Source organism: Lissotriton helveticus, chromosome 4_1, assembly GCF_964261635.1.
Source record: "Lissotriton helveticus chromosome 4_1, aLisHel1.1, whole genome shotgun sequence".
Classification (NCBI taxonomy): domain Eukaryota; kingdom Metazoa; phylum Chordata; class Amphibia; order Caudata; family Salamandridae; genus Lissotriton; species Lissotriton helveticus.
In genome coordinates this window covers 1,432,493,286-1,432,781,643 of record NC_136063.1, presented here as the reverse complement: position 1 = coordinate 1,432,781,643, position 288,358 = coordinate 1,432,493,286, and the positions used below count along the sequence as shown (strand labels likewise).

The 288,358-nt window shown below is 44.2% G+C and overlaps 1 protein-coding gene across 1 annotated transcript; it reads left to right on the top strand.

Moving 5' to 3' along the window:
• Nucleotides 1–53,086: 53,086 nt before the first annotated feature.
• Nucleotides 53,087–262,135, top strand: LOC144827541 (putative thiopurine S-methyltransferase). The gene is made up of 8 exons (XM_078685805.1): nucleotides 53,087–53,333; nucleotides 79,734–79,826; nucleotides 143,221–143,353; nucleotides 152,931–152,983; nucleotides 170,509–170,580; nucleotides 173,358–173,443; nucleotides 226,837–226,881; nucleotides 261,881–262,135. Exons 1-8 carry the CDS (start codon nucleotides 53,203–53,205, stop codon nucleotides 262,003–262,005), a joined length of 738 nt encoding a protein of 245 aa, XP_078541931.1. The 5' UTR covers nucleotides 53,087–53,202; the 3' UTR covers nucleotides 262,006–262,135.
• Nucleotides 262,136–288,358: the final 26,223 nt, after the last annotated feature.

Here is a 288,358-nt window from a genome sequence, read left to right as displayed (position 1 = left end):
GCCTAGTGCTGCTCAGACAAGTTCAGCCCTCGACGCAGCAGGACTTACTCGTCACTGCCAGACAACTGGCCAGGCCTTTGGCCTTTTCTGTGCGGCTTCAAGAATCAGCAGGTGTGCCACACGGTGTGGACTGGTAAACACCTGCACAACCTCAAGTGTAGGTCATCTTATTTCTGCTTAGGGAGGAAGAAACTAGACCAGAACAGTACACCTTTAGGGGTGTAAAGCTTGAACACAGCACAGCGATTCCCCTTCTTAGACAGAGGTCAGAAGAAAGCATAGCTGCCAAGTATTCAGATTGCTTATACATGGCATTTCTTTGTTTTAGTGTGCTTATGTGTGACGTTTTAATGCCTTATGTGTGACATGTGGCAGTTTATTGATAGTAGAATGAAGCAGATATGCTCATATAATAAGATACGTTCCGGAAATAATTAACATAATGCTGCAGAGCACTGAGGGGCAGATATACAAGCCCCTTGTGCCACTTTTGCGTCATTTTTAACATGGGAAAAGTGACGCAAAAGTGGCACAAGGGGCTTGTAAATCTGCCCCCGAATGTTTAGGCTAGGTCCAATAGTTCTTGAAATGTGGGTCATAATTAACAGTAATCAAGCCATTTGGTTACTTTTTCAAATGTATGTAGACTCAGTCGTTTTTAGGTTGAGCCTGGATTGCGCATGCGCTGCTGCGAGGCATGTAATAGTGGAGTATGCCTTTGAAGTCCTGCCCACTCTCCGCCCATATTTTTAATTGGCCTGTGTCATTGTCCTTCCTAAGCGCTGGCTTCGGAGTCATTTTTAGGCTTGCTAGTCCCTCCTTGGTACCACCTTGTCTGCATTTGTTACCTCTCATGGCGACTGGTCTTTTTACTTCTGTTGCGACAACACAGTATGTCTTATTTAGTCTATAAGCACTATTTTCTTTCATGAATTTCTTCTTCTGCAGGCACAATGTGCTTTCCAAGCCATGCCCGCTTTCCCTTTCAAGCAGCCCCAGACAATGGCGGCCGCTTCTTTGATGTGAAATAGGTCTCGCATTTACAAGAGTTTGAGCTATTGCCTTTGTAAATGATAATAGCTTAAACTTTTGTTAATGCGAGACATATTGCATTGCAAATGCTTGTTTTATTTAGTGCTGCATGGAGAGATATGCACCTGCCTCGGTGCACTGGCTTAAAGGTGTCCCATTTGTTAGCCGTGTGGTATCTTTGGGGTCCTGCAAAAGGAAATAGTCCTTGATAGATTTTCGATATTCATCGTGCAGGAGATGACGCGCAGGAGAGATCTCTTGTCAGTGCCGAGGGGAAAAACTATCGCCTATGTTTTGGTGGTGCGACATCCCATGCTATAGTCAGTGTAACTGATGCATGCTCAGATAAAGTGTTTGGGTGTATGAAAGTGGCCTGCAACGCTGGAGCTAGGTTCTTATCCACAAAGATGTAGTCAATTCTGGAATATGACGTATGTGTGTGAGAAAAAATGTATAATCCCTAGAAGTGGGGCAAAGCCTGCCCCAGGCATCTAGCAGGCCTATGGAGGTCAATTCCCTTTTCATAGTTTCGGTAAAATTACCCGAGATCACGCTCTGGGTTTGCGTGCTGCCTAGGCCAGGATCCCATGTAAGACTGAGGTCTCCCATGAAGAAAAAAAATCGATCCCTCGGCTAACCCCGGAGCGTTGACGAGGCAGAGGTCATAAATGAGGCTTGGTTAGAGTTAGGTGCAAAGACGGAGGCAAAGGTACACAGGCTGCCATGCAACCGGCCCTTGGCCATTAATAACCTGCTCTCTTTATCTGTTTTGCTGCCCTCTGGTTGGAATTTCAAAGAGTTGTAAAAAAAATAGAGCCACCCCATTATGTTTAGTCACAGCTGATCTATATGCAATGGGGCATGCCCTGTGTCTCAGCCTGTGTTCTTCTGACCCTTTCATATGCGTTTCATGTAGGGCTACCATGTCATATCTCTGATCTAAGAGGTTTTCCCATAATTTTAGTCGTTTGGGAGGTGAGTTAAGCCCCTTAGTATTCCATGTGAGGTAAGAGCCACCGTTACCTAAGATGTGTTGTATGCTATTATAACTGATGAGCGTTCATCTCTCACCTGAGCCCCCACTCCTTCTCCATGCCCAAGTAGTGTTGCTTCACAGGTCCCCCCCCCCCCCCCGCCAACCTATGTGTGCCTCATATGGGCTTGGTAGCAACCGTGCACCCAAAACCAAAACAACAGGAAACCCTTGAATTAAAACATTTAGGGTCAATGTAACCCAACAACCCATTTTTTCACCACAAAAATAGTTTGTTGTAAACTTATTACAGACCTATTGGTCCAAAACTGCATATGGCGAGGCACATTTACACTAAATAAGTCACTGGCTGATAGCAACTATTGGGAGTCCGTAAAAGGCTGTCTTCTTCCCTTTCCAGTATTAATCTCCAGCCATACAGTAAAATGACATTCCGCAGTCTGGGTATTGGTCAACTCAGTGTCCCCATGCACGACCGTACATTCTGTCAGTTCCTACAAGTCAAAAGATACACACCATGGGTGATAAATTCTATAGTCTATAGTAGGCAGTCTTAATTGTCGGTATATCAGTTTCCACTCATATCTATACTAGAGGTACTCAAAGGAAGGAGGAATCACCCCACATCCTAAAATTGAAATCTAAGAGATCTCAAGTACCACAAAGCGATTCCCAAGCACACACTTCGAATTCAATAATATACAAAATATGCAATATCTTGGACAGTCTTTGGCGTTTGTTCTTTATTTTCTTTTGTTTCTTAATGCCCAGCCAACACGTATTTCGTTGTATCTGGTATTTCTCACAACTTCCTCAGGGCTACAATTCAATACATTATAGAGATTTTAACTTGCCCAAAACTTGATCACTATATAGGTCGTTTACGGGTATACCAAGAAGAAGACAGGTATGCTTAGCATCACAGCTGGATTTAAATGTGGGCCTTTTGGGTATTTTATAACCCTGGGCAAAGCACTACGCTCCGCTCGCGTAGTTTGCGCAACTTCGCACTACGCGAACTTCAGGTAGCAGAGTGCAAACATGCGTAGCGTAGCGTAACGTAGTGCAGCGGTCATTTTTTGCTTGCTCGTGGTCCTCAACGTCAAGTTGGCGACTGCGATCAAGCAAAATAACATCCTCGCAAGACGTTTTCCTTGTTCACGATCAGCAGTATCAAGTTGCCGATCGCGAGCATGGAAAATAAACCTCCCGGCGAGATTCTCAACGTGGGGAGGTCAGGTTTCTCACTGCGAGTGGTCGCACATGCTCGTGACCGCTCGCAATGAGAAACTACCAGTCTCCATTGAGAAAGCTGCAACTCGAGTAAAAATTTACTCAAGCAGCAGAAAAGTACAGCTTGCACTGTGCAAGGTGCCGTTTTCAATGATTGCACAGTGCCGGATGCTTGTCCACACTGTGCAATCATTGAAAACGACATCTTGCACAGTGCGAACATGCTACTACGCAGTTCGCGTAGTGCTACACGTAGCTCTCGTAGTGCGAAGTGCACTTTGCGTAGCTACGTATAGCGCTACTTCGCGAACTACGCCCACCCCTAGTATTTTACCACATTAGTGGGTTCAGTCACACAGAACCATGTATGGTACTCTATGTCTTGGCAATATTGGATATCTATTGCAGGTGATGTGTTGCAATGCTTCTCACGGATTTAACTGACCCTGTACCAGGCGGGTCGCTCCTACGCCGCACAGCACCATGAGTGTGTTGTTGACCCTGAGCGCGCTGCTGCAGCTCACTGTAGGTTCTTGTTGTTTGTCAGCTCTGCCGTGACTGTGCTGCTTTAGTATTCACTTTATTCCTTGTGCTGATTGAGTTTCTCACTTCTTCCTTGTGACCGTTTGCATTTTACTTGTATTTCACTTCTTAATTTCTGACTGTTTCCCTACTATTTGTGCCCTTTTTGCTTTCTGCAACCCCCACTCGCTTTACCCTCCACCTTTTCCCGCCGCTGCGTCCCCTGTGTCCCCGCCCCCCTTGACACCCATTCGCCTCCTGCTTCCCAGCTGTTCCTCCCTCCCACCTCCCCTTATATGGCGGCTGCTGGTGCGCCAAAGGCAAGCCCGTCTGCACCCGCCCGGCCTGGACTGCGCCCAGCCCCAGAACCCCTGGCCCCTGCGAATGCCACAACGCCCATCTCCGCTACGATGCCAACACCCTCCTTGCACTCAACACCGGACGACCGCACACCTGCTTCCGGGCCGCCCCGAAGCGCACCCAAGGACCCTTCACCTGCCGGAACTGCAGCTTCACCAGCATCCAATCCTCAAATCTACCCACCATGAAAGAACTCAACCACCTCAGCTGCATCCTTCTCAACACCTGCTGCGCCCGCAAACACGCCGTTGAACTCTGGGACTTACTGGACTCCACCTCGCCAGAGGTCGTCTTCCTGACGGAGACCTGGATAAATCCCTCCTCGGCACCCAACATCGCCATAGCCATCCTCGATCACCCGCAGGGACCCCACCAACGGAACAGGAGGAGGAATCGCCATCGTCCACAGGAACATTCTCAGAATCACAACCAACACTGATGACATCCACAGCACCGCTGAACACCTACACCAGATCCACACCAATCCCACCACCACCCTCAGAGGAACCCTTGTCTACAGACCTCCGGGACCCCAACCACAATTCAGCAACTCCATCGCTGACCTCGTCAGCACACAAGCCCTCGCCTCCACAGACTACATCCTCCTCGGGTACCTGAACTTCCACCTCGAGAACAACAACAACACCAACTCCACCACCTTGATCGATAACCTCGGCCTCAGACAGCTTGTCACAACACCCACCTACTCTGCGGGCCACAAACCTGACCCCATCTTCTCCGCAAGCTCCCACGTCACCTTAATCCACACCACTGAACTCTATTGGACCAACCATCACTGCATCCACTTCACCTTCCGGAAACCCACCACGCACCACCGCACCCAACAGATCCCCCGCCACTGCTGCAGTAAAGTCACCGAAGACCAGATAACCACCTCCCTTGCCCGGAGCCCTCCCACCGATCCCACCGACCCCAAAACCGCCGCCCATAACCTCAGACAATGAATTGAAGACTGCGCCAACACTTTCGCCCCCATCAAGAAACCCTCAAACAGAAACACCAGCAAGAAAGCCAGCTTGTTCACCAAGGATCTCCAGGCCTCCTAGCAAACCTGCCGAAAACTAGAGAAGCAATGGCACCGTGAACAGACACCAGGCAGTTACGCGGCCCAAAAGAACGCCACCCGCAGACACCATCTGCTCATCAGATTCGCCAAAAGGACCTCCTTCAAAGACCGCCTAGACAAAAAGCACACAAAAGCAAAGAGCTCTTCAACATCGTGAATGAACTATCCAACCCCCAGCTCCGACACCAACAACATCCCACCTTTGCAAGACCTGTGCAACTCACTTGCCACCTTCTTCCATCGCAAGATCGCAGACATCCATGACAGCTTCATCATCTTGACCATCCCAACAACCACTGAGACCTCAGTCCCCACGACCACCATCAGCACCCACCCCCTGCTCTCCTGGACCAACATAAACGACGACGACACCATCAAAATCATGAACACCCTTCACTCCGGATCTCCATCAGTCCCATGCCCACACCACATCTTCAACAAAGCCAGCACCACCATCGCACCCCATCTCCGGAAAGCTATCAACACCTCCTTCAAGACAGCTACCTTCCCAGAGAGCTGGAAGCACGCCGAGATCAACTCCTTACTCAAGAAACCCAAGTCCGACCCTAAGGACCTCAAGAACGTCCGACCCATATCCCTGCTCCAGTTCCCGGCGAAGGTCATCGAGAAGACAGTCAACAAACAACTGACCCACTACCTCAAGGAGAACATCATCTTGTATCCATTCCAGTCTGAGTTCCGCAGCAACCACAGCACCGAAACTGCCCTCTTTGCCACCACCGACGACATCAGGGCCCTGCTGTACAACGTCGAGACCGCAGCCTTTATCCTCCTGGACCTGTCAGTCGCCTTCGACACCGTCTGCCACCGCACCCTACGTACACGCCTCCACGATGCTGGGATCCGAGAAAAGGCTCTGGACTGGACCACCTCCTTCCTCTCCAGCAGAACCCAGAGCGTCCGCCTCCCTCCTTTCCGCTCCAAAGCCACTGAGATCATCTGCGGCATACCCCAAGGCTGATCCCTCAGCCCGACATTGTTCAACATCTACATGGCACTGCTCGTCCACGTCACCCGACTACACGACCTCAACATCATCTCTTACGCCGACGACACCCAACTGATCCTCTCCTTCACCAAGGACCCCCTCACCGCCAAAACCAGCCCCCACGAAGGAATGAAAGCCGTCGCTGAGTGGATGAAGAACAGCCATCTAAAGCTAAACTCAGACAAGACAGAAGTCCTCATCCTCGGCTCCACCCCCTCGGCCTGGGACGATTCCTGGTGGCCGACCATACTGGGAACTGTACCGACACCCACCGACCACGCACGAAACCTGGGGATCATTCTCGACTCCACTCTCTCCATGACAAAGCAGGTCAATGCCATCTCATCCTCCTGCTTCAATACCCTCTGCATGCTCCGCAAGATCTACAGGTGGATCCCCACCAACACATGAAGAACGGTCACCCAGGCCTTCGTCAGGTTGGACTCCGGAAACGCGCTCTATGCAGGAGCCCCGGCCAAACTCCTGAAACAATTACAATGCATCCAGAACGCTTCCGCATGCCTGATCCTCGATGTCCCTCCCCGCAGCCACATCTCACCCCACCTGAGAGACCTGCACTGGCTTCAGGTCAACAAGAGGATCAGCTTCAAGCTCCTAACCCATGCACACAAAGCACTCCACAACTCAGGACCAGCATACCTCAACAAGCGACTCACCTTCTACTTCCCCAACCTCCAGCTCCGCTCCACCAACCTCGCCCTCGCCACTGTCCCCCGCTATTGAAGAGCGACCTCCGGCAGCAGATTGTTCTCCCACCACGCTGCCAAGACCTGGAACACTCTCCCCATCCTCCTACGGCAGACCCAGGACCTACTAACCTTTAGACGATTATTCAAGACCTGGCTATTTGAGCAGTACCAGCACCCCCCCAGACCCGAGCTCCTTGAGACCCTCACGGGTAAGTAGTGCGCTTTACAAATGCTCTGATTGATTGTACTGCATGGAACTTGGAAAGTTTCAATTCTTACCATTGAAAGTATATAGACTTAATGTGTGCAAGGGGTGATGATCTAGACTAGATTTGAAATCAAGATGCTTGACCCTATGACTCACTGTAACAATTCCTTTCCCTATATTGTATTTCTGACATTTGAATATGTATAACAAGGATGGCACTTTTGAGGAGTACATCTCCAGTAGTAGATTAACTATTTTTGGTTTCGAATTTGATCACATATGTTAGTGTGTGGTGTATGTGCTCACACACTACAGATCCAATCTACCCTTTTCATTGTATTGTAGGCATGAGGAAGTCATGGGAAATACCTGATACAACGAAACATGTATTGGCTGGGCATTAAGAAGCAAAAGAAAATAAAGAACAAAAGACAAAGACTGCCCAAGATATTGCATATTGTGTATTTTATTGAATTGGAAGTGTGTGCTTGGGAATCGTTTTGTGGTTGTCAGTTCCTACATGACCAGCAGGGACTGCCAGGATCGTTTTTTTAATGACTGTTTCCCTGGCTACCCCGCCAAAATACCATTCCTGTGTGATGGTTTATTTCCTAGTTTGCTGCTTTTGACGATTCTGTGTCTGCAATTGCCCTCCTCCACCATCTTTTCTCCTCTGTCATTCAAGGCGCTCTCGTTGTATGAATCATTGGGACAGTCGGCCCAGGACCTTCACCGCTTATTTGTAGGTGGTGACATGATGCTGCTTATTTTGGAAGAAGGGGACTCCAAATGGGTATCACCAGCGATATTTTAGATTGTCACATCTCAGCTTCTCTGTAACTGGTCGGGACTGTCGTCTGCATGCCAACGTCGCAGGGGTCACATCTTGGAATAGGGAGCACATGAATCCCTGGAACGAAAGCTCCTCTTTCGATCTCGCCGCTTGGATAACCGCCTCCTTCATCCTGAAGGAATGAAGCTATGCTAGGACATCTCTCAGTCATTTATTTCCTCCCTGTATTAGCGGTCCCATCTTGAGGGCCCTATCTATTTTCATCATCATGCCCCCAGGGCCAAGCACCTCTCCGAACAGGCCCATGACAAACGCTTACAGGTCTGGACCTTCCGCTCCCTCCTCGAGGTAGTGTACCATATACATCGAATGGAACTTTATCCCATACAATTCCATCAGAAACGGAGACCCCGGAAATGTTAACAAGGAACTGGTCTCTTTTCATTTTATGCGAGGTAGAATGCGGAGCCAACACACCATCAACCGAATCCACGATGGAGCGCTCAGGAAGGTAGTGGCCATTATTTAGGTTTAAAGCATTTTATTATCGTTTCCACAACAAAGAAAAACAATACATACAAGGAATACGGTAATCACGATAATGCAAAGCAAAGACTCTCATCAGAGACGCCATCAGCAATAAAATATGACCAACTATACGCCCACAGAGCCCCAACAGGAGCAAAAGTGACATGATGTACCCATCCCAAACCTAAAGTAGAAAACACCCCCCCAACTCCCTTCCCCCCCTGCCCAAACTCCCCCAACCCTCCCCGTGCCTGTGCTAGTGTCCAATAGCCCTTCATATCCTCCAAGAAGCCCCGCCCTCATCCCATCCTCCCCCCCTCACCAATCACGGGATCGGGGCAGTCAGTCGCATCAGCCTGAGATATCGTGGACAAGTGATCTCCTTGAACTCTGATTGTAACAGGACTCTAAAAGGTTGCCACAGGTCGTCAAATTTGTCCACCTCCCCCGCCACCGTGAGGGACATCTTTTCCATCCCCAAAACATGCCACAACCTGTGCAGCCAGCCCGTGATAGTGGGAAGAGTGGTGGTGCGCCAGAATATCAGTATGTTTTGGATCGCGGAGCCTAAAGCGATCGCAATGTGTCTCCCCCTTCTAGAACGCAGTGGGTACATCAAACCATTGGGTAACCCCAGTAGAACATAGGCAGGAAGGCGTGGCAGTTCGATGTCAAAGCACTGGTCCAGCTCATCTAAGACCTCCTGCCAGTACGGACCCAGCAACGGGCAATCCCATAAAATGTGTGTGAGTGTACCTGTTTGCCCACATTCGCGCCAGCACGTGTCTTGGATGTTATGGTTCATGTCATGCAATCTTTGAGGCGTGTAATACCAGTACGTGGAAACCTTCGTAAAGGTCTCCGTGAGACCAGTGTGGTATGCCGAGTGCCGTGCTCTATAGGAGATGTCGTCCCATTCCTTGTGACTCAACGCCCTCCCCAGCTCACGTTCCCAGCGAGCCCTCCCGGGGTTATAAAGGTGGTGTGCGGGGGGTTGTAGGAGCCGATAGATGTCCGAGATGAGCTTGGCGTCCGAAGAACGTGTCGCAAGCCACATCTCATATGGAGTGAGTTTGCGATCGGCCAGCTCCCGCACCTGCGGCTGTAGCGCCCAATGGCGGACCTGCATGTAACGCATACGTTCCGTCTCGGGCAAATGGTATTCCCTGCGCAGATCATCAAACGGCACAGCGCCCTCCGAGCCATAAATATGAACCAATGCACAGCACCTGGCCGCTTGCCAGAGCGAAAACGCTCCAGGTTCCGTCCCGGGTCGGAAGTCGGGGTTCCCTGCCAACGGCGTGAGCGGCGACGGGAAGGTGGTGAGCCCATTCCGAACACTCACGACATCCCAAACCCGAAGCGTGGTCTGCGTGACCAAGGACGCATAGAGATTAGGGGGCCGGTGAGACTGGCGCAGGAAGGGTATCTCCTGTAGAGTCCTACCCGCCACCGCCTGATCTTGAAACAGCCAGTGTCTGTCCGATTCCCATTTACTCCACTCTACCAAGTATCTCAGCTGCGCCGCCTGGAAGTATTTGTGCAAGTCCGGGATGCCAAGGCCACCAGACTCAGGCGCCAGCGTGGAAAGGGCTCTCCGGAGTCTGGGCTTACGACCCTGCCAAACAAATCTTGCGACGTCGGCCTGGGTCTGCCGTATCCACCCTTTCGGCGGTTGCAGCGGCAAGGCCCGAAATAGATACAGCACCTGCGGTAGGAGAGTCATTTTTACAGCAGCGATGCGCCCCAACAGCGAGAGCGTACCTTTGCTCCAACGGAGCAACTCCTCCTTTAGCTTCTTCCCTAGGGCCGCATAGTTAGCGGTGACCATGGCAGGTAGGGATGGCGCCAGCAGTACCCCCAGATACGGGATCAGGTCTCCAGACCACTGCATGGGGAATCTTTCTTGTAGTTCCAGCCTGGTAGCGGAGGCCAGCGAGATGTCAAGGGCCATAGACTTGCTCATGTTCATTTTGAACCCCGCCACTGCCGCAAAGACGTCCAGCTCAGTAAGACAAGCAGGGAGCGCGTCTTTCGGGTTGTCCAACATGAAGATCACGTCATCCGCATACAGGCTGATGGTGTGAATGTAACCCCCCATCCGGACACCCGTCACTGCCAGGTTTCGCCTAATCCTCTGAGCAAACGGCTCCATGTACAGAGCAAAGAGCAGTGGGGATAGAGGGCACCCCTGCCTGGTTCCCCGCTCTATTGCGAATCGGGCGGAGTTGCAACCGTTGACCCTCACAGTCGCAGTAGGAGATTTGTAACAGTTGAAGATGAGGGTACGGAACTTCTCACCCATCCCCAGTTTGCAAAGCACCTTCTCAAGGTAGGGCCAGTGCACGCGGTCGAACGCCTTTTCCGCGTCCACCGAAAGCAGCATACGTTCCCCAGGGACCCGGGAGGCCTTCTCCAAAACGTGGATCACCCTCTTGGTGTTGTCCACCGTCTGCCGACCCGGGACAAACCCGGCCTGATCCGGGTCCACCAATCCCGGGAGATGAGGCGCCAAACGCGCCGCCAGAATTCCCGTGTAGAGCTTGAGGTCCACATTGAGCAGCGAGATCGGTCGATAGGACGCGCATTCAGTACGGTCCTTCCCCGGTTTAGGGATAACCGAAACCGTCGCCCCCAGTAGGTCCGGGGGGATAGCCCCGGGTTCTGCAAAGGAGTTAAAAAGTCGCGTCAGTAGTGGGGATAGTTCCTGGCAAAATGTTTTGTAGAAGAGTGGAGTATAACCGTCGGGTCCCGGGGCCTTCCCAGGTTTGAGTCGGGAAATAGCCCCGATCACCTCCTCCGGGCGGATATCCCTTTCCAGGTGATCCGCCTGTTCCGGTGTGAGTATAGGAAGGTCGACCGATGCGAGGTATTCGGTCTCGGCCTGGGCCGAGGGAGGCTCACCGGCGTATAGATCCTCATAGTATCTGCGGAAGCCGTCTGCAATCTGGCTGTCCTCAGAGGCCAACCCTCCCCCGGGCACTGACAGTTCCTTGACCTTCTGGAGCTGGTGTCGCACTCGAAGGTTATTCGCCAGCAACCGGCCGCAGCGGTCTCCACCAGTATAATATGCGTGTTTCAGGCGTAGCGCAGCATATTCCGCCCTGTCCAAGTCCAGGGCAGAGAGAAGCTTCCGCGCCGCCTTGAGTTGCCTCCAGACTCTGGGGGCCCCCGTCCTCTGGTGCACCAGTTCTAGCTCCCGAACCGAGGTAGTAAGCTCGTCCCTCTTCCGCTGTCTGTCCCTATTCTCAGCCGAGGAGATAGAAATGAACTCACCCCGGAGCACCGCCTTCAGGGCTGCCCACTGCGTCGCCAGGGAGGTATCATCGTTCTCGTTGTGTTCCCGGTACGTCTCGCCTATGTAACAGGGTATCTCGGAGGCGCCAGACCCCGCGTGAAGGAGCTACCGGTGGCAGCTGGAAGCAGCCCGACACCGGAGCATGGTCCGACAGCGTGAGAACCCCTATGTCAGAAGCAGTTGCCAGCGCAGCCAGCGGACCCGACACTAGGAGGTAGTCCAGTCGAGCGTAAGTCCTATGTGCGTGAGAGTAGTAGGAGTAGGCTCTAGAAGTGGGGTGTAGGTGTCTCCATAAATCGTGCATGTCCAGGTCCCCCAAGTGTGAGGCGCTAAGCTGCGAGAATTCCCCAGTTTGGGGGTGACGCTGCGCGGACCTATCTAAAGATGAATTAAAGACCATATTCAAGTCGCCGCCAATAAGTATGTGCCTGTCTGGGGTAGTCGCGATGTCAGCTAAGGCAGACTGCAAAAACAAATCCTGGCGATCATTAGTGCTATATGCTGAGCCCACCGTGAAAAAGAAACCCCCTATCCTAACCCTATAAGCCAGGAGCCTCCCCTTCTGCTCCGCCACTTTGTGCAGTACCTCCCCTTTGAACTTCCCAGACACCAAGATGGCGACCCCCGCTGTTTTAGACGCCCCAGAGGAAAAAAGCTGAACCGGGAACTTCGGAGACCTCAACCTGGGACAGTCACGGGCCAAGAGATGAGTCTCCTGCAAAAGGCAGATATCCGCCTGGGTGCTTTCAAGGAGGGACAGTATCGCCCTGCGTTTGACCGGGTTATTCAACCCCTTTACATTAAGGGTCACAATCCTCAGGGCCATGAACAAATAGTGGAGTCACAGCGGTAAGTGGGCCCGAATGCATTATCACCTCACAAGGCGGGAAAGCGGGTCGAAACAAGCGCCCCAGAGGACCAATCAAGGGCAGCAACAGGTCGGTGACAGGTGGGCCAGAAGCATCAGAAGGTCCCAGCCAGCTAGGCAGCACGCGATGGGACCAAAGCCCTGCAGAGCCAGCCCGACAACTCCCCCATCGGCCCAGTGTGGAAAGGACAAGACAGTAACAGCTACATGGAACCTCAGCGGGCACCCAGCCTCCAGACCGAATCCCCACCCGAGTGGACCCCCCCCCACCCCTGTGAAGCGGCAGAAGAGCACAAGTAGCACAACATGAGACAAATGAGGCACAACCCGAACCCCGAACCCCCCCCATCCCCACACCCCAAACCATCCCCAAACACCCCAACTCCCTACGTCTCACCCCCTCAGACCTACCCAGTTCCCCCCCCACTCCCCACAACAACAACCCCAACTTCACGGAAATCCCCAGTGTCCCAGTCCAGCCCCTAACGGGCAAGTCTGTGGTAAAGTGTCCGAGTGGACGTCCAGCCACCTTCAATGCTCCCCCAGAGCCCCCCCCCCCCGGAACCCTCAAACCTGCAGCGCCGGTGACGCCAAGATGATCTCCCCCCGGATGCTGCTCAGGCCGTCAAGGCCACTCCGCTAGGCGATGTGGAGCCGGATACCTCCCTGATGGCGCTGTCCATGTCCGCCCTGATCGTAGGAGAGTCCGGCCTAGATGGTTGAGGTGTGGTCCGGCGCCGACGAACTGTCTGCCAGCCCTCTCTAGAAGTGCGTCGGCGAGGCGCTGGTGTGTCTTCATCCGTAGCGGTGATACCCAGCACTCCACACGTGTCCTGGAGGGATCTCATTTGATGCAGCGCTCCGTTCCACCGGAAAATAAGCCGGAAGGGGTGCCCCCAGGAGTACTGCGTGCCATGCTCCCTCAGGAAATCCGTTGCGATTTTGAAGGATTTGCGTTTCTGCAACGTTATGGTGGACAGATCGTGATATAAAGCAATTTGGTGACCTCCGAAGCTCACCGGTTGTTTCTGACGTGCTTCACGGAGGATCCTCTCCTTCAGAGGAAAGTCCGGCAGAAAGGCCAAGATATCCGGAGGCGGCGCCGCAGCTCGGCGCGGCGGCCCAACCCTATGCGCTCTGTCAATCCTCACCGGAAAGTCCTCCGCTTCTCCGAGGATATCCCGAAACAGACCCCGCAGGTAGGCCGCGACGTCCTCCCCTTCTTCGTTGGACGGAACGCCTCTGACCCTGATGTTGTTGCGCCTGGACCGGTTCTCGAGATCCTCGGCATGGGCCTGCAGGTCGATCTGTTGATCCCTGAGCCGTAGTACTTCCTGTTGCAGCTGCGTGATCTCCTCGTCCCTGGCCTGATGAGTGTCTTCAATGGTGGCGACCCGTTCTCCAAGCGAATCGACTTCCCTCCTCACCTCTCGGACCTCGCCGGCAACCTCCTGTTTCAGCGCCTGAAAGTCCTCCCTGAGCGTGCTAAAAAGTGACTCCAGAAAGGACCTGGTGACTGGGGGCTCGCCTCCCTCTGCTCCACGAGAGCCGGTCGAGGGGCTCGGTACTGGTTGGGATCTGTCCTGCCTCTGGGCGCCCCTGTTCAGCATCTCGGGCAAGGTGCGGTCTCCTTTCTTTCCCCCTCTGTTGCCCGCCATCGCGGAGGGGGGGTGCTTGCCGCAACAGGGAGGGCACCTATAGAATTCCGAACGGCTGGACGCTGTATGGCCGAGAGTCACGCAAAGGCTCCGTCCGCCGCGGCTCGTGACGGTCAACTCCTAGTCAGAGAGCGACCTGTGTCTCAGGAGCGTCGTCTCTAGGATGGGCGCAGCAGTCCCTCTCCAGCCGCAGGGCACCCCCCCTTCTCCGTAAAGCCAAAGGAAAAGTCCACAGGTGAAGACCGTGTGATGTGCCCCTTCCAAGCAGAACCAATGCACCACGATGTCAGGGCACCCTCCTCACCTCAGGGCCAGCGTCCGCTGCACAGCACGTCTGTAGGGGTCGAGATCGCCACCACCGTACCACAGTAAAAGGCGTCGCGGGCCTGTTCCCCACGAGGTCAGCGGACCTCACCACAGTCTAAAGGCACACGATGCAGGGGCTATGCGGGCCCTGCTTCTCCAGGGATGCCACCCCAGGGGGCGCCCAGTGCAGCAGTCGGCCCCCGTGCTCGTGTAGAGAAGGACGAGGAGGCAGGGGCTCCCCCTTGGCCAGGTCCACAGGCCGCTCGCCACCTCCACGCTACAGGCCCAGCTAGGATCTCTTCGGTATTTTGCCAGGGGTGGGGGTCACTTGTCGCCTGCAGAAACAGCGAGGCTCTTCCGAGCTGCTCTCCACCTCCTCTCTTCACCCCCAGTCACGGGGGGCCCTGGGGGAGGCACCGAGGGCGGTGCGTAGGTACAGGCCCTCCGGCCCAATCAATCCCCGGACTGGCGTAGGAGCTTCCCTCCGGTCCAGCCCCCTGGGTCGCCGGCTAGCGCGATGCTGTCCCGCCGGGTCTCTGGTCTCACAGCCGCGGTGGCGGCGTGTGCCGAGTGCACACCAAGCCTGTCTGCCCTCCTCAGCGTCGCCGGGGCCCCCCCTCCGACCACCGGTGGGCCCCGGTCCGCGGCCGCTCTCGATCTCTGCTGGCTCGGCGGCCTACCCCAGCCCCAGGGGCCGCTCCTGTGCAACCTCGCCGCGCCCAGGGGGTCACCGGGGATTCCGCTGGACCGCCGGTCTGCGGTTCGCCTACCTCCGATCTTGCGGGGCTCCAGAAAGAAGGCACTAAATGTGGCGCTCCGCCCGGTCCCCAGGCTGTCGTAGCTGTCCCTCGCTGGACCCGCCTCCTCCGTCCGGGAGCCGGCGCGTCTCTGACCGGCTGGTGAACTCCGTCCGACCGTCCCACCGGCCGCTGGCAAAGGGTGCGTCTCTGATGCGCCTGGCCTCGTGTTGTCACCGGGGCTCCACGCCGGACCCCCGACTGGATCCGGACACCGACTCCACAGCCCTCCGCCGCGTGGCAGGCCAACCCAGCTCCGGGGGCCGCTCCGGCACAGCGCCGCTATGTACAAGGAGACACCGGGGCTCAAAGTTGGGCTGTCGCTCGTCTGCTCGCTCCGGCCGTGTTCGCCGCTCGATCTGGGGGAGATCAGCGGTGCCAGGCGGCACAGGGGTTCCGGGGTCTCGGGAGCACACAAGGAGAGCGTCTTCTCAGCCCGCCATCTTGGCCACGCCCCCCCAGTGGCCATTATTTAGAAGGAAGAACACAGTCACAAATCCAATCCACATGAACAGGAACACCATAGAAAATATGATCCAGACATATGTCCAAGGGAGAACTAGATAAGTGCATTTCAACCAGGTGAGAAGAACACTAATCCTTGCAAGTGTGAAGAAAAATTATTCTGATCGATATAGTAACCAGAAGAATTCAGCTGAAACTGAAGACGCTGAGAGTCTGGACCCGGAACAGAGGCTTGCTGGTCCAGAGGACTGACAGGTGGATAAGAATAAACAATTTCCAATATAGTATGCGAGGAAGGCAAAACTGGTTCTTGGTCAACTGTAGACTCGTCAACACAACTACGGCAGCCTGGGAGAATCAGAACAAATGAATGCTCACAGGCTGTAAAGAAATATACCATTGTGGGACACTCCTAGGCATACTAATAAGAATTGGTCATATGGTGTAACTTGACATGTTCAGTGAAGATGAAGAGATTATTTTTGCATCCAGGAAGTGGAGGTAAAATTGGGTACCCTTAAGACCAAGGACAGGGGACAAGAGCATGGTACGATGGACTAATTTCTTTCTTGATAGTCACTTTCCCATGAACCAGATCACCAACTTTGGGGAGCCAGCCAGAAACAGGAATCAGAACTGCTGCATCTGCTGGTGAGGTTGAGGGCAAAAGTGTTTTTGCCAGAGCGCCACAACTCTTTTGTAGATCCTTGTGAGAAGTTGGCCTGGTATATGCTGTCCACTAATTAAAGTGGGCACTGTGCACCAGTCCAAATGACCCTTATGATGTATGAGGTCAAAGATAACCTTTAGAAAGCTATCCTAGTGGTAGCTGTGGAGAGCAGCATCCAGGCTTACCCTTGAAGGAATGTAAAGCAGCTTGTTTTACCAGAATTTCACCGCCTGAATTTTTTTAATGAAAGGAGAACGACACAGTAGTTATATAAAAAAATATGTATTTAGTAATATAACACTCTCTAATATCCTCTACCCGAGGACAGAACACAAAGCACACAATAGAACAGTTGTAAGTAACACAATACACAGTGGGCTCCAGGGGGAGACCAAACCATATACTGCGATAGTGGTATAACAACCACCACTCGGGTCAAGACAAGGCCTGGAGCACATAGAATCATTGGGACCCCAAGGAACCACCCACGGTGAGTAGATAGGGACCCCACGGAGGACGGATGCAGTGTGCTAACACGACCACGGGCTCCGTACAATTCTATGGGGAAGTCGCGGTTGCATGTTTACAGTTTAAGGACCCTTCTAGGAGGACTTCGAAGAAACCCTTCAGAAAATATTAGGTTGGAGAGCCACCCCCCCCCCCCGTGGATACCAAAGTACCAGAGTTACCTTTCCCAGAGGAGCCGGGTGCATAGGGCTGAAGTGGTGTCGTAAAAGCTGTCGTTGACTATGGAAGGCTTCAAAGTAGTGCAGCTGCTGCCGTGAAGGTGAACAGGGTCTGGGGGAATCCAATCCTGGATTCTAGAAGGAAGGAACCTGAAAGCAGAGGGGACAGAGTCTGGGTCACTTCAGAGTGACCAGTGGCTCGGGAGACGAATGCCCACCGATGTTGGGTGCTTCAGGTGCGAAGAAGGGATGCTTGACTCTGCAGCCACAAGGATCAGGAGACATTGATGATGACCTGGAGCCAGATGCGAGCTGTCCTATGAATGATGTCGGGTGCTGAGAGGTTGGTGTCCGGCTGGAGCACCAACAAGCCTTGGCAAAAGCAACCCATGCAGGAAGGTCAAGCAGGTTACGGTGTGGACCAGCAAGATCCAGGGGACTCACTAAGCAATGGGGAGTCAGGGAATGTCTGTCGCAACCAGGAAATCCCAACAGAAATCCAGATGACCCTCAGGGGGACCCACAGGCCGAATGACCAGGAGTCGCGAGGGGACCTTGAGCAACATTGCAAAGTACCAGCCCATGGAGCACTTGTGTGAGGAGGCCAGAGTTCTTTGGTGCAAATACTGTTCAGGGTCAGGACTACACGGAGTCTAATGCACAAGCTCGGGAATTGCCAACAAGCCTCTGCAACTGCAAATAGACGCGGTGCACAGGGTTTCGGGTTATGCAGTCCCCACAAGGGATACTGGTCTCAAACTTTCTGAGAGGGCAGATCGACATCAGGGACCTTTGTAACCTACCTCCCATTTTGCTGGAATCTTCAAAGTCCACAGGAGCAGCAAACCGGTCAGTCACGTTGAGCTGCCTGCAAATGCAGGGGAGTGATTCCTTCACCCTAAGGGAGATTCTTCAGTTGTCCTTAGTGCACCACAGGTCCTGCATAGAGCCTGTATGGAGTAAGGGCACAGACAAAGCTTTGGACAGAGACGGGAATGAAGTCAGGCCCAGTCAAAGTCCAGCGAAGTCCAGAGTGTCCAGTCGAAGGTCAGTGGTTTCTTCTTGTAGACTCTTGTCCATGTAAAATCTAGAGCTACTGTCAAGTAAGCCCTTTTGTACCCACAGGGGAGGGTTGGACAGATTCAGGGGACCCTCCCAGGGGAGGGGAAGGAAAGAGGGGAGTTTACTCCCATGTCCTTTGTCCAGTTTTGCACCATAGCAGGATCCAATGGCTCCCAGAACTGGTTTGAGCTGGACTATGCACAGGGACACCAAAATTGCCCCAGATGCAGACTTTCAGTATTTTTATCCCTACGCTATCCAACGCTTTCCCTACTGTTCCACTCTCTGGAGTGGGAATAGTAATTTTTATCCCTACGCTATCCAACGCTTTCCCTACTGTTGCACTCTCTGGAGTGTGAATAGTAATTGTTACCCTTACGCTATCCAACGCTTTCCCTACTGTTGCTCTCTCTGGAGTGGGAATAGTAATTTTTACCCCTACGCTATCCAACGCTTTCCCTACTGTTGCACTCTCTGGAGTGGGAATAGTAATTTTTACCCCTACGCTATCCAACGGTTTCCCTACTGTTGCACACGCTGGAGTTGGAATAATAATTTTTACCCCTACGCTATCCAACGCTTTCCCTACTGTTGCACTCTTTGGAGTGGGGATAGTAATTTTTACTCCTACGCTATCCAACGCTTTCCTGACTGTTGCACTCGCTGGAGTTGGAATAGTAATTTTTACCCCTACGCCATCCAACGCTTTCCCTACTGTTGCACTCTCTGGAGTGGGAATAGTAATTTTTACCCCTACGCTATCCAACGCTTTCCCTACTGTTGCACTCTCTGGAGTGGGAATAGTAATATTTACCCCTAAGCTATCCAACGCTTTCTCTACTGTTGCACTCTCTGGAGTGGGAATAGTAATTTTTACCCCTACGCTATCCAACGCTTTCCCTACTGTTGCACTTACTGGAGTGGGAATAGTTATTTTTACCCCTACGCTATCCAACGTGTTCCCTACTGTTGCACTCTCTCGAGTGGGAATAGTAATTTTTATCCCTACGCTATCCAACGCTTTCCCTACTGTTGCACTCTCTGGAGTTAGAATAGTAATTTTTACCCCTACGCCATCCAACGCTTTCTCTACTGTTGCACTCTCTGGAGTGGGAATAGTAATTTTTACCCCTACGCTATCCAACGCTTTCCCTACTGTTGCACTTGCTGGAGTTGGAATAGTAATTTTTACCCCTACGCTATCCAACGTCTTCCCTACTGTTGCACTCTCTGGAGTGGGAATAGTAATTTTTACCCCTACGCTATCCAACGTTTTCCCTACTGTTAATCTCTCTGGAGTGGGAATAGTAATTTTTACCCCTACTCTATCCAACGCTTTCCCTACTGTTGCACTTGCTGGAGTTGGAATGGTTATTTTTACCCCTACGCCATCCAATGCTTTCCCTACTGTTGCACTCTCTGGAGTGGGAATAGTATTTTTACCCCTACGCTATCCAACGCTTTCCCTACTGTTGCACTCGCTGGAGTGGGAATAGTAATTTTTACCCCTACGCTATCCAACGCTTTCTCTACTGTTGCACTCGCTGGAGTTGGAATAGTAATTTGTACCCCTATGCTATCCAACGCTTTCCCTACTGTTGTACTCTTTGGAGTGGGAATAGTAATTTTTACCCCTACGCTATCCAACGCTTTCCCTACTGTTGCACTCATTGGAGTGGGAATAGTAATTTTTACCTCTACGCTATCCAACGCTTTCCCTACTGTTGCACTCGCTGGAGTTGGAATAGTAATTTTCAGCCCTACGCTATCCAACGCTTTCCCTACTGTTGCACTCTCTGGAGTGGCAATAGTATTTTTACCCCTACGCTATCCAACGCTTTCCCTACTGTTGCACTCGCTGGAGTGGGAATAGTAATTTTTACCCCTACGCTATCCAACGCTTTCTCTACTGTTGCACTCGCTGGAGTTGGAATAGTAATTTGTACCCCTATGCTATCCAACGCTTTCCCTACTGTTGTACTCTTTGGAGTGGGAATAGTAATTTTTACCCCTACGCTATCCAACGCTTTCCCTACTGTTGCACTCATTGGAGTGGGAATAGTAATTTTTACCTCTACGCTATCCAACGCTTTCCCTACTGTTGCACTCGCTGGAGTTTGAATAGTAATTTTTACCCCTACGCTATCCAACGTCTTCCCTACTGTTGCACTCTCTGGAGTGGGAATAGTAAGTTTTTATCCCTACGCTATCCAACGCTTTCCCTACTGTTGCACTCTCTGGAGTTAGAATAGTAATTTTTACCCCTACGCTATCCAACGCTTTCCCTACTGTTGCACTCGCTGGAGTTGGAATAGTTATTTTTACCCCTACGCCATCCAACGCTTTCTCTACTGTTGCACTCTCTGGAGTGGGAATAGTAATTTTTACCCCTACGCTATCCAACGCTTTCCCTACTGTTAAACACGCTGGAGTGGGAATAGTAATTTTTACCCCTACGCTATCCAACGCTTTCCCTACTGTTGCACTCGCTGGAGTTGGAATAGTAATTTTTACCCCTACGCTATCCAACGTCTTCCCTACTGTTGCACTCTCTGGAGTGGGAATAGTAATTTTTACCCCTACGCTATCCAACGTTTTCCCTACTGTTAATCTCTCTGGAGTGGGAATAGTAATTTTTACCCCTGCGCTATCCAACGCTTTCCCTACTGTTGCACTTGCTGGAGTTGGAATGGTTATTTTTACCCCTACGCCATCCAATGCTTTCCCTACTGTTGCACTCTCTGGAGTGGGAATAGTATTTTTACCCCTAAGCTATCCAACGCTTTCCCTACTGTTGCACTCGCTGGAGTGGGAATAGTAATTTTTACCCCTACGCTATCCAACGCTTTCTCTACTGTTGCACTCGCTGGAGTTGGAATAGTAATTTGTACCCCTATGCTATCCAACGCTTTCCCTACTGTTGTACTCTTTGGAGTGGGAATAGTCATTTTTACCCCTACGCTATCCAACGCTTTCCCTACTGTTGCACTCATTGGAGTGGGAATAGTAATTTTTACCTCTACGCTATCCAACGCTTTCCCTACTGTTGCACTCGCTGGAGTTGGAATAGTAATTTTCAGCCCTACGCTATCCAACGCTTTCCCTACTGTTGCACTCTTTGGAGTGGGAATAGTAATTGTTACCCCTACGCTATCCAACGCTTTCCCTACTGTTGCACTCACTGGAGTTGGAATAGTAAATTTAAACCTCTCGCTATCTTACGGAAAAAATATTGTATATGTTTTGTTAATAATATGTATATATATATATATATATATATATATATGTTTTAAAAAAAATTAAGTTACAGTAATTATTTATTAATTTTAAGTTTATTTAAGTATTTTAAGTATGTTTAAAATAGTTATATTTATTATTATAGTACTTTAAAATTACTTTTAAGATATTTAAAAAAATCGATATTTTGACTGTCTATATTTTTTCCTATCGATATTTTGGAGTCGATATTTTTGTACTTACCTGTTTGTAGATAGGAGGTCGATATTCTGGCATTCTATATTTTTACCTCGATATTTTGACTGTCGATATTTTGACTGTCGATATTTTGACTGTCGATATTCTGTCAGTGATCCCTATCAATAGCTGGCCAATGTTTTTCTCTGTGGGTCAGCCTTCTGCTTATAAAAGCTACTGGCTGATCCTGACCCTTTTCATTCAGTTGTGATAACACAGCCCCTACCCCCAACTCAGATGCATCAGTTTGAACAATGAAATATTTGGAATAGTCAGGGCTGTGCACAATGGGAGCAGTGCACATTGCCTTTTTCAGTTCACCAAATGCCTTCCAACAGCGAACTGTCCACTGAACGTTCTTAGGCATTCCTTTAGAGGTCAGATAATTTCAGGGGGTCACTATAGATTCATATCCCCTAACACCTTGGCTGCTAGGGAGATTTTCCTGCTGTGCTGAAAAACATTAATTCCCATTGTTCATGACGAGCTGAGCTCGTCATGAGCACACGATCAGTGTACTGCATGACGAGCTGAGCTCGTCATGAGCATCGAAGGGGTTAACAAACCTCCTGTAATACCCAGTAAGGCCCAAGAAAGCTCGGGCCTGAGTCTGGGCAGTTGGACCAACCCAGTTCATGATGGTCTAGATTTTGCTCTGCAATGGTTGAACCTGGCCTCTGCCCACAAGGTGGCCCAGGTACACAACCTTACTTCGCCCAATCTGGCACTTAGTGGCCTTGATAGTGAGTCCTGCTTTTGCAGGGCCTCCAGAACATTTCTTAGGTGGAACAGGTGATCCTCCAGCTGGAACTAAAGACATCAATATCATCAAGAAAGGCTGTGCTGTAGTTTTCCAGGCCTGTGAGAATTGTATTCACTATCCTTTGAAATGTGGCGGTGCATTTTTAAAACCAAAGAGCATCACAATAAATTGATAATGCCCACTAGGGGTAGAAAATGCTGTTTTGGCATTCTCAGCTCGTCTGATCTGCCAATATCCATCAGTGAGGTCAAATGTGCTCAAGAATGTGGCTGACCCAAAAGTATCAATGAGCGCATCTGCCCTAGGTATAGGGTGAGAATCAGTCCTAGTGACTGCATTAAGCCCCTTGTAGTCCACACAAAACCTAATTTCTCTTTTACCACCCTGGGTATGAGTTTTGGGTACCAGGACCACTGGACTAGCCCAAAGGCTATCTGAGGGTTCAGTCACTCTCAATTCTAGCATCTATTGGACCTCAGTCCTGATGCAGTACCTGACATGGTCAGGTTGCCTTTAAATCTTATTTTTAACCGGCAGACGTTCACCTGTGTCCACTTCATGTGTATACCAAGTGGTCTGACTAGAAGTCAGGGAAAACATATGTCTGTACTGTGAGGACCTTCCTGCAACCAGTCTGTTGCTCAGTGAGGCAGCCTGCCAAAGCTACACCATCAACTGAGCCATCATCAGGGTTCTGTGAGAGGAGGTCAGGGAGTGGGTCACTCTCTTCCTCCTGTCCCTCATCAGTTGTCATGAGCAATCGTTTCAGTGAGGCAGCTGCCTCTTTATCATGACCGGTCAAGAGCCAATGACACCATTCGATCACCAATTAAGAATTTGGGCAAATCCCTAACAAGCTGATTTCATGGCCAAGTATGTTACAATCTTTCTTGAAAACTTGCATTTAGACTCCTCCGCAGTCACACCAATCCACTCTAGTGTCTGAAGTGCTTCAACTAGAATCCTGTCATGTTCAGCCCTGTGCGACCCATGACAAGAATGGCATCCTGGAAGAAGGCCACATTCTTCTTGTCCTTAAAAATTTGATGCATGAACTGTTGGAACATGGCGGCGGCAGATGCCGACCAAAACGGAACTTGTTTGAACTGAAAAATGCCAATGGGGGTGACGAAAGAAGTTAGGTGTCTGCTGCTCTTATGCAAGGGTACCTGATAGTAGGCAGAGTTCAGATCTATGGTAGTGAAACATTGCATGTTCCTTGCAACGGACAATAATTCTGAGATCCTGGGAGGAGGAAATACATCCATAAAGATGTTTTTATTGAGCTTCCTCAAGTCCACAAATAAACGGATCCGGCTGTTAGCCTTGCAGCTGACCAAAAGGGGAGTGACCCAATCTGAGGACTCAACATGCCCAATAAGCTCATTACTACTAATTTCTAGATTTCACTAATCACATCTTCTTAACACCCATGGGGATAATTCTCACCAAGGACAGGCATCTTTAACAGAATTATTTTGTGTGAGAACCCTTTCAGCTCACCCACACACCCAGAGAAAACCCAGGGAAACTTGGATACCACCTCTCCACAAGCATTTTTCTTCCTTTCACCCACACTTAGAACAGAATCAGAACTGTTGGGATCAAGTAGAATTCCCAGTTCCCCTTGATCCCACCAACCCAGGGCACACAGTCCTGAAGCCTTCCGCGCACTTCTCTTTAAACTCAAAAGAAGGTTTGCGAAATTTCTATAAATCAATTGGCTCTCCCGTGTAACTCACAGGATGTACATCTGGAATTTCTAACTTCTCACCAATTTTCTCCTTGAAGGAATCAACCTAAGTATTGTTATTGATGATGGTGTAGGGCGAGCCAGAGTCAGCAATAATAATTAGACATACACCACTTGCCACAATCCTGCATTCAGGTTTTTTCTTTGTCTGCCTTCAGCCCCATAAGACTCCTCACATAAACACAGAATGCGAGAGTCGTCAACATCAGATTTCAAACTCTCCTCCCCCTGCTCAAGTTCATCCACAACACATTTCACAGATTTAGCCTTGCGACTAACGCGTGCATAATGCCCAATTAGCTATTACTTGGCACATTTCTGCCCTAACACAGGACACCTTTTGTCATGTGCCAAATGAGACAAGCTACCACACCTGTAACATTTGCCTTTCAAGTCAGTAAACTTGTCCTTCTGGTTAGGTTTGAACCCACCTGTTCTCCTTTTCCTGGTCCCTTTCATTTTTCTTCTTCTTCTGTTCGTTGACGCGTGAATAGCTCCCCTTCACTAATTTGACCATCTGACCGCCATTATCAACCTTGCTTGAAGCAACAACCGCCTTGGCGCACCTAGAAGTAAGTTCAGCCCTAGAGATGTTAGCAGTATTTTCACTTAGACTAGCATCCCCATTGATCCTAAGTTTGTCCTGTAGATGAGGATTGTTACAATGCATAACTACCTGATCATGGATTAACTCTTCTTCTATAACACCAAACTAAGAAGATAAGGCTTATTACCTCAAGGCAGCTACATAATCCTCAATTTGTCGTTAGGACCTTGTTTACAGTGGTAAAAATTAAAGCGATGCACACAGTGGGCACAAAATAAGCATCTAAGGGCCAGATGTACAACTCTATTTGCGATTGCAAACTGGAGATCGCCTGCAAAAATGGGTCCTGTCTTGTACAAACACTATTTTGCGAGTCTCTGTTTCGCAAATATAGCATTCGCACTCTCGCTAATAGGAATGGCATGTACCATTGTTTTGCAACCACATTTGAGGCCGCAGAGCACTCGCAGTTTACCATCTGCCTCAAGTAGGTGGTAAACCACTCGCAAACGGGAAGGGGTACCCAGGGGACCCCTCCCCCTTTGTGAGTGCATACAAACATATTTTTTAAGAGCAGGCAGTGGTCCCAGGGACCAATGCCTGCCCTTAAAAAATGAAACTGAAACGTTTCATTTTTCTTTTTTAAATACATCCCGTTTTCCTTTAAGGAAAACGGGCTGCATTCAAGCATTTGCAATGCAATAGGTCTTGCATTTATGTGCGTTTGAGCTATTAACAATGTAAATCACAATGCCTTTTATTTTTGTTTTCATTTTTAAAACATAAATAAAAGGCATTTTTATTTCCAATTCCAATAGCTTAAACTCGCGTAAATGTGAGACCTTATGCATTGCAAATGATTCTTTTTATACCTGTCTTTTAAAAGCACACACTCCACAGCTGGCAGTGAGGCTGTAGTCAGAGTGTCCTTGTACTACTGAGCTCCCCAAATCAGTTACACAACCATTCAACTCCAACACAAACATGGCACCATTCTTCAGACTTGGCCCCGCACAAACCAATTAATAATGTTATGGAACCAATAGTCGTCTGACACACATCAGTATGGTCTGCTTTAGCCTAAACGACCACCAAAACTAGACTATCACCAATGTGCCCAACAGTAAGACACTAGCAGGGGGGCAGTATTAGAAGCCTGGCTTTTAATTGCAGCCTCGGCACTTGGACAAAAATCGACTGTCTCCGAGGGAAAGGACAGACTGGCTTGGAAAAAACATTACAAGTGGCAACCTGAGAACCAGAAAAAGACTGGAATTGTGTGCAGTACGTGGGAGCTGGAGTGAGCATCCTTATGCAGGTAGCAGTACTTAGGCCACTGCGCTGCGGAGTTGCAACCCTCTGACACCCTTTTCCCCCTTCAGTGCATGCTATTTCCTGCTCCCAAGAGCCACTGATGGGAACCAGAGTGGGGGATGTTCCTGACAAGCCACCGAGGACACATCCCACAAGAGTAGCCTTGCACACTTTGTCTCTGCAAGATTGTTTGCGTAGAGGTGCGGGTGACACCTTAAACAAATCGACTTTTAAAGCTAATCACTGTTGGATTGTGGGAATTAAAGTTTTGTTTTTCACTTTGTAAGTGTAGATTATAAAAAGCTAGAAATGGGCTAAGGTCACGCATATGGCGTTGGGGAAATGTCCTATTTCCGTTCCAACTAAACTGCCTTATGCTTAAAAAAAATTATTTTCTAAATTGAGATTTGTTTTAGACAGCGTGGACGCAGTCAAGTCGCCGTCAAAGCGCTGTACAAAGGAGAGAGAAATCATAAAAACATAGTAAAAAGACATAAATATATGTATCAATATAGGGGTAATATAAAAGAGCAAACAATAATGGTTACCACGTTAAGACAGTCCTGAAGCAGTCGTCTTGTAAGTTTGAGGTCTTGCAGCTGGAGTTGATTTCTGTTTTGAAATGCATGTGTCGGTACTGTTTATTTAGGTAATGTGTGTATGCAAACAGAAAACCAGTTGGCTCAGCAAATACAAAGAAAAATGTGCATGTCAATGCAACTATGTGGCACAGTGCATACATCACAATCAAATAAAGATTCATGCTCCTTGCATACTTGGAGCAGTATTGAAAGCACCAACAGATAGCCGGCTGGAGAGACATAAACCGGCGATGGAGGGAAAGTGGCGTCAAACACCGAGGGGCCCATTAGCTTGTTGGGCGCATTGCCACCACCCGCATGGTGGTGGCGATCCGCCCGACATTTGTGCCAGCCCGCATGCCAATTCCCCCCCACCATATTACTTTGGCGGGGGGACCACAGCAGACGGAAAGACTGTCCGCTGGTAGGCAATCCGCCCGATTGCTTACCGGGCGGAAAAGCTGTGAATATGGTGGCGGTGGCTGGTAGACACTGCCATCTGTATTAGTATGCATGCGGGGACATGCGTTTCCGTGGTGGCGGAAAGGCATGTGGTCTTTGACATTGGGGGCCCGTAGCGGGAGCCCAGGGATTCTGAGGGGTGCCCATGGGGGTACCTATGGTGCTCCCCTGCATAACAATCTACAATGTGGCAACCACCGCGCGGTACCTGTCACGTTGTGCACTGAAATGCACAACATGATTTTGTGGCATTGCGGTGGGCGGCACCGCCCACCGCAATGTTACAGATGCGGGATGCGCCCGCCAGTGTGGCAGGCGCATCCTAATTGTAGGTGCGGGATCACCGCATGCATTGCGGGCGGTCCCATTTCCCAGGGCTATGGCAGGCAGACAAAGTCCGCCCGCCATACTAATGAGCCCCCAAGTCTCAGCAGAACAGCCCCCTCCTCGAGCTCTGGCAAGGGACTGGTCCTGCCCCTTCCTGCAGCTGCTACCGCTGCAAAAGGATCCTGCACAGGCAGAGCTGCCAATCATTGTTGATGTCACAGCCTGGTGCCACCCTCCGAGGGGGAGGATGGACAGAGCAGTGGGTGTATTTGTACAGTGCAAGTTCATTCCAAATGGTATGGCTGCAGTGAAAAGCATATGTTTCTTTTGACCGATTTCGTTGATCTCAGAAGGATGAAAAGCTCAGTAGGCCCCCTGGGATGTACACACCTCTGACAATTGTGTCAGGAAAAGATTACCGCATCAGTCCCTCCGCCTAATTTTGGACAGCTACATTTTTACAGGCAGCTCAAAGAAAGCAGCTAACCCATGGATAACAAATTACAATAGACACCTGACCGCTATACTTTGGATTGGGACCAACTGGGGCGTTCATCATGAATGCTGCGGTGGGGAGGAGTCTGAGCCCGCAGGCTGCCAGTCCCGGAATACATCTGCCTTCCACTGCTTATCCTGGGTGCCCCCACCACCAACTCTCACGGTTTGGGTTTGCTCCATTTTAAAAAATATATATAAAAGTTTAGGGAAAAAAAGAGTTTGGCGCCAGCGCAAAAGTAAACAAAGGGGCGCGGTCATCATTGTTGAAGGAGTTCGGTTCAAGCACTGGTAAAGACCCGCTGCCGTTTCAAACAAAGAAGTTAGAAAACAACAGAGTTAGGCGGAAGCGCAACGGTGTGTGAAACCACCATTGTGAATCCAAAACCTTGCATGGCACGTGCGCGTTGAAAAACAGAATATTGGCAATGCCATTGGTCTCGCATTAAAATGTGAGACCTATGGCATTGAAAACAAACAAGATATAATCAAAAGCTTACCTTTGAAGCCGAGTCCTCATGCATAAAAACTTATGTTTTATGCCGGGTCCGCCGTCAGGAGCCGCGCAGCCAAGCCAAAATAAAAAGTCCCCAGAGAGTCACGCCGCCAGTAAAGCATCCAGTCCCCGCATGCACATCTTCTGTCCCACCGCGTGCACGATTGGAATCAGTATTGATTCCAAAAGACCCACGCATGGCGAGAGCAGCATATGCGCGCTGCTAATGCCAGACGAGACCTAAAAAACTGCTTTATTTAAAAAGCAGTCACAGACATGGTGGTCTGCTGACCCCAGCAGGCCACAAACCCTGGGAGTGCTAGCCATTCCCAATGGAATCGCAAATTGCACTTGCCTCATGAATAATAAGGAGGCTTCAATTTGCGACCCCATTGGGAATTGCAAACAGTGTCTGAGACACACTGTTGTACATTCACTTTTTCGAGTCGCAATTTAACGCAATTTGTGACTTTCAAAAGTGAATGGTCGTACATCTGACCCTCAATCCGCTATAAATTTGTAACAAAGAGGGGGTACCCCTAATAACTTTTCCTATATCAGGGTAAACAAAATACATGTGAATACAAGCTATAGGAAACAGTTCAACAAGTGGACCAATATTATATCGAACAAAAAAGTACTAACCCAAATGGACAATGAAGCATAAATTCATAATTTATTAATACAACAATTTATTTTCTTTCCTTTTTGTTTTTTATATATGGATATAGAAATGTGAGACAGTGGCACCAAATAAATATAGATATGTCTGTACATTCAATAAACTGCAATTAGTATCATAAATATTTAGTCAGTTTCTATTTGGCTTCTTAATTCATTAGATTCATAGATCGCCAAATGTACAATGGTACACTTACACATTTCAAAAAATCATTCCATTATGAAAAAATACACTAATCAGACACTATACTATCTACGCGCGTTTCGGCAAAGCCTTCATCAGTTAGACATGTATTTTTGGTATTGAAAAAGACACAAAACAAAAGAACACCACTTGTCAAAACATTGGTCCAACTTAAACTAAGGTAAGTACATACATTGAAAGTCCTACTATCTACATCTTATATACATATTGTTCTGAAGCAGAACTATTTATTAAAAAACATTAACTATACATTACTATTTACATTTTCATTACTCAACACCTAGTTACTAACAGGAGCAACACAGTAGAGCGATTTAATAACCAGATAAAAAAACAGTAAGTGAAAGAAAAGATAGAAAAAAGAAGATAGAAAAAACCACCATTATTATATACATATTGGTCCTTAGGTCTCTTTCATTATACGTGTAACCAATAATCGTGGGCGAGTAAAAAAGTAAAGGAGAAGGAGGGGGGGAGATAATGAAGGGGGGAGGGGGGAAGGGAGGGAGGGAAAATTCCATACACTCTATTGCCTCAGATCCCATATGCAAAGTAATTTGATGTTTCACAAGGCAATCTACATATTGGCTCGATATAACAACCATAGAATAACCTAATAGGTACCTTTAACTTTGAAAGATACGAAACCGTGGTGGAGGGCTCCCTTCTATATACTGTATGTGAGTTGATGTCTGATAAATCTAAACGGAGACAGAGATAAAGTACTAATTATTTAGTTCTACGGTCTACATTGCATGCCGGGCAGTAGGCTAGAGGTGGTGGTACTTACCCCTATGCAGAATCCGGTGGGTGTTAAGAAGGTCAATAGATAATGTCCCCGATAGCACACATCCTAAAAGGAATAAACGGTAAACATTGAGAACACCGCTCGATATCAAAGAACAGGGATTCAGTATATATCCCCGACGCCCGACCTACTTAAAATAATGCTGATATTATGGGGCGGAGTCTTGATGCACGTCCCTAATACCAAAACTACGGCTATGTAAACCTGGATTTTGTGTATAAATCCCTTGGTGGCGGAACGCGTATAAGGGGAAATAAAGATGACTAAGTGCAACCACATACCTTGAGTGGCATATGATGGCAAATACGGTACTAGCTGCAACCTGCACCTCTAGGTAGGGCGGTGTCGGCAGCCTTATTCTGGACGGTGTTGACGTCCAAATCGCCCCGTGGCACATGCTGAGGGACCTGGTCCGTAGAAAGGAGACTCGTGTGTTCGGAGCACCCAAAACCTCCATCAGTGCCGAGTCTCTCTACGGAGGCATTATATACAAACCGGCGCCCAGGACCGCCGTGTATATAGGCATATGGATCACAGGACCGCCCCTTTGCGTCTGACGTAAACCGCGTCTATGACGGACTGCGCTACGTCGCCTTGGAAATGCTACAATAATTACAAAATTTAAAAGGGACGCACATTATGAAAGGTCTCGACCTCGACCTCTCCAGTACAACACTTAACCATGCTGCTTTCTGGGCTAAAATAAAACAATATTAAAAGTAACCCAGACAAAAAATTACAAGTATTAAAGATGAATACACTGTCACTAATACTGCTGCCCGGTCTAGACATAGATCTGTTCTCAATGCTGGTCACGAGCCTCTCCATTACAATGGCAAAATGAGGACCTATTAAATGAAGTTAAGCCCACGATCTGACCAGGCCCGGACTGGCCATAGCGGGCACTGGGCAATCCCCGGTGCGCCGCACGGGTGGGGCCGGATTTTGGCCCCTGGGGGCCGTTTCTGTTACAGGGCCATTTTTGCAGCATAGCTGCAAAATCTGCCCTGTAACAAAATCGGCCAAAAACCGGCCCCGGCAAAGAGCTCGGCTATCTTTTTTTTCACTTACTGTTTTTTGTATCTGGTTATTAAATCTCTCTACTGTGTTGCTCCTGTTAGTAACTAGGTGTCGAGTAATGAAAGTGTAAATAGTATTGTTTAGCTAATGTTTTTTAATAAATAGTTCTGCTTCAGAACAATATGTATATAAGATGTAGATTGTAGAACTTTCAATGTATGTACTTACCTTAGTTTAAGTTTAAGTTGGACCAATGTTTTGACAACAAGTGGTGTTCTTTTGTTTTGTGTCTTTTTCAGATACCAAAAATACATGGCTACCTGATGAAGGCTCTGCCGAAACGCGCTTAGATAGTATATTTTATTTTAGCCATGAAATTTTGTGATGATTTACATGTTTGGTGTTAATTGATTGTATTATTAATGTTTTAGTGTCTTTTTTCATAATAGAATGATTTCTTGAAATGTGTAAGTGTACCATTGTACATTTGGCGATCTATGAATCTAATGAATTAAGATGCCTAATAGAAACTGACTAAACATTTATGATACTAATTGCAGTTAATTGAATGTACAGACAAATCTATATTTATTTGGTGCCACTGTCTCACATTTCTATATCCATACATGAAAAACAAAAAGGAAAGATAATAAATAATTGTATTAGTAAATTATGAATTTATACTTCATTGTCCATTTGGGTTAGTACTTTTTTGTTCGATATATTATTGGTCCACTTGTTGAACTGTTTCCTATAGATTTATCCTCAATCCGCTATAGCCTATGTAAAAGAGTTGCCTTCATCACGTGCCCTGAGCCTCTTTTCGATACGATTATAAACCCATACCACCTGGCCCAAACAATGCAAGATAATTTTTTTTTTCTTTCAGGAGACACTTCCTTATTTTTGAAAGTATCAATGTCATTAATTAGATAATCTTTCCACTCTTCCCATTTAAGACTACTAACTTCGCCGTCCTTTACCATAAAGGGTTGCACAGCAGCAAGATTCATTTTGGCCACTGCTACAAAGAACAGGACAACTGCCAAAAGTATAAGTAAGGTATGCTGTGGCCTGCCCTGAGAGGACACACAAGTGCTCTACTGATGGTAGGACATTTCAAAAGAAGGGAGCAAGTACCTTGTAAGTCTGCATACCTCAGCACATCCAGAGAGTTCCGTAGCTGTGTGTATGCTAGGATACAAGTATGACAGACAGGGTGTGCCTGTCACTATGTAAGAATGGACTTGACGCTCCACAGACCCCTCATGTGACACCCTGGGTGTACATGTCAATGCTGACAAAACTTGCTGAAACCATACTTTTCTCTCTGTACACCTCTGCCAGAGGTGTAAATGAGTGTCAGTTTGATCCGAAATGAGGAAGGCCTCCCTTCGGTTCCTCCGGCTTCCGTAAAGGGTGTGCGGCAACAGCTGGAGCGCAGGGACTGAAGGACTGCAGTCACCTAATGAAGAAGCCCACCTCGACCTCTACGTTGCGTGCGTAATATGCTTGAGGACGTTGCATGCTTACTTCGTTGTTCCGTCACTGCCAGGGTTGCTGAAGACGTCACAAGGAGTTTGAAGAGCCAGGAAAGCCTTGCGCACCACACCAGGAGTTGCTCGCAGGCTTAACGGACAACGACCATTGGAAAGTTCATAATTGCACAAAGTATGAAAAATGTATATCACACACCTTTTCTGAGGTTGTGAAACGAAGATGAGCAATGTTCCCAAAGTAAATTTGCCGGGCTGCTCCTCACGCTGTCACAAATCAAGTTCACTTGGTTAATGGGTACAAGTGGACGATGTCCATAATCGACGAGTGGGTCCATCAGGATTCAAGTCACTCTACGGCATTGGAAATTTTTGATTCAACACCATCAAATATTAGGGGTGATTGTAAGGAAATATCACCCGACTAGATACTGTGTTTTATTCATGTGATGTTCTTATCACTGGACTTATTGCAGTTTAAAATGTATGCACCTAGTTTTACTTAACATGTTGTTATTAGTTTCTGTAGAGTATTCCTAACCTTGAGAAATGTCATAACAGAGTTCTTCTAGATGATGCCTCCTTAAGGTGCATCAGCTGAACTATGTGTACACAAGTAGGTAACCTCCTAGGGGTGCTTGGGCAGGTGCTTCAGTTAGCAGTGAAAGGCCCATGGCTGGATGAGGTGCCTCGGATATGGTGAAGACGCACAGGGAATGATAGATTTGCACAGGGCAGGGCAGGTGCTCTGGGGCAAGATCAAGAAGCCTAGGGCAGAATGGGCATGCCACATGCTGTTGCAAAGTGTGCAGAGCAGGAAGACAGCAGAAATGAAGTGCATATGGCATTGTGGAGGAGCAAAGGACAACTGTGAGGAGCTATGGACAGAGTCTCTTTTCCTATGCCTAAAAAAAGGAATGTGGACGTTTCAAATGAAACTAATGCTCATGGAAAACACTTGAAGTTTGCACTGTGTAAAACTGCAGAATGATACAGTAGGATTGTGATGGAACCGACCTCTCCCACTAATGTTCTACTGGATGAGAAAGTCAGAGGTTGCAACCTTAGATAATTATTAGTCAGGAAAACATTGGGCATGGCGGTAATTGCTCAATATGGTTCTTCACTTTTCTACCAAAGGAACCCACTTAAAAGTAGCTTTTAGTCCCCCATTACTTATCATTGTTTGTGTCAATGTCACTCTTATTGTCTTCCTTTTTATTGGTGAGCGCATGTCTACGCATGCTGGCTTCACTTCGTCTCCATATTTTTGTTTTTTTCCACGGATCATGGACCAAGTACTGATTCACTACTTGATTAGTGTTTTTCCATGCTGCTTGTGCTCAGATTGTGGTACTTTTTTGTGGGTGTCTATTGTTTCTTTCTATGTTCTTTTTACACACTCCTATGCCATTCTGTCTCATTTTTTTTGCTTTTGTTGCCTTGGGAGTGTCGCTCCTCTAGCTTGTTGGTTGCTTTCCAGATTATTCTAAACGTCACTTTCCAGTTAGACACTTTACTCTGACCAGTCTTGCTTAAGCCGCATAAAACAACTACACAGTTTATTAAATTGGCAGCCTTCACTTAGGGTGCATTTGTGTAAAGCTGTCCGCAGCATGGAAAAACAGTTTCTAACTAGTCCAATTGCATTTTGAGGTGTAGGAATGTCGTTAAGAGCCCTTAGTTTATTCTATTTATCCTATCTACACTAATCCTTAACCTTGCCTCTGCTACCAAAATAACTGATAGAGCGCAGGCTCACCTGCTCAACATACTCACCTGGGCCCATATGAATATATATACATTAAACAGGTAAACCTACACTCAAATCAATTGTGGTTTTTTACCATTTGGATTTTTTATATCATTTATCTTACCAATCCAAGTCACCGATACCTAAAGTCTTAACGGATCAAAGGAGTTAAAGAGAAATAGGTAGCAATAATAACATTTAGCATTTCATAAATAACCACAAACTCGGGAAAGGCTTAAAATCTTTATCTAAGTAAATCTTTGAAAGACTTATATAACATGAAACTCAAATTAATTTCTTATTCTGTTTAGACTAATGCAGATTTTAAAAACAACATTTGTAATAACTAGGAGAGAAATTGTTGTTAAGCATTTGAACAGAGGGTGGGTAAGAGAAAAAAGGAAAATAGTACAATGACAAACCCACACTTAATAGTTACCTATTTCGGTGTGATGACCAACCCTGGTCATAGGTTGAGTCAAAGAATAAGAATCCCAAAGTACAGGTGCCAGCATAAAAGAACAGGTGCAAGCCAAAATCTTTACAGCTTGTGGTCCAAATTGGATCAGGATAGGACCACCACAGGCTAAAACCAGCACCACAGTTAAAGTTCAAAACGCCAGCATTATAAACCCTGTCTGCAGCTGACAGTCGAACCCCGATTGGGTCATCGATCTCCTCCCCAGAACCCCGATTGGGTTATCGAATCTTCTGACAGAGTGCTCCGCCAGCAACTCTGCTCCCGATCACCTATTGAGTGCGTTGGGTCATTGACAGGTCAGCTATTCGGACAAGTCGGAGAAACTAACTAACTAAGCCTACCCTAGTTATACTATTTTTCAGGTCAGTGTACCACCCCCAAATGTTGCAAACGTGTGAATCCCACAATTTTATTGGACAAAGAACGAGGAGCAGCCATCACACCATACTTTTCTAGAAGCAACTTGTCAATCCCATTACTTTATCTACCCATGTTCTTTATTTCTCCCGGTAGTGAAATGTATCAATGATCTTTTTAAAAATGTTATCAATTCAGTTTCCTCTGGCTAGGCAAGGAGTTCACTCTTCTCCGCCTTCCATGTCCGTCTTGGCCATGATTCAAGGCTACAGCTTTTGTGGCTTCAGGACATTTGTCGCACAGGCGCAGATTCTCCAAAGATGGAGTTCAGCAAAGCATTTAGGCCCGTAATTGTGGTAACATGAAAAAATAGAAAAGAAACAGTTTTATAAACACAGAATAAATGAATGCACTGTATACCATTTCTTTCTACTCTATTCCCATTATTTAATTTTAGCTATTGAGTTAGATATTAAGCAAAAACAAACAGCTTAGCAAAGCAGCGATGCAAGCTTCTTGCACATTAGGACACATAACATCCATCAAGCATGTCACATGGCCATGACAGACGCATATGCAGTAGAAAATCCTGCATAGCACCAGCCATTTTAGTGTAAGCGGATAATAGTTAGTAAAAGCACAATGGCACGCTTCCCCTAGATATCTAATATGTTGTGTAATGCAATATTAATAAGACACAACATGTTAGTACATTAATATTATTATCGAGAGGGTTGAGTACGAGCAAGTCACTTTACGTGTGAAACCTTGCTCCATCAATCCCCTCTTTGATGATATTTTATATCATCACTAATTAATTAAACAGATGCCAACTTTTACACTTCACCCATCTCAATTTCTTCAAACTTTCTGTTAATATTTCTTTCCATTCTTCATATGGAGGTCTTTCACCTTTTTGTACAAATGTCTATTATATTCTTCTAATTCTATTTCATTGATATTTCTTTTCTTTCCCTTTTTATTTATTGCATATGTCCTTTTATGTTTGCGACATCTACAACAAATCATTATCCCTAAAATCATTAAGGTTATTCCCACCATTGGCGTCAGTATTTTACCTACAAAACTTTTCCCTACATTAGAAAACCTACTACATATAGAAAAAAGACCATCTGTTAGTCTTTTCCATGCACTATCAACCTCCAGCGGTTTAAGTTCTTTTTCTAAATATGTAATATTCCCTACATACCCTTTCAGTTGTATACTTTTGTCAGGTATGTAAGTGCAACAATGTTGCGCTTTCAGCATTCTACAGACTCAGCCCTCTTTTGCCAACAATGTATCAAGAGCAAGTCGATATTGTGAAACCATTGATCTTACTGCAACTAGTTCTGTATTAATCATTAAGAAACCTCCAGCAGTATCTGTCGATAAAGGATCTACCACTGTCGATAATTTGCAAATTCTTTGAGTATTTAAAACCACTCCCACTGAAGGTATCAATGCACTAAATATGTCACCTACAATTTCTGCTATACTAGCTCTTTTACTACGTATTAGTCCATTAGTATCTTCATTACTTCCAATGATTCTATTTATATGGTATACTTTTGGGAATACTATTCCAAAATAGCAACTCCCATACCAATGATCAGGCAATTTGTAATACGCTTTGTTCCCACAGATATAATACATTCCAGGAAACACCTGTTCAGTTCCACCTTTGAAACCCCAACCCCCAATTATTTTATAGTTGTGTTCACATTCACTGGAACCAATTAATATATTGTTATTATAACTGGTTCTCTCCCTGTGGAGACAGAGTTTCCCTTTCTTTTCAAAGTCCAGCAACATAGCAGCATGAGTTTTGCCATTCAAGGTGTACTCTTTATTTTCTGCCCATTTAGGAATCGTTTGTTTCTGTTCTGTAGCTTTTCTTTGGAAATCCTCTCTCCTTTTCTCAACTACATTCAAAAATATATTTCCTTCTTCATGTAAAATGCATGTTAAATTATTCTTGTGCGCTTCAGCTATATCTATTGTACCTATTGTCAGAAATTTTTCTCCCACATAACGAGCTAAGTCACCTTTACTATGAACGGAATTCAGGTTACTATGGATAGGAAGTTCAGAGAAAATCACATCTAAATTAGAATAATAATTTTGTAGGGGGCCTCTCTTGTAAAATAAGCTAGCTAAAATACTACATGAAATACCATAAGTTAGGGGCAAATGATGATAAGTGACGCCTTCGGCTACATTCAATGGAAGTTCCATACATACGTAGCAATCGCTTATTTCCATTGCCTCTACATAGTGTACTAATAGATTTGCAAATACATTCAAATGTGTTCTATTTCTAACTTTATCGTAATGCAATGCTTCCTAATCTGATGTTTCTACTTCTATTCTTTGCTGCCTAACATTGTCTATATTTCCATGTGTGTCTAATTTTTCAGGTGCATCTACCTTCTCATGAATGTTAGTATCCTTCTTTTCATTTTTACTCATTAGATAAGGAATAGCTACTGTCAGTCCTAACCATACTATGAGTATTATTACTACACTACATGTGCATATTCTACAGCATGTTTTTAAGCAATTTCTTTTCGGTTTACCATTAACAATATGATCAGCCATTTTTCGATTAGGGAGACTTAGCCCCTCTTCGAGACTTTTTCACAGAATTTCGACCTGTGAAATTTTCAAGTTGGTCTTACTTCTTCGTCTGTTGGTTCATCAATTAATTCATCATCATCATCACTCAATTTTTCAAGATCTTCAAGAATGATATAAGTCCATTCAGGACCTCTGAACTTATTATTCAGTCTTTTCAATCTCAGACTTTTTCTTTTTAGTTGTTCTGTGGAATGCTCAGTTTGACTTGATATTTCGTTTACTTGCTCTGGTTCTTCATTTATTGATTCAAGACGAAATTTTAGTTTCTTAACAAAACCAGGCCATTATCTCCTTTTCTGAGTCTTTTAGCTGGCACTATGCTTTGTTTTTCTTCAATTGTTTCTTTGTTTTCATTCAGTTGTGGCACAATTTGTGTATCTTCATCAACTGTATCCCTCTCTATCTGACTTGGTCCAGGTCTTTCTTCTGTATCTTCTGCATAGATACTAATCTGGCCTTGTTCAGGTATGTGCTGTAATTGACTTTGATTTGGTTTGTTTTCTTTTTCCTAAACACATTTATCTACATATATCTGATCCTGCTCAGGTATCTCGATCTCTTGCTCTTCTTCTTCCTGAGCCTTCACCCTTTTACTTATCTGTCCCTTCTCAGGCTCTGGAACTGTGACAGGTATTTGGAATGTCTGAGTATATTGATATTTCCTTATCTATTCCTCCTCAGAATTACTTTTGACTTTGATTTGTGCAACCTGAGTATGTTCTTCTATTCCTAACTCATCTTCACTATCGCTTTGTCTATCTAAATAGGTCCGGCTTCTGGTTCTCACAACATCTGCAGAAATGTCAATCACTGGAATCCATTCATCCTGACTGGTGCTCGGTTGTTCATCATCAACTACTTCGGAATCACTTTCTCGGGACCCCTCAGCTGCACAGCCTTCAGCTTCAGTTTCATCAGGTTCAGCCACTCTTTTTGTATGGCTCGCATGGATCCAATTCGGAACTCCTTTACACTTTATTTATTTATTTATTTATTGAGATTTGTAAAGCGCACAACTACCCTGGGGTGTCTCGGCGCTACGGACAGCAGTGCATAGATGACCCGGAAAGCGTTTATTGATTGAACAACCAAGTTTTGATCAGCTTTCTGAAAGTAAGCAGGGATTGACAAGATCTGCTCTCCAATGGGATGATATTCCAAAGTTTGGCCGTGATGACCACGAATCTTCTGTCGCCCCAGGAAGCTGTTTTTGTACGTGGGACCTTTAGCAGTAGAGTGGTGGATGACCGGAGTGCTCTAATGGGCGTCTGAATTTTTAGATGATTTATTAAGAATTCGGGTCCATTTTTACGAGATGCTTTAAAGGCAATGCAGAGTGTTTTGAACTTTATCCGATTCTTTACTGTCAGCCAATGATAGTTCTTGATAATGTGGGAGATGCCTTTGAATTTGGGTGTTCTTGAAAGAATTCTAGCAGCTGCATTCTGAACTGTTTGAAGTTTTTGAATGACCTTTTTCCGAGCATTCGCAAACAGTCCATTGCAGTAATCAATAGAAGACATCACCAAGGTACTGACTAGCGTTTTACCAGCCTTCAGCGGAAGGAATGGCAGAAGTTTTTTAATCATGCGTAGTTTGTAAAACGCCGTCGAGGCTACTGAATTAGCATGTGAAACAAAGGAAAGTTTATCATCAAAAGTGACGCCCAAGTTCCTGACCTTGGTAACTGGGATGGGTGGAGGGCCCATGGAAGGTGGCCACCACGTTTGGGACCAGCAAGGAAATAGTTTACCAAAGGTCATTACCTCTGTTTTCTCAGAATTTAATTTAAGGCAATTGCTGGCCATCCAACTACTGATGGCAAGCATGCCTTCCTGAAAATTAGCTGCAATCCTTTCTCCATTGTTGTTTATAGCCAGCACCAGCTGGGTATCGTCGGCGTAAGAGGTAAGGCCCATCCCGTGAGCCTTGATGACTCTGGTTAGGTCCGACACATAGATATTAAAAAGTGTCGGACTCAGGGGTGAGCCTTGAGGGACCCCACATGGTAAAGCCAGTTGGGCAGAGTGGAATTTGCCCAAGTGAACTGACTGAGTGCGGTTGGACAAAAAAGATTGCAGCAATTCTTTGGCCTTGTGCTGGATGCCCAAGCTAGTGACACGGTCGATCAGAATAGTATGATCGACCGTGTCAAAGGCCACTGAGAGGTCCAGCAGAATGAGTATTGCTGCTCCTCCCTGATCCATGATAATTCTAATGTCTTCCGACGCTTTAATTAAAGCAGTCTCAGTGCCATGGCCTTTACGAAACCCAAATTGGGTCTCATCTAGGAGATGGTGATCCTCAATATATTTAGAGAGTTGGATATTAATGAGTTTCTCTACGATTTTGGCTGAGAAAGGTAAGCTAGCTATAGGCCTATAGTTTTTGGTATCTGCTGGGTCCAGGTTGGATTTTTTCAGTAGGGGTTTGAGGATAGTCTTCTTCCAGATGGTGGGGTAGATTCGGGAGGAGAACATTCCATTAAAAACGTTGGCTAGCACAACAGCCACCTGCTCGGCAACTGGTGCAAGTGCGTCAGGTGGACATGGGTCATTTGCTGAACCTGACTTTATGGAGGACATTGTCTTGAGAATTTCTTCTATTGTGACATTTTCAAATTGTTTCAGATTGATTTCTAAAGTAGTGTTGATCAGATATTGATCAGTCAACTTGGAATCCAATGCAAATTCCGAGTATATATCATTGACTTTGTTGTAAAAGTAATCCGCTAAGGAATTGCATAGTGATTGAGAAGGTAAAGTCAACTGGGTAGAGGTGTAACCTGATAGTTTAGATACTACCTGATAAAGCTTTTTATTAGAGTTTTTTGCGGCTTGAATTTGGGATACATAATATTTGCTATTTTCTTGTATAATCATAGATTTATATTTGGCTAGTTGATTTTTGTAGAGGAGTTTATCTTCGCTGGTATAGAGTTTGCGCCAATGCCTTTCCCTTTTTTTACATACTTTCTTTTATTCCCTTGATATATCGGTGAACCATGGGGCTGACGGGGTGGTTGAATTTTTGGAGAAGGATTTCCTTGGTGCCAACAAATTAAAGGCATTCTGCTGCCAGTTGTTGTAATTGGCCACAGCTAGGTTTGAATCTAGAGAAGCATCTGGTCGATTGGAGGACAACTGAATGTTAAGTGAATGATTGTCTACCTTTTTCCAGGCTTTGATTACATCAGGCTTATCTATGCTGGCATTTGGGAGAGGATTGCTATAAATGGGTATGTCAAATATTATAGCATGGTGGTCTATCCATACTAGGGGAAGTATTTCTTTGACAATAATATTTTGGTTATTCGTAAAAAGGCCATCCAACGTGTGACCTGCTGTGTGGGTGGATTTGTGCACTTGCTGGGAGAGGCCTACTGCTTCTAAATCACCAAGTAATTACATCAGGCTTATCTATGCTGGCATTTGGGAGAGGATTGCTATAAATGGGTATGTCAAATATTATAGCATGGTGGTCTATCCATACTACGTGGAAGTATTTCTTTGACAATAATATTTTGGTTATTGGTTGTGGTGTCTTTATCTGTATCTTTTTCCAAATGGAAGTTGAAGTCACCTAGTATTGAAAAGGTATCTTCAACTATTGTGGAATCAAGAAGGTTGCCTAGGCCCAAAAGGAACTCTGTTCTGGGGCCTAGGGGACGGTATAGTAGTATCCCTTTGAAAGTTTGGGATGGGGTGAGCAGGATCGAGAAGTACAGGGCTTCGCACATAGAAGAAGGAATGGTATCTATTTTGGTGTTAAAGTGGCTCCGAAAGATTATTGCCAGGCCACCTCCTTTTTTTTGCACTCTATCTTGTTTTAAAATCGAATAACCGTCAGGCGTGGCTGCTACGAGGTCTGGTCCGGATGCGAGGTCTGTCCAGGTCTCTGTTATGAAGAGGACATCAAGTTGATAATCTATGATTAGCTCTGCTATCTCGTCCTTGTGTTTACCTAAGGAGCGAGCATTAATAAGGGCAGCTGCGATCTTGTCAGTATTATTACTATACTGTGAGAAGGTGACGCCTGGGTAATTAGAAGGTTTAAACGTACAGTGTGAGCAGGGTTTAGGAGGAGTATTTGCCTCTGTCTCTAACCTCAAATATATACAGGCTTTATTAGTAGGTGTGCGTAATTTAAGAATTTCGGTGCGTGAGTATTGTATGTTCGTAAGTTTTTGAGGCGTCGGACCAGGGGGGGAGGCCCTGGGCCCGGTCCAGGCACGGACGGGCGCAGACTGGCTTGCCTTGGGTAACCAATATCACTTGTGTTGGTTTTCCCCACCTTGGAGCTAGACAAGATTCTTGTGTATGTTCTTTTATTACAACCCAGTCACCTGGAATCAGATCGTGTGCTGGAGTTGTTTGCCTGGTGACAGCGTCTTCTCCAACCTGGTGAGAGATAGAACGCACTTGGTCAGCCAGTTCTTTGCAGTACTCTAGTACTGAGTCATCAGATATATTTATCAACTTATGTCCTGGCACCCATGCCTGCCTCATTGCTCTTCCCATGAGTATTTCATGAGGACTCAAGCCTGTTTTTCTATCTGGAATGCTTCTGAGTCCCATCAGAACAAGAGGTAAAGCATCTGGCCATTTTAATCGAGTTGATTAATAAATATTTCCTAATCTTGATTTGATTGTGCCATTCAGTTGTTCTAACACTCCAGAAGCCTCTGGGCGGTATGCACAGTGCAGCTTTTGCGCAATTTTAAATGCTTCACAGATTAGACCAATTATTTCATTATTGAAATTTCTTCCTCGGTCTGATTCAGTTGTTACCTGAAAATCGAAACATGGTATGATCTCTCTAAGTAATAGTTTGGCTACTGTGATGCTATCATTCCTACGTGTAGGCTAAGCTTCCACCCATTTTGAAAATAGCCTGCGATGACAAGAACATACTTCATTCCTCTTCAAGGGGGTAACTGAATTAAATCAATCTGAAGTCAAAGAAAAGGACCTTCTGCCTTTCCAATCTTTCCTGACGAAACCACAGTTCTTTTCCCAGGATTCATTTCTTGACATACCAAACACCTATGGCAAAGACTCTCTGCAACGTTCCTGAACTTTGCATTGAACCAAGTTTGTCTGAATAGTCTTACCATAGCATCTCGCCCTAGATGAGAATCACCATGATACATCCTAGCCATAGGAGCAAGCATACAGTTTGGTAACATAGGCCTCCCATCAAGGTAAACCATGACACCATCTCCAACCCTTCTCTGACATCCTATTTTCGCCCACTCTTCCTTCTCTTCCTGTTCTGCATCACGTTTTTACTCTCTCAAGCAAACTAAGTTAGCAGCTGTTTCTTTCTGATTCAATTTTCGTGCTTATTGCCATTTTATTTTTGGCACAATATTGAGCTAGTTGGTCAGCATATCTGTTACCTGCTGTCACTTTGTCATTGCCAGATTGGTGAGCAGCACACTTGACCACAGCTACTGTTTCTGGTAATTGAGTTGCTTTTAGTAAATCTTTCACAAAATTTCCATTTTTAATCGGAGTACCTGATGAAGTCAGAAACTCTCTTTGCATTCAGAGTTGGCCAAAATCATGCACAACTCCATAGTCATATTGGCTATCAGTAAAGATAGTCACTTTCAGATTTTTTCCAAATTTACAAGCTTTTGTCAACGCAATTAATTGTGCTACCTGTGTAGATTTTACTCCAAGTAAATATGATGCTTCAACTGGACCCCATAGAGTGCAAACTGCATAGCAGCACTCAAACCTCCTTCCTCATGTCGCATACATGAACCATCTACAAATAGCACATGTTCTGAATTTATTAGTGGCTCTTCTCTTATGTCTGGGCGTGGTTTAGTACAATATTCTGTAAGATCAATACAATTATGTTCGATTTCATTTTTGACTTCTGCAAATTGCGATTCAGGTAACAATGTTGCTGGGTTCAGAATATTACATCTAGCAATTGTCACATTCTCTGCACCTACAAGAATTCGTTCATACTTAGTCAGCCGACTAGGTGTTAAATACTGAGTTTTAGTCCGGGTCAATAAAATCACAACTGCATGTGGGACATACACTATTACTGGATGTCCCATGATAATGGACTCACTTTGCTCAAGACTCGCAAAAGTTGCTGCTACTGCTTTCAGACATCCTGGCAATGCAACTGCCACTGGATCCAGAGTAGAGGAAAAATATGCAACAGGTCGTCTCATCAAACCATGAGTCTGAGTCAGAACTGAAAGTGCACAATTGTCTCGTGTTTCACAAAACAATGCAAAATCTTTTGTATAGTCAGGCATCCCTAATGCTGGAGCTGAACACAGACAGTCTCGTAACTTTAGAAAAGATGACATGCTTTCATCATCCCATTCTACTGGGTCCTTTGCTCTTTTCCTTGTCATTTGTATTAATGGTTTTGCTAGGACTGCAAATCCCACAATCCATTGCCTGCAGTAACCTACAACTCCGAAAAACATTCTGATTTCTTTCTGTGTTTGAGGTAGATTCATGTTTTGAATTATTCTGATTCTTTCAGAGGTAACCCTTCTGACACCTCTCTCTATCTAGTGCCCCAGATATTTTACTGATGTAGTACAATACTGCAATTTTTCAGGGGATACTTTGTGTCCACCTTTTCCTAAATGATTCAACAAAGCAATTGTATCAGTAACACAGTCTTATTGATTCTTAGATGCCACCAGTAGGTCATCTATATACTGCACCAGGACTGATTGCCCGGGCAATGTCAAAGATTCAAGACATTTTTTCAAGTTCTGATTAAAGATTGATGGACTTTCTGTGTACCCCTGAGGGACGCAATTCCAAACATAGATATGGTCATCGAATTTGAACGAGAAACGATACTTACTATCCGGGTGCAGTGGTATTGAGAAAAATGCATGGCAAAGGTCAATTACGGTGAACCAGCCTGCTGCCCCTGGTATTTGATATAAAATCACAGCAGGGTTTGGCACAACTGGACAACATGAGACGACAATTTTATCAATTTTGCGGAGGTCCTGTACAACCCTGTATTTTCCGCTTGGTTTCTTGATGCCAATTATGGGTGAATTACATGGACTGCTCATTATTTCCTGCAAAATTCCTGCTTGCACTAGATGTTTTATTTCTAGTGCGACTCCTGCTTTTATTTCTGGGCTCATTTTGTACTGTCGAATATTTGGATAAACTGCACCTTCCTTTGCTGTCACTTTTACTGGGTCAACATTTGCCATTAATCCTACATCTTTTCCTATGAAATCCCACACTTTAGGATCTACTGTATGTTGTAATTCTTTTGGTAAGTCTTCTATGGTAAACTTTTGGTTTTCAGTTTCTTGTTTTGCTCACATAATTTTATAAATTCCATCTTCATCTGGAGTTTGAAGTTCAACACCATTTGGTGTACAAAAGATAGTGCAATTCATTTTGCACAACAAATCCCTGCCTAATAGATTTACAGGACTAGAGTCACATACAACAATTTTGTGCATTTCTTTAAAATTGCCTATTTTAACTTCCATTGGTTCTGTAATTGGGGTACTAATTTGTTTATTAGAAACACCCACTACTTGGATCGCTTCTCCCGGGAGGGGTCGTTTTGGAACGTCTGCTGTTCTCACAGTAGAACGGGTAGCGCCAGTATCCAACAAAAAGGTAACATCATTTCCTTCAACCTTTCCCTCAATGTATGGATCTGACTGATCTACCTGCAAGGATGCGCCAAGTACCCACTCCTTGTCCTCCCCCCTCAGGCACCGTCAAAGGCTATCCTCATCAAAGTATGAGTCGCTCAAAAGAAATTGGGGTGTCACTGTGTCCCTTTTACTACTTCCTTCCCAACTTGCGGTATCTATACTGTATGCTGGTTGACTCTCAGGGTTTGGCATATGCGCCAATGGTAACTGATTTTGTATTACCTGTTTTTGCTGCTTTTTCGATACCTCATTCTGCGTCTGTGGATTCAAACTATTATTATTATTTAGCACAGCCTTACACTCGTTCTTCCAATGCCCCAACTTGCCGCACCCATGACAAGGGCATTTTTTCTTAGCCTCTTCTCGATTAAATTTAGCTCTAGGTTTAATACCATTTCCATCTCCTTGGGTCTGAATGTTTTTCAATTGAAGTTCTTGTTGCTCTGCTAATTTTACCTGTGCCCACATTACTTTTTCTTCCAAATTATCCAATTAATGTTCACAATATTTTGCATATTTCAGTATTTCATCGAAAGGTTTGGCCTGCCAACAGATTTTATTATCCTTAATCCATTGTGAAATTTCTGGTCTTAATCCAGACACAAACCGATAGATAAAATGCGTCATATCTTTGGTGTCAATATTTTCTAAACCACTATACTGTTTAAAAACTTGCACAAGACGTTCATAATATGCATGCACAGATTCCGCTTTATTCTGAGTAGTTCTATCTATTCTAGTCCAGTCTGTTTCTTTTCGAGGTACTTTCCCTTTCAAATACAGTATAACCTGATTATACTTCCTCATCACCTCGTCTGATGGAGCTCCTGTTTTCGGGTCTCTAGGATACTCATCATTTGGCCATTTTACTGCAATTTTACATTCTGTCCTTAAATCGACAGCAACAATAATGTCAAATAACCCATCTAGATCTTTTATTAACACTTTTGAAACCTTTACAAATCTCTCGACCTGTCTGTACCAATCTACAGGTTTCTCTCTGAGTTTTGGAAATTCATTTGTAAATGACAATATATCTTGTCGGGCCATGGAACATGCACATAACCTCCACCTGGTACTTCTCTCGTTGAACACAACCTTTCGACTTTTTCTGTTTCTTTCAACATATATTCTGATACAGTGCTTTTCCCTTGAGCTTCTTCCTTTTTCTTTAACCATCTAGCTTTCCATCTGTCTATGTCACCCCGTTTTTGCAACAATGATAACAGTTCTTTTATCTGTAATTTACAACCTGACACATTCATATTTTCTAAATCTTTGTCAGAAAATTCAGCTCAATATGGTTTCTGTAACACTTTTGATTTACCAATGTCAATCCCCATTTCACTGGCTAAACTGGTCAATTTTTCATGGAATGTTTTTGTATTTTGAGTGATACTTCGACATATAAACAACAATTCATCTTCATTTAATGCATTCAATCAATCTAATCCCACATTCCCAGCAATCATTTCTTCTAATTCAACTCTTAATTAAAAAATATCCAATGTCTTTGACTGTGATTTTGATTTTTCTATTTCTCGGGACCATCTTTCAATTTCTTCTGGAGTAACTACAGTTGCACTTCTTGTACCTGAAGAGGTTTCTATTTGCACTTCTCTAGTATTCACAGGTATAGTTTTCCTAGCTGAGTTTCTTACTGGTTCTCTTATGGGTAAATCCATCAAAGAAATTTCTGACCCACATTCACTTGCTTGGTCATCCACTATTAATGTTTCTTTCCTTGGCTGTACTACAGGTGTAGTCAAAACAGGGGGGACTGGGACTAGTCTGTTTTTCTCCATATAAAGGAACAACTGGACCTATAGTCACCAGAATTGTCAAGGCTTCAGGACTGATATTCAACTGTATAATTTTCTGAAATAACTCATTCCTTTGCTTAATTATTGCTTCTCGTTTCTTTTAGTGCTGAGCTTTTTCTAATGATGCCTCATGTAACACTTGTGGAACTAAAGGTGGCTTTAAAAATGGAGAACTAGCATTTGTCTGATTCTGCTCCTCATTATAAGGTGGTGGATTTTTAACTAATAAATCCTCCAAGTAATCTTCTTCTGGATCAGCACTTGTCATTAAATGTTTATTTTTCCCAGTACTTTTACTCCCTGTTTGTTCTTCTAATGCTCGGACAGGATATAATCCTTCCACCAGCATGGACTGTCTCCATTGTTTCATCTGCTTATCTCTTGTCTCTTTTGAAATTTAGGATAAAATGTACTAATTCTTTTATCACTTCTGGATATGTCTCACTCAAAAGCCCCTGTTTCCCATTCCTCCAATGCCTCATATTGGGTTAACCTAGGTCTTGGATCTAATTCATTCATGCGTGCTCTTAAATTGTACAAAACTCTACCATTAAAAGTACAATTTTCTGGAAATGCCAAAATTCCATCATCTTTTGTGTATTCTATCCAGTTTTCTAACCATATGCAAGTATGGTAGCCCCTTTCAACCATCATGTATGATGCGGGCATATTCGGTGGTGGAATAATAATCCCTTCTCTGGTTTTAATCGGTTTATCCTTTTTAAATACATTTTTAACATTCTTGACAAATGACATTTTTCTATTATCTCCGTACATGATATAAGGTCTCCCTCTTATCATCTGTTCTTTAGCAAACCCTAGATATTTTCTATCTGGTCGATTTCCTATAAATCCTGGATCTAAATGCCACATGTATTTTATGGCTGATTCATGCTACGCGGCCGAAACAATGATAGAAGGAGGTTGAGACACGTCTACGGGAAATTGAAAAAGAAGTAGTACGATTTCCCGAGTCCCACTGTAATAGGCGGAAGAGGAAAAACATACGCCACAAGGAAACAACGAGGAGTAAGAACAAAGGAGTTTGATTTGAGTCTGGCATAATTAAAAGAAAGACTCATTGCTTATTCGAACTGGACACAGCAGTCTAGAAACCTCAGTTAAATAACGCTTTACCACATTGGCAGATACACCAAAATGTGGATAAGTAAGATGCCCTGATGAGAGCACACTAAGGCAGAGGTGTGTCTCGAAACGCGTCGGCACAGCGAGAATACCGCTGAGTTGTGTTAGGCACAGTGAGAATACCGCTGAGGCACAGCGAGAATACCGCTGGGCACAGTGAGAATACCGCTGAGGCACAGCGAAAATACAGCTGAGTTGTACTGATATGAGATTATTGTCTAAATTTACGCAGACTTGCAGTGTAATTGATTTGTCTTGCGAAAAACACTTTTTTTTGGTCCACATTGTATCATTGACAGTAATTGTAAACATTGTGTGTAAACATTTGTGAATTTATTTGTTTTACTGAATATTGTTAAATATATGAAGTAGTGTATGTATTTCTAAATGTTTGTTTGTAAATTCTGTGTGTAAATCTGTGGAGAACAGTTGCCCCCTTTTACTATATATGAATGAATTAAAAATTCGGGTAAAATAAATAACCCAACCACCAACAGAAAATAGTGTGGTTTCCCCCCTTAAAATGAATGGAATCTAAGTGACTTAGGAACCTAGGTTATTATTGTTGTTGTTAGTTTAAACGGGTCCTTCCTGGTTCCGGTCCTTTGGGCCCATCCCCTCTCGTTGTTTTACTTTATATTTTATGACACTCAGTTTGTTTACGAGAAACCTCCAATACCAAAACGTTTCTTATTTTCAATGACCAATCAACAATTAGAATACAAAATATTTTTAACCAATGGTTATGCAGCTTTTTCCCGTGAGACGAGTTCTTGCGCTCCTGTACTCACCACTCCTTTACAAAATTACCTCAGCTACACACCTGCTGTATTAACCAATTCCAGCGCGGCTCTGAGTGACGTCAGCGCAGCTCCGCAACTGACTCCCTCCTTTGCAAGGTAATACGAGAGATTTATTTTAAATGCTCATATTCATTCATTAACAACGTAAAAACATTCGCCACTGTGTCCGAGTAACTATTTCAAAAGAAAATAATGCTTTATATTAACTGCGAGTAACTCCCTTCCGTTTACTCTTCATACACTACAAGTAGATCTCTTCCGTCTACCTCTCACGCAAGCATCAGAGAAACTGTTACTCCCTCGGGCTTACCCTTTCTAGGTTATGCAAGGCCAAAGTTTCACCAACGAACCCCTTTGCTGTCAATCAAGCTTAGAAGAACCTGCTAATCCGCGAGTGTGACCCTTTCTACGTGATATCACACCAAAGTTTTACTAGCGAACTCTTTGCTATCAATTATTCACATATTTATACAGAAAAATCCCTAAAACAGTGCTTCCGGTTTTACCTAACCATGCACTTACTACCTCGAACAAGTGACCTCACTACAGAATGGCTTCCATTTACCACCTGTTATTCTGCCCCCGGGGTTTCCAGACAAAACATAAAAAACAGGTACGAACAGTTTTGGTTAATGCATAAAATCAATAAATCAATAACTAATAATCAATCAATAATCAATATTTACTAACTACACTAACCCTTAACCTTGCCTCTGCTAACAAAATAACTGATAGAGCGCAGGCTCACCTGCTCAACATACTCACCTGGGTCCATATGAATATATATACATTAAACAGGTAAACCTACACTCAAATCAATTGGAGTTTTTTACCATTTGGATTTTTTATATCATTTATCTTACCAATCCAAGTCACCGATACCTAAAGTCTTAAAGGATCAAAGGAGTTAGAGAGAAAATAGGTAGCAATAATAACATTTAGCATTTCATAAATAACCACAAACTCGGGAGAGGTTTAAAATCTTTATCTAAGTAAATCTTTGAAAGACTTATAAAACATGAAACTGAAATTAATTTCTTATTCTGTTTAGACTAATGCAGATTTTAAAAACAACATTTGTAATAACTTGGAGAGAAATTGTTGTTAAGCATTTGAACAGAGGGTGGGTAAGAGAAAAAAGGAAAACAGTACAATGACAAATCCACACTTAATAGCTACCTATTTCGGTGTGATGACCAACCCTGGTCATAGGTTGAGTCAAAGAATAAGAATCCCAAAGTACAGGTGCCAGCAGAAAAGAACAGGTGCAAGCCAGAATCAGGACAGGTTACGGACCAAATTGGATCAGGATAGGACCACCACAGGCTAAGACCAGCACCACCGTTAAAGTTAAAAATGCCAGCGTTGTAAACCCTCTCTGCAGCTAACAGTAGAACCCCGATTGGGTCGTCGATCTCCTCCCCAGAACCCTGATTGGGTTATCGAATCTTCTGACAGAGTGCTCTGCCAGCAACTCTGCTCCCGATCACCTATTGAGTGCGTTGGGTCAGAGACAGGTCAGCTATTCGGACAAGTCGTACAAACTAACTAACTAAGCCTACCCTAGTTATACTATTTTTCAGGTCAGTGTACCACCCCCAAATGTTGCAAATGTGTGAATCCCACAAATTTATTGGACAAAGAATGAGGAGTAGCCATCACACCATACTTTTCTAGAAGCAACTTGTCAATCATGTATTCAAGTCGTTCCCTCCCATAACTTTATCTACCCATGTTCTTTATTCCTCCCGGTAGTGAAATGTATCAATGATCTTTTTAAACAATTTAATCAATTCAGTTTCCTCGGGCAAGGCAAGGAGTTCACTCTTCTCCGCCTTCCATGTCCGTCCTGGCCATGATTTAAGGCTACAGCTTCTGTGGCTTCAGGACATTTGTCGCAGAGGCGCAGTTTCTCCAAAAATGGAGTTCAGCAAAGCATTTAGGCCCGTAATTATGGTAACATGAAAAAATAGAAAAGAAACAGTTTTAGAAGCACAGAATAAATGAATGCACTGTATACCATTTCTTTCTACTCTATTCCCATTATTTAATTTTAGCTATTGCGTTAGATATTAAGCAAAAACAAACAGCTTAGCAAAGCAGCGATGCAAGCTTCTTGCACATAAGGACACATAACAGCCATCTTAGTTCTATTGAGCAGAAGCAAATGTTTTCCCACCAAGCATGTCATGTGGGCATGACAGACGCATGCGCTGTAGAAAATCCCGCGTAGCAGCAGCCATTTTAGTAAAAGCACATTGACAAGCTTCCCCTAGATATCTAATATGTTGTGTAATGCAATATTAATAAGACAAAACATGTTAGTTAGTACATTAATATTATTAACGTGAGGGTTGAGTACGAGCAAGTCACTTTACGTGTGAAACCTTGCTCCATCAACTACATGCCTGCCTTTCACAATATTTCACATTGAAACTACGCAATTGTATTTATTTAACTAAGCGCATGGTTATCGCACAGCGGGCGATTTATATAGGGTCACAGGAAAGTCCATAAGGTTGTACCTGTTCTCCCCAGAAACTTTGGGGGTCATTAGGATGACGGGTGTACTTTGTCCGCCCGTCATCCTAGCGGGGATTGGGATCACCCGCCATAAGGGCGGGGGTCCCGTGTGGGGCATTAGGATGTGCCCGCCACAGTGGCGGGCACATCCTGCATTTCTAGCATTGTGGCGGGCGGTGCTCTCAGCACCGCCCGCCACAATGCTAGAAATGCATTTCAGCATTTGCATAAACAAAGAGGTAGGCAACGCGCGGTGCCTCCCGCTTTGTTTATGCAAATGTGGGGGGTACCACAGGTACCCCCCTTGTGCAGCCCCCACCCCTCCTTCACTCTGGGGGCCGGCAGGGGGCCCCCAGAGTGAAGACCGCATGCCTTTCCGTGGCGGCATTGCCACCACGGAAAGGCATGACTGACAGCCCATACTAATATGGCTGGTGGTGTCTGATAGACACCGCCACCATATTAAACCTTTTCCGCCCCGGTCGCAAGGCGACCGGTCTATCCGTTCGCCACGGTCCTCCCTGCCTTACTGATATGGCGAGGGGGAATTCGGGAATGGATGTCGGGCGGATTGCCTTCGCCAGGCCGGCGGTGGCTACCGCCAGCCTGGCGGAGGCAATCCGCTCGGCATCGTAATGGGCCCCTTTGTGTCTATTTTGTCCTTATGTTATGGCACTGTGTTCTACAAAGCGACCTCACTCTTGATGGCTTCATCCGTTGCCTATCATTTACACTGTAAATAACATATTCTAACTGTAAATGTTTATATGTTGTTATTCAATTTTAAAGATCTAATTGTGTACTTTGTGGGCCCATAGCATACTTTGCAAGATGGTGACAGAACTGGTAGATTGTCTACATCGGTTATACATGACAGGAATGAGTACATGTTTGTCCTCTTCCAGTCCACCATGGCAGGTATACATACACCATACAAAAACTTTCCTGCACAACTGCTGTGTCTTGGCTGTTCCATGTCGGTAAGTGTCGATTGAATAGCATCACAACTTCCAACTTCGTTGGCAATCTCAGCAGAGTAAGGTGCATTTAGTCTGAACTTTCCTTTCACCGACAAAACTGGTTCTGCCTCTTTGACCTAATTGCGGTAGGGCTGGTTAGTCAGCAGTTCTTTCGCAAATAAAAGTTTCAGTTCACTCGTGGCATTGCTACGTTTCAGGTGTGCGCTGAACAGCAAAGCTGCTGTGTCACGCACTCGTCTGGGAGAGAGAAAAAGCATAATCTCTTTTGTGTTCTACAAATTATTTTTTATTTTTTCAAGGCACAATGGAGAGTTTGAGAACTCCACAGGGAGACGAAAATGCTCCGAGGCAACAAGATAAAGTTGTCGACGAGGGAGAATGGAAAAAGAAATGGGAGCAAAAAAAGACCAGTTTTCACAAGGATCACGTGCATAGGTAAGTTCCTCTTAAATTTCGTAAGGAATTTAGACATGGTGCCTAGGCTTGTTTATCGGCAGTTTTACTCTGTAGATTTGTGGACTGTCTGTTTTGTTCTCCTGAATATCTAGGTCTTTTTTTGTAGCTGTTTAATGGCTTAGTAGTGGCTCGTCAATTTAGCCTGTAGGTAGTTACCTTGTACAATCACACCTGTCAGAGATTTCATTCAGTATGTGCCCGACTTCAAAGGGAATTATGTGGAAGTGAGACTGCTGTGTTTACTTTATGTACGCAGTCTAACTTTCATAATGTAACTGCTCCCAAGTTATTTGTAAATTTTCGCTCCAGGAGAAAATCTTTTCTGCTAAGTGAAGAATACACTTCCTTGCAGTCGATTGAAACATAGGAACAGTAGTACCCTGTTTTACATGCCACTGTTGAGCTCCGTGCTCACACCAATATATACTTTCACAATATTCTGTGATCAGAAGAAGGTAGAATTTTTCAGGTTCGAAAAGCATTGACTTGCATGATGACTAGATCCCAGTAGCTTGACATCATAAGATCGTCTGTATGATAACATAAAAGAAAATCTCATCATCTGTGTTTTTTAATGTGATAATTTGTTTTAAAATTACAAAACGCATTCTGTATTGGACTGTCTTTGAGACTGTCCTAGCTAACATTCTCTACGTGACTTGTATTGTAACCACACTCTTTATTGAACAGTATTTCCTAGTTTTGTGATTGCACTCTTTATTGTGCAGCCTTTTAATCTTTCTTAGAGAAAAGTATATTCATAGCAGGTGTAATCATTGATAAAAATTCTCAGAATACTTCAACCATTTAGTGTTTGGCGTGGATATTTGGAAGTTGTTTTTAGATCACACCAGCCCATTGGGTTTAAAGGGCTTTAGTCCCCCCTCCCATCGTGTGTGTCAGCCCAGGCTGAGCGGGCTCAGACAGTGTCCAGGCTGGCGACCCTCCTATTACAGCCACACCCGAGTACTTCACTGATCTTTAAAAGACCAGTTACTTGTTAACGAGGCTTTGTTATTTTTCACCCCTTCTTAGAGCCCCTGCATCTACACTCTGCATATTGCTGGAAGAGTCAGCCTACCTACCCCGAAATTTTCAGTAGCCCCCTCCCCCCTCGAAATGTGGCTCTAGTTGCGCCTCTGGATCACACCTACTAGACAGTGCAAGCTCTCTGTTTGCAAAAGACCCATTGTGAACGTATACTGAGTGGGCATACATCATGATTTATTGCTTACAATTGGTTGGCTTTGTTGTTACTCTCATTTGCTTATGTAACTCTCATTTGCTTACTTCTTATTCAATGACTTGCCTTCAACGTCTTGTGTTTGTCCCATCCTCCTTGCTAAACTTTTGATTGGTTGACTTGTACCTTTTCACTTCCCTCTATTTGGGAACTTCTTTTTTCTTTTTGATTATGTACTCCATGAGTGTGTGTGTTTTCCCACTGTATCACTCGCATGCTTCTACCCCTCCAAATAACAGCTCCAACTACTCCTCCCCCACCTAGCGCTCTGAGCTTCTCTCTCTTGTGTGTGCTCCCCCCCCCAACTCCCCTGCGTTCTGATTAGTTCTAGCTGTGTGGTACCTCTCCCCCGTGTTGCTCTCTCACTCATTTGCTACTTTTCTTCCCCCACCCACCACAACTCCATTGCTGCACCCTGTTGAAACTTAAAACTTATAAAATCACAGGAAACAATCAAATGTAGATGAAGTGTATATCTTAGAAAAACCTGGCTTCGATCCACCTCAAGGAGTCAGGAGTATATTTTTAAAAAACACAGTAAAGGAAATCACTCCATCCCAACTAACTTAAAAAGAAAATGAGGTGGAGCACCCGTCACTTTCTGACATAATATTGTAAGTAAGCAGGAGGTCTGCAAACTCTGACCTTAATTGGAGGCATGGAACTGACCTCAACTGGAGGCATGGAACTACTAACACGTAGTCCTTCTTCAGAATCACAACAACAACACCTGACTTCATCATCACACATAAACATGGCACCCTCATCATCTTCTCTCCTTGAAAAAACCCCTCCGATACAAAGCAATATTCCTGAAAGTCCATCTTTCACCTCCCTTAATCACCACCAAGTATTTCCTAACCCTAACCACTCGTAAAGGCCCCTGGAACTTACCTAAACCACCTTGCACCCTTCTGGATCTTACTTTGACCCAGTCACCCTTGCAGAGAACTGGATAAATTTGTTCATGAGCAATTTTACCATCAGACACTTCCCAAGTTTTTAACCAAACTGGAACCAATCTGGTACCTGGGGAATGCCCTCTCATGAGATTAAAAGGAACTCTGGATGCGACACTGTGTAAAGCAGATCAATATGCCCATAACATGTCAGAGACATGTTTTCTTACTGGCTGACGATTTGACAAAGCTAGTTGAATGGTCCCTTTGACCAATCTGTTGGGCCTCTCAACAATGCCGTTCCCCATGGGATTGTATAAGGAAGTGAGAGAATGCTTGATCACACTCTGCTCCAAAAAATTACACATATCAGTGGAAGTCAATTGAGTACCATTATCATTGATCAAAACAGTAGGAACACCTTCCTCAATTAAAATTTCTTCCAACATCGACATGATAGATTTGGTGGTAATATCTTTCAAAAACTTTACAATCAACCACCTAGAATGTACATCCACTATTACAACTGCAAACTTGAAATCTCCAGGTATCTCCCACATGGAACATATGAAGTCAAGACAAAAGGTATGCCACGCTGAACCAGGGTCCTTGATATGACCACCCACACTCTGATTGCCAACCTTTAAACGTTTCTCACTTTCTTTGCATAAATTGCAATGCTCAACCCCTCTCTTACCCTGCTCATCTAACCCAGGCCACCAAAATTCTTCTTTAATCCTTCTACTCGTCATACCATGGCCCAATTGCCCTTCATGCGCTAACTTGAAGATGTGAAATCTTAGCCCATTTGGCAGTACAAAGCGATCACCCCTCATGACAATATCCAAACCACTTCTAGATAACTCAGCTACTACCTTCCAGAAAGGTCTAGCAGGCATAGATAGTGTGTTCTCCCTCTTCACACCCTTTTTGATCATCACCATAACTTCTAGTGGAGAAGTGTGGCTCAATGGTTAGAGCGGCAGACCCTGATGCAGAGGTCTAGCCCGGGACCAGGGTTCTATTCCCCGCCTTGGCGGGTCTTGGGCTCAAAATTCCACGGACCTGATAATTATCGCCTCAGTGCCTATTCCAATCATGGAGTCCCACTCTGCAATTCTGGGCAATAGCTTGCTTAATCTCCACAACGGCCCCCACAACGTTAAGATTGCCTGGCCTCCACCTTGGGGGAGCCCAGGAGTGGACACCTCACAGGGAAAGCCAGGATGGGTTCCACAGCGGTATTCGTACAAGCGCCTTGAGACCCTTGCGGGTGAGTAGGCGCGCTATACAAGTATCAATTTACATTTTACAATTTACATTTTTAACACCTCGTCCATACAAATTTCTTCGTCACACTGCACTCTCGTTATGGCACCCAAACTGTTGTGCACCACATCATGAACAAATGCAACAGACTCTTCAGAATCAGTATCTTTAACACCTCTCTCATCCACAGTTTCCCAGCTCAAAGACAAGTGAGAAAGGCAATCAGCCTGAACATTTTTTCAACCCTGAACAAATTCAACCTCCTAGAGATACTCTTGCAAACGTGCAGCAAATCTAGCTAGCCTCGCTGAGCCTTTGTCAGCACCTCCGGCCGACAAAGTTTTGATCAAGGGCTTGTGATCTGTCTATAACACAAACTTCATCCCCCAGAGGTACACCCTGAAATATTCAGCACCCCAAGCTGCAGCTATTGCTTCACATTCAATAACAGAGTAATTCCGTTCAGCTTGGGTGAGGGTGCGTGAAGCAAACGCAATTGTCTTTTCCGAGCCACCTTATCTTTGTGACAAAACTACACCCAAACCAGTAGCGCTGGCATCCACTGTCGAGAATGTTTGACACTTAAAGTCGAACAAAGCCAAAATTCCTGCTTCATAAATTTCCCTCTTAATGTTTTCAAAACATTTGTGTTGAACCTCTTCCCAGACAAACGTATTGCCTTTCGGTAATAACATTCTGATGTCTTCAGTTTTGTCAGCAAAACCTTTCACAAACTTAGAATAATATTCTACAAGACCTAGGAATGACCTCAATTGGTCTTTGTCTTTGGGATCAGGTGCAGATTTGATTGCTTCCAACAAAGAACGTTTTGGTTTTATGCCACCACTAGACATAGTGTAACCCAACTACTCTACTTGCTCTGTGAGAAAAATACACTTGTCACGATTGACAGTTATGCCAACATCTTCTAACCTTTTCAAAACTTGCCTAAGAATGATATTGTGTTGTTCAACAGTCTTCCCTGAAATTAGAATGCCATCTTGAAAGTAGACAACTCTCTCCAAACCCTTGAACTTGTTAGCCATCATCCTCTGAAAGACGCTGGCAGCATATGCCAATCCGAACGGCATGCGAGTAAATTGGTAAGTTCCCTCAGAGGTGATGAAAGAAGTCAAGGATTTGGAGTCTTGGTGCAATTTGATCTGATGATAAGCACTCCTCAGATCTATTTTAGAGAAGTACTTACCATCACCCACAGACTGTAAGTGTTCACTGATGTTGGGAAGTGGAAATGCAACAACCACAATGTCACAATTAAGTGAACTTAAGGCAATACAGAATCTCAAATGGCCATCAGGTTTCTGAGTGAAGACCACCGGAGAAATCCAGGGGGATGCCTCCACTGGCTTAATCACCCCCCATTTTAACACATCTTGCAATAAGTCTTTGAGACCTAACAGAGATTGGTACCCTACTAAGTTTGTGCTGTACCGGCTTAGCTCCTGGTTTGAGTACAATTTTATCTACATATCCTTTTATGCACCCCAACTTGTCTTCAAAGACTTTATGTGCTTCTTGCAAAATCTCTTGTAAATGTATGTTTTCTACTGTCGTGACTTGGCACGGTGACCTAGGAATGATGACAATATTAAGATCACATCGATGCATCCAGCCAAGTATGGGAGGACCATCTCTTGAAATGTACACTTTACCTTCAATGCATTTGGTTCCAAATGTTATCATACCAATCATGTAGCCCACAATGTCTATGGACACCCCTTGGTACCCCACTGGATCAATATCTTTGGTCAACAAAGTTACATAAGCCACAATTGTTTTAATAAAAAATTGAAATGATGATGTACATTGACTCAGAATCTAACATGAGTTCCACATCCGACCCACAAATTTGAAACATGCCAACAGGTCTTTTTGACCTACTGGCCACAACTTCACCACTGGACAATACTTCATTTATATCCCCCAACATCAGTATTTTGTCTCTGCAGTCAGGTATTGGTAAGTACGTTTCTACAACATTCATTTTAGGTTTGTACTTATCAGAAATAGCCCTCTGTTTGCACATACGTGCATAGTGACCCTTGGGCCACACCTTCTGCATTCTTTATCAACAGCAAACCAACGTTTGAAATTAGCTAAGTGAACGGGATTCCTACAACACAAACATTCCCTTCCCTTATTTCTAGTGGCCGAACTAGGTGCACACCCTTTCACATATTTATTTGTGATAATGTTAACTTCATCAACAACTTCCTTATGAACATCTAAAATTGCAACCTCACAGTTCATTGAATCTCTTCTGTCTCACTCCTTCAGGCATTTTTGTGATTCCTCAATAACTTTTGTTAGTCAACAGCTTCTTTTAGAGATGGATCCTTTGCAGCACAAAGTCTTTCTTGAATTTCTCTCTCACGACAATGAACAATAAGTTGATCTCGAATGAACTCCTTCCTCATCACCACAAAACAATATTTAACAGATAACTCACGCAATCTAGCTACAAATTCTTCAATAGATTCATTTGCCAATAGAGGCTGAGTGTAAAATGTATATCTCTCTATTACCAGATTTACTTCTTTCGCAAGCCTTGTGTCTAACCTTTTGACAGCATCCTTGTATACATCATCCATTGGTTGACCATTAGGTCCCATGGTCACAGGTAAGTATTGGAAAATTCTAGGTCCCTCACTACCCAATGCACTAAGTAAAGCAGCTTTTTTTCTAGTAGAGTTAAAGTTTTGACCAACAAGGGCAGTAATGTAGTTCTTTAGCATTTCTATCCAGTCTTCCCAAGCAATGGGTGGAGTGCCTGGTTGTGACAAAAACATAGGAGGCATGATAACCTTAGATTGTAGAGCCATAACGTAAGTTATTTTAAAATCAAATAGCAGGTAGATTTAATAACTGTTGCTTCGATAAATAAAGGTCACCGTGAATGGTCTGCATTGGTTACCCACCATGAATCGATATTACAGAAAGGTGTGCAAATCACAGTGAATGATTTGCAACAGTTACTCTCCGTAAATCGATATTGAAGAAAGGTGTGCAAATCACCGACGTTGAACTGCCAAAAGTATCAACTCCGGATTACAGTACATCCATCCGTTGTGTAGCAGTTCAGTTAGATTGGTGCCGGATGCATAGAAATAATCTAAGATGGCGGCACTTCGACGTGAGAGCGTAAGCGTCAGCATAGCTAGGTAACAGCAATGACGAGAGAAGCACGAATGCGTGATTGACGTAAGTGGTGCGTTGCCCCTCAGTGACGTGGACATCAATGTAAAGTGGCTCGCTGGCGACAGTTGAGAGGCAAACAGTGCGCGAGACTCTACTTTCCTTAAAAAGTGTAGTAAGTAAAACAAATCGTACAGTATCTTGCACAGTGATTCTATGTCCCAGATGGTGACAGCAAAATAAAGGGTTTATATAATTTCTTGGCGAACAAACCCAACAAACGCTGCTAATTCACAGAAACTGCAAAAGAACGCTGGGTTGTGTAGAAATGTTCCTTGTAGATCGTCGCCACAATGTTGAAACTTGAAACGTAAAAAATCACAGGAAACAATAAAATGTAGATGAAGTTTATTTCTTAGAACAATCTGATGTCGATCCCCCTCAAGGGGTCAGGAGCAACTGACTCAATTGGATTGTTCTTCACCTTACATTCTCAACATGGAATACAGAACTAAGAAACATCATCATAACATACCCCTAAGGGTCCTTTAATGCGAAAAAAGATTATTTACCAATACAAGCAACATCTGTCCTTTTGGATTGGACCATATAAAAAAAATAAGAAAAGGGTGCCCTTGTCATTTTATAAGCACTCACGTGTGTGACAAGCAACATTGGCTGCGTCATTGTACCATTTTTAATTTTTTTATTATTTGCTGAGTTAAAGAGACGCTTGACACCCCGACTGCACCCATGCCCCTGTGCTCCCGTGCCGCTGCTGACTTCGTTCTGTGGGTGTTCGAGGCCCGCCTCCACCCGCAGGCTACCGCCTGCGCCTCATCCCTGGTGGCCTGTGGGCCTTAGGTATGTAGTTGCCACCTGTACTTGTGCCCCCAGTACTCTTTTGTGACCGTCTGTATTTGTGCCCCCAGTTTTTGTGACCGCTTGCTTCTATGACCGTTTTTGCTTCTGTACTTCAGTGCTTTGTTGTAAGTAGACACTTTAGAAGTTTAAGTGTGCAGATGAAGTTTTATTAATAAGCACAGCAGAAAGGACCCAACGCCTGCTGACCAGTCAACCAACTGACTCTGCAGAACTTGGAGTCCAGAACCCACAGTAATTCTAGAACTGAATAAGTACCATAGAGAATTACTGGTTACAGAAAATACAACAATCTTAAGAGCATAGAGAATGTAATTTACAACACATCTCCTATCTTTGCAAAACAACAATAAAAATTGAAACATGTAGGCTTAAACATGCTAGCACATATAATCACTTAAATAAGAAGGAGGTTTACGGTACCTTTGTAATCTGGGAACGGAGAGGGATGGGGGAAGAGGAGTTTGAGAAGTAGAGATGGTGTCAGGCGTAGTATATGAGGAACAAGTATCCAAAACATCACCAGCACCATGACACCGCCTGGCAGAGGAGGAAGAAGAACTATTTTGAGACATAGGTGAACATTCTTGAGATATGAACATGTAACCACTACCCCTTTCCTCATTTGAAAAAACAGAGGAAGAAGAATTGCAAGGAGTGGAATACGAGATATCAGAACCATTCTGAACATTAGTTTTCTCATTTTTCTTTTTATACATGGCAACTCTCCTTAGATTCCATTTCTCACCATTTTCAAGAAGTACATAATTTGGAAAAACCTTCTTAACAGAAAAAGGTCCTCTAAATTTGCTTAGCCCCTTGGAGTTTCTCCCAGGTTTGACTTTGACTAAATCTCCTTCAAAAATACTACTACTCACAGAGGAGGAGGGCAAATCTGGTCTAGAATCAAAGGCAACACCATTGTTTAAGATCTGCTTGACCCAAGAAGGAATGAGTTTTGAGCCGGGAGATCTCCCACGCAAAATCTCAAAAGGAGATTTTGTAGCATTCCCATGGACAGTTGCACGATGGGCACAAACCATTTCTTGAACAAGATCAGATACACAACGCCCACTGGAGATAGCCAGTTGTATTGTTCCTTTAACTAATCTATTGATCCTCTCACATAAACCATTCCCTTGAGGATTGTATAGTGAGGTTCGATGGTGAGATAATCCTGAATGAGACAGAAATTGTTGCATTTTCTGAGAAACTAGCTGGGTCCCATTGTCAGTAATAATGACACTGGGATAACCCTCAGAAAGAAATACAGTCTTCAAAAATTGAATAGTGGTCTCAGTAGTGATGTCTCTTACAAATTTGACCACAATCCACTTTGAAAACACATCAACACACACAATTGCAAATCTCTGATTGACATTTAACTCTGACATAGGTCCTATAAAATCTAAGCATATGGTATGCCACGGTATATCCGGACATGTAATCCGTCCCATAGTACTATTGGTAGCAACTTTCAGACGTTTTTCACACTCTTTACACAAGTTACACTGCTCAACCCACAAGGCAACCTGCGCATCCATAGCAGGCCACCAAAAGTTTTTCCTGAGTCTTTGTTGAGTCAGAGTTTGTCCAAGATGTCCTTCATGGGCTATGTCGAACAACTTTTTACGTAGACTGCTGGGTGGAACAAATTTGTCATTTCTCAGGAGAATGTCATCCCCACAAGTGGACAGTTCGTCTAAAATTTTAACAAAAGGACGAACGGAAACTTGTAGACAACTTTCCCTCCTAGAACCTTCCTTAAGTAGTTTTATAACATCTTTTAAAACTTCATCAGTCTTCATGGCATCAACCCAATCCTGGTGAGAGAAAGAACCCACTCCAAAAGAAACAAGATCCTGTACCCAAGCAATACTCTCATCCAGTAAATCCAATGAAACATCAGATTCCAATGACTTTTGCGGTAATCTTGAAAAGCAATCAGCTTGGAGATTTCTCCACCCTTGAATGTGCTCAACCTGAAAGTGAAAGTCTTGTAATTTTGCTGCTAATCTTGCCAACCTAGGAGAACCTCTGACAGCACCTCCAGGTGCAAGAATTCTAAGTAAAGGCTTGTGATCAGTTTTAATGACAAATTGTATTCCCCAAAGGTATGTGCGGAAATAGTAAGTGCCCCAAACCGCTGCTAAAGCCTCCTTTTCTATGACACTATAATTTCTTTCAGCCAAAGACAAGGTTTTGGAAGCAAAAGCAACTGGACGCTCTCCATGATCATGCTTCTGAACCAAAACCGCTCCCAGACCATATGCACTTGCATCAACCAAAAGAATTGTAGGAAGTTTAGTGTCAAAAGGAGTTAGAACACCCGCTTCACAAATTTCATTCTTAACTAGATTGAACGCTGAGTCTTGATCAGGACCCCATAGAAATTTTGTACCCTTTTTTAGTAAGATTCTTAGATTAATGGTTTTCTCTGAGAAATTTCTCACGAACTTGGAATAATATTCTATAAGACCCATAAAGGATCTCAGCTGGTCTTTGTCACCTGGTGAAGGAGCTGACTTTATTGCTAATAACAGGTCTCTTTTGGGCTTGATGCCTTCTTCAGATATTTCATGGCCAAGATATTCAATTTTTTGGACAAGGAAAGAACATTTTTCTCTGCGCAAGGTGAGACCAGCATCATTAATTCTATGCAATACTTGTCTGAGTAGTAAATTATGTTCAGGAACCGAACTGCCAAATACTAGTATATCGTCCTGAAAATAGACCATCTTTTTTAAACCTCTGAATAATTCATGCACCATACGTTGGAATACGCTTGCCGCTGATATTAAACCAAATGGTAAGCGTGTGAATTGGAAGATTCCTTCCGTGGTTATGAATGAGGTGATATGTTTACATGAATCATGTAACTTAACCTGATGGTAAGCGTTTTTCAGATCAAGTTTTGAGAAAAACTTCGCTCCCTCAAGTGTGGATACTAATTCATTGATGTTTGGGAGGGGAAAAGTATCAGCAATCACATTCTTATTTACAGACCTAAGGTCAACACAGAAATGCAACTTATTGTCAGGTTTCTTGGAAATTACAACTGGTGAAACCCACTCAGACCCCTCAACAGGTTCAATAACTCCATTTTGGAGCATTTCCTCTATTAATTGTTTCACATCATTCCTAATTGCTAAAGGAATTCTTCGTAGTTTGTGTTGGACAGGTATGCATCCTTCTTTCAATTTTATCATGTGTGAATATCCTTTAAGTTCACCCAATTCGCTCCTAAAGACAGAGTTAAATTCATTACGTTACGTTACGTTACGTTAAAATTATTTGTATAGCGCACTTTCACCAGCGGTTTCATGGCGCTCATTGACAATAGCGGTGACCCGGGCGAAGGAGTTATTGGTAAGCGGATTGGAAGAGCAGAGTTTTTAGTAGTCTGCGGAAAGTGTCATAGTGGGGGCATAGGCGAAGTGAGGGTGGCAGGGAGTTCCAAGTAGAAGGGGCCAGAACCGAGAAGCTCAAACCACCATGCTTTTTCCGTTTGAATCTGGGGACCACAAGGAGGTTGAGAGATGCTGAGCGGAGAGCTCTAGAGGGAATATGACGAGTCAAGACGGAGGAAATGAACGCGGGGGCCTTGTCCGAAAGGGCCTTGAAGGCTGAGCATGCCAGCTTGAAGGTGCAGCGTTTGGAGACAGGAAGCCAATGCAAACTACGGAGGAGGGGGGTGACATGCTGATGTTTAGGCTGGCGGAAGATCAGGCGAGCAGCCTGATTCTGCACCAGCTGCAGTCGGTGGAGGTGGCAAGCCGGAATCCCCGCATACAGCATGTTGGCATAGTCGAGCCTGGAGGTGATAAGCGCAATGATGACTTGAGTCAGGGCTTCTCTGGTGAGAAACCTGCTGATTTTGCGGATCCGCCTGAGGTGGAAAAAACAGGCTGAGGTGACAGAGTTAATTTGCGGTCTCATTGAAAGATCTTCCGAGATGATCACCCCCAGACTTTTCACTGTACTCACAGGAGTAGGTGCCGTCCCCAGAGTTGTTGGCCAGAAGGTGGAATTCCATGGGTGAGTAGGACCCCCCACCAGAACGAGCTCAGTTTTAGTGGGATTCAACTTTAATTGGCTGTGGTACATCCACTCTGCGATGGTCAGCATGATGGACTGAAAGTTGAGGCGGGAGGAAGGGAGGGAGTCAATGGGAAAAACTAATTGGAGGTCGTCCGCGTAGTTGAAAATGGTGACCGGGGATTTGCGGAGGGAAACTAAAAGGGGTTGAAGATACGAGTTAAACAGGAGGGGGGAAAGTGCAGAGCCCTGTGGGACACCACAGGTGAGGGATGTGTTGGGTGCAGAGAACGTGGAGAGGTGAACAGATTGTGATCGCTGATTAAGGAATGATTTGAGCCAGTCAAGGGCCACTCCCTGTATGCCAGCATTGTGGACACGGTCGATCAGGATAGTGTGATCGACCGTGTCGAATGCAGCAGAGAGGTCTAATAGGACAAGGGCCTGAGAGAGGTTTTTATCAGCACCTTTCCTGAGGGTGTCCATGACTGCTACTATGACCGCCTCGGTGGAATGGAGGGGTCTGAAACCTGCTTGTTGAGGGTCCAGGAAAGAAGATTTCTCAATAAAAGAGCTCATGCAGCGGGTGACGTGGGTCTCCAAAATTTTTCCTAGGTAGGGAAGGAGGGAGATGGGTCTGTAATTGCTTAGTATTGTGGGATCCGCGTTGGTTTTTTTTAAGATAGGGAGCACGGCAGCTTGCTTGAAAGAGCAAGGGACCTCCCCTGTGGCAAGAGAGTTATTTAGTAATGCTAGTGGGGGGCCAGGATATGCAAGGAAGGCTTCTCTCAGGATCTGCGGGGGGCAACAGTCATTTGGGGACCCCGAGCTGACTTTGTGAAGAAGAGAAGAAAAGTCTTGTAGGGAGATGGGAGGAAACTCCGTCAGGATACAGGTGTTCCTGGGGGGAAGAGGAGGAGGGGTGGGGGACACGGGGGTCGGGATGTTAGATTTTATGGTTGCTACTTTCTCAATGAAATAAGAATTTAGCGAATCGCACAAGGATTGGGTAGGTTGGGGTTGGGGGGTGACTCTATCTGGCAAGGACAGTTCGTTAACGATTGAAAATATGTCCTTAGTTTTATTGTTGGAGTCCAGTATTTTTTTAGAAAAATAGGCCGTCTTAGCTGTCAAAATCAGTTGTTTATAAGATTTTAAGGAATCAGTATAAATGAGTCTAAGTTGTGGATCATAATTGCGGCGCCAACGGCGTTCAGCTTGCCGCAGGGCAAGTTTATCCTTTTTGAGTTGGTCCGTGAACCAACGTTGTGCGTCATGAGGGCGCTTAGCTTTGATTTTTTTAAAAGGGGCAACTTTATTGCTGGCCTGACGCAGCCATTCATCAAGACAATCAGCCTGATCCCCTAGCGAGGTCGATGTCATGGGTGCAGTAGAGGCCAGTAAATCATGAAATTCAGACAGATTGGCGGTTTTCCAATTGCGGGCCATGAGATTCTTAACACAGGGAGGGGGATGCGAAGAGTGCAGGTATAATTTAAAGGAAATGAAGTGGTGATCGGACCAAGAGCAGGGGAGGACAGCAAGAGATGAGATGTCGAGATTGGATGTCCAGACTTGGTCCAGAATGTGGCCTTTGTGATGGGTAGGGGTGTGAACGTGTTGAGAGAAGTTCATGCTATTTAAGAGATCTGAGAATTCCACGGAGGCTTGGCTTTCGTGGGCATCAGATGGCCAATAATTAAAGTCGCCAATCACTAAGATGTTAGCGTGATTGATCGCAAGTTGAGCGATAAGATCGCTGAAAAGTTGAGGAAAGAGAGGCATATAATCAGGAGGTCTATATACGGTAATGCAAATAAAAGACGATTTAGCAGAGCAAAATTTTAGAACTAAACATTCCGTTTTAGGGATGGGTGTCACTGTGAGCTCGGAAAATATATGTTCGGAGCGGATGATAGCCGCCACTCCGCCACCCGTCTTCCCAGCGGGCCGATTGGCATATAAGATGTAGTATCCCGTGGGGATTGCGGCAAGGATGTCGGGGGCAGAATCTTCAGTAATCCAGGTTTCTGCTAAGAGAAGGATATCAATGGAGCTCTGATGCAACAGTTGAAAAATCTCCAGCTGGTGGCGGATGAGGGAACGGGTGTTGAGATAATAGATGAGTATGGGGACAGTAGTTGGCGGCAATGTGGGGAGGGGCTCGTGGGGGGGGTCAAGTGCCGGGAATTCAGATGGAACAAGAATACCACATACCTTAGCCGCTCTGATAGCGCGAGCGGGAATAGGCCCTGAGGATTTGAGTCTCAGGAGATCGTTGGAGGAGTACGAGTAAATTTGGGCATTACGACAAGGCCCTGGGCCTGGTCGGCCGCGGACGGGCGCAGACGGGCTTGACTTGTGCGCGACTTCGGCGCGAAGTCGGCGCTCCCGCTGCACTCGTCCGCTGCGCTTCCGCCATGCCGCCATTAAATACTGATGGTGAGGGAGCACTAGACCGCTCACCTGCAATGAGTAGGTGCAGGGCGGAAGTGTTGTCGCCACCAGGAAGTGACGCTCCTCGTTCTGGCCCTCCGCGCAAACGGCACAAGCCGGGGCGGAACGGGGCCACGAGGGACTATGGTACAGGTAAGAATGCGCTTGCTAAAATCGCAGCGTAACCCAACAAGTACAGTTTAAAAATACAATTTCTAAAATGCTATTAAATCAGCAGTTTAAAAATACAACAACATCATTTTTTAAAAATACGATCTTCCAAAGCTCTTAAGTCAGCGTGTTAAATTTATATATATTCCAGCATCCTTACACACACATCCGCAGCCTAGGATGCCGCGTTTGTCAATGGGCGTGGGCGAGCAGTGAGAGTTAAGTACTCCCAGGCTCGGCAGCACTAGACCGCTCACCTGCAATGAGTAGGTGCAGAGCGGAAGTTTTGTCGCCACCAGGAAGTGACGCTCCTCGTTCTGGCCCTCCGCGCAAACGGCACAAGCCGGGGCGGAACGGGGCCACGAGGGACTATGGTACAGGTAAGAATGCGCTTGCTAAAATCGCAGCGTAACCCAACAAGTACAGTTTAAAAATACAATTTCTAAAATGCTATTAAATCAGCAGTTTAAAAATACAACAACATAATTTTTTTAAAATACGATCTTCCAAAGCTCTTAAGTCAGCGTGTTAAATTTATATATATTCCAGCGTCCTTACACACACATCCGCAGCCTAGGATGCCGCGTTTGTCAATGGGCGTGGGCGAGCAGTGAGAGTTAAGTACTCCCAGGCTCGGCAGCACTAGACCGCTCACCTGCAATGAGTAGGTGCAGGGCGGAAGTGTTGTCGCCACCAGGAAGTGACGCTCCTCGTTCTGGCCCTCCGCGCAAACGGCACAAGCCGGGGCGGAACGGGGCCACGAGGGACTATGGTACAGGTAAGAATGCGCTTGCTAAAATCGCAGCGTAACCCAACAAGTACAGTTTAAAAATACAATTTCTAAAATGCTATTAAATCAGCAGTTTAAAAATACAACAACATCATTTTTTAAAAATACGATCTTCCAAAGCTCTTAAGTCAGCGTGTTAAATTTATATATATTCCAGCGTCCTTACACACACATCCGCAGCCTAGGATGCCGCGTTTGTCAATGGGCGTGGGCGAGCAGTGAGAGTTAAGTACTCGCAGGCTCGGCAGCACTAGACCGCTCACCTGCAATGAGTAGGTGCAGGGCGGAAGTGTTGTCGCCACCAGGAAGTGACGCTCCTCGTTCTGGCCCTCCGCGCAAACGGCACAAGCCGGGGCGGAACGGGGCCACGAGGGACTATGGTACAGGTAAGAATGCGCTTGCTAAAATCGCAGCGTAACCCAACAAGTACAGTTTAAAAATACAATTTCTAAAATGCTATTAAATCAGCAGTTTAAAAATACAACAACATCATTTTTTAAAAATACGATCTTCCAAAGCTCTTAAGTCAGCGTGTTAAATTTATATATATTCCAGCGTCCTTACACACACATCCGCAGCCTAGGATGCCGCGTTTTCAATGGGCGTGGGCGAGCAGTGAGAGTTAAGTACTCCCAGGCTCGGCAGCACTAGACCGCTCACCTGCAATGAGTAGGTGCAGGGCGGAAGTGTTGTCGCCACCAGGAAGTGACGCTCCTCGTTCTGGCCCTCCGCGCAAACGGCACAAGCCGGGGCGCAACGGGGCCACGAAGGACTATGGTACAGGTAAGAATGCGCTTGCTAAAATCGCAGCGTAACCCAACAAGTACAGTTTAAAAATACAATTTCTAAAATGCTATTAAATCAGCAGTTTAAAAATACAACAACATCATTTTTTAAAAATACGATCTTCCAAAGCTCTTAAGTCAGCGTGTTAAATTTATATATATTCCAGCGTCCTTACACACACATCCGCAGCCTAGGATGCCGCGTTTGTCAATGGGCGTGGGCGAGCAGTGAGAGTTAAGTACTCCCAGGCTCGGCAGCACTAGACCGCTCACCTGCAATGAGTAGGTGCAGGGCGGAAGTGTTGTCGCCACCAGGAAGTGACGCTCCTCGTTCTGGCCCTCCGCGCAAACGGCACAAGCCGGGGCGGAACGGGGCCACGAAGGACTATGGTACAGGTAAGAATGCGCTTGCTAAAATCGCAGCGTAACCCAACAAGTACAGTTTAAAAATACAATTTCTAAAATGCTATTAAATCAGCAGTTTAAAAATACAACAACATCATTTTTTTAAAATACGATCTTCCAAAGCTCTTAAGTCAGCGTGTTAAATTTATATATATTCCAGCGTCCTTACACACACATCCGCAGCCTAGGATGCCGCGTTTGTCAATGGGCGTGGGCGAGCAGTGAGAGTTAAGTACTCCCAGGCTCGGCAGCACTAGACCGCTCACCTGCAATGAGTAGGTGCAGGGCGGAAGTGTTGTCGCCACCAGGAAGTGACGCTCCTCGTTCTGGCCCTCCGCGCAAACGGCACAAGCCGGGGCGGAACGGGGCCACGAGGGACTATGGTACAGGTAAGAATGCGCTTGCTAAAATCACAGCGTAACCCAACAAGTACAGTTTAAAAATACAATTTCTAAAATGCTATTAAATCAGCAGTTTAAAAATACAACAACATCATTTTTTAAAAATACGATCTTCCAAAGCTCTTAAGTCAGCGTGTTAAATTTATATATATTCCAGCGTCCTTACACACACATCCGCAGCCTAGGATGCCGCGTTTGTCAATGGGCGTGGGCGAGCAGTAAGAGTTAAGTACTCCCAGGCTCGGCAGCACTAGACCGCTCACCTGCAATGAGTAGGTGCAGGGCGGAAGTGTTGTCGCCACCAGGAAGTGACGCTCCTCGTTCTGGCCCTCCGCGCAAACGGCACAAGCCGGGGCGGAACGGGGCCACGAGGGACTATGGTACAGGTAAGAATGCGCTTGCTAAAATCGCAGCGTAACCCAACAAGTACAGTTTAAAAATACAATTTCTAAAATGCTATTAAATCAGCAGTTTAAAAATACAACAAAATAGTGTCTATTGAATCATCCTCTAACACCATTACTTGGTCAGGGGCCCTTGGGTTTATGATGATATATAAATCATATTGATGAAACCATCCTAAAATCGGTGGTCCATCAACGGACACATATACTTTTCCAATTATAGACCTCTGTTTGAAATCAATTTTAGATTCAAAATATCCCAGAATGTCTATTACTTCCCCTTGAAAGCCTTTAGGTGAAATGTCACTTTTGTGTAGTGGCATACTAGACCAAAGTTCTTTAAATGTACATTGAGGAATGATTGTATGTCGTGAGCCCGTATCAACCATTAACTGGACTTCTCGCCCATCAATAATGAACATAGCTTTGGGTCTGTTCAATCTTCGATCATCTAAGTTAGCAATTATGTCCGACTCACATATCACTAACATTCTTTCACTAATGGAAGATTTGTCACTGGGGTAATCCTCCACTACAGCAATTTTCTGTTTGTTCTTTGTTTTGCACATCTTAGAGAAATGCCCAAATTTCCCACATTTGAGACATTCTTTGTTGGCTGCAAAACAGAATCGTGCTTCCGAAGAATGTGAATTACTGCCACATCTAGTGCAAAATCTGTTTGAAATTGGAGCTTTCTTCGTAAATGTTCTGAATTTGCTTTTGACAATAGCGACTGCATCATCAGAATAATTTTGAGTATCATTTTCTGTTTCTTTGTCTGAGACAACTGACACTTCTTCTGACTGTTTTCTCTTCGAGTTCTCTATAACTCTGATGCATTTTTCTGATTCCTCTATCACTTGTGCAAGTTCGATGGCTACTTTGAGAGTAGGATTCTTGGCAGCCCATAGTCTCTCTTGGATCTTTCGGCTACTACATTGGACTATGAGTTGATCCCGTATTAGTTCTTCAGCCATATTACCAAACTTGCACTTTATTGATAATTCTCTTAACCTAGTGACAAAATCATCAATATTCTCTTCTGATCTCTGCTTTTGAGTATAAAATTTGTATCGATGCATCACTAAATTTTCTTCCTTTGCGAATTTCACTTCTAAACGTGATATAGCCTCTTTGTAAAGATCTGGTATTGCCTCTCCATTTGCTTGTAGAGCAATTGGTAAGAATTTTAAAACTCTTTGTCCCTCCTTGCCAAGTGTACTCAATAAAATTGCTTTCTTTCTCTTGGAGGAGAACTCCTGCCCATCTATTGCCTCTAAATAATTATCAAACATTATATACCAATCCTCCCATTGTACTGGAGGATTTCCAGGTTCATTTAAAAATGGAGGAGGAAGTGTGATGTTGATATTCTGTGCTGTAGCCATCTATGTCTTTGTAAATGAAATTTATAAGTACCTGTCTTTGATTTTCTTTCTTGACAGACGTTGTGCTGAGTGTGCACCAAAGAAATGTCAAAAACGGCAAATTTCTATTAAGTTCGAGTAGTTTGATGGTTAAAATGGCCGCCACATGAAAGCGAGGCTTGGTTTCAGTGGAAACGAGGCTTGGAATGCAGGAATTATGTTTCCGGACAATTGAAGTATTTCCTATAGAAACAACTGTTAAACAAAATGGCCGCTAGTGAATGAGAGACTTGACATTCACGTTTTAACGTGGCTGCGTAGACTCCTTGTGCTCGCGGTAGAGTGCACTCGCGCCGACGCGTTGCTAGGAGACCACAGTACTCCTAGATCGGAGCAGAAGCCATTTAAGATAATTATTTAAAATTACCGATTTCATGAAGGCTTCTGATGTCCTCCGGTTTCCGATGTCAATTTCTTCTGTCGCTATGGACCTTTGACATCACTGGGTTCGAATTGTTGAATCCTTTTTGCTGGCGATGTTCGAGGCTTGAATTTCTTCTCCTGAAACCTCTTCTGGACGTCGAGGACAGCAGGCTCAAGTCGCCAAAATGTTGTAAGTAGACACTTTAGAAGTTTAAGTGTGCAGATGAAGTTTTATTAATAAGCACAGCAGAAAGGACCCAACGCCTGCTGACCAGTCAACCAACTGACTCTGCAGAACTTGGAGTCCAGAACCCACAGTAATTCTAGAACTGAATAAGTACCATAGAGAATTACTGGTTACAGAAAATACAACAATCTTAAGAGCATAGAGAATGTAATTTACAACATGCTTGTTGCTGCTTTGCCTTAGCTTAGGCTTGTTTTCCTTCCTGTTGTTTTGCCCGTTCCCTCTTCCCGCCACTGCGTCCCCACCCTCTCGCCCCCATTGGCTCCCTCCCCCCTCCCAGCTGCTCCTCCCTCCCACCTCCCCTTCTTATGGCAGCCGCTACGCAACCGCTGCGCAACCGCGCAGAGGACGCGCGCCAAAGGCGCGCCAAAGGCAAGCCCGTCTGTGCCCGTCCGTGCCTGGACCGCGCCCAGCACCAGAACCCCTGGACCCTAAAGCTGCTACAACACCAGACTGCACTACGACTCCAGCACCTTCCACGCACTCAACTCAGGACTAGAACACACCTGCTACCGGGCCACCCCGAAGCGCACCCAAGGGCCCTTCACCTGCCGGAACTGCAGCTTCACCAGCACCCGGCCCACCAAACCATCAACCAGAGAATCCAATCACCTCCGATGCATCCTCCTCAACACCCGCTTCGCTCGCAAGCACGCCATCGAACTCTGGGACCTCCTAGACTCAACCACCCCCGATGTCGCCTTCCTGACGGAGACCTGGATGAACACCACCTCGGCACCAGACATCGCCATAGCCATCCCAGAAGGCTACAAGATCTCCTGCAGAGACCGCACCATCGAGTGGGAGGGGGAATCACCATCATCCACATCATCCACAAGAACACCCTCCGAGTCTCGACCAACACCGACGACACCCTCACCACCGCCGAAGACTTATCAAGACCTGGCTTTTTTCGACCAGTAGCAGTCCCCCCTCCCCCTCCCCCCAGCGCCTTGAGACCCTCACGGGTATGTAGCTCGCTCTACAAATGATTGATTGATTGATTGCCAGTCAGTGTGAGTACCAGGTACTGGGGTGTCTGCTGCAGGGTGCTATGATAAACTGTGTGTAGTAGTCGGTGTCAAAATCAGAATCAGGCAATGTCTGTTGGCCTCTCCAAGCCCTCTTTGCTCTTTAAATGGATTTATTGCTGCCCCGTGCCCTGGATTGTGTCATGCAGCGAAAGCAGTCCAGAGCCGGACATTACCTCTTCTGCTCGGGAGATGGAAGCACTTCTTTCAAAAACACAAACATGTTTATTTTTACTATGTTTTTATCAGAAGTTGCTTCTTGCATGTGTTCTGTTTGCATTATGTCGTATCAGTCTGTTGTCCACCCCTTCCCTTTCGCTCCTGATGAAATCCAGCCCTCACCCAGAAAATGTAGATTTTGCTGCAGCAAAATCTGTTTCTAGCTCAGGTGCATCAACTAATACTGCAAGAGAATGTGCCTTTTCTTGCCACATAATTTAGATGACCTGTGTTACAAAATGTGATAGTCTTTTCCTGGATAATCCTAATGGTCGTGACAATGGTGTCTCGACCAGCCTGCCGCTGGGCACAAACAGCGGCAAGCTTTCAAGCACTTTGTTGATTTTATTAATTGCGCAGAGAGGAGCACCGTCTCTCTACCGTAGAGAAGCTGAGAATTGGAACCTTCCGATTCGTGAAAACAGTGCAGCAAGCCAGTGACAATCATGTCTGCCCTTAAATGCTTGGACCTTACTTAAAGGATTAAATATTCAAAAGAACTGAACAGGTGGCACCCCCACTCGGGGATGAATGACATTCGCTTAGGACAACATGTCCCAATGTGCTTTTGGAAAAAATGTGTGTTAATGAACACCCCTACCAGGGGGCCTTGAAACAAATAAATATAGCCGGATGGAGCAAATATATATATATATATATATATATATTATAAACGAGACACTTCATAAATGATCTCACTAGTGACATTACATATCACCTTGTCTTTAACATTGTGAACGGTAATATTATGGATAACATAATAATTATTTATGTTTGTGTTGTAATTTAAATATGTGGTGTGAAGTCCCTATACTTAGTGTTGTATTGTCATAAGCATTGCATTTGGTGTACAAGCACCCCTCTCCATTGATGGTGAACTAGTGTTGTACAGGGCCTTTAGGCATGTGCTGCATTGGTGGGCACACCCTGACCTTTGTCTCCCTTTCTGCCATTGGCCAACCCCTGCTGTGTACGTCCTTTGCTTGTATGCTGTGGCGGTTTGTGAGAGGCTTCTGCTGCGCCCAACCATCAGTGGGCAGTCAATCCCATCTGTGAGTGGGTGATGGTCTCGCTCAGGGGAGGCTTTACCACAGGGCCTGATCCGAACCCTCTATGGGCAGCCAACCCCCTCTGTGCAGGGCAGAAGGTAGAGTACAGCAGTCTTTGACTGAAAGGCCTTGCGACCAACCCTGCCACATGCCCATACCTCACTGCACATGACGGTTGGCTGGACATTCTAAAATAGTTGTTTTAAAGAAAAAGATCAGGGTTTGCATATACTGAGACTCTAGTCAAGGAGGCTCCAAGATATCTTAATTTGGCCCATGATACTCTAGTCCTGCAGGCAAATATTCATTTTATAATTTAATTTTATTAGAGGGACCCATATTGACTGAGTGTGGGAGTCAGGATTTGCTCACCCTTTCCCCTTATGCCTTATTTTTCCAATCATGGTATTTTGTTATTTTTCCCAACTGCTTTGTGTAATAGTGCCCACTACAGAAATCTTTATGTGACGGCCCAGTCAGAGTGCACAGATTCACAGATACAGTTTGGACAATGGTAGCAAAAGCTCCCGCCTCTAATTTTGCACCTCTATGCAATTAATCTGTCGGCCCTTAGGGAATTCGTACATTTAGGGAGTATCAGTAACATAACAATCATGATATCTCAAACGTAGTGCTTTGAACCATGCCTGACTCCTTTTTATAAGGTTAATTTCCCACAAAACGATGAATTAACATTAAGAACGCCCACGAGAGAGAAGAATCCCTAATTAATAAGGTGACCCACTGGATTCGTCATGTTAGGGGTTGTCGATCAGTGATCAGATACGATATTCTAAGAGCACGGAGGTGTCCCTCCCCAACTAACCAACTGGACAATATCGAAAATACCCTAAAAGGAACCGAGATGGGTGAAAACCTCCTTGCACTGGAATTTCGCTCCTGTCCTCCTGATGGGTCGTCCCCAATTCAGGCATCTTCCTACACACGAGCTGGGCAGAACATTAACCCCACAGTTATTGTCACATCTAGCAGGCACTTCTTCTCTCGAGGCCAATGACTGACTACAGGACTTTGTCACCCTGACCACTTTTAATCCCCTAAACCATACTCTGCAAAGTTCCCAGTGCCCAGTCAGCACAAGTGCATCCACCACCACTGTAGACAATGAATTAGCTCCCGTCTCTCCCATGCACTTAGCCTAGCACACTCCTACACAAAGTACTGCCGCAAGTCCGGTACTGAGCCAACAGCTGAAGATCGTGTTATGGAACTTGGCGGGCCTAAACAGCAAACTTCAATTTCCCCCATTGGAATGAATTTGTGGATGATTTTGATATTTGCATTTTTCAGAAGATGTGGAGCTTGGTCCCTCTACACAAAGCTGGTTACACCTGCTTTCATACACCCGCAACTTCTGCTGGGAGAGGGCGCCCGTCAGGGGGCTTGATTGTTTGGATAAGTATTGCACTAGATTGTCGAATTACTCTCCAAACAAGTTCAAGTCTAGGCATCTTGTGGCTAAGCATCAGGGGACCTAGGGGTGGACCCTTAATCGAACTCTTAAATGTTGAAGCAAGAGGGACAAAAGGAAGTAGACCCTCGACTACCATTTCTGCATTAGACGAATGCCTAGATAAGTGCTCACCTCACCCAAGACTAATAGTCGCAGAAGATTTTAATTGTACCAATGAACCCCTGGCCATAGATAAATTAATGGGAACAGAAGACTAAGATATCAGATGGGCAGTTCCTCAACTTGATCTTCCTTTAGTTAAAAACTGGACACAACAGGTACTCCAACTGAATTCCATCACTATGGAGCATGGACTAAGGGCAACCAACGGTAGGTCACCATCTGATAAACAAGGCGCCAACACCTATAACAGAGCCAGATTTCCATCCAGGATCGATTACATTCAACTCGATGTTAAATTTTGGGGGCTTTGGGTCGAAATGCAAGTGGGTTCGACAACAGAGAGTGACCATAAGCCCCTGTACTTAACTCTGAATCCCCTTTCGGAGGCAACTTATTATCAGGTGAACAACCAATCCTGACAGTCACCAGAGATATAGTCCCATCAAACTGCAAAAAGTTTTTGAAATGGATTGATTGCTGGCATTAAACTAGAATTAATTGTAGGCACGGCCAAGCTCCAAGATGCGGCACATAGTGTAACAAGACCAATAGACGTGCCTAGGGCCCATATGCACACTGTTACCCAAATTAATGCATACTTCCAAGTACCAAATCAGAACAAAAAACCTAGCAACTCTACCAAGGACCCATACTCTTAGTATAACGAAGACGACAGGGAAAAAAGATCGACTCTGGCGAAAGCTTTTAAAGAGAAAAATCAATTGCGCATAAAAACTGCCAGGAATTCCTTAAAAGCAGCCCAGCGAGAGGCAAAGGCAAATTGGGATGAATCACGTTGGGAGCAACTGAAAAATGCATGTTCATCTAAGGATACTAATTTGTTTTGGAAATAGGTCACCTGGGGAAGTAGGACAGGTGCTTGCTCACCCCCAAATCATATCACCAGTCAGACTTGGCATGACCATTTTAAAGGGCTCTATTCGGCAGCAGAGGCTAGGATGGAAGGGGGACCAGCCGGGCTAAACGGGCACTTGACGGAAGAGGAGCACTTAACCATTCTGGAGGTAGAAGCTGCAATAAACAAAATTGTCCCCTCAAAAGTGGCAGACCCTGATGGCCTGCTTGATGCCCTTTTTTTTGACTGATCCCAGTCACTGAGCACGCTATATCTTATTATTAGCAAACGCTATAGCTGATGGAACACCAGCCCCGATGTCATGGAAGACCGCTGAAGTAGTCCCCATACACAAAAAGGGAGCTAGGGACGGCCCCACCAGTTACCAACCAATCAGTTAGAATGATGCTATGCAGAAGGTCTTCGGCCGGATGATTCTGCATAGGATACAGTCATGGTCTGAAGACAAAGATATCATTTCCCAGTTCCAGGCCAGATTTAGATCAAAGACTGGAACAATGGATCAAGTGTTCACATTCCTTCTATTAGAAGGTTGTGGTGCTAGGCAAGCGCAGTCTCTACCTTGCATTAATTGATTTGAAGACGGCCATTGACCTGGTTCCCAGATCCAGGTTGTGGGTGACGCTCTGCGAAATGGGCATCCCCCCTTCTGTTCTTAAATTACTGATCCCCAAGCCTGTTCTCTCTATATGTGAATGGGGTAGTTGATTTCCCCCAGGAGGAGCCAGCAGATTTGCCCACCCTGGGGGGCATTAAGACACCAACTTTGTTGTTCGCGGAAGACACCCTGCTGATATCTAAGACCACCGCTGGTTTACAGCGCCTCATCAATAGATTTCAACTCACCTGCGACAACTGTGGATTGGTCAAAAATGGTGCTAAAACCAAATTTATGGCCTTTAACTGCCATAAGGCATGTTGGAATGGCCCTTTGCTAGGTGGAGTTCCCCTTGAAAAGGTTAACACCTTTGACTATCTAGGTGTAAGAATCTCCAATAAAATGTCTTAAAGACCCCACCTAGCAAAGATGATGATGGGACATAAATGATTGGCTGGAGTAATAGGGAAAGAACACCCCCTTTCACACTCCAGACCTGTAACTCCAGCCCTCCAAATATATGACACAAAAGCAGTTAGCGCTGCCTTTTATGGAGCAGAAGTCTGGAGATTTGATTAATTAGATGAGCTTTACAGGTCAGGTTATGGCACCCAAATATGTCTCCCTCACCCCCTTGCTGCTGGACATGGGTAGGCAGTCAATAGGAGCAAGGCTACGCCCCTTACTTTTTTGGTCTCGCATTAGTCGGACCACTGAGCTCTCTTCTTACACAGAAGCCCTTACCGAGATCATTCACTTAGATACCAGCGGGAAAATAGGCTGGGTTTGTGACATTAAAAGAACGCTGTCAGCCATAGGAATTTGTGTTTGCTGGGCCAGTCAGGAACCCCCGAGGAGAGAGGAACTTAAATGCCTATACTGGGAATGGGTGGACCAACGAGAGAATCACAAACCCAACATGGGTAAACTGACAACAGAATTCTACTCTCATAAACAAATTAGGCATTATGAGCCCTTCCTTGATTTAATCAAGGTACCAAGAGATAGAATGCTCTACATGCACTTTAGGTATGGATCCCTCCCTGTTTGCGAAGTGACCGCAAAATGGTGCGCCAGCAATGTGAAAAATTGCCCAAGCAGCAAGACCCCGACAAAAAGCATTGCCCACTTAATGTATGCTCGCCCGGCCTATAAAACATCATGGGCTAGATGGCTGAAACCGCTTTGCCAGCAATTGAGCACACAGGACCACTACACGGCACATCGTACTCTCAGGTCTGACCCCAGGCCTTTTTTTGTATGCTGTGTAGCAACATTTTTGGGACAAGCCTAGCTCATAAGGTGGAAAGCCTTCTCAAGACAGACAGTGTTTATTGTATATAGGTCATTTGGGATTTTAAGGCTGCAACATTATTGTTGCTAGAATTACCATGCATAAGCAATTTATTTTTTAAATCGCCGCTGTCATGTCTAGGCAAACTTAATGCCTTTTTAGTATTGTATCAACGCTTATAAAGATGAAGTATTGACTGTTTTTATACTGGTTTTTAAGGCAATTACGTATTTACCTACCATCGTTACTTCGCTCTTTTTCTATTAATTTTAACACAATATATGCATTATAGTACAAAGGGCTCAGTTGATCACTTGGTTGTACTGACATCCATGTTAACCAAATATGCTGTAGATCCGTACTCTCGTTTTTAAACAGTTGCATTGTATTTTTATTTGTAGCTTTTATGACATATCTGTCGAAATAAAGATAAATTGAAGTATAACTGTAAATTGAAAATGAAAAAAGCTCATTTTCTAAGACCCTGCCTCCCCGTCACCTTTATTTTTTACATCCTTGAAGGTATCTTAGCATGCCAAAACATGGTCATTTTCGCTATTTGATTGGAACGTTTTATGCAGATTCGTTAAATGTGGCCAGTTACAAGCATATCAGAGCTCGTCATTTTAATGAAAACTCTTTAACTGAAGAGTCTCTGTCACTGACTTTGTAGCATATATTTGTGGAAGTGACTTATATGTAGGAAATTCTAATAATTCTCCTTAAAATAAAGTATCACATTTTGGCACATTATATCAGCATACTTTATTTCATAGTCCTCTTTTTTTTTCTTCACAGATTATTACAGGCACATCTGAATTCTTTACTGAACAATAGAACTGGACTCAGGATATTCTTCCCACTGTGTGGCAAAGTTGTTGACATGAAGTGGTAATAAAACATCATCTATTTTCGCATACTCTTAATAGTGTGTGCTCCCTCTTCTGCTTGAATTATCATTAATACTTGATTTATGTTTGTTTTAACTGCATGAACCAGAATATGGCGTAAAATATCTACTGTAATTTTAAAATCTGGTTACATATGAGTGTTAGAAATGGGGGTCTCTAGTTGGCAGAGGGGGATACATTTGTCCAAGTAGGGACCCTTCTTCCTAGTCAGGATAAGGGAGTTACACTCCTGAAATAACCCCTTTTCACCCCCTTGTTAGCTTTGCACAAGCAGTCAGGCTTATCTCCGAGGCAGTGTGTAAAGCATTTGCACATAACCACCAGTAATACAGTGAAAACACTACAAACGGACACCACACCAGTTTTGGAGAAATATCCACTTTTTTATATACTTAAAACAAGACCAAAACGATAAAAATCCACAATACAGTACTTAAAAAGGTAAGCTTTGCAAAAATATTTGAAAAATACAGTTCCTTGAATTCGGTAACTCCGTCCGGGGCTACCACAGTGTCGTGAACAACAAATCCAAACAGTTCTGGCTGACCGTGGCATCGTGGGCCAGCTACGGTATTGGGAAGACTAGCAAAGCAGTACTTTTAGAAATGTAGGGTGTCGGCGACCTCTCGTTGACCTCCAGTGAGCTGGCATCGGTTCCGGAAGCCGGTGCAGGAGTCGTCGGGCCCTTGCAATCACATGCGTTGCAGATCGAACTCCTCGCGGTTGAAGTAGGGAGCGCCGGCATCGGCAGGCATAGGCAGGCGTCGGGTACTGCGGTGCAAAGGGCAGCGGTGCGGTGTGCATGCCCTCAGGTCGTGGTGCAGGCAGCGGCTCGGTGACGGTCGTCCAGCGGCACCGGTGAGAACAGGGCTGCTGTGCGAAGTGATGCGGTGCTCGTCGTGGTGCTGGCAGCAGCGTCGTTGTTGCTGAAGTGCAGTCGTCAGCTGACAAACTGGAGTCGATGGCACCGGTGTCGTTAGGCCAAGGCTGCAGTGCGTGATGTGGATGGTGTATCATGTAACTTACGAGTGGTGCCCTCGAACCATGGTGCAAGCCGCGGTGTCGTTGTCGGCGTGGAGCATCGTCGTCGGGGATGCCACGGCAGTGTTGTGAAGCGAGGCAGTGCGAAGTGCAGTGCCCACAGGTCGCGATGCACGCAGCGACTGGGTGGTGGCGTCTTTGGTGAGAACAGGGTTGTGGTGTGGCGGTGCCCTCTGTGGTGCCTTCAGGACACAGAGTCGAAGCGGCGTTGTAGACAGCGTCAGGTTGCTTTTTCTTCTGTTGCATCACAAAACACACAGTCCCCAGTACTGATGGCAGAAGAACTTGAGGTCTTTGCTGTTCCTTAAACCTCTTGAACAGGGAGCAAGCTATACCTCAAGCCCTTGGAGAAACTCAATAAAGAAGTTGCAGAAAGTTCAGTTCAGTCCTTTCAATGACCAAGACAGAAGTGGACACTGCAGGCCAACACAAGCAGGGTTAAGTATAGAGAGCGATGGAGGATTGTACCCTCTTGATTTTTCAAAAGAAGTATGGAATAAATGTCAATAGTTTTATTTTGTTTTCCACTTGCTTGTTTTTTATTTGAATTTCCATACGTGAAATGAGAAAAAGGCTAGTGAGAGACAGCCGACACATGTTTCGCCCTAGTGGCCCATTGGCCGTGGGCTTTTACAAGGCTATTACATTGAGAGTGAGAAAGGTAGGGGATTTAGAGTGAGTGGAGTGTCAGAGAAGGTAAAGGGAAAAAGACGGAGTCACAGAATAAGAAGTAACAGAATAGTATTAGTGTAAAATGGAACATGAGAATTCATAGGATTGAGTGATGAGAGTCAAGTATAGATAACAGGGTGAAAATGGAAATAGGAGGGGCATAGTGGGAGAAGAACGGAAAAGAAAAAATAGGAAGAGAGCAAATAGAGAAGAGAAAGGAGAGGAGAAGGAATAGGAGGAAAAACATGAAGAAGACGGGAAGAAAAAGAGTAAAAAAGTTTAGTTAAATGTACACACATATTTAAGGTTACAAAGAAAATCTATGATATTCACAGAGTCATACAAATAATATGTATACAGATAAGGTCTCCATGTGCATCAAATGCTCCTGCCTGTAAAGTCATTGGAATCATACAAGACTTGAAAAGAAAAGAAATATAAAAATTCAGATAGTCTGTTACAGATAAGCACATGAATATGGATATAATGTGCGGAAACATGAGCATGCTTTGTAATTATGTGTAAAAACAACAGTTGATGGGCAGAATGCAGAACAATGTCATACATTCACCCCCGTACAGAGCTATGTGCCTAAATCCATCATTTTTTTTTTCTCACCATGCCATTCCAGTTTGAACCCAGCCAAATGCAAATCAATCTTGACCCTGTGCCCCATGTGAACAGTTCAGCCCGAACTGCCAAGCCAGGTCCTCCCTGGACTGGCAATAAGCATTGCCAGTGCGATCTGGGGGCAGCAAGGATGGCTGTTTATACTCTGATGCAAGATCTTTCTATTTTGATGGCTCCTACAGGGATCTCAAGGCTGGGGAGTTTGGGGTCGGTGCAACGGGGGTCATCCCCATCCAGAAGCCGCACCGGAACCTAGCTCGGCCACTTCCGCAGAAGAGGTAACAACCCCACCTCTAACGGGTGCACTCCATTGTATCTTCCTGTTCTGCTGCAAGGCCCAGGGAGGTCGTAGTCTAGCACAAGGGTTTGATCAGTAGGATAGATATTGCTTGATGATGAGAGACCGGCCGCGCTCTGCGCGCCCAAGGGCTAATTGGATTGTAGGCTGGTTTTGCGGCGTTCGCCGTTTTGTTCCCCATGGCAAAACCAAAGGGGATGATGGACGGAGTGTTGAACATTGCAAACACTCACCCCAGTCAACTGCTCTGGGTTTAATCCATCATCATTCTTCACCTCACTCCGCCACCCTAGTTCAGACATGGCCATATGCAAATCAGTCTGACCTGTGCCTCGTGGGAACAGTCCAGCCCGAACTGCAAAGCCATGTCTTCCCTGGACCGGAAACAAGCATCCTGGGACCGGGTTCTGGCTAATCAGCCGTCATCAGCCAGGCGGGCTTGAATCCAGTGGCAAAGTGAGTAAGAGACCCACGTCTGGCGCTACCTCAACGTTTTTGCACTGGACAGCCCTATATATGGTAGGACTTCTTGGTACAACTGGCAGTCCTATACATGCCACTCACTTGCAACTGCACCCGGCTGTCTGGTTGCGTCTATGGTCTAGTAGGAGCTGACTCCGTGTGCAGAGATGCCCTGCTCTTCACCTGGTTGGCGGGCCACCGACCCCTCAATCCCCTGCATGCCCTGGGTACTTCGCATAGGAGGGCTTTGTGCCCTCACCAATTGTCTTCCCGCTGCCGGATGCTTGGGTGTGGTACCATTCCCTGGCACGGATCACGCTCCTCCGGGTCACCAGCCGAATGCTCCAGCCCACCTGCCGGCCCGGGTGGGGGATCTTGTGAGGATGCCTGCCTCACAGCTCCTACGGCGGGGCTGCAGGATCTAGAGTCCCTTCCGAGCCAGAATCCACTGGACTCCGCCACACCGCACACTAACCTGTCGAATTCTCAGCAACGCCCAGCCCCAGGGTCGTGAGCATGGCAGGGCGTGGCATCACCACCCGACCTGGGCCTCGCCTCCTCCGGACCCTCGATCCAGCGTTTGTGCCGGCCCACTCACGCCAACGCCATGAAAATGCTCACCTATATGTCTCAAGGTCTTTGGCGGCTTCAGCGTTGGTCGGTCAGGGTGTATGATTGCTGCTTACCGGCAGGATGTTTGAAGGATATTGCGGGGCTATAGGAGCCAGGCTAAGGCGCATCCGCCATGTTGGACCGCTTGGCCACACCCCCCTCTATATTTCATTCTTTTTTTTGTTTGGTTCTTATGCCACCACCGATTGGCACCAAATAGGTGGCAATTCACATGCAGATCGCGTATATCTTTATCCAGCTGAGTTATCCCAAACATAATTAAATCAGTGCTTACCTCTATGATAACTCCCACAGAGTGAGAGATAGTCTTACCCACTGCTGACCACAAATCTTCTAACTTTGGGCAAGTGGCAAACCTATGCACATCATCTGCCTCTCCGTTGCAGCGCCGTTTACATTTTAGGTCGACACTTCTCCTTATCTTTTCCAGCATTTTAGGGGTCCAGTAGAATCTATGCAAGGTACAAAAATAATGTTTTCTTAATGCAGTAGGTTTAACCACCAAATAAAGGTTAGGTCAAGATACTTGCCATAACTGCGCCATCTCCTCTTTCGGCAAGTATCCATCCCATGTGGTGTGTGGTGTTTTCATCTCTGCCTCCTCTGCTGCCAATAGATATTGATACCAATTTACCACTTTTCTTTTCCTTGCCACGATATCCTAAAGATCTAGCTCCATTTGTCCAGAATTCGCTTTCGACAAGTTTTGACTTTTCAGCCATGTGTTAACTTGACAGATTTTAAATCTAGAAATAGCCCCATTTGTCTCAGTGTTCCAAAAGCTCCATGTTAACTTTTGTCCATCGTCCACCAGCTGCCCCCACCGAATAACTTCTCCCTGCTTCAGAGGTTTTGCCAGACTATCAATTAAACATTCTGGAGTCACTGGAGAGTCCCATATAGGGGACAACCTGCTATAATAAGCTATACCCAGAATTGATCTTATTTCATACCAAGTTCTTGCCGCTGTCTGCAAGAATTTCAATATGACCTTATTAAAACATTTTGGAGCCCCGTATTTGTAAGAAAATCCTTCCTCAGGTAGGCCCACCAACAAAGTTTTGAACATGACTCCTATTAGGGACTCATCGGGATGTAAAAGAAGTATTCTATTGTTTTTAAGTTGCAATGCCCAACAATAAAGTTGTAAATCTGGAAGACCCAATCCTCCTAGTCCCGCTTTCCGTCTCAACTTTTTCCATGAAAGGCATATTCCTCTGCCAGCCCAGAAAAAATACATTATTTTCCCTTGCAGTTTCAGGAGCATTTTTCTTTCGTAGTGTAAAGGAGCGTCATAAAAAAGAAATGTAAATTTGGGAAGGATAGACATTTTCACCTGATTAATCCGGCCATAAATCGAAAGCGGAAGGTTCTGCCATCTTTTTAATAACCCTTCTATCTCCTTTCCCACTCTCTCAAGATTAACAGCTATGATTTTCCCAATGTCTTTAGTTATTTTGATCCCCAAGTATCTAATTTCCTGAACGCTATTTATCTCTCCACCATCTTGGTTACAAATCATTGTCTCAGTTTTTCTTCATTACCCCTGCATATCCTTCCAATGTACCAAATGTCCTCACCTCAGCCATTAGGTGTGGCAAAGCAGATGCTACATCCAAGGTGTAAACCGTTAAGTCATCTGCATAAAGTGAGATCTTCCTTGTATATGCGCCAATTTAGGAAGGTTTAATCCCTTTATTTAATCTAAGACTTTGGGCAAAAGGTTCTATATAGAGATCAAATAATATGAGAGAAAGAGGGCAGCCTTCTTTGTCCCCCTCTCTATTCTTACTGGAGAGGACACACTATCATTCACCAAGATCCTGGCTGTTGAAGCACTGTAAATTTTAAACATTGTATCTATCACATTTTTTTTTTTTCAAAACCGTTTTTATTAAGAGTTCAAGCAGAATTCGGCACAGCCCTCCACAGTCAGGAGGAGACTGTCAATGATTCACGTGTAAAAGCATGGCAGTGAACCCAGAGTTTCAAAATGACTTACCCCAACAATCCCCCCCCCATCCCACCCAGCCCCAAGCAGAAAACTACCCCCCACCCCGGCCCCAACTACCCACCCCTTATCCCACCCTAACCCGGTGCACGTGATCAGCCTAGCAACATGAGAAGTACAGCAATGGCCGTGTGGGCCAACAGTCTAGGGTACAGGATCCACATCAAGAGACTGAACATCGTCAATGTCTATCGGGGGGTCAAGCATCAGGCCCCTGTAGTCCGCCCACCGCTTCCAGATTTTGTAGTGTTTGCGTGGACACCCCCGGGCTTCAAAGACCGGCAGCTCCAGGCCCATAAGAAAGTCCAATCCTGCCTTCCACACACCAAGCGGGGGGGCCCGGTCGCTCTACCAGGCCTGTGCCAAGTCCCGCTTGGCCACCACCAGACCCAACAGCAGCAGGTGTCGTTTGTAGATGTTACCCCCAACGCCTTCCAGGACATGGAGAAGGCCCAGCCTAGGGGTACGGGGCAGGTCCCAACCCAACACCTCTGACAGGCAGTCCCAAACCCCAGCCCAGAATCTAGTCAGTCTCTCACAGGACCACACGGTATGGAGAATGTATTTGAATTGGATAAAACGAAGACGAATGGCTATAGCAGTACCACAGGGAGATTCAAGGGCCTCACGCCAGTCATCTTCATCCAGGGGGCCGACATCATTCTCCCAGGAGGCCTTCAACGTCGACAGGGAAGGGGAACAGTGTGTGACCAGGGAGCGATATATCTGAGAGACCTTCTTGTCACCCAGGTCCCCCATAAAGAGTTTCGCTTCAATGGGACTAAATTCAGGGAGTTGCTCTAGGCCCACCAGGCTAGGGGCAAGGGCGTGGCGGAACTGGAGGTACCGGAAGAATTGGGACTTGGGCATGTTAAATTCAGAACTAAGGTCCTGAAAGGACTTAAGCGTAGTGCCAGTAAGAACATGACCGAGAGACGAGATCCCGATCGCATCCCAGCCGCCAAACCCCGATAAGGAAGCCAACGCCGGAAGCAAGCCATTATGCCACAGCGGGGTCTCGGCCGTCAGCCTACCCCACCAACCCACACGATGCAAAGCTTGTCGCCAGATCGCGAAGACCACCTGAGTGACTCTCGGCAACAATCTCCTCCGTCTGGCCGAATACAACAAGGTGTGTAGGGAGGCGCCATCCATCAGAGAGTGCTCCAGGGCATAGGCCGGATCACTACGGTCCCCGTACCACCACTCGTTAAGCACCAGGAGGTGGGAGGCTTGATAGTAAGATAGCAGATCAGCGGACGCCAAACCGCCGCAGTAAGTAGAGAGAAAGCACGTGCGCAGCGCGACTCTAGAAGCACCCCCAGCCCACAGAAACCGACCCAGCACCGAGTTAACACTGCGGAACCACCGTGAGTCGATCCGAAATGGATGGTTCTGTAGCTGGTAGAGAAGCCGAGGCAAGGCCACCAACTTGAAGATGGCCGACCGACCATAGATGTTAAGGGGCATACGCGTCCACGTCTTGACGTCCATCTGGACCCGATCCCACACCGGCTGGACATTCCGATCCCACGCCACCGAGGCAGAAGTCAAGAGGAAAACACCCAAATATTTCACGCCATCAGCAGCCACCCGAAGGGACGCAGCCCACGGACAGCAGGCCGAGTCACCCCCCAACAACCACAGGGTCGACTTACGCGGATTAAGAAAGAGCCCCGATGCCTGACCAAACTCCTGCATCAACTCAAGGATACGGGGGCCCGTACGCTGCAAATCCGTCATGAAGAAGAGTACGTCATCCGCATACAAAGCTATGCAGTCCGAGTGGTCCGTCCCCCACACAAAGCCTCGATAAATGGCATCTCGGCGCACCCGGGCGGCCAACGGCTCCATAGCCAATGCAAATAGGTACGGGGAGAGGGGGCACCCCTGACGCGTACCCCTGGTCACAGGAAACCGAGCGGAGACCGCTCCAGAGACCCGTACCGACGCCGTGACACCTGTATAAAGCAACCTAACATAGGAGACAAAGACCGGGCCCAAGTTCAGCAGCGGCAAGAGAGCAAAAAGATAGGTCCAGCTGACCGAATCAAATGCACTATCAATATCCGCCAGCAGAAGCGCCGCCTGATCCCCGGAAGACCCGACCGCGTCAATCGCGGCCTGTGCCCGCCGAATGTTGTGTCTCGTCGCTCTGTGCGGCATGAAGCCCGCCTGATCTGGGTGGACAAGGGCCGAGATGTGAGGAAGCAGGCGGTTCGCGAGCTCTTTGGCCAGGAGCTTAGCCTCGAAGTTAATGAGGGATATTGGGCGATAGGACTCATGGCGATCGGGGGGTCTGCCAGGCTTCTGGAACACCACAATTTCGGCGTGACGCCAGTCCAGGGGGAGGCTGCCACGTTCCCTCGCTAGTTCCAGTGCCCGCCTGTAGTGGGGACCGAGCTGCAGATGAAACTTCCTATAGAATTCACTGGGGAACCCACTTGGCCCAGGCGCCTTGCCCGCATTGAGCTGACCCAGTGCGTCGCCCAATTTCTCCGCCGTCAGGGGGAGATCTAAGGCATCGCGCACCTCATCAGAGATAACATGCGGGGGGACTGCCGCAAGGTATCCCCCAATGCCGACCGGGGACATGTCCTCCCGAGAGGCATATTGACGCCCATAATAGTGCGCAAAGCTCGCCGCCAGTACCGCAGGATCCATTATCGCTACCCCGGCGTCATTGACCAACCCCGGCAAAGTGACTGGCTGCAATGACTGCTGACAAAGCCTGTGGAGCATGGTGCAAGACTTATCGCCCCACTGGTACACCCTACTACGCGTAGCCAACCACACCTGGCGAGCCTCGTCCAATAAGACAGAGGAGTAAGACTGCTGCGCCTGTAGGAGCAGCTGCAGTGTAATATCATCGGCTGCTGCCCTGTGTCTTGCCTCCAGCACCTCCACGTGCGCCGCAGCGGCAACAATGCCACTCCGCCGAGTCCGGCGGGCAGAAGCGCACCAGGCAATATCAACACCCCGCAGGACGGGCTTCATAGCCTCCCAGACCGTCACCGCGTCCACCCCCACCGTAAGATTGTCCTGCCAATAATGGGCAATCGCGCCACGCAAATGCTGGGAGTAGTCTGGACCCTGCAGGTGCCACGTAGACATCCGCCATCGAAATGGTTGGCGCGCCTTACAAAGATCAATTTGGACCGCCACGGGGGAGTGGTCAGACAGCCCGCGAGGCCGGATCGCTGCCCCCTTCACTCTGTCGAGGAAAGCCCCCGGCACAAACACACAATCAAGGCGCGAAAGGGAGCCATGCACAGCCGAAACATAAGTGTATTCCCGCCGCCCCGCATGCAGGTGTCGCCAAACATCTACCCATCCTAGGCCATCAATCATAGCACTCAACCGTGTAGGGGAGGCCGCAGGTGCAGCCCCCGGTCCCCTCTGCCTGTCCAATGCCATGTCTACCACATCATTCCAATCGCCACCAATCACAGCCAGGGAACGGGGGAGCTCAGTCCACAGGGCAAACAATCGCTCCGCAAGGGCCCATTGCAGCGGGGGAGGGGCATACACACTACCAAACACCACAGGATCTATACCGATCTTCCCTTGAATAAACACAAATCGGCCCTGAGGATCAAGCCACTGACGCTCATGAGTGTAGGCCAGCCGTCTGTGGACAAGAATGGCCACCCCCCGCGAACCCCTAGTAAACCCGGCATGGAACACCTGGTGGAAGCCAAACCGCTGCAGACTCAGTGCCTTAGTGCCCAACATGTGTATTTCCTGAAGGAGGAGTACATCCGCAAGATCCCTTTTTGCCCAGCGAAGCACAGCCCCCCGCTTAATCTTGTCCAGGAGCCCCCGAACATTCCAGCTCAGAATGCGCATGGAAGCGCCAGGAGACGCTAGACTCGGAACATCAGCCATTGTCATGGATAGGGAAACCCCGCGCTCCCCCGCACCCGACCCAGACCTCCCACACCCCAATTGCAAAGATCACAAAGAACACGTGCACCCCACATAACACAACCCCAAACCCCACACCCCAGCTCCCCCCTCCCCCACCCCTATACCTCAAAAAACAATGAAGCATCTGTCGCGGCATACGGTACTCCAGGCCCAAAACATAGTGCCGAAAGTCAAGCATGCCAATGGATCCCAACTAGCCCCCCCAACCAACTAGACACACTCCCAAAAGCCACCCCCCAGTCCCAATAGGAGGAGGCAGCCCATATAACGTGCCCCGAACCCCATCAAACACACAGCCAGGCTAAAGGCAGTGCGGTACATAGAAACAGAAGGCCGCAAGGGTCCCACAGCGCCGCCAAAGAACAGGGTAATACTGCACCAGCCAATGTCCGTCCCACCGAGCAAAGTTCAGCCGCCATGGTGTAAGATCACTGATGAAAGGCAGTCAGTAGGTGGCCAGCCAACGACGATCAGACGTCCTTGTCAGATGTGTCCGTAGCATGTTGCGTGTCCCCTAGAAGGGGGTGCCGAGACAGGGACCGTCATCGTGAGCGGGACTTGCGATGTCGTTTTCCTTTGCCCGGCTGATCCCCCCGATCCTGAGATGAGCTGCGTGAGGAGCCGGAGTTCAACCCCGGCTGGGCGTGCAGTCGCAGTCTGACCGCCTCGTCGGTCCACCTGAAGACGGCCTCCGGAGTATCGAAGAAATGGGTCTTAGAGTTGAAGATCACCCGGAGGCGGGCCGGGTAGAGCAGCGAGTATTGAATTTTCAGGCCGCGCAGCTTGGCCTTGGCCTCCAGGAAGGAATGTCTCTGCTGCTGGACCAGTCTGGTATAGTCCGGGAATATCATGATTTTATGATTATCGTAGAGCAGAGTGTCTTTAAGCCGTGCCTCGCGGAGAATGACGTCCCTATCATGGAAATTGAGGATCCGGGCGATGATCGGGCGAGGCCGCTCCCCAGTCGGTGGCCTCTGCGTCAAGGCGCGGTGTGCACGCTCCACCACGAAGCAGCGCGACAGGGCGTCCGGGGGCAGCCAGCTCTCCAGCCACTGGGATAAGAAAGTGTCCATATGCCCCTTCTCACAGTCCTCCGGGAAGCCAATAAAGCGCAGGTTGTTCCGTCGCACCCGTCCTTCTGCATCCTCCACACGAAGCGCTAGGCCACGTTGAGTCTGTTCCAGGTCAGCAACCCTCTTCTTGAGAGCGCCCACGTCTCCCTCCACCGTCGTGACCCTGGTCTCCGTTTCGGTGATGCGGGCGACCGCATTGCGAAGGTCCTGACGCAACAGCATCACATCGGCACCCACCGCGCCAATTTTAGCGTCCAACATGTCGCGGGACTGCGTAATGGCCGTCAGCAGCGCTGCATTGTCCGGTCCAGCATTCTGGCCTCCTCCGGCACCCCCTCCAGGGCCAGTGAATTTGTCGATAGGTCCCGTTTTAGCGGCGGCCGCGCCACCTCCACCTCTGGTCATGGCGGCAGCAGAGACGGCCGGGCAACACGCACCTGCAAGAGGGTCACCCCTCGTGAATGGCCACCACTCAGGCCCCCGGTCAGGGCTTTCGGGGCTCCTATGCTCCTGCACCTCCGGTCCAAGGTTCAGCGTCGGTGACTCCGGGCAGAGGCCACCAAACTCGAGGCCCCGGCTCCGCCCTCCTCGCGCCCAAGGTTCGCACCGCCACCACACTGTCCCCGGTGGTCACAGGGGGGACCCGGCTGCTCCAGGTATCACGAGGCCCTCCCGCAGGGTCGCCTCACCGCAGCCCCCAGCTATGCCGGCAGGTCCGCACGCTCCAGGGAGCTCCTCCTCTCCCGGCCGGCACTCCGGCTCCCAGGCCACTGCTCCACGGACACTGCAACTTGGGTCGCCGCCGGCCGGCGGAGCCAGGCGGGGCTCCTCCAAACTCGAGGCCCCTGCTTCAGCCAGGCGAGGTAGGCCGCCGTACGTCCTCCGTGGCTCCGCGGCTCCCCGTGGCACCAGTCCCAGCCACCACCACTGCAGGGGCACCCAGGGATCACCCCAGCGCCTCGAGAACACCAGGCAGCCCGAGGATCAGGCAGACAGGGGGGCTCCGCGGGCCGCGCTCGGGCCCACCGGCTCGGGGACGCCAAAATCGAGGCCCCGGCGCCGACGCCCGGGTCTAGGCCACTTTCCGCTCTGGCCGGTCCCGACACTCTGGGTGACCCGGGAGCGCCGCTCTCAGGATCGGATGGCTCCCAGCACTATCCGCCACCGTCACCTCGCTTGTGGCACAGAAGTCAGGGTCCGAGGGCCAGGATAACAGTAAGGATAATCACCGGGCTAGCGGGAGCTCTAGAGAGCCACGTCCGCCATCAGCGCCCGCTAAGCCACGCCCCCTATCTATCACATTTTTACTTATACCAAAATGATCTAGTGCAGCCCTAAGATATCTCCAGTTAACAAGGTCGAATGTTTTTGACGCATCAAAAGTCACAATAGCGAAGGAAGCCTCTAGCGTTGGTGTTTGGTCTATAGAACCTATCAAGGTATGATTCAGCTCTCTCCTTTTCCTCCCTTGTAAAAAAAACCTTTTGATCCTGATGTATCAGTTGCCCCACCACCTTGTTCAGACAGGCTGCAAGGATACTAGTAAAGATCACATAATCAAAATTGAGTAAGGAGATTGGGCGGTATGATTGACAATGTACCGTGTTGTTGCCTGGCTTCAGGATTAGGGAAATTACTGCCTCATTTCATGATGAGGGGATTGACATACCTTCTATCAGTATAGAGTTAAATAACTTAACCCTAATTGGGATGATCTCTTCCCATAATGCAGAGTACAACTCACTGGGAATCCCATCTGGGCCTGTGGCTTTCCCTTTTTTTTGCTTTTTCACTATATCCAAAATTTCACTGCCTTTAATTTCTTGACCTAAATATTGAGAGAGAATTTCTGTAAATTTGGGGAGCTGTTTTTCTTGGAGCCAACTTTTTATTTCTTCCTCTAAAAGAAGTTTGTAAACTCGGCTCTAATTGTATTGGTTTCTTCATCCATCAGGCCTGTCTTCCCTTCTATGATCATCCCTACATAGTTTTGGTTCCTTTCCAACCTTGACTTCCAAGCCAAACGTTTCTCACTACATTCCCCTTGTAAAATGTCCCTTGCTCTGCTAACCTCCCATTGATGTGTCACTTTCTCTTCCATTTTGCTTCTAAACTTAAATTGCATATCATACAACTTATCTGACCACTCCTTCCTTTCTCCTTCCTGTAATATGTTGACCTTTAATAAACCCTCTGTTTTAGCTATCTCCTCTAAACTAGTAAAGTATTTTTTCTCTTCTCTTACCCAGTTCACTGTCAATTTTTTAATAATTCCCCTTAACTTGGCCTTGTATGCATCCCATTCCGAATGCAAGGGGGCGGACAGCAGTTTCCAGGAAAACAATTCCTCTGTATTATGCAGTAGTTGTGCCAATATCTCAGTCTGCAGCATTATCTTTCTATTAACCGCCCATGTCCCAATGCTACGAGTATCCCTCCTCTCAATTTTTAGAAGTAATGCCGCATGATCTGACACATGTATTTGCAGATGGTCTGTCCCCACTACCTTCTCCACTTCTTTCCTATCCATGAAGAGATAATCTAATCTGGAAAAGTGTCCATTCTTTTACTATGGAAGGTTTAGTCTCTACAATTCCCCTTCACTCGGCGAAAAACATCACAGATATTGAAACTCGCCAACATGTCCAATAGGTATGCCCTTCTCTTTTGGGGAGGTAATCTGGATCCTCACTGAGGATCTGTGGAGGTCATTATCCAATAAAACATTGAAATCTCCACCTAAAATAATAGGGGCTTCAAAGTCTACCAGGTTAGGAAAAAGCTGTGTCAATGGGGTGACATCATCAGTATTTGGGCCATAATAACTTACTAATGTATATACTGTGGGGTGTATTTTAATTTTGGCAATTATCCAGCGTCCATCCTCATCTGTTCGCTACCTAAGTAGCTCTATTCCTACTTTTAATAGTATAGCTATCCCTTTGCTAGAGTACATTTGATCTGTGGAGACCCAACTTCCTATCCATCTTTGTTTTGAGAAGAGATCCTTACATTCTTATCTCAGGAGATGCGTTTCCTGGAGCATAATTATTTGGGCATTCAGATTTTTTAAATATCGTGCTATTTCTCTCCCCCTTTTTTTTACCTGTAACCCATTCACATTCCAACATAAAACCGCCAGCTCTTTCTTATTCATATTCCTTAATCTTCCTCTTTCCGCACCCCGTTTATTTTACATTCTTAATTGATGATTTCTCTCTGGATTTCCTTCCTTGACCTGAGGACAAGGCATTTATTTTTAATTTTTTCCAAATGCTCCCCACCACTAGTGCACACTCCTGTGGAAACCCTCCTTTTGATATGTTAGGCATCACTACTGCCTACTGAGCTCATGTTGGGGAGTGCCTACAGTGGGACGGCTGAGGGGAAACATGTTGGCTGGCTGAATACGCCGGTCAGGAGCTCCGTAGGGTGCCCTTAGACGCACAACTAAAATCTGCGCTTCCTGCCGCTTGATGCGGTTCCCTTTTTGCCCATAGTAGACGTGGGCTAGTCTCCAACTGGTGAATGGTGGCGCCAGGAACACCACCCTGGGTCACGGCAGTGGGGGCACTGCGAGAGCTCCTTCGCTGCTCAGCTAGTACTGCCCCTTCGAGGAGGGGACGTGACTGGGGGTTAAAGTCAGCACAAGCAGCTTTGCGTCCAGGGAAGGATTTGGCAGGACTGGTAGAGGTGGAGGGCCCAGGAATAACGCCCATAGGTGAGCTGCATACAGACTGTTGGTTCAGTTAGAGGTCCACCTCAAAAAAAGACCATAACAAATTTGGCAAATGCAGTATCACTAAAGGGGAAACAAAATAGTTTGGTTTTAAAAGCCCAGAAAATTACCGCTTCACTCAGATCATATTTCAAGGTCAGGACCGACGCAAGATGTTGTGAGGAAAGTATGGAAAGTAAAAGGCTCACCTCTGAACAGAGATGATCGGAGAGCAGAGTGAATGTTCTGAGCAAAGTAAAGATTATAGACCCGGGAGACCCTGGTACTTCCATAGTACACCCAGCGGTTACAACACAAAACAGATTTTTGGCCCTGAATATGGAGGAATTAAACCCCGGGGAAGGATGAGACACTGGGGAGTAGCACAATGGGGTTGGTGGAACCCCAAGTTCTGAGGGTGCGGGTATGGGCGCCAGTAACTCAAAGAGCTGGGACGTGGTGCAGGAGATGCTTGGCCGCCTAACCCAAGAAATCAAAGAACGCTTTAATACCTCCGAGGAAAATCAAAAAGAAATACAGGAAACATGTTCTAATCTGGAAGGGGAGATAGAAGGTCCTACCCTATAAACGCAGGAGCTGGAGTGTGGAGTTCAGGATTTACAGATTAAAGTTTAAACGAATACTCAAGAGGTGGTACGTCTGAAGCAGAGAGAAAGGGTACTAACAGAAAAACTTAAAAGGCTGGAAAATAATGCCACGATAAAAAATCTCACAATTTTGGGTGTGGTTGAAAGGTTGGAAGGATCTGACATCAAAACGTTTGTGATAAGTCATTTGAAAAACTCCTTCTGCAGGAGGTTTTACTGTTAAACCTGGATACAGAAATCCAACGAATGCACAGAGATCCCTTTAAATTACACCCTGGACGGAAAAAACATGAAATATCTTGGTAAACTTTCTATCGTTCTCTGAAAAAGAATTTTTTGGGGGGTTAGCTTTTAAAGAAAAATCTCTGCAAGCGTTGGGGGGCCACCTTCAGGATCAGCTCGGATATTTCCAAAGAAACAGCAAACAGACAGTGGGAGCTGGGAAACAGAATAGATGAGTTGAAAACACTGGGAGCATCTGTGCAAATGAGGATCCCAGCTTTTCTAAAGATGATGTGGCAGAACAAGATGGATAATTTCTCAGATCCTGAAGAAGTGGATACATTTATTTCGGAGGCAAAACAGGGGACTCTGGGCAATCAATATCTATATTTCATTCTTGAGAGACATCACTTCCTTTAAACGCCTAGCTGTTAAAATGCAAGACTCCTGCAACAGGATGTGTCATCGTTCGAATTAATGTTTATTTAAAAGCCAATAATTCTTCAACCAAAGAAAATAAATAGCAGAACTAAAGTAAAAATATATTCTGTCTCACAAATAGATCTCAGCCCATTTTCTTATGAAAGCAAAAGGGAACTTTACCGCATATTGCTAGTGGAACAGTTGAAAGCTTAAAAACAATGACAACAATAAAAATCAGTGCTACCTTTATGTTGAGCGGCTCTGTATTTTGTTTATATGAAAACTTCACTATTTTCTGCCTCCTACATCACACTGTAGACTTGAGAATTGTGCCAAGTCCCTATTATTAATATCAGGATTTCACAACAAACTGATTGGCCATTAATTTGATTAAACCTGAATCCTCAAAAAGCATTAATGTTTTAGGGCCATATGTAGGTAATCACATATTACCAATTCCAAAATACTGAATTTGACCGATTCGGTATTTAGGAATCGGTAAATGTGATGTAGCTAATGATTCGGTAAATTTTACCAAATCGGTAAGAATCGGTATTTACCGATTCGGTATTTACCGAATCGGTAAGTCCCATTCATTCCTATGGGCCTGGGAATTACCTGTTCGGTAAATACCGAATCGGTAATAGGGGGAAGACCTACAAGGGTGACAGGTTGTCATATTAACACCCTGTTGCACCCCTGAATAGTGCATGGGTGCACATGTGGTACACATACATGCCCTAAGGGCATGTATGTCTGCCACATGGCATTGTTAAAAATTGCAAAACATTGCAAAAAATTGCTTTTTCACGGTTTTTGATATTTACCACCAACTTGTAGTCCTGAAATGAGAAAAACACTCATTTGAGTGCTCCTTACATTAAGGATTCAGTAATGTACCGAATCGGTATTTTAAGAATTCGGTAATTTACCGATTCCTTGAATTACCGATTCGGTAAATTACCGAATCCTTCAATTTGGCCTCCTACATCTGAAAAGCCTAATACTGGTTGGTAACGGCCGAAATTCTGTCATTTCTGCCGTTAACGACCGGTATTAGGCTACCTACATCTGGCCCTAAGTTTATTAAATTCTCATAAAGTGGCAGGGGAATTTTTCTAATGGGAGAACTCATTCAGCTGTTTCACTGAACGATTTTAGTAGTTAAAGCTGAACACTTTAACTGACCATCATAGGCATTTTGATTTAGGTATGATTGCCACTCAGTTGTCCAAATCTTGTTTGAGATCTCTGCACTTCTGTCCACTTGTTGCCTTTTCTATTTTTGCACTGGTGCTTTCCAGTAAAGACTATTGTCTGCAGTCTGCAGTGCTATTTATTGACTTTTTAAATGTTTCCAGCTAGACTGATGCTTTGGCCATCATTCAGAAATCTGTTTTTTTAAATATTTCTTGCTGTCTTTACTTTATACAACAAATATAATATCCTATAGGACAAAAGCCTGTTGGTTTGTTAATGGGGTGCAATACATCTGTTAGTAAGAAACACATCTGTGGGCAGTTGCTAGTGAGGTTTTTTTGGGCCATTTGTGGATTTAGTCACATCACCCCCACTCCTTGAGCATCCGGCTGCGGTAATAGCACAGTTTGACACCTCTGAAAGTTATCTGACGAAGCAGACACTCATTATACATTACAATGACATTTTGAGGCTAACTTTTCTTTCTCAAGTGACACATTTTAAACATTCAAATAACCTATTTTTAGAATTGTCCCATGTGGTACTTAGAATAAGTATCCTTTATTAAAAAATATATTTTTTTAATTAACATTTGTATCATACAGCATATACACACAATTAGCTACAATCAGCAATCCACAGATGAAATTTGTAACAATGTCCAGTACATTCAAACTTAAAGTCTTTAACGTTTCATTGCTTTTAGGGCCCACTCACCATTTTATTAATCTATCCCCACCCTGACTGGGGGGAGGGGTGGTCGTGGGGAGGCACGAGAGGTAATTCCAGATGTGTCCATATCCTCTAAGCCCTCTCGCAACCCTCATCCTAAAAACCTTGAAACGCTTTCTAGACCCCCCACACCTTCTTCTATTTTTTGGGGCATCCCCTGCTTTGATACACCACCCGTTCTGCTCTTTGACACCAATCCATGTCCGATAACCTTTAGCTCTTGGTCGGGGGGCTTCACTGCCTCACGCCCCTGCTATATTTCGCTTCGCCTCTCCAGCCGCCAGCGCGAGCTAAATGTTCTGACATTTAGGCCATGATTCCTCACTATTGATATGAGGAGCCGCTTAGCATCCAGTGGGACCGATTGTGACGTCACATGGGCCATTACCTCTGCTATTTGTGCCAAATACTCTTGGATCTTCGGTAATTCCCAAAGAATATGGAAAAATAAACCCTCTTGATTGCATCCCTGTAGGCACAGCAGTGTCGCCACCCTTCCCATCTCACATAGGAACATCTTTGAATATTTAGATCTATGATAAATCCGCAACTGCACCAGGCCGAATCGTGTCCTAATAACGACCCCCCTTGGGCTTTGTATTGCATCTATCCATTCATAATCCTCCATTCCCCCCAGGTCCTCCACCTATGCTTCTCTTAACTTCACCTGCGGGTCAGGGGAGTAATTAAGCAGTTTTTTTTATAGATGTTAGAAATACACTTCTCTGGCATAGGGTCTGCCAGCAGCCTATCCTCTAAAGGGGACGCCTCGGGCAGCTGTTTCCCCTGCACGATATGCTTTTGGTTCAAATATATGCAATGTCCTAATTGCATATATTTGACATTTTCTGTGTCTGCCAGGTTGAATTCTTGATGAAGATTGGCAAAGGGCATCAGGGCCTGTCCTCCCCATACATTCCTCAGATGCTCTATCCCTATTAGTTCCCATCCAGCAAACCCCACCAAGCTGCCCACCTCACTCAGCAAATCACTATGCCACAGTTGAGTTCGGTCCGTCAATCTGCCCGTCCACCCTAAAAATGTGTTGCCTCCTTCTAGACCTTAACCCCAGTCCGAACAGCAGTAGCCCGTGTAGGTAAGAGCGGTGAGGCCGGGTTGGGGGGATTTCGACAGATAACGAAGAGGGAAAATTAACTATTTATTTAATTTTCCCTCGTGGTCGTCGGTTGAATCCCCTCCCCAACCCGGCCCCAACGCACTTACCTGCATGGTCCTCAGCTGGGACCGAGTATGTGTCGGTAGGCTCCGTTCTATTACCTTTCTGTATAGGATTTCTTCAAATAGTCCCTGGATCATCGCAAAACTATCCATTCAATAGGCCGGTTTCTGCTGATCCGAGAAGGCGCAGTCACTCACCACCTATAGATCCGACGCCCAACAATATAATTTAATGTCAGGACCTCCCTCATACACTCCGCTTTGTACCTTGCGCAGTGCAATTCTCAAAGTCATGCCCTGCCTTAGTAATGTAGAGACTTCCCAGTGTATTCTCTAGAAGGTTTCTGGGGGGGACCTTGAATGGGGTGTTCTGGAACACATACAATAGCCGTTGAAGGGAAATCATTTTAAAGAGACACCTTCCTCATTAACGAGAGAGGTAAGGATCGCCAATGGGCTATATCTCCCCTTAGCCTACCAAGTTGCAGGGCCACATTCAGGTAAAGAAATTCTTGTGGGTCTCTAGTGACGTGGATACCCTGATATTTGAAGCTACTGTGCCGCACCTCGCCTACACAGTCAGGCGGAAACCTAGGCTCTCCTCCTGCCAGAGGGAAAACCACTGATTCAGACAAATTTATACTATAGGTGGAAAAGGATCCAAGCAACTTGAAGACTTGTAATATTCTGCTGACGGAGTGATAGGGTTGTTCTATGTAGAAAAGGATGTCATAGCATAGAGTGATATATGGTGCACCCAGCCCCCAGACGCCTGTATTCCTTTTATAATGGGTCACATAGCACCTATTCAGGCAGTGGCTCCAGAGCTAAAGCAAATATAGGCAGTAGGGGGCAACCCTGTTTCGCTCCCTTGTGTAGTGGAAATTCCTGGGAGTCTACTCCATTAACCTGGACACTTGCCAGGGAAGAGCGGTACAGGAGGCGAACCCACCGCAGTATTTTGGGCTGATATCCATCCTGGCCAGCACTGCAAAAATAAAATTCCCTTCTATATTATCGAATGCCATTCTAGCATCTAGGGCCATCAAGGCTGCCGGTCCCTCTTTAGCTGATTCCATCATTTGGAGCACCCCATACAGGCACCGCAATTTCAGACTTGTGTTTCTATGAGGCATCAAACCAGATTGGTCGGTATGCACAAGGGAGGTAATCACCTCAAGGAGCCTAGTAGCTAGGATCTTAACTAGTACCTTAGATTTAACGTGTGATCGGTCTATAGGAGCTAAACTCCACTGGAAATTACCGGTCTTGTGAAGCACCACTATCATAGCCATTCTTTGACCTTTGGGTAGGCAACCTGCTACGCCCACTGCCTAGAACATATCTAGCATTGGTTTGGCCACACTGGTCACACAAAGTTTGTACAATTCTATTGGCAGCATGTGTGGGCACATTTCCTTGCCGTATTGAAAATTATGGATAGCAGCTATCACTTCTTCTTCCGTTAAATCGTGGTCCAACCTCTTCCGGTCATCTTTTTGCAAGAGCACGTAGGCCTATTCCTTGGAGAAAGGCTCACACTCTTCCTCCATCCTAGCCGTGTTTGAAGTATACACCCCTTCATAATAACTAGCAAACCTACCTGCTGTTCTGGCATTGGATGTCTGGACTGCTCCCTTTTTGTCAGTCATCCCTAGCACCCAGGACCTGGTCTGATCTCTCCTTTCTGACCAGGCCAGTCATTTTCCAGCTTTGTCACCCACATCATACAGTCGGCGTTCTGTCGCCGAATCAGGACTCCTTGCCCTATTTTCCGCCAGGGCTCTGAGTTTATGCTGTTTAAGCCTCAGTAACGAGCCAGGGCCGGTGTACCTTCTGTTGTCGACTCGCACTACAACCATTGGTCCCTCTTTGTTACCTCCTATCAGGGACTGTCCCTAGCCTCAAAGAACAGTCTTAAACACTTCCCAAAGACCACGAGCCGACTCCACTGAACCCTGATTTTCTTTAAAGTATAGCTCAGATGCTTTCCGTATTTTACCACTCACGATCCAGTCTTGGAGGTACCAAGTGCCCGTGAAACCTTGAAAAATCTACTCGCCCACTCACAATTGCGAGTAACATTTTATCAGGTCAAGCTATTTTTAGCTCCCACTAGTCCTATCTGGCGAGTAAACTCAGGTTGGAAAGGAACAGGTGTTCTATTCTTTGAAAACGTGAATGGCTATAAAGATGCCATTACATCGTGTTTTATCTTGACACATTTGCTGTCTGTTCAAGGAAACAGGCCAAATGTCAAGTTTGTCTTTTAACTAATTGCTGCTTTGAAAATGAGGCTTAATTGTCTCTCTCTTACTAGAGTTAGAGAAAAAATAATTGACATCTTCAGACAACTAGCTCACTTGACAAAAACCTTTAACACAATACTGAACTAAATAGCCTATAAAGTAATATTAGACATTTTTCAAAATATATCAGGAATTACAAAAGCAAGTTTTTTTGTAATTAAGAAGTGTGATGCAAACAGAGTTAAATAGGAGCAAAACAGACCAGAACGCTTCACTTGGTGATGTGCAAGTGACACATATTTGCAGAATCTCTATTTCCAAACATTATTCTTTGTACACTATATAGTTTTATCAGTAAAGCTGCATGTCCATCGGAAAGTGTGAAGCCATTTCAATGTAAAATCTGCTGATAACAAATGACAGTGTGCTACTGCTTTGTGCTTTAGTTATGCATTTATTAACATTACATTTGAAACATGATTTTTAAGAAAAATTTCTGCCCCCGCCCTGTTCAAAATGCTGTTAATTAACTAAGAGGCAAGTCAGGGGTCATGTATATCGTATATATGTCGCTAGATTTGTATTATATATGGAAAGAATATTTAGTCTATTAAATGAAACAACTTTTTTAGTACAACAGACATCCTGAACTCACACATTTGAAGGTTACCCACAATCACATCATTTGAAACCACTTTATGGGTCTAGAGCATTACTAATAGGTTGAGTAGATTATTTAAGTCACTAGGCCTGCAGGTCTAATAACATTTTAATGACTTTTCGAGGCCTGCCTGTAAGAGAACTCCTATGGGAGCGTGATCAGAAATGCCTCTAGATTAGTGCATGTCCGCCGTGAATTTCGCTGCCGTTGTGGTGTGCGAAAAGATGTAGTCAAGACGAGAAAAGCTATTATGTGCTGAGAAAAGGTGCATGTATTATATGTGGGCTGGATTGTGTAACCTCCAAAGATCAGCCAGTCCCAACGCTCCTACAAAGAACAGTGGGCCTTTCCCTCCCTTGTTCTGCCCCCCCCATTCTGTCTGCTTCAGGATCAATCACGTCGTTCATGTCCCCTCTCAAGACCAGTGTTTTTTGCAGCATTGCTAAGAGCGGAGAAATCACATCTGAAAGGGTTGACGCATGCAGACGAGGCGGGACATAAACAGAGCAAAAATGGATTGTGTGACCCTCGCAACTGCCGGTAACAGCCACATACTTCCCCTGTGGATCTTTCCATGTGGAGTGTACAATAAAATGGCACCGACTTCTTGAGCGGTATGCCCACCCCTCCAGAGCCAGTGGTGTAACCTGAGTGAGCTATCATCTTATATCCAAGTCGGTCAAGGGCTTTGTAATGTGTGCCACTGAGGTGAGTTTCCTGGATCAGGACCACATCTGGGGAGTGTCGCTTTAATAGTTGTAGTACTAGTGTTTGTTTAATTTTGTTCCCTAGGCGATTGACATTCCATGAACATATGTTCAGATCTTACCCCCTCAAGCATGTCCTCTCGTACTATCTGTGGGTCCAGGAGGTCACTAGGCGTAGTCCGCTGCTACCACCCCCTCTGGCGCCAACCACTCCAAAGTACTTAAATGTGAGAAATGAGAATTTAAATTCTGCTTGCAGCGTGTTCTCCCACCTGAGTGTGGCCACTGATGTGCTGCAGCACAGTCCCAACACAGCCCCTGCGGCCTTGCCCAGTCCAGCCAGGGTTATCTTTCACTTATGTGGCAGCCAGACGTAGGGATATATACACCAGTCTCAGAGTTTGTCTGTCTGCAGTGTCCAACTTCCAGACTGCCTTGCTGGTTCGTGCTGCTTACCTTATATCCTGAGCGCAGGGTATTGCAGAGTGCTCCTCAGCTTCGCTAGCCCTGCTCGTCGGATTTTGTTGACTTCGGTCATGCGCTACTCTCGGTCTCCGCAGTGAAGGCCCTCCCTGCTCCACCGCTTCTCTATGGGCCTCCACCACTTCGGGGTCGCCTATTGCTGTGTTATTGGCCCTTATTAACTGGTGCGTTTCTCAGGCCTTTTTTTCTGTGGGGCAGAGCTCCACTACCCAGGGTACTCGGTGCTCTAGCGCACACCCACAGAGACCAAGCACCTCCCTCTGGACTGGCTCACGGCGTGTGCACCGCGACCTGCATCTTACGATCGGTGGTGCCTTCTTCAATGCCATATCGCAATGCAGGTGCAGGCCTCAGCTCCGTATCCCAGCACACTGCCTCTTTTGCGCTTCACTTGCCTCTAAGGAGTCTGAAGTCCAACGCAAGTTCAAGTTCAGGCATTTATAAAGCGCACTGCTCACCCAGAGGGTCTCAAGGCGCTAGAGGGAGGGGTTCACTGTTTGTCGAATAGCCATGTTTTCAGTTCTTTTCTGAAGGAGATGTGATTCTGAGTAAGGCGGAGGTGGGTGGGGAGTGAGTTCCAGGTCTTGGCAGCCAGGAAGGAGAAGGATCTGCCACCCATGGTGGTTTTTCGGATGCGCGGGACTGCGGCGAGGGCTTGATTGGATGATCTTAGTTGGCGGGTGGGATAGTAGAAGGACAGTCGGGTGTTGAGGCATTCGGGTCCTAGATTATAAAGGGCCTTGTGTGCGTGGGTAAGAAGGCGGAAAGTAATTCTTTTGTTGACGGGAAGCCAGTGGAGGTTTTTTAAGTGACCGGTGATGTGCTCTTGGCGCGGGATGTCTAATATGAGTCTCGCTGATGCTTTTTGGATGCGCTGGAGCTTTTTCTGCAATTTTGTTGTAATTCCGGCGTAGAGTGTGTTGCCATAGTCCAGTCGACTCGTGACCAGTGCATGGGTGACAGTTTTTCTTGTTCCGAGGGGGATCCAGCGGAAGATCTTTTTGAGAATGCGAAGGACGTTGAAGCAGGAGGACGATACGGCGTTGACTTGTCTGGACATTGAGAGAGAGGAGTCTAGAATGAAGCCAAGGTTGCGTGCATGGTCTGTGGGTGTGGGCGCTGATCCCAAAGCGGAAGGCCACCAGGAGTCGTCCCAAGCTGAGGGGGAGGATCCTAGGATGAGCACCTCCGTTTTGTCTGAGTTGAGTTTTAAGCGGCTCTGTTTCATCCATTCGGCTACTTCTTTCATACCTTCGTGAAGGTTGTTTTTGGCGGTGTTGGGGTCTTTGGTGAGGGAAAGGATCAGCTGGGTGTCGTCGGCGTAGGAGATGATGTTGAGGTTGTGTTGACGTGCGATGGAGGCGAGGGGACTCATGTAGACGTTGAAGAGGGTGGGACTGAGTGAGGAGCCTTGAGGTACGCCGCAGATGACTTCGGTGGGCTCTGAGTAGAAAGGGGGGAGTCGGACTCTCTGGGTTCTCCCGGCTAGGAACGAGATGATCCAGTCCAAGGCTTTTCCTTGAATGCCGATGTTGTTGAGGCGTTGTATGAGGGTGTTATGACAGACAGTGTCGAAGGCGGCGGAGAGGTCGAGTAGAATGAGGGCCACTGTTTCACCGTTGTCCAGGAGTGCTCGGACGTCGTCGGTCGCCGCAATGAGGGCGGTTTCGGTGCTGTGTTTGGCTCGAAAGCCGTTCTGTGAGGGATCCAGGGAGTTGTTGGATTCAATGAAGGCTGCGAGTTGGCTATTGACGGCTTTCTCTATGACTTTGGCCGGGAAAGGGAGGAGGGAAATGGGTCGGTAGTTTTTCAGTTCTGAGGGGTCTGCTGTTGGTTTTTTCAGAAGGGCGCTGAGTTCGGCGTGTTTCCATATTTCTGGAAAGGTGGCGGAGTTGAAGGAGCAGTTGATGACATCGCGGAGTTGGGGAGCGATGATGGAGTCAGCTTTGTTGAAGATGTAGTGGGGACAGGGGTCAGAAGGTGAGCCAGAGTGGATTGAGTTCATGAGGCGAATGGTGTCTTCAATGGTGATTGGGTTCCAGGAGTTAAGGTAGTTAGTTGGAAGGGTGGGATCTGAAGGAGGTGGGGTGAGTTGTTCATTGGGAGTATTCTTGAAGCTGTTGTGGATGTCGGCAATTTTGTTGTAGAAGAAGGAGGATAACGCATCGCAGAGGTCTTGGGAGTTAGTTATGTCGTTGGATGCTGCGGGAGGGTTGGTGAATTCTTTGACGATATTGAAGAGTTCCTTGCTGTTATGAGAATTGTTGTCGAGACGGTCCTTAAATGCTGATTTCTTGGCGGATCGAATCAGTTGGTGGTGTTTGCGGGTGGCTGTCTTGAGGGAGGCCATGTTGTCTGAGGTTGGTTCTTTTCTCCAATTCTTCTCCAGGGTGCGGCATGTCTTCTTGGATTTTTTAAGGTCATCATTGAACCAGGGAGCCTTTTTGCTGGATGATTTCAACTGGTGTTTTTTCAGGGGTGCTAGTTCGTCTGCACTGTGGGTAATCCATTGCCTGAGGTTGGTGGCCGCTTGGTCTGGGTCCGTTGCTAGGGTGGGAGTATTTTGGCTGAGTGATGTGAGGAGTTGGTCGGTGGTGATTTTGTTCCATTTTCTTCGGGGAATGGGTTGTGGACGGTTGTGGGTCAGGGTTGTTTTGTAGCTGAAGTGAACACAGCTGTGATCCGTCCAGTGGAGAGCTGTAGTGTGATCGAAGGAGATGTGCTTGCTGGAGGTGAAGATAGGGTCGAGCGTGTGTCCGGCTGTGTGAGTGGGGGTGTCAACAAGTTGTTTGAGTCCGAGATTGGACAGGTTGTCCAGAAGGGTGGTGGTGTTGTTGTCGAGAATGTTGTCAAGGTGGTAGTTGAGGTCTCCTAGAAGAATGTAGTTCTCTGAGGCGAGGGCGTGCGGGCTGACGAAGTCAGTGATGTCGTCGCTGAATTGAGATCGGGTGCCTGGGGGCCTGTAAATGAGGGTTCCTCTAAGTGTGGTCCTGGGGTCGGTGTGGATCTGAAAGTGGAGGTGTTCGGCGGTTGCAAGATTGTCGTCAGAGCTGGTTGTAATTTTGATGGTGTTTCTATGGACGATGGCGATGCCTCCTCCAGTTTGATCGGTGCGGTCTTTTCGAATGATCTTGTAAGTGTCCGGTATGGCTATGGCGATGTCGGGGGCAGAGGATGCATTCATCCATGTTTCAGTAAGGAAGGCGATGTCAGGTGACGCAGTGTCGATTAGGTCCCAGAGTTCGGTTGCATGTCTGTGGACCGAGCGGGTGTTCAGTAGGATGCATTTCAAGTCGTTGGGTTCGGAGCTGTGAGTGGAGGAAGTGCGTTTGGTGAGGGACCTGAAGCAGTTGAACTTACAGGAGAGGCAGGAGAATGGGCCGTGGGTACGTCCTGGGGTAGCTGCGCAGCAAAGTGGGGTGCGTCCGGCGTTGAGGGCGAGGAGAGTAGCGGCATCATAAGTTACTCTGGGGGGTTGGGAGCGGCATAGAGCAGGGGGACGGGCGCTGGGCGCGGTCCAGGCGCGGACGGGCGCAGACGGGCTTACCTTTGGCGCACCTTCGGCGCGCATCCGCTGCGCGTGGACGCTGCGCGCATTTGCATCTATCATAAAGTATAGGTGGGGGGAGGGGCGAGGGAGGGGCAGCTGGGAGGCGGGTGCGTGCTGGGGAGCCTCTCTACGAGGCAAAACAAACAAAATGGCCGGGTAGGATAAACAAATGACTAGCCAGGCGGGCAGTCCGATCTACAATGCAGTCAGCAGTACAGCCAAAACACTTAGAGCAAAAGCGAGTGCACAATCAATAGTAGAATATTCAGCAAATCAATTTAGACCAATGCGAGCGCTCAATTGATGGTAACACTGCTTAGCAATTCAATTAGGCAAAAAGCGAGCGCACAATTAATACTAGAACTAAACAGCAATTCTAATTAGGCAAATGCGAGCGCGCAATTAATAATTCTATGAACAGAGAAGTAGTCACACTGAGATACCAGGCAGCCAGGGAGAGCGCTGTGAAATGCGGTCAGGGAGCGTGGGGGAGCGACCTCTTCTCACGAGGATAGGGAGGTCACCTAACGCAAGAGACACCTATTTACTACGTGCCCAGAATCGACTTCTCCAGTGGGGGTCCGAACTTGGGGCCCCATCCGCCCGCCACCGTAACAGAAAATGGGACCGACCACCAGAGGTTCGGCTGTCTCACAAGGCCAATTAGGATGCGCCCGCCACACTGGTGGGTGCTAACTGGCCTTTAACATTGCGTTCTGTGCTGCTGGGTGCATCTTCCACCGCAATGTCAAAACTGCATGGTTTGCATTGCCATGCACAACGTGACAGGCACTGCGCAGTGCCTGGCACCTTGTGTATGGCAATGTAGGGGGCTACCAAGTGCAGCCATCCCACCACCTCGGGGCCCGTAACGGGCCCCAACGCACTTTCCGCCGGCCTTTCCATGGCGGCATCACCGCTGTGGAAAGGCCTTTAATCTTGCACATCATAATGTGGATGGCAGTGCCTGCTTGGCACCGCCACCATATTATGCCCCAGAACCGCACGACAGGCAATCGTAACGATTGCCTGCCGGCGGAAAAGCAGTGGACGGACTTTCGATCCGCCACGGTACCCCCCGCCATACTAATATGGCGGGGGTAAATCAGGTACAGATGGCGGGCGGATCGCAACCGCCCACAAAGCGGTGGAGATCCACCCACCATCATAATAGGCCCCTTGGTTTCTGTTCAGCTGCAGTCCTCCAATCCTGTGTGGAGTTTGGTGAGTACACCTCTGAAGCCAGTGCGGAGCCGGGAAGATGCTGGCCGGCACCTAAATACACCACCTCTCTCTCCGTATATGCACTTCATCTAACCATCAGGCCATGCCAACTAGCCAGTGCCAGGGTGACGCCAATCATTCCCTGGATCTAAGAAGGAAAATTGCCATTAATGCTTTCCATGATGATGCCGGATTAATACTAGATCGATAGGAGTGCTGGTAGAGACGTATACTCGGCCATCTTGTCAGGCCACGCCCCTCTAGTCACAGTGTACTTATCGAGCTTGTTCGTTTGCGCGGATTTGATCCTACGATTTCTGACTATATCTGCCGTGTTGGGACTCAGATGCGAGACTGCCTCTTTAGGTTCTGTCTCTCCCATGTGTCACTGGAAGCTCGGTGTGTGCGCGCTACCAGGGACAGGCCATCCCTTCTAGGTGTCTTCCCACGTAAGGCGGACCTCTGCTCATCCAAATCATTTTCCCAGGTGTTCACACCCTGGGCTCCCACCCTCTCATGTGCCTCACTGTTCCAGGCCCAGTCCATAAAAGTTTCCAGCCCAATAAAGTGATAAATTATTTTTGGGTGTAAAATAATTAGATAAGTGAAAGAGATAAGCAAAAGGGACCGCTGTGATGATGCAGCAATGCTACATCTTAAAACTCAACCAGACTTCATCAAAGGGTCCCCAGGAATTCTTATTGTTGGTGGTGATTGTTGGTGATGCAGGATTAGTTCAAGAGAAATTGAGTTTTGCTTTCCACAGGAAAACCCCTTTAAAAAACAAATTGCTCACCATAAATAGACAATCAAACAAATGTACTCATAGGTTTGACATTGTTTTCTGACCCTCCATATTACTTGCCAGTTTGGTAATTTAAACAGCAAGTTAGTATTGTAATTATAAGTGCATTTATATTGCGCTTACCTGTGCTTAATTATTAAAAATATAAGTGCCAGGCCTCATCAGGAGGCCATCGCAGCTTGCACCACACACTACCCCTGCCAGTGCTGCCAGTGACAGTGCCAACACAACTACAAACCATGACACTCCTATAAGTGTAACAATTCAGAATGTTCTATGCCCCCAAAGCTATAAGAATGGCATGGGTGACATATTTATCATTTTTAATGTATATTGAGATAAAAACAGTTGTTGTGCTCATCTCTAAATTAGACAAACAGCACCACCATGTGGCAGAGTGCCTTAAGTGCCAGTGCAGAGCACTGGAAATCCACCAGTTCAAAATATGCCCTTACTACCCCAGACAAGGTGTTGATGCACTTTACGCTGGGGCAGCACGCTGCTCCTGAAGCCAAGGTTAGTGGTCAGTCCAGCGTTATTTGTCACTGTTTGTTTTTGGAATTAGTCATCTGTGCTCAAGCAAACTATTCTATGGATTCACTCCACTTTCTCTGTGGTAGATGAAATTAATAGGAGTAAGTTGTTATCATTGGGCGGGCTGTGGGGGAAAGAGGAAAGTGTAGATGTTTGGTGGGGTTAATAGATGAGATGGAGGAGGTTAGGTATTGTAAGGTTGTAGGACTACACAGTTTAAAATAGGAGAGGTTATGATCTTTGAATGAGTTGTAGACAAATTGCAAAAATGTTTTAATGCAATTAAGGCAAACATGCAAGTGACTTAGCAAAGGTTGTGCCCAGAAAGCAAAAACCCCCAGAGGATGGGAAAGAAAGCAGAGGGTCATTCGAAGGAAAAAGGAGAGGTGACAATTTAAAATTCTAAGTAAAAGTAAAAGATCAATTTTTCAGATCAGATTTTATGAATAAAGAGGGCACTTTTTAATCCAATATGCAATGTGAGGATGCAAGACTCTACAAAGAATCAACCTTATTTACATGTGAAGAAGGTGCTATATTAGTTACTTTTGATAGGTACCAGAATTGGACGAATAGCCCGTGTGATGCTCGGCTACCACTAGTCTTTGCATTAGGCTACCACTTGACTTATCAAGGACAACAGATCAACTCAGGGTTTGGAAGCTTAAAATAATGTCTGGGGACAGGGGATGCTGCAAATGGTGGAGTGGAAGTCTTCTCAAGTTTGTATCACATTATTAATTGTAAAGCAAGGTGGAATCTATTTTGGCCACCTCTGATTTGACATGGCACAAGCTGGAGGGTCCACAGACAATGCAAGCGTGTTGCCTGGATTCCTGTGGCTGGAGGGTGGAGACCTTGACACCGAAATGTAATTTTTTCTTTGAATATTTTTATTATTATCTTTATCAGCATTAATGCATTTCGTACATGGAGGTACATCAGAACAACAAAGAAAACAGCAATCTGAATGAAACAGTACATTGTCTGTTCTCCCATATATCCATCCCTTGTACCCGACAGGTGTAGGAAGGTGGATATCTGACTATGGTTACCCCCAACTTTTTGCCTAGTGTTTTGCTGGTTTTTGACTTAGTTGGCTTGGGATCCTGCTATTCAGGACCCCAGGCTTCCTGCTCTCTCGGTTAAAATGGACTCCATGTACCCTAGGTACATATCTAATTGGATACTGAGTCACCTTATCAGTCCCTGTACAGTGTACCTTAGGTGCCCAGGGCATAGGTGTACCCAGGGCCTACCAGGGGCTGAAGCATGTATTATGCCACCCCTGGCTGGCCATCTAAAACTGACCCAACTGGCTGCACGACAGCTGGGGCAAGGTGGTGTAATCACCCTTTGCTGTAGATATAGTATACCTATATCTAACCCTAAAATGGACACATATCCTCCTATCAGTCACTCCTATGGCAGGCCTTAACAATCCTGAAGGCAGAGTGCTTGGAATTATGTGAGATGGTGCTCTGGCATGAGCTGAGCCCATCTGCAGCTTGCAGAACCAAGTCCTAATAGCTGTTCCATGATAACGCTATACCATGTACTCTTAAGTGCATTATCGACCTCGCGGTTGAATGCTAACACTGGTATAACATTATCAAAACATGTCGAGTAAGGTGTCATACGAATTGGAATACTACCCCCTCGCCAATTCTGGCGACGGGGGTAGCATTCCACCCTTCTAGAGGGACACGACATGTATGTAACTGTGAACCCCGGTTAAAGTTAACTCGAGCCTTGGCATCGCAAAATGGATGCTGCCACCACAGACACAAGTCTGACCTCCTGCTGCTGGGAGTCCTTCCAGCGAGGGAGGCTTGGACAAAGGGTTTCCTGCCTTGGGAGGTGCTAGCACCACCCCAGACAGGATTTTGTGTATTGGGTAGGATAGGCCTGAAAGGAATGAGACATGCCGGGGGCACACAAGGTGCCCTGTGCATACACCGGTTCAAACCAGTTGCTGGGGCATCCCTGCCCCAGCTCTGGCGCGAAAACCGGACAAAGAATAGGGGGTGTAACCACCCCCCCTTCCTGGTCCCACCCAGGGGAGGGACCTAGTCAGCAGTACAGCCCCCTTTAGCAGGATAAAGGTAGGAGCTGGTCCCATACCAAATTAGATTAATCCTGAACTACTCTACAAGAAGAAACTCTGGACTTCAACGTTCTGCTCCACAGAAGACTGAAGAACATCTCCCTTGTGGGCAAGGAGTGTCCACCCTGCAACTGCAGCCACCATCAAGCGTCCAGTGGCTTCACTTTGTCGTCTTCCCTCGAGGATCCAGACTTCAGAGCCCGACGAGACCCGGACTCCCAGACCTCTCCGACCTCAACTCACATCTGCAGCACAGCTGAGATCCGTGGGTGTGACGAGACACGTGGGACCGGCCATCTTGAAAGAAACTGCACCTTGCTTTCAGCACAACTCCCGAGGTAAACTCGACCAAGTGCTTTGGGGACTGAGAAGCCCCAGCCCCGAGCTGCCTCTGCACCGAAGATCAGCCCTCCAGCATCCACGAGATCTGCGTGGGGCCCTTCTGCTTGTTTGCTGCTCGACGCGTTGTCTGGTCACTTGCCGGCTGGCTAGTGACCTCCTAGACGACGAATCTTGAAATCTTCACTGCTGGTCTGGTTGCTCCAGACTGGCCCTTGCTCCCTTCCAAAAGAGGAGCACCCCGGACTCTCCTAGTCCGCACCAGACGCTTTCTCCACTCACCGCGTGGGTTGCCTTTGCCAAGGCCTGTTGACGCCGATTCCGGAACAGACACCGCCGACAGCGAGAACCTGCGTGGGACAGCTCGTACCTCCATCCTGGTAGTCGAAGACACCTCCTGGTCCACGTGGCTGCCGAGTCAGGCGTCCACTCTTCACCTGATTGCGACGACGACATCTGGTTCCTTCCTGGTTCCACTCCAGTCACTGGCTAGTGACTGTGAACATTGTCCCCTCTGCTTTAAGGTCCTCTTCTTCACCGATCTACCCTTGGATCGCACCGGACATCTTCCTCCTGGTCGCCTGCAGCATCTTTTCTTTCAGGCTCCATTGACTTCAACGCAGAAACCCGACACAACTTCGCACCTCTGCACCCGCAGCCCGTGGGTGAGGTAACGAGAGCATTTCGGTGCTCAAGGGTAGCTTGACTCTCCTAGTGTCCAGTTCCACAGTCGATTTAGTCCTAACTAGTCAGGATTGTCCGTACTTACCTTTTACCTGAACTGTACCGTCCATAGACGTTGTTACACATCCCGTGTGTGAGTTCAAACTCTGCACCCGTGTCCCGTGGGCCTCCTATTACTTACCCAAGGTTAGGATAGCATAGTCTCAGCGGTCCTGCAGCCTCTGGACAGCTCCATTTCCTCTATCGACTCTCACATTCCATTTACTTAGTATATGGTTTGCCGTGCCCCTAGGGCACCATTGTAATTTTGTGCAACTTGTCGTATTTTTCATAAGAGATTGTCATGTGCTTAGCCCTCTGATCTCATAAAGAGTTCAGAGGTGTTTGTTATTAATAAATATATTGTTTATTTTCATAACAACCTGTGTGGTGTCCTTTCATCTGGTATTCAAGGGGTTATTTTGTGGTAAAACAGCTGGCTTCACATGCCATAACGAGTTTAGCCTAAGACTGCTTTTGTCCATGCTACCACTAGGATAGCTGGTCTATAAGGTTGACTTACAACCAATCACCATAAGGGTTGTTTGGACTGATACAAGGTGATCACTAGAACTAGTGAGCATCATATGTCAGGCCAACTTTTCACATTGGTGTGCAGCGGTTGGGCATTGAGCTTGCTGTTGTTTTTACAACGTATAATCTTGAAATATCATTTGAAAGATCACATAAGGTACTATAGGTACATATAACAAGCTTAGAAATACTCTGAGTTCTACTGAACCAGCTGTTGTAGTAGAAAGGGCCTAGCACACCCTGACTACAACTCTTAGCAAGGGATCAGTAGGAAAACCCATAGTGTAGGTAGGTGCATCACTTACACCTCACTAGAAAGCATGTCTACCACAGGAGAGACTTCAGAGACTCCCCTAGTGGTTAGTGACCCTCCACAGGGCCTTTCCAGATATGCAGCTCTCAGTTTCCAGATGAGACAATTGTGTACCTCCAGGAAATTGAAACAGGGTTCTAACCCTATCACTCCTTTTCTGTCAGGTCTCTTAGAGACATATGATGCTAGAAAGGCCTCTAACCCAGGCCCCTCTAATCCAGATGGGAGCATGCCCCCCTTAGAAGGTACTCGTGGTGATCCAGACCTCCCGGAAACAGAAGATGTAGATGAGGAGGAGGAGGAACCCTCTCGGGATGAGGCAGACAAAGGTCCTGTAGTAGTCAGCAGACTAACCAGGGCCAACTTAGACATGCATAGGGAAGGTACTGGGGGACCCCCAGTGCTGACCCTTAGCAGGCCTAACTTTGGGGTTAGGAGAGATAGATCTCCTTCTATGGACTCCAATAGATCTTTGCACTCTCATGCATCTGCTCAGAGGAGAATGACTTCCCCTCAGAGGAGAGAGCATGAAGCAAAGATGAAGAGAGTTAATCTGAGGATCCAAAGGGAAGAACTTGCCCTTGCCAAAGAGAAGCTTGCCTTTGCTAGAGAGCAACAGTTGAGTAGGTTAGCACCCACTGGTGGCAGCAATATCCCTAAGGATAAAGACAGGAGTTTTGATAATAGACACCTGAGTAAAATAGTGCCCTACTATAAGACAGGAGATGATATCCACAAGTGGATGACTGCTTTGGAGAGAGCGTGCAAAGTACACCAGGTACCCCAGAGTCAGTGGGCAGCTATATTGTGGCTCTCCTTTGAAGGTAAAGGCAGAGATAAGCTCCTCACTGTTAGAGATGAGGATGCTAATGACTACCAAGTCCTGAAAAATGCACTGATTGATGGGTTTGGCTTAACCACTGAACAGTACAGGTTAATGTTCAGAGACACCCCGAAAACTCAGGCTCAGGATTGGACTGATTTTGTTGATTGTGCTACTAAGGCTCTAGAGGGCTGGTTATTGGGAAGTAAAGTTACTAATTACACAGGATTGTACAATCTCATAATGAGAGAGCAAATCTTAAATAACTGTCAAAAACAGCTTTTGCACCAGCACCTGCTAGACTCTGATCTGACCTCTCCACAAGAATTGGGTAAGAGGGCAGACAAATGGGTCAGAACCAGGTTTAGGCCTACGAATCAGGGTGGTGACCAAAAGAAAGAGACTACCAAGCCTCAAGAGAAAGGTGGGGATAAATCTACAGAGAAGACTTCCCTAGGGCTCCAAAACTCTAAGAATGGGGGTGGGTCCCAAGACACTTCCTCTACCCAGAAGAAACCTTATTGCCATGCCTGCAAACAGGTAGGTCATTGGAAAACTGATAGCAGTTGCCCAAAGAACGACAATAAGGAAAACATACCCCCAAGTAACACTCCCAAACCTCCTGTTACTACTAGTAGTAATCCCCCAGATGGTGGGAGTGCCCCCAAGAATGTGGGTGGTTTTACTTTGGGAGTTCCTGGGGACTCTGGCCTAACCAGGTCCTTAACTCAGATACTCTTGTCTGTGAAAATGGCATGGGGTTTGCCAACTTCACCGATTGTCCCAACACTTTGGGCAAATACAGACAGGAGCCCCTCATCAATGGTTTAAACGTTGAGGCCTATAGAGACACAGGGGCTAGCATCACTATGGTGACTGAGAGCCTAGTCCCCTCAAGGCAACTTACACCTGGTGCCACATACCAGGTGACAAACATTGATGGAGTGCAGAAAAATCATCCCATGGCAGTGGTAAATCTCAGCTGGGGAGGTGTCACTGGCCCCAAGAGAGTGGCAGTGTCATCAAACTTGCCTGTAGATTGCCTACTGGGGAATGATTTAGAGATCTCAGCCTGGGCTGAGGTAGAGCAAGAAACCCATTCTAAAATGGTAAATCTTCCTGAACAGGTTAGGAGGGCTGTGCCAGTCTCAGCCCAATCTCAAATAGATTCCTTCCCTGAAAAGGTTAGCAGGGCTGTGATGGTAACAGCCCATACCCAAACGGAGTCCCTCCCTGAAAAGGTTGGTGGGGCTGTGATGGCCACAGCCCAAACTCAAACTGATTCCTGTGTTGTGAAGCCTGAAACTATGGATCACTCCACACAAACAGAGAGCATTGAGGAGGAAGAGAAATCTCCCTCCCACCAGACAATAGGAAAGGATCAGCCTCCTCAGGGAACTGATCTTACCCCTTGTGAAGGAACTGCCCCAGAGGTAGTCAGGCCTAGCCTGGTAGAGCCCCTGATGTCAGTGGACCCTTCCAAGGTGGGACCCAGTCTGGAGCAGGTAACCTGCCCCTCTCTACCCTGCCTCAGTCAGCCCAGGGCTACAGAGGTCAAGGAGGCCAGTGAGCCCCAAAGGCCCCCCTGTCCAATAGAATAACCCCATCAGCAGATTTGGGACACCAAAGCTAGCAGCCCTAGCAAGGTGAAAAAGTTAGAAACTCCTGAGGGATCCCCATTAAACTTAGTTAGGGACCTCCCCCAGATGGACTCTGCTGGGCACAGCCAAACTTGGGACCTAAGGGCCCCAGACCTGACCTGTCCCTCCAGTAAGCCAAACAGAGGGACCCAGCCTCCAGCTTTAGGTAGCCAGAGGTTGACCCTGAGAGCTCAACACAACTCAGTCGTGGAAAGAAAGGCCTATATGGTGGATGATGATTGGAGGAAGCTGAGCCCAACTTTAGTGGAGCCTCACTTCAGTACTCCATCTCAGCATCAGCCTTTTACTTTGCCAAAACACACCACAGGTAGAGATTCCCTATGGTGGAGACCCTCGGATACCCTTAGGGTGAGGGATTGCTTAGTGGATCATGAGATAGGGGGTAACCATGCCAGTGCTGGTACTTCCTTATATGGCCACTTAGGCAATATAGGCTTACCTGGTCAAGGATAGCCTTATCTCCCTTCGTTTGGGGGGGGGTTATGTAGGAAGGTGGATATCTGACTATGGTTACCCCCAACTTTTTGCCTAGTGTTTTGCTGGTTTTTGACTTAGTTGGCCTGGGATCCTGCTATTCAGGACCCCAGGCTTCCTGCTCTCTCTGTTAAAATGGACTCCATGTACCCTAGGTACATATCTAATTGGATACTGAGTCACCTTATCAGTCCCTGTACAGTGTACCTTAGGTGCCCAGGGCATGGGTGTACCCAGGGCCTACCAGGGGCTGAAGCATGTATTATGCCACCCCTGGCTGGCCATCTAAAACTGACACCACTGGCTGCACGACAGCTGGGGCAAGGTGGTGTAATCACCCTTTGCTGTAGATATAGTATACCTATATCTAACCCTAAAATGGACACATATCCTCCTATCAGTCACTCCTATGGCAGGCCTTAACAATCCTGAAGGCAGAGTGCTTGGAATTATGTGAGATGGTGCTCTGGCATGAGCTGAGCCCGTCTGCAGCTTGTGGAACCAAGTCCTAATAGCTGTTCCATGATAACGCTATACCATATACTCTTAAGTGCATTATCGACCTCGCGGTTTAATGCTAACTCTGGTATAACATTATCAAAACATGTCGAGTAAGGTGTCATACGAATTGGAATACTACCCCCTCGCCAATTCTGGCGACGGGGGTAGCATTCCACCCTTCTAGAGGGACACGACATGTATGTAACTGTGAACCCCGGTTAAAGTTAACTCGAGCCTTGATATCACAAAATGGATGCTGCCACCACAGACACAAGTCTGACCTCCTGCTGCTGGGAGTCCTTCCAGCGAGGGAGGCTTGGACAAAGGGTTTCCTGCCTTGGGAGGTGCTAGCACCACCCCAGACAGGATTTTGTGTATTGGGTAGGATAGGCCTGAAAGGAATGAGACATGCCTGGGGCACACAAGGTGCCCTGTGCATACACTGGTTCAAACCAGTTGCTGGGGCATCCCTGCCCCAGCTCTGGCGCGAAAACCGGACAAAGGATAGGGGGTGTAACCACCCCCCCTTCCTGGTCCCACCCAGGGGAGGGACCTAGTCAGCAGTACAGCCCCCTTTAGCAGGATAAAGGTAGGAGCTGGTCCCATTCCAAATTAGATTAATCCTGAACTACTCTACAAGAAGAAACTCTGGACTTCGACGTTCTGCTCCACAGAAGACTGAAGAAAATCTCCCTTGTGGGCAAGGAGTATCCACCCTGCAACTGCAGGCACCATCAAGCGTCCAGCGGCTTCACTTTGTCGTCTTCCCTCGAGGATCCAGACTTCAGAGCCCGACGAGACCCGGACTCCCAGACCTCTCCGACCTCAACTCACATCTGCAGCACAGCTGAGATCCGTGGGTGCGACGAGACACGTGGGACCGGCCATCTTGAAAGAACCTGCACTTCGCTTTCAGCACGACTCCCGAGGTAAACTCGACTAAGTGCTTTGGGGACTGAGAAGCCCCAGCCCCGAGCAGCCCCTGCACCGAAGATCAGCCCTCCAGCATCCACAAGATCTGCGTGGGGCCCTTCTGCTTGTTTGCTGCTCGACGCGTTGTCTGGTCACTTGCCGGCTGGCTAGTGACCTCCTAGACAACGAATCTTGAAATCTTCACTGCTGTTCTGGTTGCTCCAGACTGGCCCTTGCTCCCTTCCAAAAGAGGAGCACCCCGGACTCTCCTAGTCCGCACCAGACGCTTTCTCCACTCACCGCGTGGGTTGCCTTTGCCAAGGCCTGTTGACGCCGATTCCGGAACAGACACCGCCGACAGCGAGAACCTGCGTGGGACAGCTCGTGCCTCCATCCTGGTCGTCGAAGACACCTCCTGGTCCACGTGGCTGCCGAGTCAGGCGTCCACTCTTCACCTGATTGCGACGACGACATCTGGTTCCTTCCTGGTTCCACTCCAGTCACTGGCAAGTGACTGTGAACATTGTCCCCTCTTCTTTAAGGTCCTCTTCTTCACCGATCTACCCTTGGATCGCACCGGACATCTTCCTCCTGGTCGCCTGCAGCATCTTTTCTTTCAGGCTCCATTGACTTCAACGCAGAAACCCAACACAACTTCGCACCTCTGCACCCGCAGCCCGTGGGTGAGGTAACGAGAGCATTTCGGTGCTCAAGGGTAGCTTGACTCTCCTAGTGTCCAGTTCCACAGTCAATTTAGTCCTAACTAGTCAGGATTGTCCGTACTTACCTTTTACCTGAACTGAACCGTCCATAGACGTTGTTACGCATCCCGCGTGTGAGTTCAAACTCTGCACCCGTGTCCCGTGGGCCTCCTATTACTTACCCAAGGTTAGGATAGCATAGTCTCAGCGGTCCTGCAGCATCTGGACAGCTCCATTTCCTCTATCGACTCTCACATTCCATTTACTTAGTATATGGTTTGCCGTGCCCCTAGGGCACCATTGTAATTTTGTGCAACTTGTCGTATTTTTCATAAGAGATTGTCATGTGCTTAGCCCTCTGATCTCATAAAGAGTTCAGAGGTGTTTGTTATTAATAAATATATTGTTTATTTTCATAACAACCTGTGTGGTGTCCTTTCATCTGGTATTCAAGGGGTTATATTGTGGTAAAACAGCTGGCTTCACATGCCATAACGAGTTTAGCCTAAGACTGCTTTTGTCCATGCTACCACTAGGATAGCTGGTCTATAAGGTTGACTTACAACCAATCACCATAAGGGTTGTTTGGACTGATACAAGGTGATCACTAGAACTAGTGAGCATCATATATCAGGCCAACTTCTCACAAAAGGAAAAAAAGAAACATTAAACATTGCAAGCAGTACTGTGCAAGGATGCGCTTAAATAATAACAGTTCACAGTAATAGTCACCACTGCCACATACAGCCTGTGAGGCAAGTAAGCAGGTCAAGGAACCATGTTCTTCAAATAAGCAATACAGGCGCGAATCAGAGCCCTTTTTTAAGCAGTCATATATGGTCCTAGCAATTAAAATTGGTTATGTGCCGACCAAAGGTCTCCGTCTCAGGCTGTGGGCATGTTATGACAGGTGTGGTCTTGTACCTTCTAAGCGTTCCAGCATGCCGTATCATTTACGACGTGTTTCAGTGCCCCCCGCCCCAAGGATGTATCTCCTGTGTACTGCCCGAGCAAGGCATGCTCGGCCCTGAATGTCATGCTGTGCCCGCGGATAGTGATCCGCAGTATGGTTGCCGGGCAGGGTCCAGCAAGGCCGCTTGCGGGGTCAATATTCAATTCTTTTATTAAACAAGTTAACCAGTGAACTGAGTCCCATGAAAACAGGGATGGGATCTCGTGTGAAGTGCAAAACTAAAACCAATCAGAAATTAACATGGGCAAGTACGGGTGTGTATGGGCTGTTGATAACAACATGAATCATTTGGCGCGAAAATCTATCGTCTCGGTGTGAGGTGGGTGGGGGAAAAAAGGGAAAAAAAAAACCCTCCGGGGTTGTCTCTCTCAGGGCAGCCGAGTATGTTCGTGTGCGTGTCTGACGATTAGGATCACCTCCTCGTGTGCGGTCTATTGCAGAGATATCATGTGTGTGTGGGGGGGGGGAGGGGGGCCATCCCCCACTAATGTGCATGTATCCGGCCGGCAAGTGAAGGGACGTGGACTTAGATAATACCTCTCTGTAAAAATGCCTGGTGGAAGGCGGCTAATATATCATCCCAGGCTTGGGCTATGGGGTATTTGCGGGCGCCCGCGGTCTCCTCCCTATGTAGAGCCACGCTCTCCGCTCTCGCCCAGTTGTCGAAGGAGTGACGCCAGTGTATGGGTTGCGGGGCCTCACCATTCTTCCAGCGTTTGGTGATGAGCCGTTTCGCTGTGATTAATCCAAGGTCCCAGAATCGAGCCGGAACCTTCGTCAGTTTGGTTCGTCTGAAGAGGCCCAACAGGCAGGCCTCCCACGTGTGTGGCAGTCCTCCTCCCGCCCCCGCTGTCAGTGTAGCCGACACCGCCTCCCAGTAGCCATGTAGGGAAGGGCAGGCCCAGAGCATGTGCAGGAAACTCGCGACTACCAATCCGCATCTGGGGCAAGCCGCCGTGGTCAGTTCAAAATAGCGATTTATCTTGTCCGGGGATAGGTACACCCTGTGTATGACATAGTATTGAATAATTTTGAAGCGGGAGTTGCGTGGGATATTGAGAGTCCCAGCAAGAATCACCGCCATTCCTTGTCAGTCCAGTTCCGGCCTCTGTCCGCGGCCCACTTCTCACGCAACCGCTGTGGGGAAAATTGTGTGTGTATGTGCAAGGCCTGCGCAAGCCAGTGAACCAAGTGGGACCCGGACCCCATCACATGTAAGTACTGTACCAGTAGGTGGGTCGGCAATTCCACTGTCAAATCACCCCAGGCACGTGTTAGCGTGCGCATGAGTGTTGCGTGCGTAAGGAATTGTCCGACAGGTAGCTCCGCGTCAGCTGCTAGCGTCTCGAACGGAATCAGTGCGCCTTCCTCGTAGAGGTCGCCCAGTGTATCAACTTCGGCCCGCGTCCAGCTGTGCAACATCGCGTCCGTTAGCGCGCCATTTTCCCAAGGTGTCCCCAGTAGAGGCAGGTTCGGGGCATATGTCTTGGTGTTGCATGTAAGCTTCAGGCCACGTACGTAGCATTTCCGCGCCACTCCCAGGTGTATCTGTGCGGGGCAGTGGGATTTCGACAGTGGATGAAACCATGCGTGTATCTGCGCGGCATTCGCAACCATTGTGTCCGTGGTGGTGTCGGACAGGTTTCGTCCGCTCAGCCAATAAGCCACCCACTGCAGTTGTGCAGCCAGGTAGTATAACTCCTGGTTAGGGACAGCCAGTCCACCAGCCTCCACCGGAGCATATAATGTTCGTAGCGCGACTCTAGGTCGACCCGCATTCCAGATCAGCCTCCTGACCAGAGTCTCGAGTTCCCGAAACATGCGGGTGGGGACGCTAACTGGTAGGTTAGCGTAGTAATATAACAACCTAGGCAATACCACCATTTTCGTCAGGGTTATGCGACGAGGGACGTTTAACGGGAGGGAGTTCCAAAACGTAACTTGCGCTGTGAGTGAGATAATCGCTGGCACAAGGTTACCTTCCAGTATATCAGCGGTATCTCGGTATATGAATATCCCCAAGTATCGGAACGTGGTGGGATACCATGCAAGACGTTCTCCCAGAACCATGACATTCCATTCCGACGTGGCAGCACTAAATGGATACACACCGGATTTTGCCCAGTTGACTTTGAGTCCAGACATGTCTCCAAAGACTATGAATATGTCTGAAAGAGCCGGCAGGAAGCGGGTCAGGTCTCTAATGTAGAGTAATAGGTCGTCTGCGTAGAGCGACACCGCGTGAGTTCCGTCGACTAGGGGGATGCCCCAGTGCTCACCAGAGATGCGGAGCTGTGCCGCCAGAGGTTCCATCATGAGAGCAAAGATCAGGGGGGAGAGGGGGCACCCCTGTCTGGTGCCCCTGCGTACCCGAATAGGGTCGGAGAGCAGTTTGCCCGTCCGGACTCGCACAGTGGGTCTCTGGTACAGGAGTTCCACCAGCTGGAGAAAGTCATCGCCCAGATCAAATTTACACAGCACAGAGATGAGATAGGGCCACTCCACAGAGTCAAAGGCCTTCTCAAGGTCAAGTATCAAACATCCTGAGCGGGGCCACTGGGAGGTGGCTAGGCTCTGTACTTTAAACAGTCGCCGGATGTTGTACGACGTGCTGCGTGTGGGCACGAAGCCGTTTTGGTCATCATGGACAAGAGGAGGTACCAACGGTGCCAGTCCTTGAGCTAGCATGGACGCCAGAAGCTTATAATCGGTGTTGAGGAGCGCCAGTGGTCTGTACGAGCCCATATTCGTCCCGTCTCTGCCCGGCTTCAAGAGAGATATGAGATTCGCCTCATTCAATGTTGGTGGAAGGGCGGAATCGGAGATAGCCGCCACGAGCATACGCAGCAGTTCTGGGATTAATGTGGTAGAAAAGGCCTTATAGAACTCGGCGGGTAGGCCGTCTGGGCCCGGCGATTTCCTGTTGGAGAGGGAAAATATGGCTGTTCGGAGCTCCTCTGCCGTAAATGGCGCGCCCAGCTCATCACGCTGCGCATTAGTGATCGTCGGTAACTGCGAGGTAGATAAATAGTCCGAGATCTGGTCAGGGGTGACCTGCATGCGGGAACGGTAGAGGGCATCATAGTGCATCACAAAGGCGTCATGGATGGCCTTCTGTGTATATACAATGGCGTCTGGGGCTATCCGCAGAGACATCACTGGGGTGCTCTGGGTGTCACGCCTAATCAGCCACGACAGCAGCTTGCCAGGTTTATCCCCGAAACTGTGCGTGCGTGCCGAATGTGCAGCGTAATTCAAGTGTTTCAATCTGTCTAGTGCTAATGTGTGCCGCTCCCTGGTCGCCAATAAGGGCCCGTCATCTCCCGCTAACGCCTCTCGCTCCCCCTCCAAGAGTTCCGATTCAATCCGCACAAGTTCCCGTTCGATCTGCTTACGCATTCCCGCCTGCGTGCCCAGACAATGGCCCCTAACGACTACTTTAAGTGCATCCCATTCTAATTGGGGGGAGGAAGCAGTGTCATTATTTTCCTCAAAGTACTGCAAGTGGCGGGTCTCAAGCGCTCCCCTAAACTGGGCGTCTAAGAGCAAATCTGGCTGGAGGCGCCAAGTGGGCACCGGTGGGTGCGGACGCTCCCAGACAAAGTCTAATGTGTGGGGGTTATGGTCCGAGTGTGTGCGGCTCAAATATCAGGAGTCCGTGACCAAAGGGAGCAGGTCTCTCGACAGCATGTATCTGTCCAACCTGACATGTAGGGTATGGGCCCCAGAATAGTAGGAATATGTCTTTATGTGAGGGTTGCGTTCTCTCCAAGCATCATGGAGGTCCCACTGTTCTGCCCAGTCCGTAAGCGCCCTCGTGGCACTGTTTACCGGGGAGCTGGCTAAGGGAGGGAAAGATCGGTCAAGGGATATATCCAGAACACAATTATAATCGCCCCCCAACAAGAAAGGTATACCATGCCATGGCGCAAGCACTGTGGACAGTTGTGTGAAGAAGTGAGCTTGGTCAATGTTAGGGGCGTAGAGGGAAGCTAGGACAATGGGCTGCCCATCTAGGGTGCCCCGCAGGACTACATATCTGCCCTCCGTATCTACTGTACAGTGAGAAAGTACGAAGGGAACTCCAGGGCGTACCCAGATCAGCGCCCCCCGTGCATAGGCTGAGTATCCGGTGGCGTACAGTTGTCCCCTCCATCTGCGGCAGAGTGTTAGTGTCTCCGGACCTGTCAGATGAGTCTCCTGTAAGAGCGCTATTTGAATGTGGTGACGTTTGAGGTAGGAGTAAATCTGGTAGCGGCGGGATGGCGTGTGCAATCCCCGCACATTCCATGTGCACAGTTTAATCGCAGCCATGTTAGTTACGTAACATCAGTACTCCCCCCACCAATAGCCCATCCCACCGCCCGGTCACCGAAACAGGAACCTGCAGCGCCAGCATATCGCATTACATACCCGTAACTTATAAGGAGAATGGGAGGAAAGAACAAAGGGGCAATCAAGGCTGAAAACAAAAGGAACAATAATATAATGCCAAAAGGTCGACAGCTGAACATGTTATCGTCCAAACGCTCTAGAGAGCTGAAGAAACCGTGAGTTCAGGGGGAGGCCGTTGAGCACGTAGGCGGTTTCTGTTTCTGAGATAGCATGTGCTCAGGAGGAGGGTGTCTCCCCCCACAGGGTTCACTTGATGCTTAGTGGGCCACGGAGGGCAGCAGTACATCGCCGGATCGCAGGGCCGGTGGTTTCCGGTGCCCCCACGGGAGGCGGCAAGGCCAACAGGGCCTCAGCAATGCGAGGCGCCAGCAAAGAGGAACTTATCTTAGGGCAGAAAGAGTCTCGGTGTCTATCAAATAGGGGGGGCAGATGGTCTGGGTGGGCCTTCAGTGAATGAAGTCAGCGGTTTGCGGGGTGACATCTGGAAGGTCCGCAGACACCTGCGAGTCCGGCAGGCCATATATGCGCTCATCATCACTTGGAATATCACGTGGGCTAGCTTCTAAATTTGAATCCGCTTCCAGCGAGCCACTTATTACTGCCACCATCCGTAAAGCCTCCTGTTGTCTGCTATGCACAAGCTCGGCCGGGGGGCCGATGACTGCTTCCATCCCCGTTCGCCTCGTCTGCGAGGGCCGTCGTCTGCGGCGGCACCAAGGTCCACGGGCGCGTCGTGAAGTTGATGTCGACGGCATCGTGCGGGGTTCCGTGTCGACTCCCGAGTCCAGCCAGGCCTCCACCGCCTCCGGAGTGTCAAAAAAGTGGGTTTTTTCCTGAGCCACAACTCAGACCCGGTGCAGGAAAGAGCAGAGAATATTTCAATTCCAGGCCTCGAAGACGCCGCTTAACCGCCAAAAAGGATTGCCTCTGACGTTGTACCTGAATGGTGTAATCAGGGAACAGCATGATCTTAGCGTTCTCGACTCTGACGTCCGACAGCTTCCTGGTTTCTCGCAGTATGACATCGCGATCCCGGTAGTTTAGGATGCGGATGAGCATAGGTCTGGGGTTGGCGCCTTCAGGAGGAGGTCTCGCCGGGACTCTGTGGGCCCGCTCCACCACGAAGTGCTGGGATAGGGAACCCTCAGGCAGTAGGTCAGTGAGCCATCTCTCCATGCGTACTTCTGGTTCCCTACCCTCCCATCTTTCCGGCAGTCCGACGATGCGGACGTTGTTCCTTCGTGCCCTCCCTTCCGCATCATCCGCGCGATCCTCCAGAAATTCAACCCGATTTAGTAGGTTTTGGACGTGCTTGTCTATCTGTGCCACTTTGGGCGTGACGTCTGCAACGGTGGTCTCAAGGGCTGTCGTGCGTTCCGCCAGTGTCTTGTGGTCGGCCCGCAGGTGCGTGAGGTCAATGGCCACACTGTCAATTTTCGTTTCCAGGGATGAGCGAGTAAGCTGCAGGGATTTCTCCAGTCGATCCATGGCTGCCAGCATGGGGTTGAGTTTGGAGGCTGTCTGGTCCTGGTCTGTCTATTTTGCCATTTTCCCTCTCACCTGCGTGCCGCTAGCACCAGCTCTTGTTTTGTGTCCCCCAGACATGGGAAGCGTGCTTCAGTTCAGTGCATGGGCATTTGCGGGGGGGCCTCACGGGGTGCCAGTGAGAGGGGTTCAATGTCTATGAGGGCAGAGAAAGGCGGCTCAGGGGCGGTGCCGGATGGTAGTGCCGACTAGTTTCACCAGGCAGTGCAGGCGCGCAAGGCGATGTAGGGGGCATGGTGGCCTCCAAGCCCCTGCCAGTGAGTATCCACGGTACCCCAGCTGTTCACAGAGTCTCAGCCCTCTCCGCTCTCACCGTGGGCTGAAGCGGGACAATTGCGCGCTCCCCCAGCACCTCCTGTGAAATGTCCAGCGTTCCCCAGATAGGCTACAGCTTCAGCAGCAGGGCAGGCAGATACAAGCACACAGCGACGCAGTCAGTGTCACTCACCGCTTGATTCAAGCACACTCGAGTGGGCCAGCACCTGTGTGGTAGAAAGGCCGGCTCAAGGCACTACAGCACAGCAAGAGAGGCCCTCTGCAAGGCACCCGGGTCAGGCTCCGTATGGGTTCCCAGGGAAGATGAGGCCGTCCCCGCCACCAGACCGCCCAGCGGCCACCAGCACAGCCTCCACCAAGGGCCGCAGTTCTCACCACAGCACTCCGCCGGGTGCCAGCCGTGGATGGGGTAATGTCTTCGGCGTCTCGATACTGTCACAGGGGTCCGCTCACAAGACCCGGGCGGTCTGGCTTCAGATGGGGGCACTGCGTTCAGCGCCGCGTCCGGCAGGAAGATGCACCAAAATGGCCGCCCCGGTCTGTTGCCGCCGGCGCAATCAGCCGCGCCTCCTCTTTTCAGAAGTGCCTCGGGGGGCCCAGGTCGTCTCGCAGGCTGTATCCTCCAATGCCGTGTAGAGGACGGAGCGCTAGTCTCGGTCCGCCCGGCCCGTTCCGCCCAGCCAGTTGTTGGGCCTCTCAGTCAGGATGCAGCCCCGGTCTCGGCTACACCGTCACGCTGACCTGGGGAGCCCGCGGTAGGGGCACACACCTTCCATTCCCGTAGGCGCGGCCAGGGGCTGCCACTCGTTCCCAGACTCGGCAGGATCACGGGGAGCAGCCTCACGCAGCTCCGCTGGGGATTGAGGCCGCGGGCGGATTACTTTCACGGGGAATTTGCCTGTGGGTAGGGGAGCTCAGCACGGAGCTCTACCCAGGCACGTCCGCCGCCATTGCGTGCCAAGCCACGCCCCTTGACACCGAAATGTAATGGTGACTTTGGGTATGTGTGAGAAGTTGGCCTGCTATATGATGTCCACTAATTAAAGTGGGCACCTTGCACCAGTCAAAATGACAATTATGATGTATGAGGTCAAAGATAACCTTTAAAAAGCTGTCTTAGTGGTAGCAGTGGAGAGCAGCCGTCAGGCTTAATCTCGAAGGAATGTAAAGCAGCTTGCTTTACCGGAATATCGCCTCCTGAATTAATCAAATGAAAAGAGAACCACACCGTAGTTAAATAAAAATATGTATTTATTAATATAACACTCTCTACTATCCTCTACACGAGAATAGAACACAAAGCACACAATACGAGATCAATAGAACAGTTGTAAGTAGTACAATACCCAGTGGACTACAGGGGGAGACCAAACCACATACTAAAACAGTGGTATAACAACCACAAATTGGGTCAAGACAAGGTCTGGAGCACGTAAAATTGTTGGGACCCCAAGGAACCACCCAAGGTGCATAGATAGGGACCCCATTGAGGATGGGTGCAGTGTGCTAACACAACTGCGGGCTCTGTACAATTCTATGGGGAAGTTGTGGTTTAAGGACCCTTCTAGGAGGACTTCGAGCAAACCTTTTGGAACTTAAGAGGTTGGAGAGCCACCCCATCCGTGGATACCGTATTACCCGAATTACCTATCCCAGAGGAGCTGGCTGCATAGGTCTGGAGTGGTGTCAGAAACCGCAGTTATTCACAGTGGAGGGCTGTGAAGAAGTGTTGTTGTGGTGAAGGTGAAAATGGTCCAGTGAAATGTATGCCTGGATTCTGGAAGGGAGGAACCTGAAAGCAGAGGGGACAAAGTCTGGGTCTCTTCAGAGTGACCAGGTGCTCGGTAAATGAGGGCCCACCGATGTCGGGTGCTTCAGGTGTGAAGAAAGGATGCTTGACTCTGCAGCCCCAAGGACCTGGAGACGTCAATGACAACCAGGAATCAGATGCGAGCTGTCCCACGAAGGATATCGAGTGCTGAGGGGTTCGTGGCCGGCTGGAGCACCAACAAGCCTTGGCAAAAGCAACCCATGCAGAAAGGTTAAGCAGGTTATGGTGTGGACCAGGAAGGTCCCGGGAGTCACCAAGCAATGGGGAGTCAGGGCATATTTGGTGCAACCAGGAAAACCCAACAGAAATCAAGATGACCCTCAGGAGGACCCATAGGCGGAATGGCCAGGAGTCGCGAGGGGACCTCGAGCAAGATTGGAAAGTACCAGCCCACGGAACACTAGGTGTGAGGAGGCCAGAGTTCTTTGGTGCAAATACTGGTCAGGGTCAGGACTACATGGAGTCCAATGCAAAAGCTGGGGAATCGCCAACAAGCATATGCAGCTGCAAATGGACGCTGTGCACAGGGGTTTGAGTTATGCAACCCCACGAGGGATACTGGCCTCAAACTTGTTGTGAGGGCAGATCAATCTCAGGGACCTTCATAACCCACCTCCTGTGTGGCTGAAATCTTCGGAGTCTGCAGTAGCTAAGGAGCAGCAGACCAGTCAGTTGCGTTGAGGTGCCTGCAAATGCTGGGGAGGGACTCCTTCAAACCAAGGGAGATTCTTCAGTTGTCTTTAGTGCACCACAAGTCCTGCACAAAGCCTGTATGGAGCAAGGGCACAGACAAAGCTTTGGATGGAGAGGGAGACGAAGACGGGCCAGTCGAAGTCTAGCGAAGTCCAGAGTGTCCAGACGGTCGAAGTTTGAAGTTTCTTCTTGTAGAATCTTGTCCACATAAAATCTAAAGTATACAGCCAGGTAAGCCCTTTTGGTCCCACGGGGGGAGGGTTGGACAGATTCAGGGGACCCTCCTAGGGGAGGGGCAGGACCGAGGGGAGGGTACTCTTATGTCCTTTGTCCTTTGTCCAGTTTCGCACCAGAGCAGGAGCCAATGGCTCCCAGAACTGGTTTGAGCTGGACAATGCCCAGACACCAAATGTTCCCCAGGAGCAGACTTTCAGACATTCTCAGAGTGCACCCACCCATCCCCAATACACTAAATCCTGTCTGGGAGGTGGTCACACCTCCCTGTGGCAGAATGCCTATTCTGCTGCCTTCCTCTGCTCGAGCTTGGCTCAGCAGCAGGGAGGGCAGAAATGTGTCTCTGGTCGGCAGCCTCCATTTTGTGCTGTCCGGGTAGAGAAGGCTGGCACCTGATAGACCAGTGACCCCACAAAGCTTGCTTCAGAAGGGTGGAATCATACCTCCCACACCGGTTAGCGGTGTGGAGGTATGATTCGAAGGTGTTTGATACCAAACACGATATGTTTCTATGCAGCCGTTTTCGACATAGTATTTACTGCGAGGTTATAATGCACCTCTACCTATATATCTGGCTGAGTCACAGACAACCCGGGAGAATGGTCTCTGAAGGCTGCAGAGAGGCTCTGCTCATGCAGGGTCACCCTCTTGCCTAAAACCCAGCACCCTGCCTTCCAGATTGATAAGGGCTGCTATATAGTTAACCTATATCTAAAGTAAGTGGTGCAAGCACCAGCTTACACAGGTTGCAGTAGCAGACCTGTAGTTCCATTTTGCATGGCCTCTCATGGGTGGCATAATATATTCTGCAGCCCATGGGAGGCCTCTGGGGTACCTATGCCCTGGGTACAGGGGTACCATATACTAGGGACTTGCTAGGGTAGACCAGTATCCAATCTGGAGTCTACCAAAGTACATACTTGACAATTTAAAGAAGAAAGCAGGTAGACTGGGGTCCTGATTAGCAGGATCCCAGTCAGACTAGTCAAAAACAGTGCAACATCAAGCAACAAGTAGGGATAACCATAAGAAGCAGATCCTACTTTCCTACAGCATGGGACTGGAAATTACATTTCCTGAATTACTTACCTTTTTTTAGGTGATTGGGGCAAGGGGAGGCCCACCCATTTTTCTTCCTTGATCCCACTTTTTTTGTTGGGCAGATGACAGCCAATGCAAACCCTCACACCTGTTTGTGCATTTGTTGTGGGTGCCCCAGGTTTTAAACCTGAGGGGCATCAATATCAATCAATCAATCAATCAATCACGGCATTTATAAAGCGCGCTACTCACCCGGGAGGGTCTCAAAATCTGTGTCTGGAGAGGCGCCAGGAAAGGACTTTTCAACGGAGAACCACGCCTAACTTATTCTTCTATATGTAGACTTTAGAAACTTTTATCACCTTTGTTATAAAGCACTCCCAGTCTGTAGTAAACAAGCAGAAATCAAACTCAGCACTTTAAAAAGTTATTGAAAAGCTGCAATGGAGCCTGTTGTACAGAACAATTAAGGATACAAAACTCACTGTTGTGGTAACAAATGTATTCATTCACAGCAAGGGATAGTCAGTAAAAATGTAATGTATACAACGGAACGGAACTACTGTCCCAGATTAACTTGTCCACCACTATGGGAACAGGAGGCAGAACAGAGACCACCACTTCATTTAAGGCGGATATACACACTTTTAAAAACCAACAACAGCATTGTAATTTGGGCCAGATTAGTTTCTTTGTATCTGAGTGCTAATCAAATGAAAAGGAAAAGCTGAATTTCTGGCGCGACAGTCAGGCCTCAGAGCAATTATCTCCGATTCTGCTCACAGTAATAACTGCTTCCATTTAGACTAGTTCTTTTCTGTGTTTCTCTGAATGCCTCAAAGTGGGAAGAAGGTGCTTATTACTTAATATTTCCACATTGAGTTGAATTTGCTATTAAGCATTACAACTCAGAGGAGAAAGAACTTCCTGAATAACAGTTTTAAAAAGTTTTTTCTTTGTACCCCACATGCACAATCTCATGTGTGTCTGCTCCTTGCATCTCAGGTAGGCATCATGTGCCTGCTCTCTTCAGTGCACATGCATAGACTTCTGCATGTCTGCTCCATACAGTGTTATGAGTTTGTTCTCTGTATCTTACATGCAGAGTGGCATATCTGTTTGATCCCTGCACCTAATATGCACAGTGCCTAGATGCATGCACAGTCAGCTTGTCCTTGTACTTCACATGCACAGCCTCATGCATGTCTCATACCTGCACCTCACATGGAGCATCATGTGTAACTGCACCTTGCACTACCCATGCACAGCTTGTGTGCCTGCACATTGTCATGATTATTTTCTGTGCATCTCACATGCATAGCTTCATGTCTTCTTTTATTTCAAATGCCCAGCCTCATGTGTGCCTGCCCTCACATGCAGCATCATGTGCGCCCCGACATACGCAATGTCAGTTTGTTCCCTATACCTCATAGAGTTTCATGTCTGCCTGTCCCAGCATCTCACATTCAGAGCTCCCTCTCTCTGCTCTTTAACTGAACCTCAAGTACTGAGCTCTCGTGACTGCCCATTTTCAGTACCACACATGTAGAGAGGCATGTCTGCCTACTCCTTGCACCCCACCTTCACCTCATCTGCACACAGTGTGTGCCCTTGCACCTCACAAGCTCATTTCCAAGTCTGCCTTTCTTTTGCCCCATCCCCACATATGCCTGAGGCTGTTCCCCACACATCAAATGTACAGCTCTCCGTGCCTTCCAGGCTCCTGTTTATAGGAAGCATAGCTACTTATCTGCCCAACCTCTGCATCTCACACGCAAAGATAAATATGGCTGTTCCCTGCACCTCACAGGCAAAGGCCGAAGTATCTGATACTCTGCCGTTCCATGGTATCCTGTATAGACCGCCCTGATTACAAGCACAACTCTGTTTAAGAACAAACCGGCTTACTAGCATGAGCAGCCAAATATAAGTACTAGTCCCACAGTGCAGCTAGAGGAGAACATTTCTTGACCACCCCGCCCCCAGAACTGCCTTGTACAGGACTTCCCTTATGACCTGACCAGCAGGTGGGTTATGTTGCAGTTATGGATCGAGAAGGTCGTTTAGAGGTTCCTGGCATTTCAAGAGCTGTAACAACACTCCGATTGTACGTTATCTGGTGAAGGAGAAAGGCACTAATTTCTGGTAAGGCAGGCAGAGGTGGTCTATGAAGTTTGGCCAATCCCGTGCCCCTCAAAGAGTGTGCCTCAGCAGAGCAGGCTGTTAACCCGTTGTAGCGGGTACGAATGAAGGGGCAGGACACCAGGATGATGTAGACAAGGCTTTATTGTGTGCAGAAAGCGTCTCCTCTTTGAAGCCAGAGTTAAGTTTACAGTCAGGATGATATGCAATGTTTCTCTCCTCCTGGTCTGTCCTTTTTAGGTCTCGCCTGTCAATGCGCATGCGCATTGAGCGGAGCGAGACTATAGGGGCTTAAACAGAGTTTAACCAGACTGGCGATTTGATGAAGTGCATGTGCGCTTTTAGCTCAATGCGCAAGCGCAATGAGTTAAAATGCGCGTGCACAGCATCAAATCGCCAGCCATCTGTTGCCCAGCTTGGTGCCGCCAGCAGCTCTTCCCGCTCCACCCCCGCTGCATCAAAGGCTTTCACGGCCGGCCGGCCGTGCTTTCAGTTTCCCGGCCTGGCGTGAAAGCCTTTTATTGCTTTTGCCTGCTGTAGTTCTTGTTTTTTAACTTGTTAAACCATGCGTGACTCGTTTCATTTTGCAGCCGCTTTGCCTCCCACTCGCTCGCATCCCGCCCCCCCACCAGGCTCACGCTTCTCCAGCCTTCCTGCTTTGGCTTTCTCTGGGCTGAGCTCTCGTGCTTTCAGAAGAGCTTCATCCCGCATATCATAACGTTTTTTAAAAATCAAATCATGGCGAGTTTAAGGCGTTACGTCTTTCGCTCATTTCATTTTGCGGCCCCTTTGCCTCCCACTCGCTCGCATCCCGCCCCCCCACCAGGCTCACGCTTCTCCAGCCTTCCCGCTTTGGCACCTTGGTGCCTTGTACTTCATGTATTCTATTGTCACTTACTGCTACCATAGCAAAGCTTATGTGAATTATTTGATTTCTGTGTTGGAAAAAGTGTTCTTCTTGAAGTGGCTGGACTTGTGATTGTTGAATTCAGGCACCACCCAGCACACACGAGGTAAACAGATATTTTAATCACATTTTAAGCACATGAATCAATGCTCTGTTTTGTGTTTATAGTTCAAACATTTCTTTTCAGCCCCTGTTGTGCCGCCCGACTTGTTTCTGTTTGTTTTCGCACCTCCCCTCTCTCTCACGGCCGCCAGGCCGTGTCTCCCTTTTTTCGAATTACCTGATAACAACGTTCATTTTCTTTCTTTTTAGCATCACATGGCAGTCTGAAAATAGAATTCTTAATCAGTGTTGCATTCCAAATGCTATAGGTGTCACATTCGCGAAAGTTATAACTACTGGCATTGTAAATGACAAAGCTATCAATTTAGCTGTTTTAAAAACCAACAAATAAATAAAATATTTGTCATTTACAAGACCAATAGCTCCAACTTTTCTAATGCGAGACCTATTGCCTTTCCTGAGGACCCGGTACCCGGTCTTTAGGGATTCCAGCTTCTTCACGTCTTGAGGATGCGCTCATGGGGATAAATGAAATGGGGACGATGTGTGAGTGTTTCGTGCTATCTTGTGCGAATTAGGGAGAGGGGAGTAAAGGAATACACGCCAAACGAGTGTTGCATGTCTAAGAAAAGCAGTGACTGTGCAGGGAGGGGAACACACCTACGAAGGTGTCTGGCAGGGACTGGTACTCTTAGCCGTCGGGTTTCTCTCGCCTCCCTACCCAGCCCGCAAACCTTCCTCGTACCTGTCATAGCCATGCTCCTCCTGGAGCATGGCTGGGTGAAACGTGGTCCTGGTCGCCTCCTGGCTTTCCTGGCATCCCCGCACTTCTTTCGATTCCTCCGGCGCCTGACGTTAGTCCTGCTACCCTCCAGTCGTCTCCTCGTTCCGTGTTCTCCAATCCTCCTCACTCTCTTTGCTTCTCCTTTGCCTCCCATCCTCCGGTGCTGAACCACACCTCCTTCTGGGTCTCGTACGTTCTTGTTGGTCTGCTCCAATCCGTGTCAGCATTAGGGGCGGAGTCATCAGGTTCCGCGTTCCAGTTGAAGGAGCAGAACTCTATTTCTGCCGGACTTCCAAATGACGGGGAAGGGCGATACATCCAGTCCTCCTGCTGCTGGAAAACAAGAGGTTTTTCTGTTGTTGGGGCATCGTACCATTGCTTCGAGTGCCTTTTACATTCCCCTGGCAAGCCTGCCCCATGACACCCGTTCACAAGGTCCTTCACTGACAGTTCACAAGGTCCTTCATTCCTTGACATCTCGGGAAAACCTTCATTTACACCCTGCAGACTCTTTTAGTAATGTGTATTATACATTTAGTATTGTGTATAGCTTAGCAAGAAGATTGTAGAATGTAGAATGTTATTGTATTCTTAATTCCTGAGTAGTAGAATGTTAGGATCAGAAGGGGTGTAGCAGAGGAGGCGTTCACAGCTTTGCCTTTGTGCTGGAAGAGATTACCAATGAAACTACTATTCAACTTGAAGATTTTTTCCAAGTATTTTACTACAGAATATGGCGACGATTGGGAAGTAATCTCTAATGGATCCATGTTATTTTCACTACAACAATAAAAGTTGGAAATTGGATTTGGACTTTTAATTGTGTACTGAGCCTCCGGCACTGTGATTCAGGAAAGCTTGAACTTTGTACATTTCTACAGCAACAACAGTGCTAACGGTAAGCATAAGAAAGTCTTTCTTAAAAAAAAAAAGATCCTCGATACCTGCTTGCTTGTTGTTGTAACGGTCAACCGTCGAGACCAGGAGCTGTGTGTGGTTCAAAGACGAGCGCTCTGGAGGCTCGAGCGGCATTGTCCGTGAGCCCTTCTTCATGACGTTTTGCCGCTTTGATCTACGCAGCTACGAGTGTGCATGCTAACGTCATCACGAAGGTTATAACCTTACGTGGCGCCATCTTGAATCTCCGTTACCTTGGTAACACAGCATTTTCTGAGCCTCATAGCTCACCGGTGAAGTCGCAGCGCTGATTGTAACAGAATAAAATTCCCGATCAGTATTTTTAAGGAAGTGTGGAAGTAAGTGCTTTCTCTTATAACTATTTAATTTCAATTGATCACAATGTCGACAGAAGCTACTCGAAGTGAAGCACCCCCACGCGAGGAGATTCTGTTCTGCATCTTAACACTCCTAAAGAGTTTCTGTCTTGTCCTGGAGAGCCGGTAATCCAATGGAGTGAGTGGAAGGAGTATTTTTTTAATTATATCTCTAATCTTGAAGACTGCAGTGGATTATTTTCTCCTGAAAGAAAATAATTCTGTTATATTGTCTTGGTCCCGAAGGTCTTCGCATTTATTGTCAATTACAGAAACATGACAGATCTGACGATGTGGATATATTTAAAGCCGCTTTACTTGACCTTAATGAGCATTTTTCTCCTGCTGTTTGCGTCGGTGTAATGCGCCATGCTTTCTTTCAGCGTAAACAAGAGAAACATGAGTCCATTGAAGACTACGTTTCTTCTTTGAGAAAGCTATCTATATCATGCAAATTTGGTAATTTACACGAAGAACTAATTAGAGACCAAATTGTTGTGTACGGTAATAACAAAGCCATACAAGATAGGTTATGGGTGGAAGGAGATTCTAGTCTAAAAGACATTATTGCTATTGAAAAGAAAGCGGAGCTATCTGAACGGTGCGCTAAAGCCACGCTATCTACTGAAAAGAAAGATGGTAGCGTGTCAGTAAACAAAATTTCTGATACTAAAAGCAAGACTTCTCGCAATGTGGATTCCAAGCACGAAAAAAAGGATATCAAGAAAAACGATTGTTTTGTTAAAAATAGACAACCTAAGTACATTTGCTATCGTTGTGGTAGTAATTTTCATGCTGCATGGTATGATAAATGTTGCGCTAAATATGCTAAGTGCTTAGAGTGCGGGTTAATTGGGCATTTTGCGCGAGCTTGCAGACGCAAGAATTATTTTTTTAAAAAGGGTAATGTAGCATGTGTAAAAGAAAGTGATATTGATGTATACTCTTCTGATGACAGTGACTATGAGGACAACAGTAAGTATGACTCTAAGAAAAAGGTTGTTTTAAAAATTTCTGATGAAGGTGACAACAAATCTTTATGTTGGATTTCCTTTAGTGGCGTTAATTTACAGGTCGCTGCAGACTCAGGTTCACCTTATACAATTATTGCAGAAAATGTTTGGTTGCAACATTTTAACTCCATCATTGGGTGTCATTTAGAAGAATCTGACATAAACCCTGAAAGCTACACTGGTGAAAAGATTGAAATCATTGGGGTTCGAGAATTAGTTTTCAGGTTGAAAAGCAGACATGCTCTATGCAAGTTGTATGTTGCCAAGAAAGGACCGTCTGTATTAGGATGGAAGGACCAACGTAAATTAAATATAATTTTAGATCCAAATAGTTCAGAACAAGTGTTAGTAGCTTGTGACGCTGAAGACACGAAGAAGTGGGTATTAAATGAATTTCCCAATGTTTTCAGTGGAAATATTGGCGAATTAAGGTTTTTTACAATCCATTATATTGAAAAGTAACGCTGTCCCCAAGATCCAGAAAGCAAGGAACATTCCACTAATTGTCATAGATGAGGTTAAGCTTGATTTGGAAAAATTAATTAAAGCTCACATAATTGAACCGGTGGAATCCTCTGAATGGATCTCTCCATTGGTCGCCGCCAGATGTTCTAATGGCAAGGTTCGTTTATGTGTCGATTTAAGAGGATTGAACAATAATATTGTGGTGGATCAGTTTCCCTTGCCTCGTATTGATGAGATGCTGTCTTTGACAAGAGTGGCCAAGTGGTTTTCCACACTCGATTTGTCCTAAGCATACCATCAAATAATGCTTGACCCTGAGTGCAAACAGTTGACTGCTTTCTGTACGCCATTTGGATGCTATCAATTCCGCCGGATGCCATTCGGATTGGCATCGGCAGCTGCAGTCTTTCAAAGACTCATGACACAGCTGTTTGGGGACATCCGTGATGTAATATTTTTCCAAGATGATATTCTCATCATGGGAAAAACTAAAAAACATCATGATGACACGTTGCGTAAGGTACTTCTAGTTCTTGAGCAGAAAGGTTTGACAGGTGAAATAAGCAAGTGCAAATTTGCTGAGTCAAAAGTTACTTATTTAGGACATGAGATTAGCCATGATGGTATCAAACCCAAAGAAAAGTTAGTAAAGGCTATTATTAAAGCTCCACCACCCCAGAATAAAGATGAACTTCATTCTTTTCTAGGTCTTGCGGAGTACTACTCAAAATTTGTTGACAAGTTTTCTGAGAAAACACTTGATATGCGTTCTTTGCTAAAGAATAAGAACATGTTTGTATGGTCTGACCTTTGTCAAAAGTCTTTTCTTGATATCAAATCTGCAATTGCAAAATCACCTGCATGGAAGGGGTTTGATCCTTCTGCGAAAACTTACATCACCACCGATGTGAGTGGAAAAGGGTTAGGCGCAGTTCTTACCCAAGCTAATATTGGTGGTGGTGAAAATGTTTTTGCTTTTGCCTCCAGGTCACTTTCCCCAACTGAAGAAAGATATTCAATTATAGAAAGGGAATCACTTGCGTGTGTATGGGCGCTTGAACATTTTAGAAAGTTTGTATGGGGAAGGGAGTTTGTGGTAAGAACAGACCACAAACCCTTAACGAAAGTACTTACTATAGAAGGTTTGTCAAGAGCATCGGCCAGGATTGCCAGGTTGTCCATGAGATCACAAGATTTCATATATAAGGTGCAGTATGTACCAGGGAAAATGAACACAACTGCAGATTTTTTTTAGCAGAATGTCTCTGCCTTTGACGGAAATTGACACAAATTCTTGGAATGATGTTTGTGTGGCAGGTATTTTTGTCAATGAGAAATCTGATGGCTTGCAGGAAAAGAATGGACAGATGCGCAATCAAACAATGAAATTTTACAATTAGTAAAGCATAAAATTGAGAATGGTTGGGCAGGTTGTATAAAAAATGAACTTCTTGGTGAGTTGAAAGCATTCTGAGAAGTGGGTAATGAGTTGGGCATTGATGGAATATTTGTGGTTAGAGGTGAAAAGATTGATCCACCATCTACATTAAGAAACAAAATCATGGGGGAGGAGCCAAGATGGCGATCGGGATGGCTGCATAAACGCTCGGCTCCGAGAGCCCTCCCGCCCCGCACATACATCCTGGCGATTAACCTGAGCAGTATTTGTTGATTCGAGTAGGGGAAGAAAAGCATTCACTTACCATCCGCTTCTGCGGCTCCACCGTGCAGTTGACCCGAAGAAATGTCCCCGGCTGTTTGGCGGCCTTCGAGGTGCTGAGACCGAGATCTCGAGTGAGGAAAGTGTCCGGCCGTGACTGCGACTCCAGCGGCCTCTGGTCGCGATGGGAAGCCACTCGGAGAGAACCTGAGATCTGAGAGCCGAAAGAAATGATACCAACCCGCTCCCAATAGCGGGTTGCCCTGCGGGAGGTGCGATATAGCTGGACCGGAGAGAGTCCATGGTGCCCAGTTCCCCTTCGGTGTGATGCCCGGTCATGTTAACAGCCCCCCCCCGGGAGCCGGTGGGAGACTCCTGGAGAGCAGCAGGGAGCTTGTTTAGCCTTTTGGTGACTCTCCTTTCGGTTTCCTGCCCCGACTATTGAGATCCTGCTGTGGATCCTGCTGGCTCCGGGGGTTGGTCCCGATCCCGCGGTGAGATGGGGGAGGAAAAGATTGCAACGGCTAAAATGGCGGATGCTGCCCTCTCGCGTACCCACCGTTGAATTTTGAATTGGATGAACTGCAATCATCTGAAACTTAACCCTGGCAAGACCGAACTGGTCTTGCCTGGACAGAGTGCTCTCAGTTGGAACCGTAGCTTTTGGCCTTCCAGCATGGGAGCCCCTCCATCCAAGTCCTCCTCGGTTAAGAGCCTGGGAATGTACATTAGCGAGGACCTTTCCCTAAAAAAACAAGTAGGAGCAGTTGTTTCAGCTAGCTTCTTCCAGCTGAAGAAAATCAAGAAAATCGCCTGCTTCTTCTCTCCGGCTGCCCTCACTCAGATTGTCATCTCCCTGGTTTTGTCCAGATTAGATTTCTCCAACAGCCTTTATTTTGGCATTCAAATTGGAGAGCTAAAACGCCTTCAGCTGGTTCAGAATCAGGCAGCCAGACTTCTCCTGAATCTTTCTAAGAGGCAGTCTGTTAGACTTGGCCTGAAACAGCTACACTGGCTGCCTGTGGAGCAGCGTGTGGCTTTTAAAACAGGGTGCATTTTATTCAAATCTCTGCATGACTCTGGCCCCCTCTTCATTAGAGACATGTTTAAGAGATACATCCCTCCCCGCAACCTCCGGTCTATCCACAAATCCCTTTTGACTGTCCCACCCTACAAGAGGAAACGTCTTGGAGGCAGCTGTTTTGACCATCTTGCAGCTGGCTTCTGGAACTCTCTTCCCCTCCACCTGAAACTGAATGACAACATCCTCAGTTTTAGCCACTCCCTGAAAACTTGGCTCTTCACTCAGGCGCATTGCTGAGTTGCTCACTCTCTACTGTGACCTATGCGCTCGTTTCTTTCTACAGCGCCATGAAGCCCTTGGGCGTACGAGCGCTTACAAATACATACTAACATTAACATTAACATTAACCGTCCGGGCAGAGAAACCGGTGCACAAGAGAATCCCGGGGTTTGGCAGAGCGAGGAAAGACCTACACCAGGCGATATTTTGGCTGCTTTAACAACTCTGCAGACTGCCCTGTTCCGGGAGGCCCGAGAATTGGGAAAAAAGGTGGCCGCCATTGTTGGCCCGCCATTTTGTAACGACATGGATCGCTCTCGAGAAGGCGCCGAGGTGTTTGCCTCTGATTCATCAACGTATTCCCCGGATGAGTCTACGCTCTTGGAGCTGCGGATGGGTGTGGTGCGTGGGCTGGCGGTAGATTTTTCTGTGGCACGTGCGACTGTTTCACCGGGGCCTCTCTCCGATCGGCGAGTGGAGGAACAGCATCGCTCCATGGTTTGGGCGACCCCGGCGGAGTTTCGACGCTTCCCTCATCGTGTGCTCCCTTTTCCATGTTTGGTGGGACTGTGTTCTGACTCGAGACTGTTGGCGGTGTCGATCTTGTCGTATTCAGACTTCCGCCATGCATCATCTGCGAGATTTTGGTGGCTGGGATCCTATGGAGCAACGATACTGCCTGATCCTCCCGGTGCATTCAGACCCTTTGTGCTACTTCGCATCCCGTCGGAGGGACTGTTCAACGTTGGTATTCTTGACAGAAGTGGCCAGGGATGACTTTGATTGGGACATGGAGGGACTCATGGATGGTTGACGTTGATTTGAGGGGTGCTTAGCGGAGTTGTAATTGATTGCGCTATACGTGATTACTGTTACTTGTACTTCTTCTACCGTTGCTGTTTAGACGATTTTGGATGCGGAGGTGGGAGGGGTCGGATGACCGGATCGAGGGCCCTTCTCCTGTCTTTTTTCTCTCTCTTTCTTTTTCTCTTTTTCTTTTCTGTATTTCGGGTCTCTTATTTAGGGCGACAGGCACGCTGCTGGGGGGGTAGGCCGTAGCCTTTTGCAGGGGTGCAGGGTTGGGGGTTGGGGGATGGGCTTGTTATTTTGTTCTCTCTTTGTCTCTATGGCCCTTTGCCCTTTTCCTTTCTCGATGTCGTCGGCTTCCATGTTTCCTATACTGTGGTGCGCCTCGAGGGGCGGGACTAGCTCGCCATGATTGCTCCGTGTTTATCGCATCCATCCTGACTCTTATGCTCCCTCCCCCGTCACTCCCAATGTGTGTATATCACTGGCATAAAACTTCTTGCTTCCACTTAGCTGTACTAGGGGCGTGTGTGACTGTGCGACATCGATTTTCTTTTTCTTTTTCGATATTGTAAAATGAACCGTCTCAGATCCTTATTATTGTATGGTAATTTAAATTTTGTCATATCCTGGATGCTGCTCAACCTTCGACCTCCGAACCGCTGTATATCTGTACATTCCATTCCTCTTTCCTGATCTGATTAGCCGGCCGGCCGGTTTGGTTGTAGGCCCATGTTTGTATTTCTGTGCCACAACAATAAAGGTTCTTAAAAACAAAAAACAAAAAAAAAAAAAAAGAAACAAAATCATAGCTCTATGTCATGAAGGACACCCTGGCATTTCCCGAACCAAACGCAACATTAAATCTTTATATTGGTGGCCCAAAATTGATATTGAGACGGAACGTTTTGTTAGATCATGTTTAGAATGTGAAACAGCTGATAAATCACAAAAAAATTTGAATCCTCCTTTAAGTTTACTTGCTTGTTTCAATCTACCATGGGAAGATATTGCTTTAGATATAATGGGCCCTGTTCCTTGGATGATGGTTCTCAGAAGTTCATTATTGTTTTAATGGATTTGTTTTCTAAATGGTTGCAACTGAAGGTTGTGACTAAAGTTGGCACACATTCCGTTATCAAATAAATCAAAAAAAAAAAAAAAAAAACGGTGTTGGATCTAGCCCTGATCTCTTGACTGGGTGAGAGTACTCTGCTTAATTCAGAGACTCTGTCCATCACCACCCCTTGTTGTAAATAATTTTGTCCACCCTAAGCGTGGAAGGGTATACTCAGATGTGAGTCCCTTGCTCATTGCACCATCAGGATTCAAGCAAGCCGGGCCGAAGACGGCTGAAATGCCAGAAACCGGTCCCCGGACGCTTGTTTCCTTCCCAGTGTAAGAATTGGCTTTTGTAGTCTGGTCTGCCCTGTTCCCATGATGCACTGGGCCAGGGACAGACTAATTTGCATACAGCCAGGTTCTGAAACTGGGATGGTGCAATGAGCTAAAAAACGGTGTTGGATCTAGCCCTGATCTCTTGACTGGGTGAGAGTACTCTGCTTAATTCAGAGACTCTGTCCATCACCACCCCTTGTTGTAAATAATCAAATTTCTTGAAGGCATTTTTATTAGAGAGGGATTTCCAAAATCTTTTCTCACCGACAGTGGTGTTCAGTTTAAGTCATTAGAAATGCATTCACGGCTCTTTATCATCCTTGGGGCAATGCTGTTATTGAAAGAGTCAATAGAGTTATCAAAGGTACTATACAACAAGCTTTGCGTAATAGAAAAGATTTAGATATAGAATTATTAAAAAATGGTGTGGAGTTACAGAGTCACTATTCATGACTCAACAGGCTTTAGTCCTTTTGGAGTCATGAGAGGCAGAGCCTCTTAAAGGTCAATCCAGGTTGGATGAGTAAAGGAAACAAAATAAATTGGAATGCTGATGAGATTAAAGAAGGTATTATGGATTCTCAGCAGAAAAACATTGCTTACTTTAAAAAAAAACATGGTGTCAAAGATGTTACCTTACGTGAGGGTCAATGGGTATGAGTCAAATCAAGTAAGAAAGTTCCCAAATGGAAAAGCAAGTTTAGTTCACCTAAGAAAATTGTTAAAGTTAACAGAAACACTGTACAATTAGCAGACAGTTCTGTTTATCATATGAGCAAACTGGCGTTAACTAAAAATTTTAATTGTTCTGAATCTGTGTCTAATGACAATGTTAAAGTCAATTTACAAAAGTATTGGTGAATCACTTCCAATGAAACCAGTGATCAATGTTTTTCTTCCTGTGTCTCTACTCAAGATCCTGAGCAAATTAATGTTGATGATACCAGTATTATCAATCATCATGTTGATGGTACCGGGATTATCAATCATCATGTTGATGGTACCGGGATTATCAATCATCATGATGTTCAGTCTGACACCAGCGAAAGTAAAACCAGTCGTTTTGGGAGAAATATTGTCAACCCGAAAACACTTAATGATTATGTTTGTTATTTCAATTAACTTAGTTTTTTTAATTTTCTTTTAGGGGGGATATTGGTATGTTTTTATTGAATAAAAGGGATGTGTACTAATGTGTATTATACGTTTAGTATTGTGTATAGCTTAGTAAGAAGATTGTAGAATTTAGAATGTTATTGTATTCTTAATTCCTGAGTAGTAGAATGTTAGGATCAGAAGGGGTGTAGCAGAGTTCACAGCTTTGCCTTTGTGCTGGAAGAGATTACCAATAAAACTACTATTCAACTTGAAGATTGTTCCCGAGTATTTTACTACAGCTCTCTCCCCTTCAATTCAAATGTTTCTGCACGGCCCTCAAAGGCTCCATAGCCATCATGTCACAGCTTTCTGCCCCGTGAGCCACGTCCTCCATCCCCAACAACTTACATCTGGCAGCCTCCATCACTGGGACGACACAAATTCCTTCTTCGGCACCTCCAAGGATCTTTCCTCTTCCCCTCGCAGGCTCCTTCCACACAGTCCACAGGCCTGTTCAACGTCACTGTAAGGGCTCCTTTCCTTGCATTTCAGAAGTTTCCTTTCCAGACCACAGGCACCTCAAAGGTTTCTCCTCCATCAACTGGTCAAGGGCTCCTCAAGTGTACATTATTGAAAGTTCAACCTGTCTGCTAAGTAAGATTTTAGAAATTGAAATAATCCTGCAGGAGAATGAAATAGGTGTATCTGCTTTGGCCCTAGTGCTGACGGATGCGGAGGCCAAGGAGACTGAGGAAGTTAGGGTCGAATCAAGTGCTAGTGTCAAATGAATTAAATAATCATGTCCACCCCAGAAAAAAGTTTAAAAGCAAAGATAAAAAGTTGGAAAAAAGTTACAAAATAATGAGGCAATAAAGTATCTGAGTAAACATTAAAAAGTAAGACTAACAAGGGTTGTGGGGGTAAAAAGCATCAATGTTGTATGGCTGTGGTGTGATCTGTTGCTTTTACATTTGGTGGAGAGGTGTGCTTTTTTAGAGTTGAGGGAGGGTAGACTTGGAGAGAGAACCACTGTCTAAGTAAAAATCACCTTTGCTAATATGTCTGTAAGGTTCATCATGGTTATGTTTTGATTATGAAAAATACGATAAAACGATACCTATTTTTTTAAACAGAGGATAACAAGAAAAAAACTGTGACAAAATGAATTTGAAAAAGGTATCACAATAGACTCCACGAGAAAAGGTCTGCAAATTGCTAAAAATGAATCCTTGTGCTCCAGAACATAAATCATAAGAATATCATGGCTGCATATCATGTCACTGTGTGACGTCTAATAACACAAGAATTTAAATGCTAACCTTCTTTAATGTTTCTTTAGGTTAGCAGATATGGGACACATGATTACTGGAGTGGACGTTAGTGAAATTGGACTAAAAGGCTTCTTCACTGAACAAAATATTCCATATGTTGAAGAAGATGTTCCTGAAATACCGGGGGCCAAATTGTTTAAGGTTTGATTTGTACATTAAAATTATAGATCCCTTCACCTGCCTTGTAACCCTCTGATTGTTTCCCTTCTTAGTGTTTTAAGATTGCAACAATGAATTTGGTTTGCAAGTGTTCATTGAACACTAAACACATTTTGCACCAGAAGGTCTCCTTCAAAGGCTGATTCTCATTACAGTTTGCTTTTTCTTATTCTACTATTCCCAAATAGTGGTATACTGATGATACCATATGTGATGGCAATGGGAATTGATTCTCAAAGCACCTGAAAATGAGATAAGGATGCAGCAATTAGCTTCTGGCTCATCTCTTCCACAAGGTAGCAACAAGAGAGAGAGGAATATAGACTGTAGTGCTTGTCCTTTTCCCCACATATATATAATAGAACAACTTGGACAAGACCTCCAGCAGGTACAGGTCAGGGGTGTTACCCTGGCATCTGGTCATATGATGATAACAGCAAGTTTTTGTTGTTAAGAAACCCCTCACCCACCTACCTGGTAGGTGGCATGCTTCATCATCGGGGCCCAGCTGGATCACCGAGTGCGATCCAGCTGTGCTGCAACGCCTGTCTACCGCAGAGCGGGATTTCGTGTGAAAGTGAACGTGCTATGTGAAGTGAATTATGTGCTAAAAATGCCTATAGGAAATGCCCTTTTAAAAGTTTTAATTGAAGGGTCCTATGGCATGGGTAAAAACATAGGTAGGATATACTTGAGGGGAAAAAATTGTCCCTCTATATCTCAATCAGGAAGTGTAGGTCTACTAGTTTCAGCCTTCTTCGATAGTCGTGAGGCTTTCATCAGGACCAATAGTGTGAGTGGCCAAAAAGGATTGGGTGGCCCCTGCGGGGTGTAGATATATCAACGCGCACCCTAAAGCACGTTGTGTATGTAGTGGATCAATATACTCACAGATCCAGTGCGTAAAGTATCTGAAAAGAAAACAGTAAAATGCAAAGCATCTTTTATCATCGTAATCAGAATCGCTTATATTGTGCTTGTGATGAGCGGATAATGCCCAGGTGGAAATACCTGCTTCTTTCATACATCATGCATGTCAGAATCAAGTGCGACCGGCATGCAAGCACTGAAAAAAACCATGCGTGGCTACGATGTGCCTAGGTGGATTTTTATCGACTACTAGTACAATGCTCTTATGGTGCCTAGAAATATAACTATGGCACATGCTGTGTGGGTATACTTCTATATTAAATTATATATATAATTATCAGAGAAATAGCGCGTGGTATGTGTTTTTCGAATCCATTCGTCATGTGCAAAAAACCACAAACAAACAAAAACGGGACAGACAACACATAACATCGCTCACTTTATCTTTACGAGTATCGTGGTACAGGGATCCTGTCACACGTTGGAGTGCTAGGGGACCCTATAGTTAGGTGGGAAGATAAATGTAATAAGAAGTTTTAAGTTCATAAGTTATAAAGGCGAACGACTGTCACAAAACAGGGGCGGGGGGGGCGGGGGGGGCGCAGTGCGCCGGTAAAAGGGTAGCTGTTAATCACGTTTGTCGCCTCTAGCGGGACTTCCAAACCTAGTACATGGATCAGGACCCGGCAACTGAGAGGTCCCGGAAAAGGTTTGTAATAGGGAGAATGGAGCAGCACGTGATCGCGAGTGCAGGACACGTGGGTGTCACCATCTAGACTGCTGACTATATCAAACGTAGCGGCTCAGGGGGAGAGGGAAAGGAAACACAGCGCATGCGTAGAGCGCTGGAACTTTATTAACAAACATTGAGAGTGAGCAAACGTTCCCCGATAATTAATGGAGATAAATGAGATAAAGTCATGTATTTAGGTTAAATTGCTAGCAATACGAGATAGTCGTAAATGGGTGTGAAGGGGTGCATAAATGGACCGTTGAGCCAGTGTAAGGGACCGCCAGGGGATCCAAGGCGGTCTGGTCACAAAACCCAGTAAAAAGGTCCTGATGGACCCAAGGTGGTCCTGAATGGGGCGCAGGAAGCTTACATTAAATATACTCGATGTGATTTAAGTATTAGCTACTTTATGTGAAGGGCGGTTTTAAGCTTCCAACTCTGGGGACCATTACTTGACCAATAACCGTCACTAGACAAGGCAGTGGTAGGTCGTTGATGTAGTCATATATGTCTATACATGACGAAGTGTAAATCCAATTCATCGAGGGCTTATCATATTGGCAAAAATATGATTGGGTGCCAGAAATAGAAGTCCATGTTAGTGCGATCAGATAGCAATGACAGAGGTTGACACACGTATTTACTGGCAGTGAGAGTTTAGGATAAATGTCCGTGGTCAAGGTCTTTGAATTGAGTTCCAGGGGACATTATCGTTGAGGCCAGTAACGTGGGTCTGGAGTCTATACACCCAACGCTGTTCCTTCTCAAGCAGAGCATTCTGTAGGTTATGTCGATTGCTCTCTAGCTATTCTATGACTACCCATATCATGTCATTTGTAGTATGTCCTGCAGTGAGGAAGTGGTCAGTTAGTTTGGTAGCATTGCGCTTGCACCGGATATTGCTTCTATGCTCGCAGATCCTGGTTTTGACTTTCCTGGAGGTCATGCCAATGTATCTTAGGCTGCAGGGGCATGTAATCATGTAAACAACATTGGCCGAATTACAATTAGTGTGTTTGCGGATCTGCCATATTTTGCCTGGCTCAAGATTCAAGTTCTTCGTTGTCTTTGTCAAGTGGCACACACTGCAATTGCCACAGGCAAAATGTCCAGTGATGTTTGGCAGTCCCCAAGAGTTAAGGACTGTCTGGTCTCTGCAGAGATTTTGTCAAGGGCGCGTGGCTACCAGGCTGTCACGTAGGTTTTGTGATCTTTTGTAGGAAAATAATGTTTTTTTTTCACTGTAACTTTCCAGAGGTCAGTATCCTCCAATTGCTCTGGATAATCTTGGCAAGTTTGGTAGAGATGGAATTATACGTTGTTACGCAGGTTAGTGGGATAGTTGTGTCTTGTTTTACTGTTGGTTCAAGTAAAGCATCCCTATTTTGATTCCTTGCCCGTTTCTGGGCCCTCTGGATGATTTTTTTCGGGTAGCCTCTGTTGGTTAGTTTCTGTGTTAGGGCTTGTGATTGTATTTTGTAGTCTTTGATCTCACTACAATTTCGCCTCAGTCTTAAATACTGTCCATAAGGAAGATTTTCGCGTAAAGGTCTGGGATGAAAACTTTCATACCTGAGTAGGGAGTTTCTTGCCGTGGGCTTGAAGTGTGTTTTCGTCGATAAGGTACCATGGTGTGCTTGTATGTCCAGATCTAGAAACGTTATACTTTCCCTGCTCATGGAGTGGGTAAATTTGAGATTAGGGTCCAGTGTATTAATCCAGATCAAACATTCTGCTAGTTTTTGTTCAGTGCCCTGCCAGATAACCAAGACATCGTCGATGTATCTCTTGTAGAACGCCAGTTCCTAATGAAAAGGAGATGCCGTATTGAGGATATGTTGGGATTCAAAATTGGAAACATACAATCCTGCCACGCTCGGCGCGAATGTGCTGCCCATAGATGTACCATACTGTTGTAAGTACAGTGTACCATCATATTAAAAAAGAAATGTCTTTTAAAGCTAGTTCAGCACATTGTAAGATGAAGCTTCTTGGTGTTCTATAGGGCCAGTCTGTTTGTTCCAGTGCGGTCCGGAGGACATCCAAGGTGTCATCTTGAGGCAGACTGGTGTACAGGCTTTCGATATCCATACTGGCCATGATAGATGTAGTTGGGTCAAATGGAATGTTTTTTATCTGAGCCAGTAGATCTTTGGTGTACCAGTGGCTGCAGAAAGAAATAGCAGAAACGCGATAATGGTTCAAGAAGTGATCCGATTCCCGAAATGATCGGGCAGCAGGTGGTGGGTTTTTGTTCTTATGAATCTTTGGTATAGTATAGAAGTACGGGATCGGTTTTTCTCCAGAGGTAAGGTATAGGGCTTCTTGTCTGCTAATGTCGCCATTTGCTTCATCTTCTAAAATCAGGGTGTTGATTTTGTTTTTCAAACTCTGTGTAGGATCATGGTCAAGTTGTTTGCAATTTTTTTCATCATCCAGGAGTCGTAGGCACTCAAGATGGTATGCTTCCTTATTCTGTAGGACAATGCCCCCTCCCCTGTCTGCTGGTTTAATGACGATAGTGTCATTGTTCTTTAAGCTGTTTAAGGCAGCAAACTGGTTGGCACTGGTGTTTCGGAACACTGGTTGTTCAATTAAATCTTCAATGGCATTGTAAGTGGCTTGTTCGAACGTAAAAAGCTCGACAGGGGTTGTGTGAGGCGGTGGTACGAATGTTGATTTAATTTTAAGGTTCGTGTCCCCCTTATCCAGTGTTTGTGTCGTACTATGCTCATGATTTTAAAAAAATGCTTTTAATCTCAGTTTATGAAAAAATTCAGAGAGCTCACAGTGAAGTTTAAATTTACCCAGTCTGGATGTAGGTGAAAAACTCAAACCTTTGTTTAGTAGATCTTCCTCATTGTGAGTCAGTATGTGGTCAGATAAGTTGGTCACTAATGTTTGGATGTGCTCGGGCCGGGTTGTTTGCTCCGTGTATTGGCACTTGGTTTCTCGTCCTCTTCCCAGTGTACATGGCTCCTTCCTCGTCTTCTGCCCCGTCCTCTTCGGCCCGGGTCTAAAAAATGAAAGCTCTGGTTAGGATTGCCGAACTGCATTTGGGGTGCTGTAAAGGCGGGGTTCCATCCGTACATCATGTGGGGGTTCATAGGAGGTAGCATTGGTGGGTGAGGACCGAAAAAGTTCGCGTGTCCCCCAGGATTCGTATGGGACCAATTTTGTCGCCAATTCATATTTTGGCCTCGTCCTCTTTGTTTGTTTTTGTAATTACTATTGTACGATCCATGGCTTCCACTGCTTGAGCCACTGCTTATTGATGATCCTTCGTCGGAGGATATTGAGTTTCCTGTTTTGTTAGGAGTTTTGTAGTCAGCGTCAGAGTATGGATAGGTTTTAACAAATGAGAATTTCTTGAGATCTTTCTGGAACTGTTGGATCTTAGACCGGGTTAAGTCATCTTTGTATTCTGTCATTTCTTTATTGACTTCGTCAAGTTTCTTTTTAAATGACGTCAAGGTGGTTTTGTAATGACTCTGCGTAGCCCGGATGTCTATTAATTTGGCATCCGACAGTCTCTTAGCTGTCTGTATTATCAAAATGATCCAGTCTCTGGTGCAATGGCATGCAATCTGTGCCCAGTCACGGCGGAAAGATGCGTAGTCCAGAAAAACGTGTGGGGCATTGGTCACTATTAGCCCTCTAGGGGCAGTTTTTGGAGCGTAGATATTCCGTTAAAATGACTCCATGCAGGATTGTTCTGATCCGATTTTTCTTTTTTTGGTTAGGTTCTCCCAGTCCGCACTTTGCGAAATGGTTTGTGATACATTAAAGTCAGTGAGCAGAGGTGGAGCTGCCAAGATGTTACTGACGTCTTCTTCGGTGAATGTGAGTCCCTGATTCTCTGCCATGGTATCAATGGATTCTCAAAGGATAGCGCTAAAATGACTGGCTGAAGAAGTTGTGTTAGCCAGTGAATAGGTTCAAAACAGGTTTCAGAATCTCTCACAGCTGTGCGCTGTCGTAATACAAGGTAGCAACAAGAGAGATAGGAATATAGACTGTAGTGCGTGTCCTTTTTCCCACATATATATAATAGAACAACTTGGACAAGACCTCCAGCCGGTACAGGTCAGGGGTGTTACCCTGGCATCTGGTCATATGATGATAACAGCAAGTTTTTGTTGTTAAGAAACCCCTCACCCACCTACCTGGTAGGTGGCATGCTTCATCATCGGGGCCCAGCTGGATCACCGAGTGCGATCCAGCTGTGCTGCTACGCCTGTCTACCGCAGAGCGCAATTTCATGTGAAAGTGAACGTACTATGTGAGGTGAATTATGTGCTAAAAATGCCTATAGGAAATGCCCTTTTAAAAGTTTTAATTGAAGGGTCCTATGGCATGGGTAAAAACATAGGTAGGATATACTTGAGGGGAAAAAATTGTCCCTCTATATCTCAATCAGGAAGTGTAGGTCTACTAGTTTCAGCCTTCTTTGATAGTCGTGAGGCTTTCTTCAGGTCCAATAGTCAACATCATATCTGCCCCATAAATGTAAATGCAGTACAATGCTTGTATTCAAATACTTGTGTGACTTAATTTTCCAAGGTAAACTAACAACATTAGTAGAGAAAATCTATGATTGTACTTGCTTGGTAGTAGATACACATGCTTTGTATACTTCTGCCGTTTAATGTTGGGCTCAGGCATTTGCAAGTTGTTTTTCTTGTAAGAAGGGTCTCACGTCATTTGGTGGGCTCCCCGGGTTCAGATGTGTTCCGCGAGAGTCAGAGTTTTCGTGCGCTGAACGCGTTTCTTCAGCCTCAACAATTCCCTTTTGATCCTGGTGCGTTGGATAGGATTAGTCACCATTCCTTCTGACACATCCATACCTCCTGAGACCCTGAAACCCGTTGTTCAACTCTTGTGGCAACCGGATCCCCTTGTCAACCAACTGCACCATTTGGGGGCCAGCGTCATTTCCAGACCTACAACATTAGAGAATGCTGATCCCATATTGGTGATTGTATGGACACCTTTTCAAAATTGAACCTCGCTGTAATTCGATATATACATGTTGGCAGACCATCACAATGTGTGCATATGTGCTTGTCTTCCAGCCCCCACTAAGCCTAGTATGTGTTGTGCCACGCCTTCCGATACCAAAAGATGTTGAGGCACCAAAGGGACTGGCGTTAGGCACACCAAAAGATGTACCAACAAGCGAAGCCCCAAAACATCTTTCTTTTGGTGTCACCAATGTTGATTATGAAGTGCCTCGCAGTGGTGGCTGCGTATCTGCGAAAATAGAGAATTTATGACTTCCCCCAACCTCAACGATTGGCTGATCAAGAGGAGCAGCAGGCTGGAGTGTCTAGGCTGTATACAAAGTAAGGGACATGGGGGCTTTTTACTCTCTCACGAGAGTGGGAGGTCCAGCAAAAAAGGCCCCAATGTCAAGATTCAAAAATAAGATTATGCTGATCCTCAAATTTCAGGGTTTGAGAGTCAGGGAGACCAGGATCAACTACACCCCAGCAGGGGTTTAGAGTTGGGAAACAATATATTGGATTTTAATGTCCTCACACACCCTTTCAGGTGTCATGCTTCATCATCTGGGCTGCTCCTTGTTGGGTAGGCGGTTCAATACCCAACGGGCTCCCTGTAGTAGATCTTTTATCCAATAGTGGCATGGTGAAGTGCGGTGGTGGGGCCAGAACTGTGTAGATGTAGGAAAGTACTTAAAATAGGATTCGGAGTACCAAGAAAGCCAAACTTTATTCTGGGGGTCTCCTATCCTAAGTAAAAACAAACAACAAGGCTCTCGCCCAAGCGTAATGTCTCAGGTTAGAGTGTCCATATTGATAAAAAATTGTGGCATGGAATTTTCATCACAACAAATGTCTACTTATTAGTGTACCTGTTTGAACCTGGATCTACCCAATTCTGTAGAATAACCATGCTTCAACGGTACCCGGTAGGTCACGCATAAGGCTTTGCTTCTATGTGTAACTAAGGTTTTGCGATTTGCGCATTGTCCACAACCTAAGTCATTACGCTTGGGGGAGAGCCTTGTTGTTTGTTTTTACTTAGGATAGGAGACCCCCAGAATAAAGTTTGGTTTTCTTGGTACTCCGAATCCTATTTTAAGCACTCAATGCCCAAACTTTGCTTACAGATACCCACAGTCCGTGGGAAATGTACTATAGATGAATTGGTCATGGACATTTGCCTACACTTTTCCTAATTTCCCACTACTTCCCTAGATGGTGAGGAAGTTGAGGCAAATATCACTGATGCTCATACTGGTAGCTCCTACTAGGGCCAGACAACTCTGGTATTTCACGCTCCGGGAGATTTCATCAGCCCTCTTGAGGGGTTCCCGCTCAGGCAGGACCTTCTCTTACAGAGTCAATGTCAACCCAGGTATTCAGACCCCAGACAATTCAACCTGGTGATCCAGCACTTAGAGTCCTAGAATTCAGGTTTCTCAGACTTCTCTAATAATGTATGTTGATCTTAAGAGAAGCTTGACGGCCCACAACACAGGTTAGCTCACTACTGTATTTCCAAAAATCTGGATCTGTTAAAACCTTCTGTCCAGAACATCATCTGCTACCTCGTACACTTGAAACAGTCAGGTCTTGCCCACACCTCCATATGTTTACAATTAGCTGCTGTTGCAGCTTAAATGCAGAGCAGAGTACATTCATCCCTTTTAGAATTCCAGATGTTAAAGCATTCAGGGAAGTTCACAAGAGGAGTATACCCGAGAGTGCCTCCTACCCTCGTTTAGAATCTTAATACAGCCCTCATAAGCCTTATGGGGGCTTTGTCTTTCAACCTTTGCACTCATGCACCCTAAGTTGCTCTCCTGGAGGGTGGGCTTCCTAGTCACCATTACCTCTCTCAGATGCATTAGTGAACTGCAAGCACTTATCCTAAAGGTGCAGTTTCTTCAGGTCCATAAAGACAGGGTTGTTTTTAAAACCAATCCATAGTTCTTCTCTAAGGTGGTTTCTCCATTCCATCTCAAACAGACCATAATGCTCCCAGTCTTCTTCCTACAAACAGATTCAGTAGTGGAAAGAGTGCTGCACACCAGTGCTGCATACCTTACATGTCAACAGATCTCTTATATATCACACCGACAAGACCAAGCCTTTTGGCAAATTTGACCAGCTCTTCATAGGCTTTGCAAAACCTCACAAAAGTCATTCCATCTCTAAGATAGGCAGGCACATAGCTAGATGGATTGTTAAATGTATCCAAATCTGCTATATTAAAGCAAAGAGAGTCCTACCCGGCACTTCACAAGTAAGAAAGCTTTGACCATGGCCTCCTAAGGAAACTTTCTACTAGCAGATACTTGCAAAGCAGCCGTATGGTGAATATCACACACTTCTGCAACTGTGTGGACGTCTTAGCCTGCCTACAGGCCATGGTGGATTACACAGTCTCCATACATCTGCAACTACCGCACACCAGCCACCCCTTCTGTAGGGCATTGCTTTGCAGAAATGCAACACATATGCATCTAGAGGCACACATTCGACGAACGGAAAATGTTACTTATTCTATAAGCATTTGGTTATAGCCTGTTGTGCTGTAGATTCACTTGTCCCCCCTCTTTCCCGGACGTGTGTGTTTTTTTCAGATTTAATACATAACATTGCACATAGCGCACCATGACGATGTACACTGGAAACTCCATACCATTGTGCGAAAACAATCTAACATGGAGTTGGTGCCCATGCTCAATTCCACCAAAAGGAGGAGTCATATCACATCTCGAGACTCAAGAGACCTCTTCGAAGAAAAACAACTTCCAAACGTCCAGGACCAACACTAGATAGTAGGTGTATGCAAAGCATGTGAATCTACAGCACTGCATGCTACAAACAGATGTTTACAAGGTAAGTAACATTTTTCTTCTATCACTTCAAAAAGGTCTCAATTTTGCTAGTATGTGGACTGATTTCATTTTTCTGATTACTGCAGAGCTCATCCGGAAATATTTCACTCTACTGTTGCAGTTTCTATGATTTTATCAGGTAAGAATCTATAATATTTCTTTTAGCATGTTGTGTTAATGTCTAGGTCATGCTTTCTGTTCCTTTTGATTTTCCTCTTTTTTAACAGTTTTGTTTCATCTAAATTGCTTGTCTCTTAGCTTAACTGCCTATTGTTACTAAATGATGCTTGTTGACATCTTTGAAACTGGAAATACGTTGCAGGACCTGATGTAAAATAATTTTGTGGTTGCAAACCCTGTGATTTGCAAAATCACATGGCTTGAAACCGCAAAATGGCATTTTACTAAACCCATTATGTGATTCAAAAAAGCCCTTACAAATTGCAAAATGGGTTTACTGACTCGTTCTGATTCGCTATTTGGAAGTGTTGGGTATAACGGTACATTCCCTCCTATTTGCAGATCGAAATGAGGTGTATCAATGGTTTGTTTCCTCACTTGCCGTTGCAAACCATTGAAAAGTTAACTACTTCTCAAAGGAGGTTATAACCCACTTGAAAATCGTACACAGTAATATTTGGACGACTCCCGTTTGGGAATTGTGGCTAGTAACCTTGGGGAGCTGGTGGTGGTTCAGAAGCCCACTCCCTGTCCCCCCATCCCCAATATGTTCCCAAATGGGAAACATTTTTTATAGGTAGCAATGTGGTTTGTCTGTCCTTGTAGGTCACTATTATTGTGTTTATGGCCTATCATTGGGGTTGCAAATAGCCACCTGCCTAATTAATATTCATTAGGCAGTCTTTTTTTTAAGTTTGATTTTATTGAAGAAAGAAGGGGAGGAGGGGGAAGAAAGGAAGAAACAGGAAAATGGATATGACCATAAAATACATCTCAAGGGAAAACATTAGTAGATGTAAAAAGCATAAAGATAACAAGTAATGCAATAAAATCACATAAAAGGCAAGTAAACGAGCATGAAAATTACATGAACAAAATAAATACGTGAAGAGCAAATACATTGTAAGTTGATATTGGAAATTAAATTTTGGAGAGAATGGCAAAAGGGGAGTTATGGAGATTTGAGCTCCGAGAAAGAAAGAGGAATGCCATGTGAGAGCAGTTGAGAGATCCAACACAATCCTCGAGAGTGCCAGACTTTCCAGTAAATGGTACGATTGCGAATTTTAAGAAGCAAATTATACCAGATAGGTTGTTCATGAAAAGAGAGAAGGGAAGGGTACGACGAGGATAAGAAAGGATGAAGGAGAGTACGACAATGAGAGATAATAGGAGTATGGAGACGAGCAGGGTAAGACATGAAGGACAAAAGTTCACGTAAATTGAAGGGAGAAATAAAGGAGGATTCCATGGCTAACCAGATGGGAGGGTGCAAGGAAACATCAGAAGAAAGCCAACGAGTTGTTTGTTTCAGAGAGAAAGCCCAATGGTATTCTCTAAAATCAGGAAAACGAACACCGGCCTGGGCCTTATCTCTTCGTAAAGAGGCGAGAGCTATCCGAGGGCGTTTACCATGCCAAAGGAATTTTAAAAGCAAAGAGTCAATCTTTTTGAAGTAAGAAATTGGAATACGTATGGGGAGCATAGAAATAGTTTAAAGAAGGAGGGGGGAAAGCATCATCTTTATAGAATTGAGTCGACCCCACCATGACGAGAAGAGCGGGTACCAACGAGCAATAGCCGCTTCCATTTTCTTTGAAACATAATCAAAATTCAACTTGAGAGTTTCAGATAGGGTAGGTGCGAACCAAACACCCAAATATTTCAATTTAGAGGGTCGCCAAGAGAAGCCGGATTGAGCAAAAAGATGTTGTTGGCAAAGAGAGTTCAAGGGGAGGACTTCGCATTTATCGACGTTTAGGCGATAGCCAGAGACAGCGGAAAAAGAAGAGACTTGCTGCAAAAAGGGAGACAAAGAAGAGAGAGGATCGGAGCAATAAAAAAGGATATCATCCGCATAAACCGAAAGCTTAACCTGGCGGGAACCAAAGTGAAAACCAGATTTATTAGCATCCTGACGAATCTTAGTAAGGAAGGGTTCTAGGGCTAGAACAAATAATAGAGGGGATAATGGACAACATTGTCGAACCCCTCTGTGCAAAGAAAAATAATCCGAGGTCATCCTATTGACAAAAATGGAAGATTGAGGATTAGAATAAAGTAAGGAAATAACAGAAATAAATTTGGAAGGGAGGCCAATCCAACGGAGAGCTTGAAACATAAAATCCCAACCAATCTTGTCAAAAGCTTTCTCCACGTCCAAGGAGATAGCCGCAAAAGGAAAGTCCAACTGCAAAGCTCTGCTGAGAATGTTAAGAAAGACTCGCGAGTTGTCGGAGGAAAGACGGCCTTTAACAAAACCGAATTGTTCAGGACCAATTAAATCCGGCAAGAGGGGGGTCCATTCGCAATGCTAGAATCTTAGCCAGTATCTAATAATCTGTGTTAACCAGAGAAATCGGGCGATAGTTCTTGCAAAAAGAATGATCCTTATCTTCTTTGGGAATCAAGCAGATTAAAGCCTGCTGAAAGGAACCGCTCGAGGATCCCGCTGCAAGAAAAGATTGAAATAGGAGTAGGAGTTTAGGAAGAAGAAGAGAGGCAAAGTGACTATAAAATTCAATGGTAAAACCATCAGGGCCGGGGGCTTTCCCATGTCTTAGCTTAGAAACAGCATGAGAAAGTTCGGAGAGCGTTATGTCCGTATCCAAAGAGTTCAGATTAACAAGGGATTTCGGAGGAGAGGGGAGGGATTGGAAATAAGAAAGAAGATCCGTAGGAGTTTTGAACCCGTTCAGGGGTATAAAGAGTTTCATAGAACTGGACAAATTCAGTGAGGATGTCTTTGTCTTTAAATCAGGATTCACCAGAGGGAGTACGGATAGATTCAATGTTTGTACGTTCCTTCCTAATTTTTAAGTAGTTAGCAAGGAGCTTCCCCATCTTATTTTTGCCACCATAATAATGGGAATTGCATTTTAATAAAAGGTTAGAGGCTGCCTCGGTTGTAAATTTATTAAAGGAGATTTTCGCGTCAATAAGTTTTTTAAGGGAAGTGTCCGAATTGGAAGAGTGATAGTCAAATTCTAAGCGTTTAATATCAGCCAGAATTTGAGCCGATTTGGCCTCCCTGAGTTTCTTCCGTCTTGCTACAAAATTGATAATAAAACCTCTAGAGGCTGCTTTAAACGAGTCCCCAACCATGACAAAGGAGGAGCCAGGGATGTGGTTAAGAAGTAAATATTCATAGGCATATTTAGAGAACTCAGAACAAAAAGTGGGGTCATGGAGGAGGGCATTATTGAATCTCCATCTGCCTGAGTGAGGGGAAAACGGAAGGAGGTCTAAGTCCACAAAGACAGGGGCATGATCAGAGATCAGGATGGATCCTATTTCAGAACGAATGGCATGTTGGGATAGGGCTTTGAAAAGGAATATGTAATCAATGCGGGATTGGGATTGGTGAGGGGGGGGAGAAAAAACGATATTCTCTAAGGTCAGGGTTACATAGCCTCCAGATATCAACTAAAGCATCATTCTGAGTAGCTTTGACAAATTGAGAATGCATCTTGGATGACACAAATCTGACTTTCGAGTGTCGGTCGAGGAAGGGATCCATAACCTGATTGCAGTCCCCACCGAAAAGGATGTAATCCCCGGAGAGGGAAGCTAATTTATCAGAAATAGAGGGCCAAAAAGATCTGTCAACTGCAGTAGGGGCATATACATTAAAGAGAATGAGAGGAATATTATCTATAAGCAAAGTAACAATGACCCAACGACCATTAACATCACATTCATGAGAAACTGAAGAAATGTTTAACTTTTTGTGCAACAAAATCACAACACCATTTTTCTTGTCAACAGTGGGGGAGCAGAAAACGTGCCCTACCCAACAACGTTTAAGCTTAGAAGCCTCTACCTCCGAGAGATGAGACTCCTGAAGGAGGGCAACATCAGTGCTAAGTCTAGCCAGGTGTGATAACACCCGTTGCCTTTTAATGGGATTATTTAATCCCTTAATGTTCCATGACGTAACACGGAATGGAACGGTACAAGTAAACAACTAGCAACATCATGCTCACTAAATGCAAATACATAGATGAAACTGGGAAAATGAAGAGTAAGTGAAGAGAAAGAGAGGCTATTAGAAGAAAAGAGAGAAGGAAAAAGGCAGGAATAAAAAGAGTCAAGAAGACAGTACATGTCCAAAACGAACGACTGAGAGACATACTTACGAAACGAAAAAACGCATACGAAGATGAGGGTGGATGCGTCGAAAGGCGACGCGACAACAACAAGAGCGGACGCCAAACCTCAAATATCACAATACCAAAAGGCAGTATACAGAAACGGTGGGTACATCGGGAGGGAAAGATAGGGAAGCATCTGTAAATATAAGAAAAGAAAAGAGGTAAATGCATGAGCTGGGGAGGAAATATGAGATGAAGTAGGAAACAAACAGAGGTGAAATATAAAAGGGTACAAAGACAACAATGATAAAAACTACAGATAAAGAACAACAACAGTAAAAATTGAACAAATCGTCAGGTCCAATCAGCCTGGTCTGGAAACATCCATAACATCAGGACCATGTTGACGAAGGAATGCTTGAAGGACGGCAGGATCTTCAGAGGTGGTAGTCTTATCTTTGTACGTAACTTTGAAAAGGCAGGGGTGAAGAAGTCCATATCGAGCATTGAGGGCCCTAAGCTGCGGGCGTAAGTCCAGGAACCTCCTCCATCTATCTGCAGTGGCCTTGGAGACATCTTGAGACAGATAAAGACGATGACCTTCCCATAGGATTTGTTTTTTTGAGCTTAGCGGCTGAAAGAACCTGAAGGTGATCCGTGTACTGAAGGAACAGCATGATGACACCTCTAGGTTTAGCAGAGACTCTAGGACCAAGGCGATGGGCTCGCTGTATGTTGATGGAGGCTAAGGCTGGGGCATCCAAGATCTTTGAGAGGAAGGTTTGGAAGAAAGCAGTAGGGTTGGATCCTTCTGTAAGTGCAGGAAGTCCGTACAAGCGGAGGTTGTTCCTGCGGTTCCTATTTTCCAAATCCTCTGTCTGTTTCTTAAGTAGAAGAACCTCAGCCTCCAATGAAGGGATGCGAGAGCAGGAAGATTGCCGAGAGTCTGTTGATTGCTCCAGGGTGAGAACACGGGAGTCCAGGGAAGTCCACTTATCTTGCATGGCTTGCATATTTTCAGTAGTAGCTTCCATGAAAGGTTTAAGTGCACGTAGTTCCTCCAAAATAAGGTCCATAGACGAAGAAGATGTGGCGCTCCCAGGAGAAGGAGGATCTTTTTTAAGACGTTTGGAAGAAGCCAAAGTGGAAGGTGTTTTCCCGCCATTCTGAGATTTAGGGATAGCGCCATGTGAAATTTCAGACTTTGACATTGTAGCTTCTTCCATGTCCTAATGCGGAGAATCAGGGTCCGAGCTGGCAGGTAGTTTAGTAACTGTAGTGAGCTTCAAGTTGCGAAGCCTCCCCATGTAAAGACCCAAAGAAATCAGTTGAAAAGGGAGGAGAATGGAAAAACGTGGGAAGAACCTGGTGCACATAACTGAAGAAGCATGTGAAAAGTAGTAACTCCTTAACCAACGGAAAAAGATAGTCAAATAGACATGAGTAAATAGATAGGAGCATCCATTTAGCAATATGGAAAGGAGTATTAGGATCACAGAGTCAATTCAAGCAGCAGAGATAAAAATTTAGAGGAGGCATATTGGCAAAAAATCATCAGGTAGGCACAAAAAGGTAGACGGCAAGGTTACTGGACCCAAAGGCGCTGAGGAAACAACAGTTCCAGATGTGCAGGTACAAGTAAAAACAGACATAAGCTTCTTTCCACAATTATAGCTCATTAAAATAGCCAAAGTCATATACAACAGCGAAAGGACGCATTGTTGGAGGTAAGGAGCAAAAGTCAACCACAAAATGGCGACAGAAGTAAGCAGGTCATATGCGCGGCAGAAAGAGGGCAACATGAAGCTCCAGGGGACATTTCATAGCGCGTTGGACTCATCGCAAGTTGAAACCAGATTTATTCAGGTGCATTCAGGTGTTTAGCAGGTCTGTAGACTGCCGCATGACGTTTGAACACCCCACACAGCTTAATTGCGCAATGCGCACAAAAAGGCGGCCGGGACCGATTCGCCCGGCCGAAACGAGCAAGTCCGCAAATACGGCTCCCAAAGTGAAGAAAGTGAGGGCTCTAGGCTCACCTCACATTGCGGTCCTCAATGAAGTGCGCGGGTGAGCTGAGCGAAGCAGAATATCACCACAAATCGCGGTAAATTGGAGGTCGGCGCCGGAGCTCCGGTCTCACGCCGCCATCCCCGTCGACGCGCAAGCCACGCCCCCTCATTAGGCAGCCTTAATGCGACCTCTGCAACTGGAGATTTTGCGACACAACTTATTACTGCATAGGTTGTATCACAAAGTTAGAAGTAGGTCCCAAATGGTCAGTACATCATTTTCAACATTTATTTGTGATCAGTTTGTTCCTAAAACATGCTCGAAGTGCATTAAACAACTAGGAAGTAAGCGTGAAGGTTGTTATCTGTACGTTAATAGTATCAACTAACAATATGAGACCATTCTTCGTTTTGAGAGTAGAACATCCTAAAAATGAAAACCCTTTTCACTGCAGTCTCAGAGCATGGTAAACACCCCAACAACTTCAAGTAGCTTACTCTTCCTTTCCCCACCGACTGCTGCTATGTTTTCTCAGTTACAGCAGGTTTCAGGAGGGTATGTGTATCTTATAGAAGATTGAGCCTTATTTTACACACTTTTGAGGTTCCCAAATAATCAGTTTCTTTCTAACTGAGACCCATAAACCTCTTGCAGGTGCCCGAAACTTCCTTCTCCAGCAGCTTCCACTGGCGTGGTAAATGGGCCATGAGCCCTAAGGCAAGTAAGGAATATGGACTTTTCTGACACCAACTCGATAGTACTAGGTATCAATACTTGGAGTGCAGTGACCCCTCCCTTCTCTGGGTCACACTGCCACTGCACCTGCTGCTCTAATGAAAGCTACCCTGTTGGGACCCTCTTCTATTGTATTCATTTCATCAAGAGCTTTGCTCCTCCTATTGTAATTTTCAGACAGTTACAACCTGCTATAATTGTGATACATTTGCAGCAGCTTAAAAGAGGGTGGTTTATGTGTGCAAAATGTGTTTTGTAGCGTCTTATCCTGATTAACAGAATCAGAATTACTGAAATCTAGCAAATGCAATTTGCCCTTCTAATAGTAGAACATGGGTATTCCCTGGACAGGGAGGCATTGACCATTGGAAATGTGGAGTTTTCGATCTATTGACTCACCTCATATGATTGGTGTAATGTGTAAGTGGGGTGCATTAGGTTCTCAATGACACCCAATATTTACAGGTGCAGATTAACAGGTTTCTTCATAAGGAACAAGAAACCCCTCTTGCCCTCCACATCCCCTTGGGCTAAAAACAAGTTTACGTTCATTAGCAAACTTCCTGCCATTGAGTTAGCCATATACAATCTACAATCTTTAGAGATTTATGGGTATCTTTCAGTGGTTTGAGAATGCATATGTAAATCCACTCCAGTCATACAAGTAAACCTATATGAAATAGCTTTATGATTTTTTGTAACAATTTTTGGTTCAGCACAAGGCATCGGGTTAACAAACAGTAGCCACAGAGCAGACAGACAGTTGATCACAGGTGCAGTTTAAGTAAAATTACAAAGAGTGTAGCACGGCAGACATCTGGGCATAGCTATTAGTAGTCAGGCCATTAATCACCTGAAAAGAACTGATGCAACAAAGGAAAGGAGGGAGCAAAGAACCTTTGAAGGGGAATATATGAAGTTACAATGCAAACAATTACAACGCATGCCTTTACAACACGGTTCTTACATCAGAACTACCATTACAACACATGATTTTACAACACATGCCATTGCAAAGCATTTTTTTAAAACTACCATTACAACACATACCATTACAATGCATACCATTTCAACGCAAAATACTTTTGGGGCAACAGTGGGGTAAGTGTAGGATAGTGTAGGGGTAAAGATGACTATTCCCACTCCAGTGACTGCAACAGTAGGGTAAGTGTTGGATAGGGTAGGGGTAAAAATTGTTATTCCCACTCCAGTGAGTGCAACCGTAGGGTAAGTGTTGGATAGTCTAGGGGTAAAAATACTATCCCTATGTACCCCAAAACCCATACCCACCCTAAAACAAAAAAATCCCCATTACATACCTTATAATGCGTTGTAATGGCTTGCGGTGTAATGATATGCGTTGTAATGGCATGTGTTGTAGTGACATGCATTGTAATGGCATGCGTTGCGATGGCATGCGATGTAAAGGCAGCTGCGTTGTAACAGCTGTGTTGTAAAGGTGGTGCGTTGTAATGGCATGCATTATAATGGTTGTTTCCCTTCCAAGGCACTTGGCAAAAATCTGCCAGTGAAGCTAATTGAACAAAGCAAAGAGGTTGGTTCACAAAAGTATTTATGCATGGCCGCCCTACCTCTTCTATGCCTCTTCATGGCCTGTTTTTTCTCTGCTTCTGGCTTGCGCGAATCTGCGGTTGCTTTTACTTTTTGATTGGAAGTATGTCCATAACACCTCCGCTACCAAACCCAAAGTTTCATTACTGGCCTGGATGTTCTTCAGATGTGTCTTCTACCCTTTTCATGGTTTATGGATATTTTTCCTCTTCTGTTCTTCTTGGACATGCGACTCTGGGTTGGCTCTTACGGTGCTTTGTGATCCCTTGGTATTATTTTCGAGGGAGTTTCCTCCACCTCATGTGAGAGCGGTTGCAGTTCTAACCCCTTTGGTAGATTGTTTCCCTTGTACTAATACTCATATCAAGTACGATCTTGGGTGACGTCAGGATCCTCACTCACATTGTTCCCTGGCTTGTTGGCCGGGCACAGGTTGCCCCGTGCCCACGAGGACTTTCTTTTGCTTGTGGCCTTTATGCTTGTTTGGGTGTGGACACTGCCTCTCCATCTATTACTTCAGTTATTTATACTTTATATATTTCTGGCATTGGACTTCCCCTACTATTTTCTTTTGCGATGAGGACTAGGTATCTGAATAGGCCTCCCCTTTGTTGGCCCTGTTCATCTCGACCCATTTTTCTAGTCCTCCATTGTGGTCTTCATTTCTTTAATTTAGAGGGGTTGTTTCTCCCCTGTAGTTTTCTTTTCAATTGTCTCTTGACTGCCTAATTGTGTCCATTCAATCAGTAGTGCTGTTTCTGTCTGCTTCCTTTTCTGGGGTGTGAATTCTACACCACCCTCTCCCTTTAGATGGGGCCATGTGGCTGGTTTCTAGCTTGCCATTGTCTCACCTGCAGCCCATGGCTGCTGCTGTGGTCATTTGTATGTATCCTTAGTGGGCACATTTTATTGTACAGTGTAATTACTGTATATGTTTACATATCTGTATAGTGTTGTATGCCTTCATTTCTTGGGATTTTGCATCATACAGTCCCAGACGGCTTCCTTCTCTCGAAGTGTTTCCTCTACCTCACATGGTCTATGGCCATGATAGGGGCGTGGCTTGGAAGCCGACGCAGTCGGCAGCGTGAGCGCCGAGCTCCGCTAGGGAAACCCCACAAACATCCTGTAGTAATAATCCCTTGACCCCTCTGGCAACACCCGGGGGTTGGACGACGGAGGGGAGCTGCACCGGAGCATTTTCGCTCCAAGAAACGGCAAAACCCAGGACTTAGGAGCGATTTTCTGGGCTGAACTGGCTGCTGGTGGCGCCCTCAAAATGGTAGGCATTGCGGAACGGATTGTCTCTGGGCAGGGAGCGGCACTGGTGGCAGGATGAAATAAGCGGCTACAATGGGGAGAGCGGCCTGCATCAATTGACACTCCGGGGGCCCACGCGGCTTTGCTTGGCACCGCGGAGGGCGCGTGAGTTGGAACCGGGGGTGTGGAAGGCCTAACCCCCCCTGTAGGCTGAACGGCACACCGAAGGGCGCCGCAACGGCTGTTGATGCCCGAGGGCTGCCTGGAGGACGAGAATCGATTGACCCGGCACTGGTGAATGGAGCGCGGTGGGAGCTGGGGCTGCGGGCCGCGGAGGCGGAAGTGTGGCCCTGGGACACCACTGTCTGCGAACCGGGGCAGGGACAGAGGCCGGTGACCTGGGACTAATGCTGACGCCCGGAGGATGGCGGGCAAGACTGTAACTGGTGGGGCCTAGCCCGGATGTGTTTGGGAGCGAGCCCTGAAGATGTGGTGATGCGCTGGGAGGCCTGGAGTAGCAGCGGAGGGGGGGCCCGCTGCCTGTGCAAAACCGAGTGTAAATCCAATGAGACTCTCTGCGCTTGGAGCGCTTCTGAGGAACGGGGAACACCACTGGGTGCTGGAGCGGCACAACTAGAGGAGACTGTGGAGGTTTGGGGCTGGTGCCACCACGACAGCGGGGAATAGATGTAGAGCCACATGTCTATGCATTTGGAGATGGCGGGAGAGGCGCGGGACCTATGATCAAGTGCACATTGGATTGAGCACTACTACTGCTCTCGCCCTGAACTGGCCCATGCAGATGACGCAGTTGACAAGAGGTACTAACTAGCAGCATTGATAGGGGTAACATCAGTGGCGGAGACTAGTACCAGCTGATAGATCGAATATTTGAAGTCTCTTTCCTGGTGCTTGGCCCTCACAGCCACCTAATAAATAACGGGTGGTCTAGCACTGCAAACCCCTCAGGCGTGATCTGGCAAACATTAATATGGGCAAGCCACATGGGAAGAAGGAGGAGGGGCACCAGCTCTCAGCACTGAGTCCCATCTCAAGCAGAACAAGTCACACATGAACTACCTCAGGAATCTGGGCTACAGCAACAACTTGATAAGATCCTGACGGCCATCGCAGACTCTCATACTGCCCTGCAACAGGACATTGCTCAGGTGGCGACGGGTCTTGGCCTCCTGCGGTCAGACCACTCTAAGTTGGCGGACAGGGTGAAGCATGTGGAAGGGATAGTCCAGGAGGTGGCGCCTGCACAGACTGCATTGGCTGCGACAGTGACAAATGCCCTGGATTGGATTGCAGCACTGGAGAGGCGCGCTGAGGACGCTGAAGGGAGAAACAGACGGAACAACATTCGCATAGTGGGTTTGCCTGAAAAAGCGGAGGGACCAGACATGGTGCGCTACTTGGAGGACTGGCTGAGAACGGTGGTGGCTCCTGAAGGCTTGTCTACCTTCTACACCCTAGAACGTGCGCAACGAGTCCCCGCGAAACCGCCGCAGCAGGGGTGCCCTCCCCGACCGGCGGTGGCGTGCCTGTTGCACTTCAGAGACAGAGATTTGCTTCTTCAGAAGGCTCGTACTGACGGCCCATTCCATGTTGGAAATAGTAAGGTTACTGTTCCCAGACTATACCTTCGAAACTCAGCGGCGCCGCGCATCCTTCCAATCAGTCAAAAAGGAACTGAGAGCGGAAGGGATCCAGTACTCCCTGTTATTTCCGGCCAAACTGCGCATAATTCTGGATGGAAAGACTTGCTTCCAGGTCACACCAGAGGATGCATGGACATGGTTGGAATCTTATAGGGCTGGTAAAGATGGGCTAGAACGAGAAGCACGGGAGCTCGCTGAAAACCCTCAGCTCCGTAAGTCACAACGGATAAGGCGCCGCCAACGGGGACGGCGGAAACCGTCAACTTCACAGACAGAATTGGAGCACAGAGGAGCACTGGAAGCGGTGACGGCGATCTCTGGTGAATTGTCGGTGACCTCGCCGAGAGACTCAGATCTGGAGAAGGACAAGGAGCAATCGGATGCGGACTCTTCAGGATCGGAGAGTATGCATTTGCCACTGGTCACACCGGGAACGGCGGATGGACTACTGGATGAGTAGAATCTGTATTCTATGAGGGTGTGATGGGTTTGCTGAGACTGGGGATGGAAGGGTGGACATTGCTGTTGACTCAATATGACTCTACCTAGAAATACAGAAGGGCGGGGCCCCAGGCCTGGCTCTCTAATGGCACAATTGAACGCTGGCCGGGTGTTTAAAGAATATGGCATTAAGGATGAGGGGAACTGGAATTGTTGGGGAAAAGGAATATTTTGAAAGGGGGATGGCACTCGCCGGCGTGTCTAGTGAGAAACAGAGAACTCCTGTGTTTTTTGCATTTGTACTATGGGTCCACTACCTGATGTAAAGTATGTGACTTGGAATGTGCGGGGATTACACTCTATGCAGCGCAGATATATAGTCCATTCCTATTTAGTATGCAGGGGCGCGCAGATAGCATTTCTGCAGGAGACACATTTGACTAGGGCGGAGGGATTAGCACTGCAGCACAGATGGCGGGGGCAGCTCTACTATACCACTTATTCGGCTTTCGCGCGAGGAGTGTTGATTTGGGTTAGAGCCGGGGTCCCCTTCCAGATGACTGACCAACTGATAGACCCTGAGGGCCGCTATGTAGCTGTTAGGGGACACCTTCATGGGCGAGAATTAACCCTCTGCAGTGTTTATGCCCCTAATGTGGAACAGGCGACTTTCTTTGCGCACTTATCAGACACCCTGGCAGTTTATTTCACGAACCCAGTGCTATTAGGAGGGGATTTCAACTCCATTACAGATGTGACCATGGATAGATCCCACCCTCCGTTACCTACTGCCCCAATTAATAATTTGTCAAAGATTAGAACCCAATGGCAAGAAAGCTGAGGATTTGTGGATGTCTGGAGAGCGCAACACCCCGTTGAACGAGATCACTCTTATTTCTCAGCTTTGCATGATTTGCATGTGCGGCTCAATGCGGTTTTGTGTAGCACTGGTCTGGCCACTATGGTAGCTGGTAGTGAATACCTATTGCGCACCATCTCGGATCATAATCCACTGCTAGAGTGTTTCTGCTGGGCCCTAGAGCGCCCTACTGTCCCGACCTGGAGGTTGCGTCCGGAATTGCTGGAGGACCCTGTCTTCCGCGCCGAGTTGGAAACGGGGATAGAGCAGTATTTTGGTGAGAACGAACGCACGGCTACGATGACCGCCTTGGCGTGGGGCGCCTTCAAAGTGGTGATCCGTGGATTTTGTATAACTAAATGGATGGGAGTGCAAAAGCTGCTATTGCAAGAAATAGACGCTGCAGAGAAGGCCTTTAGGGAGGCCAAGCGGGCCCACTCCACTAACTCTGAGACCCGGTAAATGGTCCTGAACTTGAAAGAAGCTGTGGCAGTGGTTGTGGAGCGCTTGAGGAGCTTTGACCACAGGGCCTATATGGCCCGTGCACATGCTGAGAGGAATAAGGTGGGTACTTTACTGGCATGGTTGGCCAACCCCCTCCCTAAATGCGTTCCTATTTTGGCGCTGACCTCCTCGTCGGGGCATCTAGAATACACCCAACATCAGATAAATACCCTATTTCGTAACTATTACGCTGACTTGTATGATAGTCACTTGAGGCCGGAGAAGCGGAGATGCATGCGTTCCTGGAGGATTTGGAGCTGCCTACCATGGAGGCGGAGCAGGCGGATTCCCTTGGCCAAGATATCATGCTTGCTGAAATTCGATGCGCTATTAAACAATTGGCGTGCAACAAAACTCCGGGAATTGATGGACTACCCATCGAGTTTTACTCGGCTTATGTTGATATCCTAGCTCCTAGGCTGCTGTCGGTTTACAAGGAAGCCAGGCAGCTGGGGGTACTGCCGACCTCAACTAGGGAAGCTATCATCATCCCACTACTTAAACCGTGGAAACCCCCTACGGACCCATCTGCGTATCGGCCATTATCTATGCTCACCACTGACTATAAAATTCTGAGTCGTATTCTGGCTACTCGGCTCCTTCCCCATATGATACGCTTGGTTCATCCTGATCAGGCCGGCTTCATTCCTACTCGCAGCACCGCCGGTAGTATACGCAGGCTGATACGCATATTGGGAGGGGACCACGGCGAGGACTATCAGGCGATGGTCCTCTCAGTGGACATTGCAAAAGCATTTAAAAGTTTGGAGTGGCCTTACTTGTTTTTTGTTATGAGAGCCTTCGGGCTTGGAGAGGGGTATGTCCGCTGGACTGAAATATTGTATTCGTCGGCGAGCGCCAGGGTGAGGGTTGGTAAGGTCATCTCCTCATATCCGGTGGGGCGCGGCACTAGGCAGGGTTGCCCGCTTTCCCCGTTGCTATTCGCCCTTGCCATAGAACCACTAGCGATACGTGCCAGGCTGGGGAGGGCATTTCAGGGCCTGCGACTTTGCGATCGGATGCATTATATCTCATTATATGCGGACGACCTCTTGCTGTTCTTGAAGGATGCCGGAGGGGCATTGGAAGGAGCGCGTGCTCTCCTCCGCTGATTTGGGGATATCTCTGGTCTAAGAGTCAACTGGGCGAAGTCTTGTGTCTTCCCAGTGACCCGGATATGCGAACCACCTGTGCCTCTGCCTGATATTGCATGGGAGCCCAGTTGCCTCCCTTACTTAGGGACGCATGTTTATCACACCCAGGACGACTTGCTTGAAGGTAATATTGGCAGAGCAATGAGGGGACTTAAGGGTAGCATGCAGTTTTGGGGAACTTTGCCATTGTCGGTAGCGGGCCGTGTAGCCCTGTTAAAAATGGTGGCGCTTCCCCGGCTACTTTACTTTTTCCGAACATTGCCAGTACGGATACCTGTCGCATTTTTTCGGCAGCTCCGGTCTATAGTGGGCAGCTTTATCTGGGGAAAAGGGAGGTGACGGGTGGTGCTGGACACACTAATGCGCCCAAGAGCTGAGGGGGGACTTGCAGTCCCTGATTTCGAGTTATACTGCCTGGCTGCACAGTTCCAGGGCCTTACCCAGGCAGTGGCGCAGGAATTCAGAGTCCCGGAGCGAGACTTCGAGCCGGATGTGCCACGACATGTGCTGTCGTTTGTGGTTTTACAACAAAAACTACGGGCAGATGGGCTGTCTGTTGAAGAACGCACTCTGAGGCATTGCTGGAAACGGTACCACAACAGAGTCGGGGTGCAGCGACCTTACGCCCCAGAGATACCACTGGGCATGTGCACGGCCCTCACGCATGGTGGAGATTGGCCTGCCCTTGTGGAGTGGGAGACGTTAGGGTTGCAGGTGGGAGACTTGTATGGGAATGGCGTCATATTACCCTATAGTGCGCTCCAGGAGAGCTTTGGGCTCCCGCGGGGACACTTCTTACTCCATACGGCTCTAGTTGCTGCCATCCAAAAATACTGGGGCACGGGCCTTTTGGAGCCACTGGTGAGTGAGGCGTGCCAGTACGTAGTGATGGCGGCAGGCACTTATAGAGCTGTCACCTGCTTATATAGACGAATGCTCGGAGAGGGGTTATCACCGCTGCAGAGGCTACGTACCCAATGGGCGGTGGATATGGATAGAGAAATACCTGACTCGGCTTGGTCGCAAATAATTAGGAGGGCGCTAGAAATGCCAGATTCCAATTGGTCCATTTTTACATACTGCACAGGGCATATCTAACACCGGCGAAGATCAATCAATATTTCAATGTAGATACAGCACAATGCCCCCGATGTAAGTTGAGGGACGCGGACCTGTTACATATGCTGTGGGACTGTCCACAACTGGGGACATACTGGGAGTACAACGGAGCAACAGATTAGTCCGGACAAGGGGACCTGCTTGTTACATTGGTTTCCACATACTAGTAAGACAAAATTGACGAGTATATTCCTAGACTTAGGATTAGTGCTTGCCAAAAGGGAAATCACGTCCCACTGCAAGGCGGTAGGGGGGCCCAGTTTCCCCAGATGGAAGGCTGCGCTACTTGTATGGCAGGGAGCGAGAGCATAGTTTGCCTGCAGCAGGCCCAAAGGTCCCATAATGACAAAGCGTTAGAAGCAGCGCGAGCATGGGAGGCCCTGGTCGCAGAGCTGAAGGCCGCAGATATTGACTCCGACTCGGAGTTGAGTGCCCTTGCCGGGGATGAAGACTCGTAAAATGATTGTCCCAAGTGATGGTATGGAGAAGCGTGGGTGGTATTTCCCCCCTTCCGTAATAATCTTAATATTTAAAACTGCTGTGTGTATGATGCCATGTATGGATCCCATTGATATAATTTGTCATTTTGTCGAACTCTGCTATTATAGTTGACACGCCGGTGAGAGGGTGGGTGGGGGAGGGAGAGTTGAGGGAGGGAATATAAGTTGACCTGTTAAATGAGGCATTACAGCACAGGTATACAGTTTTTGCATAGATATCCTGGTGCTATTATGGAACAATACCCTGATTGCGAGATCATTGACAACTGGGTTTATTTTTTCTGATATTTTACCCTGAGTGTAGCATCAAGTGTCACATGATTTTCACAGCGTCTTAGTCATGTCATGCATAATGTAGGTATGATTGGTCACCATTATGTATGTTGTTTGTATACGGAAAACAATAAACAGAGTTTAAAAAAAAAATGGTCTATTGTCATGATTGTTGTTATTGCTTGCCTAGCTTTTCTAAAGCTATTGTTTGGTGCTCTCTGTATCACCAACTTCTATGGCTAGGAGCTTTGGCCCAGCTGTTTTACTTATTGTCCTTAGCCCTCTGCCTCGGTCTCTGTGGCCGTTTGACCTTCCGAGGGTGTTGTAGAGCTATGTTTATATGGAGTGTTCTTCCCACAGGTCTTATTCTTCTGCCATGGTGTTTTTCACACGTTTTTGCACAGCTGCAAATTTGGTTCTATACTGGGTCCTCTCTGAGTTTTCGGGTGGGATGTTTTCATACTTACCCTCCCTTCCTGGTGAACTGCCTCTCTCTCTCTTTGCCTTATGCAGACCGGGTAGCCTAGGCAGGGAATCAGTTTGCAAACCATCCTCCGGGATGGTGTTGCTTGGGTATCTCATTCACATGTAAGCAATCTGCAGGTAGACATCTCTATCACATGAATAAGTTACTTACCTTTGGTACGCCTTATCTAGTAGAGACTAGATTTAGCAGCAGAATTCTTACCGACCTACCCATCCTCCCTGCTCTCCAAACTGATTCTCCTTTTCTTTCAGATCCCTTGTATGTCCCCTCATGCCTTTCGTGGGTATAAGACAAAAAAGAGAGAAGACAAACCAGCAACTAATAATTATTATAAGCATCTTTCAAAAAGAGGATTCTTGTTGGGCACACTGTGTCCATAGCAGTTACTATACATGGCTCAGTGTTTTAGCGCAGAAAGTAGTTGCGGAAGAAACTGACGTCAGCGCATCAGGGGAGGGCTTACATGGATTATGTGGTGAACCATGTCGTTACAGAGTGGCTCGACGCCCCCTACTGACTCGCAGAGGCACTGCTGTAGAAATAATTCCGGATCCAGTCTGTCACCTACGGACAATTCAAAGGTAAGGAATCTGTGGCTAGATCTAGTCTCTACCAGATAAGGAATTACTGAAGGTAAGTAACATATGCATCTTCATGTTAGAGCTTGAAACGTTTCTGGCTTCTTCTCCGGTAGTTAATGCTTATGTCTTGTAATGACATTAAACATTATACAAAAACATTTGAGTATGCACCCTAGTTTTATAAAGTCTGTTCATATATTTTAAATGTATCTTTTATTCTTGTGACAGAATTCCCGCAAAGTATGATGGGATTTGGGATAGAGGATCTCTGGTTGCAATTAACCCACGTGATAGAGAGCGGTGAGTAAAGTTATTTGGGAGAGTCATTGCTCCCCCTTCCACTAATTTGTATGTTTTGGCAGATGAACTACCAGTGAAAATAGCATACTCTTTCGCATGAGTGTTTCTACTTTCATAACATTTTGCATTTTGATGAGCCGCTTGACATGAAGATTATGGTGAGTTATCATCCCAGTACACGCCCCACACCCTAAATAATTTACATGGAAGGATCTCCACAAAAAAGGTATTTACCAACTATGGCATGCATACATATGCTGTTCAGGTAATGTGTAATACCATGATCAACAATAAGTGCTTCACTTCATTTATTGTGATCAGCAGACAGTGGGTCCAATATGGCCAATTTATTGGTATTGTAGATAATCCCACTGACGCTGCATGAGCCAACATCTCGATGTTCTCATAAATGATGTTGTGGAAGGGTGTTATTTAATTTAGAATTTTCTGAAAAAAGGGGTATTTTACAGTTCATCTTTCTGAATTTGTTGCACTGATATCCATGGGCTCTGAAGGGCACCTAAAAAAGTGTAGGTCTGCCTTTGTACCCAGAAGCATTATTCTTCTGAAGCAGCAAATGCATGCATGTGACTTTCAAAAATCTGTGTATCCTGTAAAAAAGCTGTAGATACATAAGACAGCTGTGCGTCCCATAACAGATATAGGGCCAAATGCATCAAAAGAAAAACCGGTCGCAAATGGGCGGATTCTCAGAATCTTCCCCTTTGCAACTGGTATTTTTTCATTTGGGATGCATCATCCCAAATGCAAAAATTGCAATTTAAGGATTCACAAAATTTGCGATTACTTAAATTGTGATTGCATTTAAGGATTCACGAATTGCGATGCCTCAAATGCAATACATGATGCCATGGCAAATAGCTATTTTGCTATTAGGGGACGCAAATTAGCGTCAAATGAAACTTGACGGTAATTAAAAAAAACTTTGAAAAACAGGGTATCCTTTTGGCACCCTTGAAATTGCATGCGCAATTTGCAAGTATCTATTGGGTACTCGCAAATCGTGCATGCAATTCCCATTCATTCCTGTGGACCTCTAGACCCATAGGAATGAATGGAAAGCAATTCCTTGATTGCGACTCGCAATTTGCGAGTTGCAAATAAGGAATTTGTAGTAATCGCAATTTTATTTACGATTCCTACATGGATAGGCAATAGCGATTCTTTAATTGCGATTCCTTAAAAATCGCAATTAAAGAATCGCTATTGAATTCTTTGATGCAAGTGCACCTTAGTGTTCTTATGTAGTGGGACATTCTGTGACAAGAAAGGTTGCATACGGTTCTACTATTGTCCACGTTTAGTCCTTGCCCATTACTAATTCTATGCGACTGACTATTTCATCATACCTTCTCTACTTCAATATAAAAAATCACACCAGAATGGTTGCCATTATATGACATGATTCTGACATCACATGCCACAATATTATTGATGTGTTCCAGATTTCTTCTAGTATGCCTGTGGCTTCACTTTTGCTAGGCATGTTCGAGGCAAATGAATGTGGTAGGGAAGCTGGACATTATTCCAAAAGGGTTGCTCTATGTGCTGTGGGGCTGCTTATTGTGCCATTTGGGTTGCTCATTATTCTTCAGGATTGCTTAATGTGTCAAGGTGATATTCAGTATGACAAGGGTGTGCTGAATAGACCATGTGCTGCTCAGTGTTCCTGGGCCACACCCAATATGCCAGGATGCTTGCCAATGGTCTAGTTTCCTATGCAAGATGCCAGTAAGCAGCTGATTAGTGCTCAGTTGATGCTCCTCTGTGCGTCAGTGGGCTGTTAAAATATGCCAGGGTTTGCATCTCAAAATATATGAGCAGTGTGACTGATTCCTTTGGGCCACACAAATGGCATGTGCCTTGCATAGCTTAATTCTCCCAGGAGCTATTCAGTATGACTTTGGGGAATCTCATTATTCCAGGGTTGCAAACAGTGTGCATGCATCTCAGTATGCCACTGTACTAGAGGCCTACCCAACGTGGCAGGGATCTGCTTAGTGTGTCAGAGTACAGCTGCTCACTAGGCTAGTGTATACTGTACAGTAAGTCAGTAGCCACTCTCCAGCAGAGTTGGAGACCAATATGCCAGACTAGTATGTCAATACACAGTACCTCATACCTGGGATTGTGTCAGGTATGCCAGTGTGCTAATCGATATCATGGTTCTGCAGTCACAATGCACCCAATGTCTAAGGCACTGTTTTGCAGTTTATAAGGATACAGGAAAGCCTGCATGGGGTTCTCTTGTATATTAAGAAAGAACAGTTATAAGTCTATTACCTGATATACTCTTGGCCTGCTGTTCTACTTCCTGGTGTTTTATCTGGAGTGGAAGAAGGGTCACCGTTTTATTGTGGATAGAAGTTAACTTTGGATTGTGAGTCCTGGCATTATTCCCTCATTTATAAAAAAGCTGTTGGCAAGTCTGGCATCACCCCGTGAGGCCTGAAAGCCAAAGAAAAATATGTGCAGAGCAGTCATAACTTATGATGTTAATACAAACCTTTATTTAAACATAATATATGGAGGACTGTCTGCCATCCCATACTTCTAGTAAACTGCTGTGAAAATATGAGGTCTTTTATCACATATCGTCAAAGCAATGGTTCTAAAAGTATCAAATTATTGTTTTGTGGACCTATGGTATGTTAGCCGTAATTTTTATACACTGTTTTGACCTTTATATAGCCTAGCAGTGCTGAAAATGTATTCTCATTTCTTTTTAATTGTGCCTCTTTTCTTTTGTTTGTTAGCTACGCCAAGGCACTGCTTTCCTTGATGGAGCAGGACTGTTGTTATCTACTAATTACCGTGTCATACAATCCAGATTTGATTGAAGGTATAGTTCACTTTTAGTTATTTATATTTTTGGGAAACCTACACGAAAATATTTTGCACTATTTTAAGTGGTACCAAGCCATAAAGGTTTACTTAACAAGTAATAAAGCAGGAATACATACGAGCTGCTATAAAACTTTACAAACATAAAACCAATATCACCAGACAGTGCAGACAGAAAATGTGCAAGTGCTTAATTGTAAAGGGTTACTGTATATTTAAAAAATACTAGCTTTAATTAAAATGAAACTTGGGACATACACTAAGCAAATTAACTAAAACCTCCCCAAACCTCCCTCGAAAACAGCATATTTAAAATCATGAAGGATTTTCTGCCATGGCCCTTCAACAACAAAAGTGGGTAAATCAGTAGGGTCAGTCAAATATCTTTGAAGTACACCAAGGTGTAACAGATCATCCTCAAAATGTTTGGAAGATATTTGCTTTGTTAAAATCAATTTTTCTGTTCTGTACCAGGTAGACAACTCTGTTAAAGACTCATCAGGCATAGGGAAAGATCAACCACAGAGTATTCACCTTCCCAAATGTATTCTACTATGTGTGCCTAACGTACAGCATAAAATACATAGGAGCCTGGAATCCCTGTATAAAGCCTGTCTCTGACGTCCTTATCACAGACGTTTCTAGTCACCTGTAAGAAAGAAAGGCTATAGCTGCTAAACTGTTATAAGTTATTTCAGTTATGTTTTGACATCACTATGCCTACTGCCAAAACCAGTAACCAGAGTGAAAGGCATGTAACGGAACATAATTATAGCTACAGTTTAAAACAAGGAAAATAGGAAATGGCTTTTACTTTTGATATGTTTTATCTAAAAAGGAAAAGTGATCAGCACACATTAGATATTTATGGCCACATACATATAAGTTATTGAAGGAAACATAGAATCTCTGCATGTTTCTACACTATCCGAGCCACTGCATTTTTAACCTGGTTTGTATGAAACTGTTTCTAATATTTTTCGCAAAACTTTCTAGCTTCTTTTTAGTGTGTTTAATTGTGCATTACAGGCTCTAATTAAAATGTTCTGTTCTGTAGTGAACATCAAAGAGCAAGACAACAAGTAATTAATTGGGTTTAGGAAGTATGATGGTTTGAACATATATTTTAAGAAACAAAATATCCTCTGTTGCACATAAAACAATACTACAAGTCACCTCAGAGATCCATTACCTTATAGAGGGACATGGCCTTCAGCCCTGTTCCTCTTTATGGACTTGGAAGTTGTTAGTAACTTGCAATAATATCCTTACAATGTACTGCAGTGGGTAAACTAACCCAAATATAATAATGAAACCTCCCCAGATGAAATGATCAATCTCCCTAGCGTGACCAATGGATCAGCTTTCTTATGTGTCAGACTGGCCATTTCTAGGGCCCAGTGAGGTTGCAAAATACTTTTGGTGGGCAAACAGCATCCTACTTCTATGTTGTGCTTGGTTGGACGGGTGTCAGTTTTTAGTGTGTGCTAAGTGTTATTCTGGTGATGCTCCTATAATATTAGCTGCAGCTATACCTGAGTGTGTAGTGGAGCAAAGAAGAGCGTAAGCTTGAAATATGCGTTCATAGCATAGTTGTGTTCAGTTGAAAGGGGGGGTTAGCAGTATGGCTTATATGGGAAGAGTTGTCATGTTTTGTGTGATGATCAGTGAGATAGTCATATTGTGTCAGTTACTGCAGGCAAGTAGCTGAGCTTGTGCATGTGATTGAGCTTATGATCCTTGTGTGGGTGTTAGATTCTTGTTAGAAATTAGGTCTCTGGTTGGCAGAGGAATGCACCCATCCAAGTAGGTACCACAATCCTATTCAGTGTAAGCAAGATACACACTAAAAGATAACCTGTGCTCACCCTCTGGTAACTTGGTATGGAGCAGTCAAGCTTATCTAGAGACTGAATGTGTAAAGTATTGGTGCAATACACACACCCAGTAACACAATGAAAACACCACAAAAATACTCCACTTGGGTTTAGAAAAATAGAGAATATTTTTATGAAAAACCAAGTTGAAAACGACAAAAATGTAATACGAAAATCCAAAGTTATGAACTTTTAAAGAATATATCAAAAATCGTACTTAAAGGTCAAGTAGCACTAAAGAGTTACTTCACTTAATACCTGACTGGGGCAAATCCAGAGTTTAAGCTGGCCACAATTGAGGGCAGGCTGGTTAAAGGACTCGCCGAGGTCCCGCTGACAAGGTACTTTGGATGGAGTAAGCATTGACATCAGAAACTTGATACGAGGAGCTGAAGAGGCGATGCGTCGTAGTTGATCTCGAGGATGTAGGCAATGCGTCGGTTCTAATCAACGCAGCTGGAGAAGGCTTCAATGTCGACCACTTCTACGATGCAGGCTCTGAGTCATCATCAAGTCTGGCAGTCGGATCCCGTGCCATGCTCAAACCACGCAGGGTTGTCCCCAGATCTGAACTGCCTTGGTGTTGAAGGGTACTGCTTCGATTCCAATTGGTGCAAAGGCATCACTGCATCGATTTAGAAGCTGCAGAAACCACTTATAAGGTCCAGGACTTGAATGGCCCCTCAGGCAGGGTAGGACTCACAGATTGCAGAGTCCGGTAGAGTTGTTGGAAGTCTTTGATGGGCCTGAAACTTTAGAAGTAGGAGGCAAGCCGTAGGCGTCACTCTGGGTTCAAGTGAGATTGGTCCAGACCTTGTCCTCAGCAGGGCAGAGATCAGCAGGCATCAGGGCATCTCAGCCAAGCAGAAAGTAGTTCCTTCAGAGCAGCAGTCAGGTAAAGTGGCATCCCTGGTAGCATATCAGTCTTTACGCCCGGCAAAGTTCTTCACATGTCCAATTGTGTACTGTCTTGGTAGGGTCAGAGCCCCAGTATTTATGCCCAGTTGTGCCTTTGGTCAGGTGTGTCAGCGCCCCCCCTTCCTGCCCAGGAAGAGCTATCAGAATGTAGATATATGCAGATGACTTTGCTGTCACATCCATCCTTCCTATGTTTGTGGCTGTTTAGAGGGAATGCACAAAGTGTAGCTGTCGCCCACCCCAGGCTTGTATCGGAGACAGGCTGCAAGGTACACAGGAGAAAGTGCATAGAAACGTCCACTTTCTAAAAGTGGCATTTCTAAAATAGTAATATTAAATCCAACTTTTCCATTAAAGAGGGTTTATCATTACCATTCTAAAGATATGAAACAGCTACTGTTTTCTAATCAGGAATTATAGCAGAAATGTGTTTTAATGAATTCCCAGTGTTAGCCTATGAGAGGAATAGGCATCAGAGTAGTGAAAAACAAATTTAGCAGTTGTCATTACTGGGACATGCAACACATCCTCTATCAAAACATGTCCTACCACTACTTACACAGCACCCTGTTATTGTTGTAAACGTATCTAGGACCCTAATTAAATATTCCAGATTCATACCCTTATGTGGTTATAACAAATAATATCCTTATAAAGGCATACGAATCATATCCATATTTAGTCATAGCCAATGCAGTCCAAATACGGCAAGGCTACTCCCATAGACTCCTAGAAAGTACAACGCGTTCTTTAAACAAACCAAGCCTCCAGCAGCCCGGGAATTCCCCCTGCTTTTGTTTTGATTTGCACAAGAACTCCTGGAGTCCAGAAAGAACTGTAAGTTCTTAGTGACGTCTTATGTCCAACCTTACGTCAAACTCGACACCTTTCAGGTATAAATATACCAGCATTTGCCTTAAGCAAACACACTATGGTTTGGAGCAGAGCGGCTATCTATTCGCCCGACGCCCAGCTGATGCGAATGCTGAAGGAAGCCGACCCTCCCTTTGACGCACTGAGAGAGACGCTGTCTTTTCTCTTGCCGAGAAATCCAGCTCCAGTGTTTCCAGTCACCCTTGCGGGTTGCTGGGAGATCGAGTCCTGAGAGAGAGATGCAAGACCTCCTTCATTCTATAAACAAGGTACGGAGCTGATTAGATCCTTAGAGAATTCTTGATGCAGATTCTTGGCAAAACTATCGACTTACTTACTCCTTCCCACGTATTAGGCTTAGGTCAGGTACACCGGGGTAGGGGTATTTTAGAAACACCAGTTGAGCACGTTTAGTCAATGATTTTATTTATGTATATATTTTATCCATTTTAAGTATCATATGGCTCAGAAACCATATCAATGCTTTTATAGTATTATTTCATAATACTCCTTTTACTGTACGCACTTTACTTTGTAACAAGTATTGCAATTGTGGCAATTAATTTCTCTTGCATGAGTAAGAAGACTGGTCATAAATAACAACTTTTATTGAAAACGCCCGTCTCTCTATTTCTCTGCACTCCTGTTGAAACTAAGCATGCACGATTGACTGAGTGAAATAGCTGTCTATTGTTTTCACACGACTCTGGAGATATGCTCCTTATTCTGGGGGGAGCAAAGTTGTCATGTTTATGCGGTTGTCAGAAACTAATCCCTTCTTGTCTAATCAGGAAAGTTAACTCCTTCCTGTTCATGCGAGAAAGTTTCTAGTGACCTCTGAGCTAGCTGGCATTCATAATTAAGTCTAACATATTCAATAGAGACCTAGTCGACCTCAGTGCTACGTCTAAACTATCGTTTATGTTATTGCAATGCGCAGAGCCTATTGGGAATATAGGAACTACACTAAGGAAGATGTGGCCTTTGTAAAGGAATCTTATTTAGAGCGTAAGCAGATCAAGCGTGAGGAGCAGGAACTCCAGAAATCTGGAGCACGCAGACATCTAATGCTCAAAACCTCTCCAGGAATGGAGGATTATCTTGCATGGCCTCTATCAATGCACGAAAGATTTCTGCTAGTAAGGTTTAGTTTGGACTATTTTCACCTCTTACTGGCAGTACCTAGGGGGAGCCATAAAGGACAGGTGTTAGCACCCTGTGGCTGCGACTACCTGTCTCCACAGGATTTGTTACACTTTGTCCTTTTTTGCGACTTTTATGTGGCCCCCCCGTAGATTGTTTTTAAAATCTCTTTTAAAAAAGCTAAATTTCTCACAGGCACGCCCATCTTTGTTTTACCTGCAACTGTTAAAACCCGACTGTATACCGTTGATTGTAGGGTTTTTAAAATGCTCTTTAAGATACAGAAAAAGCCTTACTATGAATTGCTTTTAAACTTTATATATTGCCTTTATACTCTTATTTAATGTGTACTGACCCTACTGAACTCATGTAACCTGATCTGTGATGCCCATTTTTAAACTTGTTTGTTCACTTGTGTAAATGTAACTTTTCTGGTCTTCATTTCTGAAGCCGAATAAAGTTTAAATAAATGAAAAAAAACTACACTACATGGCGCCCAACGTTTGGTAAGGCGATAATCTAATGCAAGATACTAGAGTAACTCAGTCGTGATTTTCACACAGACCCCTTTTTCCGTAAAAACTCCAATAGACGTCTGGAGTGGGTAAAGGGTTAATATCCGCCGGAACTTAGTAGGAAGAGATTCCTATGTATTAGTTTTTGGGTTAGTCAATGTTGAAGGATACAGGGTTCCAAAATATTGTGCACCTAATCTTTGTTTCCTTGAAACTTGCTCTGCAACAAAAAAACTTTCTGTCAGTAAAATGGGGGAAAGTTACGATGAAAGGGAGAGAGCTAGACTAGCAGCTCAACTTCTAGCGGATGACACAAGTCTCCAAAATGAAGACCCGAATGCTATAATCATTCCGGTAAATGTAAGAAAAACTATAACTATTAAACTTATAGAAAATGGACTATCATCAAGAGGTGGTACAGTCATATTTGTGGTAGAGGCCCATGAATATCGGCAGACATGGTATTCTATTCCTGGATACATTTTCCAGCAGCATATGCTGTGACACACGATTTCCACTATTACAAAATAGAGGAATCTCCAATGGAAAACACCCCTTTCGAGGACGTTGAAATTCCACCAACATACCAAGAGCACCTGCTCTGGTTTAATGGCGCCCTAAAACATCAAAATCACATCACCAGGCTCGGTCCACTAGGTAGACCAGGAGCCACGTGGCCGGTTCTAGCCACCTACACACCACATCCCGACATTGGAAAAATGTCAAGTGAAGAACTTTTAGTTAAACTAAAAGAATTAACAAAGGCATATAGAGAATTAGTTCAATTGGCAATTGACGGTACAACCTGCCGCCAGAAATTGAAAGAAACAGATATAGCAGAACAACCTTTTGACCTTGCCAGAATCATAGAAAAATCCTATGAAGAACTAGGTAGAGATAGTTTGGGTGGGAAACCACTAAAACCACAACTAACTGAAAATCCTGAAAAAACCTTTATTAAGAATAATCTCAACTCTCCAAAAAAGAGGTGGGAGGGTAATAAACAAACCACTCCCAGAGAAAAACAGTTTGAGTCCAGAGGAAAGTCCCCTCAACGCAGAGACAGATCTCCAGAAAGAGGAGCCCTCTGAAAAAAGATACAACCTTAGAGATAGGGACAAATTAGGAAAACCTGACAGATATCAAGATAATGATACTCGTCCCTCTCGATCTTTTCAGACTTCCTCACAGAAATCGGAAAGAAAAGGACGGTCAGAACACAAAGAAGAGCATGTCAAGTCCAAAGACAAGGAACCTGCTCATCAAAGTAAAAAATTACAATATCCAAAGAAGAAGGTAGCTAGTATTAAAATAAAACATGTCGAGGACACAACTGAAAAACGGAGAATGGGCACAGACAATGCTAGACAGCGCAGCAGAAGTGACCATAGCTCGCAAGATCCTGATGAATCTTCTGGAGACAGTGGACACGAATGAATACATTCAGGTGGAAACTGCAGATACCAGAGTTAGCGTGCCCCATAAATTATATGAAATAACATTGCGTATAGAGGGGGACAAGACTAGGAAAATAAGGGGTCTCTTTTGGGATAACCTTTCGAAAGGCTATGATATCCTTCTAGCAGAAAAAGACTGGCCACCAGAGTTTGTCAGGGAGTGCCCACACGGCGAAGAAATGATTATGCCTGCCTTCTCAAATCAAATTCCAATTCATAAAAAATACACATTTGCTAGAAAATGGGCAGTGGCCCAAGCCCCTGCATTATATAAAAATCACGTAGGATGGGATGAGGATTCTCCTCACCACAAAATCCAGTTAAAAAATCAACCGACTGCACAGAGGCAGTATCCGGTTAAATAAGAAGCTAAAATGCAAGTCAGGGAGATCTTAGATCAACTTGAATATCAGTGGGTGATTGAAACATGCACCTCACAAATGAACAATCCTTTGTTTCCTGTCTCCAAGCCAGACGATTCATATCGTCTAGTTTTGGACTACAGACACCTAAGCTCCTGTTGCAAAACATTTGCAATACAAAACTCACACAGTGCAGCATTAATGAATAACATCGTGCGCAAAAAAAATAAAACGACATTAGACATTTCAAATGGATACTTTTGTCAAAACATTGCACCTGAAAGCAGGTATTTGACCGCTTTCTCATCAATTTTGCCGTCTCCCACAGGGATTCAAGAATAGCCCAGGATTATTCTCAGCAAGGGTAACAGAGTTACTACAAATATATGATGATGAGGCATTATCTTATGTCGATGACATCTATCTTACAGACGATGACCTGGAGACACACTTAAAAAGAGTGAAAACCATAATAATTGGGTTCGCAGCTGAAGGGTACAAATTCAACTTTAAAAAGTCACGAATTGCCCATCTAACTGTATATTAATTATCAAGTGAAGGCAAAAGCCTAGCAGATAACTTCTTAGAGAAGTGTGCTGTACTCCAAGCTCCAAAAACGCTGAAGAACTTACAATCAATACTAGGTTTCCTGAAGACACATTCTAAATTATGCAGAGAGGGTTAAACCTCTATACGAATTAATAAAACCTGATTTCAAACCAATAAATTGGACTCAGAAACACACATTTTAAGATCATTACAAACAGACATGTTAACTAAAACAAAACTGCAAACACGCGTAAACGTACGCAACCTTGTAATCCGAGTCATCCCAGGAAGATGCGGATTCACATACCTGACCTCTAATGAGGGAGAAACGGTACCAATAGCTTACAAATCACACTTGTACACACAAGTTGAAATGAAATTCAGTTCTACTGAAAAAATTCTAACAGCGGTTCAAACTGCTGTAGCAAAAGAAAGAGCCCTAGCCCAAGGCAAGAGCATATCTGTTTTAACAGCAGTATCAGCACTTGAGGCAGAAACAAGACCACGCATTCCAAATGCTGTGGCATTAGATCCAAAATGGATACAATGGGAAAATTCTCTTGCTGCAGAAGAAGTGAAACACGCATTTGATCCGAAAATGAAAAAACTAGAAGATCTGGAATACGAACATGAATATCCTCTGCCAATCGAAATTCTGCCTCTCGAACAATATACCTGTGTAATCTACACGGACAGATTTGCACAACACTACGTTGTGGATAAAAAATCTTACAATGCAGCGTGCGCGATTGTCAAAGGTCGCTGGCGCTTCGGTAAATTCAGACCAATATTAACAAAAACTGAATCACTCAGAAACTGTACAGCTCAGCGAGCTGAAATAAGATCTTTAAAGATGGCGCTTGAAAATGCCGATCGCGAATTCCAGACACTAATAGTGTGTGATTCGCATTACTGCGTCCAGTCTTACAATAACAGCATGCAGACCTGGATTCAAAACGGTTACAAGGATGACGCAGGTGCCACAATAAAGCATAAAAAACTTTTGGAACAGGTAGTTCTTTTGCAGAAAGAACTACGAAAGACTCACGTGATACATACACTGAGTCATCAACGTGATGGCGTTCACGTTGCAGGGAATTCATTGGCTAACAGAGCCATGGCGGCAGCGGTTCAACCGGCTTCCGTAGTCACAAAAAAGCGTTCTAAAAAACACATCGATGGAGAAACCATGCTGGCGGTAAAAGCCTCATTAAAAGGCGACTATGCAGCATTACCTCTCAACTATCCACTCAGTAATACATACATAATTGATGCAAACTCCGTTCCTTTTGCTCAAATCCCTGGAGTGGGGGACAGAATAATTCCAAACACGAACCGGAGAGCTTACTTGATTCAAGAAGCACACATGGGAATGGGTCTGAGGCACAAAGAGATCTTGAAATCTGTAATAGAATTACAATCAAAATACTGGTGGCCGGGGATGAGCGTGCAAATTTACAATTTTGCAATGGATTGTCAGGACTGCAATAGAGATCGCAGTTGTGAACCAGACCAGACAATTGCCAGGACACCTTTATTAGAAAGCAACAGGCTATCTATACGGAGAAATCCAGACGGAGAAATGCGATCCCATAATTATTAAGACGAGATTCAATTAGATGTCGCCCCAGCGCTCGGCTGACGCCAGAACTGTTATAAAAGATTTGCGTGTCTTTATCGGCACATACGCAATTGGCATGCTACATTCTGATCAGGGTCCGGCGTTTAGCTCTCGAGGTTACAAAGAGGCCATGACCAGCATGGGCATTGCATTGCGGTACTCTAGTCCATTCCATCCAGAGGGAAATGCGGTAGTGGAGAGAAAAACCCGTGACATAAAGCAATCTATAATGGCGAGGGTATTAGGTTCGGGTGACGGGTGGGTCAAACATCTAACAAGTGTCCAACGTAGTCTTAATAATAATCTGTCAAGAAATTCTCTAGGAAGTATCACTCCATACAAACTTTTGTTTGGTACTAGAATGATCATCCAGGATCTAGATTGTCACACTTCAGTGGTGAAAGAAAAACCTTTGATATCAAAGATCGTTTGGCTGTTTTACAGGACTTAAACGAAACAAGAAGAAGTCTAAGTAACATAAAGCTAAAGCCAACGACCACTGAAGAAAAACCACCTGTCCCAGCAAGACCTGTCTGGATTCCAAAGATTGGGGATCTAGTCAGAGAAAAGATTGCGGTGAAGAAGGAATTTGGGCCTTCTTACAGAAAAGCAGTACCTGTCTTAGCTGTCAGCGGAACAAGATCAGTAGTACTACCGCCCCTTGCTGGTAAAAAGGAGAACAGAGTTGTATCAATCGACCTGGTAAAACCACAATCATGTGGCCAATAATAAGTAGTAGGCTCAGTGGACTCCCAAGAAGTAGCAGAAGACCAAACCTTGCTACACTCCAAGAGGTTCAAACTGAGAGACTAATCACATTTGATAAACCTGCAGTGAATAAAAAAGGACTATGCAACAAAGCCATGGAACTTGTGCTTCTTGAATCCCAAATTGCAACAGTTCGTAAAGAAACACCTGTCTACAACGATGTCGCCTCTGACTATACAAATGAAGCAAAGAAAGATCCAAAGACTAATGAAAATCAGGAAGCAATTCCAACAATTGACAGAACTGCATCTGGCTACTTCATCAATTTCGATGACTTTTCTGATGATCCAAGTGAACATGAAGAAACGCCAGCAACAAAAACTTTTAAAGAAAAAATGACTGAACTCTTTCATCAACTCAAAGAAACATATCTGATTTCACCATGGATTGAATTATGGATTGTGTTAGGTGTACTTTTCCTCCTACTTTGGCGCGTCTGGGTTTTAAGTTTTGGAAAATTCATTGAAGGAAAATATAGTACAATGGACGCAGCAAGTCAGAACATCAACTTGGTCCTAAAGCCTCACAAATCTTCACACATCAAAAAAAAGGAACTGTCATCAGTGAACATCACAGTCAATCCTATACCTGGGGGTGCAGCATGGGACAAAAATGATTACGAAATCTATGGCCCGATTGAGCTCTTGAAATATCCACATCAATTCAAGGTTTCATTAAGTGACTTTGTAACACCAAGTACTTTCTCTGATGATTGGGACTTTGAAAATATTAATAATATGATGTCAGATTTACAAATGTCAGCAAAATTCACAGAACATGATTATTTACAGGGCTCATCAAACTATGAAGAAATTTACTGTTATAATCATTATGGTCATCACTATTTGCATAAATCTGCTAATCCTAGAAATGTTTTTACTTATAACCAATGGGAACATTGTCCAACACCGCCAAAAGGCAGTTAGAAAACATTTAATGAGAAATTCCCATACTTCTTAGGGTTTAACAACAGTGATCCAGAAACGTTTTATTTTAAAATGTTAAATAAGACAGGAATGAAAACAATGTTGGCAAATACTAAATTGATTTATTCTGAAAAATGTCTACATTTGGTTTTGAATTTTGGAAATACAACATTGAGAAAAAAAACATCTGGGGTACAAAATTATTTAGAGCCTGCATGATCCCAGAACAGATAATATTCCTGAATGACACCATTCAACAAACAACCTGTCTTGGCATAGCCAAGATAAAAGACTTAAACAAACCGTCTATTCCAAAGCCCATACCTGATAGTAATAGCACTACAGATGTGGAGATAGACGTATCCCATATTTTACACCAAAACAGAACAACTCCTGATTGAAAAAAATGGTTGATCTGGCTCACAGACACAAATAACTGTCAAGATAGTTTCCTGAACAAAACACAGGGGTTCAAACAGAACAGGCCAGACCCAAGATATTCCCAGAGACAACATCCAGGGATAATTACAACATATAGTGTAGGAAAATTATGCCTTGAGTGGCTACAGAAATCCACACTGCCTGAAATTAAGCAACACTTAACTTTACTTAAAGAAGGTGCTGACTTGCGAGATTTCATACTGGGACCTCGCAAACAGCGTCAAAAACGTTTCATATACGCCGGTATATACGCTGCTTACAACGAAGCTTGGAAAGTGACGCAAATTGAAACTGCAGGAAAAATAAGAGAAATCGATCGTATTCATTTGGAAAAATCACTTTCTGTAGTGGACAATGGGTTAACGACTCTGTCCTCCAGAATGTATTCACTGGACAGCATTGTATCATCTGCTATTGATATAATAGAGCAGGACTTGCTAATGTTACAACATGGCCAGTCCCAATTGCGTTCTATTGTACAGCTAGGCTGGACGTTACAAAATCTGCATTCAGGCTACGTGCCATGGCGTCTAATCAACATAACGTCGCAGACTATACGATTCTGAACATTGAAAAACTTGAGAGATTACCATTGACAATGTCAGAGAGACCTGTCATTGAATGGATAATACATGGAACAATTACAAATCCGATAACAACTTTTCAGTTTCAATATTGCCAAAAGTATATACCAGCAGCCCTGTATGAAAGGTTGGGTAAAGGATACATCAAGTCAACCTGGAATTTACCTTATACACATAAATGTTATAGTGAAGGGAAAAAAGAAGTATTTCTTAGTGGCAACATCTGTAAAATTTCACTAAGCGGTACACTACTGTGTCAAGGTATTAACTTGCATGGAGCCTGCGAGGGTTCATCAAACAACCTTTCATGTCACCTGCACGGCACCCCTGCAACACAGATAGAGCCTTTTTTCATACAGCTTTCCAAGGGCAGCTATGTTATAATAAGTGACCACAGCTGTTGTGGCATGGTGCCAGGAATAGCCTATCTGGTGAGTGTTACTTCCAGGGTCATTTGCTGTATGCAAGTATTGTATCCAAACAGCAAACCAGACAGGAGGCAGCAATATGGCCTTTTCGGAATATCTCTTCTATTCGAATTGATAATTTAAGCAGAATGAAGTCTATTCTTTTTACAGACAACTGTGCCTTTAACCTCGTCCAAAGAGACGTATGATCTGCAAGTTGCAAGGACAGCGGCAGAGATACATACCCTATTTTCGACAAATTGCCCCATGCATTTCGTAGAAATGTTAAGCCAAATCTTAAACATGTCAGATACCAGTGGCATCGCACATGTATTTAAGCCAATTTTTTCGGGACTGTTAGCACCCTTTGAGACAGTTCTTGGCATCTTCCCGAATTTTTTCCTTCTGCTCCGATATGGCAAGCCAAGCCACAGACAAAACCCAGGCAACAATGGAAGAAACGATCCTAGCGATAAGATACCGAGAAAGGATTACTAAAGTCCTCTGCTTTGCCCGGCTAAGAGATCTGAGTACTACCTGGTTTCTTTCATTCAGACCAATCTGGCAAGATTGCATCTTACCTGTGCTTCGATGTCTGCTATGCGGAGAAGAATGCGTGTTGGACGTCTGTCTTACACTACCATCAGCAATACCTATGGATATCGATACTTTGCTTGGTTTGGTAACGACTCATGCAATGTGTTATCCCCAGCGGCTTCCTATTTCGATGACAGCATTCGTTGAGACTTCACCATTACGATTAAGTGGCAGTGAAGTACGAGATGAAAGCAGCACCACACAGGTACAACCTTCTGTGAGCATTGCTGATCCAGACATCGTTGATAGCAATGATTCTCACATTTGCACTATTTCAGCTTTTTCGAACTTGGTCGAACTTTCACCTACTGTTGTAGACCAATTTTTCGCAAGCCTGTCTGATTTAATGTTCTCTCCTAACAACGAGAATAACTTTTAAAACAACGAGCACACAGCGTTCCCTGAACTCTGAATTCGGCCTTCAGTTTTTGATAAACAACACTACTGAAAATAATTGGAACTATTTTTTCCCCTGAAGCGAAATTATTTTTCCAATTACAATATATTCACCTTTTTTCTTGCACATGGTACTCTGCTTAAAGTACAAATATTCTTAGAGAACAGAACTTCTATTTTTAGAGACTCTAGAGACAATATTTTGACTTAGCCTCTAGCACATGTACAGTACTGTATAAATATGTGATGAAATGGTCTCGACCTTCTTTTCTGTATTAAGAGCCATTTCATAAATGTAATTTTCGCAATTCATTCAGCCGATATTTATATATGCATTATCTGAATGATACCACTGATTGAAAAACGTACAGTATAAATACTCATTTTCTTGTATATACCATATACCATTTCAAATGCATTTTATGTATTTTGGGGTGGGTAGGAAAACACATGCATCGTTATATGTTTAGTATTGCTTAGTATTTAGTAATGATAGACATCATACGTGGAGTGGGTGTTGTAAACGTATCTAGGACCCTAATTAAATATTCCCGATTCATGCCCTTATGTGGTTATAACAAATAATATCCTTATAAAGGCATAAGAATCATATCCATTTTTAGTCATAGCCAATGCAGTCCAAATACGGCAAGGCTACTCCCATAGACTTCTAGAAAGTACAACGCGTTCTTTAAACAAACCAAGCCTCCAGCAGCCCGGGAATTCCCCCTGCTTTTGTTTTGATTTGCACAAGAACTCCTGGAGTCCAGAAAGAACTGTAAGTTCTTAGTGACGTCTTATGTCCAACCTTACGTCAAACTCGGCACCTTTCAGGTATAAATATACCAGCATTTGCCTTAAGCAAACACACGGTGGTTTGGAGCAGAGCAGCTATCTACTTGCCCGACGCCCAGCTGATGAGAATGCTGAAGGAAGCCGACCCTCCCTTTGACGCACTGAGAGAGACGCTGTCTTTTCTCCTGCCGAGAAATCCAGCTCCAGTGTTTCCAGTCACCCTTGTGGGTTGCTGGGAGATCGAGTCCTGAGAGAGAGATGCAAGACCTCCTTTATTCTATAAACAAGGTACGGAGCTGATTAGATCCTTAGAGAATTCTTGATGCAGATTCTTGGCAAAACTATCTTGACTTACTTACTCTTTCCCACGTATTAGGCTTAGGTCAGGTACACCGGGGAAGGCGTATTTTAGAAATACCAGTTGAGCACGTTTAGTCAATGATTTTATTTATGTACATAGTTTATCCATTTTAAGTATCATATGGCTCAGAAACTATATCAATGCTTTAACAGTATTATTTCATAATACTCCTTTTACTGTACGCACTTTACTTTGTAACAAGTATTGCAATTGTGGCAATTCATTTCTCTTGCATGAGAAAGAAGACTGCTCAATAAATAACAACTTTTATTGAAAACGCCCGTCTCTCTATTTCTCTGCACTCCTGGTGAAACTAAGCATGCACGATTGACTGAGTGAAATAGCTGTCTATTGTTTTCACACAACTCTGGAAATATATTCCTTATTCTGGGGGGAGCAAAGTTGTCATGTTTATGCGGTTGTCAGAAACGAATCCCTTCTTGTCTAATCAGGAAAGTTAACTCCTTCCTGTTCATTCGAGAAAGTTTCTAGTGACCTCTTAGCTAGCTGGCATTCATAATTAAGTCTAACATATTCAATAGAGACCTAGTCGACCTCAGTCCTACGACTAAACTATCGTTTATGTTATTCCAATGCGCAGAGCCTATTGGGAATATAGGAACTACACTACATTATATGGTCTACCTAGGGTCAACCTTAGTGGTGACTTGTGTGTAATAAAAGGGGAGTTTAAGGCTTAGCAAGTAGTTTTAAATGCCAAGTCAAAGTGGCAGTAAACTGTACACACAGTCCCTGCAATGGCAGGCCTGAGACAGGCTTTAAAGGCTACTTGTGTGAATGGTACAGTCAGTGCTGCAGGCTCACTATCAGCATTTAATCTACAGGCCCTGGGTATATGGTATGCCACTTTACAAGGGACTTACAAGTTATTTAAATATGCCGAACAGGTGGAAACCAACTATACCATGTTTAGAGAAGAAAGCACATGCACTTTATTACTGGCTAGCAGTAGAATACAAAACATACCGTGTATAATAAAGCGCACCTTCACCCAAAAATATCTCGGCGCTGAATAACAAATGTTTATTGTTTCCAACTCAATGGTACTCATTTTATCGACCTCAGAAAGATGAAAGGCCGAGTAGACATGCTAGAATTTGAACAGGTGACCATGAGGTCGAACACAGGCCCCTACAATGGACCCATTAGTCCACTAAGCCACCAGTCTCGGCTAAGTGGTAAAGTACTCAGAGTCCCAAAGCCAATAACAACGAGGTGAGAAAAATGGTAGGAGAAAGGCAAAATGTTTAGGGTGACCCTTCAGAGAGGGTCATTTTCTAACAGTTCTGCTTGTTGGGTGGATGCGATCTAACCAGTGACGGCGGCTCCCGGGTAGCAGTCATGGGGGTAGGGGAAAAAAGATCACTTACCAGCCACCGCCTCTCCTCCGTCTTCCTTTTGTGTGAGCAGGAAGCATACAGGCTCCCCTAAGCCAATCAAAATGCTGCTATGCAGCATTGTGATTGGTCTGAGCTCCGTGGTTCGGCACTCAGACAGGAACTGGGGACCTGAGCATGTTTTCCACCCAGGCTGTAATATGTAAATGGAGAACATGCAAAGTGTACATGACTGGCCGGACCAGGACGGCCGGCCAAACAGTTATGTGCAATTAGAGAGTGCTACCAATCCTCCCACTTGCTCTTCCCAGCCAAGCCCCACCCCGCAAACCTGCCTCAGCACGGAAAAATAAAATGATAATAACATGGCGTTATCATTTTATTTTTCCTTTTATGCAGTGCTGAAAGGCAGCAGTGCGCTGCTCATCCTCTTTAGCGGAGTAGCTGCCCCTGGATACAACTTCATGTGTTGGGGAAGAGTACAGTCTTTACTTCTTCCAGGTACTTTTTAAAAAAAAGATTTGTTGTCCTTGTTGGGTGGAACTTCCATAGTTTTGGGCCTGTATGCAGAAGGAGGTTCCACTGATGCATGACTTCTTGTAGAACAGGTGGTTAGCGGAAGGAGGTACTCTAACGCAAAGTGTTGTATTCTGTACCCTGTGGGTAATGTAGAGTGGCTGAAAGGAGTATCAATCAGCACCCGGTGGCCAATTAAGTACATGGAGGACTGCAGTGATGGAGTCATTTACATGTAGGTGTAGTGGTTGTATGGCTGCAACATTTTTCAGATGCTGAACCCTTAAGGCTTCAGTGTGAAAAGGAGCTTATATGGAAGGTGTGATTGACATACTGCTTGTTCTGTCAGAAAGTTAGGAGGAAATCCAGTCTAGGAACCATGTTCCTCTAGGTTTATTAAGAGCGAGAGGTTGTGAACTTAGTCAAAAGTGGCAAACAGGTCCTATCAGTATTAGAATATTAACTTAATTTCTTTTTGCAGTTGTCTGCAGGTCATCCTAGATGAAGGTCAGGGTGGATTCACTTTGAGATTGTCTTCAGGTCATGCGAGATTTACTACCTCTGCTCGGATGGAAATGAGTTTGATGGTCAGAGAGAAGATTGGTTTCTTCCATAAAGTTGGGGATATGATTGAAATGTGCTCTTTTACTTTACCTAAAAACAGACACTGGTGTTTGGAAAGTAGCTCTCTGGGTATGCTGGATCAAAAGTCTTGAAGTTGGTTTGCCAGGTGCTTGAGCTTCGGGGGGTTTAATGAGGGTTCATTCTGGTGTGGCAGTGTTTGTGGTAAGTATGTTCTCTTTAAATGTGTGTGGAAGGCTGAGGTCTAATGGGGAATCAGTGGACCGCTTGCCTTAATCAGTTCCTTGAACCGGAAAAGCGTAGATTTGGTTGACGGAGAACTGGGTCTGTGGTTTGCATGTGGAGGTCATTTTGTTTATCTTGGTCTGTGGAAGAAGGTTGCTGCACGTCTTACTTATGATGTGTGTTCCAGGATCTTTCCTTTTGAGCCTTTTGAGACAAGATAGTTTATGATGATTAAATTATAGACTTGGAGTTAGGGGTCTTTGTGGTGGTGCAAGGCCTGACATCCGGTCGGTAGTTTACAGGCATGGCTTCTAGTTTTGTATCCATGCCAGTAAAATATTGGACAAAGCAGGGAAATCTGGTACTTTCACATTTTGTAATAAATACCTTAAAGAGCAAACACTTGAGGAAAGCAGTTAAAAGTATATGAGAGTTGTCCAGTTATTTCTAAATGGTTATTAAAGCAAATAGATAGATAATTGCCATGTTACAAAAGAATACTGAGAATTGCACATACATTTTTTCCCCTACTACTTTTATCCCTTCCAGAATAGCAACAAATGGCCGGTATTGTTTTCAGGGAAAGGTAGTGATCCAGCGGCCTATAGGAAATATGCCATAACCAACGCTACCCAACTCTATAACCTGTTACCTAAAATACTACTCTAACTCATGGACCCATTAATCAAACATGACATATTTGACCCACTGAATCAGGTGATCAAATTAAATCTATATACACCTTATTCACAACCTATATACATTTTATATACAACCGCGATAAATGTTGACGTCATTTGAACAAAACCTAACTATTTAAATGACCACCATGGCAATGGCATCTAGCTAATAGTAACCTACGCTTCAGAATAACCAAGACCAGCTTGTTTCAAAAGTAAGATTTTATTAACTAATTGTAGATAAATCAAAATATAGTTTTATAAATGCAATTTTATTAGCAATATAGTAAGCATTATTGCAAAGTATCATGAGAAAATATAGTTTAAGCAAGGAAATATAAGTTTAGCATTTCTAAAACCTAAGTCCCTAACTGAGCTAAATAAAATGAAAATAAAGTAAAGTTCTTTGAGGATTCTTACGTGCTCCACGCAAAGTCCATCAGCACGACACCCTCATCGGAAAGTCAGAAAGCAGCAGCCAGCCCATCCCCAGGGCATGGACTTTTTATACCTTTCTATGCTAGCTAATCTAAGTAAAGGAAAATTTTCTGCAAATTACGAGGTCTCATTGGACGAAGGGTGACAAGTGACATGTCACCTACATTTCAAAACTTCCATTCGGTCATATTCTTTGGGACCATTGTCTTTCTTGTACGTGTTCCCAAGCTTCCTTGGTTTGCAACAATTTGAACAAAAGTTCATACTGACTCCATTGCACTTCCGCGGATGCCAAGTTAGCAAAAGTTCTTTTCTACCGGTTTCTGACCTTGGCCACGTCCACCAGAATAATGACAGCACATCATCTTTGCTGAATGAATGCAACTTTGATGGAAAGCTTTTTCTTTCTCAGAGACATCTCGTGCTCCTTGCAGAATTAAATTCATCGTTTAGCAAACTCGAGCAAACTAGGCCCAAAAGCAGGCAACTTATTTTTTTAGTATAAAACAAACACAAGGAAAGTATTAATGTATGAATTGTAATTTATTCTGTATCCACCCTTCATTTACTAATTGATTAACCCACCCAATTAGTCTAACGTTACCTAGCACCAAGCAACATATAAGCAGCATTTTATATCTACCAGTCTTCATGAATCCATGAAACCTTATGTGCACCTAGAATAGTAGAAATGACATCACATAGACAAAGAAAGCAAAATAAGCACATGCTCTTTAAAATCTGCTGCAGATTAGTATGACAAAAACGAAAACAACAAATTAATTTATTATTCTTGCACGAACAAAAGATGCAACATTTATGCACGTTTATGAGCACACGTGTTACCAACCCCATGTGTAAAGTTTAATCTAGGTTGTGTTAGCAAAACACACCACAAACGTTAATATTATTATTTATGTTATGGAAATGTGACTTCACGAGTTCAAACAGAATTCTGTTTTCTATCTCGCTCCATCAACTCCCTCATCTGGTGATTAACAAATCACCACACCACCACCCAAATTTTGGAAATTTAAACTATCAGGAAAATGATTCAAATTCATCTGTGTCAGTATTTCTAAAAATCTGTTTCTGCAAAATCCTTGCAATTATCGTAACGTACTCTGTGTAATTCCTGCAATTCAATCTCCCTCTCCTCTTCTTTTTTGAGTTTATAAATTCTTTTCTTTTCTTTCATTTGTCTCTTTCTCTTATGCAATAAACAACCAATTTTTGTCAAAATGAAAATGAATATTATCACAATCCAAGGTGCCAAAATCTTGCCAAGAACTGAACTTCCAATGTCATGAAACCAATTTTTGATTGCTTGGAACCTTTTTGAAAGTCTTTCTGAAAAATCTTCTTCTTCTAACGGAATTATTTCTGAATGCATCTCTGTGATGTTTTTAATGTACATTTCAAGGTTCTTACTCTCATCAGGGATATAGGTGCAACAATGTTGCACATGTAATATGCCACAGACTCCTCCCTCTTTTGCCAGGAGTATGTCTAAAGCAAGACGATCTTGAATCACCATGGATCTAATTGCAATGACCTCAACGTTTACTAATTGGAAACCATCAGCTGTATCTGTTGACAATCTATCAACAATTGTAGACAATTTTCTGATTCTACCTGAGTTCAGAGTTATACCTACAATAGGTATTACTGCTTGGAAAATATCTCCCATCACTTCTGTAAAAGATTCTCTTTTAACTCTATTTACATGATTATGAATTTTGAACAAACCCTCTGAATCTCTGTCAACATGGAATATCTTAGGAAACACAATCCCAACATAACAGGTTCCGTACCAATGGTCCGGAAGGTTATAATAAGCCTTGTCACCACACACAAAATAAATCCCAGGGAAAATTGGATCTTTTCCACCTTTGAATCCCCAACCTCCCATGATCTGATATGTATCTTCACAATTACTTGCACCCACAAAGTAGTTATCAAAAAGTGTATTGTCTCTTCTAATGCAAAGCTTACCACTAACTGGTTTGTCTATGTGAATTGCAACATTATCAAGCATTTTGCCATTAAGCTTCTCATCTTCTTTCTGCCAGAACCTGGATTTAGTCTGCTTGACTATCTCATTTCTTTTATAAATTGCTCTCCTTTCTTCAATCAGGTTCAAAAACTTCTTTCCCTCAGCACTTAATTTGCAAGTTAAATTATTTTTGTAAGCATACTCATAGGTAAGTTTATTAGTAACAAGGAAAAATTCCCTCATCTGTTTAGCTCTCTTATGTCTATTCAAAGCACCCTCAATTTTTAAATTAGCAAAAATCTCGTCAAAATCTGAATAATAGTATTCTAAACGTCCAGTCTGATAGAACAGACTAGCTAACACACTGCATGTCACACCATATGTAAGAGGAAGCATATTGTATGTCACTCCCTCAGAAACAGAAGCAGGTAACTTGACACAGACGTAGCAGTCTTTTGCATCCATTACTTTGACATATTCACTCAAAAGCTTTGTGAATGTATTGCTTGAAAAATCACTAATTGAATTATCCTGATGAATGTTAGGTTGATGATCAATAACTTTGCCAGTTGCACTAATTTTGTTTTGACTAACTGAAGCTTTGCTTGTCATATTGGCTTTGTGAAAATTTTTGTTATATTCAAATGGAATTATAACAGCTAAAACTACCCAGAGCAGAATTAAAATGAGCAAACACACCAGAGTCATCTTACAGCATCTCTTAAAAATGGAACATCTCGAAGTACTTTGTTCCATAACGTAAGGCATCTTTGATTAGTTTTTGCCTTAAAAAGAAAAAATTAAAACTATTTTAAAATTTTAACTAAAGAATTAATTATTTACACCCCCCTTTTAAAATAATAATTTTTTTTTTTTTTTTTTTAAACCCTAACAGTATTTCTTCGACCTTATGTCACAAATGAATTTTCTTCAACTAAACAACTTTTCTTCGACCTTGTGTCACCTAACAAGATTTCTTCAGCCTTTTGCCAAAAATTAAAAACCCAAAACTCAACTAAAATTTCTGTACTTCAATCATTGTCACTGATTTCTTCGATTTTTTCTTCTTCTTCACTACTATCGTAAATGTCAATAACAGGTGGAATTACTAGATAAGTCCACTCAGGTGATTTGTACTTCTGATTTGGCCTTATAATCCTCTTTCCTTTTCTTGTCACAACCTCAATTTTCCTTCCAACTCCAACTTCCTTTTCAGAATCCTTTTGACTACTGATTTCTTCCACCTGATCCTTCGGTTTCTTTAAAACAAGTGGAAGTGCATCAGTCCACTTTACACCTGTCTCTAAACACATTTTTCCAATTCAGTTTTTAATTGTTCCATTAATCTGCTCAACCACCCCAGATGCCTCTGGTCTGTATGCACAGTGTATTTTCTGCTCAATGCTTAATGCCTCACATATCAGTTTCATCAGTTTGTTATCAAAATGGCTTCCTCCATCACTCTCAATAGTGACTGGAAAACCGTACCTTGGGATGATCTCTCTCAGCAGCAGTTTTGCCACTGTGATTGAATCACAATGTCTTGTAGGAAATGCTTCCACCCACCTTGAAAACAAACAAACAATCACAAGAACATATTTCAAACAATTGTGTAGGGGCATTTCAATGAAATCCATTTGCAATCTGGTAAAGGGACCACCTTCTCGACCAATTATCCCTGTACCCACAACTGATTTTCTGTTTGGGTTCATTTGTTGGCATGACAAACACCTTTGACAAAAAGACTCTGCAATCGTTCTAAATTTAGTGTTAAACCAAGTCTCTCGGAAAAGTCTGATCATAGAATCTCTTCCAAGGTGAGCTGGGCCATGATATAATCTGGCCATGTCAGCAATCAAACAATTTGGTAAAACTACTCTGCCATCTTTATAGACCCACACTCCATCCTCATCACGTGGTCTACAATCTGATCGCAACCATAGATCTTTTTCCTCATCATCTGCTTCATTTTGTAAGTCTCTAATCTCATTCCATGTTTCTACCACTGTTGTTAGCATTAATGAATTTGAATCAGTTTCTTTACTCTTTTCCCGATTGTATGCACAACCCTTTCTTGCGCAATATTTTGCTGTCTCATCTGCATAGGCATTGCCTTTTGAGATATAATCCACTCCTTTTGTGTGCGCAGCACACTTTACAATTGCGATTTCTTTCGGCAACTGTATGGCTTCAATTAATCTTTTGATAAAGACTGCATTTTTAATTGGAGAGCCTGCTGAGGTCAAATAGCCTCTCTGAGACCAGAGCTGTCCATAATCATGTACAACCCCATACCCATACTGACTATCAGTAACGATGGTAACTCTTATATCTTTTGATATTTCACATGCACGAATCGAAGCAATCAATTCAGCCACCTGTGCTGAACGAATTCCTTCAAGACATGATGCTTCTTCAACATCTGCAACTGTACAGACAGAATATGATGCTTTCAAAACACCTCCCTCTGTCCTCAGACAGGAGCCATCCACAAAGTAGACAACATCTGATTCAGGCAAAGGTACATCTTTAATGTCCTGCCTTGGTTTGGTGCAAAATTCTATGACATCCAAACACTCATGTTCTACTTCATTTTCATCAACAATTTCAGAATCAGGCAGTAATGTAGAAGGATTCAGATTTAAACACCTCGAAATAGAAACATTATCTGCTCCTAGTATGATTTTCTCATACTTTGTCAATCTGCTACTTGTTAAATGTTGAGTCTTACCTCTTGTCAGTAATATTTCAACTGAATGAGGCACAAAAACTTTCACAGGAAATCCCATTATGATTCCTTCACTCTGCTCAAGACTGACACTTGTAGCTGCAACTGCTTTTAAACAACCTGGTAATGCTTTTGCAATGGGATCGAGAACTGCAGAAAAATATGCAATAGGCTTCTTTAGATTCCCATGTCTCTGGATTAACACAGACAATGCACATCCCTCTCTCTCACTGCAATACAGTTCAAAATCTTTCTCATAATTCGGCATGCCCAAAGCCGGAGCTTGACATAAGCTCTTTTTCAGATTCTCAAAAGATTCCATCTCAGCCTCATTGAGAATAATTGGATCTTTCACATCAGATCTTGTCAGTCTCTGTAGTGGTTTCGCAATTACTGAAAATCCACTTATCCATTGTCGACAGTAGCCAACCATTCCCAAAAACATTCGAACCTGTCTTTGTGTTCTGGGTGGTTGCATTGCTTGAATCATTTTAATTCTCTCAACTGTCACCTGTCTTTTTCCTTTTGCAATTCTATGACCAAGATATTTCACCTCTTGTTTGCAAAACTGTAATTTTGCTGGAGACACTTTATGTCCCTCATCTGCAAGATGATTCAAAAGTGTTATTGTGTCTGTCACACAATTCTCTCTCGTTTTAGCAGCTATCAACAGATCGTCAATATACTGCACCAACGTAGACCTACCAGGTAAGTCCAAATTTTCCAAAGATCTTTTCAACAGCTCATTAAAGATAGAAGGACTCTCTGTATACCCCTGTGGGATTCTACACCATGCGAGGGTCCTACTCTGGAATCTGAAAGCGAAAATTTCCTGACTGTCTGGATGTAAAGGAACAGTAAAGAATGCATTGCAAAGATCAATGACAGTATACCATTCAGCATCATGTGGAATCTGATACAAGATCACTGCTGGATTTGGAACCACAGGACAACATGGAACCACGATTTGGTTAATTTTTCTTAAATCCTGAACTATCCGATACGTTCCATTCGACTTTTTAATTCCCATAATCGGTGAGTTACAAGAGCTACTCTCAATTTCTTTTAAGACACCTTGTTTAATGAATTTTTCAATCACAGGTATGACTCCCTCAATTGTCTCTGCTTTCATTTTGTATTGAGGTATATTAGGAAACTCTATTCCCTGCTTCAGTGTAATTTTGACTGGATCGACATGTTTCATCAGACCCATCTCATTCCCAGTCAAATCCCAAATTTCAGATTTTACTGTTTCTTTGAGTTCTTTTGGCAGATTTTCTTTTTCAAATGCAGGAAACAATTTTGTTTCCTCTGTTTCCATCAACATCATTGTCAATCCGTACAAACCATCTTCTTCCATTGTTTGTAATTCAACTCCTTCAGGAGAACAATATATTCTGCAATTCATTTTACACAATATATCTCTGCCCAATAAATTTACCGGACTACTGTTACAAATCACAAATCTGTGTTTGTCTTTGAAATTTCCAATTTCAACTGGTACTGGATCAGTCAAATCAGTCCTGATTTGTTGATTGCTTACTCCTACTACTTGGATGGTATCCCCAGAGAGAGGTAGGTTTTCAATTTCCACTGATCTAACAGTAGAACGGGTAGCACCAGTGTCCACTAGAAAAGTGATGTCTACATCATTAACTTTCCCATTTACAAATGGACCAGACTGGTCAACCTCAAGAGTGGCTCCAACAACACACTCTTCCTCCTCTCTCGGGCACCGTCAGTAACAATCATCAGAATCACTCTCCTGTCCTTCTGTTAACAAAAACTGTTGTGCAGTATTTTGTACTCTCTGCCTTTTCGGTTTTATTACCTGATCTTCTCCTTGAAATCCCACACCTACATTATATTTCTGTGTTCCCCCACAATTTGGAAACGGTGCCTGAGGCAATTGATTCTGACGGTTATTCACTTGATTCACCTGTTGCTGATTTACCTGTTGCTGCAACTGTCGTTGAAGACTCAATTCATTTAGACTCTGTTGCAACTGTAGCTGTGGCTGCAGGTCAACATCATTCTGCATCTGTGGATTTAATAATGGGCTTTTTAAATTTCTAGGCGGTTTCTTACACTCGTCTTTCCAGTGTCCAATTTCGCCACAATTAAAACAAGGTAATCTTTGTTTCATCTCTTCAATTTTTGGATTAAATTTTCTCACAAAAGTATTATTTTTAAACTTTCCTTGCCCTTGGTTCGGATTTGCAGTTTGCACAAAATTTGTGTTTTTATTACCAAAACTGGCAATCTGTTGCTCAGCCACCTTTACCTGAGCCCACATGGCTTTTTCCTTGAGCTTCTTTTGTCTGACTTCCAACTCATCACTGCAGTACTTTGCCTTTCTCAAAATGTCATCAACAGATAGTGCTTGCCATCCGACAATACTATTCCTGATCATATCTGCAATTTCTGGTTTTAAACCATAAACAAATCTGTAGACGAAATGACTCATATCCTTCTCGTCTAATTTTTCATAGCCACTGTATTGTTTAAAAATCAACAATAACCTTTCATAAAAAGAATGAACTGATTCTTTTGTTTCCTGATTTGTTCTTTCTATTTTAACCCAATCGACCTCTTTTGGTGGAATTTTGTTTTTCAACCAGTAAATCACTTTTTCATAAAAATCCATTACAAGAGGATTTGGAGCACCTGTTTCTTTAACCCTCTCAGGTTCCGTTTTTGGCCAGCTTATGGATATTTTACATTCTGTCCAAAGATCTGATGGGACAACTATGTCAAAAAATCCATCCAGATCAATCCACAGAACTTTTGAGACTTTGATAAACCTATCCACCTGCCTATACCACTCCACTGGTTTTTCCCTCAGTTTTGGAAAATCATTTGTGAACAGTAGTATGTCTTGTCTTGACCATGGGACATGAACATATCCTCCACCTGCAATCTCTCTCATTGGAAATTGTTTTGACAATTTTTCCAATTTCTCATCTTCCTTCTTTTTAGTCCATTTTACTCTCCACTTGTTCAGTTCTCCTAATTTCTTAATATACACAATCAGATCCTTTATATGCATTATTCTTCCCATAGAATTCAAACTTTCAATATCACTTTCTGAAAAGTCTAATCTGTAATGTTTTGCAAAAATCTTCTGTCTGCTCACATCAATTTCTAGTTCAGCTGCCAGTTCTTCCAACTGGTCATATTTGTTTTTCGTTTTCCATTGCATACTCTTGCAAATGAACAGTAGTTCATCATCTCGATAATAATTTAGACTGTCAGGACCAATGGTACCAATTATTAATTCCTCAATATTTGCTTTTAATTTTGCAACATCAAGTTTAGGTTTTGTCACCCTAACTTCAGGACTCTCAGCATCAGATTCTGCACCCATCGGTGTTTTTGGAGATAAATCCTCATTAAAAGTTAAATCAGGCATTCTCGATTTTGAAGAGTTTATTTCAGATAAGTCTGAATAAAATTTTTCAGCAACCTTCTGGATTTCTGCATTTAAAGGAATAGTTAACCCTGTCTTATTAGCTTCTCTTTGCTCAAAAACAGGCTGAACAGGACCAATAGTTACTGGAACTGTCACAGCTTCCATGCTTTTTGTTATTTGTCGAATTAATTCTTCTTTTGATCGTAAATACTCAGAAGACTCAACAGCCTCAACATTTCTTGTTTCTCTCACATAATGTTTTGGAGCTTCCCTTGCTCTTGGAGTCGCTGAAAAATATCTACCCTCATTACGGACATTTTCAAATTCAGGTCTTTTTGGAGTCTCAACAATTTCACAATTATTTGGATAAAGTTTCGGGGCTTCATTCATTGGAGGTGCACTTGGTGATGTTTCTGTAGAAACCACCGGAGTAGACCATGACCTAGGAGGTCTAAAAGACTGATTCCTTTTATCTGTAGTGTATATTTCTTCTAAGACTGCATCTTCTGATTCACTTTCCAAAGGAGCACTATTTCTTTTTTCAGTTTCTTTTCCACTAGGAGAACCTGAAACCATTTCTCTAATCACAAAAAGTCCCTCACTCATATTTCCCTGTCTCCACATTCGCATTCTGTCTTCATGTGTCTCTCTCTTCCAACTTGGAGGTTTAGAAGATCTTTTCATTCCACTTGCTTCCCTTTGTAACTGGTACATTTCATCTTCCCACTCAACTAAAGCCTCAAATTGAGTTGGTCTCGGCTTAGGTTTAAGAGCATTCATTTTCTCTCGCAAATTTCTCAAAACCTTTACATTAAATGAACCATCATCAGGCCAGGTTAAAACACCGTCATCCTTTCTATATTGTTTCCAAGCATCAAACCACAAAACAGTATGATAACCATATTCACCTTCCATATACGCTGCAGGTGTTTTATACTTATGAAGTAATTTACCACCTCGCGTTTCAATTTTCTTGTCAGGCGATATAACATTTTTAAGTTTTTGAAATAACGTTGGCTTTTTCTCAACGTGTTTAAAATGATAACTCATCTTTACGAGTTATTTCCAATTAAGAAAATCGTTCGTAAAATATTTCCGGGATGTTCCGCTAAAACAACCAATCCGTGCGCGAAACACACCAACAGGCCAATGAGGGTTGAGCTACGTCACTTTTCTACTCAACCAATAAAAATGAAGAATTTCTGAAGAACCAATCGGCTTACAGTTTGTCAGAGACTCCAGAACCAATCAGAGCACAGCTTGTGACGTATGTCACCCAATCCCAGCGCGGCTCTGTGACGTACACAGCAGCTGCGGTTTCTCGCTTCTCACTCCTTGCGCTTACCCCTCCTTCACAAAATCTTTTCACAGCGCCATTTTGAGAACGCTTTCTTTGTTAAAATTAATTTTTAACAATGACGATAAGGACTCATCTGACTGTTTCTCTAATTAAGATAGCTTGCACGCATTCAAGTATTCACAACTTGGAATAGTCGACGCTATTCTCATAGAATAATTTTCACTCGCCAGTAGAGCAACTTTTACTCCACCCTTCTATCGAGTAAAATATGAACTCATTTCCCTCTGAACGCACAACTAAGTGACTGTTCGAAGTTCCACTTGAACATACCTTACAAAACAATCACGCACTTTCACACAGAAAAAATCCCTAACTTCAAACACATATGAAATCCGTACAGGACTCTCACCTGTTTATAGAAATCATGCACCGTTAGCAAAATAACGCCGTTATCCTTACAGGACTCTCACCTGTTTCTAGATATAAAACATGTAACCCTACAGGACTTTCACCTGTTTATAGGTAATCATGTACCGACGTTATCCTACCCTTCACTCAAGCTCGAATATAACTAATACTCTTATTACAGTGAGTTTTACAACAGGCCCTTTGTCCCTATTCTCATGCTGCTCTAATTTCTTAGAAAATCCTCACTAAACAAGATTCACGCCTAGCCCTAAAACTGTGTTGCACGACCACAACACGGTGTTGCACAACCACAACACGTGATACACGACGATATCACTTGTGATACACGACGATATCACAAAACAGATCAGATGTCTTGCGTGACTACCTTCTCATCACACAATCTGTACCGGTACAATTCACGTATAGCACGAAAACTAACTCAACATATGTTAAACATCGATCCTATTTCTATACCATAACATATCAATAACACCTTAGTTACCCCTAGCAACGCCTTGGTTACCCTTAGCAACCAATTTCTGCTACCAGAAGAATTGATCCAGCGGCCTATAGGAAATATGCCATAACCAACGCTACCCAACTCTATAACCTGTTACCTAAAATACTACTCTAACTCATGGACCCATTAATCAAACATGACATATTTGACCCACTGAATCAGGTGATCAAATTAAATCTATATACACCTTATTCACAACCTATATACATTTTATATACAACCGCGATAAATGTTGACGTCATTTGAACAAAACCTAACTATTTAAATGACCACCATGGCAATGGCATCTAGCTAATAGTAACCTACGCTTCAGAATAACCAACACCAGCTTGTTTCAAAAGTAAGATTTTATTAACTAATTGTAGATAAATCGAAATATAGTTTTATAAATGCAATTTTATTAGCAATATAGTAAGCATGTTTGCAAAGTATCATGAGAAAATATAGTTTAAGCAAGGAAATATAAGTTTAGCATTTCTAAAACCTAAGTCCCTAACTGAGCTAAATAAAATGAAAATAAAGTAAAGTTCTTTGAGGATTCTTACGTGCTCCACGCAAAGTCCATCAGCACGACACCCTCATCGGAAAGTCAGAAAGCAGCAACCAGCCCATCCCCAGGGCATGGACTTTTTATACCTTTCTATGCTAGCTAATCTAAGTAAAGGAAAATTTTCTGCAAATTACGAGGTCTCATTGGACGAAGGGTGACAAGTGACATGTCACCTACATTTCAAAACTTCCATTCGGTCATATTCTTTGGGACCATTGTCTTTCTTGTACGTGTTCCCAAGCTTCCTTGGTTTGCAACAATTTGAACAAAAGTTCATACTGACTCCATTGCACTTCCGCGGATGCCAAGTTAGCAAAAGTTCTTTTCTACCGGTTTCTGACCTTGGCCACGTCCACCAGAATAATGACAGCACATCATCTTTGCTGAATGAATGCAACTTTGATGGAAAGCTTTTTCTTTCTCAGAGACATCTCGTGCTCCTTGCAGAATTAAATTCATCGTTTAGCAAACTCGAGCAAACTAGGCCCAAAAGCAGGCAACTTATTTTTCTAGTATAAAACAAACACAAGGAAAGTATTAATGTATGAATTGTAATTTATTCTGTATCCACCCTTCATTTACTAATTGATTAACCCACCCAATTAGTCTAACGTTACCTAGCACCAAGCAACATATAAGCAGCATTTTATATCTACCAGTCTTCATGAATCCATGAAACCTTATGTGCACCTAGAATAGTAGAAATGACATCACATAGACAAAGAAAGCAAAATAAGCACATGCTCTTTAAAATCTGCTGCAGATTAGTATAACAAAAACGAAAACAACAAATTAATTTATTATTCTTGCACGAACAAAAGATGCAACATTTATGCACGTTTATGAGCACACGTGTTACCAACCCCATGTGTAAAGTTTAATCTAGGTTGTGTTAGCAAAACACACCACAAACGTTAATATTATTATTTATGTTATGGAAATGTGACTTCACGAGTTCAAACAGAATTCTGTTTTCTATCTCGCTCCATCAACTCCCTCATCTGGTGATTAACAAATCACCACACCACCACCCAAATTTTGGAAATTTAAACTATCAGGAAAATGATTCAAATTCATCTGTGTCAGTATTTCTAAAAATCTGTTTCTGCAAAATCCTTGCAATTATCGTAACGTACTCTGTGTAATTCCTGCAATTCAATCTCCCTCTCCTCTTCTTTTTTGAGTTTATAAATTCTTTTCTTTTCTTTCATTTGTCTCTTTCTCTTATGCAATAAACAACCAATTTTTGTCAAAATGAAAATGAATATTATCACAATCCAAGGTGCCAAAATCTTGCCAAGAACTGAACTTCCAATGTCATGAAACCAAATTTTGATTGCTTGGAACCTTTTTGAAAGTCTTTCTGAAAAATCTTCTTCTTCTAACGGAATTATTTCTGAATGCATCTCTGTGATGTTTTTAATGTACATTTCAAGGTTCTTACTCTCATCAGGGATATAGGTGCAACAATGTTGCACATGTAATATGCCACAGACTCCTCCCTCTTTTGCCAGGAGTATGTCTAAAGCAAGACGATCTTGAATCACCATGGATCTAATTGCAATGACCTCAACGTTTACTAATTGGAAACCATCAGCTGTATCTGTTGACAATCTATCAACAATTGTAGACAATTTTCTGATTCTACCTGAGTTCAGAGTTATACCTACAATAGGTATTACTGCTTGGAAAATATCTCCCATCACTTCTGTAAAAGATTCTCTTTTAACTCTATTTACATGATTATGAATTTTGAACAAACCCTCTGAATCTCTGTCAACATGGAATATCTTAGGAAACACAATCCCAACATAACAGGTTCCGTACCAATGGTCCGGAAGGTTATAATAAGCCTTGTCACCACACACAAAATAAATCCCAGGGAAAATTGGATCTTTTCCACCTTTGAATCCCCAACCTCCCATGATCTGATATGTATCTTCACAATTACTTGCACCCACAAAGTAGTTATCAAAAAGTGTATTGTCTCTTCTAATGCAAAGCTTACCACTAACTGGTTTGTCTATGTGAATTGCAACATTATCAAGCATTTTGCCATTAAGCTTCTCATCTTCTTTCTGCCAGAACCTGGATTTAGTCTGCTTGACTATCTCATTTCTTTTATAAATTGCTCTCCTTTCTTCAATCAGGTTCAAAAACTTCTTTCCCTCAGCACTTAATTTGCAAGTTAAATTATTTTTGTAAGCATACTCATAGGTAAGTTTATTAGTAACAAGGAAAAATTCCCTCATCTGTTTAGCTCTCTTATGTCTATTCAAAGCACCCTCAATTTTTAAATTAGCAAAAATCTCGTCAAAATCTGAATAATAGTATTCTAAACGTCCAGTCTGATAGAACAGACTAGCTAACACACTGCATGTCACACCATATGTAAGAGGAAGCATATTGTATGTCACTCCCTCAGAAACAGAAGCAGGTAACTTGACACAGACGTAGCAGTCTTTTGCATCCATTACTTTGACATATTCACTCAAAAGCTTTGTGAATGTATTGCTTGAAAAATCACTAATTGAATTATCCTGATGAATGTTAGGTTGATGATCAATAACTTTGCCAGTTGCACTAATTTTGTTTTGACTAACTGAAGCTTTGCTTGTCATATTGGCTTTGTGAAAATTTTTGTTATATTCAAATGGAATTATAACAGCTAAAACTACCCAGAGCAGAATTAAAATGAGCAAACACACCAGAGTCATCTTACAGCATCTCTTAAAAATGGAACATCTCGAAGTACTTTGTTCCATAACGTAAGGCATCTTTGATTAGTTTTTGCCTTAAAAAGAAAAAATTAAAACTATTTTAAAATTTTAACTAAAGAATTAATTATTTACACCCCCCTTTTAAAATAATTATTATTATTTTTTTTTTTTAAAACCCTAACAGTATTTCTTCGACCTTATGTCACAAATGAATTTTCTTCAACTAAACAACTTTTCTTCGACCTTGTGTCACCTAACAAGATTTCTTCAGCCTTTTGCCAAAAATTAAAAACCCAAAACTCAACTAAAATTTCTGTACTTCAATCATTGTCACTGATTTCTTCGATTTGTTCTTCTTCTTCACTACTATCGTAAATGTCAATAACAGGTGGAATTACTAGATAAGTCCACTCAGGTGATTTGTACTTCTGATTTGGCCATATAATCCTCTTTCCTTTTCTTGTCACAACCTCAATTTTCCTTCCAACTCCAACTTCCTTTTCAGAATCCTTTTGACTACTGATTTCTTCCACCTGATCCTTCGGTTTCTTTAAAACAAGTGGAAGTGCATCAGTCCACTTTACACCTGTCTCTAAACACATTTTTCCAATTCTGTTTTTAATTGTTCCATTAATCTGCTCAACCACCCCAGATGCCTCTGGTCTGTATGCACAGTGTATTTTCTGCTCAATGCTTAATGCCTCACATATCAGTTTCATCAGTTTGTTATCAAAATGGCTTCCTCCATCACTCTCAATAGTGACTGGAAAACCGTACCTTGGGATGATCTCTCTCAGCAGCAGTTTTGCCACTGTGATTGAATCACAATGTCTTGTAGGAAATGCTTCCACCCACCTTGAAAACAAACAAACAATCACAAGAACATATTTCAAACAATTGTGTAGGGGCATTTCAATGAAATCCATTTGCAATCTGGTAAAGGGACCACCTTCTCGACCAATTATCCCTGTACCCACAACTGATTTTCTGTTTGGGTTCATTTGTTGGCATGACAAACACCTTTGACAAAAAGACTCTGCAATCGTTCTAAATTTAGTGTTAAACCAAGTCTCTCGGAAAAGTCTGATCATAGAATCTCTTCCAAGGTGAGCTGGGCCATGATATAATCTGGCCATGTCAGCAATCAAACAATTTGGTAAAACTACTCTGCCATCTTTATAGACCCACACTCCATCCTCATCACGTGGTCTACAATCTGATCGCAACCATAGATCTTTTTCCTCATCATCTGCTTCATTTTGTAAGTCTCTAATCTCATTCCATGTTTCTACCACTGTTGTTAGCATTAATGAATTTGAATCAGTTTCTTTACTCTTTTCCCGATTGTATGCACAACCCTTTCTTGCGCAATATTTTGCTGTCTCATCTGCATAGGCATTGCCTTTTGAGATATAATCCACTCCTTTTGTGTGCGCAGCACACTTTACAATTGCGATTTCTTTCGGCAACTGTATGGCTTCAATTAATCTTTTGATAAAGACTGCATTTTTAATTGGAGAGCCTGCTGAGGTCAAATAGCCTCTCTGAGACCAGAGCTGTCCATAATCATGTACAACCCCATACCCATACTGACTATCAGTAACGATGGTAACTCTTATATCTTTTGATATTTCACATGCACGAATCAAAGCAATCAATTCAGCCACCTGTGCTGAACGAATTCCTTCAAGACATGATGCTTCTTCAACATCTGCAACTGTACAGACAGAATATGATGCTTTCAAAACACCTCCCTCTGTCCTCAGACAGGAGCCATCCACAAAGTAGACAACATCTGATTCAGGCAAAGGTACATCTTTAATGTCCTGCCTTGGTTTGGTGCAAAATTCCATGACATCCAAACACTCATGTTCTACTTCATTTTCATCAACAATTTCAGAATCAGGCAGTAATGTAGAAGGATTCAGATTTAAACACCTCGAAATAGAAACATTATCTGCTCCTAGTATGATTTTCTCATACTTTGTCAATCTGCTACTTGTTAAATGTTGAGTCTTACCTCTTGTCAGTAATATTTCAACTGAATGAGGCACAAAAACTTTCACAGGAAATCCCATTATGATTCCTTCACTCTGCTCAAGACTGACACTTGTAGCTGCAACTGCTTTTAAACAACCTGGTAATGCTTTTGCAATGGGATCGAGAACTGCAGAAAAATATGCAATAGGCTTCTTTAGATTCCCATGTCTCTGGATTAACACAGACAATGCACATCCCTCTCTCTCACTGCAATACAGTTCAAAATCTTTCTCATAATTCGGCATGCCCAAAGCCGGAGCTTGACATAAGCTCTTTTTCAGATTCTCAAAAGATTCCATCTCAGCCTCATTGAGAATAATTGGATCTTTCACATCAGATCTTGTCAGTCTCTGTAGTGGTTTCGCAATTACTGAAAATCCACTTATCCATTGTCGACAGTAGCCAACCATTCCCAAAAACATTCGAACCTGTCTTTGTGTTCTGGGTGGTTGCATTGCTTGAATCATTTTAATTCTCTCAACTGTCACCTGTCTTTTTCCTTTTGCAATTCTATGACCAAGATATTTCACCTCTTGTTTGCAAAACTGTAATTTTGCTGGAGACACTTTATGTCCCTCATCTGCAAGATGATTCAAAAGTGTTATTGTGTCTGTCACACAATTCTCTCTCGTTTTAGCAGCTATCAACAGATCGTCAATATACTGCACCAACGTAGACCTACCAGGTAAGTCCAAATTTTCCAAAGATCTTTTCAACAGCTCATTAAAGATAGAAGGACTCTCTGTATACCCCTGTGGGATTCTACACCATGCGAGGGTCCTACTCTGGAATCTGAAAGCGAAAATTTCCTGACTGTCTGGATGTAAAGGAACAGTAAAGAATGCATTGCAAAGATCAATGACAGTATACCATTCAGCATCATGTGGAATCTGATACAAGATCACTGCTGGATTTGGAACCACAGGACAACATGGAACCACGATTTGGTTAATTTTTCTTAAATCCTGAACTATCCGATACGTTCCATTCGACTTTTTAATTCCCATAATCGGTGAGTTACAAGAGCTACTCTCAATTTCTTTTAAGACACCTTGTTTAATGAATTTTTCAATCACAGGTATGACTCCCTCAATTGTCTCTGCTTTCATTTTGTATTGAGGTATATTAGGAAACTCTATTCCCTGCTTCAGTGTAATTTTGACTGGATCGACATGTTTCATCAGACCCATCTCATTCCCAGTCAAATCCCAAATTTCAGATTTTACTGTTTCTTTGAGTTCTTCTGGCAGATTTTCTTTTTCAAATGCAGGAAACAATTTTGTTTCCGCTGTTTCCATCAACATCATTGTCAATCCGTACAAACCATCTTCTTCCATTGTTTGTAATTCAACTCCTTCAGGAGAACAATATATTCTGCAATTCATTTTACACAATATATCTCTGCCCAATAACTTTACCGGACTACTGTTACAAACCACAAATCTGTGTTTGTCTTTGAAATTTCCAATTTCAACTGGTACTGGATCAGTCAAATCAGTCCTGATTTGTTGATTGCTTACTCCTACTACTTGGATGGTATCCCCAGAGAGAGGTAGGTTTTCAATTTCCACTGATCTAACAGTAGAACGGGTAGCACCAGTGTCCACTAGAAAAGTGATGTCTACATCATTAACTTTCCCATTTACAAATGGACCAGACTGGTCAACCTCAAGAGTGGCTCCAACAACACACTCTTCCTCCTCTCTCGGGCACCGTCAGTAACAATCATCAGAATCACTCTCCTGTCCTTCTGTTAACAAAAACTGTTGTGCAGTATTTTGTACTCTCTGCCTTTTCGGTTTTATTACCTGATCTTCTCCTTGAAATCCCACACCTACATTATATTTCTGTGTTCCCCCACAATTTGGAAACGGTGCCTGAGGCAATTGATTCTGACGGTTATTCACTTGATTCACCTGTTGCTGATTTACCTGTTGCTGCAACTGTCGTTGAAGACTCAATTCATTTAGACTCTGTTGCAACTGTAGCTGTGGCTGCAGGTCAACATCATTCTGCATCTGTGGATTTAATAATGGGCTTTTTAAATTTCTAGGCGGTTTCTTACACTCGTCTTTCCAGTGTCCAATTTCGCCACAATTAAAACAAGGTAATCTTTGTTTCATCTCTTCAATTTTTGGATTAAATTTTCTCACAAAAGTATTATTTTTAAACTTTCCTTGCCCTTGGTTCGGATTTGCAGTTTGCACAAAATTTGTGTTTTTATTACCAAAACTGGCAATCTGTTGCTCAGCCACCTTTACCTGAGCCCACATGGCTTTTTCCTTGAGCTTCTTTTGTCTGACTTCCAACTCATCACTGCAGTACTTTGCCTTTCTCAAAATGTCATCAACAGATAGTGCTTGCCATCCGACAATACTATTCCTGATCATATCTGCAATTTCTGGTTTTAAACCATAAACAAATCTGTAGACGAAATGACTCATATCCTTCTCGTCTAATTTTTCATAGCCACTGTATTGTTTAAAAATCAACAATAACCTTTCATAAAAAGAATGAACTGATTCTTTTGTTTCCTGATTTGTTCTTTCTATTTTAACCCAATCGACCTCTTTTGGTGGAATTTTGTTTTTCAACCAGTAAATCACTTTTTCATAAAAATCCATTACAAGAGGATTTGGAGCACCTGTTTCTTTAACCCTCTCAGGTTCCGTTTTTGGCCAGCTTATGGATATTTTACATTCTGTCCAAAGATCTGATGGGACAACTATGTCAAAAAATCCATCCAGATCAATCCACAGAACTTTTGAGACTTTGATAAACCTATCCACCTGCCTATACCACTCCACTGGTTTTTCCCTCAGTTTTGGAAAATCATTTGTGAACAGTAGTATGTCTTGTCTTGACCATGGGACATGAACATATCCTCCACCTGCAATCTCTCTCATTGGAAATTGTTTTGACAATTTTTCCAATTTCTCATCTTCCTTCTTTTTAGTCCATTTTACTCTCCACTTGTTCAGTTCTCCTAATTTCTTAATATACACAATCAGATCTTTTATATGCATTATTCTTCCCATAGAATTCAAACTTTCAATATCACTTTCTGAAAAGTCTAATCTGTAATGTTTTGCAAAAATCTTCTGTCTGCTCACATCAATTTCTAGTTCAGCTGCCAGTTCTTCCAACTGGTCATATTTGTTTTTCGTTTTCCATTGCATACTCTTGCAAATGAACAGTAGTTCATCATCTCGATAATAATTTAGACTGTCAGGACCAATGGTACCAAGTATTAATTCCTCAATATTTGCTTTTAATTTTGCAACATCAAGTTTAGGTTTTGTCACCCTAACTTCAGGACTCTCAGCATCAGATTCTGCACCCATCGGTGTTTTTGGAGATAAATCCTCATTAAAAGTTAAATCAGGCATTCTCGATTTTGAAGAGTTTATTTCAGATAAGTCTGAATAAAATTTTTCAGCAACCTTCTGGATTTCTGCATTTAAAGGAATAGTTAACCCTGTCTTATTAGCTTCTCTTTGCTCAAAAACAGGCTGAACAGGACCAATAGTTACTGGAACTGTCACAGCTTCCATGCTTTTTGTTATTTGTCGAATTAATTCTTCTTTTGATCGTAAATACTCAGAAGACTCAACAGCCTCAACATTTCTTGTTTCTCTCACATAATGTTTTGGAGCTTCCCTTGCTCTTGGAGTCGCTGAAAAATATCTACCCTCATTACGGACATTTTCAAATTCAGGTCTTTTTGGAGTCTCAACAATTTCACAATTATTTGGATAAAGTTTCGGGGCTTCATTCATTGGAGGTGCACTTGGTGATGTTTCTGTAGAAACCACCGGAGTAGACCATGACCTAGGAGGTCTAAAAGACTGATTCCCTTTTATCTGTAGTGTATATTTCTTCTAAGACTGCATCTTCTGATTCACTTTCCAAAGGAGCACTATTTCTTTTTTCAGTTTCTTTTCCACTAGGAGAACCTGAAACCATTTCTCTAATCACAAAAAGTCCCTCACTCATATTTCCCTGTCTCCACATTCGCATTCTGTCTTCATGTGTCTCTCTCTTCCAACTTGGAGGTTTAGAAGATCTTTTCATTCCACTTGCTTCCCTTTGTAACTGGTACATTTCATCTTCCCACTCAACTAAAGCCTCAAATTGAGTTGGTCTCGGCTTAGGTTTAAGAGCATTCATTTTCTCTCGCAAATTTCTCAAAACCTTTACATTAAATGAACCATCATCAGGCCAGGTTAAAACACCGTCATCCTTTCTATATTGTTTCCAAGCATCAAACCACAAAACAGTATGATAACCATATTCACCTTCCATATACGCTGCAGGTGTTTTATACTTATGAAGTAATTTACCACCTCGCGTTTCAATTTTCTTGTCAGGCGATATAAAATTTTTAAGTTTTTGAAATAACGTTGGCTTTTTCTCAACGTGTTTAAAATGATAACTCATCTTTACGAGTTATTTCCAATTAACAAAATCGTTCGTAAAATATTTCCGGGATGTTCCGCTAAAACAACCAATCCGTGCGCGAAACACACCAACAGGCCAATGAGGGTTGAGCTACGTCACTTTTCTACTCAACCAATAAAAATGAAGAATTTCTGAAGAACCAATCGGCTTACAGTTCGTCAGAGACTCCAGAACCAATCAGAGCACAGCTTGTGACGTATGTCACCCAATCCCAGCGCGGCTCTGTGACGTACACAGCAGCTGCGGTTTCTCGCTTCTCACTCCTTGCGCTTACCCCTCCTTCACAAAATCTTTTCACAGCGCCATTTTGAGAACGCTTTCTTTGTTAAAATTAATTTTTAACAATGACGATAAGGACTCATCTGACTGTTTCTCTAATTAAGATAGCTTGCACGCATTCAAGTATTCACAACTTGGAATAGTCGACGCTATTCTCATAGAATAATTTTCACTCGCCAGTAGAGCAACTTTTACTCCACCCTTCTATCGAGTAAAATATGAACTCATTTCCCTCTGAACGCACAACTAAGTGACTGTTCGAAAGTTCCACTTGAACATACCTTACAAAACAATCACGCACTTTCACACAGAAAAAATCCCTAACTTCAAACACATATGAAATCCGTACAGGACTCTCACCTGTTTATAGAAATCATGCACCGTTAGCAAAATAACGCCGTTATCCTTACAGGACTCTCACCTGTTTCTAGATATAAAACATGTAACCCTACAGGACTTTCACCTGTTTATAGGTAATCATGTACCGACGTTATCCTACCCTTCACTCAAGCTCGAATATAACTAATACTCTTATTACAGTGAGTTTTACAACAGGCACTTTGTCCCTATTCTCATGCTGCTCTAATTTCTTAGAAAATCCTCACTAAACAAGATTCACGCCTAGCCCTAAAACTGTGTTGCACGACCACAACACGGTGTTGCACGACCACAACACGTGATACACGACGATATCACTTGTGATACACGACGATATCACAAAACAGATCAGATGTCTTGCGTGACTACCTTCTCATCACACAATCTGTACCGGTACAATTCACGTATAGCACGAAAACTAACTCAACATATGTTAAACATCGATCCTATTTCTATACCATAACATATCAATAACACCTTAGTTACCCCTAGCAACGCCTTGGTTACCCTTAGCAACCAATTTCTGCTACCAGAAGAATTGATCCAGCGGCCTATAGGAAATATGCCATAACCAACGCTACCCAACTCTATAACCTGTTACCTAAAATACTACTCTAACTCATGGACCCATTAATCAAACATGACATATTTGACCCACTGAATCAGGTGATCAAATTAAATCTATATACACCTTATTCACAACCTATATACATTTTATATACAACCGCGATAAATGTTGACGTCATTTGAACAAAACCTAACTATTTAAATGACCACCATGGCAATGGCATCTAGCTAATAGTAACCTATGCTTCAGAATAACCAACACCAGCTTGTTTCAAAAGTAAGATTTTATTAACTAATTGTAGATAAATCGAAATATAGTTTTATAAATGCAATTTTATTAGCAATATAGTAAGCATGTTTGCAAAGTATCATGAGAAAATATAGTTTAAGCAAGGAAATATAAGTTTAGCATTTCTAAAACCTAAGTCCCTAACTGAGCTAAATAAAATGAAAATAAAGTAAAGTTCTTTGAGGATTCTTACGTGCTCCACGCAAAGTCCATCAGCACGACACCCTCATCGGAAAGTCAGAAAGCAGCAACCAGCCCATCCCCAGGGCATGGACTTTTTATACCTTTCTATGCTAGCTAATCTAAGTAAAGGAAAATTTTCTGCAAATTACGAGGTCTCATTGGACGAAGGGTGACAAGTGACATGTCACCTACATTTCAAAACTTCCATTCGGTCATATTCTTTGGGACCATTGTCTTTCTTGTACGTGTTCCCAAGCTTCCTTGGTTTGCAACAATTTGAACAAAAGTTCATACTGACTCCATTGCACTTCCGCGGATGCCAAGTTAGCAAAAGTTCTTTTCTACCGGTTTCTGACCTTGGCCACGTCCACCAGAATAATGACAGCACATCATCTTTGCTGAATGAATGCAACTTTGATGGAAAGCTTTTTCTTTCTCAGAGACATCTCGTGCTCCTTGCAGAATTAAATTCATCGTTTAGCAAACTCGAGCAAACTAGGCCCAAAAGCAGGCAACTTATTTTTCTAGTATAAAACAAACACAAGGAAAGTATTAATGTATGAATTGTAATTTATTCTGTATCCACCCTTCATTTACTAATTGATTAACCCACCCAATTAGTCTAACGTTACCTAGCACCAAGCAACATATAAGCAGCATTTTATATCTACCAGTCTTCATGAATCCATGAAACCTTATGTGCACCTAGAATAGTAGAAATGACATCACATAGACAAAGAAAGCAAAATAAGCACATGCTCTTTAAAATCTGCTGCAGATTAGTATGACAAAAACGAAAACAACAAATTAATTTATTATTCTTGCACGAACAAAAGATGCAACATTTATGCACGTTTATGAGCACACGTGTTACCAACCCCATGTGTAAAGTTTAATCTAGGTTGTGTTAGCAAAACACACCACAAACGTTAATATTATTATTTATGTTATGGAAATGTGACTTCACGAGTTCAAACAGAATTCTGTTTTCTATCTCGCTCCATCAACTCCCTCATCTGGTGATTAACAAATCACCACACCACCACCCAAATTTTGGAAATTTAAACTATCAGGAAAATGATTCAAATTCATCTGTGTCAGTATTTCTAAAAATCTGTTTCTGCAAAATCCTTGCAATTATCGTAACGTACTCTGTGTAATTCCTGCAATTCAATCTCCCTCTCCTCTTCTTTTTTGAGTTTATAAATTCTTTTCTTTTCTTTCATTTGTCTCTTTCTCTTATGCAATAAACAACCAATTTTTGTCAAAATGAAAATGAATATTATCACAATCCAAGGTGCCAAAATCTTGCCAAGAACTGAACTTCCAATGTCATGAAACCAATTTTTGATTGCTTGGAACCTTTTTGAAAGTCTTTCTGAAAAATCTTCTTCTTCTAACGGAATTATTTCTGAATGCATCTCTGTGATGTTTTTAATGTACATTTCAAGGTTCTTACTCTCATCAGGGATATAGGTGCAACAATGTTGCACATGTAATATGCCACAGACTCCTCCCTCTTTTGCCAGGAGTATGTCTAAAGCAAGACGATCTTGAATCACCATGGATCTAATTGCAATGACCTCAACGTTTACTAATTGGAAACCATCAGCTGTATCTGTTGACAATCTATCAACAATTGTAGACAATTTTCTGATTCTACCTGAGTTCAGAGTTATACCTACAATAGGTATTACTGCTTGGAAAATATCTCCCATCACTTATGTAAAAGATTCTCTTTTAACTCTATTTACATGATTATGAATTTTGAACAAACCCTCTGAATCTCTGTCAACATGGAATATCTTAGGAAACACAATCCCAACATAACAGGTTCCGTACCAATGGTCCGGAAGGTTATAATAAGCCTTGTCACCACACACAAAATAAATCCCAGGGAAAATTGGATCTTTTCCACCTTTGAATCCCCAACCTCCCATGATCTGATATGTATCTTCACAATTACTTGCACCCACAAAGTAGTTATCAAAAAGTGTATTGTCTCTTCTAATGCAAAGCTTACCACTAACTGGTTTGTCTATGTGAATTGCAACATTATCAAGCATTTTGCCATTAAGCTTCTCATCTTCTTTCTGCCAGAACCTGGATTTAGTCTGCTTGACTATCTCATTTCTTTTATAAATTGCTCTCCTTTCTTCAATCAGGTTCAAAAACTTCTTTCCCTCAGCACTTAATTTGCAAGTTAAATTATTTTTGTAAGCATACTCATAGGTAAGTTTATTAGTAACAAGGAAAAATTCCCTCATCTGTTTAGCTCTCTTATGTCTATTCAAAGCACCCTCAATTTTTAAATTAGCAAAAATCTCGTCAAAATCTGAATAATAGTATTCTAAACGTCCAGTCTGATAGAACAGACTAGCTAACACACTGCATGTCACACCATATGTAAGAGGAAGCATATTGTATGTCACTCCCTCAGAAACAGAAGCAGGTAACTTGACACAGACGTAGCAGTCTTTTGCATCCATTACTTTGACATATTCACTCAAAAGCTTTGTGAATGTATTGCTTGAAAAATCACTAATTGAATTATCCTGATGAATGTTAGGTTGATGATCAATAACTTTGCCAGTTGCACTAATTTTGTTTTGACTAACTGAAGCTTTGCTTGTCATATTGGCTTTGTGAAAATTTTTGTTCTATTCAAATGGAATTATAACAGCTAAAACTACCCAGAGCAGAATTAAAATGAGCAAACACACCAGAGTCATCTTACAGCATCTCTTAAAAATGGAACATCTCGAAGTACTTTGTTCCATAACGTAAGGCATCTTTGATTAGTTTTTGCCTTAAAAAGAAAAAATTAAAACTATTTTAAAATTTTAACTAAAGAATTAATTATTCACACCCCCCTTTTAAAATAATATTTTTTTTTTTTTTTTTTTTAAACCCTAACAGTATTTCTTCGACCTTATGTCACAAATGAATTTTCTTCAACTAAACAACTTTTCTTCGACCTTGTGTCACCTAACAAGATTTCTTCAGCCTTTTGCCAAAAATTAAAAACCCAAAACTCAACTAAAATTTCTGTACTTCAATCATTGTCACTGATTTCTTCGATTTTTTCTTCTTCTTCACTACTATCGTAAATGTCAATAACAGGTGGAATTACTAGATAAGTCCACTCAGGTGATTTGTACTTCTGATTTGGCCATATAATCCTCTTTCCTTTTCTTGTCACAACCTCAATTTTCCTTCCAACTCCAACTTCCTTTTCAGAATCCTTTTGACTACTGATTTCTTCCACCTGATCCTTCGGTTTCTTTAAAACAAGTGGAAGTGCATCAGTCCACTTTACACCTGTCTCTAAACACATTTTTCCAATTCTGTTTTTAATTGTTCCATTAATCTGCTCAACCACCCCAGATGCCTCTGGTCTGTATGCACAGTGTATTTTCTGCTCAATGCTTAATGCCTCACATATCAGTTTCATCAGTTTGTTATCAAAATGGCTTCCTCCATCACTCTCAATAGTGACTGGAAAACCGTACCTTGGGATGATCTCTCTCAGCAGCAGTTTTGCCACTGTGATTGAATCACAATGTCTTGTAGGAAATGCTTCCACCCACCTTGAAAACAAACAAACAATCACAAGAACATATTTCAAACAATTGTGTAGGGGCATTTCAATGAAATCCATTTGCAATCTGGTAAAGGGACCACCTTCTCGACCAATTATCCCTGTACCCACAACTGATTTTCTGTTTGGGTTCATTTGTTGGCATGACAAACACCTTTGACAAAAAGACTCTGCAATCGTTCTAAATTTAGTGTTAAACCAAGTCTCTCGGAAAAGTCTGATCATAGAATCTCTTCCAAGGTGAGCTGGGCCATGATATAATCTGGCCATGTCAGCAATCAAACAATTTGGTAAAACTACTCTGCCATCTTTATAGACCCACACTCCATCCTCATCACGTGGTCTACAATCTGATCGCAACCATAGATCTTTTTCCTCATCATCTGCTTCATTTTGTAAGTCTCTAATCTCATTCCATGTTTCTACCACTGTTGTTAGCATTAATGAATTTGAATCAGTTTCTTGACTCTTTTCCCGATTGTATGCACAACCCTTTCTTGCGCAATATTTTGCTGTCTCATCTGCATAGGCATTGCCTTTTGAGATATAATCCACTCCTTTTGTGTGCGCAGCACACTTTACAATTGCGATTTCTTTCGGCAACTGTATGGCTTCAATTAATCTTTTGATAAAGACTGCATTTTTAATTGGAGAGCCTGCTGAGGTCAAATAGCCTCTCTGAGACCAGAGCTGTCCATAATCATGTACAACCCCATACCCATACTGACTATCAGTAACGATGGTAACTCTTATATCTTTTGATATTTCACATGCACGAATCAAAGCAATCAATTCAGCCACCTGTGCTGAACGAATTCCTTCAAGACATGATGCTTCTTCAACATCTGCAACTGTACAGACAGAATATGATGCTTTCAAAACACCTCCCTCTGTCCTCAGACAGGAGCCATCCACAAAGTAGACAACATCTGATTCAGGCAAAGGTACATCTTTAATGTCCTGCCTTGGTTTGGTGCAAAATTCCATGACATCCAAACACTCATGTTCTACTTCATTTTCATCAACAATTTCAGAATCAGGCAGTAATGTAGAAGGATTCAGATTTAAACACCTCGAAATAGAAACATTATCTGCTCCTAGTATGATTTTCTCATACTTTGTCAATCTGCTACTTGTTAAATGTTGAGTCTTACCTCTTGTCAGTAATATTTCAACTGAATGAGGCACAAAAACTTTCACAGGAAATCCCATTATGATTCCTTCACTCTGCTCAAGACTGACACTTGTAGCTGCAACTGCTTTTAAACAACCTGGTAATGCTTTTGCAATGGGATCGAGAACTGCAGAAAAATATGCAATAGGCTTCTTTAGATTCCCATGTCTCTGGATTAACACAGACAATGCACATCCCTCTCTCTCACTGCAATACAGTTCAAAATCGTTCTCATAATTCGGCATGCCCAAAGCCGGAGCTTGACATAAGCTCTTTTTCAGATTCTCAAAAGATTCCATCTCAGCCTCATTGAGAATAATTGGATCTTTCACATCAGATCTTGTCAGTCTCTGTAGTGGTTTCGCAATTACTGAAAATCCACTTATCCATTGTCGACAGTAGCCAACCATTCCCAAAAACATTCGAACCTGTCTTTGTGTTCTGGGTGGTTGCATTGCTTGAATCATTTTAATTCTCTCAACTGTCACCTGTCTTTTTCCTTTTGCAATTCTATGACCAAGATATTTCACCTCTTGTTTGCAAAACTGTAATTTTGCTGGAGACACTTTATGTCCCTCATCTGCAAGATGATTCAAAAGTGTTATTGTGTCTGTCACACAATTCTCTCTCGTTTTAGCAGCTATCAACAGATCGTCAATATACTGCACCAACGTAGACCTACCAGGTAAGTCCAAATTTTCCAAAGATCTTTTCAACAGCTCATTAAAGATAGAAGGACTCTCTGTATACCCCTGTGGGATTCTACACCATGCGAGGGTCCTACTCTGGAATCTGAAAGCGAAAATTTCCTGACTGTCTGGATGTAAAGGAACAGTAAAGAATGCATTGCAAAGATCAATGACAGTATACCATTCAGCATCATGTGGAATCTGATACAAGATCACTGCTGGATTTGGAACCACAGGACAACATGGAACCACGATTTGGTTAATTTTTCTTAAATCCTGAACTATCCGATACGTTCCATTCGACTTTTTAATTCCCATAATCGGTGAGTTACAAGAGCTACTCTCAATTTCTTTTAAGACACCTTGTTTAATGAATTTTTCAATCACAGGTATGACTCCCTCAATTGTCTCTGCTTTCATTTTGTATTGAGGTATATTAGGAAACTCTATTCCCTGCTTCAGTGTAATTTTGACTGGATCGACATGTTTCATCAGACACATCTCATTCCCAGTCAAATCCCAAATTTCAGATTTTACTGTTTCTTTGAGTTCTTCTGGCAGATTTTCTTTTTCAAATGCAGGAAACAATTTTGTTTCCGCTGTTTCCATCAACATCATTGTCAATCCGTACAAACCATCTTCTTCCATTGTTTGTAATTCAACTCCTTCAGGAGAACAATATATTCTGCAATTCATTTTACACAATATATCTCTGCCCAATAACTTTACCGGACTACTGTTACAAACCACAAATCTGTGTTTGTCTTTGAAATTTCCAATTTCAACTGGTACTGGATCAGTCAAATCAGTCCTGATTTGTTGATTGCTTACTCCTACTACTTGGATGGTATCCCCAGAGAGAGGTAGGTTTTCAATTTCCACTGATCTAACAGTAGAACGGGTAGCACCAGTGTCCACTAGAAAAGTGATGTCTACATCATTAACTTTCCCATTTACAAATGGACCAGACTGGTCAACCTCAAGAGTGGCTCCAACAACACACTCTTCCTCCTCTCTCGGGCACCGTCAGTAACAATCATCAGAATCACTCTCCTGTCCTTCTGTTAACAAAAACTGTTGTGCAGTATTTTGTACTCTCTGCCTTTTCGGTTTTATTACCTGATCTTCTCCTTGAAATCCCACACCTACATTATATTTCTGTGTTCCCCCACAATTTGGAAACGGTGCCTGAGGCAATTGATTCTGACGGTTATTCACTTGATTCACCTGTTGCTGATTTACCTGTTGCTGCAACTGTCGTTGAAGACTCAATTCATTTAGACTCTGTTGCAACTGTAGCTGTGGCTGCAGGTCAACATCATTCTGCATCTGTGGATTTAATAATGGGCTTTTTAAATTTCTAGGCGGTTTCTTACACTCGTCTTTCCAGTGTCCAATTTCGCCACAATTAAAACAAGGTAATCTTTGTTTCATCTCTTCAATTTTTGGATTAAATTTTCTCACAAAAGTATTATTTTTAAACTTTCCTTGCCCTTGGTTCGGATTTGCAGTTTGCACAAAATTTGTGTTTTTATTACCAAAACTGGCAATCTGTTGCTCAGCCACCTTTACCTCAGCCCACATGGCTTTTTCCTTGAGCTTCTTTTGTCTGACTTCCAACTCATCACTGCAGTACTTTGCCTTTCTCAAAATGTCATCAACAGATAGTGCTTGCCATCCGACAATACTATTCCTGATCATATCTGCAATTTCTGGTTGTAAACCATAAACAAATCTGTAGACGAAATGACTCATATCCTTCTCGTCTAATTTTTCATAGCCACTGTATTGTTTAAAAATCAACAATAACCTTTCATAAAAAGAATGAACTGATTCTTTTGTTTCCTGATTTGTTCTTTCTATTTTAACCCAATCGACCTCTTTTGGTGGAATTTTGTTTTTCAACCAGTAAATCACTTTTTCATAAAAATCCATTACAAGAGGATTTGGAGCACCTGTTTCTTTAACCCTCTCAGGTTCCGTTTTTGGCCAGCTTATGGATATTTTACATTCTGTCCAAAGATCTGATGGAACAACTATGTCAAAAAATCCATCCAGATCAATCCACAGAACTTTTGAGACTTTGATAAACCTATCCACCTGCCTATACCACTCCACTGGTTTTTCCCTCAGTTTTGGAAAATCATTTGTGAACAGTAGTATGTCTTGTCTTGACCATGGGACATGAACATATCCTCCACCTGCAATCTCTCTCATTGGAAATTGTTTTGACAATTTTTCCAATTTCTCATCTTCCTTCTTTTTAGTCCATTTTACTCTCCACTTGTTCAGTTCTCCTAATTTCTTAATATACACAATCAGATCTTTTATATGCATTATTCTTCCCATAGAATTCAAACTTTCAATATCACTTTCTGAAAAGCCTAATCTGTAATGTTTTGCAAAATTCTTCTGTCTGCTCACATCAATTTCTAGTTCAGCTGCCAGTTCTTCCAACTGGTCATATTTGTTTTTCGTTTTCCATTGCATACTCTTGCAAATGAACAGTAGTTCATCATCTCGATAATAATTTAGACTGTCAGGACCAATGGTACCAATTATTAATTCCTCAATATTTGCTTTTAATTTTGCAACATCAAGTTTAGGTTTTGTCACCCTAACTTCAGGACTCTCAGCATCAGATTCTGCACCCATCGGTGTTTTTGGAGATAAATCCTCATTAAAAGTTAAATCAGGCATTCTCGATTTTGAAGAGTTTATTTCAGATAAGTCTGAATAAAATTTTTCAGCAACCTTCTGGATTTCTGCATTTAAAGGAATAGTTAACCCTGTCTTATTAGCTTCTCTTTGCTCAAAAACAGGCTGAACAGGACCAATAGTTACTGGAACTGTCACAGCTTCCATGCTTTTTGTTATTTGTCGAATTAATTCTTCTTTTGATCGTAAATACTCAGAAGACTCAACAGCCTCAACATTTCTTGTTTCTCTCACATAATGTTTTGGAGCTTCCCTTGCTCTTGGAGTCGCTGAAAAATATCTACCCTCATTACGGACATTTTCAAATTCTGGTCTTTTTGGAGTCTCAACAATTTCACAATTATTTGGATAAAGTTTCGGGGCTTCATTCATTGGAGGTGCACTTGGTGATGTTTCTGTAGAAACCGCCGGAGTAGACCATGACCTAGGAGGTCTAAAAGACTGATTCCTTTTATATGTAGTGTATATTTCTTCTAAGACTGCATCTTCTGATTCACTTTCCAAAGGAGCACTATTTCTTTTTTCAGTTTCTTTTCCACTAGGAGAACCTGAAACCATTTCTCTAATCACAAAAAGTCCCTCACTCATATTTCCCTGTCTCCACATTCGCATTCTGTCTTCATGTGTCTCTCTCTTCCAACTTGGAGGTTTAGAAGATCTTTTCATTCCACTTGCTTCCCTTTGTAACTGGTACATTTCATCTTCCCACTCAACTAAAGCCTCAAATTGAGTTGGTCTCGGCTTAGGTTTAAGAGCATTCATTTTCTCTCGCAAATTTCTCAAAACCTTTACATTAAATGAACCATCATCAGGCCAGGTTAAAACACCGTCATCCTTTCTATATTGTTTCCAAGCATCAAACCACAAAACAGTATGATAACCATATTCACCTTCCATATACGCTGCAGGTGTTTTAAACTTATGAAGTAATTTACCACCTCGCGTTTCAATTTTCTTGTCAGGCGATATAAAATTTTTAAGTTTTTGAAATAACGTTGGCTTTTTCTCAACGTGTTTAAAATGATAACTCATCTTTACGAGTTATTTCCAATTAACAAAATCGTTCGTAAAATATTTCCGGGATGTTCCGCTAAAACAACCAATCCGTGCGCGAAACACACCAACAGGCCAATGAGGGTTGAGCTACGTCACTTTTCTACTCAACCAATAAAAATGAAGAATTTCTGAAGAACCAATCGGCTTACAGTTCGTCAGAGACTCCATAACCAATCAGAGCACAGCTTGTGACGTATGTCACCCAATCCCAGCGCGGCTCTGTGACGTACACAGCAGCTGCGGTTTCTCGCTTCTCACTCCTTGCGCTTACCCCTCCTTCACAAAATCTTTTCACAGCGCCATTTTGAGAACGCTTTCTTTGTTAAAATTAATTTTTAACAATGACGATAAGGACTCATCTGACTGTTTCTCTAATTAAGATAGCTTGCACGCATTCAAGTATTCACAACTTGGAATAGTCGACGCTATTCTCATAGAATAATTTTCACTCGCCAGTAGAGCAACTTTTACTCCACCCTTCTATCGAGTAAAATATGAACTCATTTCCCTCTGAACGCACAACTAAGTGACTGTTCGAAAGTTCCACTTGAACATACCTTACAAAACAATCACGCACTTTCACACAGAAAAAATCCCTAACTTCAAACACATATGAAATCCGTACAGGACTCTCACCTGTTTATAGAAATCATGCACCGTTAGCAAAATAACGCCGTTATCCTTACAGGACTCTCACCTGTTTCTAGATATAAAACATGTAACCCTACAGGACTTTCACCTGTTTATAGGTAATCATGTACCGACGTTATCCTACCCTTCACTCAAGCTCGAATATAACTAATACTCTTATTACAGTGAGTTTTACAACAGGCACTTTGTCCCTATTCTCATGCTGCTCTAATTTCTTAGAAAATCCTCACTAAACAAGATTCACGCCTAGCCCTAAAACTGTGTTGCACGACCACAACACGGTGTTGCACGACCACAACACCTGATACACGATGATATCACTTGTGATACACGACGATATCACAAAACAGATCAGATGTCTTGCGTGACTACCTTCTCATCACACAATCTGTACCGGTACAATTCACGTATAGCACGAAAACTAACTCAACATATGTTAAACATCGATCCTATTTCTATACCATAACATATCAATAACACCTTAGTTACCCCTAGCAACGCCTTGGTTACCCTTAGCAACCATCAATTTCTGCTACCAGAAGAATTGATCCAGCGGCCTATAGGAAATATGCCATAACCAACGCTACCCAACTCTATAACGTGTTACCTAAAATACTACTCTAACTCATGGACCCATTAATCAAACATGACATATTTGACCCACTGAATCAGGTGATCAAATTAAATCTATATACACCTTATTCACAACCTATATACATTTTATATACAACCGCGATAAATGTTGACGTCATTTGAACAAAACCTAACTAATTAAATAACCACCATGGCAATGGCATCTAGCTAATAGTAACCTACGCTTCAGAATAACCAACACCAGCTTGTTTCAAAAGTAAGATTTTATTAACTAATTGTAGATAAATCAAAATATAGTTTTATAAATGCAATTTTATTAGCAATATAGTAAGCATGTTTGCAAAGTATCATGAGAAAATATAGTTTAAGCAAGGAAATATAAGTTTAGCATTTCTAAAACCTAAGTCCCTAACTGAGCTAAATAAAATTAAAATAAAGTAAAGTTCTTTGAGGATTCTTACGTGCTCCACGCAAAGTCCATCAGCACGACACCCTCATCGGAAAGTCAGAAAGCAGCAGCCAGCCCATCCCCAGGGCATGGACTTTTTATACCTTTCTATGCTAGCTAATCTAAGTAAAGGACAATTTTCTGCAAATTACGAGGTCTCATTGGACGAAGGGTGACAAGTGACATGTCACCTACATTTCAAAACTTCCATTCGGTCATATTCTTTGGGACCATTGTCTTTCTTGTACGTGTTCCCAAGCTTCCTTGGTTTGCAACAATTTGAACAAAAGTTCATACTGACTCCATTGCACTTCCGCGGATGCCAAGTTAGCAAAAGTTCTTTTCTACCGGTTTCTGACCTTGGCCACGTCCACCAGAATAATGACAGCACATCATCTTTGCTGAATGAATGCAACTTTGATGGAAAGCTTTTTCTTTCTCAGAGACATCTCGTGCTCCTTGCAGAATTAAATTAATCGTTTAGCAAACTCGAGCAAACTAGGCCCAAAAGCAGGCAACTTATTTTTCTAGTATAAAACAAACACAAGGAAAGTATTAATGTATGAATTGTAATTTATTCTGTATCCACCCTTCATTTACTAATTGATTAACCCACCCAATTAGTCTAACGTTACCTAGCACCAAGCAACATATAAGCAGCATTTTATATCTAGCAGTCTTCATGAATCCATGAAACCTTATGTGCACCTAGAATAGTAGAAATGACATCACATAGACAAAGAAAGCAAAATAAGCACATGCTCTTTAAAATCTGCTGCAGATTAGTATGACAAAAACGAAAACAACAAATTAATTTATTATTCTTGCACGAACAAAAGATGCAACATTTATGCACGTTTATGAGCACACGTGTTACCAACCCCATGTGTAAAGTTTAATCTAGGTTGTGTTAGCAAAACACACCACAAACGTTAATATTATTATTTATGTTATGGAAATGTGACTTCACGAGTTCAAACAGAATTCTGTTTTCTATCTCGCTCCATCAGTAGCAACCATAGACAGTGTAGTCTGGATTGTGGAATTCTCTGAGGATTTTGCTTATTTCCTTGAATGGGCATTTAGGTTTGAAGTTCCACTCCGAGATGAGTCATTTTCCCTTCATGGATTTTGAGATCATGGTATGTGACTGGAGGCGTATTTTGTCATGATAGTGGTTAGATTTCTTCCACTGTGGTTGTGGATCATTTTTTTTTCCCGACTTCTATATTTCTTTGCTAAGCCATGGGCTCCCTGGTCGGTAGAAAGGATGCTTGGAACTCTATCTAGGTATCAGTCTGTCTCGAGTCAAACATTATTTGTGTATATTTTGTTCACAAAACCTCCCTTACATGACTGATTGTGTTGTTAATATGTAGATAAAACATTTGCCCAGGTCAGTATTCTTCTAAGATGAATTGTGTGTTTTGTAATGTAATTTAATCAAGGCCATCATTGTTCAGTGGCATGCAACTTATAGAGTGTTGAAAGTTTATGACAAGTGATTATGCTGGAGAGCACAGCTCGGCCTTTTTGTGGAAGAGAAACCAGTGTCCAACCCCTACATCTGGTGTGCTTTTCCTATCACACTATTTCATTTCTTCACTGTGGCTCAAGTCACATTGTTAGACTTGTACCTAAGTTCAATTTAGTTACACTAATAAATGCATTTGAAATATTATGCCAAAGGTAGCACTGTGGTGGAACACCCCCCGAAATTAATTTGATTTAGGAAAATTAGTTCCTTCACAGAGATAATATGTTGTCATAAATGCACATTGACCATTCACATTGTCCACTTGTGGAAGTTCTGCATGCATTAATTTTACAGAATTGAATATTCCTGGAATACCGTAACATAGTTTTCCAGGTGTATTTATGTGCTTCTCTAAGAATTTCTCAAAAGTCGGAAATTAGTTCCACATGGTACTCAATAAAAACATTTTGATAATGTATACATTGGGATGTAGTGTATTGTTTGACTGAACGAAGAGTAAAACATCTAGTGAATGCTTGTTTCACATTTGACTCGATGGCATGATTTATTAAAAATAAAGACTCCCGTAATTGATCTGCAGTGAGTTTGCAGTATTTTGATTTTTGTTTTGAACTAATATACTCATCGGCTGATGACATCATGTAATATTGGTATATTAACCATTGTCAAGCAAGCAATGATCATTTCATTTGAATTCTAACTCACCATACACCTTGTGTTCTGTATGTCTGTTTTTCAGGCCCACCGTTTTACGTCCCTGATTCTGTAATTGAAAAGTTATATGGTGAGTTGTTTTCTTCATTCTTATTGTACATTGTTTGGATGAGGGATTATTTGCCATTTCACACGAGAAAAGTCTGCAAAATCATTATATTCAAATAAGTGGTCCGCAGTTTTGTTTGCATGTTTGTTTCGGTTATTCTTGTAGCCAGTAATAAGGTTTTCAGAGTGTATATTACAAACCCTTACCATATATTAATGCATTTATCTATTGGGGTCCAGATGTAAAGCCAAATATTTAAGTTATGCGGTTTTCTATCATGTAGTCTGTGGGGGCTAAGCCCTTTACGTCTTGAAAACCAGAAAACATTGACATAGGAATAGGTACTGGTTCAGAGGCTTGATACATTTAGAAGACCTGTTGGCCCGCACCATACAAAACAGTTTACTATTAACATCATGAAAGCAGGTAACCTATAAAGGCAGAGTAACAAAAGATTAAGCACTGCGTTATTTGGTTTTGCCTCTTCGTATTGAAAAGGTTTCCTCTTCAGACAGTGTAAACATGTTGAATCACTTCCTAAAAAGGTAACAGATTCACACAAATAATATTTTCCTTCCTTTCTTTCAAAAGGAGCATATCCGACATGAGGGTGTATGAAGTAGACCGTTTGTTTTTAGTAACATTGTTATTAAAATAGCTCTCTTGAAAATATAGTTTACAGATTGTCCTTGGTAAGTGTCAAGTAGTCAAGAGCCTTCATGTCCATTGCTCTAAAATGAGTGCACAGATGTAGCTGTTGTTATTCCTATAAATGCAGAAGATAGATAGCCAACATAACGTGATAAAAAAATTATTCCTGTCTTGTTCAATATACTTTCCCACAAACATGATTGGTCTGCACCTTTATGAGGCTGTTTTGCAGATTAAGCACTGGAGCCGACTTGCAGAATGATGCCAGTATCTGCCTTGCAGCTGCCGGCAGTTGTAAACTCAGCCCCCTCTCCCTTAACGATAGTGGAAATACCAAATTTACATGGGCTTCAATGATAACACTGGTGGCCAGCTTGACAATATCACATCCTAGAGCATAGAGTTTTCTAGGGTAACACTGTCTTCAGAGATTTGATCAAGATCTTCAAATATGTAAGAATGTGTCAGGACATCTCAAATTCAGACACGTTTTTCTCTTTTTGAGTCGTTTAGATCTTTACCTGATCTTTTACAACTTTATGAGTAAATCTGTGTTTATATGCCAAGCCCTAATGTAAATAGGGGATATTGATGAATTCCAGGACAACACCAGCCTTCAGATTTCTACAATTAGACGTCTTAGGCCCAAGCGAATCTACAAGTTTCTCAAGTGGAGTACTGGCTTTGTAAGGCGGCCCTCCAAATTAACCCCAGTACATTTTTTGATTTACACCTACTTTCTGGGTGACATTGGGGCCTTGCATGTCTTTCTTGGTATGGCGGTCAACCAAATGAACCACGGTACATTTTTGAGCCCCTGGTGGCTTAACTGGTAACAGTGGTTGCTACAACGTAAAATTGGTACAACAACATTGGTGTGCATTTATTTTCCAATTGATGAGTCTACCCAGAAACTCATACCATCTGCCATGGTTTCTTTTGTATTCGTATTTTGAGGTGACAATCCTTGGACATTAAAACAGCATGACTATTGATATTCTCCTTCAGATACCACAGAAAGTTAGGCTTCCTTGCAAATGGTAAGAGTTCCATCAAAACATGAACATGTGATTGTTTTTTGATCATGAGTTAAAATTAACTTTAAAGCTGGATTCAGCTCTAATTCGTTGTATGCTTAGAAAAATGGGGGACCGGCATTAGCGCTTCAAATTCAAGCATCATACTAAAAATGTAAGGATCAAACAGTGTGATATTGTGCTCCCTGCTTCCAGGGGAGATGTCTCTTATGTCATCACTCTTTCTAATGATCATGGTGAGAGGATCCACGGCCAAACTAAAAGGAAGGAAGAGGACATTAATCCACAGTACCACATTTTCTTTTTATTTTTTTAATTTCTGTTTATTGAATACAAACAATTAGAAAATTACACATGCCGCAAATAATGAAGGGCAAGGGTGGTGGGGGGGTGATAACAAAAAGCGTCAGCATAATAAGCAAAATAAGCCATCAGTCTTAAGACCCAGCAAAAAGGAAGTAGATTCAGCTTTCGAAATTTTTCAAACACTTATGTGATGAGGGCATAGCGACTGCGGCTGCCCAAGACTTAGAAGGCAACATCAGAGAGGAAGTTCACACCACCCCTCAGGGGGAGGCCATGTAAGGGGCCAAGAGGCAAAGGCCCAGCTAAGGTGTCATTGTCTAATAATGGAAGAACACAGCTGCAACCTGGGAATCAAACAGTGGATAAAAGCTAACAAAGTCTACTCAGAGCAAGCTCCCCGCCCAAGTGGAAGTTACAGGTCATACTGTGACAGCATTAATACATTTTGCGGCAAATAACATAAAAACCATCAAGTTAGTGGCTGTATTATTTGCAAATATAGGCCTGATAAACCTTGGAACCAGCTTGAATCTAGGCAGTTTATGAGTTGTAAAGACTATTTGGCCCAGGCAAATGCCTGTTTGGCATTGAAGGAAAGAAATTGGGATATTGGTATGCTGCCTCAGTTAGGATTGTATATGAGATTACTGAATTACTGTACGTTATTGCATCAACCCACCCGCCTACCTCAAACAATCCTATAGAAGTGCCTCAAGCCATGTTGCTGGCATTTTTGTCTACAGCTTCACATTCAGATTCAGGAGAGTAATCAAAAGTGTACAAAGTGTGCAGTACGCACACGTTATTAATTCTAGGAATTAACCAATAGACAGGCTTCCCTTCCCTCTTTTCCAAACATAGTTGAACAGTTAATGTAGTAGACACAGTAGAGGAAAACGTATGACAGATAGAAGGGAAGCTGTTAAGCTCTGCTACGTTATTGCATGTTTTCACATTATTTGCCATAAGGATTTCTTTGTTTTAGCTTATGCCTTCTAAATTACTCTCATCTCCGTAGAGTAACTGGGACAGTACTATTTTATCCAGATATTTCTAGTTTCACCCTGCCACCACTACCATGGGTGTACAACTCACCTTTAATTGTCCAAACCAGGAGCTGTCAGGCATTTTCCCTTTTTGTAATATTGCAGTCTCATACAGCATATGGCAAACTCTTTACTTTTGGAGAGCAGAGTATTGAGGTCGCCATATACTGGTACCAATTTGCTTTGGACCTTCCTACTGTAGGGTTGAATGTCATGGTCGCACTGTTATGTCCTGCTCCTGATGTCATAATTTCCAACATACCTGTTATGCTTGCTCCACAGGGCTCATGTCCCAATTCCCAGGGCAAGTGCTCTAAATAATTGTTAAGTGAGTTGCTCACAGATGTGAGCGCTTCTCATTCCTCCATATGCACTGTCCATTAGAGCCATTTAATTGTGTGTTGGGGTTTGAAAGAGTTAACCTTTGGCTTACTATGAAGCATTGCCTTGAAAATAATTGTCGCTAAAAGCATTGCCACTGCTACCACCTAAACAAAGAAGATATGCTGAGTATCTCTATTCCCTCTTCTTGTGGTCAGCTGTTGCAGAAAAGTATTGAAGACCAACAAAAAGTACCTGATTGGCTGTAAAATCCACAATAACGTATTCTACTAAAGGTTGCCTGCTATTGCCATAACACCAGAACTCTTGAGACCATTATAGAAAATGTGTTACCAAGAGACCAAATCGAACTTTGAGCAAGATGCAGCTGAACCTGATTGGATCCCACCAAAAATGTAAAGGCTTACGAGTTCATTGTGGCTGATTGGATACCTCCTACTCAGTGAGGACTTAAGATGGCTGTGTGAGTATTCATGAGCATGCTCTCCGTCTTGGCAAGTTGCTATAATGATAAAAATATCCATCTTACTTGCCATATAAAATTCTACAGTATGTGTCAACTGCACCGCTACAAATTCTCAGATGCCTGTACCTGTAGCTGCTCCAGCTCTAATGACCAAAGTGACAAGTGCCTCTCCACACTCAGCTACACTATCCCACGCTACTCTGACAGGGCTTTCGCCACTAAGAAGAGATTTTCACCTCCTAGAAGATCTTACACTCCGTTATATGGGCAAGATGGTGTCCGCTGCGCGGACGTGTGTGTGAGGAGCTCCTCTGCTGTGCAAATCGGCTCACCTTTCTTTGGAGCCTTAGGCGGCTGTCGTCCACTGTTTGTCCGTTAGTGGATTGCTGGCAGATGTGCGGTCCGGTGTTCGTGTGTGTGGAGAAGGCACGAGAACCCGGCACCGGTGAAGAAACGGAGCCGGTCTATGACCTGTGGAACGCTGAACGCTGGACCAGGTGTGAGCAGGGGGCCGACACTAACGGCTGTAATCGGGCGGTGCCGCTTTGGACTGCTGCGGCGAAGAGCGTCGTAGTGGGGAAAAGCTGGCTCCTGATCCTGCAGGGAGTGCTCGGCATGCACTGAGCGGAGACACTGGTGAAACCGCTTGCTGAATGACTTGGAGTCTCCGTGTTTTAAAATAAACCGGAGGCAGAGGTATCGGACGTGAATGAGAATGAGTTGCTGAGAGTCGGAAACATTTGGAAACATTGGTGATCTGATGAGCTTCTGAGGTGAGCGGCAAACATAGTGCAACATTATTGCAATTTGAGGGTGAACGGTGGCAATAAGACTGGTGAAAAAGCGCCTGAGACTTTAATTGGATTTCTCGGCTTTGAACTGCTTTGAACTGCTAACGCATCCAATAATTAATTTCGTAAAAAGATACACAGTTTTTCCAAGAAAAAAAAAATATATATATGAGGATTGGGATATGGACTGTTTGTCTCCTGAGGGAAAAAAAATTTAATTAGGTTTGTTCATTGATTTAACAGTAGTCTATTGTGTTCAACTATGCCACCCAAGGCGGCCCGTGGTGGGAAAACTAGAGCCGTGGAGGACGGGTCAGTTGGTACACGTGCAGCACTTGCAGCTAAAAATAAAGAAATACTGGGTGCGCAAGACTCCGAGAGCGGTGGTCAGAGTAAAGACATAACATCAAGGCACCCCAAGATACCCCAAATGTTTCAACCTGCAAGTGGGCTGCTGAAAAGCAATATTGTGGCTCCTAAGCCTCAAGTAGAGGTCAAGGTCGATGTAAGTGGTACGGATGGCGGTAAGGACCAGGACATACCTGCACTTGAGAGGCTGACTACTCCTGAGGTAATAGGTGAGATCGCAGCAGTGCCAAATGCTACAACTGCAATGGAGGTTGGTGATGGCGACGGCGCTGCTAGTGAGGAGGAATCTCATGAGCCGCCGAGTAGCAAGGATGGTGAATTCTATTCATTATCTGAACAGTCTGAAGGTTCAGATATGGAAGAAGTTTCACTTCCAGAAGATGGTGATGGGGAAAGTACTCCAACTATGACGGAGGGTGGTCTTCGGGAGAATACCCCATCTACAGAAGATATTTCAGGTCAAGCCTCTACTATACGAAGGAAGGACAGGGGAGAGAGCCCTGATTTAACTACCGCTACTATGGAGACGACGGAATGGGATCTTTCTGCAGGCTCGCAGTTACTGGAGCAGCTAGATCTTTCGGATCAAGCCAGTGGAGGGGCTAGTGGAGGGGTGGAAGCGGTGGAAGCAGTGGATCACAGTCAAATGCCTAGCTCAGTTTCACTGGAGGAAATCTATCGATCCATTAATGATCATCGGCTAGAGGCTCGAGCGGAACATTTAAAGACACATACTGCTTGTAGAAAATTACAAAACACCGTTCGACGTCTGGTAAAAACCTGTAACGACTTTACAGATCGAATGACAGAGGCTGAGGCAAGGCTGTCAACTTTGGAAGTCTGCTGAACTTGAAAATCGCCTCCGCCGTAATAATTTACGTGTACTTGGTGTTCCGGAAGGTCTTGAGGGGCAGGATGTGTGTAAATTTATTGTTGAATTATTTACAGAAGCGTTTCCTGAAGTCACTGAGTGGAATTGGAGTCATGAGATACAACGGGCTCATAGATTTCCATTTCGACAGCGAGCACCAAGAAGTGGACAAACAAATCCACAGCAGCCACACGCTATTTTGATATCTTTGAACAACTTTCTTGCAAGACAGGTATTATATGATAAGGCGAGACCTGATAAGAAGAGAACTGGGAAAGGCATACAATTTTTTGTTCGACCAGACTTTTGTCATTCTACTGTTGAGAAACGCTGGAAATTACGGCAGCTGATTGTACCCTTGCAAGCAAAAGGCCTACAAGTTTTTTTTATTGCAATCTGCAACTTTAAAAATTGTTAACAAGGGCCAGAGTTGTTTCTTTACATCAGAAGCTGCCGTGAAAGAATATATGCTTACTCTTCCTTGATGTATCAAGCTGGAATATCTTTTTGCTGAATATATTTTATATTTCTTTATTAGTATTTTTTCGATTTGTCTTATATTTTTGTTGTTTTTCCAGGAGATTACTTGCTAGCATTGAGATTTGAGATAAAGATTGACATATATAGTTTTGGTGAGCTGAACAGCATGGGAACAACTCACCGAGCATCACAAGGGCTATTTGCCCTATTGCCTTAGTTAAGGGGGGGTCACTTTGGGTGGTTGGGAGGGTTTGGGGTGGTGGTGGCGGGGTGAGGTAAGCTGCACTGGGGGTAGTGTGGGTAAGTGGGGTGTACCGGGGCGTGTGGGGGAAAATGTTAAAATGTCAGTTCATAGCAGATATCTTAAATATGCTGGAGCGAAGTCAAACGTTTGTTTGCTTATAAATGACCTGCAAAATACCTGTTTTGATGGCGGCTGGGAAAGTGCGAATATGTTCTTTTAATGTTTGCGGTCTTAATAATGCTTTGAAACGTAAACGGGTTGCTAACGAATTACGTTTGATTAACCCAGACATTCTTTGTTTACAGGAAACTCATGTTCCCTGTTCTAACTATAAGGTTTTATTAGAAGTGGGTTTTTCTATACTAGCGGTGTCTAAACAATCTACTATGAATCGGGGAGTAGCTATAATGGGCAGTCGTGCTGTAGTTGGCACGGGTAGGATACGGGTGGACAATTTGGGACGATGGGCGATTAGGGGGGGTACCAATGTTACAATATGTATAGTATATGGGTCTAATGTAGACGAGGCAGAAATTTTTGAGTTCCTTAATGTGGAATTAGCACAGTGGCCAACACCGTTGATATTACTTGGTGATTTTAATATACACGGGGATATCCATACATGGGGACCTCAACCACAGGGGTATCAGGGACGGAAGCCGAAAGTGTATCAGGCATTATATCAGTTGATATCTCAACATGGATTAGTTGATGGGTGGTCTAAGCTAAATCCGGGTAACCCAGGGTACACTTTCTTTTCTTTTCCCCATGCGAAATTTGTGAGGCTAGATTAAATTTTTTTACCCCGATCGTTGGCGCAAAAATACAAGTGATGCCTCGGATAACGTCGGATCATAGCCCAGTAGTTTTAGACGTGATCTGCCTGCAGCCAATACATGCAGTACGTACATTCACATTTAACAAAAAACTTATGTCTGATGAGGAGTATATAACTCATAGTAAACATTGGGCGGTGCAATTTCTAGAATATAATAGAGGTACTGCTAGTCAACCGATGGTGTGGGACTCCTTTAAAGCAGGCGCTCGGGGAGAAACTTGGAGTTATGGATGGGTTAAACAAAAAGAAAGGAAAGCTATGATAGCTGGGATGGTTGAGGATTGAAGAGTGGCAAAGTGTGAGCTTATACTGATAATTCAATCTAATGCTGACTCTCAAGCTGCTCAAACTAAGGTAGCTAGTCTGAAAGCGAGGATAAATGGAATTTGGAGCCAAGATATTGCTGCCCAGTCTAATACTCATAAAGCTGAAAGATATGAATATGCAGAGGCAGAGGGCAGATGCTTGGCTCAAAGAATGCGGGGCAAGCAGGTGTTCCAACGCATTGATATGCTGGAGAATGACAGAGGAGAATTGGTAGAAACTATGGATGGCATTATGGAGGTCTTTCGTATACACTATAAGGGATTATATACTCAAGAGGATATTGGGCAAGATCAAATAGATATCTTTCTCCAAGATTTTAACTTTATTAAAATCACCTCTCCCGAGAGGGAAATGCTAGAGGCTCCAATTACGATGCAAGAACTGCAGCTTGCAGTTGAACAGTTAGCACTAGGAAAGGCATCTGGTCCGGACAAACTGCCTTTAGAGGTCTATCGATTATTATTTTGTGTTATTAAAGAGGATATGCTCGCTACATTTATTATGGCTCAACAGGGGATCCCACCGGCATCATGGGATGAAGCCAACATAGTTGTCTTTAAAAAGAAAGACAAGTCCTCCTCACTGCCGGGATCATATCGGCCTATATCATTAATTAATGCCGATGCAAAAATGTTTTCCAAAATATTGGCTACCCGGATGGTGCGATTTATTTCAATGTTGGTGTCCCGTCATCAACATGGGTTTCTCCCAGGGAGAAGCACGGTACATCATCTCCATCGGGTAATAGCGTTAATAGATTATGCAACCGCACTTCAGAAGAATATTAGAATTATATTTTTGGATGCGTAAAAAGCATTTGATCGTGTTACGCGTTTTTTTTTATGGGCCATTATGCGCAAAATGGGGTTTGGTCGGCCATTATGCGCAAAATGGGGTTTGGTCCATTATTTTTACAGGCAGTACAAACTATGTATAGGAATCCTCGGGCCAAAATATGTACAATGGGAAATGAATCATCATTTGTTTATATTACCCGGGGAACGAGACAGGGTTCTCCCTGCTCCCCGTTGCTTTTCGCAATTTATATAGAGCCATTAATACAACTATTGGAGTCCACTAATCTAATACAATCAATGCTGGTGGGCGAACATGAAGTGCATGTTCTTGCTTATGCCGATGATATCGCGGTAGTGACTTCGGATCCGGAGCCTGCATTAAGGGAGGTGGAACGGCTGACACAAGCATTTGGACAGGTGGCTGGGTATAAACTGAATATCGCTAAAACCCAAGCAATCTGTACGACTGGTTTGTGTTCAAGTGAAACACGAGTAACAAAAGAGGCTAAATATTTAGGGATTAAAATTAGATTGTCCATTCAGGAGATAGTGGATGTAAATTGGAGGGATATAATAAGGGCGGGTAAAAGCCAGCTTGATAAGTTAGAAAGCCTACACCTTTCGATGGTTGGATGTTGAAACGTGCTTAAGATGTGTATCCTCCCTAAAGTGCTATATTATTTCCGGACGGTACCTTTGGAATTGTCAAAAGCACAATTAACACAACTTCAAAGTATTTCAGATAGGTTTATTTGGGGAGGGCGTAAACCACGCCGGGCTTCAAAATATATAATGTTACCATTGATACATGGTGGATGGGGGGTCCCAAATTTTATTTAATACTATTTGGTATGCCTTATACAAAATGCGCGATATATGGTGATTGGTGGGGCCACACGGTATTTTGAGACACCGAATATCTACCAGATGATATTGGGAAATCAGACGTGTGAAGCGTTGTTGAAATTCTATGAGCCAAGCTACTACAAACGCACCAGATTTAAAATCATGACCGCAGCGTATAAGGGGTGGAAGTGGTTGCGGAAGATTCTGGTTGTCCAACGGATTAATTTTTATACACCTCTTGACTCCAGGGCTATATTGCCCATGATATTCTGGGATACAAAGATGCGAATATTGCGTGAAAAAGGGATCGGCCGTCTAGGCGATTTCTTTAAGGATGGTACATTGGTTTCCTTTATTGAGTTGATGGAAACATATGCAATTGTTAAGAATGATTTTTTCAAATATTTACAATTACGGGACTTTTTATATAAACAATGTCGACTTCAGTGTATTGTTAAGATTGAATTTATTGGAGCTCTCTTAAAAGGGGCTAAGATTGGGGCTTTGTATGAAATTTTAGTGTCGAAACAACCGGATGATATTGAAAGGCAGGATTTGAAATGGCAAAATCGAATGGGTAGCTCTGTTTCTTTTTTGCAAGCATCGATCGAGATGGCAACAGAAGTAGTTCTGTCTGCAAATTTACTTACTCAACATTATAAAACAGTGTTCAATTTGTACCATACCCCGGCTAAAATGATGAAATGAGGGGACGTCTACGATGGAAAATGTTGTAGATGTCAAATGGATGAGGCAGACATAGTTCATGTATTTTTTGATTGTAATGCACTCCTACAATTTTTTGTACGTATTGAGGAATTTCTGTTTGAAGTAACGAAGGTGCAATGGCATATTAGCCGTGAACTGCTGCTTTTTGGGGTTGGTAACGATATGCCTAGAACACAGAATTCTTACTCCTATCTTTATTTTATTTTTATGGCAATGGCGGTAGCCAGGTTATGTATTGCTACAATGTGGTTGAAACCAGAAGCACCTGCAGTTGAAATGTGGAGAGCTAAGTTTTATAATGTGTTCCATCTAGAATTTAACCTATATCGTATCAAATATGTTAAAAAAAAAACAACTAGGGTTGAAGATATGGCAACCAATGCTCCAACATTTTGAATTTTCACTTAGAAAATTTGGTTTATGATATATGTATTGCTATGAACTGAATAATAAAGACATTTAAAAAAAAAAGAAGATCTTACACTGCAAAGAGTTTTCATTCTTGTGGGAGGTCAAACATTTAAATTAGAAATCATGAATTCCTCATTGAGACTATTCACCTCAAATATCTTGCATCAGCTAAAAGCTACCAAAAAATCGCAGAGTGGTCCTCCTCACCAAAGGGACAGGACACAATAATGATACCAAGTCGAAGAAAATTCCCTTTGGGACTCCTTAATAGCATACTCGGATACTCAAACCTCAATCACACCTCACACATACACAAACTGTTGCAATTGCAACAGTTTGTCTATGAGTGAGGTGTGATTGAGGTTTGAGTATCCGAGTATGCTATTGAGTAGTCCCAAAGGGAATTTTCTTTGACTTGGTATCAGCTAAAAGCTGCCATGTCTAGGATAATGGCTTCCTCATTGTCATTGGTGCAGCGCGGCTCCAAAAATTCTTCATAAACCATCACTTTTAACCAACGGAGCTACTTACTATTTTCTCACAATTGGGCCCATCATTCCTATCTGCATTCATACACACATCTACTCTGCTCCAAGGTTTCAGCAAGGATCCAAAAGAGGAGTCGCGGTGCTATAGCGGAGTGCCTGAACTAAACTTTATACATTATCTACAACTGCAGTTTTATTTCTTAATATCATGGATTTCATTAAAGTAAGAAAGATAGTATCACCCCCACTATTCATTGATGATTTGGATCTGCTAGTAAAAATTGACTAAAAGGATATCAAGACCAGCTTAATTCTCCATTTATTTGATTTTCTTTAGAATATTTCAATCTCCTAGCATGATCTCTACATTTTATTAAACTAGAAATAATTCAGTTATGGAATAAATTCTGAAAGAAAAGTAAAATTTTCAATAACATTCATTTATTAGCATGACAGTTCGGAAGACATAGAATAGTGACATATTACCCAAATGTAGAAGCAAAGACATCAGTATAGAATGTAAGAGTCCTAAACGAAAACCTCTCTGTCTCTCTCTCTCCCTCTCTGGACTTTGGAAAATAGCGCACACTGACATCATCTCGGGGTGCAAAGATCAAGTCAAAAGGCAAGCTTTTTTCAATATCCCGAATGTCCTCTTTTATACCCTGTTTTACTAACTTATCTATCTAAATTCGTAACTTTCAATTTCTAAAATGTCTGTGATTGGTCAGTTTGGAGTCGGATGAGCATCACCTCATCGTCTTTTATTATAATTTTTGCATAGTCATCATCACGTTGCCGCAACTGGGATGTCATTGTCCTTCGAAGTGTCCTTTAAATTGATAGTTGTCATACTTTTCCCACGGGCGAAATAGTGGCTTCACTGTCTCTTGGCTTAGGCCCCACAAAATGGCCACTCTGTCCTTGACCCATACTGCTCAGTCACAGGCAGCTTGCATCTCCGATTTGGCGCCTGCGCACTTCTGTCGCCATCTCGGAATTTCAATCAGCGTCCATCTTTCTTTTGCTCGCATAGTCCTCAATTTAGGAACTATCACGAAAACAAACACAAATAAGTGTGAATTTACGAAATAAAGCCTTTTCTGTTTACCTCCCCCTTTCTAATGACAACCCGGTTAGTATTTACCTAGCTTTAAGCAACATATATGCGTAATTTAACTTACCAATCTTCCTGATATATACCACAAATAAACGGACAAAAGCACATTCATGCAATTCTCAATTAGATTATAATAAATGCGTACTCTTTATGACACAATATATGACAAATTAAGAAATTATGCTTTGCAAATCCATGCAAATTAGTATCCCACGGGTATTTGTGTGTGCACATTTTACTCTATGTTGATTAATTTCAAAACCACACATTTAGTACTTATTACTGTTATGGAAAGTTAATCTCACAAGGGGTATACAAGAATTTTTGTTTCCACCTTGCTCCATCAACTTCCCCCTTTGGTGATTTTATCACCAAATACCGCCCAAAATTTACAAAAGGTTTAACGCAACATGTTTCAAATTCTTCTCATTAGTACTTGTTATAATTGTTTCTTGTAATTTCTTGGTATCTTGATAAATCTTCTCTTTATATTGCTCCATCTCAATATCACCTTTTTCTTTTTCCCTGTCTTGTTTTTCTTCAATTATTTTCTTTAAAGTTCTTTTAATATTTCTTCTCTGCCTACATTGACAACTAAGTCTCAAAATTAAAATCAATACTAAAATTATGGTTACTGGTATTAGTATCTTACCTGTTATAGATCTACTTATCTCATAAAACCAATTTCTAACTGCTGACAGATTTTACCAAGTTTTTCAAGTACACCTTCTACTTCTAATGGTTCTATTTCCTTATGTAGTTGGGTAATATTTGTAATGTATTTCTCAATGTTCTGACTCTTGTCTGGGATATAAGTGCAACAGTGTTGGACCTTTAAAATTCCACAAACTCCTCCTTCTTTAGCCAGTAGTATTGCTAAAGCAAGTCGATTTTGTATCACCATACTTCTCATAGCAAACATTTCAGTGTTAACCATCAAAAATCCTCCAGCTGTATCAATTGACAATGTATCTACTATTGTTGACAATTTATCAGTATCAGTGCTCCAAACACATCACCTATTATTTCAATTATACTTTCTCTTTTTCGACGACTTAAGGGTTTACCTATTTCATGAATTCCATTCGTACCCCTGTCAACATGGAACATTTTTGGAAAGACCAATCCAACATAACATGAGCCATACCAGTGATCAGGTAACCTGTAATAAGCTTTGTTCCCGCACAGAAAATAAATTCCTAGGAAAACTGGCTCATTTCCACCTTTATAATCCCCATCCCCCTTTGATAATATATGTATCTTCACATTGACTTGCACCCACAAAATAATTATCATACACAGTATTATCTCTTTGAATACATAATTTCTCTAACATTGGTGTATCAATACTTATAGCAACATTTACATTATGTCCTTCAATATTATCATCTGAAAATTCCCATTTTGTAGATTTAGTTTGTTTCACTCTTTCTCGTCTCTTATATTGTTGTCTCCTTTCTTCTACCATGTTCAAGAAAGCTTTTTCCTCATTTCTCATTTTACAAGTCAAATTATGTCGAAAAGCACAATCGTGAGTCAATTCTTGGGTTTCCCAAAAATATTCACCAAAAACTTTAGCAGGCTTTCATTTTGTTTAGCCCTGCTACAATTTTCAATTTTGCAAATGCATCATCCGAATCAGAATAATAGTATTCTAATGTCCCAGATCTATAAAATAGACTTGTTATAACACTACAGGTCGCACCATATGTCAATGGCAAATGGTGGTAGGTCACACCTTCTGTCACAGATGCAGGCAATTTTACACAGACGTAGCAATCGTGGCATCCATTGTTCTCACATATTCTGACAACAATTTTGAAAAAGTCTTCTTAGAAAAATCACAGAATTATCTTGATGAATTTCAGGCCTATATACATGTAATTTCTCATTTTTCAAATCATTATTTTTATCTTTCAGGCTCTCATTTGCTTTCAGTTTCTTCAATGTCAGGAGTAAAAGGAATAAAAATAGCAAGAATTAACCATATCAATATCAGTATTTTAGTACAAATTAACCACATTCTACACCATTTTCTAAAAATTGAACATTTCGATTTAGTCACTTCATTAGTAACCATTTTTTTTACACAGCAAATATTTCAATCTTTTTACTTTCAATTGTCTCTTTTCAACCTTTTTTCACTTATACTGTTCCTTCAATTCGATTACAGCTTTTGTTTGAATATATATATATATCCCTTTCTTTTTACTGTTACATTTAGAAAATCCTTTTACTTTCTTTATGTTACAGTTTACTCACTTTCTTTTTCAACACCTTGGCTATACAAGTTCTCTTGGCTGCTGTTTACTTCTCTTATTGGTGGCAACACCATGTAGGTCCACTCAGGTGATTTATATTTTTGATTTGGTCTTCTCACTCTTTTTGGCCTTTGTACAACTTCTATTTTCTTTCCCAACAACTCCTTTTGACTTGTTATTTCATTTACTTGATTCTCTTGCACTTTTGCTTTGTTAACCAGTTTAATTTTTAGTCCTTCAATTTATTTAGGCCAATTATCTCCTTTTCTTACTCTCTTTGTTTCAGGTTCAGTAGTGTTCCGTTCTACTCCCCAAGTTTGTTTCTCAAACTTCTCCTTAATTCAGTTTCATCATCACTGTAATCTGTTTCTGTCTCAGACCTTTCTATAGTTTCATTTATAATGAATTTCACAGGATCTGATTCTTTTCTTTGGTCAGTTCTTTCACTCTGTTAGGAACTTCTCCATAGCTGATACCTAAAAGCTCATCCTCATCGTGAGTTATATTTTCTTTTCACCAGTTTCGAGATTTCGGTTCCTGCTTTCAGAGCTTTCAGACTGTCCTTCAGTATTTTACAAATCACCAGCTTTCCTTTCACTTTGCCCAGTGTCCTTGCTGGTATCAATTTCTACCAAATCTCGACTTACAGGTCGATCTTCAATATTTGGCTTTTCAACAATTTCATTTTCTCCATCTGATGCAGATGATATTTCCAGATGTCGACGAACAGGTCGAGCTTCAGTATCTGGATCTCTCTCTGGTTCACCTTCAGTATTTGAATCAGTGGTGCTTTCACTCTCCTCCTGCAGATTTTCAGGCTCTAGCACACGAATAGTGTAACTAGCGTGCACCCATCTTTTGAGTTCAGCACACTTAACTGCAGTGGTACTGACAAGAATCACTTGTCGTGGTTTCTGCCATCGAGGCACCAAACAATTTCTTCTCCAGTGAACTTTTATTCGTACCCAATCTCCAGGAACTAGATCATGAGCTGGATGTTTTTCTTTCGTTTGTGACACAGTTCCCACCTGATGGAACACAGAAGTTAATACGTCAGACAGATTTTTGCAGTAATCCAGTATGATATCATCATTTATGCTCAACAGTTTATCAACTGGTACAAATACTCTTCCCATCAAAATCTCATGCGGGCTTAATCCTGTTCTCTTGTCAGGAGTACTCTTCAGGGTCATTAAAACAAGTGGCAAGGCATCAGGCCACTTCAGTCCTATAGCCAAACACATTTTGGCGATTCTGTTTTTTATTGTTCCATTTACTTGTTCAACCACCCCATAAGCTTCTGGTCTGTAAGCACAATGCAATTTTTGATGAATGTCCAGTGCTTCACAAATCATTTGCATTAGTTCATTGTGGAAGTGAGTTCTACGATCTGTTTCCATAGTTACTGGGAAACCGTAGCATGGTATTATCTCTCGTAACAGGAGTTTGGCAACAGTTACTCCATCGTTTCTCCTAGTGGGGAATGCTTCAACCCATCGTGAGAATAGACAAATGATTACGAGCACATACCTAAGTCTGTTACATGGAGGAAGCTCGATGAAATCCAATTGCATTCTAGTGAATGGACCCCCCTCCCGTCCTATGGTTCCCAGGCTCACAACAGTTTTTCTTCTTGGTTTCAGTGGTTGACAGACAAGGCATCTCTGACAAAGGATCTCAGCAATCATCCTAAACATTGGATTATACCACGTCTGTCTAAACAGCCTAATCATCGTGTCTCTTCCTATATGGGCTTGACCATGATACATTCGGGCCATATTTGAAATCCTGTTATCTGGCATTACTGGTCTTTTATCTTGTAAACCCAGATTTCATCTTCTTCTCTTTGTCTACATCCTGTCTTTAACAAGTTATCCTTTTTTTCTTCACAAGCTTCTTCATGCATTTTGTTTTACCTCCTGCCATGTCTCCACTACAGTTGTTAGCATCAAAGGTCTTGAAACATGTTCAGTTTGTCTATCCCGATTGATGGATGCTTGGTTTTTAGCACAGTATTTTGCATTCGAGTCAACATATTTGTTACCTCTAGTTATGTAATCAACTCCCTTCTTATGGGCAGCACATTTCACTACTGCTAATTTATCTGGCAATTGTATGGCATCAATCAACATTTTTACAAATTCAGCATTTCTGATGGGGGATCCTGCCGAAGTCATATAACCTCTTTGGGACCACAGTTGACCATAATCAAGAACCTCGTAACCTCCTGAGGCGGAAGCCGGGAGTTATTTGCATCATTTTTAAAACTTGTGTGTCACTTGTACTCTGCTAATTTTATTAGCACTTACCCTTCCCTGGCACCACAGGACTCGGCTCCTGTGATCACCGCACAGCTGACTCTGCGCTGTCTGCGGACTTCGAATACCAAACAATTCCCGCCGCCATTGCCGGCGTGCCGCGAGGCCACGCCCCCTTGGAGGCCACGCCCCCGCCCTGCTTGGTATAAAACGCTGATCACTAGCGTTCTCTGCCCGAACCTCGTAACCTCCTGAGGCGGAAGCCGGGAGTTATTTGTATCATTTTTAAAACTTGTGTGTCACTTGTACTTTGCTGATTTTAATAGCACTTACCCTTCCCTGGCACTACAGGACTCTGCCAGAACCTCGTAACCTCCTGAGGCGGAAGCCGGGAGTTATTTGTATCATTTTTAAACTTGTGTGTCACTTGTACTTTGCTGATTTTAATAGCACTTACCCTTCCCTGGCACCACAGGATTCGGCTCCTGTGATCACCGCACAGCTGACTCTGCGCTGTCTGCGGACTTCGAATACCAAACAATTCCCGCCGCCATTGCCGGCGTGCCGCGAGGCCACGCCCCCTTGGAGGCCACACCCCCCGCCCTGCTCGGTATAAAATGCTGATCACTAGCGTTCTCTGCCAGAACCTCGTAACCTCCTGAGGCGGAAGCCGGGAGTTATTTGCATCATTTTTAAAACTTGTGTGTCTCTTGTACTTTGCTGATTTTAATAGCACTTACCCTTCCCTGGCACCACAGGACTCGGCTCCTGTGATCACCGCACAGCTGACTCTGCGCTGTCTGCGGACTTCAAATACCAAACAATTCCCGCCGCCATTGCCGGCGTGCCGCGAGGCCACGCCCCCTTGGAGGCCACGCCCCCCGCCCTGCTCGGTATAAAATGCTGATCACTAGCGTTCTCTGCCAGAACCTCGTAACCTCCTGAGGCGGAAGCCGGGAGTTATTTGTATCATTTTTAAAACTTGTGTGTCACTTGTACTTTGCTGATTTTAATAGCACTTACCCTTCCCTGGCACTACAGGACTCTGCCAGAACCTCGTAACCTCCTGAGGCGGAAGCCGGGAGTTATTTGTATCATTTTTAAACTTGTGTGTCACTTGTACTTAGCTGATTTTAATAGCACTTACCCTTCCCTGGCACCACAGGACTCGGCTCCTGTGATCACCGCACAGCTGACTCTGCGCTGTCTGCGGACTTCGAATACCAAACAATTCCCGCCGCCATTGCCGGCGTGCCGTGAGGCCACGCCCCCTTGGAGGCCACGCCCCCCTCCCTGCTCAGTATAAAACGCTGATCACTAGCGTTCTCTGCCAGAACCTCGTAACCTCCTGAGGCGGAAGCCGGGAGTTATTTGCATCATTTTTAAAACTTGTGTGTCACTTGTATTTTGCTGATTTTAATAGCACTTACCCTTCCCTGGCACCACAGGACTCGGCTCCTGTGATCACCGCACAGCTGACTCTGGGCTGTCTGCGGACTTCGAATACCAAACAATTCCCACCGCCATTGCCAGCGTGCCGCGAGGCCACGCCCCCTTGGAGGCCACGCCCCCCGCCCTGCTCGGTATAAAACGCTGATCACTAGCATTCTCTGCCAGAACCTCGTAACCTCCTGAGGCGGAAGCCGGGAGTTATTTGTATCATTTTTAAAACTTGTGTGTCACTTGTACTTTGCTGATTTTAATAGCACTTACCCTTCCCTGGCACTACAGGACTCTGCCAGAACCTCGTAACCTCCTGAGGCGGAAGCCGGGAGTTATTTGTATCATTTTTAAACTTGTGTGTCATTTGTACTTTGCTGATTTTAATAGCACTTACCCTTCCCTGGCACCACAGGACTCGGCTCCTGTGATCACCGCACAGCTGACTCTGCGCTGTCTGCGGACTTCGAATACCAAACAATTCCCGCCGCCATTGCCGGCATGCCGCGAGGCCACGCCCCCTTGGAGGCCACCCCCCCGCCCTCCCTTTCCTCTTTATATTATGTGCATTTATCGTACGCGCAGCAGACGGGCGCAGCGGGCGCGCCGTTTGCACGCCGAAGGCGCACCTAAGGCAAGCCCGTCTTCGCCCGTCTTCGCCCGTCATCGCCAAGTCATCGCCTCTCGCCGGTCCCCCTGCTCAAAATTCATGGACTGGTTTTCGTTATGATAGAGAATGTCTCCACGCACTCAACTCGGGCCAGAGATGTAACAAGCTAGTTGGTTGCCTCGGTCAGACTGGCCTTCAATGTAAGTCCTGTAACTTTGTCACACCCAAACCTTGCCTATCTGGACATAAAGCCAGTATGCCTAAACACTTCCCTCTCACGGTCCTCCAACTTAATGTCAGGTCCCTTGTAAAGCACCACCCTGAGGTTAATACTCTCTTAACCGATGAGAACCCTGATATCCTATTCCTATGCGAAACATGGCTTCAGGAAGAGCTGACCAGCATTTCGAGTCTTACGTTGCCGGAAGGCTTCTCTATGAAATCTATTAATAGAGATACTAGAGGAGGTGGCATAGCCGTCATATACCAAACGCTATACTCCTGTTCTTTTCTGAAGGAAGACATTAAGGGGCGTGAAAGTGCCCGGTTTAAAATCACTACAGGCCCCCACTTCTCCCTTTCCGGCCTTTACATCTACCGACCTCCGGGTCCCGCCTCTAAGTTTATTGAGGAACTCCTAGAGGTAGCACATGCCCTGGTAGTGACCTCGGCCAACTTTTCTATACTGGGAGATCTTAACCTCCACTTTGACTCCACTTCGGACCCCACCATCAGAAACCTTCTGGCAGATTTAACTGCTTTACAGCTGAATCCTCTTATTCACACCACTACGCACTCTGCGGGCCATTTACTTGACCCTGTTTTTACCAACATCCAGGAGGCCAGAGCTGACCAACCTAAACCTATGGGATGGACGGACCACTTTCTCATCAAATTCACGATATTGGTAAACAAACTGTCCAATAAAGTTTTGCCTCCCTCTTGTCTTAAGAGACCTTGGCATAAACTACAAACTGATGATCTCTTCACCACCCTAGGAGAATTCCATCACAAAGCCACTAATGATATCAACACGTCCTATGCTGCTTTTCAGGACTGGATGATTAAAGGACTTGACACCCTTATAACAGCTAAATGGACTAGAGGACGTAGCTCCCCCTCTAACCCTTGGTATAACGAAAATCTGAAACTCTTGCGAAAAGAAGGTAAAGTAGCCGAACGTAATTGGAGAAAGGAGTATAAAGACAGGGACTAAGCTCTTTACCTGTCCAAATTAAAATTGTACCACAAAGCCATACGCGCGGCTCGCGCGTCTTTCTACGCAAAAGAAATCAACTCCAGCTCCAACCCCACAAAAACCATCTTCAAACTGGTGCAAAAACTTCAAAACTGCGGCAATCTAGCCTCCTGCATTACCTCCACACAGCAATGCGAGGATCTCGCCACCTTCTTTATCGAAAAGGTGAGGAAAATCTACAGTGCCTTCTCACAGGACTCCTCCAATCTCACTAAGTCCTTCAACCCTTCTATCAAAGGCACCAGGCTATCACTTCTACCCGATATCTCCCATGGTGATCTAGCCAAACTCTGTAGAAAGGTTAAGTCCGGCTCCCCGGCAGACCCCATGAGACCGGTTCAATTCATTGAGTCTTTGGACTTTTTCCTGCCCTCATTGGCCACGCTTCTAAATCTCTCCTTCTCTTCGGCAGTGGTCCCTACTTGTTGGAAACAAGCTTGGGTCACCCCCATTATTAAAAAGCCGACCTTAGACCCCACAAAGTCGGAAAACTTTAGGCCCATCTCGCTGCTCCCCTGTGTGTCTAAGCTAGCAGAAGCTCACGCAAATAATGTCCTGTCACATCACATGGCCAAAATAACATCTTGGACCCATCTCAGAATGGGTTCAGGCCAGGTCACAGTACTGAGTCTGCCCTTTTGACCACCACTGAACATCTTCGGAAGATATTAGATGCCGGTCAGAGTGCTGCGCTGATTCTGCTTGATCTCAGCGCAGCCTTTGACACGGTTTCCCATAACATCCTGCTTAGACGCCTGGAAGCTATAGGGATTAGTGATCTGGCCCTTGACTGGTTCCGTTCTTTTTTGACGGACAGATCCTTCTGAGTCTCAGCTCCTCCGTTCATTTCCCGGTCTCATTCCATAGGCCAAGGAGTCCCCCAGGGCTCTGCACTCAGTCCTTCCCTTTTTAACCTTTACGTGCAGCCTCTTTCGGCTGTGGCCAGAGAGTGGGACCTCACGCTGGTGTTGTACGCCGACGACACTCAGCTTGTCATCACCCTCACTGAGGGCTCCTCAATCTCGGCCACGAGATTTAGGGATGGCCTGGCTGCAGTTGCTCAGTGGATGACAGGCAACTGCTTACAGTTGAACGCAGGGAAAACGGAGGTGCTGCTCCTCGGAAAAAACTCAAGCTGTTGGAGCGACCACTGGTGGCCTTCCTTGCTGGGCCCCATCCCACCACCAAAAACTCTGGTAAAAAACCTGGGGGTTTGGCTGGACTCCTCACTGAGTTACCAAACCCACACAAAAAAAGTGGCCGCTACCTGTGTGGGCCTGCTGAGAAGCCTTAACCCTATACTTGGCTTCTTTGATTCCAAAACGCGCCAGCTCATAATCCAATCCATTATCCTCTCTCGGTTGGATTACGCCAGTGTCCTTCTTTTTGGCACCAACAAAGCAGAAATAGCAACGCTACAACGGGTACAGAATTCAGCGGCTAGGGCTTTAGTGGGTCTTCCCAGGAGGTGCTCCGTTAGAGCTACCATACAAAGACTTCACTGGCTCCCGGTTGAATCTAGAATTCACTTCAAGACCCTCACCACTGCTTTTAAAATTCTCAAAACTGAAGGCCCTGAACTCCTTCGACCGCTTTTAGTACCTTACACTCCTCAACGCAACCTGCGGTCCTTAGGTCAACATCTGGTAGTTGTTCCTCGAACGAAACTCTGCCATGTTGGGGGCCGCTCCTTCAGAGTTTTGGGAGCGAAACTCTGGAATTCCCTGTGAAATTGTAACATTGTCTGTACCTAGAATTGTGTTCTCATATTTTGTCATTCTGTTATTGGTAAGATACTGTGTCTTACTTCTTGTGAGGAGAATCTCCACAGAGTGAGGTACATATACTCTCAACGGAAATCCCAACACTATACTTTCACTATGTTCAATACTCATGCTTGTAGCAGCTACTGCCTTTAAACATCCCGGTAATGCCTTTGCAATGGGATCCAGAAGAGCAGAAAAGTATGCAATTGGCTTTCTCAGTTTCCCATGTCTCTGTATTAAAATTGACAAAGCGCATCCTTCCCTCTCACTGCAATATAGCTCAAACTCTTTTTCATAATCTGGCATTCCCAAAGCTGGTGCTTCACATAGACTTGTTTTTAATTGTTCAAAAGCTTCCAGTACTGCCTTATTCAGAGTTATTGGGTCTTTTACATCTGCTTTTGTCAATCTCTGTAATGGTTTAGCTATTAGTGAAAACCCACTAATCCATTGTCTACAGTATCCAACCATTCCAAGAAACATTCTCACATGTCTGTGTTTTTGGAGGTTTCATTCCCTGTATCATTTTGATCCTTTCTAAGGTAACCTGTCTGATTCCCTTAGCAATCTTGTGTCCTAAATATTGTACTTCCTTTTGACAAAACTGTAATTTTGACAGTGACACTTTATGTCCTTCATCTGCCAGATGATTTAACAAGGTAACAGTGTCTGTAACACAGGCTTCTTTTGTTTTTGACACCTCTAACAGATTGTCAATGTATTGGACTAAAACTGATTCTCCATGTAGGCTTAGATCCTCTAATGATTTCGTTAACAATTGATTAAAGATTGAGGGACTTGCTGTGTACCCCTGAGAAATTCGACACCATGCCAAAATACGTTTTTGTAATTGAAACTCAAATATTGGCTGGCTTTCAGGATGTAACAGAACTGTGAAGAACACATTACATAGATCAATGACTGTATACTATTCTGCATCATGTGGAATTTGATATAAAATTACTGCTGGGTTTGGCACGATTGGACAACATGGAACAACTATCATGTTTACCTTTCTCAGGTCCTGTATTATTCTGAACGTTCCATTCCGCTTTTTCAATCCCATTATCGGTGAATTACAAGGACTGATTTCTATTTCTCTCAAAATCCCTTGCTCAATTATTTTTTCCATTAATGGCGTTATTCCTTCAATTATTTCAGCTGTCATTTTGTATTGAGGAATATTCGGATAACTTGCTCCTTCTTTTACAGAAACTTTTACAGGGTCTACATTTTTCATCAAACCAATATCTTCTCCTGTATAGTTCCACACTTGTTCTTTGACTACTTGTTTCAGTTCTTCTGGTATTCTTTCTCGATCAAACACAGGAAACGTTTTATTCTTTTCTGCCTCAATTAGTGTCATTATCATTTTATACAGACTATCCTCATCTGGAGTTTGGAGCTCTATGCCATCTGGTGACCAATAAATGGCACAGTTCATTTTACACAGTATGTACCTTCCAAGGAGATTTACAGGACTACTTTCACAATCAACAAATCGATGCATGTTTTTGAAATTTCCAATTTAAATTCCTATCGGTTTTGTTAAGGACTTTTTAATCTGTTGATTTGCTACACCTACCACTTGTATGTGTTCACCCGAGAGAGGAAGATTTTGAATTTCCACTGATCTAACCGTAGAACGGGTAGCACCTGTGTCCACTAGGGAAGTTATATCTACATCATTCACTTTTCCATTCACAGATCGACCTCCAGAGTAGCTCCAAGCACGCACTCTTCTCCCTCTCTCAGGCACCGTCAGAAACTATCATCCAACTCGTTCCCATCCTCTTTCAGCCAATATTGCGGACTCACATGCACTCTATTATTTCTTGTTACCTGGTCTCCTGTGCAGAATCCTGTCTCTGTACTGTATCTGTAGGTTTACATTGTGAGGAAGTGGAGGTTGTGGCACCTGACACTGTGGATTAACTACCGGCTGCTGTGGCGATGGTTGCTGAATTATCTCATTCTGCACCTGTAGATTCAATGATTTATTTTACGGATTAACTTTTGGTGGATACTTACACTCTTTCTTCCAATGCCCCAATGTGCCGCAATTATGACATGGATATTTCTTCTTTAACTCTTCTATATTTCCAGTTAACCTTGGTTTGCTAGGGTTCCCTTTCACTCTATTTTGATTACCTTCTGCATTCTTATTTTCTAACTGAGCTGCTTTATGTTCTGCAACCTTTACCTGTGCCCACATTGCTTTCTCTTTGAGTTTTCTCTGTTTAACTTTAATTTCATCACTACAATATTTTACATGTCTCAGGACTTCATCCACGGAACATGATTGCCATCCCATAAAATTATGCTTAATCATGTCTCCTATTTCTGGTCTCAATCCAAATACAAAGCGATATACAAAGTGACTCATATCCTTTTCATTCAATTCCTCATAACCACTGTACTGTTTAAATACCAATAACAGTCTTTCATAGAATGCATGAACTGATTCTTTAGCCTCTTGTATTGTCCTGTCTATTTTTACCCAATCTGTCTCTTTTGGTGGGATTTTATTTTTCAAAAACACTATCATTTGGTCGTATTTTCGCATCACTTCAGGTCCAGGCGCACCTGTCTCTTTATCTCGTGGATATTCTTCTTTTGGCCAATACATTGTAATCTTACACTCTGACCATAAATCTGCTGGTACTACTATGTCAAACAACCCATCTAAATCTTGCCATAAGGCCTTTGAAACCTTCACAAATCGATCTACTTGTCTATACCATTCTACTGGTTTCTCTCTCAATCGGGGAAAATCATTTGTGAATGATAACATATCTTGTCTGATCCAAAGTACATGTACATATCCTCCTCCAGGTATTTTTCTCATAGGAAATTCTTTTACCACTTCTTCTTTTTCTCTTACTGGGAATGCTAATGTGGATTTGTCACTACTTTCCTCTCTTTTCTTTGTCCATATAATTTTCCACTTATCCATATCTCCCCATTTTCTCAGTAACACAATTAATTCTTTTATTTGAGTAATTCTTCCGGCTGTATTCCTGTTTTCTATATCTTTGTCAGTAAAATCCACTCTATACGGGTTCTGCAAAATTTTGTATTTTGTAAAATCCACATCCATTTCACTTGCTAAACTTTCAAACCTTTCATGCATGCTTTTTGTTTTCCATGTAATACTTTTACACATAAATGTAATCTCATCATCCTGATCATTTTTCAATCTATCTGTACCAATTGTTCCAATTATTAGTTCTTCCATATCAACATTTAATCTGGCTACATCTAGCAGTTTGGACTCAGTCTCTTTTAATTTTAAAGTCTTGATCCAATCACTTAATTCTTGCTCAGTTGGTCCTACTGGAGTTTGTGTCAAATCGATTTTCTCTACACTTTTCTCGGGAGTAACAGAATCGGATTCCGTTCCTGATGGGAATTTATACGGAAGACTCTGATTGAAAGTCAAATCTGGCAGTGTCATTTTGTTAGTACGTTTAATTACCGACAAATCTGGCTAAACCTTTTCTTTTACTTTTTGCAAACTCTGATTTAAAGGAATTGTTAAAGATGGCTCTTTTATTTTCTGGTTTTCAAACACTGGGATTACTGGGCCTATTGTTACCGGAACAGTTACAGCTTCTTTATTTTTAGTAAGCTCCTGTATCTTTTCGGCTAATTCATTTGTTGAATGTATATATTCAGCAGTACTCTCATGTGCTTCAACTTTTTGCTCTACTCCATGTCCCATACTTTCAATTTCACTACCCTGTTTAGGTGTCCCCGTATATCTTGTCCCAATTAATGGAACATCCGGTTCATATCTCATTTCTACTCTCTCTGGCAGATCTCTGAAATTTGAGAATCGTTTTGGAGTTTCCAATAATCTATCCTCTAGCTGTGGTGCACTTGGAGTTGTAACCATAGAGTTTGCTTGGTAAGGCGGTGGTCTCCTATTTAGGATCTCTTCCAATACTGCATCCTCAGACCCACAATCTTCATAACTCCTTTTACCTGTTTCTATAATATTCCTTTTTTCCGTACGTGTTCGCCCCTTTTCCTCATCTACCAATCTAACTGGATACATTCCATCACACATGTTTGCATCTCTCCATCTTCGCATTCTAGTCTCATGTGTTTCTCTCCAAGATCTACGACCTCTATTCCTTGGTCCTAGGTAATCTCCAAACCTTTCTTGCTCTAGATCATGCATTTCATATTCCCACTCAGCCAAAGCTTCAAATTGTGTTGGTCTAGGTCTCGGTTCAAGCTTCATCATTTCATCTTTCAGATTTCTTAATATCGCAAGACTAAAAGATCCTTCTTCTGGGAAAGCTAACACACCATCATTTCTGGTATATCTTGCCCAATTCTCTAACCATGTACATGTATGGTAGCCATATTTTGTCATCATATATGATGCTGGCTTTTGGCGGAGGAATTACTTTTCCCTCTCTAGTTTCAATGACTTTGTCTTTTTTTAATAAATTTTTAAATTTTTGAAACCATGAAGGTTTCTCTTTCTCCATTCCGTAATAGAATTCCATTTTGTTGTTATTTTCCTGACTTTCAAGCGATCGCGTACTCTTCCGTAAACTGCTTCGTAACACCAGCCTATTGCAGCGCGGTTCACACTAACGCACCAATTAGAACAAGATACGTGTCATTAATGCTCAACCAATTATTTCGCTGCTTTTCGCCGATGCACCAATCAGCCCCTACTCTGTTTTGGTCACGTGGACCAATCCTAGTGCGACACTTTTGACATCAGCCATGCTCCAGCTTCTGCAACTTCGACTGACCCCTCCTTTACAAAATTTATCGGCACACTGTATTTACACTTTTAGACAGCAAAATCAGTTAGTAACTACATAAAACTACTCCATTGATCTGTTTTGCTAAAACCAAAGTCATAGTTTTCACAATCACACAAGTATTCTGTATTTCCAGTAAACAGCGCTTACCTCTTCTCTACCACAGACTTTTTACTTTCGCAGATAAAGTAGCACTTCCCCCTACCTTACTCTTCTCTCAAGCTTAGGTTAAACTTTATTACTCTCTCCGGGTTGAGTTTTATGCAGGATTCTTAATAATCCCTGTGCTCAGACCCAAGATTTCACAGGTTGCCCTCGCTATACATCCACCACTTTTACACGTAAAGGTCCCTAAACTTGTAACATATGACGATGTCACCAGTTTAAAACAGACAATGCGATGTACGACTTCATTTGCCACACTTCCTCTGCCTGCAGACAGAGTAACCAGCTTCCCACACTTTCCGGAAGCCTTTTCCAGACTACATATAACGCAATACAAACTTAACAGATGTTAGTAAAAATTTCTGTACATCAAACTCTATATATTATACCCTACACATCATATATCCTAGTCAACCTATAGAAACCAATGCTCTGCTACCAAGTATTACTGGTGCAGCGCGGCTCTAATAATTCTTCATAAACCATCACTTTTAACCCACGGAACTACTTACTATTTCCTCACAATTGGGTGCATCATTCCTATCTACATTCATACACACATCTACTCTGCTCCGAGGTTTCAGCAAGGAACCAAAAGAGGAGTCGCGGTGCTATAGCGAGGGTGCCTGAACTAAACTTTATACAATATCTACAACTGCAGTTTTATTTCTTAATACCATGGATTTCATTAAAGTAAGAAAGATAGTATCACCCCACTATTCAATGATGATTTGGATCTGCTAGTAAAAGTTGACTAAATGGATATCAGGACCAGCTTAATTCTCCATTTATTTTATTTTATTTAGAATATTTCAATCTTCTAGCATGATCTGTACGTTTTATTAAACTAGAACTAATTCAGTTATGCAATAAATCCTGAAAGAAAAGTTACATTTTCAATAACATTCATTTATTAGCATGAGAGTATGAAAGAAATAGAATAGTGACATATTACCCATAGAAGCGAAGACATCAGTATAGAATGTAATAGTCCCAAACGAAAACCTATCTGTCTCTCTCTCTCCCTCTCTGGACTTCGCACCCATTCAAAAGTTAAAGTCGAGAAAATGTCAAAGTCCCTGCGCTTCAAGAAAAATTGTGCAGACTGACAGCATCTTGGGGTGCAAAGATCAAGTCAAAAGGCAAGCTTTTTTTCAATGTCCCAAATGTCCTCTTTTATACCCTGTTTTACTAACTTATCTATCTAAATTCGTAACTTTCAATTTCTAAAATGTCTGTGATTCGTCAATTTGGAGTCGGATGAGCATCATCTCATCGTCTTTTATTATAATTTTTCCATAGTCATCATCACGTTGCCGCAACTGGGATGTCATTGTCTAAATGTTCTACTTCCTTCGAAGTGACCTTTAAATTGATAGTTGTCATACTTTTCCCACGGGCGAAATACTGGCTTCACTGTCTCTTGGCTTAGGCCCCACAAAATGGCCACGCTGTCCTTGACCCATACTCCTCAGTCACAGGCAGTTTACATCTCCGATCTGGCGCCTGCGCACTTCTGTCGCCATCTCGGAATTTCAATCAGCGTCCATCTTTCTTTTGTTCGCATAGGCCTCAATTTAGGAACTATCACGGAAACAAACACAAATAAGTGTGAATTTACGAAATAAAGCCTTTTCTGTTTACCGCCCCCTTTCTAATGACAACCCGGTTAGTATTTACCTAGCTTTAAGCAACATATATGCATAATTTAACTTACCAATCTTCCTGGTATATGCCACAAATAAATGGACAAAAGCACATTCATGCAATACTCAATTAGATTATAATAAATGCGTACTCTTTATGACACAATATACGACAAATTAATAAGTTATGCTTCGCAAATCCATGCAAATTACTATCCCACATGTATTTGTGTGTGCACATTTTACTCTATGTTGATTAATTTCAAAACCACACATTTAGTACTTATTACTGTTATGGAAAGTTAATCTCACAAGGGGTATACAAAAAGTTTTGTTTCCACCTTGCTCCATCATCATCATCTTCTGTCAGAATATATTCTCCAGATCCCTCAGATTCTCCATCTGCACACGTTTTACTCATGGATGACCCCTTGTTCAAGGTATAATGAGAGATGCAGCAAAATTGATTATCCCAATGGCAAGCAAACTGGCAACAAATTCAATAATTTTCAAGACTTTGCCAACGCAGTTTCTTGAGACCTGTTCTGCCTCCGGTATCAGGTGTGCTAGAAGTGGGCAATAACAAACGAGTAGAATCTAAGCATATGGTTTTATTTTTGTGAGAATTGAAATATGGGACAACCACAACTAAATTTAGTGATCTGTAATTTGGAAAAATGTAGTCTAGACTTACGTGTTGTGACTCTGAAGAAGTAGTATAAATGAAGAGAAGGTTAAATCATTAGTTGATAGTTGACATATGTGGCAGGCATCCATGAGGCAGACCATGCCAAATGGTGTTTTTAAACAGGTGATGCCGTGAGTAAGATGAACATTACTTTGACCCAACATTTTTGTGTAATAGAAAATGAAAATGTATTGAAAATAACTGTTATACATTTTTTGTATACAAGCATGTACATTTTGATTTTAGTAGACAAAGTCCTTCAACTCCTTTTGAAGGACGATGGCTACAGCTGAAACTTGCTGAGTGATTGATCAAACAAATCTGAGTGGAATATATAAAGATCACAAATAATGCTTAAGAGAAATAAAAATAATTCAATTTCGGTCGAACAAAAACTGAATCTTCAGTTTGATTGTTCCTCATTGCTAAATAAGATGTAAGAAGTGTAGCAGCGACTTTAAATACATGTAATAGAAGTGAGTGAAATGATTGCTAATTGTGGAACGTTAAGTAGATCGACAAGGACCAGCCATAGAGCTCTTTCTGGTTCCTGCCACTGCAAATGCAGGTCTGACATTTTCTGGAGAAATACAGGCCTCTTGAGCAAACCCCTCTTTTTCTGAGAATAGATCTGCGGCCCAAGTTTCAGTGGCATGAAAGAGCAACACTATGTGCCTTCCTGAAAAGGGGAGAAAACGTTACATCTGCCCTAAAGGTCTGCAGCTTCTCTGTAACACCCTCAAAGACTGTTGGTGCCGCTGCATTGCTAGGGTTACAGGACTGGTCCCTGTGGACCTGCCTGAAGCAGTGCGCAACTAACAACTTATGAGAGAAAGAAGCATTTTTAAAAATAATTTCTGAGGGGATGATTGTCTCAAACCAAATTATACGTGCTTCAGAAAACTCCTCCAATGTGGCAGCTCATCTTATTGCCATAGATTTATCCTGGCTGCACCTGAAATGGACTCCAACTAGATGCTTAATAAAGAATCTTAATTTGTCCCTTTTCTGGTTACCTGCTTTACAGCCCCTTCCCACTTAAACATTATCCTGAAGTGACTGAAAAGGTCTCTTTTCCCCTGAATTGGTACTGACCTCTATAGTGGTTCACCCAAAGCCAGGACAGCCCCTGAGAACTGATCATAATGTCGGCCTATGTCTCTATTCTAAAATTCTGGCCAATCAGCTACAACCCACCTTAACAGTACCTGATCCATTGAGACCAATGTGGTTTTATGCTTGAGTGCAGTACGAGAAACTGCATCCGGAGAGTCCAAGTGGCCCTCTCCAGGCTGGGAGCGTCACATCCCCCTGTGGTGTTGCATCTTATAGACTTTGATAAGGCATTCAACAGAGTGGTCTTGTCCTTTCTTGAGGCTGTCCTTGCGCAAGCGGTTTTTGGATAGCACTGGAGGTGCCTAATTGGGGCCCTATACTACCAAACTCATGCCAAGGTTCAGGCCAATGGCTCCCTGTCCAATCTTTTTCCTATTCGACAGGGCACGCTGCAAGGTTGCCCCTGCCCCCGATATTGTTTGCCCTCAAGATTGAACCCATGTGCGGCTCATCCTTTGTGACATTCAGCTCAGTGGGTGGTCCTGGGAGGGAGGGCCAGAAGAGAGGATTTTGCTGTATGCTGACAACGTTATATTGCTTTTATCTGACCCCTCCACTTCGGGCCCCGTTGTCTTCAACTCCTTACCTTGTTTGAGAAGGCCTCTAGCCTCCAGGTCAACCCTTCCAAATCCTTATTAGTTCCAATTGGAGGTGATGCTGCCACCTATCTCTTGCCCCCTGATATCCCTTTGCGACGCCTCTCTTTCAAGTACCTGAGTGTTCATATGTCCCTGAATCACGAACTTACGAAGCACCTTAACTTGTGCCCATTGGTGTCCAAAATAAAGACTGATATACAGAAATGGTTGAGGTTTCTCCTGTATGACTGTGTTGCCCTTTTCAAAATGATGATTTTCCCCTGCTTCCTTTATATATTTCAACACTTCCTGTTCCCGGTTGCTCTGAGCTGATTTTGAGCCCTTAATTCCATTCTCCATTCCTTTCTTTGTTTGGGCGGCTAATCCCTCAAAGCGTTCCCAATGGTCTCCCTATGATGGCAGTTTTTCCGATGATGGCGGCTATGGATGGTGAACCTTCATTGTTATTACCGGGCGTCCCAGCTGAATGTGGTCAGTGACTGGCTTAATGGCGGGTGGGACAACTCGGCATACCGGGGGGAACTCTCTGTCCTGTGTTTCAAACGCATTCAGGACATGCTGTATGGCGCTCCGTTACCCAGCAGCTTACCTGATATCACCCGCTTGATTTTTCATTGCTAGTGCTCTGTGTTGCGTTTTAGGCTGGAATGGTACATTGACAGGGAAAACTCCCCTGGCTGGGATGCTGGCTGCACTACTCTGATGGCTTTTAGGGTTTCTGAAGTGGGATATGTTTGGCATCTCTTTCCTTGGTGCTATTCGGGCAGGGAAACATATTTTGCCCTTTTCAGAACTGCAGGATTGTTATGAGCTCCTCTGTACACAATTCCATTAGTATCTGCAGCCCTGTCACGCACTCATGGCTAACATACCTCCAGACACTGTGAGACCGGAATTCAGTCCCTTGGGAGCCAAGGTGCTTATGGGTGGCATTAGCAGAGGCGCGTTCTCCCAGGTTTATTGTCCCTTATTGCGAACGCCCCACATGCCTCTGAGAACCTCTGCCTGCGCTGGGAGGGCTGGGTTGGCGAACTTGATGAGGCGGATTGGAGGGAGTGTTGGATGGCCCTGCACACGCTTGCTATCTCTACCCATCTCTGGCTATTTCAATTGAACTACTTTCACACAACTTACATTACCCCGATCCACTTGTATAAACCTAGGAAAATTCCCCATATGTTTTGCTATAGGTGTTCCAAAGCTCCGGACGATTTCTACCATGTTGTTTGGGCCTGCCCGGTCATCTCTGTGTATTGGCAGCGGCTGCTTGGCGAGCTTACAGGGGTCCTGGAACGCATTTTGTCCTGACCCCTATAGGCACCCTCCTGGGGTTAGTTGATGAGATGGGGGCCCACCACCAACTCATCAAATTAACAAAGAGAAACTTCATCCAAGATAGAATCTTCTCCAACTCCCACAACTCTTAAAGAATTCTTCGCCATCATACAAAAATTCGCCAGACCCAGCAGCGAAACAATCGACGTCCCTCCCTTTCAAGATCTATGCAGCAAACTCAGCTCCTTTCACTTAAAGATCAAGACGCTCTATGACAACTTCAACGACCAAGACTACACTGCACCACCACAATTTCCACCCCCAGCGATGCCATCCAACAGACCCTCCTCACCTGGCCCCCTCTCACCACAGAAGACACCGTAAAGACAATGAAAAGCATCCACTCTGGTGCACCTACAGACCCTTGCTCACTGCACTTCCTACACAGGACTGCCACTGCCATCGCACCTTAGCTGTTACCTCGAGGCCGTCACATTCCCCGACGACTGGAAACGCTTCGAAGTCAACACCTTCCTAAAGAAGTCCTCCGCAGACCCAACGAATCTCAAGAACTTCAGGCCCATCTCACTGCTCCTTTTTGCCACCAAAGTCATCTGAAACGCTGTCAACACCAAGCTAGCACACTTGATAGAAATCAACAACATCCTAGACACCTCTCAATCTGCATTCCACAGCAACTACAGCACCGAGACCGCCCTCATAGATGCTACCGACGACATCCGCACCCTCCTCAACCAAGGCCACACAGCAGCCCTCATACTCCAGGACCTTTCAGCAGCCTTCGACACTGTCTCCCACCGCACATTAGCCTCTAGGCTCCACGACGCCGGCATCCAAGGAATGGATTTGATCTTTTCTCGCACGCAGAACACAAAGAATAAGACTCCCGCCCTCCCTATCAGAACCAATAGAGATCAGATTCAGAGTACCCCAAGGCTGCTCCCTCAGCCCCACACTCTTCAACGTCTACATGGCCCCCCTCGCAACCATCATCAGAAACCAAGGGCTCGGCATAGTCTCATACGCCGACGACACCCAGCTCTTTCTCTCCCTCATCCAGGAACCCGACATCACCAGGCGCAATTTCCAAGAAGGGATAAAAGACGTCAAGCAACAGCTGCCTGAAGCTCAAATTTGAGAAAACAGAAGTCCTCATCTTCAGGTCCACCCCCTCCGCATGGGAAAACATGGTGGTCCCCCTTTGTCGGAAACCCACCCACCCCAACAAATCACACACGCAACCTCAACATCATGCTCGACTCTTCACACACCATGAACGGCCAGATCAATGCTGTGTCCTCTACATGCTTCAACACCCTCCACATACTTCGCAAGACCTTCAAATGGGTCCCCCCTGACTCCAGGAAGACTGTCACCCACGCACTCATCACCAGCAGTGTGCATTACGAAAATGCTTTCTATGCCGGAATCTACAAAAAACTCCTCAGTAAACTCCAGACCATCCAGAACGCCGCAGTCAGACTTATCCTTGACATCCGATGATATGACCACATCACCCAGCACCTCCTCGACCTCCACTGGCTCCCAGTCGAAAGAAAATAACCTTCAAACTGCGTACACATTCCTACGAAGCCTTCCATAACACCGGACCCTAATACCTCAAGAAACAAATCTCCTTCCACGCCCCCAAGAGAAACCTCAGCTCTGCTGACCTTGCCCTAACAACAGTCCCTTACATCCACAGGGCTGAGCAGGTGGCAGATCCTTCTCCTACCTCGCAGCCAAAACCTGGATAAAACTACCCCCCCGCATCCGACGAAGCCCGACACTGCACCAGTTGAGACCTGGCTCTTCAAATGACCAACAGAGCTGCTCTCACCCCCCCCCCCCAGCACCTTGAGACCTTCACGAGTGAGTAGTGCGCTCTAAAACCCCTGATTGATTGATCGATTGAATATGTTGAATTTTCTCTTAGTGAAGAATCTGTGGCTCAGATGAAAACAATGAGAGTCTGTCAAGAAGGTTTGACAGATGAAGTCCTTTCAAAATCCCTATTAGAAAAAACTTGTTTCGATAAAGGGTTGTGCCTCCAGCACAGTGATAGTGTGAACATACTTGTCCACCTCGCCCTCAAAGTGTTCATCAGAAAATATTGCTGTGGTCACTGCCCCAGCCGTGTTATTCGCAAGCTCTCTGAACTTTGGGTCTTCCTTTTGTATGATTTATCTTCTCCACATAGCAGAATCAGCTCCGTTGCCATTCATTATTACAGAGGAATATAGCATGTTGTCCTCTCCTGGTCAAGAGGACTCAGTTTTAGTTGAAGCATTTTTACCCGGGTAGTGTGATGGTGTAAGAAGCATCCGCACTGCCTTCTACCTCATAATCTATACATTATATATTTTTCGGCCTACTTAAATGGATTCATAATTTAGAGGAACCTTTTCTGTTCTGCCGGAAGGCTCCATAGGTAATAGTTCCTCAGAAGAAATTGGAGAAGGGTATCCCATAGTGATAAATGGCTGAAGGAGAATAGTAGAGCAGTACACACTGCCAGTAAAGTTTCACTGGGAACCAATGGGAGCCAAGCAGAGGAAGGTGGCTAACAGGCATGTTGCTCTCTCAGGTCACCAACCTGAAATGGTGGCTTGAATATACTATAGAAAGGTTTTCATTTATGAAAAGGTTCACAACAATTCAATGTCCTCAATGGCTACTGTAAAGGAACATAGAATCTGTGGCTGTAGCTGACAAGGATTTCAGTCTTCTGAAGAGAGGTGATCTTGTGAGCTAGACATCTCCCTAAATGTTGAAGGTAACTGGGAAGACTGTGAGTTGTAGGTAGTGCCTGCACCCACAGCTAACAAACCTCATAAACTACCTAACTTAAATTCTGGTGTACCAATTGTTAAGAATTGGTGTTGAGTCAAACATTTTGAGGTTTGTATTCAGTATTTATGATTCTGATGATTTGTTTCCAAACTTTTACTTATTCTCTTTTGCTTTTTAGGTGAGTCCTGTACCATCAAGTTACTAGAGACAGTCGATGCACTCGATGACCGAACTAGAGGGTGGGGCCTGGATTATTTCTGGGAGACAATACACTTGCTCACACTAAAGGATAATACTGCATGATAATGAGATCGCTAAATGACAAGGCACTCCTATGCAGTTCAAAATCCTGGTTTTATTTTTGAGAACACTGTGTATTAAAAAATATTGAAAGAATATACTTTTGTATGAAATATAATGTTGCTTAATCTCATCTACTCAAGTGTTTTTTTAAGGGCAAATGTTGTGTGCATCTGTGTATGAATATTGTCTGTGTTACTCACAAAATGCAAATGGTGCTTCCTGGATACTAAGATACTGTTGAGCTCTTGGCCTTTAAGTATATTTGAGTATATGTATGGATTTAAAATATAGTCTTAAAAATATATATATATTGTGGAATAGCACAGTTTAAAAGAAAGAGAGAACATAGACGCAGTATAAAGTCATAATTGAGAATATCAAGCTGTGAAGTTCTTCCCACCAAGCAGGGCGCAACTTAAGGAGGCAACCATCTCCAACCGAAAATATTCAATAAAGGAAACACAAGCTTTCAATGAGGTATTCCTCTGCATTTGGAACTTGTAAAGTCATGCGCAGTTTCCTCCTCTCTTACAGTTATTCCACCAGTTTATCATCAGTTTCGGACTGTAGTCATTCATAGATTTTCTGCACCCACCTTTTCCCCATGGCCTTTACTCCTTACATCAAACCTAGGGCTTCTATCCTGCAAACCTAGTAGGGTTTCCCTGTGCTGGTGCAACAATAGGGACTTCGGAAGAAAGATTAGAAAAGCCACTTCCTCAGGAGTGTTTTAAACTTATCCAAAGACGTAAATGACCTAAGCAAGGCAGGCATAGAGTTCTAAATTGTGAGGCCCAAGTAAGAAAAGGAGCGACCACCTTGCCTCGCCTTGGGAATCCTAGGGACAACGGCATAATTAAGATAGAAAGAACAAAGTGACTGATTGCGGCAATAGGGCGACACCAGTGACCTAAGGTAGAACGGTCCGGAATCAGACAGGGCTTTGAACATATAGCACAATGCCTTAAATTGGACTTGCTTGCCAATTGGGAGTCAGTATAAGTACCGAAGAAAATGAGAAACTAAAGAATGCTTAGGAAGATGATAAAGCAGCCAATTCACTGCATTCCTGATGGGGCACCACCTGTCTCCAGTATGCTCCAACCTCAGGATTGGACCATGTGCAACAAATCAACTTCATTGAATTCCCTGAATGTGCATTTTTGCAAATGTGTATCCTAGTAGAATAGCAGGGGTAAGATACGTGCTATGGAAGAATTTGAATTGAGTGTACATATTTTAATGTTGCTTACCACCTTCTTTTATATATGCCAGGGTTGTATCTCAGCTTGCATCCAAAAGCTGCACACTGCAAGCCCTTTCCCATGTTATGTTTATTGGTAGGTCTTCACCTGGCCTCTCCTTGAGGAGCGATCTGTAAATAGAGAGGGTAATGGACACCCTCTTTATGTCATTGACATCAATAGTTTTTATTTTTTTTATTTTTCTTATTGTTCATCAACATCAAGAATACATTTTCATCATATATTTCACCAGAATAAGAAAATAAGCAAATATTCATTTCAGCAAATTAATCCATGTACTAAGCTCAACATGCGAATTCTAGCTTAGTTGATTCTTACTAACTCAAAGTCGTTAAGGCTATTAAGTATCTTGCTGCATACTTAAGCCTCCCCCAATCTTAACTTCCATTCTATTATTGGAGCCCATATCCGTCTCGCAGCCTCTCTTCGTACCCTTCCCTTTTTTTCCGAATAAGGCCTGTTCCAACGTGTATATAGCCAAAAACCTGGAGACCCATTGTTGTAGTGTCGGCGGTCTGGGGTCTTTCCATAGCGACGCTATACATAATCTGCTTAGTGCCATGGCCATATACAAAAACTCGTAGTGAGGTACTTCCAAGCCATCCTTTGTTACCCCTAAAATCATTACTTCATCTAGCAATACTATACTCATTCCCAACGAGTTCTTGAAAAACTGCTCCAATTCTTGTTTATACTTATCTAAAGCAGGGCATGAAGCAAACATGTGGATAGTATCAGCTTGGGTAGATTGACATCTTGGACAGGTTATGCCTCTTGTTCCACCCCACTGTGCCTCCCTGTGGGGGGTATGGTATAATTCAAACAATGTTTTATATTGCTGGGTTTGCACATTTGCTGCTCTCAGCACAGAGTTTGACAGTTTTAACGATTTCTCGGCCTCATTCCCTGTCAGCCCCAATTTTGTTCCCCATTTCTCATACATTTTTTCAGTGTCATCCTCCTTATATTTACATATTTCACCATATAGTTGTGATATGGAGCATCCTGTCTCATTTCTTATATCTTCCATGAAATCTATTTTTTGCATATCAGCACCCCCACCACGCTTCTTTGATAAGACAGACCTAACTTGTAAATATTTATAAAAATCTCTATGCCTTAGATTATATAGCCGTTGCGCATTCTCATAAGTGATTATCCCTGCCGCCCCTATAAGATCTCCTATAGTTCTTACCCCCTGCCTATCCCAGCCTTTCATTACAGAGTCATGGAATATTCCTGGGAGCGATGGGTTCCCATATAGCGGTGTATAGTAATTCATTCTACCCAATTTTATCTTCCTCTTAATGATAGACCATACTGTTATTGCGGCCCCCAGGGTCTTGAAGCGTACCTTCTTATAGTAGCTTTCCTCATCGTATTTAAGAAGCCATCTATCCGAGTCTTTGACCAAGAGTTCATACACATCTGGAATCACATCCCTCCCTCTCCATTTATCCGTTATATCCCCCCCAGCATCCCTCTTATATATTGCAAAACTGTAGCCCAATAATAGGCTTTAAAGTCGGGAAGCATCAGCCCACCACGTTCTCGGGGTAGCGATAACATTTTTTGACTGCGGCGTGTTCCTCCTCCTGCCCAGATGAACCTGTTTGTTACCCCTTCCAACTCCCTAAACCACTTATTATCAAATAACAGTGGGATGGTCCTAAAAAGATATAGCACCTTAGGTAAAAATGACATTTTTATCAAATTGCACCGACCGGTTGTAGTCAAATGTAGATTGTTCAATCTATTAAAATCAAGCTTGGCCTTACTTATTATCGGTTCTATATTTTTTGCCACAACTGTCAAAATATCAGAGGTGATTAAAACCCCTAAATATATCGCTGTTCCAGTAATTCTTTGATCTACCATTGTTATTTTTTGATTTATTACAACCTGCGTTTTGTCTACATTTAGCTTATATCCTGATAGCTTTCCATATATAGCTGCCTCTTCTTCTATCGCCCGCAATGCCAATTCGGGATCACCTGATGAGACCGCCAAATCGTCCGCATATCCCAGAATTTTTGTTTCGCATCCATTCAAAACAATTGGCCGGATGTCTATATTCTGCTCTATTCTTCGTATGAATGCATCTATATACAAGGCAAAGAGGAGCGGGGAGCAAGGACACCCCTGTCTGGTTCCCCGCCCAATCGTTATTATATTACTCATTTCACCCATGATTCTGAGTCTTATTCTTGGGTTAAAATATAATGCCCTTACAGCCTTTATGAATATGCTCCCAAGGTTTACCTTCTCTAACACTGCCCAGAGGAATCCCCACGAGACCCTATCAAATGCTTTTTCCGCATCTAATAGTATTAATGACATAGGGTCTCGTGAGGCTGCTGTTCCATCAAACAGGGTTCAAACTCTCCTAACATGCTCTCCAGTGCCTCTCCCAGGGATGAACCCATGTTGTCTGGGGGATACGATCTTGCCTATTATACTCCCTAATCTATTTGCCAAAATTTTCAAGTACATTTTTACATCGCTGTTCATAAGACTAATAGGTCTATATGACCCAGGATTAGTCGGAGTTTTTTTTTTTTAATAAACACAATCATAACTGCTTCACCCCAAGACTCTGGGGGGGGGGGGTGTGCCATTTTGAATATTAGTTATTAAATTAAAAAAATCCCCCTCTATTTCGGGCATAAAGGTTTTATAGAATTCTAATGGGATAGAATCCGGGCCTACAGCTTTACCTGCTGGAAGATCCAAGATTGCTCTATGCATTTCCCCCCGATTGAACGTTGTTTCCAGAGCCCCTTTATCAGCCGCATCCAATTTATCTAGATTTGCTCCTTCAAGAAACTCCTCAATATCACGTATCTCACCCCCTTGATCAGGACTATAGAGTAGTTGATAAAACTCCTGAAACCTTGCACATATGTCCCTAGGTGCTGTGACTTTACTACCATCATGAAGCATGATCTCCGCAATATCCCCCTTTGTGGCCGCCTCATTGACATCAATTGTAGCGGCGCTGCTGGTTCAGATGATCTACCAGGGAACATTTCCAATGCAATATGTGTCACCCTGGTTAGTCTAGCGAATATCAGAAAATGACAAGCCTTCATACCCATCTGTGCTCTAGTTTCTACAAAAGTGCGTAGTGACTCCCCACTGTACATCTCTCAGCTTGTGACATCTGTCTTACCATGGGTATAGGTTCTAGAGTTTCCCTCAGTCCACACAGTGGCATTTATACACAATGATTGTCATCTTTGCCCATTCCCAGATCTAGAGATTTGGGGGACACCAAATACCAGACCCACTTCTCCACCTTTGATGATGTTAGAAACTGATACCTCAGTTCTATGTTCCTATGGCAGCCACAAACAAGATATATTTTCTTCTTGGTATATATGTCTGATGCTCCAAGAGATGATGCAGCTAAGATGCCAAGTAATTGGACTATAATGGCTCTATACACAAAGGTAAGTTTACACATGTAGTTTTACTCACGTGTAAATATACACTTTTTTGCCATTCACCATTTGCTAATGTAGATTTATACCTAAGTGTAGACTTGCATATCTCCACCCTGTCAGTTTAGTGGCTGGAGAAATCGAAGACTGTATTTTCTAGCGTAAAGTTACCACCAGTAACTTTCCACACATTGAATGAACCTGTCTGCCCTCATATATATGACTAACAAATTGTCATGTGGGACTCATTCGCATAAGGAGACCTCACCTGAACTTAAGAGGAATCCAAAACAACGCCGTTCCATTACGACGCGGTCATAACAACGAAAGTTGTTAAAACGAATTGCGCTGGGGGGCGCTCAAGGAAAGTAAATCATTTAATTTACTATCCCAACACCTTCCCTACTATCCACGGGTACTGGTGTTGGAATAGTAAATTAAATTTTTTTAATTTGTGCCCCCCAACGCAAGTCGTTGTAGCGACTTGCGTTGTTACAACCGCATTGTAATGGAACGCGTTGTAAAAGTGTGCGTCGTAATGACGTACATCCCAAAGAAGGTTTCTGAGTAATAGATACTAAATTGCATATGAGAAGAAGAACGAAGAATTCATTAACCAAAAGGGTAAAGATAAAAACCTATGCCAAGAACACAAATATCATCTTCTCTCTCTCTCTCTCTCTCATAATATATATATATATATATATATATATATATATATATATATATATATATATATATATATATATATATATATATATATATATATATATATATATGTATATATATATATATATATATATATATATATATATGTATATATGTATATATATATATATATATATATATATATATATATATATATATATATATATATATATATATATATATATATATATATATATGGTCACAAAGTGCTCCATTTTTCCGGGGCCCCCAGCTCTGCAGGGCGAGCTCTTAAGACAGGAACGGAGAATCCTGTTGTCGCACAATACCAAAAATGAAGAGCCCACAGCTGTGATATCCTCTCAAACTGACGCTTTATTGGGTCTGTGCATAGCAGTTAAACTTGTATCCTGACGCGTTTCGGCGCGCATGCGCCTTGTTCACAGGTAAGTAAATTCACATCCAAGTGGTCAAGTAGTCAAACGATAAGACCCCATAAACCAGAATGCACCATTATTCAAATAGTGTAAATAGGAAAGTCCTCTGTATTTCCGATGCATTCCGGTACACATTTAAAAGCAAAATGCTGTTTTCTGCCACGCACAAAAATTACTTGCTTGGGACGCGAAGTCACAGTCTGCCAGAAGGAGGAAGTACCTCCATTGTCTCCCTTTCTCACAACATACACCCAATCAACACGGAAGTCCATTTTAGTTGGTGTAGTTGATGAGCGAGCCATGCCCCTCCATTAAACAGTCACAAATTGCTCCATTTTTCCGGGGCCCCCAGCTCTGCAGGGCGAGCTCTTAAGACAGGAACGGAGAATCCTGTTGTCGCACAATACCAAAAATGAAGAGCCCACAGCTGTGATATCCTCTCAAACTGACGCTTTATTGGGTCTGTGCATAGCAGTTAAACTTGTATCCTGACGCGTTTCGGCGCGCATGCGCCTTGTTCACAGGTAAGTACATTCGGCTGAATTTGAATAATGGTGCATTCTGGTTTATGGGGTCTTATCGTTTGACTACTTGACCACTTGGATGTGAATTTACTTACCTGTGAACAAGGCGCATGCGCGCCGAAACGCGTCAGGATACAAGTTTAACTGCTATGCACAGACCCAATAAAGCGTCAGTTTGAGAGGATATCACAGCTGTGGGCTCTTCATTTTTGATATAGATATATATATATATATATATATATATATATATATCTATATCAACAATTTAATAGTCAACCATTATAAGAAACTGACAGACTTGTTTAAGTTGCCAGTATCAAATGGTCATCTCCTGCCAATCACTTCAAGTGCAAGTAAAAACCAAAGAGAAATATTACAAACAAACAAATTCAATTTAATGAAATAGAGAGGAGCTGCCCCTGAGATAAGAACAGGTAAATGAGAGTTATACTGCAGTAAAATAAAGTTAATTTTACATTTGAGATAGAGGTGATATTTGTTAATGTGCTTTTTCTTAGGTGCCAGAGAGAAGAAAGGTGTTTCCCAATCAACCAACATTCAAGAACGGGCACCAGCCTTTCTGAGGCAGTCTCTCTTTCTCTATCAACTTCCTCTTTCCCCCCTGCTGTTTCATGTAATAAACCCATTTGGTTTTTTGCAGGTAGTAGTGGAGAGGACTGAGGACTAGTCATTTGCTCCTGAGAAAATCGACCCACTGGTATCCTGACAGATTGAAGTGCCACACTCCTTTTATTAGGGAAAATCAGATTTCCTCCTGGGCAGGATGGCTGAGGTTATTGAATTAAAGTCTCTAGCAACCATTTAGAGGGTATGCAGAAACAACTGAATAGAAGAGAACAAAATCCTGAGAGGAGGTCAGAAGGGCGAATCAGGAATCATTACTAAATAAACAAAAGTTGGATGAATTAGTGTTAGGGTTGTCTTAAGGTACAGGGATTAGAGAGTCGCAGAATCTACCGACTAGTGCCTCCCCTTAAGAAGTTTCCACACAAGTTAGTTATGCTGTTTCCCGATAATTCAGTTAGCCCCTTCAGAACGGTTTAGTGGGGATCCCCAAAAGGCACAAATCTTTTTAACTCAATGTACAATGCATTTCTTGTGCCGACCAGTTATTTTTTCTGGGGAACAATCAAAAGTGGCATTCATACTGTCTTATCCTAATAAGGATGCTGCCAATTGGTTGATGTCATTGGTTACCTGAAATGATCCAGTTTTATATAATTTTAATAATAATAAAATTGAATTTCCGCAAATTTTTACCAACGATCTGCAACTCAGGCTACTAACAACGAATTGTTAGAACTAAAACAAGGCAATAGAGACTTGGTCCAATAATTAGCTCACTTTAACAAACTGATTATGGAGACAAACTGTTCAGAAACTAAGAGAGCAGCAATTTTTTTCACAGAGGACTCCAAGAGGAGTTAAAGGACACCTTTGCCCAAACTCCTAAGACACCTACAAACATTTCAAATGTGATTGATTTGGTCTTACAAATTGATTTATTGATTAAGTGAGCAAAAGAATTATAACAGAAGGGAATTTTGCCCAATCTCTCCACGCGATGATCGAGTCAGAATTGAGAGTCAGAAGGCCGCAGAGAACAATTCAGAAGAACTCATGCAAATTGGATTAGTTCGAGGACCACTGTCTAAAGAAGAAAAAGAAAAAAATAGATCAGGCCATTTTTGTTTACATTGTGGATTAGCTGGGCATTTTGTGAGAGATTGCCCGAAAAAACCAAAGGTAAATCAGATGGGAAAAGTCTGGCTCCACCAGTAGGAGGGGTTGCTCGTGTGAAAGTGAGTCAAGAATCAACTCCTACTTCACAACAAGTGGCAAATACATTGCAATGTGCAGAACCACATTTCATTGTCTCCTTGTTGGCAAGATTTTGAAATACAGATATCCATGGACTCACTATCATGATTGATTCAGGAGCAACTGGTAATTCATGTGACATTAAGTACTCTTGGAGAACAGGAATTAGATTTGTAAAAAAAATCTAATGTAGAAGCAGTTCAAACAGCTGATGGCACAAACCTCTCTTCTGGTCCAATTACCCACGAAACAGAACAAATTCTATTGTCAGGATTGAATGGTCATCAAGAGCTAATGGTGTTCAATGTAACAGATGCCCCTCAAATTCAGTTAATTCTGACCCTCCACTGGCTTACCGAATATAATCCCAAAATTGATTGAAGTAAAAGAACAGTATTGATGGATTCCGCATACTGTTGAGAAAATAGTTTTGGCCAAAAATCTGATTCATGTGAAGAATCCCTAGCAAGTGGCTTCTAATTCAGTTTTGATTTGCACATGGAAACAACTGAGATTCCTGCGCATATAAAGATCTGTCAGCAGTATTTGATTTTAAAAAAGATGCAGAGATGCTCCCTCCACATCGACCTTACGATTGTACTATAGAGCTGGAACCGGGGGGAGTGTTACCCTGCAGCCGAATATATGCATTAACGGAAGATGAGAATAAATAATTAAAACAATACTTGGACCAGTATCTACCAAATGGATTTATTTGTCCTTCTTAGTCCCCCGTTTCGTCTCCCCTATTTTTCTGTCTACGGAAAGATGGCTAGCTGTGTCCTTGCATCGATTACTGAGCATTAAATCAAGTTACAATAAAGAATCGCTACCCATTACCTTTAATCTCAGTCTTACTGGATCAAGCAAAGAATGCCAAGATATACACGAAATTGGATTTTAGAGCCTTTAATTTGATCCGGGTAGCTCAAGGAGACAAATGGAAGACGGCTTTTTGCACCCTTTATCTTTTCAAATACAAAGTAATGCAGTTTGGACTCTGCAATGCCCCAACAGCATTCCAACATTTTGTTAATGATGTGCTGCGGGAGTTCCTTGATCGATGAGCAGTAGTCTATATCAACGAAATTTTGATCTTCCCAAACAATTATGAGGAACACATTCAACGTGTGAGATCCTTTCTTGAAAGGCTATTAAGAGAACCACCTATATGTGAAATTGGAAAAGTGTGATTTTTATGTGGAGCAAATTGAATTTCTTGACTATGTTCTATCTTCTAGTGGAATCAGTATGGATCCAGCTAAAGTAAAAGCAGTGCAGATGTGTCCAGTCCCAAGATCCGTGAAAGAAATACAAACTTTCATTGGATTTGCTAACTTCTATAGACGATTCATATCCAACATTTCACAGATGGTTAGTCCAATAACTCGCCTTTTGAAAAAATGAGTTAAGTATGATAGGACTCCTGAGGCAGATGCAGCTTTTAAGTATATGAAGGAATCTTTCACTAGAGCTCGCATTCTTTTGCATCCAAATACTGAGGAATCCTTTTTTGTAGAAGCTGATTATGAAAAGGAGCAGGGAGATGGCGAAGACTCACCTCTCTCAACTCCGTTTTTTCCGCATAACAGCCAGGGACTCAAGGAGTTAATCTTACACCCTCCCACATCTCGACAGGAAGACGAGGAGAATGAAGGACACGTCAGCCAATGGGAGAGGAGAAGCTCACCGGAGGAGGCGGGACATTCCTCTTTATGGGAGTGGACGACTGGGCAGACAGGGATCGAGAACCTGGAAGACGCCGTGAAAGGAGAGACGACGGATCAAGAGGCCGAGGAGAAGCTCCAAAGGACGACGGAAGAAGATGCAGACGAAGAGGATGTGGAGAACTGGTCCGAGGACTGGTGAACGCCCCCGGAGGTTGCTGAAAGGCCGCCGCAACTCTGGAGAGTTGCGGCAGACGTGGTGAGTGTCTTGAAGGAGAAGGGAGGGGAGGGCGGGCAACACAGGTAAAGGGTTTGGTTTGGTGGGGGACGGTCACAATATCTTGTTTCCTTCGTGTGCAACGCCCTGAAAAGCCCGTAGCTCCTAGCACCAAGGCCATTTCCCTTGCCTTAGCATTTTTACATGACACGCAGTGGTATTCGTTTTTCGTTATTGTTATAATCCAGAGTCTACACTGTGTTATTTCTATTGCAATATCGAAGAGGCCACCTAAGATTGTGAAATTTCAGTAGAACTTTGGCCCCTAATTTGTAAAGAAAAGAGGCCCCTGAATCTCGGTGGAGTAGCCAGGACAGGGAAATACAATTTTTTGAAAAAACACAAAGTAGTTTATAACATCTAATAGGCATAAATCACAATGTTTAAACATTTTTTTTAACATATCCCTCATTATTGTTACCACAAGACAACCTTGTATCACAAAATATATTTTTTATTTTTCTTTCTTTCTTTAAATATTTGAATTCAGATACTCTTATTTATCTTATATACATGTTATATATCTCAATTCAGTATTCATAAAAAAGTGAATGCACATTTCTTCAGACAGATATCTGTTCTGTTCTTTAACATTTCTCTTTATGCACTTCAACTTAAATGGTTATCTTTAGGTACATACTTTAGGGTGCATGTATTTCCTAATACATTTTCAAATGTAATTAATCAAAATACATCTATTTGAATACATGTTTCCTTTTAGGATAGCAAAATTTAACAATTTATATTTTGATAAATGCTGGCGGATTTTCGTTATTGTTATAATCCAGAGTCTACACTGTGTTACTTCTATTGCAATGTCAGGGACTTATATCGAAGAGGCCACCTAAGATTGTGAAATTTCAGTAGAACTTTGGCCCCTATTCTGGGTGGCAGCCAAACCACCCACAATACCCCAACTGAGGAGAAATACAACCACGAAGGATAAACCGGCATTTTTCTTTCCTTCTGTGTCATCCTCTTTATACTGCTTTTTTTTGCCATTTAATGCACTCGGGTGTGGTGATGGTAAAATAATTAAAACCTTTGACAGTCCACTGACTGCTATGTCCTTCTTTTTGAGCCTTGAGCCTCCTGGGACCGTCATCCCCAAACATGAAGAGAAAGTGAAGAGAAAGGCAAACCATCCCACAACCACCTGAAGATCCATCACAGCCACCTGACCAATCACCGGAATCATCATTCCAACCACCATATCTTCTGTTCTGTACTTTCAATAAATCATAATTCAACCCCCAATCAAGCCTCCTAGTTTCCATTTCCGCCCATCCCTCCGACAAGTGGTGTCAGAAGTGGGATCTACGGCAATGGATGCCGCACTTCAGAAGATGGCGGACAATCAAGAAAAATTAGGACGGGTCATGGAAAATCTTTTGGCCGTAGCAGAAGAGGACAGGGAAAAGCTTCATCAGACTTTAACTCAACAAAGTCAAAGCCAGGAAACCGTCATAGGGAAGCTGGCCGAAACACTTGGTCAACAAAGGGGACATACCACCCTACCATCTGTAGTTCTCCAGACGTATGTGGAGGGTGAAGATCCAGATTTCTTTTTCTCAAACTTTGAATGCATGGCCCGAGCAGCAGGGTGGGCTGGGGAAAAATGGGGCCACTATTTGGGACCCCTCCTTTCAGGAGATATGCAAGCTGCATATCAAGCAGCTAATCCACTTGGTCTTACCCCATATGAGGAGGTGAAGAAAACTAATCTTGAGCGACTAGGGGTAGACGAAGACACATATCGATTGCGCCTATGACAACTTAAGGAAGGACCGCAAGAAACCTCTAAAGCCCTTTCATTTAGGGTAAAAGACATGGCTGACTGCTGGTTAAAACCTCTAAGTTCAACCAAAGAGGAAATCATGGAAAGAATATATTTGGAACAATATATAACATCCTTACACCCACCGATACAGAAATGGGTGCGGCAACATACAAAGCTAAATATGGACAGGGCAGTGGAGATAACGAGTGTTTTTAGCCGGGCTTTTGAAATACAGAAGGGCGAAGTACATGGGAAACCCTAGGGAAGTCATATTCTCAAAAACACGAGACCCCCTGTTCCTAGAAAACCCGACACAGTTACCTTGGTACCAGGGCCTTTACCAACTCCCTTAAGACCCACCCCACAGGACCTCAATGTTTTAAATGTGGAGGATTTGGGCACATAGCTAGGGTCGTCCCCCAAAAAGAAGAGCCAATGGAGATTGGAGTAGCACGGTCCCTTTATTGTACCAAAGAGGGACAACACCTTCCCTTTCATAAGGTAGTTAAAGAAAAGGGGGAAGACCGATCCGCCTTAATTGATACTGGGTGTCTACACAGTGTGATAAGACCTCAGACCATACCCGGGGGTCCTTTACAGACTAAAGGTATAGTGAACATCCAATGTGTTTATGGTAACAGTAGACAATACCCTACCACCGATGTTCAAGTACAACATGAGCCAACTGTTCAACCCATTCCTCTGCGGGTAGGGCTCATTCCCAAACTACCTGAACCCTTTATCTTAGGGAGAGATTATCCTTATATAGAACAGCTTTTACATAATGACACAGAAGAATGGAGAAAGACAGCTCCCTTCGCTACAGAGCAGGAATTAGACTCTTTCCCAGGGAAACTAAGAAAGAGTAACAAACAAAAGAGACAAGAAACAAAAGTATGGACACAGGTAGCCTTAACTCAACAAAAGGAGGAACCAGTGTGGCAATATGATCCAGAGTTTCATGCTGCACAAAGGGAAGACCCCACTCTAAGAGAGGCTTGGAACAGAGCCAAGGAGGAAGAAGACCCCAATCAAGTAGGTCCTTATTTCTTTGTGAAAAGTGGTTTACTATACAGAAAGGGGGTAAGGGATCACAATCCCCAGTTACTCGTGCCCCAGAGATATAGGGAGAAAGTACTATTCCTAGCACATAGTCATCTGCTAGGAGGGCATTTTGGTAGCGAGAAAACTGAGAAGGAAATTCTTGAAAAATTATATTATCCAGGAATCTATCATCAGGTACATCGCTATTGCAGAGAGTATTCTCTCTGCCAGAAGAATAGCAGGAGTCTTCCTCCAAAAGCCCCCCTTCGGCCCTTACCCATAATTGAGGAGCCCTTCTCCCGAGTGTGAATGGACATTAATGGACCACTCCTTCCCTCTAGAAGTGGTTGCCGATAGATGTTGGTTTTAGTCGATTATGCCACTCAATTTCCAGAAGCGGTAGCCCTGAGACAACCTAACGCCACACAGAGAGCCAAAGCCATGGTAACTATCTTCTCTAGAGTAGGCTTTCCATGAGAAATTATAACAGACCAAGGGACACCATTTGTTTCTAAGCTGATGAAACTCGTTTGCAAACAACTTAACATTAAGCAAATAAGAACTTCTGCCTACCATCCGCAGACGGATGGTTTGGTGGAAAGATATAATGCTACGCTGAAGACCACCCTAAAGAAACTTCTTGATATAAAAACCAGAAAGTGGGAGGACATGCTGCCCTTGGCTTTATTTGCCATCCGCTGTAAACAACAAAAGAGTACAGGGTATTCCCCCTTCGAGCTACTATATGGGAGGGCCCCACGTACCTTGTTAGAAATGGCAAAAGAAGACTGGGAAACAGAGGTGGGTGGTAAGCCTTTGCCAAAGTATGTATCTAGACTTAAAACCCATTTGCAGGAACTACGTAGCATAGTGAGATCACACTTAGAACAAGCTCAGTCTTCCCAGAAAAAACAATATGACAAACAAGCCAAGGTACGATCCTTTGAGGTGAATGATTACGTTCTCCTGATGCTGGCTACTTCTGAGCATAAAATGCTAGGTCAGTGGCAGGGACCTTTTAGAGTTGTAGAAAAGGTGACCCCGGTAACATACTGATTGGAATTGGACCCAAAAAGACCCACACACACCCAAATATATCACGTCAATTTGTTAAAAAAATGGGAGGGGCCCGTTCCTACTCTGGTGGGTTTATCTGGCCATAGTGAGCCTTTTTATGAGAAAAGTATCGACCCCGACCTCCCTGTCCACCAAAGAGACGAATTATGTACACAACTACAATCTTTACAGGAGGTGTTTTCTCTTCTACCAAGGAAAACAAATGTCCTAGAACATGAGATACATACCATCCCTTGGAAGAAGGTAAAGTTACGACCCTACCGTGTCCCAGAGGCCAGAAGAGAAGCAGTAAGGAAAGAGGTAGAACAAATGCTCCACATGGGCATTATAGAACCTTCTTCTAGCGAATGGAACTCCCCAATAGTTTTAGTACCGAAACTAGATGGGTCCATCAGGTTTTGTATAGACTTCAGAGAGGTGAACAAAATATCCCAATTTGACACCTATCCTTTACAGAGAGTTGATGAGATGATAGAAAAAAATGGAAAAGCTCGATATATAAGCACTCTCGACCTCTGTAAAGGATACTGGCAAGTTCCCTTACGTAAACAAGACAGGGAAAAAAACGCCTTCTCTACTCCCGAAGGGTTATTCCATTTTACCGTCTTACCCTTCGGGTTACATGGAGCCCCTGCTACCTTCCAGAGAGTAATGAATACGGTGCTGAAACCTTGTGCTGCCTTCGCATCCGCTTATATAGACGACATTGTCATTCACAGCGACACATGGGAACAACATGTACACCATATAGAAACTGTAGTATCCACGTTAGGGAATAGAGGTTTTACCATCAAGCCTTCCAAAAGTAGGCTGGCTGCAAAATCTGTGAAATATTTAGGCTATCTATAAGGGGAAGGGCTAATCAAACCACAGCAAGAGAAAGTAGAAGCTATCACAGCCCTTCCCTTCCTGAGAAATAAGAGAGATCTAAGAGCCTTTCTAGGGGTACTCTAGTACTACCGATGGTTCATCGCTAATTTCTCACAGATAGATAAACCTTTGACGAACCTTCTAAAAAAAGAAGCCAAAACAGAAAAGGAACTAAACCATCCTTCCCTAGAGGCAATGCAGGCTTTCACCCAATTGATACAGGCCATAACAACAAAACCTGTTCTTCTTAGTCCTGATTACAATAAACCTTTTGTCTTACAAACAGACGCCTCAGAACATGGACTAGGGGCAGTATTATCTCAAAAGGATCCTGAAGGACAGGAACGCCCAGTCCTCTACATTAGTCGCAAACTGTTTCCCCGAGAAAAGAAATATGCTGTAGTAGAAAAAGAAGCCTTAGCTATCAAATGGGCAGTAGAGACCCTCCGCTATTATCTAAAGGGACGGGAGTTCATCCTCTTCACAGATCATGCCCAAATGGATGGCCAAAAATAAAGGACATAATGACAGAGTCCTAAGATGGTTTTTAGCCCTCCAGCCATACCGGTTCACCATTTTACATCGAAAGGGAAAGGACCATGCGAACGCCGACTTCCTCTCCAGATGTCCTTTAGACCATTTCTTGCAGGCAAGAAAGTTAGGGAAGGGGGATGTGAAAAGTAGCATGGAGATGGCGAAGACTCACCTCTCTCAACCTCGTTTTTTCCGCATAACAGCCAGGGACTCAAGGAGTTAATCTTACACCCTCCCTCATCTCGAGAGGAAGCTGAAAAGAAGGAAGGACAGGTCAGCCAATGGGAGAGGAGAAGCTCACCGGAGGAGGCGGGATATTCTTCTTTATGGGAGTGCACGACTGGGCAGACAGCGAGCGAGAACCCGGAAGATGCCGTGAAAGGAGAGATGATGGATCAAGAGGCCGAGGAGAAGCTCCAAAGGACGACGAAAGAAGATGCCGACGAAGAGGACGTGGAGAACTGGTCCGAGGACTGGTGGACGCCACCGGAGGTTGCTGAAAGGCCGCCGCAACTCTGGATAGTTGCGGCAGACGCGGTGAGTGTCTTGTAGGAGAAGGGAGGGGAGGGGGGGCAACAAGGCTAAAGGGTTCGGTTTGGTGGTGGGCGGTCACAATATCTTGTTTCCTTTGTGTGCACTGCCCTGAAAAGCCCGTAGCTCCTAGCACCAAGGCCATTTCCCTTGCCTTAGCATTTTTACATGACATGCGGTGGTATTTTTTTTCGTTATTGTTATAATCCTTCATTATCCAAGATGGCCGCTGGGTAGGAGCTCTTGGGAAGAGCTCCAAGTGCTGGGGATCCCATTTCTTCGGATTTTATCCATGTTTAGCACCCAGCAGCATCTGCCTCGCAGAGCAACACGCAAATAACGGGATTGAGCAAGTAACTGGAGCAGCACAAGTAACTGGACTGAAAAGTAACTGGATTGGAACAACATCTTCCTTACCTGCCGGTGCGGAGGACGAAACCCGCTGCCTGGAGGCTGAGCATCGCAGGAGAAGACCGAGTCACCCCCACCCTCTTCTTTGGACCCGGGGCACTCCCTGACCATTTGCGGAGCAAGGCACGGCGGCTTATTGCCTGGAGCCCGCCGTGGACAACTGCTGCTTGTTGTGGATGCCCGCGATTTCACCGGAGGTCTCTGACACACCCAAAATCCCCGCCGCTACCGCCGGACCTCGCGGAAGTGGACCCGGACCTGGAGCACTGCTGGCGCCGGACAGACGACGGGAGCCCCACTGCGGAGTTGCTCCTGCCTGCCTGCAGTCTCCGCCAAGACCACCCCGTTGTCCCGCTCACGCTGGAAGTGCTCTCCCTGTCCGGGAGCCTGCCTCGCCATCGACACAGCTGGGACGCTGCCTCGCCAGGCTGCTGCGGGTTACTGAGGGACCGGGACGGAGGTCCGGAGCCCACTCGGCACTGCAGGCACCCCCATCGCTCTGACCGGACCGATCAGCTGGGGCACCGGGACGGATTGCAGAGCCTTTAGTCTGGATTGTGGCATCGCTCCTCATCCAGCGACGCCGGGAGCTGCCCAAGGTAGAGGCGTAGACCCTGAACTGCCTCGGGAGCAAGCCCCTTGCGGCTGCGGAGGCTCCGAGCCTCACCGGGTCCCACAAGACACTGCGGGCAGTGGCTTGGACGCTGATCTGCCCCGACGCCCTGCAGAGCAAGACGACGAGACCCCCCCTCCTGCCGAGGGTCTCGCACCGGGGAAAAACAGGCTTTGGGAGCCTCATGCTGCCACAGCTCTTCAACACACACGGAGCTAAGTCGCTCCACGACCCCGACCCCGCCCCCGCACTAAAGGAAAGGGAGCTAAAACGGCACAAAACAGCACCGATAAAGTGTGCCCAATATCGCTAATGTTTTAAGGATGGATTCAGCCGGATAAAGAAGGAATGCCTCACGCTGGCAAAGTGCTCAAAAGAGACAGAATGCAGCCAGCAGTGCAATCGCCTCACTCGTAAAACGCCCCCAGGCTGTATCGTGTTTTCATTTAATTTGCATCACCTCTTCACTGAATTACTCGAGTTTATTTCTCAGACTTGTCTGCCCAAAATGGCTGGGGCCATAAAACCTGTAGCCTCACCGGCCTCCATTTTCCCTGAAACCCACATAAAACCGGTTCCATCGCCCAAAATGGCTGGGGTCATAAATCTAGAACATCTAAGCACCAGACCCCCACAAAACTAATCTAAACACCCACTCTGCCTTCCCCTCACTCGCCAAAATAGACATAAGACTCCCCTCCACCCACCCAGTGAGATAGAAATAGGACTCCTAGACCTGCCTTTTCTTGAACTTCTGAAACTGGCTCACCTCCTTGTTCTCATTACGTAACAATAAACAAAGGACTGCTATACCCTTCAATCTCTCTAACTTGGCGGCCATCTTAGGCTAGTCAATCCTCATCACTGCATCACGCCTAAAGAAGCGGCCATCTTAGACTAGTCTAAATCACTACTCCTTCGCACTCATTCCTTGACTGCTGCACCCACTCTTTCCTCACACACATCATAGCGCCTTTCCTACACCCAGCCACGCATCCCCCTACTCCCAATATGGAACCCTTGGGCAAACACACTTACAAAATAAATTACCCCCCGGGCTCACCAAAAAAAACGCAAAAAGGTTTAAGCACAACTTCTTGAAGTCCCACCCTGAAACACCCTTTGTAGACACTTACTTCTCCCTCAACAATGGAACCAAGAGCACTGATATCATCCTATACACTACACGCAGAGCACAATGGAGAAAAGCACTCCTTACCCTACTTACCGTCTCGACCACTAGGAAAAGTGCCTATGGAGTAACACTCTCAACCACACCATCTCAGCGCTACCCTGCTAGAGCAACCATCACCATCTACAACAACGGCACCATCTTAATTCAATCCACAGACAGAAACCTAGACCTATTTGACAACCTGTTCCCCACCTTTAAAGAATACTTCTCTAAATCCCTGATCCCTCACCCTCCCGCCATCATTCCCAACATCTTGGACTCCACACCACCTCCTGACATTAACACGCACCCCCTCACTCCCCCCACTACTCTACTCTATCACCCTCCATCTACAGACACATCACAACTTTCAGCATCAGATGCCGAATGCACCTCCTCTAGCATCCCCCACACCGCCACCCCCTCGACCCCTCCCCCACAGAACACGCCACACACACCTCCGACTAGCTTCTCAGAACACCCCCCCTCCCCTACCTGTACCCAACGCAACATGACTCTCTCTCTTCCCATATCCCCCCCACACCCTGCACTGCCGTCCCGCCCCTCATACCAAGCGTCTCAGAACAACCCTCCTTCAACCTCACACCCCCCACTCTCAGTCCCCACTATCCCACCTCCACCCCCGCAACCCCCAGCCTCCACACCGCCCCCATTTACCCTTCCCCTCTTAGCACTGATGCCCTGCCCAATAACGATAACACCAACCCTAACACCAATCCTCTCTCGAACACTTCCAACCCCTTCACCAGCTCCACCTCTCCACCCCGATTACCTCCTTCTCCAGTAACCTATACGCCTGTTCACCGCCAGTACCCTTCCCCAACTCCGTGACCAACACCACGCTGGACATGATTATGTCCACCCTCCTCCAAATGAAAGAAGAACTACACTCCATCAAAGAGTTGCTCATCACACACCCCACACACCCAGACACCCCCCTCCCACCACCAACCTTACACCTAATAACACTTCCCCCTCACCTCCTACTCTCCTTACCACACAACACCCCCCTTACTGGACCTCTATCCCCTCTCGCAATACCGCCAATCGCAATACCAATCGCAATCGCAATACCACCAATCGCAATACTACCTTTACACCTAATAACACCTCCTCCTCACCTCCTACTCGCCTTATCACACAACACTCCCCACACTGGACCTCTATCCCCTCTCGCAATACCACCAATCGCCCCAGACGCACTACCGATACGATCTCAGACCATGACATACAAACCCTTCTCCACTCTTACGTCCCGGTTCCCCAAAATGGCCTAGCCACCAACTATCTGTCCATCCCAACGATTATCTCTAACCCTCTCAGGCACCACACGCATAACAACAGAGGCTCCGTCCCCAACAACCTCACAAATGTACCCCTCACTATAGAACCTTCCTCCACCCTCTGCAACCCTAGACTCAAATGCATACTTCTCAATTGCTGATCGGCCCAAAGACATTCCGCGGGGGTCGCCGATCTCATCATTTCTCTGGAACCGGATCTAGCCATTCTGACTGAAACATGGCTGTCCGATTCTTCTACACCTATCATGGATATCCTAGTCCCCCCCAACTACTGTATCATTAGACTTGACAGGATCAAAAAGACAGGCGGTGGAATTGCCTGTATTTACAGAAGCAACCTTTCAGTTATTAAAGCGTCCGCCCCCTCCCTTACTTCCTGTGAATACCTCTCCCTTGATGTCATCAGCGAAAGCAAACCGGTATGCTCACTACACATCATATACCACCCACCTGGGGACAGGCTCTCCTTCTCCCAACAACTCATGGACACAATCTCAACCAACTCAGGACGGCAAAACACCCAAATTTTCCTTGGCGACTACAATCTCCACTGGAATGACAGCAGTGACACAGTGGTAAATAGCTTCAAAATCTTCCTCAACGCCCTTGATGTCACCCGAATATGCAACAGCCCGACCCATTAGAAAGGTTCTATCCTCGACCTTATCATCTCCAAAGAGGACGCTATTCAACTTGAGTCAATCCAACCTTGTGACTGGTCAGATCATCATATTGTCTCCTTCCTTATCAATGAAAAAATTTAATTTAACCCAGTTCAACCCTCTAAGCCCAAAGTTTGGAAAAGAGACATGAAGAAACTCAACCCAGACTCCTTACCGCCTAACAGCTGCAATCTCCTACTTCCCCCTTCCGGCGCTACGGACGTTCAACTCCTGACTGACCACTATCTCAGTGCTATGACCACGATAATCAATGAGGCTGCACCCATGCAACTGAAAAGAGTCTCATCCAAGATCTCCAACCCATGGTATGACGGGAGCCTCAAGGAAGATAGACGGGCCATGCGATTGGCAGAGCGCGCCTGGAGATCAGCCCCCTCTGCACTGCACCTAAAAACCCTGAAGAAACAGAGAAACGCCTACTTCAGGAAAATAAAACGCTCAAAAAGAGATTTCTTCAGCCTCCAACTCGCCCTGTTTGAGCTAATCAGAACACAATCCAAAGAACAACCCCAGACACTCAGCACCATGGGCGTTACACCTTCCTGTGAAGACTTCTCTGCTTTCTTTAACCAAAAACACGACAACATAAGAAGCGATCTCCTCAATGACGCAATCCTTTACTCCAACCCCCAACACACAGCAGCGTCTGAACCAAAGAACAATGCTACATGGTCATCCTTTGGCACCTACTCCGAAGAAGAAATTGGCAGATTGCTCAACACCCTGAAACCATCCAATCACCTCACTGACCCCCTTCCTGCTAATGCTGTAAAAGACTTTACCCCTTTGCTCCTCCCACTCTGGACTAAGATTATCAATAGCTCTCTTCAACAAGGATCCATCCCTAGCGCCCTCAAAGTCGGACAAGTCACACCGCTACTAAAAAAACCAACAGCAGACCCCACTGATCTAAACAATTACCGGCCTATTACAAATATTCCCACTCTCGCTAAACTGTTGGAAAAATGCGTACAGCTACAACTGACTAAACACATAGATAAGTTTGATCTCCTCAACCCTCATCAATCAGGCTTCCGAGCTGGGCACAGTACCGAAACTGCTATGACTCACATAGTTGACGAGGCCCTCCAAATCCTAGACCAAAACGATACCTGCCTCCTCATCCTTCTTGATCTCTCTTCAGCATTCGACACAGTTAAACATGAGAACCTACTCGAACTATTAAACACAAGAATGGGCATATCTGGGACTGTTCTCAAGTGGTTCACTTCCTTTCTACACAACCGGTCTCAGAGATTCAAAAGCAACAACCTGATGTCCTCTCCGGTACCTGTATCGCTAGGCGTCCCTCAAGGATCCTCCCTCTCCCCAACACTGTTCAACCTAGTTATGGAACCTCTCACTACTTTGCTACAAACATCCAATGTTCACTTTCACATGTATGCCGAGACACCCAACTTTATCTCAAAATGCAATCTCCCAAGGACATCATGCTTCTGAACACCACGATCAGAAACACCCAATCCTGGCTTGCCGAGAATCACCTCAAACTCAATGCGCTGAAGACTGAATTCCTCCTGATCTCACCTCCCGCAAAAATCTCTACCGCTCAAACATGGCTTAAGCACCTAACGGCTCTAAATGTACAACCTACCATCGTAGACTCAGCAAAATCTTTAGGCATAACACTTGACGCCAATCTCAACATGCAGCAACACATCAGCAAGGCAACGAAAGGAGCGAACTTCCAAATCAATACCTTGAGAAAACTTAAACCCTTCCTTCCAGCCAAAGACTTCCATACTGCAGTACAATCTATAATCATCCCGCACATAGAATACGGTAGCACCGCCCTCTGCGGGCTCCCCCTAACTACAACGGCACCCCTAAGAGCGTCCCTTAACGCGGCAGCGAGACTCATCACTGGCTCAAAAAAACACTCGCATATTTCCCCTGACTTTAAATCCCTGAACTGGCTACCTTTTGAAGCCAGAATACATATTAAAATCGCCTGCATGACACACAAGGCTGTACACATGAACTCACCCGCCTACCTCACTCAAAAGCTGACAATTTCTGGTGGCTCTAGAACTACTAGAAGCACAAACAATCTTCTGCTGAAGCCTCGAAGATTTCGGAAGGAAAAAACCTATAAACGCTCCTTCTCAGGAATGGCGCCCAGGATCTGGAACTCACTCCCTCCTGAAACCAGGCTCATCTCCTCCAACAAACTTTTTAAGAAAGAAGTAAAAGCGATCCTCATGGCTAAATACACATGATCTATTATTCTGTATTTCTCAAGAATCCGCTCTGTACTACCTGCCTGACCCCATGGGCTATTTGTTTTACTTGTATTATCGACTTATCTGATTGTCTACGTTCCCTCTTTGGATATTTCTATATTGTTGACGCACCTGTTTGACTTTGCATACTGTACCTACTCCACCTCAACTATTCCTACTAGCGTACTACTGATGCACCTGTGTGACTATGCACCCTGTACTCACCTACCTCAACTTTGCCTTCCTTTATGCTATCTCCAAAAGCATTTTAAGCACGCTTAAACAAGTATATGCTCCTTCTTTTTGTACCTTTGTACTATTGGCGCAACTGTTTGACTATGCACCTTGTACCTACACTACTTCAACTTTGACCTACCTCTTGTATTTTGACCTACCTATGTAACTATGCACGCATCTGTTTGACTATGCACCTTGTACCTACACTACCTCAACGTTGACCTACCTCTTGTATTTTGACCTACCTATGTAACTATGCACCTTGTACCTAACTACCTCAACTATTACATACTATTATTCTATCACCCCCTTGTCCTTGTAAAGCGCTCTGATATCTGCAAAGATCTTGTTCGCGCTACATAAAACTTCAAAAAATAGAAAATAAAAATAAAATCCTGAGTCTACGCTGTGTTACTTCTATTGCAACATCAGGGACTTATATCGAAGAGGCCACCTAAGATTGTGAAATTTCAGTAGAACTTTGGCCCCTATTCTGGGTGGCAGCCAAACCACCCACAATACCCCAACTGAGGAGAAATACAACCACGAAGGATAAACCGGCATTTTTCTTTCCTTCGGTGTCATCTTCTTTATTCTGCTTTTTTTGCCATTTAATGCACTCGGGTGTGGTGACGGTAAAATAATTAAAACCTTTGACAGTCCACTGCCCGCTATTTCCTTCTTTTTGAGCCTTGAGCCTCCCGGGACCGTCATCCCCAAACCTGAAGAGAAAGTGAAGAGAAAGGCGAACCATCCCACAACCACCTGAAGATCCATCACAGCCACCTGACCAATCACCGGAATCATCAACCCAACCACCATATCTTCTGTTCTGTACTTTCAATAAATCATCATTCAACCCCCCAATCAAGCCTCCTAGTTTCCATTTCCGCCCATCCCTCCGACACTGATGCTTGTAATGCGGCCATTGGAGGATACTTTCGCAAAGGCATAAGGACACAGGACAACTTCATCCTGTAGCTTTTTACTCGAGGAAGTTGACTCCTCCAGAAAATAACTATTCTATTGCTGACAAGGAGTTATTTGTCATTTTGGAGTGGAGACACTATCTGTTGGGTGCACAGCACAAGGTCACGGTATACACCGATCACCAAAATGTACAGTTTTTAAATCAGCACAAACTTTAACAGCAAGACAATTACGTTGATCATTGTTTTTCGCTGATTTTGATTTTGTAATTACCTTCAGACCAGGTGTGATCAATGGTAAGGCCGATGCTCTCTCTCGGATAAACACTGAATCCTCTGACAGAACAACAGAAAAATTGCCTATCATTCCCCAGAATAAATTAGTTTTGACAATTCAAAGTTCAAACTTCAAGACAGAAATTCAAAAACCCCTGTCAGATAAATCAATTTTGATCTGGTCCAGAAAAATGCCTTGAGGAGAGATCAAGAATGGCTTGCCTTATCAAAAAGGAAAGCTATATTTACCCTCCACTGAGCTTTGTGAAAAGGCCCTTCAAGCTTGTCATGACAGCCCTCTCGCTGGTAATAAGGGAGTACGGAAAACTTTGAACTTAGCAAGAAGAAATTTATGGTGCCCAAACATGGACTCCCAAATAAGATAGTATGTTTGCACTTGCAAGAGTTGTGTGTGGGGAAAATCCAATAGACTAACCCCTCTCCATGGATTTGATTGTAGACTTGACACCTAGTTATCGTTACAACACAATTTTGGTAATGCTAGACCCATTTTCTAAAATGGCATGTTTCCTTCCTTTGAAAAACATACCTAAAGCTCAACACTTAGCACAGTTATGTACTCAACACATAGTGAGAATACATAGAATTCCAAAAGTCATTATCTCAGATAGAGAGTCATAGTTTATTTCCCATTTTTGGAGGGCATTCACAAAGAAATTAGGTATTGACACGCTACTCTACTAGCTATCACCCAGAAACCGATGGGCAAATGGAAAGAGTTAATCAGGAACTGTAACAGTATTCATGTCTCTACCGCTTAGATCAAAAACAAGTGTGGTCGGAATTCGTTTGGGCAGCAGAATTTGCCTATAATAATGCAAGTGCATTCTTCTACAATACTTTCCCCTTTCTATTTAAATTACAGCAGACACCCAAGTGTAATCTTCGAAAAAGAGAACAAGTCAGTCCTCGCTATTGACGAATTTGTTAAAGGAGCTCAGGAAAACGTACAATTGGCTAAGAAAAGTATCATAAGAGCTAAGAAGCACAGGAAGACAAGAAAAGAAAATGCAACCTTCAAAAAGGGAGATAAGGTCTGGTTGTCAACTAAACATTTGCTATTGAAGGCAGAATAGAATTTCCTACTAAGATTTGTGGGTTCTTTTAGAGTAGATAGGATGATGAATCCAGTTGCAGTAAAACTTCATCTACCTTCTCACTTAAAGGTCCACCCAGTCTTCCAAGTTTCATTACCAAAAAAAAGTCCCCCTTATTTGAGTTTGAATTCACCTCCCAGGTTCAATTCAAGTTGAGTCTACTGAAGAGTTTGAGGTCAATAAAATTCTAGATCCAAAATTGAAAAGAGGCAAATTGTTTTACTTGATCGATTGGAAGGAATATGTTCCTGAGGAAAGATCTTGGGAGCCATACTCTAATGTTCATGCTCTAAAATTAGTGCAAGCCTTTCATACGGCCAACCCCAAGAAACCAACTGGGGAAGGCTATTCTTTGAAGGAGGGCACTGTCAGGAATGCTTCAGTGTGCAACTGGGTCTTTTTCAAGAAGATTTGTTGGAGTCAAAATCTTACCCAATTCAGGAAATACCCATTTTGGTGCAATGTGAGCCCACTGTGGAAACGAGCCTTAAGGTTAATAGTCCAGAGACCCGCTACTCTGAGTCCCTTGTCAAGCAGTCAATCAACGCATGTGCTCCCCAGTGGGCGGTGACTGCTCTTCTCCACTCCACCTCAATCTTGTTGTGGAAAAAAGCGACTGTCCTGCACCCTCACCCCGCCGCAGAGGTCCAAAATCCAACTTGATAACATCACCTAGGTAAGTGGCATTTCCTTGTGTAGGCACTGTCCCAATGAATGGAAAAATTGTATTTGAGGATAGCGGAGGTTCGGTGGTTCCCGAGTCCATTAGGAATACAAGCAAAGCTGCCACTTTTACCGCCAAACTGCTTTTGGGGTGGGTGCTCAAGTGCGCTGTGGCCGCACACAATATATAGAACCATGCTCCCTTCCCTTGAAAAGAATGAGCCTACGCGGGTGCATCAGGAATCGAGGCGTCGGCATGATGCGTTTCATTGTAATGACTTTCTCAAATGCCGCCATGAAATTAGGATTCCCAGGTGTCCGCATTAAGAACACAGATGCCTTGCTACGATTGGACGAGGCATCATGGCAGGTAGAGGGAGGTGTTTCCAGAGACCCGCTACTCCGATTCCCTTGTCAAGCAGTCAATCAACGCATGTGCTCCCCCAGTGGGTGGTGACTGCTGCTTCCCCAGTGGGCGGTGACTGCTTCTTCTCCACTCCACCTCAATCTTGCTGTGGAAAAAAGCGACTGTCCTGCACCCTCACCCCGCCGCGGAGGTCCCAAATCCAACTTGATAACATTACCTAGGTAAGTGACATTTCCTCGTGTAGTCACGGTCCCAATGAATCGAAAAATTGTAGTTGGCGAAAGCGGCGGTTCCCAAGTCCATTAGGAATACAAACAAAGCTACCACTTTTACCGTCAAACTGCTTTTGGGGTGGGT

Bases quoted from the DNA above. Each gene is read 5' to 3' on its own strand.
- LOC144827541 (XM_078685805.1), top strand. From the start codon at position 53,203: ATGGAGAGTTTGAGAACTCCACAGGGAGACGAAAATGCTCCGAGGCAA. The intron at 53,334-79,733 runs GTAAGTTCCTCT...TTTTCTTCACAG, and splicing joins CACAAGGATCACGTGCATAG to ATTATTACAGGCACATCTGA. The intron at 226,882-261,880 runs GTGAGTTGTTTT...TTTGCTTTTTAG, and splicing joins TGTAATTGAAAAGTTATATG to GTGAGTCCTGTACCATCAAG.